This window comes from Gorilla gorilla, chromosome 11 (genome assembly GCF_029281585.2).
Source record: "Gorilla gorilla gorilla isolate KB3781 chromosome 11, NHGRI_mGorGor1-v2.1_pri, whole genome shotgun sequence".
NCBI lineage: Eukaryota > Metazoa > Chordata > Mammalia > Primates > Hominidae > Gorilla > Gorilla gorilla.
In genome coordinates this window covers 71,612,489-71,856,281 of record NC_073235.2, presented here as the reverse complement: position 1 = coordinate 71,856,281, position 243,793 = coordinate 71,612,489, and the positions used below count along the sequence as shown (strand labels likewise).

Genomic DNA, 243,793 nt, shown 5'->3' with positions numbered 1-243,793 from the left:
TTTTCTTTCTCTTCTCTATTCTTGATTTTCCTCCTCGTCCATTCCTTTCCATTGCTCATTTAGTAAAACTGCGTCCGTGCAGATTTCCCCGTGAGCCGCCTCGCCGGCTTCTGTGCGGGGCAAACCCTGCGGAGAGGCGAGGGCAGCGCGTGTGCACGTGTGAGTGTGCCTGTGAGAGTGTGCGCACAGGAGTGTGCTCTTGTATGCACGCGTAAAGGGGACTGTGTATGTCGGCGTTGAAGTGTGACTGTGGAATGTGCGCGCGTGTGTGACTGGCGTGTATGAGTGAATCTGTGTCAGTTGGTGTGACACGTAGGAGTGCATGCTTCTGTATGAGTGCGTGTGTGAGTGTGCACACGCCTGTGTGAGTGTCCCTGTGTGAGCACGCGTGTGTTCGAGTGCCCACTCCTCCCCGCGCTGCAAAGTGCAGGGGGCGGGCCGGGCGGCAGGGGGCCTGCCCGCTGGATTCCCGCATGCTTGTTCCGGGGCGGTCGGGTCTAAAGGGCTTTATGCACTGTCTGGAGGGTGGGGACTGGCGCGGGTAGAAAACGGGATGCCTCGGGCGTGGGGGCAGGCTTTTGGCTACTAGGAGCTGGCGGAGGTGCAGACCTAAAGGAGCGTTCGCTAGCAGAGGCGCTGCCGGTGCGGTGTGCTACGCGCGCCCACCTCCCGGGGAAGGAACGGCGAGGCCGGGGACCGTCGCGGGGATGGATCGCGGGCCGGCAGCAGTGGCGTGCACGCTGCTCCTGGCTCTCGTCGTCTGCCTAGCGCCGGCCAGTGGCCAAGGTAAGTGCCCAGCCGGAGCCTCTCGTGGAGCGCCCACTTCCCCGGCTGTGGCAGGGTCGGGTCCGCGGGAGGCCGGAGGGGAGAGCGGCCGGGCAGGGGCTAGGGCCGGGCGGCGGCGCGGGAGCTGCTCCCGGTGGGGCGCTCAGGTTGCTTCGCGAACCCGGAGCGGGAGCGCCCCTCTTCGCTCGCCAGGAACTGAGCGGCAGCAAACTTGAGAAAGCAGCCCCGCCAGTTTCGGTGACAGCGCACCCCACGGAGACCCTGTCTTTGTTCCCACGGGCGTTGGTCCGATGCTCCTGGAAAGCAGTTTGCGGGAGAACGAGGTTCTCCGCCGTTTGCAGCCTGCCCTCCCGAGCGGAGTTCTCTGCTGGGCGGCGCGGTCCCGGGCTCTGTTCCGAGCGCAGCTTTCCACCTGCAGCGCCCCTCCTGGGATCCCTTCGCGCGCCCAGGGCCGCGGGCCAGAGCACTCCTCCCACCACCGGCGAAACTTGGTCCCGCGGTGACCCCCAGAGACCGCTCTCACCATACAGATCATTTACGAGCCAAGATAAGGCCGGGAGGTGGGATTGGCCGAGAGAGTGGCTGAGGGACTGGAGTCTTTTCTTGAAGTTTTCCTTTCCAGCTGGGAGCTGGGGGCTTTTGTGTTAATGAATGGGGCCCGTCTGCATGGCCAGAGTTTTGGGGATCGAATGCAGAAAGTTTCTAGTATGAAGTGCTTTAAACTTCTCTCAAGTTGTCCGGTAGTTTATGTTTTAACAGAAACAGAGAAGAGGGAAAGAGAGGGAGAAAGAAGCGGAGAGAATAAAAATAGTAAGAAGGGAAGAGGAGAGAGCGTAAGAGAAGCAAATAGGAATAAGGAAAGAAGGAGGGAAGAGAGAACGACTGGGGCGGGAGAAGAGAGAGAGAGAGGACAGAGAGGAGAGAGACAGAGAGAGAGAGAGAGAGAGAGAGAGAGAGAGAGAGAGAGAGAGAGAGAGAGAGAGAGAGACCGAGACCCGGCCGAGGATGAATGGGAAGGGCGAGGAGGAGGCTGGAACCGGCGAGCTCTCCCCCTGGCTTTGCGTTGCTAGGTAGCGGCCGGGAGCTGCGTGTGACCGACCACCAGACAGACAGAGGGGACGCTGCTGCCACCGCAGGGACTAATCTGTCTGTGGGGTTGGGATAGTCCCCCCTTTCCCCTCCTGCTCCTTCCCTCCCGTCGGACAACTTAATTGCCCCACAATGAAAATGAAACCCCTATTGTTGTAGGATTAGCCAAAGCAATAAATTGATTTTCCTGGATCACATATTGGGGTTGATGGGCGGGGAATGTGGAAGCCCCCATTTACGGAGGAGTGAGGGGAGGGCTTGTGGATGGGCCGTGGCATGTATTCAAATGGTTAATCTGCTTTCTTTCCTCAATTCTTAGCGTAAGCTCCTTAGAGGGAATCAAGTAAGTAATTATACAGCAACTCCTAGCAGCACCCATTTCAGACTTCCTGGGAAGAAGTTTGGAAATCCTAACAAACCCCACAGGTCTTGCAAAAGTCTTCAGAAAGGCAGGAGAGACAGGGAGAGATCATTAATAATCTTCCTTTGAACACCCTTTCTCAGTGTTGGTAACGCAGAAAGAGGGTTTATTATAATTGTGCAGAGTTTGCACAATGCTTAGGGTTATATCTCATGTCCTAAATATAGCTATAGGATTTACTATATGTTCCTGTCAGTGCCTGGCAAAAGGAAATCTTACCTTGATTCATCTATGTCCTTGTACAACCAAAACAGATCTTCTTTTTCCTGGGTTGATGGTTTAGTCACTAAATAACCAATACCTACTCTTCTTGACAGTTTTTTGCACCCACCCATCTTCCATTCTATGATAATAATATATAATAATAATGTGTATAGTAATAGTAACCCAGCATACACATATACGTGGCAGGCTTTGTTCTAAGCACTTTATACTTATTGACTCAATTAATCTTCATAATATCCCTTGGAAGTAAGTACTCTTATTATCACTGTTTTACAGATGAGAAAGTGGAGACACAGAACAATTCAGTAATTTGTCTCAGTTCATACTGCTAGAAAATGGCAAACTCAAGGGATTCTGAATTCAGAGTCTATAACTGCTACAGTATACAGTATCTGGTTTTCTCTCTCTCTCTCTCTCTCTTTTTTTTGAGAGAGACAGAATCTCTCTCTGTCACCCAGGCTGGAGTGCAGTGGTGCAATCTCGGCTCACTGCAACCTCTGCCTCCCAGTTTCAAGCGATCCTCACACCTCAGCCTCCCAAGTAGCTGGGACTACAAGCCCGGGGCACCATGCCCAGCTAATATTTGATATTTTTAGTAGAGACAGGGTTTTGCTATGTTGGCTAGGCCGGTCTTGAACTCCTGACCTCAAGTGATCTGCCCGCCTAGGCCTCCCAAAGTGCTAGGATTACAGGAGTGAGCCACTGCACCTGGCCCAATTTCTTTTTTTTCTTTTGTACAAAAAATGTCATGCTCCCTAACTTACTGTCCATGTGTGAGGTTCCTAAAGAAGCTGAGGGGCAATATGCAACTCCTTACCACCTGCTGCTTCATAACTGTGGATCTTTTTCCAGAATCTCTCCTCAGGTTTCTAAGACCAGAACCCAAGTCTCCCCATTCCCAGTCTTCCTACTTGATCATTTGAAGATGCATTTCCTCTGAATGTCCTCTGCCTGATACGTTGAGATTTCTAGAATCCTGTTGTAACGATCCTGACTTAATATATGAAGTAAAATCCAATGAGATTGTAAGAGCCCTTATTTAAGCACTACCTTTTAGGTAGGCTACCACTGCAAACTTCACATCACTAAAAATTGGAGGGGGGGAAAAAAAGAGCTCTGAGTATTCTATGTTTAGTCTTTGAAAAAAATTATACCACATCTGTTGTTAAAAATTATTTGCATTTTCCTTATCTTTCGTGTAATGCTTTCCAAGAAAAAACATTTTGCAGAGCCTGAACTCGAGTCAAGCTGTTGGGTTCCAACATTGGCTTTACCACTTTCTAGCTGTGTGACCTTGGGAAAGTCAACCAACTTTGCATAGCTCAGATGGCTTATCTGCAAAATTGACGAGATAAGAGAATTTACCCAATGACATCTTGTGAGCATGAAGAGATAAAATATGCAAAGTGCTTAGCATGGTGTAAAGCATATAGACAGTGAAAATAAACTAGAAAATAATCTAAAAATATAATATTTTTATTATATTTATCAACCCTTAAAGTAACATATTGTTTTGCTTCCTATTCATATTTCCAATTTTCATATATACAAAGGAAAGTCTTCTTTAAGCATTTTTCACTAACAGTTCTCTGAAGACTTCTCAGACCCTAGCATGTGATTGGAAGATTTTTTCTTTTTTTTTTTTTTTGAGAAAATAGTATTGGCCTTAAACAAAGTTGTATTCTGTTTACTAATTAAAAAAACTTATTTTTCAAAAATAGAAATGGGGTCTCACTGTGTTGCCCAGGTTGGTCTTGAACTCTTGGCCTCAAATGATCCTCCTACCTCTGCTTCCCAAAATGCTGACATTATAGGCAGGAGCCACCTTACCTGGTCCAACATTATATTCTTTAATCCAATAAAAATGTGGTAATGTTTTTAAGAGTTAGTATCAGCTTTTATGACAATTACATCTTCACATGAAGTTTATATGTTTAAAAGGATTGTGGGGGCAATAGCAAACTTGTATCGTTTTGATTCCATCACAACTCTGGAACCTCACTGCTGCTTTAATTTCACAGTTGTTGGCTTCTCTTTCTCTACTTGAAAAAGTTTCTCTTTACCAGTCTTCATAAGACTTCTGCCTGAACTCCCTTCAGTCATGCACCTGTCTCATTTTAATAGAAACTCAGACTTTTTACAGCTAGAGGGAACCTTAGATATCAACTGGTCTGCTTGCATTTTTTTTTTCTTACAGATAAGCAATTAGCCCAGGAGGGAGAAGAAAGGGGCTGAGAGGATGAAAGGGAAGGCGGTTAATAGGTTTCTTGCCTAAGGACATCTAGCCTGTGATAGAGCTAAGATATAAATTTGCAGCGGACCATTTTTTAGATTCATGCCTTCTGAATGTCCCCAGCCTGTTTGGTTGGTTGAGATTGCTAGATTCCTTTTGGAATCCTGACTTGCCAGATAAGGCACAGTCTGATAAGCAGATGAATCTTAAAAACAATTGGGTGGGTTACCTGTCCCTGGCCAAAGAGGAATCCTGTGATAGGTTATTACAACCATGTACCATGCGCTTTCAGCCTGGTCCAGAACTGATGCCATGTCAGTGCCCCTACTCCCGAAGACCATACCTCCAGATCCATTTTTCAAATTCTTGAGCCATCAAAGCGCATTCCTGAAGATCTTTGGGTTTTGTAGTGCAGGCTGCTGTAAGACTAGGTTTTCAGTCTTACTAAAGGTAATTATTAGGTCATAATCATTGTTCATGTTCTCTAGTCAGGCACTGTAAGAACACTGACAGGTTTTTAAAATATTTAAATTAAAATTTTAAATTATCATTTAAAAATAATGATATCAGGAACCTAGATGTATTTCCTGTGTAATCAGAAGCAAGTGCATTGTCATATTGGCTTCGGAGTTTCTGTTAAGTCCTAGTAGCTAGAACAAAGTAAGTAGAAAGTAGAAGGTGCTGAGCTGGGTGTGGGGGGCTCATGCCTGTAATCCCAGCACTTTGGGATGCTGAGGCAGGAGGATCATGAGGTCAGGAGATCGAGACCAGCCTGGCCAACATGGTGAAACCCTGTTTCTATTTAAAACACAAAAATTAGCTGGGTGTGGTGACGCACGCCTGTAATCCCAGCTACTCGGGAGGCTGAGGCAGGAGAACTGCTTGAACACAGGAGGCAGGGATTGCAGTGAGCTGAGATTGTGCCACTGCACTCCAGCCTGGGTGACAGAGCAAGAATCCATCTCAAAAAAAAAAAAAAAAAAAATAAAATAAAAATAAATAAAAAAGAAAAAAAAGAAAAGAAAGTAGAAGGTGCTTATGAAAGAGTGTTGAATGGATAGGAAAGGGGTTCTCAAGGTTGACTGCACGAATCTAGAGCAACTAAAAAAAATACTAATTGTGAAGCCCTATTCTAGCATGGAAAAAATAAGCTCGATGGAACCTTTGGTATAAATCAAATGGTTCTTTTGTATCCTATTAACTTTATAGCCTTGAGTAATTAAAAAAATTTTACCACTATTGTGTATTCTGTGAATGTTTATTTTATTTTTTCCATGAATATTTATTAAATATCAACAGTGTGCTGATGAGTCAATAATATCAATACTACAGAAAGATTAAGGAAGATGAGAACTGAAAAGAGGTGTCTACATATCTCACAATTAAAATGGACTGCAGTTTTGCATTTAAGATTCTGAAATAGTCATTGACTCATTCCTAATAACCCTGCCCAGGATCTCACCAGCATTAGAAAGATTGGAGATGTTTCAGCATCAGAGTTCTGGGATGCTTCTTGATAATGATCAGATAGTAGTTGTTTTGAAATGTCAAGAGCATTTCTGTGGTTCTTCACATGTTCCTAATGCAAATGTTTCCGAAGTAATTTCTTGACAGTTACAGTGTTTTGAGATGAAGTGGGAAGGGCTTGTGATTTTGAAGTTGGAGGATCTTAGTTTGATTCCTACCTCTGCCATTTATTATCTGGGAAATCCAGTACCACACATGCTGGGTGCTCTGGGGCAGTTTTCTTATCTGTAAAATGGGCATATATCTACCTCACGGGGTGGTTATGCAAAGGCAATGAATGTGAAATGTTTAATAAACTGTGAAGTCTCATATAGATTTCCATTCATCATTGTTACCCTCTATGAGAATTTTACTTTTTCCAAACTTGAGAGGAGGAAGATATTGCAGTATTTTGGTATCTTCTTTACTGTGGGTCTGTGAATGATGCACCTGTGCATGTTGTTACATCCTTACAATGGCTACCACAGCTTCACATGTTATTCAGTACTGTTATGTTGGTGAATGTCACAAAACTAAGTTAAACTGCCTGAGGCAAAAAAGGAAGGTTATTGAAATACATAGTTGAGGCTGGGTGTGGTGGCTCATGCCTATAAATCTCAGCACTTTGGGAGTCTGAGGTGAGCGGATTGCTTGAGCCTAGGAGTTTGAGACCAGCCTGGGCAACATAGTGAGACTCCATCTCTACAAAAAATACAAAAAATTAGCCAGGAATGGTGGTGTGCCCTTGTGGTCCCAGCTACTTGGGAGGCTGAGGTGAGATGATCGCTTGAGCCCAGGAGGTCGAGGCTGCAGTGAGCTGTGATCGCGCCACCGCACTCCAGCCTCAGCGATAGAGCGAGACCCTGTCTCAAAGAAAATAAATGCATAGTTGAAAAGATACAGATAATTAGGTTGATCTATTTGAGATTGATTTTTTTCCTATGCAGAAATAGTCAAATATTGGCAATTTCATTTGGTTCAACCTAATATAAAATGGAGGCTCAAACTATGTCAGGCCAATCTTGTCTTTTTTCCATCTCCTGGCTCTGAGATGACTCCATTCTTAAACATGTTCTCCTTTGATGTAAAGCGGCTGTCAGTGGCTCTGGAGCCACCTCCTATCAGATCACGTCCACTGGGAAAGAAAAAGAGTTTTTATCTTAACTATTCCCAGCAAAAGTTTCAGTTGCATCTCAGGGGCTCTACTTAGGTCATAAACTCATTGGAGAACCAACCACTGAATCCCGGGTCATGATGTGTTCCCATGGCTTAGGCTTGGGCTGTATACTTAGTCTTTGAGATCATGTATGAAGGGGTGGAGTCCAGAGAGAAACGGGGGTAATTATTGAGAGAATGGTGAACAGATGCTGGGATGCAAAAATAACAGGTGTTCAGTATACCTTATCAGATAAAATTGACTGATGATGTTATTTTCATTTTATATGTGAAGACGCACTTGAAAAAGCTACAGAAGTTTCTCAAGAGCCGGCAGCCCTGGGGTAACTTACAGAATTGAAAGGAAAAAAAGTATTGGAAACATTAAGAAAAAAGATATGGTGATCTGTGCCCATGTGACCATGTTGCAACTTTAAGTTTAGAAGGAGAACAGGAGAAAGAAGGACTTTTAGAAGGTTTATCTGGATCCTAAAGTTTTCTTATTTGGAGCAGAGCTTTGTGATAGACAGGAAAGTTCTGGAAAATGAGCTGAGCGATCAGACTACAGGATCCCTTGAGTCCAGTGCAGTATTTCATTTTTCTGTGAATCTTAGGCTCCTACTCCTTTTCCAATTTACTTCACTCCAATGTTTATGTTCCTAAGAGTTTGTCTGTTTTCCAAGCACTAGTCCTTTGCTATAAGGATGGGGTAGAGAGAAAGAAGCTTAAAGAGTTTGCAGACAGGTTAAGATGCTTCTGTGGAGACAGAACACATCTTGGTGCACATCTGAGTGTCCTTAGCACTTCATCTATGGACTTCTTTCATAAATGGTAGAACACGTATCCATCACACCTTATTGGATTAATTCAGAAATGCCAGATATATGTACTCTTTGCTGATGGTTACTTTGTTGATCTCTAATTTAAGTCTTATCTCTAATCACATTAGCTGAGAAAATGGAGACATTATCATTCTAAAAGTAAGATGGTTAACTTTTATATTAGGGCACTTCTGATTTAGGATAGCACTGAAATTCAGTGCAAAGAAATGTAAGTCTTTCCTAGATAATGACAGATTAGACAATTTGAAGTTTCACTTTTGGTCATTAGCCCTCAGGTCATGCCTGACCTCAAGGTTACTGGAAACGGTGAGAAATGAATGAAAGGAGGAAATGTAATTACCATTCTGTGCATTGAATAGTTGAGCCACTGTTACCATGGATACAATGGCGCGTTTATTGTCCAGATCTTGAGATCCAAGTTTGTAAGCAATATCCAAGGTCTCCTTTAAATTTATGTACTATCAGCGAATAACACATGAAGATTCCTAGTAACTTTGAAAATAAGTCTTTCCTCACTGATCTACTGATTCACATTAAGTAAGAGCATATGTACTTTTGAAGGTGTTGAGGAAACCTGAAAAAGACGAAAAGGAAAGTAGCTACACTTCTGTTATGCTGGACATTCTTGGATTCCTCTATAAAAATATTCTGTCTTATACTGTCAGTGATTTGCTTGTCACTTTGGGCCCAGTTCTTTGGTTTTTAAGTCATTAACAAGGAGAAAATTTCCTGAGTAAAGGTTGAAAAAATCAAAATCGTTTATTTTTATTTTTTGAGACAAGGTCTTTATCACCCAGGCCAGAGAGGGTCTCACTTTATCACTCAGGCTGGAGTGCATGGCTCCCTGCAGCCTCAACTTCCCAGGCTGAAGAGATCCTCTCCGCTTAACCCCCCAAGAAGCTGGGACTACAGACACATACCACCACTCACAGTTAATTTTCATATTTTTTGTAGAGATGAGGTTTCTCCATGTTGTTCAGGCTGGCCTCAAACCCCTGAGCTCAAGTGATCCTCCCGCCTCAGCTTCCCAAAGTGCTGGGATTATAGGCGCTAGCCACCATGCCCGGCTGAAATCATTTATTTTGTCAGGAAATTCTTAAAGTTGAATTTAAGAATGAAAGTATTTTATCAGAAATATGGCAATCCTACCCACATTTTAATCTCACTAGAAGGGGGGTGATACATGCTAGCATGTACTTCCACACTGGTTTAATTTTGATGTGGGGAAGGGTGTGGAGGATACTTTTTGTTGCAAGAAACAGAAAACCCAACTCAAAATGGCCTACACAATAAAGGGTATTTCTCGGCTTATGTGAGTAAAAAATACAGAGGCAGAGTGGGGTTCAGGCGAGGTGCAGTCAGGGCTCCAGTTCTCTTTCTTTGTGTTTTCCTTGACCCTACTCCCCTCTAAGTTTCACCTTTGTGTGCGGTCTGGCTTCCCATATGATTCTGATATGGCTGCCAGGGCAAATGGGGCTACGTGTTTCCTTGATCCTATCTAGGGGGAATCCAACTTTGAGAAGGTTTTAGTTATGTTCTCAAAAGTATTATTTCATCACAATAACTTACAGATTGTTAGAATTTCTAAGGACCCTAGATAAAGTCAGCTAGCTCCCCAAACTTGGCATATCATCAAAATCACCTGAGGAACTTAAAAAAGTATAGAGATTCTTAAATCAAAACTCACCCTTACTAAAGCAGGGGTATGAAAATCGGTGTTTTTTTAAAATTTTATTTTATTTTACTTTCAGTTCTGGGATACATATGCAGAATGTGCAGGTTTGTTACATAGGTATACATGTGCCATGGTGGTTTGCTGTACCTATCAACCTTTCATCTAGGTTTTAAGGCTCACATGCATTAGGTATTTGTCCTAATGCTCTCCCTTCCCTTGGCCCCCACCCCCTGACAGGCCCCGGTGTGTGATGTTCCCCTCTCTGTGTGTGATGTTCCCCTCCCTGTGACCATGTGTTCTCATTGTTCATCTCCCACTTATGAGGGAGAACATGCGGTGTTTGGTTTTCTGTTCCTATGTTAGTTTGCTGAGAACGATGGCTTCCAGCGTCATTCATGTCCCTGCAAATGACATGAACACATTCCTTTTTATGGCTGCATATTATTCCATGGTGTATATGTGCCACAACCAACCCAAATGCCCATCAATGATAGACTAGATAAAGAAAATGTGGAAAATCTGTATTTTTAAAAGTTTCCAGGTGATTCTGAGGGCTGGACCAATTTTGGGAACGTCTGATCTAGGTACCCTCTCATTTTTCAGTTTTGTAAACAGACTTAGAGATGAACTGACTTGCCACTGCAAATTTCTTCAGTGGCAGTTAAATATACTCTGTTAAATCTCTTTCTTTTGGATGGGAATGTTACACGCTAGCTACAACAAGAATGACAGGACTCTTTTAAGTCTGAGGGTGACATGAAATACCACCCTCATTCCTGGCCACCTCCTTTTTTGGCCAGCGTGGCAGGTCCTGAACATCTCCCTAAATATGCCACTGTTTGTGTCTTAATTGTATGTTTTGCTCTTACCTTGGTCACCTTTGAAGTTCCCCCCAGACCCTCCTAAGAACGTTGGATTCATTGAGGTAAATAACTGTTGCAGGTCTTCTAATCTTTTCTCACCTATGTCAGGAATTCATCTCAGAACACCCCTGACACAGCCCACTGGCTTCTAGAGAAGCTGTCTGTTCCATGCTTGGAATGGGAGTATTGAAAAACTTCATAGCTCATTTCATTTGTATCCCAGCCTCAACTCTTTGTTGACCTCATTGGGACTTACAGTTTGTTGATCCTACCGCCTCTTCACCGTCCCTCAAATCCCTCACCTATTTACTTCCTCAGCTTATATTTTATGGCCGTCATTAATTTCACTTCCCTGCATACATACGCGCTCAGCAGCTTGGCCCCTTTATCTGGCTCTGTTGTGCTTGGCAAGGCCCTGATCCTGGTTAAATCCAGTTCTCCACATCTGCAACTCTGTAGCTAAACATGGCAGGAGAAAAACACAACTATACTGACTAGCCTCGCTTGAGGTTTCTACATTCATGAAGCCAATCTCAAGCTTAGGACTTGCTTCCTAGCCTGTCTATTGCCTCTCTTGCTTCCTTATATCTTCTCCTCTTTCCTCAAACCTCTGACATCACCTTCTCACATGTAGAGTGAGCTTTTTAAAACTGTGAAAATGGAAGCAACCAGAAGAGAATTCCATAAACTTCTATAACTCAACCATCATCATTTGAACTTCGGCTTATACCTTCTGTCTTTCCTCCTATTACTCTGGAAGAATTTTCCAAGCTCTTAAGTCCAACCATTTCATTCATGTTCTAGATCTCATTCCCTCTCACCTCTCTGCAATTGTCCCCTCTTTCTTTTATGAAATCCTCTGTTCCACATTACCTTCTAACTATCACTCTATTTTTTCGATTCCACTTTACAGTAAAATTCTTGTACAGATGTGCCTATATCCACTGTAATTACCTTTCAATTTTTCCTCAAATCCATGCCATTTTGCTTTAGCCCTCATCCTTGATAGATTTTTTTTGGTCAAAATCACTCATGACTTCCATGTTGTTAAATCCAGTGATCTATTTTCAGCTCTGGTCCTTATTTAACTGGTTAGCAGCATCACACACAGTGTATCCTGACTTCCTCCTTGAAACACTTAGTTAGATTTTCAACAAACTGCATTCTCCTGGTTTCTTTTCTTCCTTGCTGGCCTTCCCTTGGTATCTCATGCTTGTTCCTGTCTATATCCCTGACCTGTTTTCATCTCTAGCTACACTGCCTCCTTGGTGGCCTCATCCTGTCTCATGGCCCTCTTTGAAGCAGGGAGTGGTTTCCCAATTCAGGGAGGCGGCATGGACTGTGGTGGAAAGAACATCACATGTCAAGTCAGGACATTCATGGATCTTGTTCCTGAAGAAAGAAGGAAAAATAGGCACAACCAAAGAGGGCCCCAGGCTGCTGAAAAGGACCCAGGGCCACTTGTCCTCTGGGGATAGTCTCTGTCATCTCAGTCCCCATTTTTTTTTTTTTTTGTAATGGAGTCTTGCTCTGTCACCCAGGCTGGAGTGCAGAGGCATGATCTTGGCTCACTGCAACCTCTGCCTCCCAGGTTCAAGTGATTCTCCTGCCTCAGCCTCCCAAGTAAGCTGGGATTACAGGCGCACACCATCATGCCTGGCTAATTTTTGTATTTTTGTAGAGATGGGGTTTTGCCATGCTGGTCAGGCTGGTCTCAAACTCCTGACCTCAAGTCATCCTCCTCCCTCGGCTTCTCAAATTACAGGCATGAACCACTGTGCCTGGCCTCAGTCCCCATACTTTTGAGGACTCCATATATACTTCTTTACCATGTACATGCTGACAACTTTCAAATTTATGAATCTAATCCAGACCACTATCCTATAGTCTAGACCCACATATCCAACTGCTCATTTGACATGTCCACCTGGATGGCCAATAGTCATCTCAGACTTCACATGTCTAAAATTGAACTCCTGATCTCCACTAATGTCCAAACTTGCTTTCCATGTGGAATTTCTCATCTCAGCAAATGGCTTCCTCATCCTTGCTCAGGCCTCAAACTGTATCCTACTTTGACTTTTCTTTTGCTTCTCTACCCCATATAGAATTCCTTAGAAAATCCCGTTGTTTTGATCTTCAAAATACGTCTAGAATCCAACTACTTTTCACCATCTTCACTTCTGCCACCCTGATTCAACCGACTGCCCTCTCTTGCCTCGACGATTGCAATAGCTTCCAGACTGATTTCCTTGCTGTAGCAACTTTTTAGAATATCAGTCAGATCACAGCACCCCTCTGCTCAGAACTCCCATGGTTTCTGTCATACTCAAGTTGGGTTGCCCAAAAACAGACACTGAGATGGAGCTTGGAGTATATAATATTTATTAAGATCAATGCCTGTGAAGGGAAAGGGAGGAAGCAGGATGGGCAGAAGAAGAAGTTGAACTCTGGCAGCCGTTGGTCAACCCAGAGGAAGCTCTGGAGCAAGAGTTGCCTGTTAGAGTGTCCTATGTCAGGCTGAAATGGCCTTGCTTAATCACTGGATGTGGCCTGTCCTGGAAGGACACGACCTTGGGCAGGTGGCTTTCTATAGCTGAGGCAGACCCCAAAGGAGCTGATTGCAGGAAGAAAGTCCTTCCTCGTAGCTGGTCCTTCCTATAAGGGGAAGCTGCATGGCACATCTCTGGGTGTACCACTGCTTCCCATCTCATGAAGAATCAAAGTCCAAGTCCTTACTATGATCTACAAGACCCTAACCATTTGGCCTTCACATCACCTCCCTGACCTCATTTCCTTCTCCTCTCCCCATGCACAGTGCACCAGGCACAGTGATATCCTTGTTTTCCCTGACATGGTGAGCACTTTTGGGCCTTTGCACTTGCTCCCCTTTTTCCTGAATGCTCTTGCCTCAGATGGTGCATGACTTACTTCGTTTCCTCCTACAGGTCTTTGCTCATAGGTCACCTTCTCAGTGTGGCCTTCTCTGATTCTTTCCCGATCTCTTCTTTCCTGATTTACTTTCTCCATTGCACTTACCACCATCTGACATAAGGTATGTAACTTAGTTAGTTGTTTGTTTATTTCCTTACTTATTATCTTCCCTTCTCTAAGATGTAAATGGCACAAGGGCAGGGATTTTCATCTCTTTTATCCATTGCTTTCCCTAGTGTCCAGAAAAGGGCTAAATAAATGAATATACATTGAATAAATGAATGGACAGATGCCACCATGGGTGCTAAGAAGGGGCATCCTCAGCTCATCACCATTCCCTGGTACTACCAGCCCTTAATTCCTTGAGGCCCCTGGAGGCCCAGTCAGGGTCCTGATGGAGAAAAAGGAAAATTGCCGTCTCTATCAAAGCAAGTGGCTTAGCAACGCTGTTTCTCTCGATCTGACTCCCCCCTTTTCTCCACCCCAGTGCCTCCCACTCCCGCCCTGCTGGTGATTCCCAATGCATTTGAGTAGTTGAATCTGCATCCTTCTTTTTAACTTCCATCCCAGATACTTGGTTACCCTGTGAGAATTCCCCTGTACATACAGAATGGGTCATTCTGCTATTTTTAGGACAGATTTGATACAGTAGCTTTTACAAAAAGATAAGCCAAAGTTTTTAGACTTCATGTTAGTGGACTGTCATTCTGTATTTAAACAGAACACAAAAGAAAGCTGTCTGAGACCATGACACAGTGAAAACAGCCTTGATCAAACAAAAGGCCCTCTTTGAAGAGGGGAGTGGTTTCTCCACTCAGGGAGGCAGCATGGATTGTGGTGGAAAGAACATCACATGTCAAGTCAGGACATTCATGGGTCTTGTTCCTGATGAAAGAAGGAAAAATGGGCACAGACGAAGAGGGCCCCCGACTGCTGAAAAGGACCCATGGCCACTTGTCTCCTGGGCATAGTCTCCCTCATCTCAGTCCCCATTCTTTTGAGGACTCCATACGTAACAAATAGGTTGGAGGCAGGAGAATGATGGAGTTCCACACAAAGATGAGTAGAGAAGTTGGGAAATAAGCTACAATAAAAGTGACTAAATTATTTGAGTGCTTTCTATACCAGACATTGGCCTAAGTGTTTTGTAGGTATTAGTTTACCTACTTATGTAGTAACAGTAAAAATTTTATGGATAAAGGACCAAGACAATGACAGGTGAGGTAATTTGCCCAAAGCAATTCAGTTACTAAGTGGCAGAACCAACATTTGAACCCAGAACCCTTATTTGTATATGTTGTCACCATGGATAATTTGGAGCAAGTGGAAGATAGTCCTCTGTACGTAATCAAATGAAGCCTCATTTAATTTCTCATATTATGATCAGATGACCTCATTTCAGAGGCTGGTACCATTGCGACCCAACTTTTGGACATTTTTTTGCTACTCTTGGCAGTTCATTCATTCATTCATTCAATATATGTTGCAGCCTTATCATGCGCTCTAGGCATGATGTAACTAGGTACTGCAGAGTATAGACAGAGACCCTCGACATAGGCCACATCCAAAACAACTTACTATTGAACAGAGTATATTTCCACTTCCTTCTAGAAGACTAGAAGACTGTACTTTTTAGGTACAGATTGATTTCTCTCTGCTGGGTTTCTCCTATATTACTATTTCATTATCTGGGAAGACCTTTTTTTTTTTTTTCCTCTATAATTATGTGTCTTTTAATTCAAAGGACCCTTACCTAATCAGAGAGTTCAATTTTAACCTTCCGTTAGGGACAGCAGTAATCTATAAATTTTCAGAGGTTGTTGTTGTTTACTATTAATGAAAAAATTATTAAGTTCTCTTACTTAAAGTCACTGAAGAAAAAAATGAACAACCAAGTGAGAGCTGAGTTTCTTTACTTCCCGGAGAACACTGCTGTTGTAGAGATGGAGAAGACATTTCCTATGTGCTGGATGTGCTTAAAGGTCTCTTGGTCCCAAAGTATCTCTCACTACGGCCAAAGATCTCTGCTCTGTCATTACTAAAGTCAGTTCTTCAGAGTAAGACATTCTTTCCTCCTGAAACTCCTATTACAATGTGGAAATGTTCACTCCTGTAGGGTAAAGTAGTTAGTTGAGAAAGTAATGCACAGTAAATGTTTGTCAGAGCAAGGTTCAGAGAGAAGGAGACACAAAGCTGGTATGTTTTAATGGGGATGAAAGAGGGAAAGAAGGTACTAGAGGTGTGATATAGTCTTGAAAATAAGCCAACTTCCTTTTCTGGGGAATAAAGGGTTATTATGCTTGTGCTTTTTCTTAGAATGGCTTTATGGGGAATTTCAGCTGTGATCTATTAGGAAGGCCTCAAAGATAGAACTTAAAAGCTTCTAGTATGGCTGTCCTTACTCTAGTTAGCAATTGAAACTGAGTTGTTACAACAAAAGGAAAAGTTGTCCTTAAAAGCAACACAGTTGCAAGACTCCATCAACCATTCCTTGGGGATTCATCAGTGCCTGGTAAGTTTGAGAAGAGACCCTTGGATTTTAATGTACATGGCAGTTATAATTTGTCTAGACCATAATGATTACTATTAATAGGGAATCCTGTTTTTCTATTTTTAAAAAAATTTAGAGATGGGGGTCTCACTATGTTGCCCAGGCTGGATACAAACTCCTAGGCTCAAGTAACCCTCCTGCCTCAGCCTCCTGAGTAGCTGGGACTAAGGTGTGTGCCACTGTGCCTAGCTCTGTTTTTCTTTAAAGTTACTGTGTAGTAAAAAAAGAATTTGCAAATGCACAAAATTGAATATACTCATGTCCCAAGTCAATTGTCAAATGATTGGTTTTTATGTACCAAAATTCTGCATTTTTTTTTCAAGGTCACTTCTGATATAAGAATTCACTTCTTCCCTAATATTTGGTTCAGTGAAGTGTTGAAAGAATTTGCTAAGTAATCATTGAAAGCTAAGATTCTAGTGAAAAACAAAATGCGTGGTTTAAAAATTGAACGTACTAACTGAAAGACAGTGGAAGTTAGACGCTTCTTGCTGTAAATAATTAAACCCAACAGTGCAGATGAGAGAACATGGCACCAAGAGGGACTTGGGCTAAGAAGGATCATATTGTATTGAACACTTTCGTTTCCTTGTAAGGGAAATCAAAAGGGTCTTTAATAGTTGTTGCTGATTGTGAATATGTGCAACAAAATCCCACTGTAATCCAGATTTATTTTTCAAGCATTTTGCTGTGATTGAAGGAAGGAGAAAGGGATAGGAAGAGGATGGAGTTTTATTAAAGCTGTAGTTACTTCTTCCCTTTAGGAGGTCTAAGTGTGACTTGTCACAGTGACCTGGGACTTTGATTCCCTCCAGGGCCTTCCTGTTCTATGGGCACATTGGTGGATCAAAGACAATTGACTTTTGTTTTGTTTTGTTTTGTTTTGTTTTTGGAGAGAAGCAGTGGTTCTGCTAACTCAGAACAAGAACGACAAGAGTCATGTAGGATGTTTTTCTGAGTTTCTCTAACAGTGCTCGTTTTTTTTTTTTTTTGATCGCCCCCTCTTTTCCTTTTGAGGTGTGACCAAGTGGTCAAAACTCCATTTTTCTATCTGTAAAAAAGAGAATCGGCCTTTATGAAGTGCTTTAATTTTAAAAATTAACATAGGCTAAAATTGCTGTGTGTGTGTACAGTTCTGTAAATTTTAGTGTATGTATATATTTGTGTAGCCACAACCTCATTCAGGATTAGAACAGTTCAATCACCCCCACTAATTCCCTTGTGCTACTCCTTTGTAGTCACACCCTCCCAATAAAGTGTGTTTTAAGTTCCTTTTTTGGAAACTGACTTTCCCAGATGAATGTCTCTGTTGCCTTTTATTTGTTCATTTTTATTTACGCAGTGTTCCTTGCTCATTTTTGAAGTAATTCAAAATGACACACATGGTAAGGTTGCAAGACTGCCTTTCCTTTATTATAACGGAGAAAAAACTCTGGAAAGATGGCAGCTCTTTCAGTATAGTCATATAAGAACAAAATTTCCCCAGACTTGGCTTGTGGCTAGATTGGAATCCGTAAAGAAAACACACTCAAGAAATCTCTCTTGAAGAGGAGGACAGAGGTTTATTTTTTATTTAACAATTTACCCCTTGACACCTGGGAAATGATTAGTTGATGTTTTCAAAGAAGATTAAGTCAGTGTGGTTAATTAACTGTGGTAATCAGGTGACTTAAATCAATTAACTCCTTGTTAACAATTTCCATCAATTTTGTAAATAAATGACTAAATCAGTAAATTGTACTCTTAAGATTAAAGGCTATTTTCTGATTTATTTTTTTGATGACAAATTAGAGTGTTTCCCTCTCATCTCATTCACTCCCTGCCACTCTTGCTCTTAATCATAAGCCAGTTTTAGTTTGAGAGGAGCACACCAGGGAAACTTTTAATATATGGTTTTAAGGAAAAGTCAGGCTTAAGGACACCTTTGCTCCTTCATCTCAGCACATTTGGAAAGAATGATTTAGTGAGAGCAGTGGTTGGGGGTGGGTGTAGAAAGTAATCCTGAAACACACTCTAGGATAAGCTTTTGTTATTAAGTCACTTAATGTCTTGTTTTATTTATTTTTTCTAAGTTAAAACTCGATGAGGGATATAATAAAATGAAACAGGGTTTGGCTCTTAGCTAAAAATAAACTTTAATGGATATCTTACATGCTCTATTTAGAGGGAATTTCACAAAATATTGGGATATATTGATTGCATTCATTTGTAAAGCTTGATTGCGTTAAAAATGCCATACAAATATACAACTAAAATGTTGTTACTTTTTAGAATCTTTATAATAGAAAATTCTCTTCCCTGCTTACATAACTTTATTATGTCTTTGTCTCCAATGAAATATGAGCTGGACAAACTAACACAAGAACAGAAAAGCAAACATCACAGGTTCTCACTCATAAGTGGGAGTTGAACAATGAGAACACATGGGCACAGGGAGGGGAACATCACACACTGGGGCCTGTTGGGGGTGGGGGGCTAGGGGAGGGATAGCATTAGGAGAAATACCTAGTGTAGATGACAGGTTGATGGGTGCAGCAAACCACCATAGCATGTGCATGCTTATGTAACAAACCTGCACGTTCTGCACATGTACCCCAGAACTTAAAGTATAATAATAATAAAAAAAGAAAGAAATATGAGCTGGAAAATTATAAAACCATATTCTATGCCCCTGAATATGCCATTGCATTCTCTGAGGATTTTCATTGTAGGACAGATGATATAGGTTTATTTATGGTTTCTTCAAGAAGGGATATTTGGCATCTTGAATAACTTTTGAGGAGTTAGTAAACATTTATGTATTTGCAAAAATTCTATGCTATGCTCACATTTTATAAAGAGAAAATTTCTATGGCTTCCTTTAAAGTATTAAGGTTAGATTAAATTGTGAAACTGAGCTGAAGCCACTGTTGTAAATTTAAATCACTGGCTGCCAAGCAAAATCCTGGGCTCTTCCTATTATTATAGAAGCTTTCTTGCCATACCCCAACTACCCCTTCCCAACTTCCCTGGACATAGTTAACCTGTGGCCAAACCCTTTCTGGTACTGGGACATGGTCTGGAATCACAGCTCAGAGATTTAGCTCGACTGCTTTCCAGATGTGTACCTCTGAAGCTCTCTGAGCTTCAGTTTCCTGGACTATACAATGGGTGTTAGTAATTTCTACCTTACAGGTACCTGGGAATATTTAAAGGATATTGCGAACATGCAAGGTCCTGGCACTTGGTGAGCATTCAGTAAACATTTGGCCCCACAGGGAACCTGATATTAAATCATTCATGGTTGACCAGCTCTTGGTTAGGTCATGCAGCAAAGCAGCCATCATGCTGTGGTTTTTTCAAATAAAGAAACCACTTGTCAAATTCTCTATCCATAGAAATTGCTGGGGAAAAATACAGCTTTTTAAAGCAGATGAAACTACTAGACAAAAAAATGTTAGAAGACAGGCCTTGTCACCTGCCTTTCTTCCCCCAAGAATGTTTGGTTCTTCACCTCCCAGGTCTTGAAGGCACAGATCCAAATGTAAAGTTGCCAAGAAGTTCAAACGTTGGTGGACCTGGTGTTTCCATTTTAGGTGTCCCGTGCATGCTTTCTGTAACTTGGTTTCATGCAGAACTTGCTGATGATGTCTCTGTAACTCTGAGAACAGGAATGATGGAAGCAGGGGTCTGAGTGGAGGTCAGATGTGTCCTCTGGGCAAGGAGAAGGATTTGCCCAGAGACTACACTTGAAGAGGAGCACTTGATTTTGTGAGAGGTTTTAGGCAGAGCATGTAAGAATCACAGTCAATGAAGAGTTTTCTCTCTTGCAAAAGTTCCTTATTATTTCATGAAACTACAGAAAGGCCAGTGAGATGTTCAATAGGTGAGAAAGCTGTCAAGCTAGACTTGGTTAATAATTACAGTTAAAATAATCACTGATGTATTTCTTTCACACACGTTTATTGTAAGCATATTTTATCAGGAACTGACATGCATAGATGAATAAGACATGCAAATAAACAATTGTGCTACAGGGTGAGAGGTCTATAATAGAAGTTTGGGAGCACAGAAAAGGCAGTGATGTAGTCAACTAGACCTGAGAGGACCAAGGGCCAAGGAAGACCGCACAGATTGCCATTTGAACTGAGTCTTGAAGGAGTTGGGAGAGTGGACTATGGAGGATTTTGTATGTCAATCTAAGAAGTTCGGTGCCTTTGAAGAAATGTAAGCTGGGAAGTACAATGCTCAGATTTTCATTTTGTAAAAAGAATACTTGCTGCAATGAGAGAAAGCAGATGAACTAGTTAAGTTAGAGGATTACTGGGATTATCTGGGTGACAGATGATTAGGGCAGAACTAGACTTGTGCACTTGGAAGTGATGAGAAAAGGAAAGAGTCGCCATGGAACAAAGAGAAAGCATTTATTTGTTGCCGTTTTTGATAATTCTTGTTATTTGTTTTATAAGTTGGTATGTTTTATTTATGGGAATATTAGACATGTCTTTTCAATGTATGTGTATGTTAATTACATTCATAAATATTCAACGGTTTTTTTTTTTTTAATTTTCCTGCCTGAAAAATTTCCAGCTTGCTGTCTGTCTGGGCATAATGTGTGACATTTTCTTTGTTTTAGTTCATTGATTCCTAGTTGGTTCATCTCCCTCAGGGAACGTTTGGAAACATATAGTAGCATTTTTTGATTGTCACAATGCCTGAGTATCCCTGCCAGCATTTAGAGGGCAGAGGACAGGAATGCTAAACCGTTGCAATACACAGGATAGTTCCATACTACAAAGAATTGTCTGGGCTTAAATTGCCAATAGTGCCTCTGTTGAGGGCCCATCTTGGTTGATAGGAAGTGAATAGAGAGGCAGGAAGGGATGCTATTGGTAGTAAGAGTGGTCATACACTGAAACTTATTATATGCCTGATATATAGTCACCATAGCTATAGCATTTTGTTCTTGTGACACTCCAGGGAGGTAGATACCATTACTATTCCCTTTTTACTAATGAGTGAACTGAGGCAGAGTAGGACATTTGGCTCTGGGCCTCACATACTTAACTCTAATACTCTGTTTTTCCACATGCTTTACTTTCTTGTAACTTTAAATTAATAATAAGAGGAAAAGGAGAACCACATTTGCTTTGTGCTTTACAGTTTGTTAAATATCAGAATATACCTCCTGGAAACATTTCTGCCAGTTTAGCAGAATATTGACAAGTTATCACCTCCAAGCATTTTTTAAAATACGGAAAATATTTGATGAAATTTTTTTAAAATTAGGATGCCTTTGTAGATTGGAAGAAACTCTTATTTGATGGAAAAACTGTTGGTGCTCCGTAAATGCCTGGGGAATTGAATTGACTCTGGAGGCACTTAGTGTCTTTAGAGGGTGTCAAAGATCTTGCAAATTTGTTTTAATTTTAATTTTTATTTTTTTACTTCACATAAAAGAGAATCTGCCTCACGTACGATCTTTGTAATTTGAAGACGTGCCAGTGACATTGATGAAGAATGTGACTTTTTCTTGGACATGCCTTGCACTTCCCTGTTTCTGTGCCAGTTCTAGTTTGTTTCCTCTGTGAGGCATCCCCTCCCCTCAGATCCATCTATCTGTAGCTTAAATGCACCTTTCTCTACAGGATCTTTCTTGATATCCACTGAATGTTATCTGAACCTCTCTTATAGCATGTCTCCTCATGCCATGAGATACAATCATTTGTGTATGTATTTTATCTCTTCCTCTAGAAGAGTACCACATTTTGGGAGAGGCATAGAACAGGACCACTGATGCTAAGAGTATGCCTAGCTCCTCTGGTCTCTTGTGTCTGGCACAGTACCAGGCATAAGCATGCACTCAAGAAATTTTTGTTTAATAGAAAGTCAAAAGAACAGCATGTGTTATAGTAAAGCAACTCCATCATGTTGGGGAGGTAATAGGCATGCTCTACTCTGGGCTCCTGTCGCAGAGAGGATTTTGTTTGGCTTGAACAAGACAAACATTTAATTCTCTCTTACATAACCAGCAGTAGAAGGCTGGTCTGGTGGTTCCATGATACCATTAGAGACACAGGCTCCACAGTCCTCTGCTGGTGACTCCCATTCCTGAAGTCACCTCGTTGTCCAAAATGGCTGCTGTAGCCATAGCCATCCTTTCTCTATGCCAGGTAGTGGGATTGCAGAAGGAGAAAGAAGGACATGCCTTCTCTGTCTAAATGAGACTTTCCAGAAGTCCCACACAACACTACTGCTTGCATTTGATCTCATCGATTAAGACTTAGTCCTATGATCACATTTGGCTGAAGTTTGGAAAAAGTAGCTTTTTAGCTCAGCACATAGTTCACCTGAGTAACACTGGGTTCTATTACTGAGGAGAAAGAGGCAAATGAATGTTAAAGTATGCCATGACTGCTCCTGGCCAAAGCTGGTCAGGTGACACTGCACATCTTCTCTTCAGCTTTGAATACCACATTTTGGGAGAGGCATAGAAAATTTGAACCTTATTTGAAAGAGAGAAACAAGAATGATGAGAAAACTGGAAATAATATTATGGGGGAATGATGGAAAAACTGGAAATGTTTCTTTTGGACAAGAGAATAGGGGAACAATGGTTATCTCTCCAAATATTTGAGGAACTATTATATGAAGAAGGATAAAACTTATTCTAAATGACTCTAAGAGATGGGAAAGAAATTGTAGATATATCGTATGCACCAAAAGAATGCTGGAATTTGACTTTAGGGTCACTTTTAACCTTTGACCTTATATAGTACAGATGCATACCATATAGATGTATCCATAAGTTTGTGCTTTTGAGGTTAAAATATTGCTTATTCTCTGGTTACTTCATATTGGAATTCTCTTTACTGAGGGTTGCTATGGTGACAACACCCTTAGCAGTCTGCATTTTGAAAAGCTTTGGACTTTTCCTTTTGTGAGATGTGGTCTCTATGTTTCCCCCATGCTTGGCGTTTTTCAAAATGTCATCAAGTCAGAAACAATTTCCAAATTTATCAGAGTGAAGTGAGGAGAATTTTAAAATTGTAGATACTAATAACAAGGGTTAGTAATTCTATATTGTACAACTCAGTGATTCAATAAATATTGTCACTATCAACTTCTTTGGATTAAGAATAGCTATGTTTAGGCAACTGGTTAGTGTTATTTAGTTAAGCATGTATTTTTTAATTATTACTAAATTTCTTAAACACCCTTGAAATATAATGGTTGAAAATGTCTTAAAAACACAGCTAGTATCAACCAGAGAAATAATTTAGCAAAGAGTTAATTTATTTCACTAAGTAGTGATATATTTTTGAAAGCATGTGGAATAGATGTGTGCCTATAAACTTGACTTTGTGAATTAAGTTTTATTTTTCTAGTTCAGTTTTACCTTGAATATGGATATGTTGTTGTTTTGTGAATCTTAGACATCAGAAAGATTTAGTTGGGAAGAGAAGTAATAATGTAAAATAAAAGTAATAATAAAATACTCAAATTTCTGTATTAAATTAGCTTTTGGGGGAATTAGCTACATAATTAGGTTATTTTAATAGATTTTCAAACTGGGTTGCAGATGATGAATATAGAAGAGCTGTATGTATACATAAACTCTCATATAAGCAAATATATATGAAGCAAAAAAAAAACCCTGTAGAATTGAGAGGGAGACAATATTTGGAGTTGAAAGGATCAGAAAACACTGGCCTAAAAATAGTATCAGTAATCAATTTTTATTAAACACTTACTGATATGCCAGACCCATAATCCTCACTCTACCCTCATATTAATGTTATGAGTAAGAGCTCTTATTATCTCCGTTTTTAGATGAGGAAACTGAGGCACAGAAATTAAAATGGCTGTCAGATAGTTAGTAAGAGGTGGAGCAGTGGTTTGAATCCCTAGCATATGACTAGAAGGACTTCACCCTGGACAGTTACTTGGCTTCTAAGCAGTCTTCGCGTGCTCTTCCCCTTCCTTGCCCTTCTGTAATATTATAGTAGTTTCCCAGTATTATGCAGCATCTGGCTATTCAGACTTTGTCTCTTAACCTTCTGTGGAAAAGCTGTTGACTTTTAGACATGCTGGGCAGAATGGAAGAAGGAAAATACAGACTGTTATACTTGGAGAAATAATGATTTCATATGTAACAGTAGTTGAATCAATAGGTGGACAAATTTATTGAAACTTCTTGAGTTAATCCAGTGATGGTAAACAAACACATGGCCAAATGAGCACTCTATAAAGCATGCCTTCTGGAATGCATATTGTCTTGTCTTGTCTTTTTCCTTCCTTCCTTCCTTCATTCCTTCCTTCCTTCCTTCCCTCCCTCCCTCTTCCTCCCTTTTTCTTTTCTTCTTTCTTTCTTTCATTCCTTCTTTCTTTCCTTCTTTCTTTGTCTCTCTCTCTTCCCTTCTTTCTTTCTTCCTTCCTCCCTTCCTTCCTTTTCTTTCTTTCTTTCTTTCTTTCTTTCTTTCTTTCTTTCTTTCTTTCTTTCTTTCTTTCTTTCTTTCTTTTTCTTTCTCCCTTCCCTTCCCTTCCCTCCTTCCTTCCTTCGTTCTTTCTTTTCTTTCTCTCTTTCTTTCTTTCCTCTCCTCCCCTACTCCCTCTCTTCCTGCTTCCCTACTTCCCCCCCATTTCTTTTTCTCTTTCTTTTGCTCTGGGTTTGCTCTGTCAGTCAGGCTGGAGTGCAGTGCAGTGGCATGATCATAGCTCACTGCAGCTTCAAACTCCTGGGCGCAAGCGATCCTCCCACCTCAGCCTCCTGAATAGCTAGGACTACAGGTGTGCACCATCATCACACCTGGTTAATTTGTTTTGTTTTTGTAGATACTGGCTCTCACTATGTTGCCCAGGGTGGTCTCAAACTCCTGGGCTCAAGCGATCCTCCTGCCTCAGCCTCCCAAAGTGTTGGGATTATAGGCGTGAGCCACCATACCTGGCCTCAAGTCTGTTTCTTGATCAGTAAGCCTGGTAATATTGGGCTGTCTTGTGTGCATATATGTAGATGTACCTGCATACATACACATATATTCCACTTTGGGTGGAATGGATGGATCTTTTGTTTCCAGTGGAAGGAGTTCTTTGAGTTACAAATAGTAGAATAAGGGCTTTCAGTTTAAACAGAACCCACATGAGTGTTTCATTAATCATGTTCACGTGTTAATGGATTCTCTTGAGGCCTTTGGAGTCATTGCTTTTGCAATATTTCCTTAGGGCCTTTTTCTTCAGTCCAGATTAATCTAAAATACATTGCACTGACCCAGAGATGTCACCAAATTCTCCTGAAAAGCCCTTTGACTGTATTTGGGCTGGCCTGTGCTTTTATGGAAAAATGCTATCTCACTGCTGATGAGGTTTCTGGCATTAGCAAAGATGGCCTTATACATGGTACCACAACCTATGTGGTACGATGTTAGGAGCCCTGATAAGATACTCTGTTCCCCTACAATCTGCTCCATCAAGCCGGTGAGGAAGGTATGTAGGCATTAGGAATGCCTAAAATGCCACAATTAGAAAATTCATTCCTTGGAGGGCTTCTGTTTTCTGCTGAAAGTGCAAACACCCGTAGAAGGCTTTAAGAATCTCTCAAACCTTCCCGTGAATAAGTTCACCTGGGAGCAGATTTTTGGGGTCAGGGTCATGAGCCATGAAAACTCTGGCCATGTCATGGGGATCTGAGGGAGAGAGAAGGAGAGGATTTTTAGACAGCGGTGGGGGAAGTCAGGCGGAGGTGGGACCATTTAACTAGATAAGGCTCTAATCGTCTCATTCCTGGACTATCAGAACAGCCTTTTAAGTTTAAGTTGCTTTTCCCTCTTTGTAACCTTACCCACCAAACTTTGTGAAGTGTTGAGTGCTTATAGTAAACAGAGTGAACATAACTCTTCCCAGGAAAGAACTGGCTGACTTTAGTTTCTTGGTTTCTGGAAGGAGATGGGATAGTTGTATTGGCTTGCTTGAGGATAGCCAAATGGTTGTGGACAAGAGGGCTTGTTTCCTGACAAGTGTTATTCTGCCTTAAGAATACAAAGATAAATGGTCTACCAGAGCTTCAGTACCTGTTTATTGCGTTGCATTTAGTTTGGAGTGTTTGCTCTAGCAGTGGAGAATACTTTGGAGGGTGGTAAGGTCTCTCTGTTTCATTACTGGAAAAGAATAGGAGTGGGGTCATGGTAATGGGGTATTTCATTCCTCTATGCGTGTGTGTGTGTGTGATGGAGTCTTGCTCTGTCACCCAGGCTGGAGTGTAGTAGCCCAATCTCAGCTCACTGCAGCCTCTGCCTCCTGGTTTCAAGTGATTCTCCTGCCTCAGCCTCCTGAGTAGCTGGGATTACAGGTGCATGCCACCACGCCTGGCTAATTTTTTTGTATTTTCAGTACAGATGGGGTTTCACCATGTTGCCCAGGCTGGTGTTGAACTCCTGACCTCCAGTGATCCAACTGCCTCAGCCTCCCAAAGTGCTGGGATTACAGGCATGAGCCACTGCGCCTGGCCTCATTCCTTCGTTTGCAGGGGCTGGATGTCTAGGTTTATGGAAATCTATTCTCATTCAAACAGAAATAAGGTAACAACTTAAGATAATAAAGTTTTTCTTTGAATGAATTAGAAAGGCATTATTGTATGTTATTTTAGTCAAAGAATATTTTTGCATTTATTGCATTCTTCTGTTATATAAGAGAAAGTTTAGAGAATTAGGATAGTGAATATTTTTAATGCTTTTTTTTTTTTTTTTTTTTTTTTGAGATGAAGTCTCACTTAGTCACCCAGGCTGGAGTGCGATGGCACTATCTTGGCTCACTGCAACTTCTGCCTCCTGGGTTCAGGAGATTCTCCCAGCTCAGCCTCCCAAGTAGCTGCGACTACAGGTGCATGCCACCATGCCTAGCTAATTTTTTGTATTTTTAGTAGGGATGGGGTTTTGCCATGCTGGCCAGGCTGGTCTTGAACTCCTGACCTCAAGTGATCCACCCACCTTGGCCTCCCAAAGTGCTGGGATTATAGGAGTAATCCACCACACCTGGCCTTTAATGCTTTTAGGAAAAATTTGAAATTCTTTTAAACGTGGGACCTGGAGAATCGCTGAACTTCCTTTTTTTTTCTTCTATTGAGACAGGATTTCTCTCTGCTGTCTATTCTGATTATGGACTCCTGAGCTTAAGAGATCCTCCTGCTATGGCCTCCCAAAGTGCTGGGGTTACAGGCATGAGCTACTGTGCTGGCCAAACTTTTTGAATGGAAAACTTTTTAGCTTGGTTTCAGTTGATTAATCCTCAATTTCTTTATGTCCTTAATTCTATGGCTTATGCCAAGGCATGAGTTGAGGTCAACAGAAATCCTTTTATGATGATAGAAAGATAACGATGTCCAAGTTTAATGTACAGTATAATGACTTAAGGTCAATTCTGGGAAAGCCTGTATATTTATCATCAATTTCTTTTTGGTGATGGAATTATACACCTACAGTATTTCATGTAAAACTCCAGAGGATCACCTGAAATATGAATGATTTACAATAGACAAAATAATAAAAATGCTCATTGTAGGAAAATAGAAAAATATATAAACAAGAAAATAAACATAAAAATGCATAAACAAGAAAATAGCAAGTTGGGAGCAAGCTTGCTTTTGACTCTAGTTTGACCTGTGTTTCTCAGAATAAATCTTGATTTTCACTCTTGCCCTTGACCGAAGACTGGGCCAGTGGAGGCAACCACCACCATCTGTGCTTTCAGTGTTGAGCATCCTACCAAGCAAGGTGGCTTAGATTTTGAAAGTTTTCTCTCAGTCAGATAGTAGGGGAACAACTCTTAGAATGTTAGAATTAGATGAGTAGTGGGAATGCCCTGGAAGGAACCACCCTTCATGGAGGTACAGCTGTGCTTCAGGCATTGTGCCAGAGGTTTACAGGGACCTCTTTAATCCTCGCCGTAACCTGATTTTGCAGGTCAGAAATTTTGTACGTAAGAAAACTGCATACTGTATCAGTTTAAATTCAAGTTCATCAAGCTAAACCAGTTTGGTAACAAATATTTATTGAGTGAAGGTTAGTGGTAAATGAGACACAAACAGTTCCTGCCCTCATGGAACTTAGAGTTTGGAATGACATAGGGACAGTCAGTGCTTTGCCAGAGTTGAAAGCCATGCGTCTCTTGGCTTTCTGGCGATTGCTTTTTCCATTGGTATTCTTATTTTAGCCATTCTTACTGAATTTAATTTAAATTTTACTTAATTATTATAATGCCTATGGATCCATGTTCTGCATATTAGCTCACTCATACTCATCCAAGACTGTAACTATAGGTACCCAACACCCAGAATTGAGATGGCCACTGAAAACTCTATTCTTGACCAACACTCTCTAATATCATTTTATTTTCTTTAATTGCCTTTGTAAAAAGTATAATACAAACAAAACTCCAGTAAGCAAATGGCTTTAATTATTTGTGTGTCAGTTAGTAGAGATTTTATTGTATATATTTTCTGGTATAGTTTATTGCTGAAGCCATACTTCTTTTTAGCATTAACATTCTAAAATTTTATATTTATAATAGTGACAAAGGTTTTTACTGTAATTACTAATGATATTTAAAACACAGATTAGGCAAAATCTTAGGAAATATACCCTGCTTTTTTTCCTTCCATTTCTGGCAATCATTGCAGTTAAACTTGTAATTTTATTCATGTTGCTATTAATATGGGGACATTATAAATTCATCATGTCTGTGCAGAAACCTGAACACCACTTTATCACACGTGGGTATCAGTTGGTGACAATGTAATATTGTTGATTCTGTGTCAACAAGCTATTGAATTGTTTCAAGTCATCACAATCACATTATAATGTGAAGTGATAACATTGACAGAGCCTGAAAGTGGTTTGGAGACCTCCTCATGCTATTTGAGCCCAGGCATAACAAACCAGGGCCAAAGGACTCCTGGTGCAAAGATAACCTGCTGGTGAGGCATGTTCTGAAGTTCTTTTTGCTCCATCTGTTAAAAGCAATGCAGTAGGGGAGACACAGGAAGTTTAATGTCATTCTACCATGAGAGTATTTGCAAATATAATAGGTCCTTCTTTATAGATTTACAAGGCAATGATTTGGCATTACATTTGTTTCTGTATAGGGAAATTAAAATCATGATTATGCTATATTAGCAAATTGCTTATAAAACAAATTACAATTTTTGATTGTAGGATAAGATGTACTGTTGTAGTCCCCTCCCTCCCTCCCTCCCTTCCTTCCTTCGTTCCTTCTTTCCTTCCTTCCTTCCTTTTCTTCCTTCCCTCCTTCCTTCCTTGTAGATCTCTTTGTCATCTTTTGGACATCATCTTAGTTTCACACATATATTCTAACACATCATATATAGTTCATTTATTGAGGGTAGGCTGGGTACTAGGAGGTCCTGTAACAGGCCCTGGGAATACAGAGGTCGCTTAGTCTCATCTGTTCTGTTCCTTATATTTCATATATCCAGGTCGTGGCAGGAGAATTTTGAACTTTCTGCTTATAAAATCCTTTCCAAGGCATAACTTGTCACTAAAGGGGAAAAATGCAAAAATATTGTGTAAAACATCAGCAAAACCAGTTTTTAAAGAAGAGAATGACATATTACATTTTTATTAAAAATGTTGACTTCAGTTTACTAGATGATTAATTATCAGTACTTACTGCCCAAGAAAAGGCTTTTAAACTTATTGTTGGAAATCTTTTGGCACTCTTGCTGCACAATATTTCTTAATAGTTTAAGAAAATTCTTACTCTGTTGGCAGAAGCCATACATGCCCATCACTAAATGGTCAAGGTTGAGGCATGCCTGTGTGTGCAACTCAGCTATTCATCTAACGAATGATCTGTGGATAAAGTTTAGTGTTTGTGTGAATAACAATGCAATGAGCCTCACCATCACCAAGCATAAACATTTCTGATAAGAGTTGTCATCAGAGTTGCTTATTGATGTTGAAGCATTGGTTTCGTTAGAGTAAACTATGTATATATATGTGTATGTGCATGTACGTATGTGTGTGTGTATATATATATGTATATACCTGATCTCTACTTTCTGAAAATTTACACATTTAGAATGGGAGGTTATTTAGTTTCTAGCATGTAACTTGTGACTTATAAACCCACTTAGCAATTACATACTGCTTCAATCTGAATTTGGGCCATAGCTAAATAAGGGTGAGTTGCCATTTTGTACCAAACTGAGGTTAAGGTGCAAGATGCCAGGTGTCATTTAAACCAAGGTTAGGATGCAAGATGCTAGGTCTCATGAAATTTAGTGTCTGGACACTGATTGCTAACCTTGACATCTCTCCTTTCTGCCGTCTTTTTCTCTGTCTCCCTTTTTCTTTTTCTCCCTATTTTTGCCTCTTCTCTCTCTTCTCGTTTCTTTAGAGCTTGTTGTTACTATTGCAATAGTCAAGAACTAAATAACATGGAGTTAGGGAGAAGGAATACAGCAAGGTGTTTATAAGATTCAGTCAAGAAGGTCCATTTAGTAGTTATAAATAATTTAGCCTATGACTATGGGGAATTACCAAATCTACCAAATGAGAGTCAATTTCTTCTCTTCTTGTTGCTATTGTCATAATTTGCAGTATCAAACTATTGTTCACTTGATAACCTGGTGATCTAATCTGATTATTAAGATGACCAAAATGAAAGTGATGCTTATAGCTTTCACATATCCATGTCAGTTTGATTATGGTTCAACACTTGGACCTAATTAATCAGGAAAACCCTAATTTGATGCTGTCTATCAATGCTAGTCTGAAACACCATTCAAAAGCCTTAAGCAAGAAAGCTGCCTTTCTAAAGTCTCTCTTGTCATTTATTTCTCATGAATGTCCATTTTCTTTTTTAGTGTTTGATTCCACTCAACCATTTTCCAGTAATTTATATTGCTAATCAAAAAGCCGTATAGGAATTCTCTGGGTGACTGGGACTGGAAATGTGCTCTGAAATGGGAATGATTTGTAGTTTTTGCACAGGGTGTGTTAAATCATGAGGTGCTGAAGGGCATGTTATTCTTGTAAGTAGTTTGATTCATTGGGTCCTTATTTACCTGGGCAGGCAGGCCATCTTAAATTTTCTTCTGTTTGGATAGTGTTCTTTTTAACATCCTGTAAGTGTAGCTCTTTTACCATGAAAGATGTAAATAACCAGTTAGTCTCTAGTGGGGATTGGGGGCAGAGGAGAAGAAAGTCTTGGGCTTAGTTTCCTTCCATGTGTAGGGAAGGTTCCTCTCCAGGAACCTCAGTGACTTAGCTGATAAAGGAGGCACTGCATGAGCTATTCAGGGGGAGCACAGAAAAGACTGGTACAAATACACTTTCAGTGCTTTGATGCTGGCTAACAGGAAGTTTTCATTGCTCAGCGTTCTTGGTAAAAACTTGGACATTGTTTTGAATGTTTGAGCGCTTAACTGATTGTCAATTTATATTTTTAATGTTTTGTGAGTGTATGCAGTTGGGATGGGGAGAGGACATTTGGAGAAATTATTTTTTTGCTCTGATAATGAATACGGACAGGAAAAGTTTGCACCATAACGCAGAGGTGCTTATGACTGTTTTTCATAGCCACAATCCTTTACATTAATGATGAACTACTTGAGGATTTCAGATGCTTGTGTTTTTCTAGTGTGGTCCCCTCCCCTTGAAGGGGTAGACCTGTGGACGTGTGATGGAATGGAGCATTCCAGGGTGAAACAGGCCTTCCTGGAAATTAGATTCTTTATCACACTCCCAGGGGAGTTCATTTCAAGTTGCTGGTACTAGCAGCTGCAGCGTGAGATTGCCCAATCCTAGGTGCTCTTATTGATGGGTGGGAAGGAGTGGGATTGCTGTTTAAGAAATTTTATTATCTTTAGAAGGGAAGAATGTATTATTTTTTTTTTTAGATGATCTCTTTCATGTGGGCTAAGATAATTTTGAGCTCTGACTGTCCAAGCTGCTTAGAGGTTCTGAGTTGCTCTCCACTGGGGGTGGTACTGCCACTCTCAAGCGGCATAGATGTGCCTGGGAGTGTTTTTGTCACCGTGATGTGGGGGAGCACTACTGGTGTTCCACAGGTGGGGGCCAGGGATGATGTACACACTGCTTTGACCAGGACAGTTCTGCAAGATGAGTAATTGTCCCACCCCAAATGGCGATAGCGTCCTCTGAAGAACCTCTGAGAAGTGTGGCTTTGCTTATAATGTTCTGTAGTGCTGATGGACTGCCTGATGTAGAGGTGAGAGGTGCATAATGAAAAAACAAGTGGGATGTAAGAGCCTCGGGGGAGAAAGACAGGTGACTAGTGTTTAAATGGAAATGGAGAAGGGTAGCTCAGTTATAAATGGCTCAGTTTAAATCTCTCATTGCTCAGAATTGAGAGGCTGCTCAAGTAGTACATCTCATTCTGCTGCCATTTGGTTATTGGAAAGGCACTTTATTTTAATTACTAAGCAAATATTTAAGTAATCTTTGAGATCAACTATCTTGAGAGCTGACTGGATTCTGTGGCCTGGATACTCAGACACGTCCAGCTTGGAGAGGATGGTGGGGGCTGGTCACTAGGATGTTGTTGGCAATGCCCTAAGGCAGTGGTCCCCAAGCTTTTTGGCACCAGGGACTGGTTTCATGGAAGACAATTTTTCCATGGACAGCAGGGTGGTGGTGGGGGAGGGATGGTTTCGGGATGACACTGTTTCACCTCAGATCATCAGGCATTAGATTCTCATAAGGAATGCACAACCTAGATCCCTCTCATGTGCAGTTCACAACAGGGTTTGTGCTCCTATGGGAATCTAATGCAGCCACTCATCTGACAGGAGGCGGAGCTCAGGCAATAATGCTCACTCACCCGCCTCTCACCTGCTGCTGTGTAGCCTGGTTCCTAGCAGGCCATGGACCAGTACCAGTTTGTAGCCCAGGGACTGGGGACCCCTCCCTCATGGAAACTGTTCGTAGTTTGCCATGCAAGCGGACCTGCTTTGGATGCTTCTGGGGCAGCTGGAGGGGCTGCAAGGTGAGACCCTTCTCTGCTAGCAGCCTCTTGCCTGCACCTACCAGCCTGCTCACTGGGCTCAGGGTTGGGGTGAGGTTCTGGGGATTGAAGTGGAGCTCCAAGCTCTTTTCATGGTCAAAGTCTGTATGCTAGTTCAGGCTTTACCTACTCAGAGTGATCTTCACTTTTAATGCAGTTATTGTCTGAGTAATCACCCTCATACTCATTTGATAGGCACTCTTTGGCTTGGCACTCAAAGCTCTTTTCTCCCCATCTTCTCAGCCTTGTTTCCTACCACTCTCCAAGAGGTCACCACTGCTTGGGTCATACTTATTAGACCCTCACCCATGCTAAGCTTCTGTCAAGTTTTTGTTCTTTTTTTTTCTTAGAGACAGGTTTCACCATGTTGGCCAGGCTGGTCTTGAACTCCTGGCCTCAAGTGATCTGCCTGGCATGGCCTCCCAAACTGCTGGGATTACAGGCGTGAGTGATCATGCCTGGCCTGTCAAGTTGTTTTGACCCTACACACAAAGCCTGGTCTTCCTCTTCACCTTCCCAAATCCTGCTCATTCATAAAGACCCAGTGTAGTCTTATAATTCTTTGTGAAGACTTCTCTGATGACACCGGCCTGCAGTGTTATTTTTTTTCGCCAAAGCCAGTTAGTTTTTATTCTCTCCATTGCTTATTTGGAACCAAATTGTCTGTTGTCAGAGGCATAGCTTTGGAATCAGACTGCCTCAGTGTAATTCTGTGCTCCACTACCTACTAGCTGTGAGATTTGTTCAAGCCTTGTTGTCCTCATCTATGAAATGGGGCCATTGATACCATCTCACAAAGCTGTTGTGAGGATAAGTAAGGTAATGCATGGGAAGCACTTAAAATATTGCTGGCAAGTTCTGGGTGAACAAATGCTGTCATTTGCTTTGCAGGACATGAAATGATGAAATAAGTACAGGCTCTGGAGTCACACAGGTCCTGGGGCTAAATCAGACTTTGACATTTTCTACCTTTGTGGCCCTCGGGGGAGTTGGTTAATGTCACTGAAGCTCAGGTTCCCCTTCTATTAAATAAGTATAAATCTCACATCATATAGTTCTGAGAGGATCCAGTGAATATGTATAAAGCTTTATATATTGTATAACACATAGTAGGTACTCAGTAAACAATATCAGCTGTTGTTATTGCATGGATATTTAATTTATAACATATAAATCACTTTTGCCCCCAATAAACTTATAGGCTCTGTCAAAAAAGGACCATATCTTATTTTTCTTTTTTCTTCCACTGATCCTAGGACAATTGCATATAGTAGTTATGAATTATTTGTGGCTTTAGTGAATCTGGCATCATATTCTTTTGGTCCTTATTTATTTATTCATTTATTTTTGCACTTAAATGATGTGTCTACATGATAATGCATCAACTTGCATTGTGGGTTTTGTCCCCAAATCTTTGACTTCTTGAAATGTCCTTATAGTATTGTTTTGCTCTAAGAAAACATCAGGGCTCTGAATCAATAATTGGGACAAAGCAGTCTATTCAGTGGTTTGTAAACTGGATTAAAAAAAAAACCAAAAGAATTCCTGCCACCTATTTGGTGATCTGTAAGGAAAACCAGACAGTTAAAATGTTGCACAGAAAGAGACTAGCAGGTTGGTTTGCTGTTCCTGTCTTGTTTCAGTTTCATTAACTGAATCCTTGACTATTCTATCAATTTGACACTAGATAAGGTAGGGTGCTCCATACAATTTGTTACCCTTGGCTATCATCACTATAGTGTAAAGTTTTGGAAATAAGCAGGTGACCCTAAATCTTCAAAAGGGGACTGGCCTTGTTTATGTGGGCAAGGTATGGGAATTGTAGTAAACTGTCAGCCAACTTATGAATATCAGAAGTATGTCTATCCATACCAAAGGAATCAAAATTAAGTACAGAAAAAGTGAAGCAAAAATTATGGATCAGTTAAGGAATTGCCTCTTAAATTTGTTTGTTTCTTTGAGTTCAGTGAAGGTGGAACTATTAAAATGTGATTTACTCATACACATTTTTAAAAAGAGGACTGTACCTCCTCAGGTAGACCAAGTGTTTGGAAGGACCAGCATGTGTTAAGAGGATCTAGCGGGGAAATAGGATTTGCCATAGAAATTACCTTACTCTGTTAACTTTGGACAATGTTCCATTGACTACCACTTGTCTTCGTCTTATAAGAATAGAATTTATGGAAGGAGAAAGAAACTTACAAGGAACGGGTAAAAGAATGAAACTGCTATTAATATGACTCAATGTTTTTTTCTGTCTTTTTTTTTAAAAAAAAAAACTTCTAGATATTCCCCTTTTTTCAGATTATTCCAGATTCCATTTTTCTTTCTATGGATTTAAGATGGTAAATTTCTATTTAAAGTCTCATTGTTTGCTCTGATAGCTTTCTATATCTCTGATATATAATGGTCTCAGCAGGCTGAGTTTTACAAAGAGAATTCTACACTTCCTGACGAACATGCATTAGCTATTCCATAAGCACCCGGTGCTGTGCCAGAGGCTGTAAATGACACAGAGGAATGTTCTCAATCCAGCGTTGTTCCTTGCTGTGGAAAACAAACAGGCAAATGACTTCTCTTCTCTGGGCGCTATCTGTTACTCTAATATCTTATCTTAACACATTCTTAGTCCAACACTTACCCAGGAAGCTTGGGATATGGCTACTTATGAAGAAAGGATTACTCTTTTTTTTTTTTCCCCCTAGCTTTGGGATCTTTATGAGGTTGGAAAACAAGTTTATTCCTATGTCTAATAAAATTTTACTACCGATTTCAAAACGCTTAAATTTTTTTTTGCATTGCTTTCAATTGCTGCAATTTTTCCTAAGCCCAATAATTTTTTAATGCTATGTTAGTCACCAAGTAAACTACTCTTTTTCTCCAACTGAAGTATATGAGCACTATGGATTCTATGCCAGCCCAATAATGAACTCAATTAATGTTAATTGAGAGCAGCTTTGGGGGAAAAATATCAGATTTTTACATTCATTCTTGAGTTTAGTGAAATAAACTTTTTTTTTTGGTGAAAGGGAACATAGAGTAGTGGTCAAGTGGCACGAATGCTGGAATCAGAGCTGTCAGATTCAAATCCTTGCTTTGCACATATTTGCTGTTGGATCTTGGGCAAGTTCCGAATTGCTCTGTGCTTCAATTTATTTATTTGAAAAATATTCATAATAACAGCATCTATTTCATAGGGTTATTATGAGGATTAAATGAGCTAATGTTGGCAGAGCACTTAGAATGGTGCATGCCATTTAAGTGCTATATGAGTACTTCTTTTCATCTTTGCACCATCTATTCTGATTCATGGGACAGACAGGGGTTAGTGCTGGAGAGATAGGGTGTTCATTTGGTTCTGATGGTTCCTTTGTGATGATTGCCTGGTTCTTAACAAAAGGTTTTTATTTCAATGTGGATTGTATTTTCCTCCTTTCCTCCTTGGTTTTTACTAGAGGGATTTTTTTTTTTTTTTTTAAATCAGGCAGCCCCCAAACCAGAGAGGCTCCTGGAGAATGTTTTAAAGTTACATAAATGATTGTTTGCAAGATTACTTCTTGGCTAAAACTGGATTGGTTGAATGTGGCAGTTTCGAGACTATTTTCTGAACAAAGTTTTAAAGCTGGCTCTATGTAGATTTTTTTTTTCTCCCTGTGGGTGGCTCCAGTGTATGAAATCATCCCCTTAGCTTTTTTTTTTTAAATCTTCAAATAAATAACAAAATGTAGATAATATCTAGATAAAACTTTTGGAGGGCTTGTGAGTAAAGGCTACTTATTTAAAACAAAACACTCAAAATAAATTGCATATAGACTAATTGAAGTAAGGGGCACCTGCAATTCTTATTAGACCTAATCTAGACCTTTTCACTAGTGGTTTATTTTTGGTTTATTTTTAAACAACACATATTCCCTTTATGAGAGAATGAGCTTCTGAGGCCAGTGAAGCATTTTGGCTGATTGCTGAGAGGTCACCCAGCAATGATAAAGTATTAGTTTGTTTTTTCTGGAGAGATATTTCCAAACAATAGTCGTTTGGGAGTTATAAACAGGCATCGAAGTTACTACTGAAAAGGTGAATTTGACAAATGAATTATAGATCTGTTGATAAATTGAGTAAATTGGATTTGATATGTTAGATAATGGAGTGAGGAGATCAAGTGTGAAAATCACTACCTATAAAAATTACTTAATTGCAACATTTCCCCATCAGTTTCATTTTTTATATGTGTGATTTTAAATAATTGACTTTGAAGTGTTTTATAAAATGACTTCTGGGTCTCTATTTTGTGTTCTTTTCATGATGTGTTTAACTTGGTATTTTAGTTTGGCAAAAACAAACAAATCCCCCCACCCCACTCCTCAAAAATGGGACTTGTAATAAAAGTTGCTTAAGAAATAGCATTAATTATATATATTTTCAAAACAGGCAATATATATTGTTCTGATAATTTCCTCCTAAATACTCAGTCTCTAAATTTATACTTTTCTTTTCTCCATAGCAATATGAAACTGTCTGTAAGAGGACTGTTCTTTATGATTGTTATAATTTTTCAACCAGAAGATACTACCTTTACAACCTCAGATACTAAGGGAGACAAATGTACTGAACTTACAAATGTATTATGTTGGATTACTAACAATAGACCTAATTGATAAAAGTGATTTAATATATGTTGTGTTAATAGCTAAACCTCCAAAGCCCCTAATCTCCCATGGAAATATTGCTTTGTAGAACAAAATCCAATGAGAAGTTCTGGGATTCCAGAGTGAATTTGTACATTCCTTAGGGGCATTTTTGCAAGGGAGGTTGTTGTGTTTTAAAGGTAGTTGATAAGAGACCTGCACCACCAACCCCAGACCTGCACCACCAACCACCATCATGCATTAGTCTATAGAAGGTATTTGGGTGTACATACTCCTGTACCACTCGGTACCACCATTTAGCCAAGCGAAGTTTCTGACCATTTGCAGCATACATTATAAATCAGGATGTCACTACCAGACAATCAGATTTGAACATTCCATGAACAAAGTAGCCTATATACCCTAGAAATAGATCACTTAACTATGTTTATGTCATGCTGTTGATATGCCTGCATTTACACAAATCAGGATAGCACATTGCTTATTTAGTTTAGGAGTAGGTAATTGATCTGTATATTTACCTAATTTTGGTTAATTAGCCAAAAATTGAAATGGGTAATTTAGCATGATTGCTTAAATACATGGGGAAGATATAATTATTCTTCCAACTGCAAAAATTTCTCCTTTATCCCTTGGGTTTGTGAAAGAATAAAATAATTTTGAGTCTTCTCTAAGTGGGGCTGGTAGTGGCTGCTTTCTTTGAAAAATTTTTCTATGTGGCACATAATGCTTGGGAAGGTCACTGGCCAGGTATTTGGGGAACTTTGTCCCTTGGGGAGACCTAGGAAAATCACAGGATATATTAGTTCAGTGAAGTGAGCTTGTTTAAGTTATATTGTCCTTCCAGTATCACTAGGGACTATCACTGCCACTTGGGGTGTCAACTTTTGGTGTCAAGTTTGTATACTCTTGTTGGCTGCAGAGATTTTGTTTTGTTTTGTTTTTGGCTCTTTGGTTTAAAAAAATTGTTTGCAGAGATGAGCTTATAGATCTGGCAAGTTATAAGTTAATTTTTAAAAATTAAGACAAAATATTAGTCTGAATCTAAGAATGAAAGGCCATAACTTGCTATATATGATTTAGTAATAAAAAATCACTTAAAAAATAAGGTGAGGAACTCAAAAAAGTATAGTCAAGCAAATGAAAAGTTACTCACGATGTTATCAATCAGAGATAACCACTGTTAACATTCTGGTCTTTTTTACGCTTTTTTTTTTTTTTTGCATATGTAACTCTGTTTTCAGTAAAAATTTACGTCCTTGTGTTTGTTACATTAAATTATAAGTATTTCTCTAAGTACTTAGAATTTCTCCATAACCATTTTTTAAGTTACTAATATGTCAATATAAAGATGTAAAAAAATTTAATCCTTTTATTGTTGGACATTTAGGAGGTTTGCAACTTCCTTTGTTATAAATAATGTTGTGATGAAAATCTTTATACATAAATCTTTGTCTGCTTCTTTGATTAGTTCCTTAGGAAAAAAATCCTTGAAGTAAAAGTACTAAATTAAAGATCAAGTATTTTTAAAAAGCAAGATCCGTGTTGTCAAACTGCTTTCCCAATGAGTTCCATCAAGGTACACACTGATCAACTGTGTATGAAAATCACTTTCTTCCCACGGATGTTCAAATAAATATTTTTATATTATCATTGGGAGAATGTTCATCTAATTTTCTAATTTGCATTTCTTTGATCTAATTAGTTGAATAATTTTTCATTTTATCAAAAATTTATATTTCTTCGGTTAAATATCTGCATGGCATAAGTTTTTAAAATTTCGGTCTATTATTGCAGAATGTGACAGTGCGCATTTTCGCTGTGGAAGTGGGCATTGCATCCCTGCAGACTGGAGGTGTGATGGGACCAAAGACTGTTCAGATGACGCGGATGAAATTGGCTGCGGTAAGTGAGGAGGGGCCAGGCTAAGTTCTATTTTGAGTAACATAAGTGCTTCGTGGTGATTTCAGCTGTAACAAAGAGAAGAGCTATGCCTTTTAGCGACAGAGCCAGGGCTGGGCCCAAGTCTTTTGAGATCTGTGTGGTTGAATAGAGAACTGATGGCATTAACAATATTTTCACTCCCTTCTGAGGTAGGGGTTCAATTCACATTGATGATAGAACATCAGTTTCTTTCTCACCCTTATCCCTTGACCACAGCTTTGATATGGAAACATATCTGGGTGCAGTTTTTTGGAGTCTGTAAGTGATTATTTCTAATATTCACTCTGTGAATTTTGTGTACCCACAAGAACAAACAAAAAATAATGTTATCTGAACTACTGTGATTTGTAAGTCAAAGAGGAGTCCATTTTTATGTAAAGGATGTAGAATAACTTGTGTGAATTACCGTACAGAAATCACAGAATTGGTTAGTGCGATTTATGTTTTTAAGAAATTCTAGTTTTAAAAAATTTAAAAAATACGATAATGTAGTAAACTTCAAATCTAATTAATTATAAAATGACTTTCACATTCATTTTGTCATTTAGTTTTCTCACTAATCTTCTGAGGTCAGTTTCAGATTAGTAAATTGAGACTTGGAGAAGTTAAGTCATTTATTAAAGTTCTTACAGTTGGTAAGTCTATGCACAGATCCCATTGCTCTTCCCAACTTCCCATAGGTGATCAATCATACATCTGCAATTTCCTTCATCCCAGCAGGTGAACTAATGAGGGTTATCTTTCAAAAATCAGGAAAGCAGGTGAAAAATTTTTGTTTTGAATTGTTGGCCATCTTATGGCATACCATAGCAGTCAAACTTTGGTGTGTCATTTAGATGACAACGCATTTGAAAATGGGAGGAAGGGTAAGGATGGGGTTCTGTACAGTGCTCCTCAAATGCTCATGCACAAATGGATCACCCAGGAGCTCATTAAAGTGCAAATTTAGATTCCATATTTTGAGGTGGGACCTGAGCTTCTGCGTTTCTATAAACTTCCTGATGATGTTGATGCTGCTAGTTTGTGGACTGCACTTTGAACAAGCGACTAAACTATATTTGTAGAGACACAATCATGTGCTAACTATTTGCCTCCTCTGGGCTTACTGAGTTCATTTTGATTAAACAATAAAAGCAAAAAGGCAAGGGAAGTGTATCTGGGGTAAAGGAATAAGTGAACAGCTATGCCAACAACTCTTCAGAGATTGTTACCTGTATTATATTTCATTGACCTGTAAAAATAATAACAATAACAACAATATCAATGACGATAGTGATAGCAAGTAACATTACATGGCGCTTTCACATACATTATTTAACTTATTTTTCACAACAAACAGTGAGATGAGTATAGTCCCCATTTTATGATGCATACATTGAGGTTCAGAGAACCTGCCAAAGATCTTAAAGGAAGTAAATCATGGAAATAATAATTATTTGATTCTGGGTTTTCTTTCCCAAATCTCATGAATTTTCCAGTTCATCATGATACTTTACTATTAGTTATTATGAAACAAATAGTTTAACAGTAACTCACAGTTAATGTTTACTTGAATGAAGCTTTTAATCTAACACCTTTACCATAATTTGTGTGTATGTGTGCTGTTTGTTTTATTCTCTGTGTTTTTAAGTTGCTTTGGTTCATGAGTTTGTTGTGATGCTGTTGCTGAGCTTATTTGACAGTGAACTCTGACTGGCATCCACAGACTCTAGTATAAGGGTTGTTTACTATTTGCCTTCAAATAAATTGAGCAGGAGTTGACATGATACACTCTTCTGGAACAAGCATTGCTTGCTAGTATAATGGGGAGGATGATTGCCATAATGAGTCCTCTTTTGGTTTGTTTTAGCTGTTGTGACCTGCCAGCAGGGCTATTTCAAGTGCCAGAGTGAGGGACAATGCATTCCCAACTCCTGGGTGTGTGACCAAGATCAAGACTGTGATGATGGCTCAGATGAACGTCAAGATTGCTGTAAGTGTTTGGAGAGGAATCTTGCTTTGGCTTTGTGGACGCCTAAAACCCAACCTGTCGCAAAGAAGTTACACACAATGGGATGATTCTTTATAAATGTGGAGCAGGGCCTTAAATCATAAGGGAACCTATGCCAGCAATCTCATTCAGGGGTTGGATGATATTGAAAGTACGGATGTACTGAAGAATTATGAATATACCCCAGCAATTCGGAAGTGAGATAGGTTCCCAATCTTTAATTTTGATTATGTTATGCTCAAGAAAGGAACCAAATATTTATTGGAGTGTATAGCTGGGTGTCTTCATGTGTGTGGTTGACAGCTGAATGAGTCCTTTGGCTCTGTGGCATACTTTGTATTCAAACCTTCCACTCCTTCTTCCCCAATATTAAATTCTCTTCTTTTTGACTGAGTGGAAGTAGGTAGGTTTGTTGGAGGGCTTCTTGGTGGTTACTTCAGTGACTGCTGCCACAGCCACCATAGGGAGAGCTTGAACAAGAAAGAAAATAGTAGCGATGAAGCGGATCTTGGCAACTGCGGCATCCCTGGACATTGAGGGGGTTTGGTTCAGTAACCTGGAAAAAACCTTTAAATTCTAATTTCTTTGGAATCAAACTGGAAAAGACTGTTTTAATAGGTCTAACTATAATTTTATTTTATTTATTTTTATTTTATTATTATTTTTAGAGTCAGGATCTCACTCTCTCACCCAGGCTGAAGTGCAGTGGTGCGATCACAGCTCCCTGCAGCCTCAAACACCTGGGCTCAGGTAATCCTCCTGCTTAAGCCTCCTGAGTAGCTGGGACTATAGGTGTGCACCACCATGCCCAGCTAATTTTTAAATTTTTTGTAGAGACACGATCTTGTTACGTTGCCCAGGCTTGTCTGGAATCCTGGGCTAAAGTGATCCTCCTGCCTTGGCCTCCCAAAATGTTGGGATTATAGGCATGACCCCCCCATGACTGGCCTGAAAATAATTTTAGATGAGAGTAATGTTGGGTAAATATAAGACGGCGACCTATGAGCAATTTGTCTATCACATGTATCATTCCATTCCTTTCTCTATTAAGGATATTTGTATAATTTAAAATCATTCTTGTATCATTGTGGATGTTTTTGGCTGCAAGGAAAGAAAACACAACTCAAAAAAGTTAAACAAAAAGGGGATTTATTATCTCACATAATAAGAAGCCTAACTATAGGATTGTTCCAGGGTTGATTAATTCCCAGCTCAGAAATATTATCCAGTTTTTTCTCACTTTTTTGCTCTGCCATATTTATCCTATTGGCCTTTCTTGATTGCATAAAAGCTACTCAGGTCTCAAAATTTGCATCCTGAAGGCCTGACATTCTCTCAGGCAGAGAGGAGGTTCTTAATAGGTAGATACTAAATGCATAAATGATGGGTTGTTCATCTTTAGGCTATATAGTTTTGAGTCTATTTTCTCTTACTCCTCTCACAGAGTGGGAAGAAAGCTGAGCTTTATTTTGCGATTCAATGTGTGGTGGATGACCCTTTGCTAATAATAATACTTTACAGAGGGGATTGGAACTACTAAGGGCAACTGCTTGGGAAAAGAGACTGGAGATAAGTTTATAGCAGTCATTTAAAAACAATATTGCATATAATTTTAAATGACTATAGATTTCACGAGGCAATTCTCCCATTTTTAATGATATAAAAATTCTCCATTAGATATCTTTTAACCACAAACAAAATATGCCACCTCTGTATTCACTAAAGTTACCAGATAACTCCTGATTGCCAATGGGCACTTTTCCTTCCTTCTCACACTGGATGGGCGTTCAGATTGCACTTGACTCTGGAGATCATTCCTCCTTCTTGACACCACTCCCTTGGCTGCCATGACTCCCAGCAGTCCTGGCTCTCTTTTGAGCTGCTTTGGTCATTCCATTTTATTTTCCTCTTCTACTCAGCCCTTGAGTATTGGTGTTGCTCAGAGCCCTGCCCTGAGCAGCTTTTCTTATTCTGGACACTCTCAGGATAGTCTCACCATTCTCATGACTTTAGTGACCCTCTGTGGCCTGATGAGACTTAAATCTGTGTTTACAACCCAGATTTTTGCCCACACTTGAGTCTTGTATACTCAACTACCTTTGGACCTCTGCAAGTTGCCTTGAACTCAAGGTGTCCCAACTGAAAATAATCATCTTCCCTCCTGAACTGGATTTTCGTTCTATATTTGCTAGTCTACATATTTTATCTTTATTAATAGAAATATCATTTAACCCACTATGAGGCACTGGCAGAAAATACAAAATCAGTCTTAAACTATTGGAAATAGGCAGATGGAGGCTCTCTTACTTGTTGAATTTGTGAAACATATTTCATAATGAAAGTATTTTATTAGATGAAGAAGAAAGATTGCTGTAAGTGACAGGAAAGATATAATCAATGAATATGAAAAGGCTATCACAATCCCCTAGGCACCCACGCTAGAAGCTTGGAGGTTATTCTTGATTCCTTCCTCTTTTTCACTGCCCACATTGAATCACCAACTCCTGCCTAATTTGCCTCATAAATATTTCTAAAGTTAATCTCTTCATTTCTCTCTCTTTTATTTTTATTTTTTGGCAAGGACAGATTTTTTTTTTTTTTTGAGACAGGGTCTTGCTCTGTTGCCCAGGCGGGAATGCAGTGGTGCAATCATGGCTCACTGTAGCCTTGACCTCCTGGGCTCAAATGGTCCTCCCACCTCTCAGCCTCCTGAGTAGCTGGGACTACGGGTGCATGGCACCATACCTGGCTAATTTTGTATTTTTTTTTTTTTGTAGAGATGGGGTTTTCCCATGTTGCCCAGGCTGGTCTCCAACTCCTGGCCTGAAGTGATCCACCCACCTTGGCCTCCCAAGTGCTGGGATGATAGGTGTGAGCCACCATGTCTGACCCATCTCTTTATTTCTGCTCCCACTGCCAACATCTCTCATTTGGGTGTTGGCAGTAGTCTCTGGGTTGGCCTCCCTGCCTCCAGTTCTGTGGATCCTTAGATTCTCTCTGACACTGATGCTGATCTAACTAAGATTCTTTGGTAGCTCTCCATTAATTCCAGGAGAAAGTTCCAATTCCCTAACACGGTTTACAGTGGCTTCCAAGATGTGACTAGTGCTTATTTTCCTATGTCTATCATTTGCTATTCTTGCCTTGAAGTGGCCACTTGGGCACAGCAGTGCTTTTAGTTCCTGTGGGTGTGCCATGCTGTGTCCTAGCCTTTTGTCTCCGTGCAAGCTGCCTGAATGCTGAATGCTTGGTTCTAGACAGTCCTTCTTTGCTTTTGGCCTACCTGACTGCTGCTTCTTTAAGACCCAGGGAGGTGCCACTTTTTCAAGGAAACTGTCCCCATCCATGCTCCCATCCCAGAGTGAATTAAGTTCCTGGATTGATGGTTCTATCATTCCTGTGTGCCTATAATCCACTTTCATAATTGTTTTCTAATTACTCCTTAGTGTCCCCTAGAAGACTATGAGCTTCTTGAGGGTAGGGATTGTGCTTTATTCATTTGCAGATTCCCATATTGCTATACTGTGTGGTACATTATAGGCCCTCAACAGATGTTTGTGTAATTAATGAATAGATGAATCTCAGCATTAGATTGGTTGATGGAATTATATAATTTTAATTTGTTTTCTCTCTACATTTGAATGAGCTTTTAATTGCTTCTTCATAAGCCCTTTGAAAACCTAAGCACAAAATTTAGAATTATTTGGGCTTGATGTAAAGAAGAAAGCCAAGGTAATTGAAATAGTACTGATACCTGACCTAGGTTCTTTTCATATTTTGTTTGAGACAACTCATGACTTGCCTTCTTGGGAATAAAAGAAAGTTCTTTAATTTTATGTGAAAATTGGCAATATATACTTAAATAAATCATTTGGAAATTTAATGAGGAAGTATTAATCTCTTTAACCTTTTTCAGATAAAATTGTGTCTCTGCCATGGGCAGAATTCAGACACTTAAGTGCCTTCTGGAAAAATCTATCTATTCTGCCTTTATTAATAGAAGTAAAATTGGACCCACAGGTATAAGGTACTTAGAGAAAATATGAAATTATTTAGTGTTAGAAGTAGGCTGACTTGAAAAATTTTGTTTGCTGTTCCAGAATTATAAGACACCATTTTACTAATTAAACAGAAAGAAGGAACAAAATGACAAGGAAGATATAATCAATTAAGCATGGAGAAGGGTGTTAATTATGGTTTTATAATTATTATATCTTATCACATGATAATTTCTATATGTTTGAATTTTCAAGTACCGCCTTGAAAACTGTCACTGTCTACTTATCTTTTACATATTTTTTTTTTTTTTAGAGACAGGGATCTTCCTTTGCTGCCCAGGCTGGAGTGCAGTGGCATGATTATAGCTCACTCTAACTACATAAAAAGAGAAGTTTTTTTTTGGCTCAAGTGATCCTCCTACCTCAGCCTTCCAAATAGCTAGGACTACAGCTACTTGGAAGTGAGCCACTGTGCCCAGCTAAATTTAATTTTTTTTTTTAAAGATATAAGGATCTCACTGTGTTGCCCAGGCTAGTCTTGAATTCTTGGCCTCAAGTGATCTTCTTGCCTCAATCTCCCATAGCTGGGATTAAAGGCACGAGCCACTGTGCCAGGTTTACTTGTCGTTCGAAAAGGTTTTTCATGTTAAGTTTTGGTGGTACATTCCTTAACAGATCTAATTTTATCAGAAAACCAAGTTTTGCTGAACCTAAATATCTATACTACATATAAGTAAAAGAAGCTCTGTAGGCTGGGAGCCTCGGATCCCTGACAGTTTTGCAGAACGCTGATATCTATGGACTCTAAAATAGACTTCATTTATAGATACCCACGGACCACTAATGGACAAAAACATGAATCAATATGTATTGCGGCATTCAAATCCTAGCGCTTTGGGAGAGGAGGGAGGTTCCAAGATGGCCGAATAGGAACAGCTCCAGTCTACAGCTCCCAGCGTGAGCAACATAGAAGACGGGTGATTTCTGCATTTCCAACTGAGCTTTGAAGAGAGTAGTGGATCTCCCAGCACAGAGTTTGAGATCTGAGAATGGACAGACTACCTCAAGTGGGTCCCTGACCCCCGAGTAGCCTAACTGGGAGACACCTCCCAGTAGGGGCCGACTGACACCGGATACGGCCAGGTGCCCCTCTGAGACGAAGCTTCCAGAGGAACGATCAGGCAGTAACATTTGCTGTTCTGCAATATTTGCAGTTCTGCAGACTCCACTGATGATACCCAGGCAAACAGGGTCTGGAGTGGACCTCCAGCAAACTCCAACAGACCTGCAGCTGAGGGTCCTGATGGTTAGAAGGAAAACTAACAAACAGAAAGGGCATCTACACCAAAACCCCATCTGTACATCACCATCATCAAAGACCAAAGGTAGATAAAATCACAAAGATGGGGAGAAACCAGAGCAGAAAAGCTGAAAATTCTAAAAATCAGAGCACCTCTTCTCCTCCAAAGGAATGCAGCTCCTCACCAGCAACAGAACAAAGCTGGATGGAGAGTGACTTTGAGAGTTGAGAGAAGAAGGCTTCAGACGATCGGTAATAACAAACTTCCCCAAGCTAAAGGAGGATGTTCAAACCCATCGCAAAGAAGCTAAAAATCTTGAAAAAAGATTAGATGAATGGCTAACTAGAATAACCAGCATAGAGAAGACCTTAAATGACCTGATGGAGCTGAAAACCATGGCACGAGAACTACGTGACGCATGCACAAGCATCAATAGCCGATTCGATCAACTGGAAAAAAGGGTATCAGTGATTGCTGATCAAATGAATGAAATGAAGTGAGAAGAGCAGTTTAGAGAAAAAAGAGTAAAAAGAAATGAACAAAGCTTCCAAGAAATATGGGACTATGTGAAAAGACCAAATCTACGTCTGATTGTTGTACCTGAAAGTGACGGGGAGAATGCAACCAAGTTGGAAAACACTCTGCAGGGTATTATCCGGGAGAACTTCCCCAACCTAGCAAGGCAGGCCAACACTCAAATTCAGGAAATACAGAGAATGCCACAAAGATACTCCTCGAGAAGAGCAACTCCAAGACACATAATTGTCAGATACAACAAAGTTGAAATGAAGGAAAAAATGTTAACGGCAGCCAGAGAGAAAGGTCGGGTTACCCACAAACGGAAGCCCATCAGACTAACAGCTGATCTCTCGGCAGAAACTCTACAAGCCAGAAGAGAGTGGGGGCCAATATTCAACATTCTTAAAGAAAGGAATTTTCAACCCAGAATTTCATATCCAGCCAAACTAAGCTTCATAAGTGAAGGACAAATAAAATCCTTTACAGACAAGCAAATGCTGAGAGAGTTTGTCACCACCAGGCCTGCCCTAAAAGACCTCCTGAAGGAAGCACTAAACATGGAAAGGAACAACCAGTACCAGCCACTGCAAAAACATGCCAAATTGTAAAGACCAGCGAGGCTAGGAAGAAACTGCATCAACTAACAAGCAAAATAACCAGCTAACATCATAATGACAGGATCAAATTCACACATAACAATATTAACCTTAAATGTAAATGGGCTAAATGCTCCAATTAAAAGACACAGACTGGCAAATTGGATAAAGAGTCAAGACCCATCAGTGTGCTGTATTCAGGAAACCCATCTCGCGTGCAGAGACACACATAGGCTCAAAATAAAGGGATGGAGGAAGATCTACCAAGCAAATGGAAAACACAAAAAAAGGCAGGGATTGCAATCCTAGTCTCTGATAAAACAGACTTTAAACCAACAAAGATCAGAAGAGACAAAGAAGGCCATTACGTAATGGTAAAGGGATCAATTCAACAAGAAGAGCTAACTATCCAAATATATATGCACCCAATACAGGAGCACCAAGATTCATAAAGCAAGTCCTTAGAGACCTACAAAGACACTTAGACTCCCACACAATAATAATGGGAGACTTTAACACCCCACTGTCAACATTAGACAGATCCACGAGACAGAAAGTTAACAAAGATATCCAGGAATTGAACTGAGCTCTGCACCACGCAGACCTAATAGACATCTACAGAACTCTCCACCCCAAATCAACAGAATATACATTCCTCTCAGCACCACATTGCACTTATTTCAATATTGACCACATGGTTGGAAGTAAAGCACTCCCCATCAAATGTAAAAGGACAGAAATTATAACAAACTGTCTCTTAGCCCACAGTGCAATCAAACTAAAACTCAGGATTAAGAAACTCACTCAAAACCGCTCAACTACATGGAAACTGAACAACCTGCTCCTGAATGACTACTGGGTACATAAAGAAATGAAGGCAGAAATAAAGATGTTCTTTGAAACCAATGAGAACAAAGACACAACATACCAGAATCTCTGGGACACACTTAAAGCGTGTGTAGAGGGAAATTTATAGCACTAAATGCCCACAAGAGAAAGCAGGAAAGATCTAAAATTGACACCCTAACATCACAATTAAAAGAACTAGAGAAGCCAGAGCAAACACATTCAAAAGCTAGCAGAAGGCAAGAAATAACTAAGATCAGAGCAGAACTGAAGGAGATGGAGACACAAAAAACCCTTCAAAAAATCAATGAATCCAGGAGCTGGTTTTTTGAAAAGATCAACAAAATTGATAGACCACTAGGAAGACTAATAAAGAAAAAAGAGAGAAGAATCAAATAGACACAATAAAAAATGATAAAGAGGATATCACCACCAATCCCTCAGAAATACAAACTACCATCAGAGAATACTGTAAAAACCTCTATGCAAATCAACTAGAAAATCTAGGAGAAATGGATAAATTCCTGGACACATACGCCCTCCCAAGACTAAACCAGGAAGAAGTTGAATCCCTGAATAGTCCAATAACAGGCTCTGAAATTGAGGCAATAATTAAGAGGCTACCAACCAAAAGAAGTCCAGGACCAGACGGATTCACAGCCGAATTCTACCAGAGGTACAAGGAGGAGCTGGTACCATTCCTTCTGAAACTATTCCAATCAAAAGAAAAAGAGAGAATCCTCCCTAATTCATTTTATGAGGCCAGCACCATCCTGATACCAAAGCCTGGCAGAGACACAACAAAAAAAGAGAATTTTAGACCAATATCCTTGATGAACATCGATGCAAAAATCTTCAGTGAAATACTGGCAAACCGAATCCAGCAGCACATCAAAAAGTTTATCCACCATGATCAAGTTGGTTTCATCCCTGGGATGCAAGGCTGGTTCAACATACACAAATCAATAAGCGTAATCCATCATATAAACAGAACCAAAGACAAAAACCACATGATTATCTCAATAGACGCAGAAAAGGCCTTTGACAAAATTCAACAGCCCTTCATGCTAAAAACTCTCAATAAATTAGGTATTGATGGGACGTATCTCAAAATAATAAGAGCTATTTATGACAAACCCACAGCCAATATCATCCTGAATGGGCAAAAACTGGAAGCATTCCCTTTGAAAACTGTCACCACTCTTATTCAACATAGTGTTGGAAGTTCTGGCCAGGGCAATCAGGCAGGAGAAAGAAATAAAGGAGGGTATCCAATTAGGAAAAGAGGAAGTCAAATTGTCCCCGTTTGCAGATGACTTGATTGTATATTTAGAAAACCCCATTGTCTCAGCCCAAAATCTCCTTAAGCTGATAAGCAACTTCAGCAAAGTCTCAGGATACAAAATCAATGTGCAAAAATCACGAGCATTCCTATACACCAATAACAGACAAATAGAGAGCCAAATCATGAGTGAACTCCCATTCACAATTGCTTCAAAGAGAATAAAATACCTAGGAATCCAACTTACAAGGGATGTGAAGGACCTCTTCAAGGAGAACTACAAACCATTCTCAATGAAATAAAAGAGGACACAAACAAATGAAGGAACATTCTATGCTTATGGATAGGAAGAATCAATATCGTGGAAATGGCCATACTGCCCAAGGTAATTTATAGATTCAATGCCATCCCCATCAAGCTACCAATGACTTTCTTCACAGAATTGGAAAAAACTACTTTAAAGCTCATATGGAACCAAAAAAGAGCCCGCATTGCCAAGACAATCCTAAGCCAAAAGAACAAAGCTGGAGGCATCATGCTACCTGACTTCAAACTATACTACAAGGTTACAGTAACCAAAACAGCATGGTACTGGTACCAAAACAGAGATATAGACCAATGGAACAGAATAGAGCCCTTAGAAATAATACCACACATCTACAACCATCTGATCTTTGACAAACCTGACAAAAACAAGAAATGGGAAAAGGATTCCCTATTTAATAAATGGTGTTGGGAAAACTGGCTAGCCATATGTAGAAAGCTGAAACTGGATCCCTTCCTTACACCTTATACAAAAATTAATTCAAGATGGATTAAAGACTTACACGTCAGACCTAAAACCATAAAAACCCTAGAAGAAAACCTAGGCAATACCATTCAGGACATAGGCATGGGCAAGGACTTCATGTCTAAAACACCAAAAGCAATGGCAACAAAAGCCAAAATTGACAAATGGGATCTAATTAAACTAAAGAGTTTCTGCACAGCAAAAGAAACTACCATCAGAGTGAACAGGCAACCTATAGAATGGGAGAAAATTTTTGCAATCTACCCATCTGACAAAGGGCTGGTATCCAGAATCTACAAAGAACTTAAACAAATGTACAAGAAAAAAACAACCCCATCAAAAAGTGGGTGAAGAATATGAACAGACACTTCTCAAAAGAAGACATTTATGCAGCCAACAGACACATGAAAAAATGCTGATCATCACTGGCCATCGGAGAAATGCAAATCAAAACCACAATGAGATATCATCTCACACCAGTTAGAATGGTGATCATTAAAAAGTCAAGAAACAACAGGTGCTGGAGAGGATGTGGAGAAATAGGAACACTTTTACACTGTTGGTGGGACTGTAAACTAGTTCAACCATTGTGGAAGATGGTGTGGCGATTCCTCAAGGATCTAGAACTAGAAATACCATTTGACCCAGCCATCCCATTACTGAGTATATACCCAAAGGATTATAAATCATGCTGCTATAAAGACACATGCACACATATGTTTTTTTGTGGCACTATTCACAATAGCAAAGACTTGGGACCAACCCAAAAGTCCATCAGTGATACACTGGATTAAGAAAATGTGGCACATATACACCATGGAATACTATGCAGCCATAAAGAAGGATGAGTTCCTGTCCTTTTTAGGGACATGCATGAAGCTGGAAACGATCATTCTGAGCAAACTATCACAAGGACAGAAAACCAAACACCGCATGTTCTCACTTATAGGTGGGAATTGAACAATGAGAACACATGGACACAGGATGGGGAACATCACAAACTGGGTCCTGTCGTGGGGTGGGGGGAGGGGGGAAGGATAACATTAGGAGATACACCTAATGTAAATGACTAGTTAATGGGGGCAGCACACCAACATGGCAGATGTATACATATGTAACAAACCTGCACGCTGTGCACATGTACCCCAGAACTTAAAGTAAAATAATAATAATAAAAAAGGAATTATAAAAAAAAGAAGCTTTTTAAAAATTGAGAGCAAACCTTTTTTCTTCCATTAGGTGATTATATTATATTTTTTAGATGATCGTGTTTTCCCCCAAAGCTCTTTGTATGTAGACAATTTAAAATCCCAGGATAAGATAATGTTACCATGTTATGGTAATTCCTGCCTCAGATTTACAGGATAGCTTTCACGTCATGCTTGCGGGCATCAGTTCACTGGATTTTATCTGTTTTATCCGGAGGCAAATTTCATGAACTGCTGATGCCCTGCTTTCACCTATACTAATCAACATGGGATGAAATCAAGCTAGCTTAAATTTTTTTCTCTTTATAAAATTGATACATGGTCAATGTAGACAGTTTATAGAATAGAGGAAACTATATAGAAAAAAATAAAATCACTCATATTCATATTCACACCACTCTGGAATAACTGCTATTAAAGCTTTGGTATATTTCCTTCTTGTTTATACAAGGATTTCAATGGGTGGGTTGGGGGTCCTTGGTTAATACCTATACTTGCAAAATTTTTATTTCATTAAACTTTTTACCATATAGTTTTAAAATCTATATTGTATTCTTTACACATGTTGATAACGTAATTGTGTACATAGCATGCTTGAGGGTGGACACTATTCTCTGGGCATTTTGATAATATTATACTTCTGTTTTTGCATTGTAAGCTCAGCTTGGTGGTAGCCGGGTACTTTACCTTGTGTCCCTATGAACTTTATGCTTTCCAATATCCTTGTTAATGTCAATAGATTAGTCTGTGTCTAGCAATAATTATAAATTAAGTAATAATTTTTTCTCTTCGCAGCACAAAGTACATGCTCAAGTCATCAGATAACATGCTCCAATGGTCAGTGTATCCCAAGTGAATACAGGTGCGACCACGTCAGAGACTGCCCAGATGGAGCTGACGAGAATGACTGCCGTGAGTCTGTTTTAGTCCTTGCACTGTATTTGGTTTCACCCTTGTCCCTTTGGCATTTTAATCAATTTGTTAGATTTGTTGATGGACATGAATGCCTACAATACGCCTCTTGTTATTGCAATCTCTTGGCAGATTCTTTTGTGGATTAGGGGTGATGTTCTGATAAGAGTCTATTTTTAACAAGACATTCTAAGAGTGTCCTGCCTTAGTGCATCAAGTTTCTGTATTTTTTATAGTAAGAAACTTTTAACATGAACATAGATTCTGAAAGGAAGGATAATTAAATACATTGAGTACAGAATCAAGTTTGGTAAATTTTAACTGTTATTACACAGCTATAGTAAGTTTCTAGGTCAAATTTCTCACTAGTTTTCCTGCTTTTATGAGCTCAACATTTTTCAGATTACCTTTGGAAAAGTGTTACATTTTGAAAATGTCTTTTCCTATAACAGCAGCATACTATATCTCTTTGTAACTGATCACCACAAAATAAGACATATAAATCATAGTATTCTACGTATAATGTATAAATATTACCACACCAAAATAAGAAAGTGCAATCATGGTTCATTATGTAGTAACAGGTAAGTAAAGAACAATCTTCCTCTTTCGAGGCTTATATAGAAGTGTTAGGATATGAGAAGATAGGCATTAGTCTGCTGTGTCAGTCCTATAGTCCATATAATTGTCTTTAATCTCAGGCATACCACAGTTTCTCTCTTTTTCTGTTTTTTATTTTTCATTTTTGAGAAGGAGTTTCACTCTTGTTGCCCAGGCTGAGTGTGATGGCATGCTCTCGGCTCACCGCAACCTCCACCTCCCAGGTTCAAGCGATTCTCCTGCCTCAGCCTCCCGAGTAGCTGGGATTACAGGCATGTGCCACCACGCCCGGCTAATTTTTGTATTTTTAGTAGAGACGGCATTTCACCATGTTGGTCAGGCTGGTGTTGAACTTCTGACCTCAGGTGATCCACCCGCCTCGGCCTCCCAAAGTGCTGGGATTACAGGCATGAGCCACTGTGTCTGGCCCCTAGTTTCTCTGAAAAGTTCTTACAAGTCTATCGTTTATGAATTTTTCCAGAAGTTCCTCGAGTTTTTAATATATATATATTTTAATATATACATATAATATATATTTCTGACAGGCCTTTTCATACACTCCTGCATTTCATAAATTTACTATGTGCTGTATAAAGATATAGTCATGTGTCATTTAATGAGGGGGACACATTCTGAGAAATGTGTTTTTAGGCAATTTTGTTGTTGTGTGAACGTGATAGAGTGTTGTTAAACAAACCTGGATGGTATAGCCTACTGCACACCTAGGGTAAACAGTATACACCCTAGGCATATACTCTTGCTCCTAGGCTACAAACCTGAACACCATGTTACCGTGCTAAATACTACAGGCAACTGGAACACAATATTAAGTATTTATGTATCTAAACATATGTAAACATAGAAAAGGTACAGCAAAAATATGGTATTATAATCTTAGGGGACCATTGTAGTACATGTAGTCCATGCAGTCTGTCGTTGACCGAAAGAGCCATATGCGGTTCCTGACTGTACTTCCTTTTGTTTGCTCTTAAATTTGTATTTCAAACTTCAAGAAATTATCCCAGTATTCCGTTAATTGGTGAGCAGATTTTTGTGTACCTTAGAAATCTTGATCATAAACTTTTCAGTTATTATGTCTCCAACTGAAGATTCAAGTTTTAGCCTATTCTCACGGGATATCTCCTCTATTGTTTTATAATTTTGATTTAATTTTAGTTCTCTGGATTGTCTCTAAATTCCTTCCTTTGATACAAATGGTTTATTTTATGCTTTCTGATAAAAGAACTATCTTGTGTAAATTTTGCTAAACTTCCCAATATGGTGCCGTGACTAGGGTAGGAGCTAACATACATTGATTATGGCAAGCAAATTGTTTCTAGTCACTGTACATTTCAAACTATACTGTTCATGGAAGAAATACTTGTATATGTGCAAAAGCAAGACCTATGCTTCCATCCATACCATGACCACATGGTGCATTTTTAACAACGACCCTTCTCCAGTGCTTTCTCCCTTGCATGTTATTTTTCTTTGAGAGAAGGGTCTGTGCTATTTGTCATTGTCTCTCCATTTCCTAGCAGAGTTCCTAGTACAGTTCTGTTCTAATTTTCATCTGAAATATTCTTATCTATTTATTTTTAATTTTACTTTAAGTTCTGGGATACATGTGTGACGTTCCCCTCTCTGTATCCATGTGTTCTCATCGTTCAACTCCCACTTATGAGTGTGAACATGTGGCGTTTGGTTTTCTATTCCTGTGTTAGTTTGCTGAGAATGATGGCTTCCAGCTTCATCCATGTCCTTGTAAAAGACATGAACTTGTTCCTTTTTAGGGCTGCGTATTATTCCTTGGTGTATATATGCTACATTTTCTTTATCCAGTCTATCATTGATGGGCATTTGGGTTGGTTCCAAGTCTTTGCTATTATAAATAGTGCTACAATAAACATACATGTGCATATGTCTTTATTTTTTGAAAGACATTACAGTGTTTCCACTTTGGATTTACCTTCACTCTGGAAATTATGCAAAGAATTTAGACTAAACTCTGGCAAGTTTAGAGATGGTAGCGTGTGTCTGGATGCCACAGAATAGCAAGTTCAGGGGTCAAAGATTCTCCTTTCAGTGCTTTGTAAAGCACACAGTAGGTTCTTCATTGAGGCAAATGAAGAAGATATTTTTGATTAATAATAATGATAAACCATATATTATATTTTGTAGCATTTTATAAATTTCAGAGCATTATATAAATTCTAGTTGTTACTATTAGGTTCCTTTATGAGGACAATAGGGCAGGCACTATTATAATCTCTTATGAATAAACAAAAACTTCAAAGCGAAGAGTGACTTGTTTGAGGTTGTATAGTAGAGATAGGGCTTAATTTGTCTTCTAGTTCCAAGTCTGGTGATTGCTCTTCATGGAGGGCTTTATTTACAGAAGGAGAAAGTCCTATCTTGTACAAGTTAAGAGACCACCAGAGGCCTGTGCCACCAGCCAAAAGTCTGTGTCTTTATCCCTTATTTACAAGTAGATGAAAATGAGTGCTTTATTGAAATGCAGTGGGACTAAAGGAACTGCTACTTTGGGGAAAATAAAAGTCAGCTGAAACAGAATGTTTGCAGCCAAGACTAAAGTCACTAATGCAACCGGCTCACAACTTTGCCAATGAACCTTCTGGCAAAAACCTGGCAGGATACGAATATGTAAGTAGCTGCTGTAAAAGGGAACGAAGCAGAGGAAATGAGCTTTGTAAGTTATTATATCTGGGCAGGAATTTTTAATCAAGTTTTTTTTATTTAAAAAAATTTAAGTACAAATAGTTGGTGAAATAATGATTCACTAAGGAAAGAAAACCATATTTGGCTTACTGTTTCTGGAATCATACAAGTCATGAACCCTTCAGGGCACATTGTGACCTAAAATGAATCACATGCATGTAAGGGATTTTGCAATGAGGCATTCTTTCCTATTTCCCTCTACCTTGTTTATTTATTGCTAAGTTTCATTTATGGAGGAGTGTAAAAAAAAAAACCTCAGAAATCAGAGGAAATGTAGAAAAGAATCTTCTTATTCTTTTGTTAGTGCTTTGATCTGGTCACAGTCAGATATATACAAGAAGGAAATGAATGGCCTCGATCAAAGTCCTTAGAAAATGCTAGTATAGGGGATGGGTTGCAGGAGTGATCCCATTTTGTTTTCCTTCTTTGTTTAAAGCTCTTGTGGAAAGTGGGAAAGGGAACTGCCAGTCACCGAGCACCAGCCACCACCTTACCCACTTTTCACGTCAATGCTGCAAGGTGGGTATGAGGACCAGCTCTGTTTTACAGAGATTGTAAAGATGATCAAGATGTAAGAGTAGGGGAGCCAGGATTTTAACCTAGGTCTAAACCATATGCCTGTGCTCTTAAAAGATTTTGCTTTAGGAATAGAAATGTATAACTTATTTTTGTTTAAAGGTTACTTAGCTATTTTATTATTTTTACATATTATTGTCTAAACCTTTTTTAGTATGGAAGGTTTTTTTTAAACATATACAAAAGAAGCATGAATTGTATAGTGAACCCCTTTGTATGCATCACTCAATTACATCAATGATGAACTCATAACTAATATTGTTTTATTTGTTCTCTTTATTCTCCCCATTATTTTGAAGTATTTCTTAGACATTGTATAATTCCACCTGTAAATATTTCAGTATTTATCTCTAAAATATAAGGACTAAAACATAATCATAATATCATTATCACACCTAAAAATTAAACAACTCTTCTTTAAAATAATCAGATATTGAGTCAGTTTTTAAAATTCCCCAATTATCTTGTTATTTTTTATAGTTTGATTATTTAAATCAAAGTCCAAATAAAATCTTTATGTTCAAGTTAGTTGATATGTCTCATAAGCCTTTCAATTTGTAGGGTTTCCTTCTATTTCTGTTCTTTACCCCTTGCAATTTACTTGTTAAAAAAAAAAACCCAGGTCACTTGTCCTGGAGTTTCCCACAGTCTGAGTTCATTGTGTCCCCTGATGTCCTTTAACACATTCTCTGTCCTCTGTATTTCCTGGCAATTAGTAGCTAGACCTGGAGCAGGGTTTCTCGACCTTCACACTAATGACATTTGGGACCGGACAGTTCTTTCTTGTGCATTGTAGAATGTCTAACAGTGTCCCTGGCCTCTGTCCACTAGATGTCTGTAGCATTGCCCAGTCGTGACAATCCAAAATGTCTCTGGACATTGTCAAATGTCCTCCAGGAGCAAAATCATCCAGTTGAGAACTACTGATTTAGGGACTGAACAGGTGCAAGGATTTTCTTGGTGGGGAAACAAGGGAAGGCAAGAGTACTTTTTATGTAAATCTGTGTATTTTCATTAGGAGACACAGGATAGCTAGCTGTCTGTGATGTGAGTAGCCATTAATGATCATTGCTGAAATCCATTTAGTCATAGCAGTACTTAGTTATTTTAAATGTTGCATTAGATATACAACAGCTGTTATTAGTTGCTTTAAATTAGAATGTTTTCATGTGATCAAAGATTAAATGAGGCTTAGCCAGAAATCATCTTCATGAGACATGACACTTTATTATTTCTGCAGTGACGATGCATGGAAATCATTACTTGTGGACAAACTTAGAATTAGCCTGTGCATGGGGCTTTTGTTTTTCTATTTCTCAGAAATAGAATGGCCTATAGGAATGAATATATTAGGTACCTGGAAACCACCTAAAAATAGTAATGGATGTTGGAAAAGCTCCAAAGAAGGACTCAATTCTTCCCTCTAATATTCAAAAGGATTAGGGAGCTTGATGTTGTAGTTTGTAGCCCTGCCTGTCATTCCAGACCCCTAGGTTGTAGTTCATACCCTTTCAAGCTTCTAAAATCAAGACACTGAGCTCCAAGACAGAGTACCTTGTGTCCATTCCAGGCATTCCTTTACAGAACAAAGAGTGGTGTGTAAGAGTCCTCTCAGGGAGGCAGGCAGGGAGAGAGGAGGTGAGAGAATGGTCGAGATGGTGAGGAAGGGGAGGATATTAGGGTCTCAACAAAAAGATTACTTTTGAGATAAATGTGGTATAGTATGAGAGATTCTTATTGCGTTTGGTCTTTTTATCTGCTTCGTCTTTATATGCATAAGGTATTGGTGGTTATTTTACCCTTTCAGAAAAATTTCTGAATATATATATATTAAAAGCTGTGAAACAGGTAAAAGCTCATTTTCCCCCTTAGTTCTTTTATTATTCAATCTGGTCATCTGTAAAATGGCATCTCATATTAAACAGCTTGTCAATTAACTTTTTTTTTTTTTTTAAGGAGCAGAGAGATTCAAAACTGCGGTCCATTTTACTTCTAATGGGATTAGCATCAAGGAAAAACCACTCATGCAGGGTCTAAGATAAACATCAGAACAATGCAGCAATTATAGGTCATTCAATTAATACATTGATGTGACTTTCAGTTGCTCAAAAATAGTACAGTTTTTTTCTGTTAAGTGAAAAGATTATTTTGCTTTTTCAAGCACCATATTAGAATGATTTTGGTGTGAATAAAACTATTGCTAATTATCGTTGGTTTGCAGCACTTCTCTTTTGTTACTTAGGAATGCCAAAGAAAGGGTAAAATCCCTGTTACAATGAAGGCTTTCTTGCTGGTAATCAGCAGTATTTGGTCTGCCTGCAACTGGGGCTGCTTTGTCCCAGAAGTTTTATTTCTATTGACTTTCTGCTCTTTAGAATTTAAACATTTTTCTTTGTATCTTTAACTGCTGAAACTCCAGCTGAGGGAACAGTGGGAGGGGAATAAAGAAGATGGTGAAAGTCATTTTGTGGACTGTGAGGGTGCATGAAGAACACGTTCTTCAAACTCAGTTCCACATTTAAGCTGCCCAGCGAGCCTTGCCCTTGCTATTCTCTCTCTCCCTGAAGCCAGAAAGAAGAAGCAGGCGACTCTCCAAAAGACCCCATCTTACCTGTCACATCACAGATGTACCTTTTTAGCATTCTCACAATTGAGATAGGATTCAGAGCCCTGAAACCTGGAGGAAGGAAAGAAAACTCTCTTTTATTTAGTTTCCATCATACAAGGATGTTATAAATATCCCCCATCTTTAAAAAGATCCTAAGATCCCTCTTAGCTGTTGCCAATTACTCTGCTCCCTTTTACAACAGAGTTTCCTAGCATTAACGTTAATGGCTGTTTCCATTTACCCTCGTCCTGTTTCTTTCTTTAAAAATTTTTTTTTACATATGTAATATATCCAACTGATTGTCCTTTTTTTAGAACCCACTGAAAATAGTCCTTCATCTTCACCAATCTCCTGAAAATATTCTTTCAATGCTACCAATGACTGCCATTATGCTAAGCCTAATTGTTCTTGTTCAAATATCACTTTTCAGAGAGCTACTCCCCACAGTTACTCTTTACCTTTTACCCAGCTCTATTTTTGCAACTTTTTTTTCCCATTGTGACATTTACTTTAATAGCTGTAATTTCACTCTCCCAAACAGAATGTCTGTTCCATGAGAAATGGGATTTTATTTCATTCTTTAGTACCTTGCACACTATAGGTGTGCAATAATTATTTTTGTATGCATTGATTAATAAAATGCTGTGGGAATTGCTACTTCACTTGTAATTTTGTTTACCTTTTAATTTAATTCTTAGCACAGTATCTATGAAGTCAGATTTCAATAAATACATGTTGAGCACAAGAGAATTCTAATTAAGAAGAAGGCAGCACTCTGTAGAATAACTGGTTTCTAGGATATTGACATTCATCCAGCAATGATTTGCTGATGAGTATTCAAATTATTTGGGGCTACGTTTCCAGCAGGGAGGCTGAGCCACACCATTTCTAGTGATTGGAAAGTGGCTACTCTTATAATACTGGGGTGCAGCTAGTTTTCCTGTCTCTTTGATTAGATTTTGTCTTTTGTTCTGCCCAGGTGGGTCCCTGGGAATAACTACTAAAGTATGAAACCATGGTGTTGTCTGGCTTTCAATGAAAACATGTAGCCCCGTGCCACTAAACATGATGTACATTATAAACATTTGTTTACCCCTTAGAAGGCATCTTACTTCTTTGTACTATTCCTTGGAGCGTTTGATGCACATTTTTCCATCTTGTTGCTCGGTCACTTTTGTAATAGAGCTTGTGTGAGTTTTCTTTTTTTTTAAAGGAATTTAGAACTATGTCAGTTTTTATCTGCTTTGCAGTTTTTGGTGATAGCTCTGTTATGGGAAGAAGGCCGTGCTGTGGATCTGGAATCCTTGGAGCAACCCTCTCAGGCACATTTCTAGTTGAGGTCTAAGATTAGGTCACTGTGGATAGAGACCAGCAAGGAATTTCAGGCTTAAGACCCAGCTAGTACAAAGGGAGTGAGCTAAGGAAAACTAGATAACTGAGTTTGTTTCTCTTTTTGCTTTGGCTTCCTGAAAGCCACCCAGACTAAACTTGATGTTAGTTCAATTCTACAAGTCCTCGGGATGACCATATTTTCTTTCTCTTTCCAAGGTGCTGAATTTCTTTCTTTCTTTCTTTCTTTCTTTCTTTCTTTCTTTCTTTCTTTCTTTCTGTTTCTTTCTTTCTTTCTTTCTTCTTTCTGAATTTCTTTTTTAATAAATCTGGTTTTATATAACTTTTTATTGAAAGCTTCTTCAAATTACTTTTGGACTGGGGAAGGAAGTACTTCTCTGTTTTTTTCCTTGTATATTACTGCATTCCCTAGGAGCTAGTCCATGATGGCAGTCACTTTAGGGACTTGAAATTCACCAGGAATGGGGGTTTGGGGAGTCGTGGTGGTACCTTCATGAGACTTTAACTTTGTGGCCTGTTTTTTGGTATTGACTCTCCTGTTTTTCCTGGTACTCCTTCTGGAAAGTTATTTTTCCTGTGTAGGTTTCCTAGAATTCCTAGATTATATCATATTGAAGTACTTTGTTAACTATGCCATAAGTTGTGGGAAACTAGAGTTGGCCTCACTTCTCCTTTCTTCCTAATGTGGATGGAAAACTGACTGGCAGAAAGAAAATCTTCCCCCTTTCCTCTTGGGTTTCTTCTTTTTCTTTTCATAATCTCTTTTAAGAATTTTCTATTACCATTTCATTCAATTTCTTTCTTCTTTAATTTTTCGCTTCTTCCTGTTACTTACTCTGCAGCCTATGAGTGGTAGATGTATCTGTGGTAGTGGTTAGTAACCTGGGTTATGGAGCCAGGTTGATTGGATTTGAATTCTGGCTCTCCAACTTTACCAGTTATGTGACCTTTTTCAAATTCCTTAACCTCTTAATGCTCAGGTTCTTACTCTATAAAATGGGAGTCATCATAGTATTTGCTTCATGAGGTTGTTATGAAGATGAAATGAGTTTATACATATTGAGTCCTTTGACACATGTCTGGCACATAGTTTTTAATACATGTTATTGATGATGATGATGATGATTGCTTGTTTAACTTTGTGGGTAGCACTTGCAAGTAAGTGCTGGTGGCCAAACTGGTAGATTCTTTCTGGCAAATCATTACATTGACTGGATTAATCTGTCTTGGAGCCAGAGTAAATAACATAAAGTAACTTATAAAGGATGACTCTAGGACCTTGAAAAGTCCCAGGTGTCTGGGCTGGACTTGTATCGGTAATTTCTTGTGTGTGTGTGTGTGTTTCCCAATCTTGGCTTAAGTTTCCTAACCCACTTTTAAGATCCCTTCTTCATAATAATGGTTTTTTCTATGTTCTTCTCAGCCATGTTGTCAAATTGTGAGAATAAAACGTGTCTACAGTCTTCCTGTCAAGATAATAATGAGCAGTGCCTTATATTTGTATCTTATTCTGCTTAAAATGATTTCCATTCTAAGAGGTCTACAAGGTCTTCCAACTACATTTCTACACCCTCCTCCCTGATTATGTAAACAGAACTATAGCATGGAAATTTCTTGCTTCAAACCAAATCATTAACAGTGAAAAAATATAAAAACTCTTGTCTGCATAATTTTGGGGCAGCTCCCAATTCTGGGGGAACAAATCTGAACATGTGTCATTTGGGATTGGGAGAAAGTAAAGAAAGGGGAAGCAAGGAGCGGTACGAGGAAGGATATTCTCACCTTTTTGTGTTAGAAAAAACCTTAAAGGTCTGAGGCTTCATTTATAGCTACTTGTTGATCTTTCCATTAAAACCAAATTCAGAAGGAAGAGTTTCCTTGGTGTTCTTATATATGGTCTCCTCTCATATTGCACTTTACCCTATACTTAAATTCTTGCAGGACGTTATAGCCACATGATGGATTTGCTCTGTGGGAAGAAGGTTAGACTTAGGCTTGCCAAGCAAATGAACCAAAAAATAAGATTTTAGATATCTCCCAGTTGGAAGCTCAAAGGATTGTGGCTTATTGTTTTCTGGAGTAGATTGAAACTCATTAACATCTTTAGCAATGGTAGTAGAATCCGTTCATTTCTTTCTTTGCTCAATGTTAACAGTTTGGACCTGTTGTCTCTGTGTGGGTCTCCAAAGAGGGAAAACCATTCAGAAACAGATTTTCAGGTATTTTCAGTATTTAGTGGAGTTAGGGAGCTCTGTGCAATCTTTCCTATGAGTATACATCCCAGGTTAACTATGCACCGAAGAGATCAAGGTGTGCAGGGGTTGAGAGGGGTCCTCTGCTGATTGAGAGTGATTCTTTATCAGTGTGGATGGAGACAAGAAAGCTGTGTGTTCCTCATTCCAAAAGTCAAACTGCTGACCTCTGGCTATCACAATACCCTCCCTGATGATATCAAGCTGGGCTTCTTGTTTGTTGGATGGGGAATGGGCCTTGTCAGTAAACTTGTAGTCATGTCAGTGGTTACTGTTTTAATCTTTCCCCTTTCAATTTTCTGGCACTGGCTCTCAAAAAGCAGGATGAGGAAAATGAGAGATCCATCCAGCACACTTATTCCAGATTCTTTATATTTATAATTATCACCTTAAATGAAGTAGCCACCGTTCAAGCCCAGATTAATTTTCCTCCAGCCAGATAGCTTATCTATTGCAAAGAGCTGGGTTTTCTATGAGTTTTTCTCCTGCTTGCTGCTGCTCTTAAAAGGCTAGATAACACATTGACTCTAGGAGCTATCTGGCTCACAGGGGCAAAGGAATTGCTTGCTGACCTCACCTGGTCTTTTGCATCTCTTGAAGGGAGAATTAATAAACATCACTTGAAGGCAGAGTTGTGTGACTCATTCGAAGGCACATTTGTAAGGCATATCATCTCAGCGAGGAAAGACGCAATAACTCTAGGCACTGGCTCACTTTTGGACTATTAAAAAACAAAATAAAATTCAGAAAAAATTTTAAATTTTAACCAGCTATTTAAAAATGCCTTCCATTTCAACATATGATTGACTATATGTAACTCTGGCAATTGAGATATTTAAGGACACTTAATAAACTAGCTTTGAACCTCTGGAGATGAGAAGAGTTAGGCTTATTCCTTTACTATACCAGAAAAAAGATCATTGGAGAGTCCATTTTTTAAAAAAGTGCAAGTTGTTAACATGGCACAAGTTTAGTACAGTTTCAGCACAGAATTTTGTGCATGGCTTCTGCTTGAAAAGACTTGGGACTATACAAAGAATTATCTTCAATATATTTATATCTCTATAAAATCTCAAATTGGGTTCTTAAGTGCAAAATTGAGACTCAAAGTCAACTAAGACGTACCTTTTCCTTGGTTAAAAAGAAATCAGAAGATGACCTGATAATCACTACAAAAATAATCTTTCATGAGGAAGATGGTCAGACCAAGGAAGATACCACATTTGTGAAAAGGAGGGTATTCAAAGACCATAAAAGGCAGAATTTCAAAATATTTTAAAAAGCCGAATGAACTAAAATGTTCACCTGTGATAAATAATAGCAACATTGAACATTTCTCGAGCACAGAGAGTAATGTCCCACCCCTGTACTAAGTGTGCACAGTGAGTAATGTCCCACCCCTGTACTAATTGTTGGGGATTCTAAAATGAGTAAGACAGGATCCTTGATCTCAGGGAGTTTCATTATGTCATTGGCGGAAAGAGATCAACAATCCACAGAATAAAGCCTCCAGTAAGAAATCATGAGAGACAGGTGGTCCAAGTCTGGCAAGTAGAGAGGAGGGACAGATAGCACGTTATTCCTGTAAGGGACTTCCTGATTTTCAACTGTGACCTAGAAAACCAGGTCCAGTGAGTAGCAGTGAGGTGGTCATATGTACATAACGTGGCAACAACAATTTGTGCTTTGAAAGCACATTATGCTTTTCAACATGCTTTACCAGACATGGTCTTTTCAGGCCCCTCTACCCTGTGCGGTAGCTTATCCAAATGTGCAGATAGGGAAGTAGCAACATAGAGAGGACATGAAGCTTGAGTCACAGTAAATAGCTGCTTAGTGGTACCTCTGGGCCGCCAGAGCTCCTGAACTCTAGGCCTGCTTTCTTTCTCCAACCCGCCAGTGGAAGAAATGGCCTTTCTTTTTTCCAAGCTTGTGCAGTGGTACTTTAGTTTCCTGGGATGTTATCTGTATTATGTAAAAGAATGTTTGATTTTGAACTAAAGTTAAATTCTTTCTCATTCTTCATCTTTTGGCTCAAAAATCACTTCTTTAGGGGATACTTTTCTGGGCCCCCAAATCTCTCTGCTATGCAGTCTCACAGTCCTCTGTACTTTCCACATTAGCACTTATCCCAGTTTGTAATTTGCCATTTGTGTCTTATTTGATTAATGTCTGTCTCCCCTGTCCAGCCTTACTCTCCATGAAGCCAGGGAGCATATTTCTTTTGTGTATCAATATATGCATTTAGTGACTTGCATGTAGTAATCACTCAATAAATGTTTGCTGAAGGAAATTTAAGGTTTGTTTACTGTTTCCTTTTTTTTTTTTTTTTTTACAATAGAGTACCCAAGATGTGAGCAGCTTACTTGTGACAATGGGGCCTGCTATAACACCAGTCAGAAGTGTGATTGGAAAGTTGATTGCAGGGACTCCTCAGATGAAATCAACTGCAGTAAGTATTGTGCACAAGATGTGCAGTCGTGTGCTGAAGCTGGTTTATACTGGTTTGAGAGAGCCAATATGTACATCTCTTCCCAAGTTCAGGTTCAGTGAATTCATGTTGGTAGTTTGAAGTCAGCCGTTGGTAGGAGTATTTACACACTGGAAATCGGCAAACACTACAAACCAGGGCCTTTTTGTTCCTGGATAACTGGTTCTTAAACATTTACCAGCACACCACTGCTTAATAAGAATCCCTTTTTAAACTGGAGATGCTCTTCCTTTGAGATTAAATGGCTACAATGGAGTTAACTTCTCTCTTTTCTTTCCCTTCTTAACTTTCTGTTGCAGCTGAGATATGCTTGCACAATGAGTTTTCATGTGGCAGTGGAGAGTGTATCCCTCGTGCTTATGTCTGTGACCATGACAATGATTGCCAAGACGGCAGTGATGAACATGCTTGCAGTACGGTGATTTCTTTATGCTGGGTCATGTTGGGAGTGTTTTGTTTTGTTTTGTTTTGTTTTGTTTTGTTTTATCCCCCCACTCCCCCCACCAATGTACCTCTTTTTTCAAGGAGAAGAGTCACTACGTTTGATGCAGATGGAATCAGACGGTCACTAGGGGTCTTGGCACAAGCCTTTGTGGTGTTGCTCGACCTGGGCTCCTTTATTTTCCAAGGATCTGTGTAGATGTAAAGGGCTGGTGATGGACAGTTTGCCTTCTTTCCTTAGGCTCCAGGGGTACAGGATATATTGTATCACTGGATTCTCAAATGACCCATACCTCTGACAACCTTGATAGTAGAATGAGAGAAGTGTTTTTAAGGGAAAGGAAGTTCCTAGGAGTGGCTCTAACTCTCCTCTTTACTTTGAAATTTCTGCTGCATTAAACTTGGAGGGTCAGGAAAGTTTCTTTTTCTTCTTTTTCTTTTTTTGGAGATGGAGTTTTCCTTTGTTGCCCAGGCTGGAGTGCAGTGGCGCGATCTCAGCTTACTGCAACTTCCGCCTCCTGGGTTCAAGCAGTTCTCCTGCTTCAGCCTCCCGAATAGCTGGGATCACAGGCATGCGCCACCATGTCTGGCTAATTTTGTGTTTTTAGTAGAGATGGGGTTTCACCGTGTTGGCCAGGCTGGTCTCGAACTCCTGATCTCAAGTGATCCGCCCGCCTCGGCCTCCCAAAGTGCTGGTATTATGGGTATGAGCCACCACGCCCAGCCTGAAAGTTTCAGTGTGGTATAGGTGGCTTTCTTGCCTCCACTTCTTCACTCTGACCTTGCTTTTATGTCCGTGCTGTTGCCTGCAATGCAAATGACCTCTCTTATTGTTGCCACCTCTCCACTTATGTTTTTTGGAAAGAGTAAAGTTAGAAGACTCTGTGAAAGAGTTTTACTATGTTCAGTAAGTTGGCAGCTTTGAGTGGTGATTTATTTACTAGAATGTATGATTTCCCTCCACACCTCTTTTGATTGGTTGGTACGCATGCCTTAGGGTGTTGTTAAATATTTTCGATTTCACCCTAATTTTCAATGAGCCATGCCTGACTTCCTTTCTGGAACCCGGGCTTATTTCAGTGACAGAGAATTAAAGAGAATGTGACATCATGGAATGGTTGACTCAGAATCATTTGGTCATAGATTAGCAATTACGGAGCTTGTAGTAAAGTATGAGAACGTTGGATGTTGTCACGTCTGCAGCATCTTTGTCTGCATTTTCTGTTGTGTGCCAACGCATTGCAAACCATCTTGTTTTTAAATTTTTTTTTTTTTTTTTGAGACAGGGTCTCACGCTGTCACCCAGGCTGGAGTGCAGTGGTGCGATCTTGGCTCACTGCAACTCCACACACCCCCACCAGGCTCATGCCATCCTCCCACCTCAGCCTCCCAAGTAGCTGGGACTACAGACATGTACCACCATGCTTGGCTATTTGTTTTTATTTTTTGTATTTTTGGTAGAGATGAGATCTCACCATGTTGCCCAGGCTGATCTAATTTTTAATCTTGAAAAACAGAAACAAACCGGCACCTGAGTTCATTTCCTGGACCCAAAGCTGCTGTTATCTTCTTCTTTCTCTCTCTTTTTTTCCTGCTTTTTAAAAATTTTTGTCAAGATATTTAAGGGATTAAATTGATATAGAAATTTCAATTTCTAGGAGTTCTGCTTAGGCAGTGAGGTGAGAGCACTTTCAGTTTTTCCCGGTGATTTGTGTCTTTGGAGTGCAGCTGTTGCTTTATTCCAGACTATCCAACCTGCGGTGGTTACCAGTTCACTTGCCCCAGTGGCCGATGCATTTATCAAAACTGGGTTTGTGATGGAGAAGATGACTGTAAAGATAATGGAGATGAAGATGGATGTGGTAAGGAGGGGAAGAGATTCCTACTGAAAAGCATTTTCTTCAAGTGTTTTCCAGCGCTTGTTTTTTCTCCTTTCCTTTTTAGAAATTTTGTGTGACAAGCAAGCCTCAGGACTGGCTGGAGTTGAAGGGGTTGTTTAGGAACTTAGTGGGTGGGGAAGAAGGAGGTGACTGCGCTAACTTTTCCTAAGAAGATTCAGAGCTCAAATACAGATTAAATTATAATCCTTTCCTTTCTATCTTTAAGGCAAAATAGGTAGGACAGTCTCTGCCTCTTCTATACCCCAGTCTGACTTTCTCCCTGTAAGACTGCCTGTTTTAAATAGATGTACCTATATAAAACTAATAGGCTGGGGAAGGAAAGAAAATAGGGAAAATGTCATTTGTCTTAGACCTTACAATCTTTAAAAATGACTTTGAACCTTGGTAACAGTTCAGCTTATTTTTTTGTTTTGGTTTTGTAAATTCTGATTCCCAAATGAGTCACTGACACTCAGTGGTGAAAGAGGGGCCACCTTGGGAACACGTGGGTTGGAGCTGGGGATTGGTAAGTGTAGGAGAAGCTACTATACAGGGAAGTGCTTAAAGATTCTGTGAGAAGGAAATTGCCAGTGATATTCACCCTTTTATGTTGCTGATATCATCAGCAGTACCTCCAACAATTTAGCAGTTACTAATACCCATACCCTACAGCAAGTTACCTGCACCATTCCAATCCCAGGTATGATAAGGGAAATGTTTGTTAAAACTATGTTTTATGTTTTTATGTTCCAGAAAGTGGTTTTCCTACATTTGGGTTATGGTTTTTCTTATACTGTTGACATTTCACTAAATAAACGAAGCAAATCAAAAAGCCCAACCACAAATTCAAGTAATTCTGGACCTAACTTGATGGCCCTAATTCTATAATTCATGATTTAAATAACTACATCTTTTCTTAGGGGATCATGAATTTAGTTTCTTGATAATTGAGGCCCGTATCTGCTTCTTCCTCTTATAACCCGACTGGGGGCTGCCTCTTCCAGGAAAGGTGGAGTAATTCCATTATGCCTCTCCTTAGAATCTCAGTAAAAGACTAGTGGTAGAATTAGAAATCACTAACTTATTGTAAAATGTAGATCATTTATAGATTTCTCTTTTTCAACTTGCTCTACATCCTTTTTAAATCACTGATTAACAAAGAGCTGGCTGTACCTCCCCTATGGCCTGTAACTCTCTCTTTTTCCCCCCACAGAAAGCAGTCCTCATGATGTTCATAAATGTTCCCCAAGAGAATGGTCTTGCCCAGAGTCGGGACGATGCATCTCCATTTATAAAGTTTGTGATGGGATTTTAGATTGCCCAGGAAGAGAAGATGAAAACAATACTAGTACCGGAAAATACTGTAGTGAGTATAGACATTTACCTGGGTAGCTTTCAGATAAAGATATTTCTGTTTTCTAGAACAGACGTTCAAATACAGTGTATCTGTTGGCGTTTGCATAACAAAGCGCCCCAAGACTTAGTGGCGTAAACTGAGAAACGTGTCTTATTTCTCACAGTTCTGTGGGTTGGCTAGGTAGTTCCTCTGGCTTGTATCAGCTCACTCACACGTCAGGATGTTGTAGTAAAAGCTTGGGCTAGCCTAGCCTTGTTGACCCAGAGGCTGAAAGAGCAAACCCTAGGGCTCAAGTACTTTCAAGGTTCTACTTATGCCAAGTTTGCTCAAGTCTTATTGTCCAAAGCAAGACACTTGGCCAAACCCAGAGTGGATGGAAGAAATAGACTCCATCTATTGATGGGAGGAGCCTATTGATGGGAGTTTTAGCAACTCCCCGTTCCTAATCCCTAACACACACACAGGGAGGATTGTTTCAATGGCAATTTTGATGACCTTAAAGATGTTCTGGAGATTTTATTACCTGGCTTATACTTATGGAAAAAGTCTGGCTTTTCCAGACTTTTTTTGTCTGGCTGTACTAAAAAAAAAAAAAAAAAAAAAAAAAAAGCTTCTGGTTCCTGGGTTATGTACCTTGAGTTACTCTCCAATGGCAAAACTGAGTTGGCCATGCAGTGTTTTTCGATTATGTCTTGTGTGACCACGCTCATTTATGAGGAAACTGACTGGAACTAGGGATTTTTTTTTCTCCTTTTTTGGGACTGTAGAATATTCACCCCACCAACAACCCATCAACTCTGTGGACAGCTGATGGTCCTGTAAGGAAATGCCATTTAAAACCTTGATTTCATCAATAATATACTCTAACTAAATTTGTGATTGCCTAGAAGTGCCCATGTAACTGCAACCCCAAGGTTATTTTTTGTTTCCTGACAAAAATTGTACATAATATTTAAACAGGCAGATACCTCTATGGCATTTTTTTTCTCTATTTCATTTGGGAGCCCATTTAAAAAAGCTTAAAAATTAATAAGAGATATGTAGTCACAGTATGAAAGTTGGAAAATAAAAATTAACCAAAAGAAAAAAATATAATCACCTGAAATCCCATCTCTTGAAGCCAGCCACAGTTAATATTTTTAGGGCTTATTCTTGCTCCAGTCACTTGGGAGTTCTTAGCCCTTTTTACTATGTAGACAGAAAGATAGACCCATGCGTGACCTGATTTCTTTTTCATAAATAAGACTTTTAATGACTTATACTTGCACATAGTTATAACTTTAAAAAGGAGCTTTGTTTTTCTTTTGTTTCCACTCGAGACAGCCTCTTGTTCTGTCACCCAGGCTAGAGTGCAGTGGTGCAGTCATAGCTCACTGCAGCCTCCATCTTCTGGGCTCAAGTGATCCTCCTGCCTTGGCCTCCCAGAGTGCTGAGATTACAGTTGTGAGCCACTGTGCCTGGTTAATGTTTTTATTTTTAATTTTTTGTGAATATGAGATGTAGCTACATTACCCAGCCTGGTCTTGATCTCCTGGCTTCAAGCAATCTTCCTGTCTCAGTTGAACTTTTATTGCAAAGTTTTGCAGTAAGCTTTGAAGGGTGACAGATTTTTCTGTACATCTACTTCATGCTTACTTAGCTGCTACTCATGGAAAAAGAAGCTATTAGATTAATCAGTCTTGTCCAGGGGTCACGATTCATTTAACAAAGTTCTTTTCTTCGTTCAGGTACGACTCTGTGCTCTGCCTTGAACTGCCAGTACCAGTGCCATGAGACGCCGTATGGAGGAGCGTGTTTTTGTCCCTCAGGTTATATCATCAACCACAATGACAGCCGTACCTGTGTTGGTAAGTGATGGGGGGCGGGGGCTACTTGTCTTTCATTACAGTACACTGATGGGTCCCCTGATCTCTGACATCAAGGAGGTTGCACTTGTGGAGAGTCGTCATGGTCTGTCATAACAAAGAGCAACCCAGACCTCACAAAAAACCTGGCAAATAGGGAATTTTAACTCTGAGAAGGTTTGGTGTGGTGTACAAGGCAAAAGAATGGTTCTGTCATGAGCGAGTTGACTAGCTACCTGGAACCTATCCATTACTTGATGAGGGCGGTAGTCCTTTTCTGTTTTCTTTTCAAGTATTTGGCATCAGGATTGGTGCAGCCATACTGGTTATTGAATACTGAACTACTTCCATGAGGTTGGTAGATAGCTGCTGCTTGAGCCCAGCAAGCACCCCTACCTTGCTCCCCTGGCCTCTTCTCCAGGATGCACAAGCATCCCCAGGATCCCACAACTATAGAGTTGTTACCTGACACAGCAGAGGATCACCAGGTCATTGCTCAGGTGACTACACTGGTGGGCCAGTGCCTTTGCTGGGCTGGCTACTCATTCCACTGATTGTGACATCCACTTGGAACTATCATTCAAGATGAGCAGATTCTTTATCATGGTGCTTCCAGATGGTGACTGGCATTAAACTAGACAACAGTACACCAACTGTTTCCTCATATCTCTCCTCTCTGACTTCAGAAATGATTTCTCCCAATGAGATTTTTGATTTTGATGCCAGCTTTATATCTCACTGTGATTAGGACGGGGCCTTATGATGGGAGAATTAGACATGACCAACTATCATCAGTTTTTGTTTTCTCAGTGAGTTTTTGGTGCTCTGATCTTTTTTCCTTCTATCTGATTTTTGATACATGAACAACAAACATACTAGCAGGAAGTGATCACAGAGGGAGTTTAAAGAAAACTATTTTTACTGCTGTTGGGAAAAGGCATCTGGGAGGCAATTGAAACTATTCATTAAAATTTGGTAGTCATCTATGGGTCTCCAAAATGATTCAGAATTTTCCCAGGATATTTATATTCTTTTGATATTCCTTAGAAATGTGAGGTATTCTTTAGGGCTTTTGGGATAGCAACAAACATGAAATGTCTAAGAAATGCTTCTAGAAAAGTATTTCTTCTGAAATTATTATTTTAATATTATTAAAATATTAAAATTTTAATATTTTAGAACTATTTGGTAAAATTTGGTAAAAATTATTGAATATAGATAAACCTAATGCAGTTATTCAATCTTTAGTCTCAGCTCATTGCTTCCAACATAATTATACTTTGTCAAATACAGCCAATCTTAACAACTACTCATAGCCAGAAAAGCCTTTCTTTTTTTCTTTATTATTATTATTATTCTTCTTCAGCGGAAGTGCTAGCAAACAGAAAAATGTATTGATACCAGAAATAAACTCTGGTTTGCAAATTAAACTTGAAATTCTTGAGAAAGTCTGCTCCTCAGCGTTACTGAAAACTATAATCGTTGGGCTCACTTACCTATCATATGCTAAAAAAAAATTGGATTTTTATATCCAGTAAAGCAATCCATTTGAGCTTTTCCTTGTGTTCATAGTGGGTAACTGTAGGTTCTTAATATCAGGACCACGTCCCAAAGTTGCCCATCTAATTGCTCCTCTTAAGTAACTATATTCAACAAGGTACTTTAAGATCAAGTGACTTAAGTGAATTCTGGAATAATTTAAGAAGGCCCCCAAATTTCTAATCATTTTCAAACATTTTATAAATAAAAGTTATGGTCTGCAACTGGACTTAAATAAGATTGCAGGACACATTTTGTGTTTTATTGTTATCATTACCATTATATTGGGAATGCATTCAAGTAATTTACAGATACTTTTCACACGAATGCCCTTATTGGTTAGGTGGTGACCTGACTCTGGGAGCCCTGCCTGGATTTCAGGCAGCCCTGCGCGAAGGGGCAGCCTCACTTCTGCTCAGTGTGGGGCTCGTCTGTGGGTGTGAGGCCACTCCTGTGTCTTTAGCAAATGTCAGGCTCCTTTGCCCCCCTCACTGCTACCCAGCTGCCAATCCCATTCCCAGCCTTTTAGTTCTTTAGGCATTTTCCTTTTCTCTTAGTAGAAAAGAAGTTCCAATAGAAATACCAGAAGCCACATTCTCAGTATTACATCAGCTTTTCTCTCTTTTTCCTTTATCAACTCCCAAAGAGGAGTTGGGGCTGAGCTGTCTTACAGTTGAAACTTGATAGGCCATGAAGTCCTTTCAGGAAAAGTGATTTGTTCTTTCAGAATCCCTAATTCAGTCTTGTGATGCCCCACAAGCTGTTCTCAGTTTTTTGTTCCACCCTAGAGCCCAGATAACACATTTTCCATATTTTCCAACATATAAGTCTGTGGTGAGCCTTGGGTTGTATTTCCAAATGTCTAGGGTTTTCTAAATGTCAGAGATTCAGGCCACTTCAATTTTCAATAGCCTCTCACAAAGCGAAAGGCTGTCATAGCAATGTTCTTGTTTTATAAAATTTTGCATTTAACCTACTAGTGAAAGTAAGGCAGAATATTGCAGTATTATGTGTGCACAGGATAATTTCAGGATTAGAGAAGATACCACAATTAATAACACATTGGAAGTAGTGTGTTCTAATACTGGGGCACTAATATTAGGTTCCACAACAGACATCTTCTTTCATTCCCGCCAGCGCGTTTCTGGGACTTTAGTAGAGACAACCTCATTTGGAGATAATCTCAAAAGTCTACATTTGAGGGCCTTTGTGAATATGAGGCCTCCTGCCACCTGCAGAGACCTTTTCTGTGACCTTTGCTGTCCTTCAAGAATGTGTCATTTGCCTCTGAGTTTTGAGGCTGGGTTAACATTTATTTCACATTTGTTTCAAAGAAGACTGTATTTTTCTCTCTTTATAGAGAACTCTTTAAATACGTGATGTTAGGAAACCAGTTACACTTGTTTCAGCTGAGCTGAATTTTTAGGGGAATTGTTGCTTTGGTTTGCTCTCTCAAGCATTTCATTTCAACAAATACTCTCTGTATGGCTATAACCCTCTGCATGGCTGACGCATTACACAGGCTTCAGGTGTTGGAAACCTATGCAACATTTATTATCTTAGACATGGCTCCCCAGTGAATACCTCGGTGGTAATCAAGAATAACATTGAATAATCCTGACACGAAATCTTGTGTCTTTCTACCATTCATCTGCCTCTGGTAGTCTTGACCTGGCAGTGGAAGCTCTGAGGCATGCTGAAGCAGTTTACTGGGCTCATTGTTTCTGATTGACAGGACATGCTGTTTGTTGACAGAATGACATCGTGGTGCAGAGTGAGGGCAGGGAGGTCATTCAGCATGGTGGGGTTTCACACAGCCAGATGGATCAGAGGGTGGCCAAGGGGGTCTCAGTTAAAAAGGGGTTTTTGAATTATTTTCACAGCAGTATTTGTTGGTGGGAGGAGACAAAGAATAAAAAGGAAAGAAAAATAGATAAAGGTATTGGAGTGAGGGGGGATTGTAAAGTAGTGTTTTAGTGTTTTGTGTGGTTTCCACTATCTTTTCTGCTCTCACGAAAACCCTCAATTCTACTTTTATTTTTCTTGTCTTCACTCTGGCTGCTGATGGATGTTAATTAACCTTCATATTTCTCTATAGTGATCCAAGGATACAATCTTATTGTCACAAAAGTGACAGCATTCAAATCCTGTTTTTTGTGATAGAGTCTCACTGTCGCCCAGGCTGGAGTGCAGTGGCATTATCACGCTCACTGCAGCCTCCCACTTCAGCCTCCCGAATAGCTGGGACAACAGGCACGTGCCTCCATGCCTGGCTAATTTTTTTTTTAATTCTTAGTACACATAAACTCTTGCCATATTGCCCAGGCTAGTCTCAAACCCTTGGACTCAAGCAATCCTCCCACCTTACCCTCCCAAAGTGCTGGGATTATAGGCGTGAGCCACTGTGCCTGGCCCACTCATTCAAATCTTTAAACCACTTGTAGTGCAGGTGATAGGAAGGGCATTTGTGCTAGAGAATTCCTAGTTATGACTTCCCCAGCTTTGGTTTCCTTCTGTTTGACATCAGAACTTCTGCTTAGAGTGACTCCAGATCCTTAGACGTAGTCTCATGGATCTTGCATTCAAAATGAAGTTATGACATTCTGGGGGTTTGAGGGAGAATGTCCTGCACTTTTTTTCCTGCTGAGGCAAAGCCTTAGGTGGAGCTTTCTCGGGGCTGAGTTAAGGGGACAGAAGGGACTCATCAGTGAGGGCATTTCACACCATCATGTGGCATTTCACTTGGTAGTGTCCAGATCGGATTGGGTTTTTTTTCCTCTGGTTAGTCACGGTCCTTGGAAAGAAAGATATGCTGGCTCATGTTGTTATGTTTAATCTGCAGGGAAAATGGGATCATTAGAAGAACCTTCTTGGGGCTGGATGCGGTGGCTTACGCCTTCAGTCCCATCACTTTGGGAGGCCAAGGCAAGCTGCTTACTTGAGATCAGGAGTTTGAGACCAGCCTAGCCAACATGGGGAAATGCCGTCTCTACTAAAAGTACAAAAATATTAGCCAGGTGTGGTGGTGCACACCTGTAGTTCCAGCTACTCGGTAGGCTGAGGTGGAAGGATCGCTTGAACCCGGGAGGCGGAGGTTGCAGTGAGCCGAGACTGTGCCACTGCACTCCAGCCTGGGCAACAGACTGTGACTCCATCTCAAAAAAAAAAAAAAAAGAAAAAAAGAAAAAAAAAGAAAAAGAAAAGAAAAGAGAAGAAACTTGGCCTTTTGGTGGGTTATGGAATGGTGGGCCACCCAGCAGGAATGGTTGAACCCAATTCACAACTCTGACAGTTGCTGCAAATGTAATCAGATCATAGAAATCTGGAGAATTCTAGACTTGGGAGTGCGGTGGTTTCAGAAATTATAATCTACTTGAGAACTTCCTGAAACCAGAGGGTGTGGGAACTCTATTGTTATAGTTTGTATAGGTCATCCTCCCAGGGAAGCGAGGAGGTTGAAGGATGGTGGAGAGTGGACGTGGACTTGGAAAGTCAGATGTACCAATTTCTGCACCCCTGAAGCCTTATAGTCTTTAAGAAAGACTCTTCTAATATTTTGTTGTGTTCTCCCCTCCATATTCTATTGTTTATGTCAATTATATTGGAACTATTTTTACACAGTAGAACTGGGACTTCTCTGGTAATGAACAGAGCTCTGTCATGTAAGGGACTTCAATGAACACTCACTAAATGAGTGAATAATAAGTTAACCAATAAGTAGAGGAGAAGAAATTTTTGATGTCTTGAAAATAAGTTCAATTTAATTTTGGTTATAATTTTTTGACATCAGAGGAAAGACAGCTGGGTAAATAGACCTTTCCAAGTACTTTATTGCAGTCATAGATTTGTTTCTTCCTGAGGGGCTGTCTATAGGCAGGTCTTACTTTATTCAGAAATAGTGCTGTCCAATAGAACTTTCTGCAGTGATGTAAATGTGTATCTTCACTCTCTCATATTGTAACCACTAGTCATATGTGGCTATTGAGCACTTGAAATGTGGCAAGTGACTAGGAAAGCAAATTATTAATTTTATTTTTTTTAATTAATCTAAAGATACATTTAGATAGCCACAGGGGGTTAGTGGCTACCATGTTGGAAAGCATAGTATTAAAGGGAAACATTTACACCAAAATTTATATATTTGTAGACTAACATTAATAAACGAAATGCAGTACCATAGGGCTATGAATTCAGGAAGTGTTGTGCATTTTCTGTAAAGTTGTCCTTCATGTAGGTTTAAAAAATGATGTAAATGTTCTTTTTCCTTACATGAAGATGGTTGTTATAAATTCTTAGAACCTGTGCCTAACTCCAGAGGGTGTTTATTTAGACATGGGCAACACCACATTCTTGGCCATCTTATCTAGGATTTTTGTCAGAGAGTGCTTAATAAATGCCGATAACCTTGACTACAAATGTGTATTTTCCATATGGCAGAGTTTGATGATTGCCAGATATGGGGAATTTGTGACCAGAAGTGTGAAAGCCGACCTGGCCGTCACCTGTGCCACTGTGAAGAAGGGTATATCTTGGAGCGTGGACAGTATTGCAAAGCTAATGATTCCTGTGAGTAAATTATGGACACCTGTGTCTCTGAACAGTAAACAGATTCTAATAGCTTGTTTCCTTCCTTCTGATGACAACAGAATTATCAGCATTTTTGCTGTTGGCAGGGCTTTATCATTACAAATCAGGGATGGCTCCTACTGCCTAGAAAAATTGGTCAACATTAATTTCATACTTTGATTATTAAGGACCAATTTGTCGATTAATGGTGACCATTATTAATATTTTTTAATTGGTTGCTTGTTTACTTTGCCTAGGCTGTCATGTCACCCACCTTTAACTGTGGAATAAATGCTATGCCTACATTTGATTGGCTTGGACATTTAACTTTTAATTAATTACCTACCACAAAAGTAGGTGACAACTATCTACAGAAATAATTTTCACAGTGTTCTTGCAAAATTTAGGGGTATTTCCAAATGGACATGCTAAATTTGGATTAAAAATCTTTTGAATGCCCTAACTCTGGGTAATTTGTTGGAATCAATGTAAGAGTATGAATAGTAGAGAGTAGTACAGAGTAGTAGAGAAAAGTCATGGAGAAAATCTGCAAAAAATAGATGAGGGCTCCAAAGCATTTTGTCGCTGTTGATTTCTCCGGACGAAGGTCTCAATATAAACTCCTATTTTCCAATAGTTATTTCACACTTGATTTTGAAGTGTCTTTGGTGTCTTCTGAAACTTAACTGCTCCCATGACTGAAGAATGGCCCATTTTCTACTTGTTTTTGTGTAGAAATACCTGATTTGCTGTGTAGTAACTTTTAGGTTCAGCGGATTTTTAACAATTCAATGTGTTTATTTTTGCATAGGTAACATATTTATATGTTCACAAATTTTAAATTATAAGAAGATATGTAGTGAAATGCCTTCCTCCATAACTATTCCCCTCTGCATGGTTTTCACCTCCTCTTTCCTATGAGTAATTGCCGTTTCTTTATTTTAGTTCTAGAGATTTTTTAATGAATAAACAAGAACATACAAATATAGATATTTAACTGTATTTACATATCTATATATGGTAGTAAACAATATGCGCAGTTCTGCATCTTGTGAATGTACTGAAGATATTTTCCAGAGCTTTCCATATCAGCACATGAAGTTATTTCTTAATTATTTTATTTATTTATTTATTTTTATTTATTTATTTTTGAGAATGAGTCTTGCTCTGTTGCCCAGGCTGGAGTGCAGTGGCGCCATCTTGGCTCACTGCAACCTCCGCCTCCCGGGTTCAGGCAATTCTCTGCCTCAGCCTCCTGAGTAGCTGGGACTACAGGCTTCTGCCACCACACCCAGCTAATTTTTGTATTTTTAGTAGACGACGGGGTTTCATCATGTTAGCCAGGATGGTCTTGATCTCCTGACCTCATAATTTACCCGCCTTGGCCTCCCAAAGTGCTGGGATTACAGGCATGAACCACCGCATCCGGCCTTATTTATTTATTTTTGAGATGGAGTCTTGCTCTTGTTGCCCAGGCTGGAGTGCAATGGCAAGATGTTGCCTCACTGCAATCTCCGCCTCTCGGGTTCAAGCGATTCTCCTGCCTCAGCCTCCTGAGTAGCTGAGATTACAGGCCCCCGCCACCATGCCCAGCTAATTTTTGTATTTTTGGTAGAAACGGGGTTTCCCCATGTTGGCCAGGCTGATCTCGAACTCCTGACTTCAGGTGATCCACCTACCTCAGTCCCTCAAAGTGCTGGGATTACAGGTGTGAGCCACTGCGCCCGGCCTTAATTATTTTTTTATAATGGCATAATATTCCTTTTTTTAGTTCATAATTTGTTTAACTAGTCCTCTACTGATCAATTTTTATATCATTCCTTATCTTTTGCTATTGCCAATAAGACTGCAATTAATACCTTGTTCATATATCATTTTGCATACCTGCGAGTAAACAGACAGAACAGATTTGGAACCACCATTACCATCTTTTTCAGAGTGATTTCCTTGTAATCTTTAAAATGTCTTCTGTGTTTAACAAAATCTAAAGTTGCACATGGGGCTGAGGTGCCCATATCATCAAGGAGTCTCGAAAATATCTGAGAAATACTCTCCTCAGTGTCATTGAAAGTGCATTGGACTAGCATCCAGAATGCTTGAATTCTTACCAAATTCTTCCTAACTTACTGAGATTTTGGACACTTCATTAAGCCTTTTTGTGCCTCAATTTGCCCTTCTGTAAAATGGATAGAATGATAGCTATCTGTCTGTCTCAGAGGTTTATGTTAAAATCAGGTAAGACAACCTAGAAGATAGCATTTGAAAAAGCAGAAAGCATATCATTTGTAAGCTACTTCACCATCCTTGCTCATCTGAAGGAGTGGTGATGCCTTCCTTCTTCGCATTTAGTTGGCGAGGCCTCCATTATCTTCTCCAATGGTCGGGATTTGTTAATTGGTGATATTCATGGAAGGAGCTTCCGGATCCTAGTGGAGTCTCAGAATCGTGGAGTGGCCGTGGGTGTGGCTTTCCACTATCACCTGCAAAGAGTTTTTTGGACAGACACCGTGCAAAATAAGGTAAACAGAAATTTCAGTAGCTGAATGGAACCCTGAGCACAAAGTGTTGATAGCTTTTCACTTTTAGAGGGAGTAGAGGGGAAAGTTCCTTTGTTTTCTAACAAAAAAGGCCCTTGAGATATTTTATGTTAATCAGCACCTTTTCCATGCTATACTATTACATGTGACCTATTAAACAAAGCAGTCTATTATATGGATTAGCCTTGAGCAACTTTTAATTTTATTCGAAGTGGAGTCCAGGAGCCTAATTAAAAGAAATAGTAGACATTCTTTCAAAACTGGATAGATATTTGGTAGTAATTTTTGAAATTTGATCATTTAAAATGTAAAAAGCACACTGCTTTTCTGGATGATAAAAATCAGATTTTTACCTGCATCTTCTAAATGGAACTGTAATTCGGGATCGAGTAACAAATATTGACGGTATTTTGTTTAATGGCCAAAATTTTGTTCCACTGTCTTATTTGGAAAGTGTGATGGGTTTAATTTCATCTTGGAGTAATGCAATGGAGATTTTTGAAACATAAATTTCAGAAACTCTTAAAGAGTTATGGAATTTTATTTATTTCTTCTTACATTTTATTATACCATTAATACAATTCTCATTTATTTAAATGATAACTTGCATGAAATTTCTGAAAATTGAGAATTTAGATTTTTAGCACTTCTGATTTGATTATAGCTAAAAAAAATCAAAACAAACTACGTAGTTAGTGATGCTGAAGAAATATAATAACTTTGGTTTTTCTTTCAGGTTTTTTCAGTTGACATTAATGGTTTAAATATCCAAGAGGTTCTCAATGTTTCTGTTGAAACCCCAGAGAACCTGGCTGTGGACTGGGTTAATAATAAAATCTATCTGGTGGAAACCAAGGTCAACCGCATAGATATGGTAAATTTGGATGGAAGCTACCGGGTTACCCTTATAACTGAAAACCTGGGGCATCCTAGAGGAATTGCCGTGGACCCAACTGTTGGGTAAGTGATGTGAAAACATATTGATTCCTGTATTTTTAGAATTTTCTCTCTCCCTGTATACACTGAACATCCACTGGATTAATCAAAGGCTCATTCTGATTTCTTTTAGGCTGTATACTCTAGAACCCATGTCTATTTTGTGCCCTTATTTACAGAAGCTTTAAGAGAGTTTATTAAATATAATCCTATTTGAGGACATGTCACCCAAACACACCTAGTGGTGTACTAAAAATACTTGTTGTTTTGGGGCTATGAATTTTATTCTTAGTGTTTGCCACGTTTTCCTAGCTAAGAGATTGGATTCTGTGTTCTAACTCAATCTAATAATATTATTACAACTAGACATTACTTATGCTTCATTATTATTAAGATGATTACTCTAACATGAATTAGCTGTAAAGATTTTTAAAGATGGAGGTTGGAACTATTCCTTTCAGAACTTTCTTGATACAGGCTGGGATTGAGATATCAATGCTAATATCTCATTACAAGTTGTTCAGTCTGAATCAATCCAGCAACACCGATAATGCTTTTCTTCAGGTTTAAATTTAAATTTCCCAATCTTCACATTTGAGAAGTGTTATAGGAGACTTAGCTTTCTCCTAGAATTTCACAATTGGGTCTTAGGACCCTTGGATAAGCTTTAGGCTATTTTAGTCTTTGTGAATGATGATTATTCAGTTCTACTTCATTATATCAGCTATCCTTCCTTGAAAATGATGGAAATGTTCTCTGTGCCTCAGAATGGAAAACTGAGGAGTAAAATGGCTTGATAGCTTCTTTTAAAAGGTATTTGTAAGTTTTCCTGGGAGTAAAAAAGAGAAGCAAAGGACAAATAAAGGAAACAGAGGAGAAAGTTCAGAAGGTGAATACGAATTTTTTTTTTTTTTTTGAGACAGGTTCTTGCTCTGTTGCCCAGGCTGGAGTGCAGCTGCACAATCACGGCATGCTGCAGACTTGAACTTCTGGGCTCAAGCAATCCTCCCACCTCAGCTTCCTGAGTAGCTGAGACTATGCGCAAGTGCCATCATGCCCAGCTAATCTTTTAATTTTTGTAGAGATGGGGTCTTGCCATGTTGTCCAGGCTGGTCTTGAAACATGGGCCTCAAACAATCCTTCTATGTTGGCCTCCCAAAGTGCTAGGACCACAGGCATGAACCACTGTGCCTGGCTGGCTGAATATGAACTTTTAGACTGCCATATTAGTGCATCATAATAGTTGCTATTTGGAACTGTTGACGCTCCTGATTGACCCCCACAGTCTCTTTAAAAAAAAATACTTAATTTCCCTGTTGTTTTATACTGTGGTTCTCTAATCAGCTGGATAAAATTTCCATTGATCCAAACACACTATTAAAAAAAAATTCCCAGGTTAACTTGTAAAATACCAGATTCTTTCATCTTCTGTTTTTCTTTTGTAGTTATTTATTTTTCTCAGATTGGGAGAGCCTTTCTGGGGAACCTAAGCTGGAAAGGGCATTCATGGATGGCAGCAACCGTAAAGACTTGGTGAAAACAAAGCTGGGATGGCCTGCTGGGGTAACTCTGGATATGATATCGAAGCGTGTTTACTGGGTTGACTCTCGGTTTGATTACATTGAAACTGTAACTTATGATGGAATTCAAAGGTAAGAAGTATTTTTTATGGCTTATGGCTTTATAAGTTGCAGGGAAAGTGCATAAAATGGCTGGAGAGAAGTATCAAAGGACCAGAATTAAAATATTGCTTTGTTGGTGGACATGATAGCTTTAATGACCTTTGTACTGACATTTGCATGAAGTGACCTGCTCTGTTTTGTTAACTTTTCTTGTGTCCCATAACACAAGAGGTAAACGCTCATTAAATATAACCTCCAGCATTTGTTCTTTGATTTCTCCTCTCCAACTCCTCCCCTAGTCCCACATGATGCACATTATTTTCATTCACTCCTGAGTTCATTTGTGCTTTGTTTCTCAAGATCACTTTCCCTTTTAATTTTCTAACCTTCCCCCAATAAATACATGTTTTATTAGGTACTTGATGTTGCCTACTGGGAATTAATTGGATTTTACTCTGCTCTTATATATTTCAAATTTCAAGGAGAAATTCTTTGTATTGTATTTTTACCTGGTATACAAAGATACTTAAACGGCAATATTTGAATGTAGAATATGGCTTTCTTTTTCTTCTTTTTTTTTTTTGAGATGGAGTCTCACTCTGTCACCCAGGCTGAAGTGCAGTGATGCGATCTCACTTCACTGCAACCTCCACCTCCCAAGTTCAAGTGATTCTCCTGCTTCAGCCTCCCCAGTAGCTAGGATTACAAGCATACACCACCATGCCTGGCAATTTTTGTATTTTTAGTAGAGGTAAAATTTCACCATGTTTCCCAGGCTGGTCCCAAACTCCTAACCTCAAGTGATTCGCCTGCCTCGGCCTCCCAAAGTGTTGGGATTACAGATGTGAGCCACTATACCTGGCCGAATATGGCACATTTTTTTTCATCTTTTACTCTGATTAGAGCTAACTATAACTTAATGTAAAAAAAATTATTTTAGATCCTCTCCTTTTGGTATTTTCAAAAATTGGGTAAAACATGTTCTTCAGATTTTGACCCAAAATATTATTCTTTGTGGATTCAGCAAATAGGCTGGTTAACTTAATTTTTCCCAATGATTTGATTTTATTGTTTTCTCAATGAAAGCAATATTATAGTTTTGTTTCCTCTTGTATTTCCATTTTGTAAGGATAATATCACAGTTTGCCATTGGATTATATATCCTTGGAACAATCTCTGCTTGGTTAAATGAAGTATTGGGTATTAATATGGTGACTTCCTATCACTGAAACTGGCTTCCATAAGGAGAATATGAATAAATTTTATGAAAAAATTAGCTAACCCAATAAGTCACATAAAATAATTGTGAAATTGCTTAAATTTTTTCTCTTTGGGATGTTTTAGCATTATATTATATAGTCTAACTTTTGCTGAAGTAAAAAAAAGTAAAGCATAAAAGATAAAAATCAATGGAATTTCGAAAAGATTTGAGTGGTTTGCTGGCTGTGAAGAAACATCAAAGAAACATTAAAGCTCACAAGTACAGCTGAAATCATAAAGTCATTGCCTCTCGCTTTGCCAGCAGGTGGCATTCAGGGTTTTGGAATTTGCTAACTGAAAAAGAAACTATTCTCTAATCTTAATGTACCATGTCATTATAGAATGTTTCAAAGTGTGCACTAACCTGCCACCTTAGGTTTCTTTGTTTACTCCCCTTTAGTGTGTTTCCCAGCTTTAATATCTTCAAGTCTTTTCTTAGAGCTCTATTGTCCTTTTTCGTTTTCAGGGGATGCTAAGATTTTTCTTTGAGGTCTTTGTATTACGCCAAAATAAAGAAAATAAGAGTTTTCCCGTATCAACCGTCCTCTGCCTCACTCTGTTCATGAGTCTAACTGAATCATTGTTTATGGAGACATAGTCATGGGGGGCGTTGTTGATTTCCTCTCTTTGCTTAGTGCCTAATTTTACTTCTGTTTTCTTCCCAGTTAAGTGGCTTTGGGCCTCCATTACAAGTATGATCAGTTGATAGTTCCATCAAGCAGATGCATAAGAGTGGTAGTGGCATTGCTTCTTGCTTTCCTTACAGTGATATCAGGAAGAGATGTGGGCATTTACTGGGGCTTGAACCCTACCACTCACTGTCCTGCTCCCTAATTGCTAGGAAATGGTCAATGGTGCAGTGGAAAATAGTTGGCAAAGGCATCTTTTCCCAGACTTCCAAAGTCTTGGTATACTCTTTCACCTATGGTATTCAAAATGCTATTTCACATCTTAGCCTTTTAGATGTGGGGCAACCTAAAAGGAATGAAGAACAAAAGGGAAAACAGTAAATTCCAAAAAAGTCTAGGACAAGCTAAAGGATTGACTGGGACTGGAATGTAAGTCTCAAGGGTCTTTTCCAAGAGACAACATGAAAATCCTTCTATCATATGTAGATGGAAATATGTATACATCTAAAATGTATCTTTTCTATCTATTCCATATTTGTGACAAGAAATTATTTAGCTTTTCAGGCATTTAATTGAACTAACTACAGCTTTAATTATAATAAAGCAAAACTAACAAATTGTATGATATGTATGTGTCTTTTATAACAGGAAGACTGTAGTTCATGGAGGCTCCCTCATTCCTCATCCCTTTGGAATAAGCTTATTTGAAGGTCAGGTGTTCTTTACTGATTGGACAAAGATGGCCGTGCTGAAGGCAAACAAGTTCACAGAGACCAACCCACAAGTGTACTACCAGGCTTCCCTGAGGCCCTATGGAGTGACTGTTTACCATTCCCTCAGACAGCCCTATGGTAAGCCTCAGAACAGTGGTAACCATGCTTGGTACCGGACTTGGTGGAAAGGTTTTCTCAAAGCTTTGAAAGTTAATAATGAGGGGTCTTACGTGATTTGGGTGGCATTCTCAAGTATATGAAGGGTTACCCAGAGTGTTAAACTCTCTGAAACTGGTTCTGCAGGTTAGGAGCATTCTGAAGAAACTGATGTATTTCACAGTTAAATGCCAAATCTAGAGGGAATTTAGAGATTTATTTAACAGATGTTTATTAGCACCTGCAAAGATGCTTGGGGGTATAGCAGCTCACAAACCAAACCAAAATACCTATCCTCATTCTGCTGGGAAAGACATCTATTTCAAACTTCTAATATTACAGTTAAGGAAACAGGTCCCATAGAAGAAAATGACATGTCTAAGTGTCCATTTTCGGTAGCGTCAGAGCCATTTTTTTCTTCTTCTCTGTTGCATATGTATGGCACCTGTTCTTTGGTTCTGATTAATCTGTCATAGGCCAACTGGGTTTGGTGTCTCTCTGGCTGGTCACTTATTTTAAAAAAAGAAATATTTTGATTCAGACACTGCTTAGTCTTCTCCTGTTATTTTACCACGTGATTTTTTCTTTTTATTTTTTCTGAGATGGGATTTCCACTATGTTGGCCAGACTTTTCTGGAACTCCGGGCTTCAAGCGATCCTCCTGCCTCGGCTTCCCAAAGTGTTGGGATTACAGGTGTAAGCCACTGCACCTGGCCTATCATAAGCTTTGTTTATGTTTCCAGGTCATAGCTTGAGCTTTGCTACATCTATCAGGACTGTATATAGCTCTTTTCTGTATTTGCTTGTGGATCAAAGAAAAAGAAACATAAACTGCACTACATTGGTAGAAAGCTTAATATTGGTGAGCAATAATTTAGAGGAAAACAGATTTGCTCTAAAACTCATGTTAAGTGATGGATCTATTTAGGATGAAGAAAGACTACAAAGTAATGCGGTTAACTTAACAAAAGCCCAAGCACTAGAACTGACACATTCAGATGAATCTCCTTCAATGTCATCATCCTGGGAAAGTATAAACTTGTCTAAAAATAGATATTTTATCTGAAAACATTTTTGGAAATATCTATTTTGAATAGTTTTTACACTCAATTCACAACTAAACTCACACCTGCCCTCACATTAGATCCATTAGATCAATGATCACTGTGATCACTCAAATTACTATTTTCATTATTTGGCTCAGAATGACATCTGCCTATTGTTTCCCCAAATCAATCCACCTGAGAAGATAAAGAGAATATTTTAAAGGATAAGTCAAAGGCTAAGAAGACAATTTTAAAAGCAGATACAAAATTTCTAGCTGTGGCAGTGCTCTTCCTAAGGTCACTACTTTGAGAGTGGCTTTTCTGGTTTGTGTTGCAGACATTTAAGGTTTTGGAATGAGATCTGGCTTTGAATCCTAGTCAAGCTGTTTAGCTGCTGAATAATGTTGGGCAAGTTATTTAACTGTTTAGATTCTTGGTTTCTCCTCTGTAAAATTGGAGGACTAATACTTACCTCTTAGAGCTATTGGTTAAGTTGGTTTACTTACAAAGTAAGCATCCAGTGAGTAATATTTATTATATCCTACAAATGGCAAAAAAGCAGTGAAGTGTGGGTTTTCTTTTGACAATTATTTCTAATCATGGAGGATAGCGGACATACTCTGACATAATTATTGGGGAGGAAGTTGTAGGAGTCCTTTCTTTTTTTTGCCACCGTCTGTTGGAGAGTGGATGGGAGAGCAGCAGTGAAATTGGGAGGGTTAGTGTAGCCAGATGTGGATGTATCCAGTAGTAACCAGTAGTAATGTTTTCAACACGTTGCTAATCCATTACTCTATTTCACCTATAGGTGAAGAGGGCTAGAAGTGGCTTCGTGTCTTGGAAAATTACACATTTCTAATTGCAGTTTAACCCTGTGCATTTTTCCTTCCAGCGACCAATCCGTGTAAAGATAACAATGGGGGCTGTGAGCAGGTCTGTGTCCTCAGCCACAGAACAGATAATGATGGTTTGGGTTTCCGTTGCAAGTGCACATTCGGCTTCCAACTGGATACGGATGAGCGCCACTGCATTGGTAAGAAGTCTGTTTTGGACGTTGTTGGCAGGTGACACAGGTGTATGTGTGTCCAAACCTCTAACTAGACTAACTGCTACTCTTGAACTGGACCAGCTAGCTCCCTGTCTAACTTCATGACTGCAAATAAGCTTTCTGTAGCCCACAGGGCATCTTCCTTGGTAGGCACCACTTCTACTATACACAGAACTATGTTTGAAAATGTAAATTTCTGTCTTTTGGGATTTTGCTTTAATCCCACATCTAAGGTTTTCTTGGGTTCCCTTCCCCCTTTGTTTCCGGAAGCCTTTTTCTCCTATTAACTATGATCTTGAAATTCCATATGGTTGAACTTTGAGCTCTTTTCTATGCTATGTATACCTTTTCCACTTTAGATGTTAGCCTTAACTTTGATGGGAAGTACTGTACTTCTCCCCACTTTGACTTCTCCTGGACCACCGCGTATGCCCCTTTCAACCAGGTAATCACATCTGAATCTTATCTGGCTTTTTTTTTTCTCTCTGTATTCCAAAGTAAACTCCTGAGCATTGGGGTGGCTCAGTTCCTCACACAGTTTTTCACCTTTCAGTTCAAACTTTCTTGTATCTGCCTCCATATTCCTGATTTCATTCTTACCTTGAAGGTTTCCTTTCTTCCTCTTTGGTTTCCTACACATCTATTCACACTTAAGCCATTGCCTGGGCCCCAGCTAATGATGAAATGCACTCCTACAATATTTGTTTTTCTTATTTTCACTTCTACAATTCTCCTTTCTATGCCTGTGACAAATTCTTGTTCTCCAGATGTTGCGGTTTCTAGCGTAGTATATAAATTATCTTATTCTAATCCAGACAAATTTGTTAACTTCTTAGGTAGTTTTAGATTCAGAAAAATCACCCTCATTAAAAACAACATGTATTTCTAACTATTATATAAATAGTGCGTTGTCTAATAATTTTGCTTTTAAATTCCGTTACTGCGATTTTTATCTTTGTCTTGGGCATACCTCCTTCATCTTCTTGATTCCCTGGCATCCTGTCACAATCTCCTCTTTGCTTTTAAACATCACTTCTTCTTACCTATTTCCTTTATCCCTCCCCTTCCTTCCCTGCTTTCACTCCTTTATATCTTTATATTTCTGATTGCTGTTAATTATCTTGGTATCTACTGTAAGGTTCTTGGTGTAGATCTCTATGCAGAAGTTAAACCAACTTGAGGATTGTTACGGAATTACTATAGAGTTCAGCTCTGTATGATTTTTAAACAAAAGATTGATGGCACAGGTGAGAAAGGTTTCTGTGTGTGTGTGTGTGTGTGTGTGTGTGCGTGTGTGCATGTTTTGCTTGTTTATTGTAATGATACTTATAACTTGATAATTAAAACTCAGTATCTAATTTTTAAGCAGTCCTTTTTGTTTTATTTATTTATACTATTTTACTTTAAGTTCTAGGGTACATGTGCACAATGTGCAGGTTTGTTACATATGTATACATGTGCCATGTTGGTGTGCTGCACCCGTTAACTCGTCATTACATTAGATATATCTCCTATTTTATAAATTAAGCATATGGATATCATTTTTCATATAAATAAATTTTAAGGATACATTTCTTAGCAAGAAGGAAGATTCTAATACTTGTATCTCCCTCATAGTTGCTTATCTTTTATTCTTCCCTGTATTATTCCTAACTATGCTTTCCAAAAATTTATTTTTACATTTATTTCGGAATTATATTTTACAATTTAAAGTTTGCTCTGTGGATGCATTTATCTGGAATTTGGGAGGAGAGAAAAGAACCATGCTGTGACTGACTGTGCTGTGTTCTTCTTCCAACAGCTGTTCAGAATTTCCTCATTTTTTCATCCCAAGTTGCTATTCGGGGGATCCCGTTCACCTTGTCTACCCAGGAAGATGTCATGGTTCCAGTTTCGGGGAATCCTTCTTTCTTTGTCGGGATTGATTTTGACGCCCAGGACAGCACTATCTTTTTTTCAGATATGTCAAAACACATGATTTTTAAGCAAAAGATTGATGGCACAGGTGAGAAAGGTTTCTGTGTGTGTGTGTACGCGTGTTTTGCCTGTTTATTGTAATGATACTTATAACTTGATAATTAAAACTCAGTATCTAATTTTTAAGCAGAGTCTTTTTTATTTATTTATTTATTTATACTATTTTACTTTAAGTTCTAGGGTACATGTGCACAACGTGCAGGTTTGTTACATATGTATACATGTGCCATGTTGGTGTGCTGCACCCGTTAACTCGTCATTTATGTTAGGTATATCTCCTAATGCTATCCCTCCCGCCTCCCCCCACCCCACGACAGGCCCTGGTGTGTGATGTTCCCCATCCTGTGTCCATGTGTGCTTATTGTTCAATTCCCACCAGTGAGTGAGAACATGCGGTGTTTGGTTTTCTGTCCTTGCAATAGTTTGCTGAGAATGTTGGTTTCCAGCTTCATTCATGTCCCTGTAAAGAACATGAACTCATCCTTTTTTATGGCTGCATAGTATTCCATGGTGCATATGTAACACATTTTCTTAATCCAGTCTATCATTGATGGACATTTGGGTTGGTTCCAAGTCTTTGCTATTGTGAATAGTGCTGCAATAAACATACGTGAGCACGTGTCTTTATAGCAGCATGATTTATAATCCTTTGGGTATATGCCCAGTAATGGGATGACTGGGTCAAATGTTATTTCTAGTTCTAGATCCTTCAGGAATCTTCACACTGTCTTCCACAATTGTTGAACTAGTTTACAGTCCCACCAACAGTGTAAAAGTGTTCCTATATCTCCACCTCCTCTCCAGCACCTGTTGTTTCCTGACTTTTTAATGATCACCATTCTAACTGGTGTGAGATGATATCTCATTGTGGTTTTGATTTGCATTTCTCTGATGGCTAGCGATGATGAGCATTTTTTCATGTGTCTGTTGCCTCCATAAATGTCTTCTTTTGAGAAGTGTCTGTTCATATCCTTCACCCATTTTTGATGGGGTTGTTTGATTTTTTCTTGTAAATTTGTTTAAGTTCTTTGTAGATTCTGGATATTAGCCCTTTGTCAGATGGGTAGATTGTAAAAATTTTCCCCCGTTCTGTAGGTTGCCTGTTCACTCTGATGGTAGTTTCTTTTGCTGTGCAGAAGCTCTTTAGTTTAATTAGATCCCATTTGTCAATTTTGGTTTTTGTTGCCATTGCTTTTGGTGTTGTAGTCATGAAGTCCTTGCCCACACCTATGGCCTGAATGGTATTGTCTAGGTTTTCTTCTAGGGTTCTTATGGCTTTAGGTCTAACATTTAAGTCTTTAATCCATCTTGAATTGATTTTTGTATAAGGTGTAAGGAAGGGATCCAGTTTCAGCTTTCTACATATGGCTAGCCAGTTTTCCCAGTACCATTTATTAAATAGGGAATCCTTTCCCCATTTCTTGTTTTTCTCAGATTTGTCAAAGATCAGATGGTTGTAGATGTGTGATATCATTTCTGAGGGCTCTATTCTGTTCCATTGATCTATATCTCTGTTTTGGTACCAGTACCATGCTGTTTTGGTTACTGTAGCCTTGTAGTATAGTTTGAAGTCAGGTAGCATGATGCCTCCAGCTTTGTTCTTTTGGCTTAGGATTGTCTTGGCAATGCGGGCTCTTTTTTGGTTCCATATCAACTTTAAAGTAGTTTTTTCCAATTCTGTGAAGAAAGTCATTGGTAGCTTGATGGGGATGGCATTGAATCTATAAATCACCTTGGGCAGTATGGCCATTTTCACAATATTGATTCTTCCTATCCATGAGCATGGATTGTTCTTCCATTTGTTTGTGTCCTCTTTTATTTTGCTGAGCAGTGGTTTGTAGTTCTCCTTGAAGAGGTCCTTCACATCCCTTGTAAGTTGGATTCCTGGGTATTTTATTCTCTTTGAAGCAATTGTGAATGGGAGTTCACTCATGATTTGGCTCTCTGTTTGTCTGTTATTGGTGTATAGGAATGCTTGTGATTTTTGCACATTGATTTTGTATCCTGAGACTTTGCTGAAGTTGCTTATCAGCTTAAGGAGATTTTGGGCTGAGACGATGGGGTTTTCTAAATATACAATCATGTCATCTGCAAACAGGGATACTTTGACTTTCTCTTTTCCTAATTAAATACCCTTTATTTCTTTCTCTTGCCTGATTGCTCTGGCCAGAACTTCCAACACTATGCTGAATAGGAGTGGTGAGAGAGAGCATCCCTGTCTTGTGCCAGTTTTCAAAGGGAATGCTTCCAGTTTTTGCCCATTCAGTATGATATTGGCTGTGGGTTTGTCATAAATAGCTGTTATTATTTTGAGATACATCCCATCAATACCTAGTTTATTGATTTAGCATGAAGGGCTGTTGAATTTTGCCAAAGGCCTTTTCTGCATCTATTGAGATAATCATATGGTTTTTGTCTTTGGTTCTGCTTATATGCTGGATTACGTTTATTGATTTGTGTATGTTGAACCAGCCTTGCATCCCAGGGATGAAGCCCACTTGATCATGGTGGATAAGCTTTTTGATGTGATCCTGGATTCGGTTTGCCAGTATTTTATTGAGGATTTTTGCATCAATGTTCATCAGGGATATTGGTCTAAAATTCTCTTTTTTTGTTGTGTCTCTGCCAGGCTTTGGTATCAGAATGATGTTGGCCTCACAAAATGAATTAGGGATGACTCCCTCTTTTTGCTTTGATTAGAATAGTTTCAGAAGGAATGGAACCAGCTCCTCTTTGTACCTCTGGTAGAATTTGGCTGTGAATCCGTCTGGTCCTGGACTTTTTTTGGGTTGGTAGGCTATTAATTATTGCCTCAATTTCAGAACCTGTTATTGAACTATTCAGGGATTCAGCTTCTTCCTGGTTTAGTCTTGGGAGGGTGTATGTGTCCAGGAATTTATCTATTTCTTCTAGATTTTCTAGTTTATTTGCATAGAGTTATTTACAGTATTCTCTGATGGTAGTTTGTATTTCTGTGGGATGGGTGGTGATATCCCCTTTATCATTTTTTATTGTGTCTATTTGATTCTTCTCTCTTTTTTTCTTTATTAGTCTTGCTAGCAGTCGATCAATTTTGTTGATCTTTTCAAAAAACCAGCTCCTGGATTCATTGATTTTTTGAAGGGTTTTTTGTGTCTCTATCTCCTTCAGTTCTGCTATGATCTCAGTTATTTCTTGCCTTCTGTTAGCTTTTGAATGTGTTTGCTCTTGCTTCTCTAGTTCTTTTAATTGTGATGTTAGGGTGTCAATTTTAGATCTCTCCTGCTTTCTCTTGTGGGCATTTAGTGCTATAAATTTCCTTCTACACACTACTTCAAATGTGTGCCAGAGATTCTGGTGTGTTGTGTCTTTGCTCTCATTGGTTTCACAGAACGTCTTTATTTCTGCCTTCATTTCATTGTTTACCCGGTAGTCATTCAGGAGCACGTTGTTCAGTTTCCACGTAGTTGAGTGGTTTTGAGTGAGTTTCTTGATCCTGAGTTCTAGTTTGATTGCCTTGTGGTCTGAGAGACAGTTTGTTATAATTTTTGTTCTTTTACATTTGCTGAGGAGTGCTTTACTTCCAACTATGTTGTCAATTTTGGAATAAGTGCGATGTGGTGCTGAGAGGAATGTATATTCTGTTGATTTGGGGTGGAGAGTTATGTAAGCAGAGATTTTGCTAAGCTTCCTAAATAGTTTTAGATTGAGAAAATAAATCTATCACTTTTTTATGGATTAAGGTAAAACAAACACCTTTCCTTTATTTTAGAAACAAGTTATTTTTGGGAACCGAGATGGGAGGATTGCTTGAGGCCGGGAGCAACATAGTGAGATTCCACTTGTACCAAAAAAAGAAAAAAATTAGCCAGATGTGGTGGCATGTACCTGTAGTCCCCACTACTTGGGAGGCTACAATGGAAGGATTGTTTGAGCCCAGGAGATCCAGGTTGCAGTGAGCTATGACCATACCACTGCACTCCAGCTTGGGCAACAGAGTGCAACCCTATCTCGGAAAAAAAAAAAAAAAAAAAGGTTACAAACGTGTGTGTATTTTAACAATGACCAATATTAACATAAAAGAAATGTCACGTGTATGAGAGAGCCATTAACAGATTAATTGACTAAAGGCTGTTTTTTATACTCAAGCAGCCAGATTGATTAAAGGGGAAGACATCTCTTCAGGAATGCTGGACTATGTAAATGCCAAGGGTTTGGTTTGTAATAGTAATAAAATTTGTAAGCAATATAACATACCAACTAAGAGAGCCAGCTTAGGAGCTACACTGCCTGGTTCCGAATTCCAGCTTCCCACATTTCCTAGCTTTGTAACTTTGGGGAAGTTACTCAATTTCCTTTTGCCTCAATTTTCTAGTCTGAAAAATATGCGGTTCATATATTGCTCATAAGGTTGTTGAGAGAATTTTTGGCTAATGCATGTAAACACCTAGAGTAATGGCTAGAAAATAGTAAATATTCAGTAAATGTTGGATATCATTATATCTGTTATCAATATAAAACCATATTGCCCACCCTCCCTTGCCCCTAATCCAGACCTGCTCTGGGGAGGGAACTTTTGACTGTTTCTTCTTTGTTTGTCTCCATGTTTCTAAATGCTTTGTTTATACTTCTATTTCTTGATTTATCATTTTTGATATTCACTTCCTTGTTCTAGGTGAGCATTTTGCTTTCTTACATCATTCTTCTCTCCCAGCTTCTGACTTCCGTCCCCCTGTTCTCCTTAAAAAGTTAGATTATAATTTTTGGTTAAATTAATCATATGTGTTTATATTATTAACATAATATAAATATAAATATTGTTCACTGCTCAGCCAATTAGTATTCTAGGATGACATTTCTTGACAATTTTTGACAATTGCCCCATCTTCATTTGCTTAGTTTTTTAATATAACAATCATGTCTTTTCCCCAAATGCTCTAATAGCTCTATCAAATGCCTGTACAAAGACAGAAAACAATCTATAATTTTTTTTTTCTTTCTGGAGACCCCTATCCTGTGTTCCAGTTGGGACTTGTTTTTCTCTGGCCTGGTGCACAGACTTCTCTTTGCCACTCCCCTGTGCTGGAACTTTTGTTTGTGGCAGGCCATTTATTTCTTTTTCTAGATTTATTTCCTCATTTTGCTGAAACACGTTACATGATAGCTTCCTGAGAAACATAAGTAGGTGGCATATATTTTGAGTCTTTGAATGTCTGTGAGTGTTTTATTTTGCTCTCCATCTTGACTGTTTGGCTGGGTACAGGTTGCAAGTTAATTTAAACCTGGAATTTGAAGACATTGCTCTAGTGACCTCTAATATCTAGTGCTGAGTCCAGTGCCATTCTGAGTACCATTTCTATAGATATGACCTTGATATGGATATGGATATGACATTAAAAATTAATCTTCCTCTGTTTCCATTTTCTCTGGATTCCTTTTCCTTTTGATTTCTTTTCAACTTTCTTCTTTTTGATGGAAGATTTTTCCAAGTGTCTGAGTTGCTAGTTTGGTATTAAGGGTGAGGTTATAAAACCTGACCCGAAAGTCTATACATGTGGATAGGCCTTGTCAGCTGGTGAGCTTCAGGCAGGAAGGTGGCTTGGTTGCCAGATTGCTCCCCAAGGCAACATTAGTGAGTCTTTTCTGGAGATGATCAATTTCTCCTTCATAGATGCCTCCATTTTCCTTCGTGAGGTAAGGGGAAGATGTGGGGAGATGGTGGTCTGTTCTGGGGGTGATTAATTTCTCCTTCATAGATGCCTTCATTCTCCTTCTTGGGGTAAGGGGAAGATGTGGGGAGATGGTGGTCTGTTCTGGGAGTGGGCGGAGGAAAGGGAGCTGAGGGCGCCCTTTCAGTATTCCTATAATCCTCCCGTACTCAGTTCCACATCCATCTCAGTTCTCTGTTGAGGACTGTGCCTTGAACCCATAGCCCTTCTGCTTCAGCTCCTCCAGAGAAAATCTGTGGTCCCTTAGAGGAGATAGAGGAGTGGCGTGACACTCAGGATCTGGGAGGGACCTAGGCATTGGATTGCTCCTTTTCTTGCTTTATCTGAGCCCCTTAGTTCCTCGCCCCTACCTTTGTTAGGACCTGGTGCCTCTGAGTGTGAGTGCACTGAGGCTTCTGCATATGTGGGTGTGTGTCTCTCTTCTGTTGACACTTATTTTGTAGCATTTTCCCCTTCTTGACTGAGTTATCACTCCTCCAATACCTTACTTTTCAAACATTTGTTGGAATTACTCATCTGCTGTTATTTTACTGTCTTTTAAGTAGAATTTGGGAGGAAGAGGAGATAAACATGCTTGGTTTGTCAATCTGCTATTTTGAATGAGAAGTTATCTTTTTTGAGGACTTAGAATCAGGCCCACTGAGCTTGGAGAACTGCAGTCGAGCTTAGTTCTCAGCAAAAGGTAGTATTGGGTTTATAGCTGCATGCAGGCCAAGTCTCCCACAGGCACCTCCACAGGTCAGCTTCCTTCTGTTTTGTTGATCTGGAATTCTCATAGTATTTTTGGTAAACTTCAAGTTCGTATGCTGAGCAACATACCTTTATTTTTTATTTTTTATTTTTATTTATTTATTTATTATTATACTTTAAGTTTTAGGGTACATGTGCACAACGTGCAGGTTAGTTACATATGTATACATGTGCCATGCTGGTGTGCTGCACCCACTAACTCATCATCTAGCATTAGGTATATCTCCCAATGCTATCCCTCCTCCACCGCCACCCCACAACAGTCCCCAGAGTGTGATGTTCCCCTTCCTGTGTCCATGTGTTCTCATTGTTCAATTCCCACCTATGAGTGAGAATATGCGGTGTTTGGTTTTTTGTTCTTGTGATAGTTTACTGAGAATGATGATTTCCAATTTCATCCATGTCCCTACAAAGGACATGAACTCATCATTTTTTATGGCTGCATAGTATTCCACGGTGTATATGTGCCACATTTTCTTAATCCAGTCTATCATTTTTGGACATTTGGGTTGGTTCCAAGTCTTTGCTATTGTGAATAGTGCCGCAATAAACATACGTGTGCATGTGTCTTTATAGCAGCATGACTTATAGTCCTTTGGGTATATACCCAGTAATGGGATGGCTGGGTCAAATGGTATGTCTAGTTCTAGATCCCTGAGGAATCGACACACAGACTTCCACAATGGTTGAACTAGTTTACAGTCCCACCAACAGTGTAAAAGTGTTCTTATTTCTCCACATCCTCTCCAGCACCTGTTGTTTCCTGACTTTTTAATGATCGCCATTCTAACTGGTGTAAGATGGTATCTCATTGTGGTTTTGATTTGCATTTCTCTGATGGCCAGTGATGGTGAGCATTTTTTCATGTGTTTTTTGGCTGCATAAATGTCTTCTTTTGAGAAGTGTCTGTTCATATCCTTTGCCCACTTTTTGATGGGGTTGTTTGTTTTTTTCTTGTAAATTTGTTTGAGTTCATTGTAGATTCTGGATATTAGCCCTTTGTCAGATGAGTAGGTTGCGAATATTTTCTCCCATTTTGTGGGTTGCCTGTTCACTCTGATGGTAGTTTCTTTTGCTGTGCAGAAGCTCTTTAGTTTAATTAGATCCCATTTGTCAATTTTGGCTTTTGTTGCCATTGCTTTTGGTGTTTTAGACATGAAGTCCTTGCCCATGCCTATGTCCTGAATGGTAATGCCTAGGTTTTCTTCTAGGGTTTTTATGGTTTTAGGTCTAACATTTAAGTCTTTAATCCATCTTGAATTGATTTTTGTATAAGGTGTAAGGAAGGGATCCAGTTTCAGCTTTCTACATATGGCTAGCCAGTTTTCCCAGCACCATTTATTAAATAGGGAATCCTTTCCCCATTGCTTGTTTTTCTCAGGTTTGTCAAAGATCAGATAGTTGTAGATATACGGCGTTATTTCTGAGGGCTCTGTTCTGTTCCATTGATCTATATCTCTGTTTTGGTACCAGTACCATGCTGTTTTGGTTACTGTAGCCTTGTAGGATAGTTTGAAGTCAGGTAGTGTGATGCCTCCAGCTTTGTTCTTTTGGCTTAGGATTGACTTGGCGATGCAGGCTCTTTTTTGGTTCCATATCAACTTTAAAGTAGTTTTTTCCAATTCTGTGAAGAAAGTCATTGGTAGCTTGATGGGGATGGCATTGAATCTATAAATCACCTTGGGCAGTATGGCCATTTTCACGATATTGATTCTTCCTGCCCATGAGCATGGAATGTTCTTCCATTTGTTTGTATCCTCTTTTATTTCATTGAGCAGTGGTTTGTAGTTCTCCTTGAAGAGGTCCTTCACATCCCTTGTAAGTTGGATTCCTGGGTATTTTATTCTCTTTGAAGCAATTGTGAATGGGAGTTCATTCATGATTTGGCTCTCTGTTTGTCTGTTATCGGTGTATAGGAATGCTTATGATTTTTGTACATTGATTTTGTATCCTGAGACTTTGCTGAAGTTGCTTATCAGCTTAAGGAGATTTTGGGCTGAGACAATGGGGTTTTCTAGATATACAATCATGTCATCAGCATACAGGGACAATTTGACTTCCTCTTTTCCTAATTGAATACCCTTTATTTCCTTCTCCTGCCTAATTGCCCTGGCCAGAACTTCCAACACTATGTTGAATAGGAGTGGTGAGAGAGAGCATCCCTGTCTTGTGCCAGTTTTCAAAGGGAATGCTTCCAGTTTTTGCCCATTCAGTATGATATTGGCTGTGGGTTTGTCATAGATAGCTCTTATTATTTTGAGATATGTCCCATCGATACCGAATTTATTGAGAATTTTTAGCATGAAGGGTTGTTGAATTTTGTCAAAGGCCTTTTCTGCATCTATTGAGATAATCATGTGGTTTTTGTCTTTGGTTCTGTTTATATGCTGGATTACATTTATTGATTTGCATATATTGAACCAGCCTTGCATCCCAGGGATGAAGCCCACTTGATCATGGTGGATAAGCTTTTTGATGTGCTGCTGGATTCAGTTTGCCAGTATTTTATTGAGGATCTTTGCATCCGTGTTCATCAAGGATATTGGTCTAAAATTCTCTTTTTTGGTTGTGTCTCTGCCCGGCTTTGGTATCAAGATGATGCTGGCCTCATAAAATGAGTTAGGGAGGATTCCCTCTTTTTCTATTGATTGGAAAAATTTCAGAAGGAATGGTACCAGTTCCTCCTTGTACCTCTGGTAGAATTCGGCTGTGAATCCATCTGGTCCTGGACTCTTTTTGGCAACCTACCTTTTAAAATATTCTTCATAGTCAGTGGTTAAACTCTGTATGCTTTGGTGAGGGAGGCATTACATTGTTCTTTTTTTTTTTTTTGAATGAGTACACAGTATATGCAGGAAATGAGTTGTCAGAAATCAAATTAGCTAATGTGGTGGTGTGGTGTAGTGCCAGATACTTGGGAGGATCACTTGAGGTCAGGTGTTTGAGGCTGCAGTGAGCTATGATTGTGCCACTGCACTCCAGCCTAGGTAAGACCTGTCTCTAAAGAAAAAGAAAAAGAAATCATATTAAAAGTCAGGATTAGCTGAATGAAGCCCTCAGGAGAACTCCCTCCATCAATGATACCTTCTCTTTTCCAAATTCCCTTTTTCTACTGACTTTTCCCTATCATCAGATATGCTCAAGTTTCTCCCATCCTAAAAAATATGCAACTTACCCTTCACTCCATGTTCCTCTTTAATGATAACCCCTTCTCTGCATTTCATGGTCAAGTTTCTTGAAAGATTGATTTGCACTTTCCTATCCCTTCTTCCACATTTCTCACTGATTACTCACCTCTTGCAATCTGCCCACCAGGTGGCTGACACCCCTCTCATCCTGGTCACCTCTAATCTCTTTCTTGCTAAATTAAATAATGCCTATCAGTCCTGTATTTGGTACTTCAGCCATCCTCTCTCAAATATTCTTTCTTCCATGACAGCATACCCCTGGATTTCCTTCTATTTCTTGATCTTTTTTTTTCTAGTGTACCCTGGAGATCTTTTCTTTTTTGCCTGTTCTATAAAAAACTGTAAATCTGTTGTTCGACATTGGTCCTCCTCTCTCTGAATAATTTCACACCTTTCCTGCCTTTGATTACTATCTATGTAGCAACTATAAATAATTATGGGGAGACTTTTATAATAGTGCATTTACTGAGTGTTTTTCCTCCTAACCTAGGGAATGAGGGAAAGACCAAGCAAGCCTTTCTGTAGGTCATGATAAAAATCTCTATGCAAGTTCTCTCTCTGAGGTTCAGACCCATAGTGCCAGCTGCCTTTTGGATACGTCACCTGGATATCCTACAATCACCTCTAAACCAACATGTCTAAGTGGATGCTTCATCCAACTTCTCACAGGCCTTAGAGGAAGGGCATGACCACTCACCCCTTCCTTGGTGCCCCATCCCCACCTGGTGGTCATCATGAACATCTCCCTCTCTTTTAGCCTCTATCATTAACTCATTAACCTCCAGCCACACTCCTAGAACATGTGGAGTTTTCAGTCTCTGTGTCTGTCAACCACCCCAGACCTCCGCTTTGCCATGTGGTCCATTAGGAATCTGTGCTCTCAGACCATCCTATGCATCTCTCCATCTCAGCACTCATTACTCTTTTATTTTTGTCTCTTGGCCTAGTTGCCTCCTCCTCTTTCACCACCTCACTATGAATTACCTTGAGGGTGGTGTCCACACTTCTTTCCAGATGCTTAACTTCTCTTTGACTTGGTCCCTCATCTGTAGAATAGGAACGATACTAATGCCTACTTGATTGAGTGGCTGTGAGGATGGATGAATCCATGTAGAATACTTGGTCCAGTTTCTGCCACCTAGTAAGTGCTCATTTAATCCAAGCTGTAATTATTAACACTATTAGCAATATTGTGTTTTCTAAATATATAGTTGGCTTTCTGTCACATAGAGAACTTTCTTTTCACAATTTGCTGAATAAATGAAGAGAAAAAGTAATAGGATTTTTTTCTTCCTACTGCAAAAGAAAGAGGTATGGCTGTTTATTCTGATTCAGATTTTCTTTAGTGAAAAAAAGAAAAAAGAGGGTAAAAGAAGTCATAACAACTCCATAAAGAGGAAAGCGTTTTTTTTTTGTTTTGTTTTTTTTAATCAGTTCTGATTTCCTTTCTGGTATCTCTGCTGGTCTTTTCAAAACCTGGCAACTTTGTGGCTGTGGAAGACTGTTGATGAGAGGGTTGGGCGATGATACCTCAGGGTTACCCTCAGGTCGTACCTGGTGGTGTCAGCTTATCAGAGCCGTCTCCGGGTGGTAGTAGGTGAACTCAGGTATCTCTTCTTCAGATATTCTACAGTGAGAAATTTTTTTCTGGAAGGTTGGACATGGGAGTAAATCCAGGCCATACCATTCCTGGTTCTGTTTGTCAGTATCATATCTACTCTTTGAGATCCAAAGTTTGAGGAATGGATAGATTCTAGGTTTATCTCATGTTATTGCTCAGCAGCTTACAGAGTTTTTTTTTTTTAAAAAGAATTCCACATGTGTTCCTGAATTATGCTCTAACTCTGACACAAAATTTCAGTATGCATTAGTAGGAAAATTGATGCCTTACAAAATATACTTAGTTTAAAATATGCCCATATTTTAACTTATAGGAAGAGAAATTCTCGCAGCTAACAGGGTGGAAAATGTTGAAAGTTTGGCTTTTGATTGGATTTCAAAGAATCTGTATTGGACAGACTCTCATTACAAGAGTATCAGTGTCATGAGGCTAGCTGATAAAACGAGACGCACAGTAGTTCAGTATTTAAATAACCCACGATCGGTGGTAGTTCATCCTTTTGCCGGGTAAGTGTGTTCATGTTTTCCTAAGAGCTTGAAACCGTATGTCTTTTACAGTCATTGAAAAGTGATGCCCTAGGGATTTAGGTAAGTTCAGCAAAGATAAGATTGAACTGTATAAGTTGAAATCACCTTAAATTTTATTTTTTTCCTTCAAAAAACTTTATTCTGGGGGAGTAAAAAAATTGTTTTTAAACCCAAAACATTTCTTCTAACTTTTGGCTTTCTCAGTCTTCATTGAAGAGTAGTTTTTGCACAGTTGCAGAGGACCAAACAATGTGATATAGATTCAGTAGAAAAGGAGTGAATAGGCAACAGAATTAACAGGAAAGACCCAAATTCTTTCCCTGCTTTAATATGTTTATATAAAGCTTAGCAAAACTTGCTTAATCATTCAGTAGTTTTCAGAATAAAAAGTTTTTCAGACCACAAAGTTTCATGTTTTACCATTCTATAATTGGTGGTGCCAGACAAGGAAAGACAGAAGAGTTCACAGTATTCCTTTTTGGTTCCTACTTTTCTTATTTAAATATGTTTAACAGCTACTGTGTTTATTTAGAACAAATCTGAGCTATGTGTTGTATATGAGTGGAATGATAAAAAAGATGGCTGCTAACTCACCAATGCCTGATTACCCAGGGAACATCCATCCCTGTGCTTCCGTTAGATATATAATCTCATCAGCTTCCAAAGCTAGTTTGTGAAGGAGGTATGTGTAAATACCCATTTTAGAGAGAATGAATCTAAGGCGCAGTGAGATAAAGTGACTTGTGAAAGGGCCCGCAGCTATTAGGCAACAGTCAGTATTCAAATTCCAGACCTGTCTGACTGGAATGCCTGTGTGTCTAAAAAAGTCTGTTTGCTGCGTCTAGAGTGTCTGCTTTAATTTCCTCTCTGTAAGATAATAAAAGAAACACATTGTAAAACTGATGTTATTATTGATAAGAAATTTCATTGCCCTATAGAGAGTTAAATAGTTTATTTTTTAAATGAATTTGTCTTAACTCAAACTTTTGGCCTTTGGTTTTGAAAAACTGTTGAATTCCTTTCCTGATGACTCTTTTGTTTAAAATGATATGAAGTAGTTACATTTCAGAAAGTTACATTTTGGAAAAGAATAATTTTGATTCCTGTGGATCCCATAAAAGAGAAAAAGGTGTTTTTTTATTTTCTTTTGTTTTTTGTTTTTTGTTTTTTTGCCTCTAGACTTATCTTTTTCCCACTCTTTAGAATATTAAAAAAATGCCTTGGGTCAGATACTGTTTGCATTGCATTGATTTGGATGCTTTCTTCATCTGAGATGAATGGTTTCCTGCAAATTTATCAATTCCTTATGGAAGAATGACTAGAGGATCCTGAATGTTTAATCTAGAGAGAAAGAGATTGAAATGTTTTCTTGCTCTGCTCGTTGTTTATTATTTTATTTTAATAACGTGGAATATTTAATAGGTAACCTGAATTGTGTCTTGTTAGAGAATATGTTGGGCGACAATAGTTTTAGTTCCTAAACTCTGAGACAGTGGTTCTCTTCTCTCAATGCCCATTTAAATGCCATTTGTATTTGTGACTTTGGTTACATGTTAACTAAATTTTAACTGAGAATTACGTGAGTTATACACCAAGTATGTTAAGTTCAATAGCATATAAAGAAAACAAAATTAATTGCAGTATCTGGAGAATCTCTGTTTGTTCTAAATCTCTGGAAGTCATGTAGTTTGTCCCAGTGTTAACAGCCTTGATTTACTACTGCTTTTTCTAGGTATCTATTCTTCACTGATTGGTTCCGTCCTGCTAAAATTATGAGAGCATGGAGTGACGGATCTCACCTCTTGCCTATAATAAACACTACTCTTGGATGGCCCAATGGCTTGGCCATCGATTGGGCGTAAGTAGGAATCATCATCCCCGATACTTAGTTCCCTTTTACTGCAGAACACATAATGAGGCAGGTTGGGTGATATGATGGAGTAAGGAAACTGGTACTGCTTGCCCTCGCGGAATTTTAAATAATTAATTGGTGATGGGAGAAGGATATTGAACAAGAACACAAAGAACATAAACATAGTTGGCCAGCTACTGCTGGGGTGAAAACTAATAAATTCATGAGTATTCTGAGAAAATTACTAGAGAAAGCTGAATGACAAGATTTAGTGGAAACTCAAGATGGGGGAGGTGGGTCCCAAGCAACGTTTAAAGTAGGGTACAGATTTGTTGAACTGTAGGCAGTGTGTAATTTCTTACAGGGAGCATCTTGAGTTTAGGAAATCTTTGGAGTCAATTAATCAACAAATGCACATTTGCTTACATGCACTTTGGGAGAACTTTAAAAGTATAAGCTATGGTTCTCAAGAAATTGATGATCTATCTAGGAATATAGGAAAAGGAATAGAGTAAATAAGCTTATAAAGATGAAATGCCAAAGTAACTTATGGGAGAAAAAAAGGGAAGAAATATATTTAACCTTTTAAACATAGATTACTACCAATGTTTTTCTTAACTTGTTGATTTCACAAGGAGAAAATAAAATTTCTGGCTCAAAGATAGCAACATTTTAAGTTTTCTAAGACAATTGATTGAAAGCCACTTCATGAAAAGTAGCCGTCTCTTTCTGGGGGACATAAAACTGTTAAATTTTTAATGAATATAATTTAAATTTTAAAAACTTGTTTAATAAATGTGTCAACTGACCCTACTGTTTTTGGATGCCCTTTGTGTAAAGGGTGCTCTGATAGTTTTTGGATAAGAGATAACTAAATATTTTATTATTTTAGTGCTTCACGATTGTACTGGGTAGATGCCTATTTTGATAAAATTGAGCACAGCACCTTTGATGGTTTAGACAGAAGAAGACTGGGCCATATAGAGCAGATGACACATCCGTTTGGACTTGCCATCTTTGGAGGTAGGTTTTAAAGCAATAAAAGTATGTATTGTTTTTATACATTGCAAGTTACAATAGTAAACTCATCCTCATGTGGCATTTTCACAATCCCAGAAAAGCTGGCCACTTTAAAATGAAAAAATTTAAAATGGTGCTATTATATATAGACAGAACATTTGGTTTGTTGATGGTGTATTTCATTTTTAGAGTGTGATTTTTGTTTTGTATATATTCGTATAATGTTGACAGTGTATATGGGTACAGCACTTTGTAGATTACATGTATTATACAATTCAACATCCCAAGTACTTAGTTATACAAGTATCACGTGAGGAAACAGTAAATTACTGCCTTCATTTTCAAGAATAAAACAGCAAGAGCTGTTTATAGTAATCATTGTAGCATTTCATTATTCTCCAGTGTTTGTAAGAATCTCATTAGAAATCCTTGTGGGAAAAACGATTACACATATTCATCAACTATATGCTGACTGAATGACTTTTGAAACTTTTTTATTCAAAATGTTGGAGAACTGACATCATCTTTGTTTTATGGAAGTGTTAGGTTATGCTTTATGAAGAACAGCAAGACATAATTTTTTTTTCGTCAACCTTTCCAAATAATTTCATGCTACTAGTGAAGATTGCTGAGAAGCATGAATTCTGGGGAACTACAGTCACAATGAGCACAGCCAATGCTTGCCTGTCTTCTCAGCTCCCCATTTGAGTGCAGGCATGCTGTTGTGAGTTGAGTTGCCGGGAATAAGAATGTAGCCTGGTACCATGAAACAGGTGGTTTGCTTAGTCTTGAAAACAGGAGCTCTGTGAATGGTTGTATAGCTTGTGCACTGCATAAAAATGCCAGGCCAAGAGGGTGAGGAGAGACTGAAATCTATCCTGGGTCTGTCTGACAAACCATGATTACTCCAGTTAGAGGGGTCATGTTTTGTTTAAGTCTACCAAAAGCCCTGTGTATATGCAAGTTGTGTCCCTGGTTGAAACCTCCTACTTTGAATAATTAACACAGTGCTTGAAAAGACTAGACACTCACTATAAATCAAAGACTTTCTCACATGCATAGAATGTATGTGTGGAATGAATAGTTAGTAAGTATATTGCATATCTTGTCCTGCTGTCTGTTTATCTGTGGAGGAGTGTGTGGTATTTAAAAAATGCTCATGAGATTTTTGATGAGTTAATTACAAATACTCCTCCCGTCCCCCTCCCGCCGCCGCCATCCATTTACTCCCTTTTCACTAATGATCTCAGACACATGCTATTTGCTGTCACATAGAAACATTATAAAAAGTTGAATTTTCTCTGCTCTGGGCTGGGATGTTTTGGGATTCAAGAAAATGTAGTTTTAGTATCTTTTGGTTTCATCAGTATGAAAAAAATTTGAATGCATACCCATGAGGACAACACAACATTCCCAAAATAGCAATAATTATTTATTTCTTTCAACATTGCTGTTTATTGTGAATTTCTTTTGGAAAGTTCTTTTGTTGTGCAACACCATAGAAACTGTGTACCTTTTTACTAAAGGGCTAGATCTTCCTGATTGTGCACCACACAGAACTAAAAGATTTATTGAACTCCTTACTTATTTAAGTATATGAGGATGCCTTTGTTAGTAGTGGGACTGGGATTGCCAGTCTCTAGAAAGATTTAGGGAGTCCAATGACTGATTGGTCATTGATTAGACCACAGATAAGGAAATTGGTCAAATAAAATTTATGACATCTTAAACATTTTCTGATTAATTAGGGTTTTCTAGTTAAACTATCATTAAAGAGAAAATCCACATTGATGCAATTCTTTCTTTTAAAAATATATGTTTATTTTCCTCCTGCAATAGTTAGTGTAAAGTGAACATGATTAAATTTTTGTTGTTTAGAATCTTATGTCGCCTCTCTCTTACCATTCTGAGCATCATGGAACATTAGTAGTGTGGTTGTAGATGAATCCACACTTGTGTTGAGGTTTTTATTGATCCCCAAACATACACTGAAAGTTCCTTTTTTGGGCTAGACCTGTACTTTTCCTTCTCAACAGCTTCTTATTTAAGTCAAGGGAAAAAATTACAATTTAAGTGCTGTCATTAAAACATAGAATATGAACTGTTTGACCTGGGAAGGATCTCAGGAATGATTCAGACTGTCTCCCTCACACAGCGTAGTATTTGCCTAAGAGCACTCAGCAGGTGAGTGCTTTAGCGGGCGCAGACCTATGAGGCCTCATTTAATGCTCTGTAGAAGAATTCCCCAATTCTTATTTTCACTATTACCTATGCAGAACTAAATCCAATTGCTACTAAATGCCATCATAAAACTCCATATGTGCTTGCCTGAACCAGAACCCTGTTATTATTAACATACAGACTTCCACAGAGCATTACTAGGGAGTAACAAGTCATGGAAAATGGTTAGAGAAACATATTACAGATATTTATGGGGGAGATGATCGTACTTGCAAGAAGCATTTCAAGCCTATTGCATTTTCTCAAGTGATTTATTTATAAGTTAGCTGTGACTGAAAATACTAATCTACCCATGTTTCTTTTCAGAGCATTTATTTTTTACTGACTGGAGACTGGGTGCCATTATTCGAGTCAGGAAAGCAGATGGCGGAGAAATGACAGTTATCCGAAGTGGCATTGCTTACATACTGCATTTGAAATCGTATGATGTCAACATCCAGGCTGGTGAGTGAGATTGTCCAGTTTTTTAAAATTTTTTGTATGGGTTTATTTATTTGTTACAGTGGCTCCTGTTCTCTTTAAGTACTTATTACTTAAAGGTCTAGCTCCTGGTAGTTTTATATTCTTGTCGTTCACATAATCTAAAGACTTGAAATCTCTGTTCAATGCTGCTAGCCTTAAACATGTTGTCAGGAAAAACACATTTTGGGACTTTTCCATACCTAAATGGAGTGTTGTATTTGGTGGGTTGATTTCCAAGAGGAAGCTACTTTTTAGTATTGGGTCTGAAAAATGTTTTGTCCCGTTTGTTTTCCTGCACAAATCAAACCCGTGACCCACCTAGTGAAAATGTACATGTCTGACTCCCTCGGGGCTTTGCTTTTGCAGGTTCTAACGCCTGTAATCAACCCACGCATCCTAACGGTGACTGCAGCCACTTCTGCTTCCCGGTGCCAAATTTCCAGCGAGTGTGTGGGTGCCCTTATGGAATGAGGCTGGCTTCCAATCACTTGACATGCGAGGGGGACCCAACCAATGAACCACCCACGGAGCAGTGTGGCTTATTTTCCTTCCCCTGTAAAAATGGCAGATGTGTGCCCAATTACTATCGCTGTGATGGAGTCGATGATTGTCATGATAACAGTGATGAGCAACTATGTGGCACACTTAGTAAGTAGCTATGCACTGGCGATATTTCCTGGGATGAATAGAGGTGGGCTTTAAAGAAAATAAATAAAAGCTTGGGCTATTTATATGGGAAAAATATCTTTTAGAATTTCAGATTCTTGACATGCACTTTGAAGGCTTTTAGGAAGCTAAGCAAGAAATTTCATTCATAATGTTATGGATGGTTTCTGGCCTTGATTTAGACTATCTTCAACAATTTTTTTCTTTGACATTGGCTGTTTGGACCAATGCAGTCATTATGTCTTGGCAAACCCCTCAAAAAGTCAAATAGAAATAAACTAGATCTGACCAGGCAAGGTGGCTCATGCCTGTAATCGGAGGCCGAGACAGGAGGATTGCTTAAGTCCAGAAGTTTGAGACCAGCCTGGGAAACATGACGAAATCCGGTCTCTACAAAAAATATAAAATGGCACATGTATACATATGTAACTAACCTGCACATTGTGCACATGTACCCTAAAACTTAAAGTATAATAATAATACATAAAAAAAGAAATAGATGAGCTCAGAAAAAAATATATATATAAAATTACAAATAGCTGGGACTATTACAAAATACAAAATTACAAAATACAAAAAACCAAAATTACAAGTAGCTAGGACTACAGGCACATGCCACCACACCCAGCTAATTTGTATTTTGTATTTTCACAAAATTTGTAAAATACAAAAATTTGTACTTGGGAGGCTGAGGTGGGAGAGTTGTTTGAGCTGGGGAGGTTGAGGCTGCAGTTAGCCAAGACTGTGCCATGTACTTCAGCCTGTGCAACAGAGTGTAGCCCTGCCTCAAAAAAATAAGCAAACAAACAAACAACAACAACAACAAAAACCAAAAATAAAGTAGACCTAACCTTTAGCAACCGAGAGAATAGTATCACAGAATAACTACTTGCAATCATAGCCTTTGAAAAATCTCATGTGTTATATTCCTTTTCTCCCATGTTAGAGTAAAATAAATTAACAATGAAATGGTGGTCTTAACCTTTATATTCTTCTTTTGACGGTAATCTAGTCTATATAGTTTGGGGCCTAATAAACACTATTGCAGAAGGCAAAGGTATTACGTTCAAATTAAAAAAAAGATAGAGGACAGTTGAAATCTTAGAAATCTCTATCAAGGTGAAGTTAATACTAATAATAACCTTTCTTTTGGAGAGAAAGAGGAGTGACAGATTTGCAAGAGTAAAGTGCTCACTTGTACATTTTTCTGAAATTTCTTAAATTTTCATCTTTTTGTGTATTATCTTCTTGTTTCTAAGAGCACAACATTTTACCTTAATATTTTATCTATTTGCACTTTTCATATGACATATTTTCAAGCTTTCTATAGTCTGAATTTGAAATTGTGGTTGGAGGAAGTAACAGCTTGAAAGTTAAGGATGAGCTTTAGAGTGAATCCAACCAGAGCGTGAATCATAGGCAGGTTCCTAAATCTCTCAAAGCCTCAATTTCCTTATCTGTAAAATGCAGACAATTATATGTACTTTATAGTATTCTTGTGAGGATTTAAAGAGAACTTATATGATGTGTGTGGGTGCATAACTTAGAAAAATGCCTTTTCTATGATAAATACCAAATAAATGCCAGCCAATAATGATGTTAGTGATGATGACATCACTTGATGAACATTTCTCCTTATTATATACAATGCTTCCATTAAAAAAGGTGAACTGAGCCTTTATAAGGCAAGAACTCATTTAAAAGGCTGTAAAAACAAATGTCTTCATGACCAGTTTGTTACTATTGTAGATAATACCTGTTCATCTTCGGCGTTCACCTGTGGCCATGGGGAATGCATTCCTGCACACTGGCGCTGTGACAAACGCAACGACTGTGTGGATGGCAGTGATGAGCACAACTGCCCCACCCACGCACCTGCTTCCTGCCTTGACACCCAATACACCTGTGATAATCACCAGTGTATCTCAAAGAACTGGGTCTGTGACACAGACAATGATTGTGGGGATGGATCTGATGAAAAGAACTGCAGTAAGTTTTGAGCTGGTTTCCCTTGGTTGGTCAGCCTGGTAAATAGACTTCAACAACCAAACGGCCTTGCATTCTTTCCTCTAAGGCTCATGCAATTTTCATTGTCTCTTTAGTACTTCTATTCCACTTGTCAATCTCTGTATCAATAGGTTACAAGAACAAAGGCATGTGCCGGCACATGGGATTCTTAGAGTCCACCTACAAATATTGAGTTCTATGGAAGCAAAGCAAGGACTGCCTCTGATGCCAAACATTTCAATTCAGATAGGAATTGAAAAAGTGAAAATCCCTCAGCTATCTATTTATATATTTAAAACAATATTAAAAGTCATATAGATATATCCAGACCTTTGGCTATTGATGTTTCTTTTTCATTTGGTACAAGCAAAGAGACATCAAAATAAAGAGGCACAGAAAATTTAAATTTCCTTTGATCTTATCCACCTGTTTTCCATCTTGCCAGTTCTGCTTTCCTTTAGCTTGTTGTTTTATTTCATGTCTTCAATAATAGTTTAAGATGGAGCAAAGTTCCCTGGGCTAAGTTCTAGTCCTGGTTGCCTGACTAGGCAAGTCACTATCATTTGGAATAGATGAGCTTTAAGATCCCTTCTAGCTTTCATACCCTATAAGTGTGTATTTAATATAATTTCATGTTGTGGGAGGGGCCAGCCACTGCATCCGACTCCAAGGCTATGGTCTTAACAGCAAGGTAGGACCCTGGTTTTTAGAATTGTTCTGTTCAGACTTTTAAATCCAGTTTTGGGGGTCTGTCTACACACTGTTGCTACTAGGCATGTGGGTCATGCTGGTTTTGTTGCCTAATTGGGCTCCATTGCTTGGCTTTGGTCTAGAGTCACGGACTTCATAGTATTCATGAAATGTAGTCCAAGTCCAAGCACATGATGCTCACTTTCTAAATGTGGTCTATTTTCCAAGGTGTAATCACAGTTTCTGACTCTGCCCTGTAATGCTTTTATTCTCAATTCTAAAACCTATCCTAGTTTTGAGTTCTTTTGCTTAGCTGACTTTGATAGTGTGGCTGATTCGAAAGAATTTTGAACCCATGTACAATTGAGATAACTTCTGTAGCTATTTAGCCATTTTTAGTTTGGCTCTGGTACTTGTTGCACAGGAAATAAACTTGTTGGTTTTGTTTTCGGATGACATTAGATTCGACAGAGACATGCCAACCTAGTCAGTTTAATTGCCCCAATCATCGATGTATTGACCTATCGTTTGTCTGTGATGGGGACAAGGATTGTGTTGATGGATCTGATGAGGTTGGTTGTGGTAAGTGCATTGCTTTTGTTTTTGTTCACAATGTTTATTTAGAAAAATCTCAGTGTTAACACATGGACACAGGGAGGGGAACATCACACACCAGGGCCTATTGGGGGGTGGGGAGCTAGAGAAGGGATGGCATTAGGAGAAATACCTAATGTAGATGATGGGTTGATGGGTGCAGCAAACCACCATGGCACGTGTATACCTATGTAACAAACCTGCACGTTCTGCATACGCACTCCAGAACTTAAAGTATAACAACAAAAAAGAAAAATCTCAGTGTTTAGTCATTTTAGCCTTGAGCTAATTTCTAATGCTTTTCTCTTTCATTCTTAGTATTAAACTGTACTGCTTCTCAATTCAAGTGTGCCAGTGGGGATAAATGTATTGGCGTCACAAATCGTTGTGATGGTGTTTTTGATTGCAGTGACAACTCGGATGAAGCGGGCTGTCGTAAGTAACACATACCCAGCATGTTTCAGACAAAGGGGTCATTTCATTTTTGCCAGTATTGATATTGATATTGCCACACATTTTCCCTAACTCAGACAAACTGGGGGAAAGTATCCTCAAAGGAATGCGGTATTGAACATACAGTAAAATTGAGTAGACATTGCCATATAATGTGTAATTAACAAATCAAGCGGTTGTATAAATGGACACTTCAAATAGTCTCTTAGATGGGCTAAATATTTCTTAGATATTTTTGTTTCCACTTTTAGTTTTTCTTAGGACTTCCCACTTTAGTAGGTTTAAACTTTTGAGGCTCTACTCCATATAAAGATATTTTACTGGTTTCTTTTAAGTTTCAGTAGAGAGGTCATATCATGGTGTAGAAATGGTATGGAGCTGTGTTTAGTATTGACTCTGATGAATTCATTCTTTGTGCTATTATGTGTTGAATATCTGCTAAGATGTTATCTGTGGAGATTATAGAAGGCAAGAGACAAGCAAGATAGACAGTTACAAGGGTCTTAGAAATGGCACAGATAAAATTCTATGGAGGTTCAGAGAAAAGAAATTTCTTCTAGTTGGAGGATTCAAGTAGGACTTCATACAGTATAATTCTGATGGATCTATAATCTTCACAGACTGGAAACCTATACTCACATGATTTGTTATTTGCCCACTTTTTGTTTTAAATGGATTTTAGACTTGCAAAAACTCATCAGTGAGTTGATCATTTGTTTGAACAATGGTGTTTTAGACCAAAAAAAGTAAGTTTTCATGAATTCTCCTCCTGCGTCAGAAAGGTAGTGTGTAAAGCCATGGATTAAAAAGAAAAGTTAAATAAAATGCTTATATACTTTATAGTTTGCACAACATCTAGAAATTCCTAATCACTAATTTTCCTGTTTCACATTAAAAACATAAAATTCTGTGATGAGCTGAGGTTAAACTGTCAATTGCCGCTGGCTTGCTGTTGCCTTGTGAGATCCCTGGTAGAGAGTTTTGGTTTACCCTTGTCAAATAGGGAAGCAGTTCTTACATATCTCTCCAGGATTGCTCGATGAATAGTGGAAAGTTTGCAAAGAACTGAGTATTTACCATCATCTTTAGTTAGTGTGTGATGGTTTCATTAGGTATAGTTCATCTGAGGGAAAATAATAACACCCAAACATGATATGAAACACATGAAGTTCAAAGTAATCATAGCTATTTAAGCTCTATTGTAATGTTCTGGTGATTCTTTCATAGAAAGATAGATAAACTTTATTATTGAATCTGCAATTGGAAGAACATTAAAAACACAGGAAAAGGAAACAGGATGTTCTTTTGACACAGGTACTCATCCGCTAGTCAGCAGTTGTGTGTTCTGTACTTCGTTTGTTGTCAGAGCCACTAGTTGCCACACAGAAATATTTCTATGTACTAGAGTGTGGGAGAAGACTCTATATCATTTAGCCTTATATATTAATTTGGTCATAGTTGTTACTATAAACCTACTATTGGATCCAAAATCATTTCCTCTGAGTCTAGACTATAAAACGGATCACAAATTACATTCACAAGCCGATTTACCCCACGTTTTCCTTCTAGCAACCAGGCCTCCTGGTATGTGCCACTCAGATGAATTTCAGTGCCAAGAAGATGGTATCTGCATCCCGAACTTCTGGGAATGTGATGGGCATCCAGACTGCCTCTATGGATCTGATGAGCACAATGCCTGTGTCCCCAAGACTTGCCCTTCATCATATTTCCACTGTGACAACGGAAACTGCATCCACAGGGCATGGCTCTGTGATCGGGACAATGACTGCGGAGATATGAGTGATGAGAAGGACTGCCCTACTCAGCCCTTTCGCTGTCCTAGTTGGCAATGGCAGTGTCTTGGCCATAACATCTGTGTGAATCTGAGTGTAGTGTGTGATGGCATCTTTGACTGCCCCAATGGGACAGATGAGTCCCCACTTTGCAGTAAGTTTCCTGACCACAGTTTACTGGCCATAAACTCATTCTGAACAGTAGCCTGCTGTGCATCACCATTGTCACAGTCACTGTGTAGCTTTGTAGGAAGGATTTCAGTTCCTCTATGAGTTCATATCTGTGTAGGGGGTAACCATAACTGAATTCAAATACATCACCGTTGGATAATTTTCTGATTAAATCCTTTGTACTTGGTTATGTGTTTTTACTTCTTTTTATGTCTTTGTTTCAAAAAATGAGACTAAATTGAGGCCATTAGATTGTCAAATTAAATTTGGTTCTGTTGGTAATGTGCTCATTAATTTTTCTAACTTTAATATTTTCTAATTTCAATCAGAACTTGTCACAAAAAAATGAAGTCCAGGGATTTGTGTTGCTGTGATTAAAGTGCTGTGATTGGCATGTAATCCTAATTACTGTCATTTCTTTCTTTCCTCTTTAATCAATGCTCACTCTCAGATGAACCCCAGCCAGGTATGATTGTGAAGTATTTCAGATTCTTATGATTTCATATGTGTTGTGTTTGTTCTGAAAATGTCCTGATTATATTAACTTACTTCCCTTTCTAATGCATGTTCTGTGTTATGACTCTTACAAATATGTTAGAGTACACATGGAAATAGAAGGCATTTGCATCCCCAGGCATGTGAACTGTCTTAGGGTGGCTTTAGGCATTTTCATTTTGGCCCTGAAAGTAAGGCATGATGATATGTTACCAGATCTGTGTACTCTAATGTTTCAATGACCTTTCCCCTTTGATTTGTTCACTTCATAGATTTTCTGGTCTTTTGTCTTAAATGTTTGTCTATCTTCCATTTCTGTATAGATAGTAGAATTTCAGAGGAAGAAAACAAGAAACAATTTTAAGTGTCTTTGCATGCTCTATCAATGACACTTTTCTTCCTTGATGTCAACAATATTTTCCCAAGGGTTCTCATTGCATTAAATGGAGTTATACTATTGGGTTGTAGTGAAGAAGGTGATCGTACTCCAATGGATATGAAGGATGGTAAATCCTCAGGCAAATTAGAGCAAACCCTGAACAGCCTGTGGAACTCACCCAAGTGCATGCTGCACTTAGCTCTTGTCTGGGCATCATATTGAAGGTGGCATGAGACTGCATAATAAATATTGCATAAGAGTGAATCAAAGAAGCAAAGATTCTTGATTTTCTTTTTTCATTATTCTCTTTCTTTTTTCTAGATGGGAACAGCTGCTCAGATTTCAATGGTGGTTGTACTCACGAGTGTGTTCAAGAGCCCTTTGGGGCTAAATGCCTATGTCCATTGGGATTCTTACTTGCCAATGATTCTAAGACCTGTGAAGACATAGATGAATGTGATATTCTAGGCTCTTGTAGCCAGCACTGTTACAATATGAGAGGTTCTTTCCGGTGCTCATGTGATACAGGCTACATGTTAGAAAGTGATGGGAGGACATGCAAAGTTACAGGTAATTGCTGAACTAACCCTAGCCAGTTTATCAGCACATCCCAGAGCTTAAAATCAAAAGGCACATGTAGGCATTTGACAATTTTGATTAGGAGTTAGATCGACTTGAATCCTGGAAAGATTATGCAATCTCTTTAAACCTCAATTTTTTGTGAGGATTAAATGGGGTAATACACATTAAAATCCTGGTGTATTTTGGAAAATAGAAGTTAAAACATATACAAGTCAATGATTTTTAAAGTATTTAAAATAATACCAAATGGCTTTTATATAATTTAAAATGACTTCTATACTATATTTAAGCATCTTTATATAATGCTTAATTGAATTCAACCAGTATTAATTCAATTTCTGCTATAAGAAAGTGATTTTTACTATGTATTAGGATATTGATTTGACCACTTTCAAAGTGACCAAATAGAGGAAGCTAAAACAAAAGCAGAAAGTTTCTTTCTTTTACATGTAGTAGGAGTCTGGATGTCGGAGAGGCCAGGGCATGGGGTCTGCTCTGTTATCCTCATCATGTGGCTTACATCAAGGGTTCCAATGCTCCAGGTTTTAGCTTCTCTTAGAAAGTAGGAAGGGGAAAGAGAAAGTGGAAGGCAAGCAGCTTCCTTTTTAGAATGTGACCTGAAATTTGATTCGTAATTTCTACTCACAGCCTATTGGTCAGAACTTAGTCATGTGGTCACTCCAAACTTCAGTGGAGGGAGAGAAATGTCTCTGGCTGGAGAGTCTGTGCCAAGCTAAAACTTGGCATGCTTTATTACTAAAAAGAAAAAGAAGAGAGGGGGTGTTGGGAGAATTAGAACTCTCTACCATAGCTGAGGGCCTCAGAAAACAGGAATATTTAAGACATGATTCCTGCTGTCCAGAAGCCTACAATCTATTAAATAGTAAGGAAGATAACCAAAGTACAAAAATAAATACGGTAAAAGGAAGAATGTAAGCATAGTTTACTCTAGACTAGTATTTAGAAACACAGTTAAATATAACCCAAGAAAGAGTCTATTTTAAGTACTCATGAAAACCAGCTAACTATTAAGGTTAAGAATGAAGTGATTAAAATCATTCTTATGGGGCTTCCTCCCCTCCCCACCAACTTACTATAGTTTGGAATTACACCTTCTTTCTGTTACCAAAAGTATTGAATCAAAAGTTTTAAAGAGTTGTTTTGTGTTTTCTCCCAGCATCATTGACATTTTTGCATTTTTTTTCTTGAACAGCATCTGAGAGTCTGCTGTTACTTGTGGCAAGTCAGAACAAAATTATTGCCGACAGTGTCACCTCCCAGGTCCACAATATCTATTCATTGGTCGAGAATGGTTCTTACATTGTAGCTGTTGATTTTGATTCAATTAGTGGTCGCATCTTTTGGTCTGATGCAACTCAGGGTAAAACCTGGAGTGCGTTTCAAAATGGAACAGACAGAAGAGTGGTAAGTACATTTCTGTTGACCTTTGGCCTGGCTAGTTCCTCTGTCGTGGGTCTGTTTGCTGTTATTCACCAGTGAGAGAAGGCCCTACCTCATCTGGGTAGCTCTCATGGTACCTTCTGGGCCACATCACACCCAAGAGACTTGCGTGTTCATAACTACGAATTTATGGCTGTTTTAGATAGGAGGGTGGCCTCTGAATGCAGATGTATGATTCTGAATTCCAGGTCAGGTGATGCAGAGACCTCACAATGTCTTTACGGTTCCTTTTGCAGTCTTTTCTTGTGGATGAGAGCAGAGGAAAGTGCAGGAAAGTTAAGGGGTTGCTTTTCTTAGCTTTAATTTAGTGATATTTCTCAATCCATCTCCCAGAATTTCAGTTTCTTGGCTCCTCATAGTTACATTTCCTCTGCCACTTACGACTTTATTTTGTAATTCTTGGTGCTTAATTAATAGAGATATTATTCGTTGCATGCAAACACTATAACGTTTTGTAACGTTGCCAACTAAGCAAATGGATAGAGCTTTTTCTTAATTGCAAAAACTTTTGAAACCAAAACGAAACTATGCGCTAACCGAACAATGAGGTTATCTTAGAATGTTCAGTGTGACAAAATCTTGTATACTTTTCTCAGAAAACCCTACTGTTGATTTGGTGGTTAGCTACATGAGGAGACAAAATTTTCTAATCCCCACAAGTAATTATAGGACAAGTTAGGTGGTTTAATCTAGATTTTTATATAATATCCATGTTTGCATTCATTTATTTGCTCTAGAATTCACTCTTCATTCACTTTTGTCTTTAGGTATTTGACAGTAGCATCATCTTGACTGAAACTATTGCAATAGACTGGGTAGGTCGTAATCTTTACTGGACAGACTATGCTCTGGAAACAATTGAAGTCTCCAAAATTGATGGGAGCCACAGGACTGTGCTGATTAGTAAAAACCTAACAAATCCAAGAGGACTAGCATTAGATCCCAGAATGAAGTAAGACTTTTTTTTTAAATTATGTTGCCTTGACATGGTTATGATGAGGGAAAAACAACAGTAACATGATGTAGCTGATATGCATGTTGCTGATATGCAAAATTTAAAATGATCCCTTGTTTAAACGTGGTAGGTGTCCAACCGGGTGTTGCTATCTCTCCTTCATCTGAATCATCCTCTTCATAAACTACATAAGAGCAATTGATTGTTTACTTTAAGAGCACATTGATTTATTAGCTTGGCAATACAATTTTTGAAATGTCATATAATTAAAAATTAAGTTTCTAATTACTGCATGCAGTAATAGTCCATAGAGGGGCCAGTTTGATGTAACTTTGATAACTCATGATTGTACAACAAAAAAGCTGGATTTTTCTGCTTCAGTTTTATGTTGTTTGTTAGAGCTCCCTTTTAAGTCATATAAGGAAGGCAGTTTTTGCCTGCTGATCCTGAAGGGAAGATAGAGAAATTCTCCCATGTGTTTGGAAATCTTTGAGGATTTCTTTCCCTGAATTTACTTATATTTTATAACTTAGATTCTTTTCTGCAGGATGGTAAATTAGGCAAGTTATGTTCAATGTGATGTTGAATTCCTAGATATTGTAAAGTATTACACACCACTGAAATTTATGATGAATCCCTGATGAAGAATAAATAGATTTCCTTATCTAAAAACATGACAGGGTAGACAAACAAGGACAGATGGATTTTTCTAGATCAACTATTTGTGGATTATAAACAAACATGAATTGGCATTGAGACATTTCAATGTCATAATGTACTACATTATGACATTATGTATTACATGTTTTATGAACATTATAAAAATACCCAGATGGGTTGTGATTGTGTTATGACAGTTTTACTTTGTGACACTTAGAGGAAACAATAAACTCTGTGAATATATTCTGAACCAGAGATGATTTATTTTAAGCAGGGCATAAACAGGATGTTGTATTATTTAAAATGACAGTTATTTTTAATTTTTAAATACGTCCCCTCCAATTGGTAACTCATTTCCTTTCCCAGTGAGCATCTACTGTTCTGGTCTGACTGGGGCCACCACCCTCGCATCGAGCGAGCCAGCATGGACGGCAGCATGCGCACTGTCATTGTCCAGGACAAGATCTTCTGGCCCTGCGGCTTAACTATTGACTACCCCAACAGACTGCTCTACTTCATGGACTCCTATCTTGATTACATGGACTTTTGTGATTATAATGGACACCATCGGAGACAGGTGATAGCCAGTGATTTGGTAAGTTGGTGGTGAGGAAAACCAAATTAAAACTACAGTCGTGGATAGGTAGAAATCAGACGAGTATCAGAAAAGCTAAGAAATTAATTTTTGTGTCATAGACATTGTCAGATCAATCCAGGAAATACCAGCAACAGTGAGAGGCAGTCTATCCCATACGACTAACTGGAAAATGAATATTTTCATTCCAGTTCATGGTCAGCTTGTGCCATATCCAGGAAGGATTTTTATAGCTCGTGTGATTTAGTTGAGCTGCAGATGTGAATCTGTTGCTTCTATACCTTTAAAAATTGTGTCAAGTGGCCAGGTGTGGTGGCTCACGCCTGTAATCCCAGCACTTTGGGAGGCCGAGGTGGGTGGATCATCTGAGGTCAGGAGTTTGAGACCAGCTTGGCCAACATGGTGAAACCTCATCTCTACTAAAAATACAAAAATTAGCCAGTGTGGTAGCGCACACCTATAGTCTCAGCTATTCAGGAAGCTGAGACAGGAAAATTGCTTGAACCCGGGAAGCAGAGGTTGCAGTGAGCTGAGATTGCATCACTGCACTCCAGCCTAGGTGACAGAGCGAGACTCCATCTCAAAAAAAAAAATTTTTTTTCAAGCAAAAATTTATAACTTAACTTGGCCAGGCACATTGTCTCACATCTGTAATTCTAGCACTTTGGGAGGCTGAGGTTGGTGGATCGCTTGAGCCCAGGAGTTCAAGACCAGCCTGGGTAACATGGCAAAACCCCATTTCTACAAAAAAAATACAAAAATTAGCTGGGCATGGTGGTGTGTGCCTATAGTCCCAACTACTTGGGAGGCTGAGGTGGGAGGATTGCCTGAACCCGGGGAGGTCAAGGCTGTAGTGAGCTGTGATTGTGCCACTGCACTCCAGCCTGGGTGACAAAGTGAGACCCTGTTTTCAAAAAAAAAAAAAACAAAAATTAGCTAGATTTATATTTCTCAGTCCTGTTCTTCACGTAACATTTTTTATTCCATAAATTCTGTTGAATTTATTTTCACAAGTTAAATGGGAAAATAAAGAAAATAGATATTTTATCAAAGAGCTGTTATTGACCCCCATTAAAAATAGGAATGCTTTGACACTGTTGGTGGGAGTGTAAATTAGTTCAACCATTGTGGAAGATAGTGTGGCAATTCCTCAGGGATCTAGAACAAGAAATACCATTTGACCCAGCAATCCCATTACTGGGTATATACCCAAAGGAATATAAATCATTCTACTATAAAGACACATGCACACATATGTTATTGCAGCACTATTTACAATAGCAAAGACTTGGAACTAACACAAATGCCCATTAATGATAGACATATACATCATGGAATACTATGCAGCCATAAAAAAGAATGAGTTCACGTCCTTTGCAGGGATATGGATGAAGCTGGAAACCATCATTTTCAGCAAACTAACACAAGAACAGAAAACCAAACACAGCATGTTCTCACTCATAAGTGAGAGTTGAACAATGAGAACACATGGACACAGGGAGGGGAACATCACACACCGGGGCCTGTCAGTGGGTGGGGGCAAGGGGAGGGAGAGCATTAGGACAAATACCTAATGCATGTGAGGGTTAAAACCTAGATGATGGGTTGATGGGTGCAGCAAACCACCATGGCACATGTATACCTATGTAACAAACCTGCACGTTCTGCACATGTATCCCAGAACTTAAAGTAAAATAAAAAATAAAAAATAAAAAACAATTTAAAAAAGAGAAAAAATTGCCATTGTATAGTTGCTGTGACTTGAAGGAAAGATGCATCTAAACTATAACAGATTGATGTGAATCAGTGAGTGGCAGCACAAGACCGTGGAAATAGCAGGCACAAGGGTGCTGATGATGGAGTGAAGGCTGGGGCGTGGGAGTGGGAGATGAGGAGTCTCTAAGCTCTCTAGTTCCATCTAACTTTTAACTAGTAGGTGATCCTGATACGTCACCTTGCTTTTTGTGCTTCAGTTTTGTTTTCATTTGTAAAATAGATGCCCAGTGTAATTACCAAGACAAACATAAAGAGTAAATGACACGTGTATGTGAAAGGCTCTTGAATGGTTTAGTGGGATATAGGACGAATTGTGTATTTTTTGCCGCTCTTTTGCACAATGACTTCCTTGTGTTTTTATTAAATAATGACGTGTTAAAGGAAACCCTCTTCTTGAGCAGATATCCTCTTTGACTCAGTGCACCTTGGCTTTGATTTTTGGATGAGGTCTCACTGTTCTCTTCTGCCTCACAGATTATACGGCACCCCTATGCCCTAACTCTCTTTGAAGACTCTGTGTACTGGACTGACCGTGCTACTCGTCGGGTTATGCGAGCCAACAAGTGGCATGGAGGGAACCAGTCAGTTGTAATGTACAATATTCAATGGCCCCTTGGGATCGTTGCGGTTCATCCTTCGAAACAACCAAATTGTGAGTGATACAGAGAAACATCCTGCCTGGGAGTAGCTTGAAAAACACTGACCCTGGGAATGCTAAATGCACACTGTTACAGATCCATTTGTTTGGGCAATACATTTTCCTTTTCTCTTTACAAACCACCCCACTATATACTCTCCCTAGTCCTGACATTGCCATTACTTTTATTTACCATGGAAATTTCACACCTAGGATATAATAACAGCATGTCTGAATTATATCATTTCAGCATTTGGCTGCTACCTCTGTGACCCTCACATGAGTCTCCGTTTCCTCAGCTGACAAATGGAGTACAGACCAGATAGTGCCTTCGATCCTCTTACCGCTACCACTCTGATTGAAAGCAGCTTACTTATAGGACTAGTTTATTATGGCACCACTGCCTTCTAGGTGCTCTGCTGTAGCCAGCACAAGTTGTCCTAAAGTGCACGGTGTGGGTGTCCAGGTGAAAGACTTGGCGTCTGTACTGTTCTTTCTGGTGGGAGAGGGAGATAAGTCACTTAATCTTCACTTAATCCTCTCTCCTCAAAACTCTCCAGTTGTTTCTCACACCCTTCAGCATGTGGCCGCTGCTATTTCCCTGCTCTCTTCTCCCACTCGCTGTTGCCACATTGGATTTCATTATGGTCCAAAAGCACAGCAGGTGACTCCCGCCTCTCAGCTTCTGCACTAGCTCTTCCCTCTGCCTGGAACATCTCTCTTCCAGATCTCTGCATGAGTTGCTTCGCGTGCCATTTAGGATTCTACCCAAATGTCACTTCCTCAGAGAGGCCCTCATTGACCGCTCTACCTAAAATAGCCACCCCCTCATAATTCTTTTGCTCTTTACCCTCATGTTCTGAAATCTCTCTCTCTCTCTCTCTCTGAGTTTAGTTGTTTCTTTTTGCTTGAATATATACTCCACTTTTATAGCGTCCCCAGTGCTTAGAATGGTGTTTGGTTTACAGTGAATACCTACCATTTTTCTGGTGAATGAATGGATTAATAATCTATTAATAACATGGTATGTGTAATAAAAATGTATAGGATCTAGGAAACATCCTGTGTGTGGGGACCACACAGAATCCTGATTTTCAAGGTGCAGAGACACACAGAGATATCATCAGTAGAAAAATAAAAGATTATTATCTAACCAAAATCTGGAAAACTCTAGGTAAACTACAAGGTCACACATCAAACACACAACTTTTTTTTTTAATGCAAAAAGATCTCTTTTAGGTCAGGTAAGGAGACAGATTATTTGGCATCATATTTCTATTACAAGTTCCAGATTACTCAGTGGCTGTTTGTTCATAATCCAGTTATAGACTGGATTGATCTGTAACCTTGAGTCATTCTCCTCTCTCGTGTCTCTTATGAATTCTAAGTTGAAAGCCTGATGCTAGGGAAGTTGAAAGTGTGAGTAGTTCAGTGAAAACAAAACAAAAGAAAACAACAGGGGTAACAACGTACTTAAGCCCCCCTGTACTGGGGCCTCTGGAAGGACACTAAGAGCATGACTCTGTTTTGATTTTAATGTGGAGGTTTTCCACTTACTGGTGCTTTCTTCTCTTTCTCATGCAGCCGTGAATCCATGTGCCTTTTCCCGCTGCAGCCATCTCTGCCTGCTTTCCTCACAGGGGCCTCATTTTTACTCCTGTGTTTGTCCTTCAGGATGGAGTCTGTCTCCTGATCTCCTGAATTGCTTGAGAGGTATAGTATGCTCCTTATGTGAGCTCTGAAGATGGAGCTGGTCATAGTTTGTGCCAAGCAGTGGAAACTCTAAACCCAATTGCGAATGAACACGTGCTGTGTCCTTTGATTCCTCAGGTGTCTGCAGAATGATGTGTTTTGTATGGGGTGATGTCACTGTGTGCCTTGGTTGTAATATAGTTTCTGTATATGGAACTAATGTTATCTGTGCATGTAATTGAACAATCTGTAACCTCATATTTTCTCTCACCTGGGTACAGTTAGACTTTTCTGACAAGCCATGATAATGGGAAGTTCCAAATTCTTCACCTAAGAAGTAAACATTCTCAACGTTTGTGTACAGCTTCATTTTTTATGTCCATTGTCTCTTTCTCCCTCTTTTTTTTTCTTTTTTTTTCTGAGACAGGGTCTTGCTCTGATGCCCAGACTATAGTGCAATGGCATAATCATAGCTCACTGTAGCCTCCACTTTCCGGGCCCCTGTGATTCTCCCACCTCAGCCTCCTGAGTAGATGAGACTATAGGTGCATGCCACCACACCTGGCTAATTTTTGTATTTTTTGTAGAGACCGGGTTTTGCCATGTTGCCCAGGCTGGTCTCCAAGTTCTGCCCTCAGGCCATCCACTTGCCTTAGCCTCCCAAAGTGCTGGGATTACAGACGTGAACCACTGCACCTGGCTCCATTGTCTCATTTTTAGTCTTATAACCAATAGTTAATGAATGTTCTAGCCTGGGTCTTCTGACTCCAATTTCAGTACTGTTACTATTACCATCTGATACTTTAAGAAGGAGAATTGTGTCAGTATGAGATATTACAAGTGACTATTTGAGCAATTTAATATTTATCTCATCCTAGAGATATTTTATTGGGTCGATTGAAGAGTGTGTGGAGTATTATACCAAGTACTTAAGGGAGTAAGAAAAGAAGGAAAAGTTGCATCCAGTTCACAAAAGAGATTTCTTCTGGAGTGTGTACTTGTATATAATACACTTAAAAATATAATTCCTTATTGCTTAAAAATCTAAGAAGTTACTCTAAACCCAAGTTCCCTTTCATTTCTCAGTGAAGAGAACTGAATGAATATATTTTGATACTGATGAAAATTGCTGTAGACAAGTTCAACTTAAATGTTTAATGATCACATATTCCTAAATTAAGAGATAATAGAGTCCTAATCTAGAAGGAAATTTAGTCCTAATCTAGAATGGAAAATATATACTGAATTCAGGAAACTTTTAATGTTTAGATATTATGCAGATGTAGGCTTACTGAAAATCAAATTCCATCAGCATGTAATATTGTGCAATGATACTTTCATGATGAAAGATTTTAATTATTGGTAATTCCCACAGAGGGACTGGCACTTGCCATTTTTCCTCAGAGACTTATTATGTACCTAATCCTCATTGACATTGTTTAATTTAGTGTGTCCCTAGAGTCTTTCAGGAGAAGATTAAACTGGGCTGTAGACATTTCGGATACAAAGCATTCTTTCAGCACACAAAGATTGTTGAATTGCACATTGGGGGTTGGTGTAATCAATATTACTCTCTGATGATGATTGATAAGTGTTAATTTTAAATAGTGCCTTTTGTTGTTTCACAAATAATTCCACTAGTGGTTTTCTCATGGGTTGACTTTACTGAAGTGGAACTTTTTAGGTATTTCCCAGTAGGTTTCAGAGCACCAGCTGAGTAACTGATTGCCAATATATGTTAAATGAAAAAAGGTTTCCACATTTTTTTTTTCCCAACAAGAAGTTTAGAAAACTTGTTAACATTTATAGGTGGAAACATTTTACTTGATTTGATTGTTGAATAGCTTTTAAACTAGTGTTTACTAAGAGGCTGGAATATATGTAGAAGTGCTTCTGTGATGCTGTTAAGTAAAAGAAGCAGATATTGCACAATACTGGCCTTGTAAAAACATGCATTAAAAAACACACAAGTTTCTGGAAGCAAAAACACACAAGTGCCAATAGTGGTTACAGTTGGATAGGGGAATTATGAGATGGTTCTACTTATTTCTAATTTTATGTTATAATGAGTGCTTTCTCTGTATGAGACTTTTTAAATTCTTTAGAAAATATATTCCCCACAATGCCAAAACCAAATAAACAAACAAAATTCAAGCCAAACATCACCTCAGCACCCCTAAAATTACTCCAAATACAAATAGACTTCTGACTCGGTCTCAGGGGCACAAGGCACTTGCTTCAGTGATTTTGTGCAAGATAAGAGAACACTCCTTGTCCTTGCTCCAGGGAAGGCTGCAGTGCTGATCAGCTTGTGCAGGGTATGACTTAAGGAGAACCTAGGTTTGGGGGTCATGTATATTGTCGTTCAGTTACAACATTGAGTTCTCATTCCTGACTATAGTGTCTTCATGACTCTGCTGACACTAACATTAATGGGATTATGACATGGAAAATAGAAATGAAGAGATGATCTTTAACTTCAAAAGACAGAGACACACTGACCTACTTAACCATCACCGCCTCCTGAACTCCTTTCCATCCAACCCTAGATGATTCTGTGCCTACCCCTTCATGCCATTTTCATAATTAATTGTAAGGGCTCATATACTTGGTCTTGCCCTCTAGATGCTACGTTCCTTGAGGATAAAGCCTCTACCTGGTCTGTAGATGTATGCTTATTGCCTGTGGCACTTCGTGGTACATGGTGACACTCAGTAAATGTTGAGTGAATGACAAGCTCTCCAATATCCATTTTTGTTACTTCCCCAGTCCTCTGATTTTTACCCGTTTGCTCCGTAGAAATGTGTGCAGTGTTGTGAAGTCACTTCTTTTTGCTTTCCCATGTAGCACTTTTCAGGCATCTCCCTGCGCCACCTGTTGTCTTACTGGCCACTTCCTTTCTATTACTCCCCTGGCATCATCCCCCACCATGACGCTCACAGTTTCAGCCAGCGCAGCATTACAAGAGATCCTGTTCTCTGGTCCATTGCCTGCAAATGTTCGTTGGTGGTAAACGTTCTCAGTACATCAGCAGTTATCAGATACAGGGCTTAAGACATGATCCCCAGGAAGCAGTAGAAGCAGGTGGTGCTTAAGGGAAGAGCACCATGAAAGAGTCAAGAAGGCCCATGCATAATGGATGAGATATGCAAAGTTTTTAGGCCCTAAACAATGCTTTGGTTGAGAATTATTGCAATTAAGCAAAGGGAGATGACCCATTCAAAAGGGCAGGATCAGTTCTTAAGTGAGTGAGTAAAAATTTAAAGTCCCCCATAAAACTGGGACAGAGATAGTTTCTACTGAGGCAGTGAACATTAATAACAGATAATCAATAAATAATTAAATATCATCTCAATATAATTTCTTGGTACAGCTGAAACTCATAATCTAGCATTTTTTTTAAACTATTTCAGTTAAACCAAATGAAATGAGTGGTAATTTGATACTCAAGAAATAGTACCTGGCCTGCGGTATTTGCAGTGTAGTGATGAAAAACGTAGATTTTGGAGTCCAGGAGTCCTGGTTGTGTGACCTTGTTTAAATTGCCTGATTTCTTTGTGTCTTATTTGCAGATTGAGGGAGGACCTATCTAACAAACAAGATTAGGAAACTTGAGGGAGATAAATTAATGGAAATACTTACCTGATGCATGCAGTATGGCACATATTTTCAATCAATGAGAGGCGATTTTTATTGCAATTGCAGTTGTTCAGAAGAGAGGCAATGTGGAGCAGCTGAGAGAAGAAGGGCCTGGAAGTGAATGAGCCAGGGTCCATCTCCTATTACTGTTTCCTGTAGAAGTCACAGAGCTCCTGCAAATCTCATTTGCTCCAGCTGAAAACAACTTTGCAGGCTTGTTGTCGAAGACTCTACATTGTAGTACTTGAAAAATGTAAAGCATTAATAGTCGCGAAATTTACATTAGACTAAATTTAAATTTGTCCCAGGTTAATAAAGACTGGGTTATTTCTCAGTAATAGAAATGATAGGAACAAGAAAAAGCCAATGAGATGTGAAAATAAGTAAAGAAAAAATGACCAAGTCATCCTGCTGAAGATGGAAAGCTTCCTGGATTATAAAAATAATGAAAACATCATTTTTAGCTTATGAAAGTTGTGTAATGATTAATCATTTCATACTTTGTCTTAATATGTGATATATCTTATACATATATCTTAACCCAAACTTAGATTCAAAAGTTTTCCTTTTCTCAGAGAGGAATTTTAAAACCCCACTCTTGATGGGGATCAGGATAAAGATTAAATTATTTTTGAAAAAGGAACTTTTATTATCTATTAAGGAGATAAGTGAACTGATAGTTTAAGATATTATGGGAATGTTTAAATTACAATGTGTAGACAGTTTTGAGAACTTTGGAAGATACTGTTTACTTATTCACTTATACATTCATCCATTAATGCAGTCATGTGGTCATCCATTTAGTTAGCAAACATTTATTGGGCAACTATTTTATGCCAGGCTCTGAGTACCAGGCCCTGGAACACAATAATGAGCAAATCAGACACAGTCATTGACCTTTGGGAGTTAAAATCTTATAGGGAAGAGAGACACTTGTCAAGTAACAACTCATAGGATTATACATTGGATTTATTTGTTAAAGTCTCAATAAATACTAGGCAACACTTTGTAGTGTTGTTTTATTTTTGGAACATTCTTAAAACTAGTAAGCTGCCTTTCACAAGAATAGTCTAAATGATTTTTTCACTTTTTTTTTTCAAAACTCAACTTTCCTTTCCCTGAGATCGGTGTGAGTGAGGTTTGTCTGTGTGTAGAAGTGGAAGAACTTCCTGTCTGTGAGGTTTAGCAAACATGGGTGGTTTATTAGTGTAAGTAAGGACTTAATGAAGAGTAAGATAAATACCAACCTGCCTTGAAAAAGTCCAGACAGCGTTGTATGTGGGGTTGGAGGTCTTGTGGTCCAGCAGCCCACTGAAACCCTGGGAAAGGCCCATGCTTGTCTGATGAAGTACATTATATTTATTGCTGCAATGCTGCAATGTCATTTTAGCCCATATGATGGTAACAGGCTATTGCCTTCCATTACTCTAAATATCTGGGAATAGTGGGGTATGATTTTGACTGATATTCTTCTATTTTCACAGATGATCAACCTTTCTTAATAACTGTAAGGCAACATATAATTTTTGGAATCTCCCTTAATCCTGAGGTGAAGAGCAATGATGCTATGGTCCCCATAGCAGGGATACAGAATGGTTTAGATGTTGAATTTGATGATGCTGAGCAATACATCTATTGGGTTGAAAATCCAGTAAGTTTTGAATAACATTCAAGGTATATAATTTATTCTTGAAGAGCCTGCCTGCACTGATGTTTTCTTATAAGCAAACTTTTGTCATGTGAGTAAAAGGGAAACAATGTGGAAATAAATTTATCCCTAAGTTTTTTGATTCAATGAGGGGTATGAATGTGAGCTTGGCCTGGAGCAAGAATCATAACACTCTTTAGCTTTAGAATAAGAAACAAATTTAAGCTATTGTGTATTATTTACTCATTCAGCAAGTATTTTCCAGAAGTGCCTATGATTTGCCCTGCACTGAATTACCTGCTTCTAACCACAGAATACATGCCAAGAAGCAGCAGTCACAATGCTTGCCCCTTAGAGGAGTCTTAAGCTAGTAGAAAATATTCGACGAATATTAAAATGATCAAAACTCAAGACAAAAGTAGTAGTTCCCTAAGGGAATTTAGTGAAAGCATTTGATGTGGTGCTGGGGCCTTCCTTTAGAATCCTTTAGAATCTTTGCCTCTAGGGTAAGAATGAACACTTCTCCAGTTCTCTTCCTCAGAGGTCATTTTCTTCAGCCTTCAGGGAAAAAACCTGTAAGAATAGGGAAAGGGCAAGAAGACTATAAAGGAGGAAGAGAAGAAAAATCTTTGTGTTTCATGTTTGTCACCTATATACAAAATATACTCCTGGCCTTCTGATCCACATCTGTGACTTGGGTTTTTCTCATGACTCGTATGCTTGTGGTAGTTAAGAACTATCTCTGTAGCCAGTACTGGAGATAGCCTGAATGGTAAGCCTTGTGTATTCCTGTGACACACTGAAAAATCGTTTGAAGCCTACCCAGTGATGCTGAACCTTTGTTTGCCTTTCCTCTGAGTGTAAGGAGTGTTCAAGAAATACAGCAGCTGGCAGTAGCCACAGTGAAGAAAGGGTTCTTTTGCAGGAGCCATGGCCTTGGAACCGCTCACCTCCCCTTGTCTTTCTTTCCAGGGTGAAATTCACAGAGTGAAGACAGATGGCACCAACAGGACAGTATTTGCTTCTATATCTATGGTGGGGCCTTCTATGAACCTGGCCTTAGATTGGATTTCAAGAAACCTTTATTCTACCAATCCTAGAACTCAGTCAATCGAGGTAATGATTCCATAATACTACTTACACAAACATTGGATTTAGATTGATGTAAACTCTAGTCTCAGGAATAGATCTCATGTGGATTTTGGAATCATTTTTAAGCAAAAAGAAAAAGGGAAAAGATATTAGTGTTAACTATCAAAGTCTCTGAAGTGAAAGAGGAAAACCACCTTAAAATTTTTTTTTATTTATTTTTATTTTTTATTTATTTATTTTTTTAGACAAAGTCTCACTCTGTCGCCCAGGCTGGAGTGCAGTGGCAAGACCTTGGCTCACTGCAACCTCTGGCTCCTGGGTTCAAGCAATTCTCCTGTCTCAGCCACCCGAGTAGCTGGGATTACAGGCGTGCACCACCAAGCCTAGTTAATTTTTTGTATTTTTAGTAGAGATGGGGTTTCACCATGTTGGCGGCTGGTCTTGAACACCTGACCTCAAGTGATCCACCCGCCTTGACCTCCCAAAGTGTTGGGATTATAGGCATAAGCCACCACGCCTGGCTGGCAAAAATAAATTATTTGAGCTTTCTATTGCTCTATTTTGTTTCCTCCTAATTATCAATACTACCTTGTTGCTATAAAAGTATTTTAGGTAATTTACAAAATAATATATAAGAAGATAAATAAAAGTTGCATAAGGAATTCAACATAAAGGGAAGATTATGGTAAGCAGGGAATTTTACTATGTTTCCTCATCTAATCTTCAATGCTATTTCAGTTCTCAACCAAATTTATAGTTTGCCTCTGTTCTTAGATGGAAATCTTTCTATGGCTCCAGTACAGTTTTTCTAACAGCAAAACAGAAAGTAGAAACTTGATTCTAATTCCTTTGATACTCTCTTCTTCAAGATAAGTGTTCTTTTTACTCTAATTCCCAGAAGAAATTCTAGATGAGGCACAGGTATGAAATCACATGAAGTAAGTCAGAGGTAACTTGACTAGTGTTGGTTTGCTCCACTCTGAGAGAAGGGTAAAACATGGAAGGGATTATTAATTCACGATAATTTTGAAAGTGAAACTTCCCAAAGCAAGGAGAAGTTTTTGGAGGGGGATAGTTAGCAGAGCCCTGACAATCCACTGCTTTAGGTGGGCACCAGCTGGCAAGACAGTTTTTCTCTGGAGCATTCAGAAAGATACTGAAGATGAGCAAGGCGCACAGCAGCCTGCTGGCTAATTTAGAGCACCTATCTGTACTAAAAAGCACTCTCTGTAGAGTAAGAACACAGCCTATGTAGAGTTTGGTACTATCTGAGGTTTCATGCATCCATTGGTGATCTTGGAATGTATCCCCCATGGATGAGTGCAGACGACTGTTTTTATTTCTGCCAAATGAAGAAATAGGGAAAAGGTGTCCCAGGCAGAGAAAAGAGCTCTCACTGGAACAGCGCTTGAGTTTACAAAGATCTTTCACTAGCATCTAATTTAATCCTCGCAACATTCCTGAAGGCAGGCAGGTCTGGTAGCCATTTGTGATGAAAGGGAAATTTGCAGTGTGCACAAGTATCTCAAGCCAGGTAGAATCATCAGGTATTAACATGAAGGGCCCCTTGGAGGCTCCTCTGGTTCAAGCTCTTTTTTTAATTTTTTTTTTTTACATCAGAAACCAAGGTCCACAGAAGCTAAGAAGTTGTCTTAAATGGTCAGCTTCGCTGCTCTAATTCCTGAGCAGTATTCTCTCTTTGCACTTTTATAAACTACAACTCCGGCAATCCAGACTGGTTTAACCCTCTTTGACAGTGGCAGAAAATACTTTTCATGATTTCAACTAAGACTATCATCCTCCCATTAAACATAGGCAACATCTACTGCCTAAGACCCTTACTACCAAACTCACATCTCTCTAGAGTCCACCCAGTGCAAAGCTGTCTTAATACCAAATGGCAATTAATATGCTCTTATTTTATCTCTTGGTCTCTTGATTAGTAAATGGGGTTCTTTTCTTTTAAACTGATAGTTTTCCAAAAGCAGGGAACATGTCTTTCCCGTTAGTGTTAGGTACAATGCAGTAGCGGCCAGTTGGAGAATAACTGAGCATGCATGTGTGTATGGATTGGTAAGGCCACTTTAACCACATGAACCAAAAGTTTCTAATTATGCCCTGATGCAGTGTGGTACAGAGGAAAGATATTTTGATTTGGAGTCCAAAGACCTGGCTTTGAGTCTGGGTTGCTTGCTCATTTTATTCATTCGTTTAATGAGCACTAGGAAATGCTTTCTATGGATCAGTTGATCCTGGATATCCTAAGATGAATAAACATTTTTTTTCTGTCTTTAAGTAGCTCACATATCTGTGAGATAGATACATAAACAAATACCTGTGCTCCAGTGTCGTAAGTGTGATAAGGCCAGTGAATATAAAGTGCTAGTGATTGGAGGCAGAGGTATAAGTGAGGGGAGAGAGCATGCAGACTTCCCATTCATGGTTACTTGTGAGCTGAGTCTTGAAAGATGACTAATACATCCTTCCTTATCCGAGGGTTTCACTTTCTGAGGTTTCAGTTACCTGCAGTGGCCTGAGAATATGTGAGTACAACGCAATAAGATATTTAAAAGGGAGGAGAGAGAGAGAGACCACATTCACATAATTGTTATTACAGTATATTTTTATAATTGTTCTATTTTCAGATTATGGTTAATCTCTTACCATGTCTAATTTATAAATTAAACTTTATCATAGGTGTGTATGTGTGGGAAAAAATATAGTATATATAGCGTTCAGTACTATCTGAGGTTTCAGGCATCCATTGATGATCTTGGAATTCGTCCCCCATGGATGAGGGGGATGACTGTTTTTATTTCTGCCAAATGAAGACGTAGGGAAAAGGTGTCCCAGGAGAGAAAAACAGTTGAATAAAGACCCTGAAACATGGAAATGCATTTTATGACTGGGGACAACACTGCATTTTCTCCACTCATGAGCTATTCGACCTTGGACAAATTACTTAACTTCTCTGAGCCTGTTTTCTCATCTGTACAGTGGAGTTTATGGCTGAGGAAGTAAAAGTACTTCATAACACTGAGGTATCCTGTAAATACAGAGCGCTGTTTCCCTCAAATGATCAATATTTTTAGAAGATCCATGAAAGACCTGTGAGAATAATGATCCAAGGGCAAACTGCCCTTTTAATGGTTTTACTGGTGTTTCCCCTTAGGTCATTTAAATTGTAAGTAAGTCTTCCAGGTGATTGTTGGATTAATTAAGAAAATAGGAATCGTATTCACTTTCTGTTTACCTGTATAATATTCCTTCCTGCCTAAGAGTAGTTCGTGTTTAACTCCAACTTGAAAATAAGAGAAACATTGAAGAAACTGTTATCCACTAGGGGTAGCTGTGTTCGCATCCACTAAAAGAAATTTTAGCTGAATTGTGAAGCCTACAGAATGGCCGTGTGAGAGAGAGCTCTATATATTCCAGAAAACAAGAAAAGGAACTTTGAACCAAAGAGATCCTTAGTCTTAGGAAAAGGAGAGAGATTGTAGCAGAAAGAGGCAAACTGAGAAAACAAAAGTTACCTTAGTCCAAGCAAGAGTGAAAGATACCAGACAATAGGCAGAGAAAAAAATTTAGAGAAAAGAATGAGGGAAAGAAGAAGGATATGTGTGTGTGTGTGTGTGTGTATGTGTGCATGTGAATGCGTGCGCACACGTGCACACGCATGTATGAGAGACAGAGAAACACAAATAATCTATTTGTATTGAAAAGCAATTTTATAGAAAAACCTTAATGCAAAAATCAACAGACATTTTCTAATTTCTTACTAATTGTCTGTTAGACTGTCTTAGGTACGTATTAAAATAGCTTCATTGCTGTAAGAAACTTCTTTCTAGTCCAATAAACTATATTTCTATGTGCTGTATCAGGGCCCTGTTAACACTGTGATTATAACAGTAATAATCACAGACAGCCTTGGGAAAGCCACTAAACCTCTCTAGTCCTCTTTTTCTCCATCTGTATTGAGAAAAATAATGGGATCTACCTCACAGAATTGTTTGTGAGGATCGAATACAATAATGCTTGCTCTGATACCTCATACATAGTAAGTGACCAACAGATGGACCAATTCAACAATAGAAGTTTATTGAACACAGTTGTGCTGGGTGGTGTGGTAAGTGCTTTACCCGTATTATCTCTTAGTCCCGTAAGGTCTACGCAGACCTTCCATATTTGACTGATAAAGTTCAAAGAGGTGAATTTATTTGCCTCAGGTTGTACAGTCAGGACCTGGCAGGGCAGAGATTTCAGCTCATGTGTTTCAGTTTAGGTTGTTGACTTGGAACAGAATTCACTGTACCTCTGAGTAAATTTGGACTATTTTGATCAACTGTGTTGGCAGTAACTGGCCACCGAGTGCCTTGGTGGGGTGCAGGAAAGCTGTGGGCTTCTCATTTGTCTTCCAGAGATTTCTCTTAGCTCTCCTGAAGGATTTTTGCAGTTTCTTTAGGCAGTGGCTCTGTATGTTTTCCCAACTGAATCTTCCTTTTATCCATAAAAATGTTCCCTCCTGAAATTTTAGGTGAGTTGGAAGTAGGAACTTGGAAGGTGATTTTGCTGCTCTTACTCTCATTTTCTATTGAGCTAATTTCCTCATTTCCCTGAAGTGCAATGTAGATTATCTGAATCTCATGCAAACCCTCTCTCATCCATCCCTAATCGTGCTTTGGAATTTGTTTTGTATATAAGTTCTCCTTCATCTCAGTTTCCTTTGGTTCCCCTTACGAAACTCAGTTCTAATAAGTGATTTTATGCTATAGGTTTTGACACTCCACGGAGATATCAGATACAGAAAAACATTGATCGCCAATGATGGGACAGCTCTTGGAGTTGGCTTTCCAATTGGCATAACTGTTGATCCTGCTCGTGGGTGAGTATTCATAAATGGCACATGTCTTCCATGCAGCATCATTCTTGTTAATGTCAGGGTCTGACAAAATGGAAGATTTCAAATTTAGGACATCTTCTGATTTCATATGTCAACATTTGAAAAATAATAGATCTCAGTGAGAAAGAGAAATAGCTCTGACCTATATTTAATGTGCAGGATATTGTTTGTATTTTGTTCTATGGTCTTCAAATGAACAATACTGGATTTAAAATTAATTCCAAACAAGCAAGAATTTTAGGAATTTTAAAATAGCATTATAAGAATTGACAATATATTCTGACTTTGAAAGGACACGGAAAGCTCTAAGGGGTTATGTAACATTTGCAATAGAGCTTGCAGGATGAGAAGCCTTCTAGTAGGTGGAGAATGGGTTGCAACCAGGCAGTGACTCTTGAGGCCAAGGGAGCCATGAAGGCACAGAAGTATGGTGGCACTTGGCAGCATTGTGGGGAGAGCCGGAACCAGAGGCTTAGAGTAGGGAGCTGTTGACCACATGGGAGATACAACAGATAAGGTCATTTGGGGACAAATCAAGGAGGGCCTTTAATATCATGCTAAGAAGTTGAACTTTATTCTTTTGAGTAATAAGGAGCAAGTAGGGATTTTTTTTTTTTAATTTCAACTTTTATTTTAGATATAGGGGGCACATGTGCAGGTTTGTTACATGGGTATATTGTACCCAGATAGTGAGCATAGTACCCAATAGTTAGTTTTTCAACCCATGCCCTCCTCCCTTCCTCCCCTCTCTAGTAGTCCACAGTGTCTGTTGTTCCCATGTGTATGTCCATGTGTGCTCGATGTTTAGCTCCCACTTATAAGTCAGAACATGTGGTATTTGGTTTTCTCTTCCCAGCAAGGAATTCTGAGGAAGGGAGTGATAGAACCAAATTTGTGTTTTAGAAAAATTGGTCAGGATTGATGTGGAGAGAGGCCAGGGCCAGGGAGACCAGTTAGGAGAAAATGGTCTTAATGGATGTAGGCTGGAGTCCTCCGGTCTGTTTGATTGGCTATTTCATTCTGTTGATCTACTATACCATATTATAAACCAGAATAACAAATTGTAAAATATGAACACTGATTTTTTTTTAAAGAGATTGTCGCATCATTCCAAGTGGATTTTGGCTTAATGTTTGAAAGTTATCAGATTCTTAGGCCTAGAAGGGCACTGAAGAAGTAATTTGTATTAGCGCTGTGTTTCAAATAAGTATGACATGGAAACCAAATCCACTTCTTAAAGGGCACAAGAAGCAAACATTCTATTCTGTGCCTGCTGGCTTGTACTAGTTTTCAGTTATTCTTTCTAGAAGAAGGACTGTCTTAGGTTCGAAATTCTACTTTTGAAACTCAGGCTCACTCATTATTTATTTTTCATTTATCAGACATTTCTGAATTGTGTACCTTTGTTGGGTGGTGTGTTAGTTAAGATATCTAACTGTTGAAGCAAATAAACTCCTAAATATGTAATGGCTCAAAGAAAATAGAAATTTTTTTGTCTTTTATATGGGTAGTGGGGTTTGGGCAGAAGATGGGAGGAAGCTCTACTCTACATAGTCATTCGGGACCCAGGCTGATGGATGCTCTGCCATCTTCAGTAGGAGGCTTCCTAGGTCATTCTGAGTATCAAGATCTTTCGAGCAGTAAAGGAAAGAACATTCAGAAATTTGCTGGGAGGTTTTTATGAGCCAGACCTACAAGTAGTGCACACCACTTCTGCTCACACTCCTTAAGGTAGAATTGGGTCACGTGGCCACAGCTAACTGCATGGAAGGACATGCAGTCCACCTATTTACCCAGAGAGAAGAGGAAGACATTAATTTTGGCAAGTGGAGGAAGTCTCTTTCATGGGGCCATGGTGGGGAGTTCAGAGGGCGGATACAAAGATTAAAGACCTAATTTGCAACCTTAAGGATTTATGGCTTAGTAAGGAGGATAAGGCCTATGTATAAATAACAATAACCCAGGTTCACATAAGATTAAGAGCCACAAGAGAGGCTAAAAAAATTGGGATGATAGTGCTATAAAGAGGTGACATTTCAGCTTGGTGGAAGAGATGTCATTTGGACTGGATCTTAAAGCATACCTAGAATTTCACTGGGCAGAGCTAGCTTTTAAGATATATCAGGCGATATGAAGGATGGAAGGTCAAGAGCAGAGGGACAGAAAATTGAGGGTTTGTTCAAGTGACTAAGAGCAACCTAGTTGGGTTGGGAGACAATTAGAAGAGCTTAGAATTTTGTCAGAGGACATAGGAGGAGAAACAAGACAGAGACTTGAGGATCTAACGTCTTGGATTCTCAGTGAAGAGAAAGTCTTGATAAAGTTGTGATAAATGTTATTGAACCAGTTGTTGCAGAAAAATATCTTTGTGGATGATCACTAATAAAGAGCTAAGGCAATTACAGGGTCTCTGATGATATTCAAGAGAGGATGTTGAATAGAGATAGCAGAAGTTAAAAGAATGGAAGGAGGATGAGGAAATGTGAATACCCTTTTAAGAATTTTGTATTGGAAAGTTAGAGAAAGATAAACTTGTAGGTCAAAATGTAACAGGAAAATGTCTTTCAGAATAGAGAAACCTGAGTGTATTCTTTAGCAGCAGGTGAAAGATCAAGGATGAAGAAATAATTGATTGAGAGTGAAAGTTATGGGGAAGGAATTAGAAATTTATGAAGAACAGGAATGACTTGAAATAGTTAATATGCGGAACATGATATAAAGTCTGCTAGGGATGAGAATCCTCAGCTTAGATTAGGGAACTTAGATTTTTAGTGAATTCAGAATTCACGAAAGTTTTGTGCTATGTCCAGGAAACTCTTGGTACCCTGAAATGGGAGAGGAGAAAGAAAAAAAAGGGCAGAAACCCAGGGTTGGAGATTAGCTTAGACACAATGGGAACCCAAAAGAATAAATAAGGATATTGTTGAAATGGTTACATACGATGTCCAGGTGTAGAAGGACTGGAGGGTTGGGAGCTCAGGCAGGGCTTAAGGGCAAAGAACACGTTTAATAGGAAAAGTTAAAGCAAGGAAGAAATGAGAGTTTTTGGTCGAAGCAGAGCATTTCAGAGTTTGAGAACTTAGAGGCGGAGAAGTTTAGAGTTGAAGATGAAATTCAAAGGACGGGTATATTGATTTGGTGGTGGAAGAGGTAGGTGAATAAAGACTATTTAAATGAAGGGGTTTGACGACTTTTCAGAAAAGAATGTAGGAGAATTGTCTGTTGAAGATATAGAAGGAGGTGCAATCAAAAGGAATTAAAAGTTGGGTTCAAGTCTAGAACTTACGTCTTCAGTGGAAATGGAAAACAGCCCTTAATATATTTTAATACATTTTTGTATATCATGGATTTGGCAATGCTGTGTGGTGATTATGGTTCATGCGTACCTGATCGCTGTGAAATAGAAAGAAAAAAGAAGTCTTCCTTACCCCATAACAGCATGATAATGAGATTCCACTCTCACAGAAAAGTGTTACTCATTATTTCTCCTATTTTCTGTGTCAGTTTTCAAAACTCTTTGCATTTTTCATCACAGAAATCAGGTTATGTAATTAAGTAGCCGGCCTTGTGGTAGATGGTGATTTGGAGAATAATTGAATGAGGCCTGGTATGTGATCAGGGAGTGTACTTGGCAGCTTTTTATATTAGCTTTGGCCTTCACTATGTACTGAAGATGGAGGGATTATTGATGTAGGTTTCTTCCTTGTCATAAGCTTCCCACACACCTGACCATGCTAAAAGTTCAGCTGCCAGTGGGAAACCCTAGCTTCTTATTCCAGACACCATTTTAAATGGCCTCTACTCCAATTATAGCTAGGAAATATACCGACATTGGTAGAACACTGGTGAAATACCCCTCCACATTATATGCAACGAGATGTTGATTTTCAGCCTTTGCCCATTGTATTGTGAGCATCTTGAGGACAAGTAATACACATTGTCATTTATGTCATTGACTCAAATCCACCTTCTGTTTTGTTACATGCTGGTGTTTTTCATGTTTGTAGGAAGCTGTACTGGTCAGACCAAGGAACTGACAGTGGGGTTCCTGCCAAGATCGCCAGTGCTAACATGGATGGCACATCTGTGAAAACTCTCTTTACTGGGAACCTCGAACACCTGGAGTGTGTCACTCTTGACATCGAAGAGCAGAAACTCTACTGGGCAGTCACTGGAAGAGGAGTGGTATGAGCACCGTTTCAGTCTTTTGGTCTTTGTGCTGAGCTGGTGTCGCTGATGCTGAGTGTTCTGAGCTGTCAGGCAGTGGTTCTTGAACAATCTTACTTGGTAACTTGTACCAGTGTTTCATTGCCCCTTCTCCCAATAACTTCTCTCCCTTGCACATACCTCGCCCCTAGCTGAAGTCCAGTTCTTTATAGTATGTGCATAGTTCCCTATACGGTAATGTTTATTAATTTTCCTACCAACGTTTGTTTTTCTTCAGGATAAATTAATTCCATTTGTCATTTCTTACTTGTCATTTCAGAGCCATTTCTTTCATGGTTTAGTGATTTCAGTGTTTTTCTTTGAAAGTACTCTGGGTTCTCCAATTATAGAGAATATACATATACCTATATATATGGAGAGAATATATATATAAAAAATATAGAGTATGTATCTATACTATATGGTATATAGAATCTATATGGTATATAGAATCTATATATGAATCATATATAGAATCTATATATGAATCATATATAGAATCTATATATGAATCATATATAGAATCTATATATGATCTATGTAGATATAGAATATATATCTATTATAGAATCTAGAATATATATTTATAGAATACAGAATATATATCTATTATATATAGAATATAGAATTTATATATCTGTATAGGATATAGGTATATTCTATGTATCTACCTATGTTTGTGTGTATGTATGTATGTATCTATTTATTTATGTAGTAAGGTTCTGAACTCAGCATCCCCTCATAGCTACACATTCTTTCTAATATTTTAACATGATTAATGCACATGTGAAACTTTCTTTAGTGGTGATTTTCAACTCCAAGGTTGGGTTCATTATATTCTACAATAAGAAGCAGAAACTATAAAGTCTCGTTCACTCATTGAAATAGGATTTGACCTTCACTGAGCTGGGGCTAAGCACATAGACAATGCTCAATAATAATTATTGATGAAGCATTGCTTTGGGTGCTGAACTGAATATATGCTAGTCCCTTCCTTGCTATTTAACAGTAGTTACTTCAGATCCTTGATATTGATGCTTTTCATAATATCGTGCAGTAGGTTTGGCTTTCAGTTCATTGTTTGTTCAACAAGTACTAACTTCACTCCGAATATGGACCTATGATGGTGGTAAGCTTTGGAGATTAAAAAGAAGTGATGATGTGTGTGAAAACACTTTGCAGAGTTGGGTGCATGTGTGCAATGACGAGGAAGCTCTTGTTACATGGTATGGTTTCTGTACACACATCTGACAGGGCACAGCTTCTAAATCTGCATGCTTGTTAGTGGTGTGACTCTCCAGCCTTTCTCCTAGTGTAGTTCCCTTATTTCTTCCTTCACTCTCCTGGTTTAATCATCACCAAATGCTGCAATCCATCCTCAGCCTATCACTCCTGCCCAGATCTTTTCTGCCACCTCCACAATTCTGAGCAACCTCTCTCTGGCCTTGACTAGGCATGGCCTTCAGTGGTGAAGGCTGCTTTCATGTTGGAGACATGTTTTCTTCATAAAGCCACAGTCAGCAAGTTGGATCACGGCTCAGCTTGGAGCCTTGCCCTGAGGAGTAGCTCCCAACACTTCTGTGAGGTTGCTCAGCTAATCTGGTCCTGGCCTCCACTCTCTCCACTCTCTCCTCCAAGCTCATGTTTCTTATGTTCTAAATTCTAGAACTTTGATCAGTTTCATCGGCATAACCACTCTTGTAACTGCTGGGCTCCCTTTTCAGCCATGGCAGTAAAGCCACACTGTGTCTCTCGCCAATACCCAGCCCAGATCCTGGCACAGAGCAGGCACTTGAGGCAGGTTTTTGGAGTGAAATTAAACCAGCTACATCTACATTTCATTTTTCTTCCAGAAGAAGCTGACTACTTGTCATTTTCCCTTAGGGACTTTATTCTTGTGGTTCTTTTCCAGTGTACCAAAGCTATTTTGATTAAAGCTTGTTATCTGTTCAAATTTAATGGCACCATTTTTGGCCCTGTCCTGTCTTGCTGTCCTCTGTGGTTGTTTGGGGGCATATTTCCAATCTCCATTACAGAAATTGTCAGTGAAGGTGTTAAACTCAGGGTGAGTCAGCTCCTGTGCAATGGCCCACACTTAGATGTTTGAGTATATCCTTGACCAGAATATCACATGCAGGGACTAGTGGTTTCGCTCCCTTTTCTTCACTGTGCCACCTGAAAAGGTTGACTGACTCATGTGAGCTCTGTCTTCATTATCAATGAAAGGGGCACAGTGACATTTTCCTGACCTGCTGCTTGGTGTGGTTGTGATGATCAAATCAGAAAATAGATGTAAAAAATCTCTGTAAGGGATAGAGGGCTGTATAAATGTGAGACATTATAAATAGGAGAATATTAGTGTTTAAATGTTCAAAATTTTCACTATGAATCCGTGAAACTAATGAAAATTCCAATCCTTTAGATTGAAAGAGGAAACGTGGATGGAACAGATCGAATGATCCTGGTACACCAGCTTTCCCACCCCTGGGGAATTGCAGTCCATGATTCTTTCCTTTATTATACTGATGAACAGTATGAGGTCATTGAAAGAGTTGACAAGGCCACTGGGGCCAACAAAATAGTCTTGAGAGATAATGTTCCAAATCTGAGGGGTCTTCAAGTTTATCACAGACGCAGTAAGTATTTGTCACTGAAATACATTCGTGGGTGTATAATGCATATTCACACATAACTCACTTTCGTAAGCACACACCCACACACAGTTTCACGTACATACACGTGCATACAAATTGAAATTACCTGAAATATTTAAAAAATGATAATGAAGTCTTAAACATGGTTAAGTGCCAAGGGCTAATTTTGCATCTGAAAGGCCAGATTGACTTCAGAGTAAGTTTATTCCCTTTCTCTTCCCATTATTTTCAATTCCATACTTTGCTTTTGCTTCTATGTGCTTGGCACATAGAAGGTGCTCAGGGCATATGAATTGGATGCCTGCTGGGAAAGTGCTAATGGGATGGAATTTTTAGTCTTAAAAGGAATGCTTTTGGATGTTGCCTAATTCAACCTTTTTTTCAAAGATAATCTAATTTCTGATTTACCCCTTTAAATTAGTGGTATGATACAGGTATTATTTTTTGATGTATTTTATAGCTTTCGTCTTCAGCCAAAGATGATCAAACAATTTGTTTCCTGTCCTATAACCTAAGTTTGTCACTAGGTATTTTTTTTTAACTGCATGTGAAAGAAACACATGCAATAGAAATTAATTTTTTATTACTATAAAGAATATTCTTTTTTTTTTATTTTTCCATAGGTTTTTGGGGTACAGGTGGTGTTTGGTTACATGAGTAAGTTCTTTAGTGGTGATTTGTGAGATTTTGGTGCACCCATCACCTGAGCAGTATACACTGCACCCTATTTGTAGTCTTTTATCCCTCGCCCCCCTCCCACCCTTCCCCCAAGTCCCCAAAGTCCGTTGTATCATTCTTAGGCCTTTGTGTCCTCATAGCTTAGCTCCCACATACCAGTGAGAACATGCGATGTTTGGTTTTCCATTCCTGAGTTACTTCACTTTGAATAATAGTCTCCAGTTTCTTCCAAGTCACTGGGAATGCCATTAATTCCAGGATTATTCCTTAAATCTTATTTCATATATTTAAAAAAATCACATTATTGATCATGTAACTGAATATATTATTTTAAGTTCCAGTTCATAGGCAAATTATGAGCAGATTTATATACTGACCTCCCTAATCCTCACATGATTTGTAGAAGAAAACAATTGAAGCCCCATTCTCTAACTATTATACAATAGTTGGGTTACTGGTTTCCTACCTTTAGGTGTTATTGTATAAGCTCTAGTCTCTCCAATGTTGTTTTTAGATTGCTAACTCAGCTACTATATGTTGGTTATTAATTTTTAGAATAAATTATTTGGTGACCCAATTAAAGAAATTTGAGATGGGGTGGCGAGTAGCTAGGATCAAAAGTTACAAATGGATTTTGTTTTCATTTAGATGCCGCCGAATCCTCAAATGGCTGTAGCAACAACATGAATGCCTGTCAGCAGATTTGCCTGCCTGTACCAGGAGGATTGTTTTCCTGCGCCTGTGCTACTGGATTTAAACTCAATCCTGATAATCGGTCCTGCTCTCCATATAACTCTTTCATTGTTGTTTCAATGCTGTCTGCAATCAGAGGCTTTAGCTTGGAATTGTCAGATCATTCAGAAACCATGGTGCCGGTGGCAGGCCAAGGTATGCCAACTCCAATATAAGTAAGATTTGACTTCATCTGGCACCAGGTTGAAATCCCTGGTGCCATGAAAACATTTCTTCATGTGTGGATTCAGTGCATAATGAAGCTTTCCTTTCCCTTTAAATCAACTGGCACAGCCTAAAGTGTTTTTCAAACTTTAGTGTGTCTCAGAATCACCTGGAGGGCTCACGCCAACACAACTCCAGACCTCGTCCCCAGATTTTTCTGATTTTGTAGTCTAGGGTAGGGCCAGAGAATCTGCACTCCTAATAAGCTCCCAGGGCATGCTGATGGTGCTGACCCATGGATCACGCTAAGAACCACAGGCCCAGAGCAATATAGAATGTAGGATTGGTTTGCAAGAAGTACTACAGAGTTGGTGTTCCGAAGAACTGTGCCCTATTTCTGATTATTAATGGAGATTTACGGTAGAAGGTATACTACTATTTAATATGGTAATGAAATAGTCCACAAATATGATTTATTAATATATATTTGGTGAATTGAAGCAAAAGAGTTCACAGTGTTAGTCCCTCTTTAGTAATCATATTTTTGCAGCACTTTGTGCTTACATACTGTGAATGTATAAAATGATCACTTGCTTCCTAGATGAACCAAGGTTTTTAGGTATACCTTAGCACAAGAGGAACTAAGAGTTTTCTAACATCGCTAGGAGAATGTCACAGGCTAAAGAGAGAAATAGAGGGTAGAAAGGAAGGAAAAAAGGATGAAGTGAATGAAGGGGTTGTAGAGATGTCAGAAAATACAGAAATGACCTGGAGAAGGGAATCAGAGAGCTTCCAGTCCCACACGTCCTCCTGCCTGATGGTCATGTTCACGTGGACTCATGACTCCTCTTTGTTTTTCCATATCTGAAAAGTTATGGATCTAAGTTATCATCTTGTACAGATATGACAAATTCAATAGTTTTTTTCTCCCAGCTTTTCATTAAAAAAATGTTCAAACACAGAAACGTTGAAGGATTTAGGAAATATCCTTATACCCTTTACCAAGATTTAACAGTTGTTAACATTTCATCACATTTGAGCTCTCAATTTGTATGTGTGTGTGTGTGTGTGTGTGTGTGTACATGCATATGCATTCACATTCATTTTTTATGAACCTTTTAAAAATAAATCTTAATACCATGCCACTTTACCCCTACATATGTTAGCATACAGTTTCAAAGGGCATTATTAAATATTCATAATCATATTTCTCCAGTTGGCCTCACAATATTTTATATATAGCTGTTTTGTTCCATCCAAGATCTAATTAAGATTCATGCATTGCACTGGGAATATCTCATTAGTTTCTCCCAATTTGGAGTAGTTGCCTCTAGCTTTTTGCTATGACATTGATGTTTTAAAGAGGGAGACCTGTTGTCTTTGAGAATCCCACACTGAGGATTTTTCTGAATATTTAGTCTGTCTTTCATTTTTTACCCTGCAGTTCTCATGAAATGGAAGTTAGGTCTAATTGCTTGATTAGATCAAGGTTAAATACATTTAGCAATAATACTTTATAGGTTATGGTGTGTTAGTTGTTACAGAATCTTATTAGGAAGAACATAATGTCAGCTTGTCCTGCTCTTAGTGGCATTTGAGTTTGATCACTTGGTTAAGGTGGTCACTGCTACACTGCTGCTTTTTAAAGCTGTATTTTTTTCCTTCTTAATTTTGGTGAAATCTATGCAATCACACTTAGGCCCTGTGAATGTCTTGGCTCCCAAGCACCTTTTACCCATTGGTTTTGGCAGCCATTGATGATCCTTGTTTGAAATGATTATTTAATCGAGGATTGCAAAATGGTGATTTTCTTATTCTAGCATTCCCTTTACATTTGTTAGATAATATTCTTCTATAAAGGAAAGCTCTTCGTGTCTCCCCGGTTTACTTTTTAAATAATTTATTATTATTATGGGGTCAAATTTTTATTTTTTTAAATTCAGTGTGTTACAGTCAATTACTGTAATCCTTCTTTTGATGTTCTAGTGGATCCATTTTGGCCAGGGAGAACCTCTTCAAGTGACGACCTGTATATTTCTGTGTACGCCTTGTTTCTTGGTACAATAAGATGTTTCACGCTCACTTCGTACCTTCCCTGCCTAAACCTATAATCAACATTTCTCCCGGGAGCCAGAGCTCCTTATTGTGGGAAAGAGTAGAAACCAAGATGTGGGTCTGCTCACTGCAACTGGGAAAAAAGGGTTTCATTTTGTAATGGGGAGATGCTCAGAGCAGGGGGTTGGGAATGAGGGTTTGAGAGGAAGGGCAGACATTTAAAAGTTCTAATTTCAGTGACAGCATTGTTTAATGATCTTTTCTTAACTTCCAGGACGAAATGCACTGCATGTGGATGTGGATGTGTCCTCTGGCTTTATTTATTGGTGTGATTTTAGCAGCTCAGTGGCATCTGATAATGCGATCCGTAGAATTAAACCAGATGGATCTTCTTTGATGAACATTGTGACACATGGAATAGGAGAAAATGGAGTCCGGGGTATTGCAGTGGATTGGGTAGCAGGTATGTAAGCTATATGGTGATTTTAATATGTTTGCATCTCTGTCATCTTATTTTATGCTAGAAAGTTTAGCCTAACTCCATGTGCTACAGGTTTGTTTTTCTAGACAATTATTAAGGCCATTTAAGATACATTGAATCTAGATTAAGCTATGTCTATTTGATAAATGATATGGTGTTTCAGTTTACAGATTTATAATAAATTAATCCTTATCATTTTCTTCTGTTATTAACATAATCTGGAGACAAAAGTGGCTAAAATATTAAATTATGTGGATTTGGTTTTTTTACACTTAGATTTGCACCTGATTTCTGCATTAGAAATTTTCTAAATTTTCAAGAGAAAGGGATATAAAAATATAAACTATGGAACAGCATTCATTTGCTTTGAAGCTGAGCAATTTTAGTTGCCAAATTCTTAATTGCTTCCTTTTATTCATATATAAAAATCCCTTAGATCATGAGATATTTTACTAGTAATTTTTTTAAATGCCTGGTCCAGTATTACATTAACTTAGTTGTATTTATTCATGCACATGAGCTTGAATAACCCCTCATTTTTATCACTCATCTGAGTAAAAATACCACTCATAATTAGTAGTATTATATGTTTTGGAATATAATCCAATTCTACATAAAATCAGTATCATCATTGAATCAAGCTTGGTGAGTAGGCATCACTTAGAAATATTAGCATGTAGGCAGGGCGCGGTGGCTCATGCCTGTAATCCCAGCACTTTAGGAGGCTGAGGCAGGCGGATCACCTGAGGTCAAGAGTTCGAGACCAGCCTGACCAACATGGTGAAACCCCATCTCTACTAAAAACACAAAAATTAACCAGGCATGGTGGCGCACGCCTGTAATCCCAGCTACTCAGGAGGCTGAGGCAGGAGAATCGCTTGAACCCGGGAGGTGGAGGTTGCAGTGGGCTGAGATTATGCCACTGCCATCAAGCCTGGGTGACAGAGTGAGACTCTGTCTCAAATAAAAAAAAAAATTAAAAAAAGGAAATATTAGCATGTATTATGAAAATCTAAGTACTATAATAAGAGTTTATTGCAAAAAGTAAATATGGAAGTATGGTTAAATAAAGCTTTAATTGGGTTCGTAACTCCCGTTCCTGAATAGAAATTACTATTTCTGAGGGTATAGATAAAGCAGTAGTCAGCAAACTATGGCCCATGAGTCAAATGCAGCCTGTTGCCTGTTTTTGTAAATAAAGTTTTATTGTAACACAGCTATGCCCATTTATTTGTGTATTTTCTATGGCTGCTTTCATGTTACAGTGGCAGTGTTGAGTACTTGTGAAACCATATACTCTGCAAAGCCTAAAATATTTATTATCTGGCCCTTTACAGAAAAAGTTTGCCAACCCTGGATTAAAGGATTGGAAATGAGCAAATACATACATAGCAAGTAGAGTTAGGTAATGAAAAAATGTATCAGTAACATATTTCACATTGACCTGATTTCTCTAGAGGTGGTTTGAATCAGATATAGGAACAAAATATGTGTGTCTTGGTAGTAGCATTGATAGTTCAACAACAGACTTTCAACTACATGAAATCAATAATTTGTAGTCATTCTCTACTTATTATACTATCTTCATAAAGTTATCTTTTTATTCTAGCATGTACATAAGGCCCAAAAGGAAATGGACTTTTGTTTTGGTCACTTTTAGAAGGTCCATGGGATGAAAACACCTACATTAGTTAGAAAGACTAAGGAAAAACTTCATGTTAACCTTAAGCACAAAGACCATTTGATAACATCAATAACAACCTGAGATGCTGCTGGTGCTCCCTCTTTGCTACTTTTATCACATTGGGATGGAAGTTGTGCTATGAAAAATGTATATTTAGAGTGTTTCAAGTAGGTATTAAGCATTTAGAGCTTCAGATAGAAAAGGAGGGACATTCTGGAAAATATACCTTTCAGTAGAAAGTGGGTTATGACGTTCCTATGAATTCTAATCTACTTTAGAAGCTGAAGATAGGCACTTTCTCTCTAAATTTGAAGACACAATCTCTATAATTCCTAGGAGTAAGAATTTATTTTTCTAAGCCTAGACTGGGACATTTATCATCTTGGAAAAGACAACATATAGTGACCCAAACTTCAACCTTATATATTTTGTTCTGAATTTGTAAAGTTCTCCCTTTTTTTCTTCTTGGTTCTCCGTTGATCAGCATGCACTTTCATTTTTCCCATAGGAAATCTTTATTTCACCAATGCCTTTGTTTCTGAAACACTGATAGAAGTTCTGCGGATCAATACTACTTACCGCCGTGTTCTTCTTAAAGTCACAGTGGACATGCCTAGGCATATTGTTGTAGATCCCAAGAACAGATACCTCTTCTGGGCTGACTATGGGCAGAGACCAAAGATTGAGCGTTCTTTCCTTGACTGTACCAATCGAACAGTGCTTGTGTCAGAGGGCATTGTCACACCACGGGGCTTGGCAGTAGACCGAAGTGATAGCTACGTTTATTGGGTTGATGATTCTTTAGATATAATTGCAAGGATTCGTATCAATGGAGAGAACTCTGAAGTGATTCGTTATGGCAGTCGTTACCCAACTCCTTATGGCATCACTGTTTTTGAAAATTCTATCATATGGGTAGATAGGAATTTGAAAAAGATCTTCCAAGCCAGCAAGGAACCAGAGAACACAGAGCCACCCACAGTGATAAGAGACAATATCAACTGGTTAAGAGATGTGACCATCTTTGACAAGCAAGTCCAGCCCCGGTCACCAGCAGAGGTCAACAACAACCCTTGCTTGGAAAACAATGGTGGGTGCTCTCATCTCTGCTTTGCTCTGCCTGGATTGTACACCCCAAAATGTGACTGTGCCTTTGGGACCCTGCAAAGTGATGGCAAGAATTGTGCCATTTCAACAGAAAATTTCCTCATCTTTGCCTTGTCTAATTCCTTGAGAAGCTTACACTTGGACCCTGAAAACCATAGCCCACCTTTCCAAACAATAAATGTGGAAAGAACTGTCATGTCTCTAGACTATGACAGTGTAAGTGATAGAATCTACTTCACACAAAATTTAGCCTCTGGAGTTGGACAGATTTCCTATGCCACCCTGTCTTCAGGGATCCATACTCCAACTGTCATTGCTTCAGGTAAGTGCACTCCAGGTGCTGCTTGTCCTGCAAGTAGACACAATGGGGTCAACACACATGGATGACTGAGTGTTTCTAATGCATATGAGACTCTAATGTCTTTGTGTGTGCTTGTGTGTGTGTCTGCCTGTATGTGTCCAGGTATAGGGACTGCTGATGGCATTGCCTTTGACTGGATTACTAGAAGAATTTATTACAGTGACTACCTCAACCAGACGATTAATTCCATGGCTGAAGATGGGTCTAATCGCACTGTGATAGCCCGCGTTCCAAAACCAAGAGCAATTGTGTTAGATCCCTGCCAAGGGTATGCCATCATCTTCCTTGTTATATTTCTGTCTGCTTATTTCTGGAAAAAATGGGGCCTGAAATTATGTTCATAGATAGCCAATATGTTATGGGCTTATAACACTATGGCTACAGATTCAAAAGTGAAAGCATATTGAGTGATTTTACCTGGGAAGGAGGATGCAGTGCATCGCTCCCTTTGATGGCAGAAAGGTTGGCAACATACTAGGAAGTCAACACCCTGACTTACTAGATCCCTTTTGGACAAGTTGTGTAAGTAGAAATGGAGTTTCTTTTGCCATGTTACTGGCAATTTGCAATTAAAGAATATTGTCCTTTTTTTTTTTTTAAAAGGACTATGAGGTTCCCTGTGAATTAATTATTGACTCCTTTTGTATGACTAGGTACCTGTACTGGGCTGACTGGGATACACATGCCAAAATCGAGAGAGCCACATTGGGAGGAAACTTCCGGGTACCCATTGTGAACAGCAGTCTGGTCATGCCCAGTGGGCTGACTCTGGACTATGAGGAGGACCTTCTCTACTGGGTGGATGCTAGTCTGTAGGTGTCTCTGGTTACTCATGTGGGTGTTAAGAAGAGGTTTTCCTTCCATTTCCAAAGAAGAGGGATTTGCATCATGTGATAAAAATATAGCATGCCAGATAGACATTGCCAGAATATAGAATCACAGTTTTAGGAACTATGTTTATATTGGAACTTGGTGAACATACTGTGAAAATTTATCTATATCATGCATTGAATAATTATGAACTAAAAGACATCTAAAGATGCATTGCTAAATATATCTATAATTTCAGCTATAATTATAAATGTATTTTCTCAGTTTAGAATTACAAATGAAATTACTCAACTTACATTCTGCATGCCCTAGGTAACTGCTATAAAATCTGAATGACTTTTAAATGCCAATTGATATTATGTTTTTTTCTGGGCTTTAGCATTCAATGTCTTTTAGAAAATTCTTTTCTTAAAAAAAAAAAAGAAAATTCTTTTCTTCAGTCTTTGACTTTTTGTCATCTTTTCAAATAGACCCTTTCTTCTCTGGCAAGTTTCTCCTCAGCACATTTCTTAATATTTTCCTTTTGTCAACTCTAATTTTGTATGTAACTTCTCCAAGTACCCCCCATATGTCTCACATTCCAGTCATCCTAATGGAATAGTTGAAGGGATGAAATGATTTTGTTTATTATGGCTGGTGTCTACATATCGGGAATCTTAATTTTTCTTGCATATTTCTTTGGAATTTTAGTCTTGTGATGCCAAGACCTAACCTCCTGATCTTTTCTTTATTCTCCTATTTGAAACAAAGCAGTGATGCTTTGAGTCTAAGCTTGGATTATTCTAGGTAAACACCTCAAATTACTCAATAAACATCAAATTGAAAAAGTCACTAAGGAAGTGGGATGGAAAAGTTATTGTTTTATTGAGAGTCTGCTATGTGCTCAACACTGAGTTCCATGCATTACATGGATTATTTCACGTTTTCCTGTTTCTAATATCAACCTGGTTCCTTTTGTAGGATTACTATTCATATTTGGAAGTCAATGATTTTATATAGGCTATTGTTTGATAAGCAAACAAGACCTCCCATCACCAGAAGAAACATTTCCAGCTGCCATATGCCCCATTTGAAAAGAAAGTTTGCAGCTTGTGTAAACAATGATGAGGCGCATGCATTGGGTTGCCAGTTGAAAACTTAACTCACTTGAGATTTCAACTTCTAAATTTTTTTTTGCTTCATTTTAGGCAGAGGATTGAACGCAGCACTCTGACGGGCATGGATCGTGAAGTCATTGTCAATGCAGCAGTTCATGCTTTTGGCTTGACTCTCTATGGCCAGTATATTTACTGGACTGACTTGTACACACAAAGAATTTACCGAGCTAACAAATATGACGGGTCAGGTCAGATTGCAATGACCACAAATTTGCTCTCCCAGCCCAGGGGAATCAACACTGTTGTGAAGAACCAGAAACAACAGTGTAACAATCCTTGTGAACAGTTTAATGGGGGCTGCAGCCATATCTGTGCACCAGGTAAGGCACTGACCATGAAAATTAGAACATGGAGAATAATGATCACAATACCAATTGGTAAGGAAAGCTGAAGTTCTCACAGGAGAAAAAATTCAAATTCTCCTTGATGTCAGGGTAATTTATAAAACAGACCTGGGGCTATATTTTGAGAGGAAGACTTGGCAGGCTTCTTTTCTAATCTATATGGAGCCCTTTTATGAAAGCATTTTCTTTTATTTTATTTTTGAGACGGAGTCTCACTCTGTCGCCCAGGCTGGAGTGCAGTGGCGGGATCTCAGCTCACTGCAACCTCCATCTCCTGGGTTCATGCCATTCTCCTGCTTCAGCCTCCCTAGTATCTGGGACTACAGGCACACGCCATGTCCAGCTAATTTTTGTATTTTTAGTAGAGATGGGGCTTCACCATGTTGGCCAGGCTAGTTTCAAACTCTTGGCCTCAAGAGATTGCCCACCTCGGCCTCCCAAAGTGCTGGTATTACAGGCGTGAGCCGCAGCACTCAGCCTATGAAGGCATTTTAAATACAAGCTTGATGGAGTTAGAAAGAAAGATGAAGGCCTTGGCTGCCCTACTTCATGTCTTGACTAGGAATTCTGTCAATGAGCTGGCCTTCCTTATAAAAGGATTTACATTTTCTGCTTAAGAGCTATTATCTATAGTTTGAAATATTTCTGGTGATATTTGCGGGTGGGATCATATGTGCTTCATTGTGCATTTTATAAAGAACAACAAATTCACGGGAAGATGTGCCTTTTGATGTTGTTGCTTTGCAAATTTTGCTGAGAAGAGTCGTTGATATTTCCTGTTGTTTAGAAGGAATCGGCACATTTATTAGAAATTGGTGATTGCTCTTCTTGATGGAAAAGTGACTCAGAATATAGTTAAAAGGTTAATGGGCAGAATTTCCATGGCTTGTCTTAGGGAGCATTTAATGTAGAAGCTGTTGCAAGTGCTATTGTGGAGGGGTCAATGTGAACAGTGGCTACATCCATCTTTTGCTTCTTCTGGGATTATCTTTCTTCAGGTCCAAATGGTGCAGAGTGCCAGTGTCCACATGAGGGCAACTGGTATTTGGCCAACAATAGGAAGCACTGCATTGTGGACAATGGTGAACGATGTGGTGCATCTTCCTTCACCTGCTCCAATGGGCGCTGCATCTCGGAAGAGTGGAAGTGTGATAATGACAACGACTGTGGGGATGGCAGTGATGAGATGGAAAGTGTCTGTGGTGAGTTGGACTCTTGGCGCTTTTGGTAGGAGCTAATGGCATCTTGATGTCAAGTGTTTGATATGGAATCCTGCTGTGTGTGAATGTGTTTGAAATGTGTACCTAGGCATCCTGGTAGAGCTGAAAAATGTTTCCTCTGATAATCCAGACTGTTTCTGTTAAATCACGTCTGTAGTGGTTAAGAGCACAAGCACAATCATCATCCTGGTGATCGCATTTGTAATCTGTATAGACCTGGGAAAGTTACTTAACATCTCAAGCCTCAGACATCTCATCTGTAAAATGGAGCTACTACTAGGGTTCTTGCGAGGAGTAAGAGAAACAATATGTAAAAATCCCTTAGCATGAGGCATGGTGCATGCTAAGTCTAGCTTAGCTTGGGACTAAGGAAACGTATCATTTTACTAATTTTCATAGCACAAAGGTCATTATTTCAAAAATTTTATGAAAATAACTTCCAATCCTCAGCTTCCATCTGAATAGAGTGAATAAAACACAGTGGACTTTCTCAGGGAGTTCTGAGGTTGGTTACCTTTTCCTAGCAGACTGTGATAGGGGCTAGGAGTTTTTATTTTCCTGAAATAAACTATAATTGCATGCTTTTTTGTGATTGAGATAAATGGAGATTATAGAGAAACAGAATGACTTTGATTTGTGCTTAAATTACTTGATTTGTGCCTAAAACAATTTAAAAAATGTATACAACATATTTTGCTTAATCTAACTAATTAAAAGTGTTATCTCACTTTGCATGCAGTCCATTTTGCAGCGTTTTTTGCCTTGGAAGGTAAATTCAAAGTGTCTCTTTTATTTAATTGTATCTTTTTAAAAATTAGGATAATGTTTTAATCAAGAGGGTTTGTTCTCATGTTTTTCCTGTTCTTAGCACTTCACACCTGCTCACCGACAGCCTTCACCTGTGCCAATGGGCGATGTGTCCAATACTCTTACCGCTGTGATTACTACAATGACTGTGGTGATGGCAGTGATGAGGCAGGGTGCCTGTTCAGGGACTGCAATGCCACCACGGAGTTTATGTGCAATAACAGAAGGTGCATACCTCGTGAGTTTATCTGCAATGGTGTAGACAACTGCCATGATAATAACACTTCAGATGAGAAAAATTGCCGTAAGTTTATCTTAAGTGCTTATTGTGATTTTGGGTCTGAGGTCTTGGATCACAGGAGATGAAATTATTATATAAAAACAAAGGCTTTTCAAAAAAAACCCTAAGTATTTATCTAAAACGTAAATTTTTGGCTAGGCGCGGTAGCATGTATCAACAAATACCAGTCTTGTTTCATTTTTCTCTCCTTTTTTCTAGTATTTTAAAGTGACTCCTAGACATGCACTTCACTGATAACATTTTGGAAAATAACTACCATGCCATTATAATGCCTGGCAAAATCAAAAGTGCTTACTAAATATCCCTGAGTACCTAGTCCATGTTCAAATTTTGTCACTTATCCCCAAAATGTATTTTTACTGTTCTCTGTTCAAGTTAGGGTTCAGATGAGATCTACAACTGATTTTGATCGTTATAATTCTTCAATCTCTTTTATGCCACAACACTTCCCACTTTTTAATGTCATTGATTCATTAGAAAGATTAGGTGATTTGTCCTGTAGAATATCTCACATTCTGGACTTGACTAATTGCATAATTGATCCATTTAATTTATCTTATCCCTCTTATTTCCTATGAACTGGTATTTAGACCTAGAGTTTTGATCATAACAGGTGCAATTCTTTGGGTAAGAGTATTTCAGAGGTGGAGCTGTGCGTTTCCTGTTGCATCACCTTATGAGGCACATGATGTTTTGTTGCCCCACTTTAAGTGGATTCTGTTGTCAGCCTGAATCATCTCTTATGAAGCTCCCATCATCCTTTCACCCAATGGTTTTAGCATCCATCGGTGGTTGTTCTGTAAACCCATTATTTCTTTAAGAGTTATGAATGGGCTCTTTAGAATTCTAGTGTTCCTGCTGCATTTATTAGCTGAAGTTTGATAAAGAAGACATTTCCCTTACCAGCTTTTGTTGGTAATTAGAATCTACAGGATAAATACCTTTTGTTTGTCAATTTTCAGAGTAATGAGTTGGTGACAAAGGAGAATTAACTTTTTGTTTAGTTTAGTTTAGTATTATATTGAACTCTTTGATCTTCATGTATTTGATGAGTTTTAATACAGTGCTGTCAACTGTTTTTTTTGGTGCCCAGTTGTCCAAAGTTAGGCCAATGGGAGTCCTTAACTTGGATTTTCTGTTCTTTGACATGACCCCAATCCATCTTCTTATAGCTCAAGCTTGTCTTATATTTCCTGTCCCAGTCCTGGAATTAGCCACTTATCCAAGGAGACCTCATTCCCTCTGTGGTACTTAGAAATTATCACAGGGTTGAGGTGCTCATTCCTACTTAGCTTTCATTGCTTCTAGTCCTTTTCAATGGTCAGAGCTAGGAAATACAGTTTTTAAGGAAAAAAAATTTTTTTTTTTTTTGAGATGGAGTCTTGCTCTATTGCCCAGGCTGGAGTGCAGTGACATGATCTCAGCTCACTGCAAGCTCTGCCTCCCGGGTTCACGCCATTCTCCTGCCTCAGCCTCCCGAGTAGCTGGGACTACAGTCACCTGCCACCATGCCTGGCTAATTTTTTGTATTTTTTGGTAAAGACGAGGTTTCACCATGTTAGCCAGGTCGATCTCCTGACCTCATGATCCGCCCACCTTGGCCTCCCAAAGTGCTGGGATTACAGGCGTGAGCCACTGCGCCCGGCCAGAAAAAGTTTTTATTGATATTTCCCATTTAAATTTAAGATTACAGGTTGTTTACATTTTAGATTTTATAATTACATCTCTTCTTATGCTTAAAATCATAGTTTCTCTTGACATTTAGTTATTTGTTTTATTATATAGTAATTTCAAAATGCCTATAATAATTTCAACATTATTAAAACCACTCAAATAATACTATTAACAATAAGTCTACTAAGTGCGAGATTCTTCTTGCTTTTTAGATTATGTCCCACTAGAGATATGCAGTCAAAATACTGATTTTAAAGATATTTGGAATTTTTTTTTTCTGCAGGGTTATGCTATCAACCTGATATATAGTTAGCTTTATCTATTGCTGTTTCCAAATTTTATTTTATTTTATTGATCTTATTTGTACAAAATACCTTACGTAGTTCCAAAGTTAAAACTACATGACGAGGTGCATTTATAGAAGTCCTTCATTTCTTCCTCTCCTTTCTGCTTCCTCTGTGCTCTTCTCAGTCTATCCAGAGAGATGACAATTTTTGTTAGTTTATCTTTTCTTTGTTGTTATTGTTTTTAATATAAGCATCTCTCTCTTGCTACACACACACACATACACTTATATCGTCCTTTTTCTTACACAAAAGTTAGCCTACTGTTTTGAATCTTGCTTTCTTACTATTAACAATATATCCTGAAGATTATACTGTCATTACTTATCAGTATATAGAAATCTTCTTTATTCCTTTAATAGCTACATATTACTCCATTGTGTGGAAATGCCATAGTTTATTTTACCAAGAGTTGGAACTCTTGTTGATACTATTAATTAATGAAAACCGATGATTTAAGTTACAAACCAGTGTCTCCTCTCCCTTCTCCCGAGTATCAGCTGGAAATATGTCTTTTTACTACAGAATCTATAGGTAACATAAGTATCATGGATCCTGCCTTTCTGATGGCTTTGAAAATGCCGCCCTTCCAGTGGTTTGAGTTCCACAATAGATGTGTTAGCACGGATACTGTTCATAATACATATTTGGTGGATGTATTCCTAATATTTATCTGGTTGTCTTTTTCAAGCTGATCGCACTTGCCAGTCTGGATACACAAAATGTCATAATTCAAATATTTGTATTCCTCGCGTTTATTTGTGTGACGGAGACAATGACTGTGGAGATAACAGTGATGAAAACCCTACTTATTGCAGTGAGTAAGATAAAACTGCTTTCTTTCTATCGTTCCAGAGATGCATGTTGTGAGCTAATACAAAGATATGAAGCGTGGGTATTCGGGCTGATTTCAATTGTCATTTCACATTGACCTTCTAAGTAGAGGTGGTAGGCAGTTGCTTTCATATGTGATTGCAGGGGTATGAGAAACTCTTTCTCTCTGTTCCCTGGCTAGAATTCCCAGACCCCGAATATTTCTTCCAGAGATCTGCTACTATTGGAGAGCCATTTCTCCCAGTGTTGAAAGCCTTTTGCCTTCATGTACTTAGGCAGAATTTGCCCGTTAAGCCCTTATAATTTACTCTTAATATTATTATAGTGGCCATTAGTAACTGAAAATTTTTTTTTTTTCAGACAGTCTCACTCTGTCACCTGGGCTGTAGTGTAGTGGCGTGATCACAGCTCACCGCAGCCTCTGCCTCCTGTGCTCAAGCCATCCTCCCATCTCAGCCTCCTCAGTAGCTGGGATTACGTGCATGTGACACCACGCCCAGCTAATTTTTGTATTTTTTGTAGATATGGGGTTTCTCTGTGTTACCCAGCCTGGTCTGGAACTCTTGGGCTCAAGCGATCCACCCATCTCAGCCTCCCAAAGTGCTGGGATTACAAGTATGAGCCACCGTGCCTGACCAGTAACTGAAAGTATCTTTATATCCCCTAGATACATTTGAATTTCAGAAATCTCTATTTCATATTTAGCAATTTGGTTCATTCAAACAATTTCCTGTATTTATAGCTCAAATTAAAAGGCCTTTCTTAAGTTTGATAACTTTGAGACTATTAGTGTAAATAGATACATAATTTAAGGATTTAGTGATTGGACTTCCCTGTTCTGTGTATTTGTAGTTAAACTCTTGTCACTGGCCCCTCCCAAGGAAATCAAAGGGCATCATAATTATTTGTCACCAAATTAGGGTACAGCACAGGAAGAGGAATCTGTTGTAATAACAGCAGCACAAGGAAGAAGAATTCAGGTTGCAGCCACCAGATAGGGCTAGACAGTTAGGAGTTATTGCTGACTTTTCAGGGACCTCTGCTTCCATGTCAGTTCTCCCCTGGCAAATCATCAGATATCAGGGGCCAAAGCAAGACGGCCTTATAGACCAGAAGAATTACAAGACTTGAATTAGATGTGCACCCACATAACAATTTGGAAAATGCATATAACCAGAGCTACCTAAAGTTACTCGAGAAAAGAGTCAATGTTCAAACATAGGCAGAGTTTCCCACTTACTCAACTAAAAGTCTGGTATTCCAAGGATGAATACGAAGATAACTTTGCCAACTTTCTAGAGTTATTATCTAACATAGCTAAAAGGTTGTGTGTGGAGCGAGCTTAGATATGATCACATTATTGTTTTGCTTTTAATTATCATTGCAATGGAATTTATTTAATTTTACATTATAGTAGAAAAAATAAAACCAAGACTTATAATTTGTGATTTCACTTATCACAAAGATAGTTCTTTGGTATTTCTAACAAATACAATTTTTTTTTTTGATTTCTGGAATCTAGAAAAACAAATTGGGGAATTGGGGCAGGATTGACTTCCTTCTGTCTCCCATACTTCTTCCTCCCCACAGAAAGCTTACACAAGCATCCATTTTCCAGGCTCAGTCTTCCTTTTTTGGTAACTATTATCTAGCTCAGAGATAGAGGCAGATTGTTAAGACTGATGGGAACATGCTTGTGTTTTGCTCATGGGTTTTATCTTCTTTCCCTCCTGCAGCCACTCACACGTGCAGCAGCAGTGAGTTCCAATGCACATCTGGGCGCTGTATTCCTCAACATTGGTATTGTGATCAAGAAACAGATTGTTTTGATGCCTCTGATGAACCTGCCTCTTGTGGTAAGAGAGTAAGCAAGCATGAAAAACATCACGATGCAGCTAGACAACTTCAGTCTCTTCCAACCGCTTCAAATACAGACCAGGGTCATGGCTGCTGAATGCTTGGACTTCCTGTCCCAGCTTTCATCTGGAATGCTGACACCGCTCAGCGGATATTCATTAAGACCTGTTAGTGGAGAGCACTGTGTGGGGAGCTGATCAGGATACGCAAGCTGCTGATTGATGCTGATAAAATGAAATTATATTGGTGATGCACCTAATACAGTGCTTAGCTGGTAGGACTTAATTTTAGTTGGCTCTCAATTGAAGTTTCTGAATTTGGTTGAGTGCTGGCCCAGAAAGCTGTCAGAGGACCCAAAAGTGATTGGAGTCATATACATGGGGAAGGAGTATATTAGGAGCATGCATCCTCTTCCTGTTCTCTCTCTGTGCCAGTTTATGAGCACAAGAGGCCCAAGAAGTTGCAGGGGCCTTTGGTTGTATTCCTGGGGACAGTTATGCCCTGTTTACATTTGGAGGCTGCTATTTGCCTTCACAAATTCTAATCTATATCCCTGCACATTTTTTACATAATTGTAAAAGTATAAAAATACAATCTTCTACATTGCTTTAAAAAACCTGTCAATAAATCATATAGGAGTTAGAAATATATATATATAATAATATATAGGAGTCAGAAAACTATGGCTGTGGCCAGTTGCTTGTCTTTATAGATAGCATTTTACTCAAATGCAGCCATATATGGCTGCTGTCCCTCTACTATGGCCACGTCCTGTAGGTGCAACAGAGACCATAGGGCCTGTAAGCCTAAAATATTTACTATCTAGTTAAAAAGTTTGCTCATCCTTGTCTTCATACTGCCTTTTAATGACTATAATATTCCATTGAGTGGTTATAGTATCATCAAATTAACTGCCTCTATTATTAAGCATTAGGTTGCTTTTATTTTATTCCTCTATAGTATATATCATTGCAGTAAATATTAACATCGTATTTAAAACATTTTATTTTCAGGATGTTTTCTTAGGATCATTAGTATAGTTTTATAGCTGAAGTCAAACTATTTTCAATTCCAATTTTCTCTCAGGTTTAAATTCTGTGTTGGAGAGTGGTATTTGGAGTGCTTCACTAAGTTCTTTTTCCCCAACACTGAAAGTTTTATAGAAAGCAAAGGGCACATAGAGTTTTGAGGACCTGTAAAGGAAATAACTAATAACTACTGGATGAGTAGAATAGTCTTAGAGATTGGTTCAAATGTATGAATTATTGGTTCAAATATATGAATAATTAATATGAGTTTTTAAACTTCTCTATGGTAACAAAAGCCATAGTAATAGCAGTGAGTACCAATGACCTGATATATTTAAATAAAAATAAACACATAAGCTATATATGAATATATCCTCATTGTAGTAAAGTAATAATATTCAGAAATATATTTTAAAGAAATAATACGATGTACAAAAAAGTAAAATTTACATTTTTTTATCCTTCTCCAATCCCCTCACTCCTCAAAGGTAATCACTATTAAAAGGTTGAGTGTGAATTTGCCTTACTTTTATCTTTTATATATCTTACTTTACTTTTATATATCTTGATATATAGATTTTAAAAAAACAGATGGAGTCTTACTATACATATTTTCTGCAATTAGCTTTTATTTTTTAAGCTTAACATCATGTCAGCAAATACAGACCAGCCTCATTCCTGTACACTGCCAAAGAATACTTTAAAATACGAATGGTCCGTGTATTTTTATCCTTTTCCTAGTAGTTGGACATTTAGGTTGTTTCCATTTTTTCACTATGAAAAACAGTGTCAGGATGAACATCCTTTGTGCACATGTGGAAAGATCCTTATGGTCTAGATGTCCAGAAATGGTGCTGCTGTATCAGAGGAGATATGTCTCTTCAAAAAATCTGGATCAGGCCAGGCGCAGTGGCTCATGCCTGTAATCCTAGCGCTTTGGGAGGCCAAGGCAGGCGGATCACAAGGTGAAGAGATCGAGACCATCCTGGCCAACATGGTGAAACCTGTCTCTGCTAAAAACACAAGAATTAGCCGGGCGCGGTGGCACACGCCTGTAATCCCAGCTACTCAGGCAGGAGAATCACTTGAACCCGGGAGGCGGAGGTTGCAGTGAGCCGAGATCGCACCACTGCACTCCAGCCTGGCCACAGAGGGAGACTCCGTCTCAAAAAAAAAAAAAAAAAAAAAAAGTCTGGATCAATGTACACACTTTTCATAGCAGCTTCTGAAAGAGCCTGTTTCTTGTTACTGTTCTGATATAGGCTGTGTCTTTATCAGTTGCAATTATACTTTCTCTTGCCTTAGGCTAATTCCAGGGTCCCCTGGGTTTGGGAGCCTATGACACCTTCATTAGTTAAATAGGAACATGTGGGGTTAAGGTTAGAGCATCTGAATCAGTGATGGCTAATTTGAAGTAGAAGAGTGACTTATTTTAATTCAGTATTTATTGAACAGTGGTGTTCTAGGAACTTTTGGGATGTGTCAGTGAATAAGACAACAATCCCTACCCACATGGAGCTAATATTCTAAAGAGGGGAGACAGGCAACCAATCAGTAAATTGTCTAGTATGTTGAAAGGTGGTGGTAAGTGTTGTGGAAAGAAGGAAATGGAGGAAGGAAGCGGGGATGGGGAGTGCAGGCCGAGGAGAGTTTGCACAAAACAAAATGGTTTTGGATGAAAAGTAGATTTTAAAATAGAAACATGTGAAATAGTAGGTAATTCATATCTTTCCTGGGAAAAGAAGTGTTCTTTCTCTACCATACACATAAGGGAATATTGTATCTCATTTTAGTCACCAAAGATAATTAGGGCTTTGCACTGTCAGTTGACTACTTTTACCTCAAACTGTTGGTCGCTGGTACTAGTCTTGTTGGAGGACTACCCTAGATGTATATAATTCAGGTTTTCTAGACAACCCGTGCTACAGCCAGCTTGTCTCCAGATTCCTGGACTGTAAACCACTTTTTTTCACTGAGAATGCTATTGATCTTTTCAGGTCACTCTGAGCGAACATGCTTAGCTGATGAGTTCAAGTGCGATGGTGGGAGGTGCATCCCAAGCGAATGGATCTGTGACGGTGATAATGACTGTGGGGATATGAGTGACGAGGATGAAAGGCACCAGTGTCGTAAGTGAAGCCGATTAATTGCTCTGCAGAGTCACATTCCAGGGAAACACAGTAGAGTTGTTTTTCTGTGTTTGGAGAGTGTGATTGCAGATTTCTCTGTAATTGAATGGACACTGATAGAATGTTACCTTTGTTTCTCCATGCTGGGAGTGTTTGATATCATCCACTTAAATGCTTCAGAGTGATGAAAAATGACTTTATGTTTACTTTCTTTCTCTTACATTTGGCTAATGGACATAATGTCCTACATTTCTAGGGGAAAAAAAACCCCACAAATACTTGGTTGTCTCCTTTTCTTTTTTCTTTTCTTTTCTTTTTTTTTTTTTTTTTGACAAGGTCTTACTCTGTTGCCCAGGCTGGAGTGCAGTGGCAGGATCATGGCTCAGTGCAGCCTCCACCTTCCAGGCTCAAGCGATCCTCCCACTTCAGCCTCCCAAGTAGTTGGGACCATACGCCCACCACCATGCCTGGCTGATTTTTTATACTTTTTTTTGTAGAGACGAAGTCTCACTATATTGCCTAGGCTAGTCTCAAACTACTGGGGTCAAGCAGTCCTCTTGCCTTGGCCTCCCAAAGTGCTGGGATTACAAGCATGAGCCACTGCACCCAGTGGTTGGCCGCTCTTAATAGCAACCTTCACAGTATAACAATGAACTGTCTCTAGTTTCCTTTGTCACCTTAAAGCGGCATGGAGGGAGGGGTGTTATGCCTCTTGAGTAGATAATGGAACATCATTTTCATTACCAACAGGGTATGGAAATCTTAGCTAGTTCAAGAATTAATCTAATCGGTGTTAGAATAATGTCTTTCTATGGTAGGGCAAAAGACTCAATGGCTCCCTGCTGCTTGCATCTGATGGCACCCTCCTGTGTTGTGACTTTGGTGGTGGGTCACAACTCCACATTTACCCTATCCACCCTATCCACTGACATGGGTGGTTTTCAGCTACACATACATGGATTGTGGTGTATGCATTTCTCTCACCTGTCTTTACCAACATCTTCTTCTTTCTTTTGTTTTCTATTCACCTGCAATGAGACTGGATAAAACACCTGTTCTTTTATTTTGTGGACACTAATGATTTGATGTCAGCATCTCACCTCTTTCCTCATAGCATCATGGTTTCTGACAACTCTGTTAGCATATGCCTTTCATCTCCACCCCAATATTGCTTGGGGTGGTAGCTATAATGTAGTTGGAAAAGCACTAAATTTGGAGGAGAAAGACCTGGGTTTGAAGCCCCAGCTCTTCACCTAGTTCTATGACTTTGAGACATCCAGTTAACCATCTTGAGCTTCAGTTTTCTCATCTATACAAATGGTGTAAAAATACCTATCTCACATTGTGCTTGTGTGATTATACTTTGTGAACTAAAAAAAGTTACCAAAATATAAGGCATTCGGTATCCAATTAACAAAATGGTAGTGGTTTTCTGAAGCCCTAAGGGAAAAAGTATGACCATTCTAATGTATTTTATGGAAAAATAAATGAGGCATTTTATTGTATTGATTTCTTTGAAAAAGCCAGGGTCCAAAGCAATTAAAATGGAATCTTTGGAGGTATTTTTATTATGATCTATTATTATAATAGCAATGTAATTTGTCTACGTGTTTTCCTTCCATTTCCTTTCATACTTAGAATGGTAAGTAACATTAAAGCAAAGAGAATTAACTGCTGCACTGAGCTCTCATGCTTTCTGATTCTTGCGTGCTTTGGTTTCAGAGAATCAAAACTGCTCGGATTCCGAGTTTCTCTGTGTAAATGACAGACCTCCGGACAGGAGGTGCATTCCCCAGTCTTGGGTCTGTGATGGCGATGTGGATTGTACTGATGGCTACGATGAGAATCAGAATTGCACCAGGAGAACTTGCTCTGAAAATGAATTCACCTGTGGTTACGGACTGTGTATCCCAAAGATATTCAGGTGAAATGAGCATTCTAAAGTTACCCAGCACGCCTCAAATGTCCATGGGGGCTGGGCTCACTTACCTATTAGGCACCGAGTGGCCGCAGTGCCCAGGGCCCATGATGCTTTTAGTGGCCTATGAAAATGTTTGGATTCCTTTCAAAATCAAAGGGAAAAAAACTTTTACATCAAAGAAAGTATTTTAATATATAATATTAATATATCTGGCTTTATACCAATATGATTGCATTAAAATGAAAAGAAGTTAGATACTTAAATTATTAATATATAATACCATATTAACAATTTAAAATTAAATATAATTTTTAATATTTTTATGGAGGAAGGAGCCCAAGAAGGCAAAAATGCCTAGGGCCTGTGAAAGACAGAATCTGGCCTTGCACAGAGGGCCAGGGAGATGAATGGAGAGGGCTTGAGATAAGAATTCTTTCTTGAAGCTGGTGACCCGCTTAGTTTTCCACTTGGAGTAGAGGCATTGGTATTACAAGAACTGTTTCACTCTCCTCTCTCTACTATAAGAAAAATAACAGCACAAGCATGATGATAAATAGAGCTTGGCTCTTAGGCTCAGAGTCAAGTAGAGGCAGGTGGAGTGAACTGAGACAATGTCTCCAACTAAGGATGCAGACATTGATCAATATCATGCAGGAGGGCTGGAAGGCCAGACTTTCTGATGCTCTCTTTTTGACAGAAGTTGGAAATCTGGATTTTCATTTGAAATACTCTGATTTTAAATGCTGGAAACAAATTTTAAAATTCTTAAAACACTGTGTGGATCAAACAGATTCGGCTCACAGCCTGCTGGTTTGGGAAACCTCTCCTGCAATGTTCCATTGTTTGACTTCTTACCTCTTTCTCCAAATGGGCCTCTTCAAACAGTTTATATACATTCTTAACATCCCAACTTCTCATCATCCCACTTAACAAATACTTGGATTATGGAAGGAAATGGAGAAGAACAATTTGTAAGTTTCAATCCTGATTGACTAGGAAAATAGTACGAGCATTAGCAAAAGTAGGGGAGTCCAGAAAGGCGCTTGCTCAAGGTGGAAGGTGAGTTTGACATAGTAGGACTTCCTGAGGTGAAAGTATGTCTTAGGTATTTGGGCACAACTGGAGCCATGAAGAGATATTGCTTGTGCCAAGGACTGTTAAGGGACACACAGGCACATTGAGAGCAACAGGAATGGCCAGCTTACAGCATGCGAAGGAAGACAGTGGGAAAGATATACTAAGTAGGCACAAGATCAGAGAAGCAGAGTCACAGGGGCCATTGACTGGAGGGGCAGGCAGCTTATCAACAGGCGCTAATGTACCATTGGAGTCCAGTGTGGTGTACGATTGTGTGTTTATTGTGGTGGTCCTGAGGAAGAAGGAGGAGGTGAAGGAGCAGGGACTCAGCAGTAATTTAAAAAGTAGATAAATGCTATCAGGAAAATACACTCTGTGGGTGATTCATCCTCTGATGAGTGGACATTGCTGAGAGGTGGTAGTTTGTGAACTGAGAATGCAAAGACATTCAAGAGGTGGAGCTGTCTTCTTTTGTAGTGAAGCGGCAGTAGAATATGCTTTGTTTGTATTTAAGTAATATGAATGTAAAGTGTAGATTTTTATTTTTTGCACCTAAAGTGGATAAATCTTTGTCTATATTTTCTCCCTACTGCTCAAGAGTTCTATTGTGTTGCATTTCTATAGTTTTTCTGAATTTGGTAAATAGCTAATAGCATTAGTCTTAGATGTAAATATATTCTGAATACCTAGGCTTAGACTCTAGGCACAAGAACGGTAGCAGGTGTTGATTTTGATCAGACTCCAAGTTACCTCCTTTCTTCCTCCCATTCTGAGCTTTCTGGGTTCTTCCTTTATCATTACTATGATCTCACAGCACAGTAACATTTCCTCTCTCCCTTTCTTTCTTCGTCCATTGTTCCTTCCTTCACTTTCCCTCCCTTTCTCTCTCTCTCTCTTTCTTTTTTTCCTTGAGCTTTCTGAATTTCCGTGAAAAGGGCTATAGTAGAAGAGAAAAAAACATACTGTTTGTTTGAAAACCTAAGCTATCAGCTTCTAAGTAAGTCCAAAATCTGTGTCTGGAAGTAGCCTCTACTAGGTGTGCTGTTAGTGTGCATCTCCTTGCTTGCTTGGCAGAAAGTGTGCTCCCCGTTTGGTACAGTGGGACAGGAGATCATTTTTCCTATTGACCTTTTTTTTTTTCTTGGCTCACTACTGATGCTGCTGAAAAACATGGATGATAAGACTGAGGGGTGACAATTTGGTGATGAGCTGGAATACTGACTTGCAATAGTGTCTGAAAGCTTGGTGATTTGCTTGATGACTTGTTTTTCCTCCTGCGTTGGATCTAAATTAGACAAAGGAAAACATTGGTGTTTTCAAACCATTTGGAAATGAGTTAAATAGCTCCCGGGAGACCAAATGGAGCTGAGCCAGTCTGCCTTGACCACAGCTTTCTTCACAATTACATGCACACATTTTACTGTAAATCATGTTGACAAGGCCCTGGGTTTATGGATGGTGGTGCTGGTTAGCAGGCCTGGTTATAGGTCTGTTGTAAAACTGACCACATTCACCGTTGTTGCCTTCACATCTTGTAATGCTCTATGTGCCACTCCTATGCTTTCTATGATAAATTGTTCAAAACCATTAGCTTTGTTCACTCTTATCAAAGACTCCTTGATGCTTATGTGAGACCCCCTTTAGACATCATAACTTTTATGGGATCTTGGAGTAATATGGAGAAGAAAGGCCAGTTTGGCTCACAGAACTTCAGGAAATTATATTGTTATAATGATGCCTGTGTATGTTAGGTCCCGAGATAGCTTCTAGTACTACAGCATGCCTTCTTCCTTTGCCAGTATGCCATGCTAACCTACTAGCTTGCCTTCATTCACATCACCATGAAGACTCACATCTCATGATAGATGGCAGGAGTGTAATGAAAGATGGAAGGAACAGGACTGACAATGTAAACGTTATTCCAGTAGGAAGATATGTGTTCTTAGAGGACACACCCAATAATCTTATTTATAATATATAGCACTCACCCTATGAGTTTCCATTTGGGTATGGGCACTTTTATCGTGTGATTACCCAGTACATTGCCAGTGCCTACTGGCTATCTCATTATCTGTTGAACATAGATAGTGCCACTGTTCATAAGCTGTCTCATAGATCTGATGTATACCAAAATTACAAAAGTTGTATTTAATTAGTTTATCAACTAAGGAAAAAATGAATGCAATTATTTTTAATAGCTATAGACCTACTAATTGTCTATAGCTATTAAATGGTAGCATTTAGTGGTAGCATTTCTAATGGTAGCAGCCAGCCCTGAGGAAGTTGTGTGGAATGCCAAATATCGGATTCTTCTAGAATTGGCGATTAGTGGGGTAGACGAAGATGTTGGGGAAAAGGGGATCAAGGACACTGGTGATCTTGTCAGAATGGTTGACCTGGCATTTAGGTAGATAAAGAAGGAAGCAAAACCCCAAGTGGGTAATAGTTGAGGTTTATTGCCAACCTCTCTGAAAGTGGTACTGGATCTCATGATACAGGTGTGACCGGCACAATGACTGTGGTGACTATAGCGATGAGAGGGGCTGCTTATACCAGACTTGCCAACAGAATCAGTTTACCTGTCAGAACGGGCGCTGCATTAGTAAAACCTTCGTCTGTGATGAGGATAATGACTGTGGAGATGGATCTGATGAGCTGATGCACCTGTGCCACACCCCAGAACCCACGTGTCCACCTCACGAGTTCAAGTGTGACAGTGGGCGCTGCATCGAGATGATGAAACTCTGCAACCACCTAGATGACTGTTTGGACAACAGTGATGAGAAAGGCTGTGGTGAGTACAACAGAGGATTTGGGAAAAGGAAACAGGGGAGACTGAATATGGATTCTCAACCCTTCACGACTTAGACTTTCCAACCTGTCCTCTAACTACAAAGTTACCATAAAATCACTATTCCTGATATAGCAAAAGGTTACCAAAGTTTCTTGGTATATAAGATGGGGACACACATTTTTTTGGACCAATTCTTTGCTTAGATAGTCATTAGAGAGAACAGAAGATGGGCAAATATTCAGGCCATCATTTAACATTATTGCCAAATAAGGTACTCAAGAATGAAGGGAACCAGGTTGATTCTCTTTGAACTCTTGTAATGACTTTTTGCCTGAAGCATCCCTCTGCTAGAACTCATTGGCCTGTTCTTCATTTTTGTTCTCAGGTAATCGAATGGGAGAGTTTAATATCTCTCTCATCCCAACCACCGCAAGTAAAGCAGTTGAGAATCCACAACATGGGCATTGTTTGCTTAGCACCATCTTGAACTCCATAATATTGGCAGTTCATCCTGTTTGTGGTGTTTAATCCGTGCAACCATTGTTTCATGTATGTTGATATTGTCTCTGTAATAACAATTTAGAGACCATATCGTTTCACTTATTTTGTTTTCTTTATTCCACTGGTTCATTGTCAGTACTCATTGAAAGCATTTGCCTAATTGACCCAGAAGTATGTAATGTAGTTTTTATCCTTATATGAAAGATAAGATTTATATGAAATAACATTAAAATTAAATGCTAGACAGAAACTGCTGTGGAAATGTGGAGAAGAGATTATCTATGCATGCATAATATTAAAAAATCTGTGCAGCAAACCACCATGGCACGTGTTTACCTATTATAACAAACTTGCACATCGCGCACATGTACCCCTGAACTTAAAAGTTGAAGAAAAAAAAAGAAAAAAATTTAAAAATCATCTAAAAACTGGCTTTTGCTCTATTGTAAGAAAAACTTCTATAAATTTCTACCAAAGTTTCAAAAACCATTTAATAAATTAAGAAAAACGTACTATATTATACATTTATACAAAAATCATATGGAACTTTCTTATGTTTACTCCTAATTCATATAGATTCCCATTGCATTTTAATTAATTTTGCCTTACCTCGACTATAAGAATTAAATCCTCAATAGTACATAATTCAAATTAAAATTTTTAGCTTGAAGACGAAGTGATCTCAGTAGGTCTCATCCAAACCTATGAAACATTCACTCTTACAACTGGAAGGAGTACTAGTGATCTTCTGTACCCTGTTCTCTTTGCAGATAATAAGACTGTAGCCCATAGATGGGAAACGAATTGTTTGGGGGTGTACAGTGAACTAGTGGAAGAGCTTGGCCTGATATTTGGATAATGGATTTTGCAATGCATGAAGTTTTAATCTATTGCTCCTTGATGAGTAGAGAACTAATAAGAACTTGCTGTCCTCCCTCTGTAGATCATTTTTGGGTGAGGTTGCCCATGTGTTACAGGACCAGCCAGAGGGACGTGTAGTGTTGTGTTGCACCTAGTGTTGAGCTCATGCCATCTCGTGAGAGGCAAATGTGTGTATTTCTTTGTGGTTCCATGTTCAGTGATGTCACACTGGAAGCTTGAGCTTGACCATGGTGTGAACAGTCACACTGGAACATGCTACAAATCAGAGCATTTAGAAAATTTTTCCTGAGCCCTGTTTGACCAGCACACTGGCCAGGCTCTTTTCTTCTCCTCTTCTTTCTCATTTCTCCTGTATTGGTTGTTGAAACCACTGATGAAGGAGTAAGTTGGTGAGGAAGTTGAAAAATAGTGACTTTTCAATAATCCACAGTCTTTGGAAGTCTTTGTTGTCTGTCTTAGCATGATTCATTAAGAATTGGCACTGTTTAGTAGAAAAGTTGACTTTGAACCATTATAGTGAGTTGGTCGTTGATATTTTAGGATCTCTAAGAACTGCTTTTTACCTACAGGCATTAATGAATGCCATGACCCTTCAATCAGTGGCTGCGATCACAACTGCACAGACACCTTAACCAGTTTCTATTGTTCCTGTCGTCCTGGTTACAAGCTCATGTCTGACAAGCGGACTTGTGTTGATATTGATGAATGCACAGAGATGCCTTTTGTCTGTAGCCAGAAGTGTGAGAATGTAATAGGCTCCTACATCTGTAAGTGTGCCCCAGGCTACCTCCGAGAACCAGATGGAAAGACCTGCCGGCAAAACAGTAACATCGAACCCTATCTCATTTTTAGCAACCGTTACTATTTGAGAAATTTAACTATAGATGGCTATTTTTACTCCCTCATCTTGGAAGGACTGGGCAATGTTGTGGCATTAGATTTTGACCGAGTAGAAAAGAGATTGTATTGGATTGACACACAGAGGCAAGTCGTTGAGAGAATGTTTCTGAATAAGACAAACAAGGAGACAATCATAAACCACAGACTACCAGCTGCAGAAAGTCTGGCTGTAGACTGGGTTTCCAGGTAAGAAAACACTGATGAGCTTTTTAAAAGTTAAAAATTAAAAAATTCTAACCATGTTTTCATCTTGATAGGAAATTAATTTTTCAACTTGGGTTAATATGCAGATACATTTAATGTTTCTGTAGGTTTATTTTCTGCTTTGTATCTGATATTCAAATGATAGATACAGAACAGAATATCTAATTATTTTAAAAATTTATAGTATCATTTTTATGGAAAGTGGAATTGCAAGGGAAGAGAGTTCACTGTTGCTGGCCATTCACTTAACTGGAGATGATATGAAGGGACGATTCATGCATTCATTGGTGCATTCAGTCATTACTTCCTGAGTCCCTCCTACATGCCCAGCATGATGACAAGCAGCAGGGGTTTGAGGGGAACAAGGCAGACATGGCCCTTGCTCTCCTGAAGTACATAGGCTTGCTTACAATACTTGTCATTGGCCGGAGGCAGTGGCTCACGCCTGTAATCTCAGAACTTTGGGAGGCTGAGGTGAGAGGATCGCTTGAGCCCAGAAGTTCAAGACCAGCCTGGGCAACATGGCGAAATCTGTCTCTATGAAAAATGAAAAAATTAGCCAGGAAAGGTGGTGTACGTCTGTAGTCCCAGCTACTCATGAGGCTGAGGTAGGAGGATCCCTTAAGCCCAGGAGATGGAGGTTGCAGGGACCGAGAACATGCATGGCACTCCAGCCTGAGTAACAGAGTGAGACCCTTTCTCAAAAAAAACAAAACAAACAAAACAAAAAAAACAACCAATACTAGTCATTCCCAGCATGGGCTGGGCATGAAAACTGGAGAATGGCTAACATGAGACTCTTGTTTTGAGATTGCCCTTATGGAAACTGACAGTCTTTAAGGCAGGCCAGTGATATTTTAACTAAACTACCAGATCAAACACACTTCTTAACATCTCTATTGAATATCAAATCTATCAGATTCTTGGCAGCATAAACTAATTGGCTTTGTGGTCAATAGACATCAATCTGCAGGCACTGTAAAGATGTATGCTGTAAAGATTCTTGTTGCAGTCAGCCCAGACCTCCAGAGGGCTCTTCCCCACATCCTCATATTTGACTCCCTTAAGGGTAAAGATCCTAAAATGGGTGGGGACAGTTGGCTTCCCAGTTCTCCCTGACCAGTAGCTGGCCTGACATAGGTGCTGAGTGCTTGCTGAATAATGAATGAAACATTGACTAAGCATTCCTATTGTATGTATCAGTTCCTGTTTTACGTATCCTACATGTCAAAAAATATAGTGATTAATGATTTCCAGGAACAGAACTGAGCATGGTACTGTTCTTGTCACCATCCTTTGTTCCACTGCAGAAAAAATAATATTTGAACTGTAAGACATTGTCATTCAGCCCTCTCTCTCAGAAACTGCTAGAATGACATTTCTCTTGGATTTCAGCTATTTCGTCTCTATCTAGGTGTGTTCTTTATCAGAAGAGAATTAAATACATGTGAGGAAGATGGGCAAGAAAGTCTGGGTGAGGGTAGGGTAAACTTTTCTTGAAAGTCCAGGAGGGTGCACAACCAGGCTCAGTGTTCCTGAAAACACAAAGGCAGAATGGAGCCCAGTTACATTTACATTGGTAGGGGGCAGTCCTAAGATACTAGCTACACTGAAATTAGAAACAATTTTTTTCTCCAATATTAATAAATATTTCTGCTGTCAGCACTAGGGTGTTTGGTTTCCAAAGCCCTTGCATTTGACATAACTTTTTAAACCACCATTATGCACATTGGAAGATACTGTTGGCTCTCAGTTATCTTAATTTTTCCAGTAGTGGAGATGGAATATCTTCTCCATGTTTTCTTGAGAAGAATCTGTTCACAGGATGTCTTTTGACTGTGGAATAAAGAGAAATTAATGGGAAAGCAGTAAGCTCAACAGAGTAGAGTGCCCTATGGGGTAGCCAGTCTGCCAGGACTTGAATGGTAACAGCAACAGGAATAATAATACGAAAAGAATAATAATAGCAACTCCTTCTAAGCCTGTTGTGATCTGAAATAATATAATGTTTTAAAAAGTCCCTGGTCTAAGGCCTGGCATTTAACAAGTGTTCAATAATTAGCTACTATTATTCTCACTGTTCTTAGTGTCTACAATGATGGAATCCAAGATTGTAGCCATCTCATTCATCAGGATTTACTCATTTACCCAAGTGAATTAACTGGCAAGGCTTGTACATATATGGATACTCATTCCTTCTTGCTGAAGCCTGAAGCGATGCTGCTATCCTAACTATTCAGATATCCAGCACGAATGGTTAAGGGCGTACTTATTGCAAAGAGGCATTCAGGTCTTTTGAAAGGGAAATCATTCTCCTGCATTCTCCTTCCGGTTGGAATTGATTATCAAATCCTAAATGACCTTCTCATTATAGGTGCATTTAACCCTTTGGAAGGTTATGGATACTATAAGACTCTGGTGAAAGCCCTGGGCCCCTTTAGAAAGTACACAGATCACCAAAGCTGGCTTCCCTGATTCTGGGTAAAGACCTTGGGTTAAGAACACTTACCTTATAAGAAAAATACATTTTATTGGATAAAAATACATTTATAACAGAAATGTCCTTGAGGTAGCAGTTTCTAACAGATCCTAATATGTTTCTAAAGCTTCTTAGGTTTGATTAAGTGAAACGTGTCTCAGGTTAAGAAACTCATTTTGACAGCCTGTCTGACAGAGGCAGGGATGTCTCTTTATCCTAAGGATGTCATAATCTTTATCTTAAGAATGTCATAATTCAGAGTTTCTCTGTGCATTTTCAGTGACACACTTAGACAAGTGTGTTTCCTTGACTCCACCATTTAAACTGTAATTCATGATACTCACCTCTGCTTCCCTGTTCTGCTAAGCCTTTGCACTGCCTGGAGAGGGTGCCTTATGCTGCATGAGGAAAGTAAAACCAGACCCGTCGAATGAAGTGTGTCCCCAGTATTTTCTACATGACACCACCTTAAAGTGGGAATTATTGCGCACAGCCTTGCACCCTCTGTTGCCTCACTGCAGGAAGACAAACTTCCTGTTTTCCCCTGCCCTCATTTGCCTGAAGAAAGGTGACTTCTAACAACTGTCTGTGATTCTCAAGTAGCTTGGATAGGAAACTGGGTGGCTAAATATGTACCATTTCACAAAGTGACTGTATTGGTTAACTCCTGGCTCTCCATTTTAGAAAGCTCTACTGGTTGGATGCCCGCCTGGATGGCCTCTTTGTCTCTGACCTCAATGGTGGACACCGCCGCATGCTGGCCCAGCACTGTGTGGATGCCAACAACACCTTCTGCTTTGATAATCCCAGAGGACTTGCCCTTCACCCTCAATATGGGTATTGTCTCCCTGCAATCCTGGGCTTTTCTTTCACCTCCTTCTTCCGCCTCTGTTACCAAAAAGGCTGTTCATGTAACTATCTCAAGGCCAATGTCTTGCTGGGGTTTGTCTTCTGCTTTTCCTACTTGGTAAATTGTTTAGTGTAATGAGTAGAAGCATGGCTTCTTCAAATCATCATCATCAGCTGTTCTGTTTTCTTTGCCCTGACACACTTTTGCACTTTTCAAGTCCTGTATTTTGGCTGCATGCAAAGAAAACTGTGGTTTCAGAAAACCGATTTCTTTACTGGACTCTCGAAGTCAAAGCCACTGAAATCCAGTTAATTATGTTTATTTGTGAGCATTTTCTGTACATTGTCCCCTTCCTTTTTCTTTTTTAGATTATCTGCTGTTAGCTCTCTTTCTTTTCTGAGGGGCTCTACAGAATGCAGACTCCATTTCTCTAAATGGAGAAAAGGTGTGTATTTTGGCTACTGACCTCTTTTGGCATCAGGGACTGACCCTTTGTGTTTGCCCTGACAGGTACCTCTACTGGGCAGACTGGGGTCACCGCGCATACATTGGGAGAGTAGGCATGGATGGAACCAACAAGTCTGTGATTATCTCCACCAAGTTAGAGTGGCCTAATGGCATCACCATTGATTACACCAATGATCTACTCTACTGGGCAGATGCCCACCTGGGTTACATAGAGTATGTACATAGAAAAGCATAAAACAATTGTGTAACTGTTTATTTCAAACATCACAGCTTGTGATTCCAGTCTATTAGTCCCCTCTATTGTCTAACTGGCCTGTCTGTTGGAAGTCATTCGGAGGAAGTCACACTTCTAACTAAAACTGCTGAGCTCTATGGTATGGTGCAGTAGAAAGAGGGTGAACTTTTAAATCATATGGATCAGGGTTTATGACCTGGTGTTTTCACTTCTTATTGTTTTTTTCATCTAGAAAATGGGGCTAATAATCTCTCCCCATGGTAGTCAGCTCAGTGTGCAACTCATCTTAATTTTTTTTATCTCTTTAATTTGCTCTCCCCTATGAAATATATGATTAATAAATTTTGGTATTTGAGAAAAGGAAAAGAATAAAAGGATCTGGAAAACTTTCCCTAAAATACTTTGGCACATTTATGGTTAAGTGCAGTGCAGTGTTTTAGGTGGCAGTAGAGTCTGTTAACATTAATCCAATATGATAAGGCATTTACATCTTTCTGGTAATAGGATAATTTTTTAAGTGTGTTAAATATACTGTTTAATAAAAAATACTCATTGTAAAAAGATGATACACATTATTAATCAAAAATTAATCAACAATACCCATATTGAATTTTGCTAGTTATGGCCTAGGTGGACCATAGTAATGTCTTCTGCATAAGCATTTATGGATAACGATCCAGGAACAGCCTGTTGCACTCAAAAGCATGGAAATGCCATTCATTCAGTAGAACTATTTCAAATTTTTAATTTTATTTTTAGAAATTCCTTTCTTCTGTTATATTTATTTTGCTGCCAAAGTCAGTGTAGTAAAGTTTGAAGTTCTCTAACACCATACTCTCTGGGGACATGCCACTGAAAAAGAAGGAATACCTGGCATACCCGCTAGTGCTCTTTCTTCCTGTGCTCATGGCAGGCATAATTAATCAATCCAAGTACTTTCTCTTGTTGAACTGGTTCATTTGCTACACTAAGGTAGCCTTTAGCATTCTCATTGCAGAATTTACCGTAGCAGATACTAACTCACTCTTAGGGTAGAGACTAACTTTAATTAGAAGCAGTACAATATTATTTCTAGTTTACTTATACCATTTTGATGTGATATGCTGATGGTAATACCCTTAGCCCTTCCCACAGTGTGTGTATCCTCTCTTAAAAGGCACATCAAAGAGCTGAATTAGCTTTCCATACAATCCTATATTGAATTAGTAGAAGCATAAAGATGTTCAAAGAAGCTTCAACAACTTTCTAACTGACATTTGTTGTTCTTTGGGTCCTATAGATTATTCTTGGTCTTGAAAGCTTAGTAGGTGTCACTCAGCATACATTTAGACAGTGTTTCCAGGAGCATTACAGATGAAAAAAGGAATTTTCTAGTTACACAATATTCTGTTCACTTTTTGATAAAGTCTAATATAGATTATTTACGTAGATGGATTATAAAATTTAGGCAGTAGATTTTAGTCTAAAAGTCAAATCATAATATGAGGCACTGTGATCTGGGAATAAAGGAAACTTTAATATTCATGAGCCATGTTAAATTGGTTACCTCTTGGAGAGGTAGCAATGCCTGTGTTCAGAAATATATTTCATAGACGCATAAAGCAATAGATTTTTATAGAGCATCCAACTGCTTCCTTGTACATCTTGGGATGCACCAACACATCACTGGAGCTGTGCCTGTAGTTCTACTCTTACTTTTTTTTTTTGAGATGGAGATTCGCTCTTGTTGCCCAGGCTGAAGTGCAATGGCGTGATCTCGGCTCACCGCAACCTCTGCCTCCTGGGTTCAAGCAATTCTCCTGCCTCAGTCTCCTGAGGAGCTGGTATTACAGGCGTGCACCACCACGCCTGGCTAATTTTGTATTTTTAGTAGAGACAGGGTTTCTCCATGTTGGTCAGCTGGTCTCGAACTCCCGACCTCAGGTGATCTGCCTGCCTCTGCCTCCCTAAGTGCTGGGATTACAGGCATGAGCCACTGCGCCCAGCTGTGTAGTTCTACTCTTGATAAAAAGTACTCATAGAGACATCTGAGATCTCTCTACAGAGATTACAGATGAACTGGAAGGGAAGGTCTCAGGACTACTTTCTGGTCTATGATGTTTTAGAAAAACAGATGGTGGCTAGGTGCAGTGGCTCACACTTATAGTCCCAGCTCTTTGGGAGGCTGAGCAGGGCAGATTGCATGAACTCAGGAGTTCAAGACTAGCTTGGGCAACATGATGAAACCCTGTCTGTACAAAAATTACAAAAATTAGCGGGATGTGGCGGCACCTGCCTGTCCCAGCTACTCAGGAGACTGAGGTGGGAGGATCACTTGAACCCAGGAGGAGGAGGTTGCAGTGAGCCAACACTGCACAACTGTACTCCAGCTTGGGCAACAGAGTCAGACTATCTCTAGATAAATAAAAGATAAATAAATCAGATGGTGACTAATTTCTGGTCATTTACCTGCATCCTTATCAACAAAGGCCAAGCACATCTTCAAGTTTTCCTATGACTTTTATAAGTTACGATAAATTATATTTTGGGAAATATTTTTAACATTGCATGGCTAACATTATCAGGTTTTTTACTTGCTAGCTTGTTCTATCTCCTGTTTGAGTTTTAGGATCTGTTCCAAATTTTTAAAATATTAAATTTTCACTATTTTAGAAATGATTTCTGATATAGACCCACAGTAATGAAAGCCCTTGGAACTGAGAGGACTTGGAAATTTGGCTGTGGATCCTTTGTAACATCTTGAAATCGGAGAACCTTCTCTGGAGGTTTATTCATCTGTAAAAGTATTCGCTAATGGTGCCATGGCACGATTAATAATAAATGTCCTGCTGGTGTTTGCAAAGTTAACCCTGCAGGCCTGTTCCCCTCAGGTTATACTGAGAACGCAACTATCTCCTAGAATAGCGTCCCCTCCGGAATGTTAATGAGAAGGTAGAATTCCAGTATAATATTGCTATCTTCTGATTTCTTCCAATGGTGTTGGAAGAAACAAGAATGGTGTTCACCCCAGGATATCAAAAGGGTGCTTAATGAGGAACATCACTATGAGAGGCCATAAACCTACAACAGCTATAACAGCTTCATCCGCAGGAAAGCAGCTGAGGTTAGGAATTAGTGATTATTTAAACTCCTGACACTATTCCTAGTCTGTTAAGTATTGCTTTTTCACTTCTACATCTTTTGTTCAATTCGAATTCATCCTTTAAGTTTAGTTTTTGTTTTAATTAAAGACTAGGAGTTTTGAGGATCTGAACTTATATTATCTCTAGGAGGTAGAATTTTATTGGTTTGTGAATTCTTTTATCCTGCAAGACATTAGAGGAGAGGAATTACCTTCATCACGTAACTGTTTCTGCTTACTGCTGCAGGTACTCTGATTTGGAGGGCCACCATCGACACACGGTGTATGATGGGGCACTGCCTCACCCTTTCGCTATTACCATTTTTGAAGACACTATTTATTGGACAGATTGGAATACAAGGACAGTGGAAAAGGGAAACAAATATGACGGATCAAATAGACAGACACTGGTGAACACAACGCACAGACCATTTGACATCCATGTGTACCATCCATATAGGCAGCCCATTGGTGAGTAGGTGATTGAGGGGTTTGGCAAGGTTGCCTTGGGTTATGTGCATGTCATGATTGTCTTTAAGCATGAACTTCGTGATTTACAAAGAGTTTGTTGTACTTGTTAGTGTTTTCTTCAAAGCATATGCTGAAAGTTGACAGTAGGCAAATATCTTTGGAGTTTATCCCCCTTCCCCTGGGAAAGACTACCTAGAACTCTTCTTTTTCTTAAAACTCTCTCAATTCTTCAAGATCATCTTTTTTTTTCCTTTGTTTTTGATAAGATTTAACAGTTATCATGTTGCCATATTTATTTCATCTATTTCTATGGGAGGACTGAAGTATTTTAAAGGAATTAAAAATATAGCATTTCAGCCCTAAATACTAAATACTAAATAAATGCATATGATATTGTATTGTGTATAAATTAGATATTATTCTTATCTTCTGGAAGATAATGTCAAGAGCAGTGCGTTTTAGTGTTTTTTAAGTAAGAGAACTTGTTTTTATTTGATTGTGAACTTATATTCCTTTTATGCAATTAAAGCAACTTTATGATTTAGAGTCTGAAATAAAGATAAAGGTCTGAAATATATTTGGGGATAGACTGGTTTTTGTGGGTCTGCTTTGTTGTGATGTCTTGCTAAAACATATGATAAACTTGGAATTAACGAAAAATGAGAATTAGCAAAATAAAGAAATTTAGTATTTCTTTCTGGAAGTTAATATTCTTCATATCATTTTTATTAGAAGTTCAAGTAAATATTCACCTCAAAGTGGTGACCAGGAAAATTAGTAAAGATGCTGCTCAGTTTATTCATCCACATTATTTTTGGCCAAACTTGTTACCTGTATACTTAGAATGAGGGAATGAATATAGCATCTGTTGGAAATTAAAACTTTAACCTACGTCTAGGCAAATGAACATAAGCTAAGTTTACTGCCTGCTTTCCCAGGACTTGGAGAAACACATCTTTTCTAGTCAGAAACACCAGTGGGTATAGCTCACTTCTGGTAGCATATAAATGAGCTTTCTTAAAGCACAGGGTTGTTGCTTGTATAACTCTATCATCTGTTTTATTTAGGAACTTTTGGGAAAATCATAAATCTAGGATAGTTTTTTTTTACTCTCTAAGAGGTGATGAGTTTAATGTCAAGATGTGTAATCAGCTAATCTGTGCTTGATACTCTCTTTAAGCAAATGAACATGTATTTTCTTCCTTTTCCACTAGTGAGCAATCCCTGTGGTACCAACAATGGTGGCTGTTCTCATCTCTGCCTCATCAAGCCAGGAGGAAAAGGGTTCACTTGCGAGTGTCCAGATGACTTCCGCACCCTTCAGCTGAGTGGCAGCACCTACTGCATGCCCATGTGCTCCAGCACCCAGTTCCTGTGCGCTAACAATGAAAAGTAAGGCTCTCTTTCCCCTCTCCTCAGTGCCTCTCTAGCCCGTGGACAGACATTGACCTTCAAAGCTCCAAGGGATGGGAGTTTTCTAATGAGACAAGATTTTGGTTAATTAACTTGGTTCATGTGGAACACAGCAAGACTCTCAGCCTCCAACTTCAGATACTATTTTCCATGAATAGAAGGAGCTTGCTAACCAAACTGTTATGCCTATATATGCAAACTTTCATAGAAAGGAAGCAAACCATATATTTCTCATTTCTAATTGTCCTAAGTATTGGAGCCAGAGTGTATATAAGTACATACTGAAAAATTGTCCCTAGAAGTAATAGAATTTCACTGTCTTTTCCATGTCTATGCCGGCCTAGCTCCTTAGCTGCCTATGCTAGGGGATCCAGGGTTACACATTCAAATCCATTTTTGATCATTCGTGTTTGCTATGAAACATGGCCACAGATTATTTTCTTAACAATGTCCACAGGCCCATTGATAACTAGGGGACCTGAGTTAGAGAGTGGCATGGAGAGAGGCATTAATGCAGATCATAGCATCTAAGATGCAGAGGTAGATGATTGTAGTGATTAAATAAGATATCTGAGATTAAGAATCTAGCATACATTTATCGTGAGGAAGACCCTCAACAGTTTTTATTGCCCTCCAACTTCCCAAACAATACTTTTATATCACCCTGGCAGACAATCTCAACCAATCACTGCTCCTAGAACACAGCTCAAAACACCCACTCTTTATTTATTTATTGTTTTTTTTTTTGTGGAAGAAATTTATTCATCATATTAAGAGCACATTTTCAGTTTGTATTTGGATCTTAAGAAACCTGTTCTATCTTGCCAAGTTATGTTTTCTCTGAAAATGCACCATTGTAACTGAGATTTAATTGATCCTCTTCTAGGGCCACGAGAGAGCTCATGCATGTCATTTCTTGGAATTCAGTGTTGACTCCTTCTCTCCAGATAACTGTTGCCCCTGGTGCTTTGCTAAAGAAGTGCTGTATGTTCTCTGTGCAGGTGCATTCCTATCTGGTGGAAATGTGATGGACAGAAAGACTGCTCAGATGGCTCTGATGAACTGGCGCTTTGCCCGCAGCGCTTCTGCCGACTGGGACAGTTCCAGTGCAATGACGGCAACTGCACCAGCCCACAGACTTTATGCAATGCTCACCAAAATTGCCCTGATGGGTCTGATGAAGACCGTCTTCTTTGTGGTGTGTTGAATTGCTTTATGCCTCTTTTTCCAACTTCTATGTTGATTGTACACGATCATGATTCTGTGGGTATTTCCTGAATATCATGAACTAAAAACCAGTTCAAAGTCCTAGAAGGAAACTCAGACTCCACCCTTTTTCTATTTTTATGAAGTTTTTTTTTTTTTTAGAAATCTTAAGGTTTTTACAAGGCAAATGGTTGAAGTAGACAATCAGTTGTCTCTACTGGTGGCTCTTCACCATGTGCTGGGCATTGAATGCCCTTTGAGAGCTAACGTTGAGGAGGAAATGAGAGGTTTCCACCCCCATTTTTAACAGGGACTCTCAGTTGTCATATTTATTTATGTTTCCATTTAAAAGGCAAAAAAAAAAAAAAAAAAAAAAGGAGACTGAGCACGGTGGCTCATGCCTGTAATCCCAACACTTTGGGAGGCTGAGGCAGGTCGATCGCTTGAGCCCAGGAGTCCAACACCAGCCTAGGCAACATGGCAAAAGCCTGTCTCTACAAAAAATACAAAAAATTAGCCTGGCATGGTGGCATGTGCCTGTAATCCCAGCTACTTGGGAGGCTGCAGTAGAAGAATAGCTTGATCCTGGGAGGTTGAGGCTGCAGTGAGCCGAGATCGTGTCACTGCACTCACTTGGTCTCAAGAAAATAAATAAATAATCAAATAGGCACAAAATAAAATTCCCCCAAACTAAAAACAACACATCAATAACAGTAACAAACACAAAGTTTGAAGACTATTTTCCAGTAGGAGAATAGGGACAGAGGAAGGTATGCTTAACAGGTCAGGGTGTTCAGTTCTTATCTCTTAAGTCTGTATGCAATAAAGAGATATTTAAGAATTTGGGAGACAGTAACAGTCAAAAGAAGAAGTGCTCCATGTAGTAGTACTGATTGATAAGTACATTAGGAAATAAGTCCTCTAAAAAGAAATCATGATCCTGCTATCCAGGATTCACTGATGTCAATTAGGAGCTTTCATTCTTGATGCCTTCCAAGCTGATAACCAAATGTCCCTGCTCTCAGAGAATCACCACTGTGACTCCAATGAATGGCAGTGCGCCAACAAACGTTGCATCCCAGAATCCTGGCAGTGTGACACATTTAACGACTGTGAGGATAACTCAGATGAAGACAGTTCCCACTGTGCCAGCAGGACCTGCCGGCCGGGCCAGTTTCGGTGTGCTAATGGCCGCTGCATCCCGCAGGCCTGGAAGTGTGATGTGGATAATGATTGTGGAGACCACTCGGATGAGCCCATTGAAGAATGCAGTAAGTTCCTATGGGAGGACCAAGGCATGACCAGAGCAGGGAGACACGAGGAAACTTCCATGGGGACTGAGAGAGGACATGGAGCTTTATTTTTCAGCTGATGGGATGCTCCCCCTTGGCACTCCCTGCAAACTCTGGCACTGCAAGTCAGAGTATAGCTCTGTGGCTTGCAGGTGGAACCAGACTCTGTTTCTGAAGTGGCTAATACCTCCTTTTGATACATAGAATGTCTAACCAACCAGAATATGATACCAAGAACTTACATTTTATATATCTACTGCTTTCTCACTTGAGCCACAGAGAAATGTTATGAGGTAGGGAAGGTGGGTGTGAACCAATTCCATTCTACAGATGAGGAAACTGAGGTTCACATTAAGTGGATGGTTACATTACTGTTTAATGTCAGACCTAATACTTCAACCCAGGTTTTTTACTTCAAACCCTGTCCTTCCCCAACCCCACCCACAAAATTGTACTGTAAAACAAATGAGTGGTGCTGAGATATTGAGAAAACTTAGGACTATTTTTCTGCTCATGGTAAACAGATCACATCTAAAACAGACACATATTGCCAGAGGTGATTTGCTTGGTAAGATGGTCATTGTTATTCCTCAGTACCACAACCTCAATGTGACAATGGAAAGGTGCTTTCTTGTACCTTCAGTTCTGACTTTGATGCCTCCTCCCTTTTCAGTGAGCTCTGCCCATCTCTGTGACAACTTCACAGAATTCAGCTGCAAAACAAATTACCGCTGCATCCCAAAGTGGGCCGTGTGCAATGGTGTAGACGACTGCAGGGACAACAGTGATGAGCAAGGCTGTGGTAGGAGGGGCCACAGGGGAGTGGAGGGAGGGATAAGAAAGTGCACATGTCAAGCGCCATTTATTAGATGAGAGATGAGAGTGTATTTCCCATGTCATCTTTTCTTTGTTTACCTCTGTAAAAAAATGGTTGATTCTTCTAATAACATGTTACATTTTTGTAGCATTTTGCAGGGTTACCAGGGGTATTTAATTTGTAGCATTTTAAGTCATGCTGTCATTGAGGAAGACGTTATTAAGATGTTAGAAACTTGTGTAATTTCTTCCAAATGTAGAATCCTTATTCATACTTGACAAGTTTAAATTGTTTCTCTAATTTTATAAATTGGTTGAAATTGGTGGAAAGGGGTTAGAGAAAAGACTTGGTATCTATCTCTAAAAAGGATATTTCCAAATTAGGATATTTCTTATTTGGGGATTTTCATATTCTGAATGTCTCTCTGATTTTCCCTGTTATCTATTGGACATCTGTAGTCTCTCTGGTAACATGGGAAAGCCAGATAAATTAATGGAATTTGTGAAGATTAGTCATAGTCTAACTTGAAACCAAAGCATCTGGAGTATGTGTGTTGGGTTTAGTTGGAAGAGAAGTAAGGAAGATACTAAATTCTTTTAAGAACACTGAGTCCAATTGACTGAAGATAATATGATCAAAATATTTATTTATTATGGCATCATTTTAGCCTCCCATACCAGGCCTTTGTTGCAAATTACAAACCAGATACCATTTCATTCTTTGCACGGTTTCTACCAACGGGAATGGATCGAGTTTCAAGTGGTAGGATAGGCTCAGGGTAGCTAAAAGAGGGAATGTTGACCATGAATGTTGCTGGCATTCCTCTCTTTGGGAGCTTCAAGAGTGTGCTAATACAATTCTCAGACTGTCTCACAAGGAAGCCAATACTACTTTGTGCATTTCTCTGCCAATGGTTTATGAAGTCTTTGCAATGACTGCTTTGCAGAGGAGAGGACATGCCATCCTGTGGGGGATTTCCGCTGTAAAAATCACCACTGCATCCCTCTTCGTTGGCAGTGTGACGGGCAAAATGACTGTGGAGATAACTCAGATGAGGAAAACTGTGGTGAGTGTTCACAGTCCTATGGTCCTTATGTACCACCAGAGCTGTGATGTTTGCTTTTTGTCCATAATTCAACTGTCTATGTCATTGATCCTCAATGGGTAGGATGATATCAAGCTGTCTGATCTCTTTCTTTCCGCTGGTCAGTACATTTCTACTTTCTCTTCCACTAAAGACATAAGCATCTCCTTCTGAGATGTTTCAAATCAAGCTTTTGGAGGAAGGTATTTACTGAAGAATATCTTTTGTGTGTTGAATTTATTTACATCCAACTTTTTCTTCTAAAAGAAGTTGAGGTGACTTATGATAAAGGAAAAATGTAATAAGATAAATAGAATAGAAATAGAAAACCAGGACCAGAGAAGTAGAGGGAGGAAGGGTGCTAACCCAGAGACACTGCTTCTTAAGCTCTTTCCCCAAAATGGCCTTCATAGGAGAGGAGAGAGAACTTGTGTTTGCATTATTACCCTTCCTAGAATAGTTGACTATTTTAGGAGGGCTAATAGTTAATTAACAGGACAGGTTTTAGTTTCTCTCTCCCAGTTGAAAATATTGACTACAAGGCATTGGATAGGGAGGTTGAGGAAAGGAAGCCAAGAGGCTGAGATCATATCAAATTAGATGGTCAGAACACACTCAATGTGTGTTCTGAAAACAAGCTTAATGAAGCCCTGCCCAGAGTGTATATCACTGACCCATGATATGCGTCAATTTCTAATTGACTAATGAAACACATTCTAACTTTGTTTACCTTTTGGAAGAAAGAAGTGATCACCACTTGCGATAGGCAATGAGAGACTTAGGAAGCTGACTACACCTGCAAATATCAGTTAGCTAAAAACTTATACAAAAGGGTAGTCCAATTAGCATTTTGTCTTTTATTAATAAAAGTCAATGTTGAATCCTATAAGAGGTTATCTAGAGTTTCACGAAATAGAAAAAATTAAGATAAAATCAAGCTGGGCATGGTGGAACACACCTGCAGTCCCAGCTACGCAGGAGCCTGAGCAGGGAGGATTACTTTAGACCAGGAGTTCAAAGTCAGCCTGGGCAATGTTGAAAGATCCTGTTAAAAAAAAAAAAAAAAAAAACAGGAGAGAGAGAGCAAGACAGAAAGAGAGATCAGATCACCTTTGGACAAACTTCTTAATAAAGGCCATTCTTTACAGACTCAAAATTAAGGTGAAAGGTCTAGTTTTGGAGGGTGAATGATTTGCCCAAGCACACCTCTGGGGCTTGGGACACAGGAGGGTGCTGGGCACCCAGGGCACTATGGTCAGCTCACAAGATGTCTCCTGTATGTGATTCCTGGTGCACACTCATGGCCAGGTGCCTTTCCTTTCCAGCTCCCCGGGAGTGCACAGAGAGCGAGTTTCGATGTGTCAATCAGCAGTGCATTCCCTCGCGATGGATCTGTGACCATTACAACGACTGTGGGGACAACTCAGATGAACGGGACTGCGGTAACTGTCATATGAGAAGCTTACCATAGAATTTTGTACTGTGACAGTGTAGGGGCTTCAAATTAGTATTTATAAGGCTTTTAGAGGAAAATTATTTTTGTATATGTGTAATATGTAAACCTTAGCATAACACAGTATCTTCTGCTCTGTATTTTCTATGCATTATTCTTAACTCATAGCAGTCTAGATTAGTCATAATTGAGGAAAATAGCAAGGAATTTTAAACATTTAATTTTAATATCAACACTTCTTAGGAGCAGATTTTAATCTGCGTTAGCCTTGTAAACAAAGACATTGATCTTGCTACTATTCCACGGAAAGTCACCCTAAGGGATATACATGTGCTACTATGACTCTCTTGTGTAGAGATCAGATCATTGACAGAGTAATCCTAAACCCAAAGTAATTTTTATAGCTCTTTACTGATTTGGTGTTGGGTCTTAGGAAAATTAGAAAACATTGAAAATTGGGGAATTCCGATTTCTGAGGAAAAGCTTAAGAGCTGGAGATTATTTAATATTAGGGAGCTAGGTACTTCCATCTCTGTATGTTGAGTGGGGAAAGTGTGAGTTTTGAGAATGTATTAATTTGCTAACCACAAGTTGTGGGTTTGCTGTGAGCCAGTCACAGGGTGTAGATAGGAATGTGATGGAGTAACCACTATACGCCAGGTACCTAATATCTGTCTGAAAATGACAAGGCCTTCTCAGAATGACAATCTTTTCTCTTCAGAGATGAGGACCTGCCATCCTGAATATTTTCAGTGTACAAGTGGACATTGTGTACACAGTGAACTGAAATGTGATGGATCCGCTGACTGTTTGGATGCGTCTGATGAAGCTGATTGTCGTAAGTCCCTAGACACATATGTAGTACTGCTTACCTGAGAGCATGGATATGATAGTTTAGACATCAGTCCACTGCCACTTCTTAGATTAAAAGGCCATAAGTATTGTCTGTTCAGCATGCACTGATAATGATCAGTTCACCTGAGTTCTAAGTCATCATAATCATACATTTCACAATGGCCGTTCAAGTGTACTTCCTTGCTATTTTAAATGGAGAATATATTAAGTAATCTGTGCTAACAAAGTATTTATATATTATCAGCTACTATACAAATCATTAATTAGATAAAAAACATTTCAGGTAAAAAAATATTCAAGCAACGAATACATTAGTATAAAGAACCTGGGTTGGGTATTCGAACATATTGAATTTATAGCATTAAAATTTTTCTCAGTCACATGATGGGGTATAAAAATGATTAAAACTTGAAGGGGGCCAGCCCCTCCACACCTGTAGGTATTTCTCCTCAGGTGGGATGAGAGACTGAGAAGACTGAGAGAGATCAAAATGGAGTTTCTTATGTCTTCCTTTTCTACATAGACACAGTAACTGTCTGATCTTTCTTTTCCCTACAAAAACTGGAAAGCCAACATGATTACTCAGATTTGAGTCTTTATGGATCACTTGAATAAATGCAAACTGTTTATACATCATTATTGCTGATCCATCAACAATAACCATCATCCATGATAACCATCCATGATGGTTATCGTTGATGATGTGGTTGCCAAAGAGACTTTATAAATGTATGTGGGTAAAACCAGTCTTGACATTTGCCTGTAGAGATTAAGTCCAGTGCTGTCCATGCCATGGATGATTCATGCCATTGGAAACTGGGCTCTGACAACTGCCCTTAAGACATAGTCCATTCAACTTTCAGACAGGTCAAGGCCACTATACATCTTGATGAATAAAGAAGAGCAGGCTATAATGGCAAGAGCCAAAGGAGAAATAGCAGGAAGCTTCCCCAAAGTAGTCAATTTGTATAATAATTTGAATATGTTTTTTCCCCCATGGCAGCCACACGCTTTCCTGATGGTGCATACTGCCAGGCTACTACGTTCGAATGCAAAAACCATGTTTGTATCCCGCCATATTGGAAATGTGATGGCGATGATGACTGTGGCGATGGTTCAGATGAAGAACTTCACCTGTGCTGTAAGAGGGAGAGAAACGGAGTGAATGGGAGTGGTGTTGTCTGTCAAATCTCAATGTTTCTTACGTGTAGCATGTGAGCCTGGAGAGCAGTTGTACAATTGTTTAGGAATGGACACAGGATCAGCGTTGGTGTTATTTCACTGGGTCTTCCAGCTTCAGTTCTCTCTGTAACCTGAGAAAGTTGGGAAAACCTCCATGTTTTTAAACGTATTATGGCCTTAGAAAACAATGTCTTTAAGGGAAATGTTGCTTGAAAACCTAGTATGCCTAAATAAAGGCAGGTCTGTTGTGGTTGAAGTCTGAGGAAGGGTAGGGAGGAGGCTGTACCTCTCCTGCTGTATCCTACTTTGGGTGCCCCTGGAAGTACCCTCTCCAAACCCCTAGAGCTTCCTGGAGCACCTTTAGAAAATGCTAAGACTTTCTTAATCTTTACAGTCACTTCCTTTTAACATGGTAATTCAAGGCCATCTAATTCCCTCTTGCTGAATGATGCATATATATATATATATATATTTTAAACCCTGCTTGTTTGTGAGTCTCAATTCACGTACATGTCAGTAGCAGAGGAGGAGGGGTATTTCAAAATCACATGCCCTGGCCTCACCCTAGGCTTAGACCTGATGGAGCAGAATCTCCAAGAATGAAGCCTGCACATACGTATTTTTAAAAAGCTTCTTAGCCTTTTAGTTTAGTCCTCTGGTTGAGAACTACTGATTTTAATGAAGTGAACGTAAATAGAGTTTGTTGCAGTCATTTTGCTACATGCTTTGAGTCATTGGAGAAACTCTAGGGTAATAGTTCTCAAAAGTGTCTTCCCTGGACTAGGAATGTCAGTGCCACTTGGGAATATGTTAGAAATGCAAATTCATGGGATGCACCCTATCCAAATAGAAATTAAAAATCAAGACCAAAAGAAGTAGAGGAAGGAAAGGCATTAACTCAAAGACCCTGCTTTTTGAGCTCTTTCCCCAAAGTGGCCTTAATTTTGTGGGAAAATTAAGGGCCCAGCAATCTATACATTAACAGGCCCCTCAAATGATTCTGATGCAAACTAAAGTGTCAGGATTTTGTGTAAGTAAAAGCCCTTAACCTAGGAGACAAGACCTGGAGAAGCACTCCTGTTGGAAGTTCACGTTGCATCTTCCATCCCCTTTCCCAGCTTCATCACTACTCATTTTTAGCCCAGAGATTTGACTTGTGAAGATGATATATCTTAGTATTTTGTTTCTCCTCAGAAAACTTTAATTAGTGTTCATTATATTTCACAATTGCATCCCAACATTTTTCTTTACTTGTTAGGAACTAGCCTTGTTTTGCTTTGAACTTCATGAATCTTGAGACCTATCTTAGACATGTTTAACTTTCAAAGAAGTCCTTAGGAAATCTCTTCTCTCCATAAGGTAAAATGCCCATAGCTAGTAAAAATAAACTTTGGAGAGTCAGAGACACAGCTACATTAAAAGGTTTCCAACACTGTTTTATAATATTGAACTTGCCTTTCACGGCAAATAATTATTGCAATAGCTCTATTAACAATACTTCCAAGAATCAGCCCTTAGATCTGACCCTTTCCCCTCAACCAATCTTATTATAAGTCTCTCCTCTTGATCCCTGTGTGTGATACCAAGGCGGAAGGAAAATCAGACAGCCCAAATCCTCCATGTGAAAGACAGACCACATGTGAAGACCACATGTATGATGAGTTCACTGAATTTGTGGTACATGCATAGTGAACCATGTTCCCTGTACCAAACAAGTAGGGGACCTGGGGACTACCCTTGAGTTCCTCACATCTGTACAGGCAGCAGCTAGAGGTCTCACTCTGGACAGCAAGTGTGTCAGGGTTTGATTGTGAGATATCGATTTTAAATGTAAGAGGTGAGGGAATTCAGGAAGGAAAATCCAACACAATTTAAAGCTTCAATAAAAGACTCATGCGCTAGAGACTCTATGACAACTGCCATCAGGAGGATCAAACAAATGGCTTCCTGGCTGTTAGGATAAGAGCCCATGTACTGCCAGTCTGTCCAGCCTCACAGCCACCATTGTGCTCCACACTCCATGCTCCAGCCACCGAGGCCTTTATTCAGGTCCAGAGACCTGCCATCCTCCTCCCTGACTCGGAATCTATAGGAAGTTTCTTCCAAGCCTTCCTCTCCCTAACTTATGTCAGATCATCCCAGTAGATGTTTCATAGTTGTAATTGAATGGTTAATTTCAAAAGTCTGTTTCTCTACTAGAATGAAAGTTCCATGAGGACAAGGACTGTGTCTTTCTTGTTTCCCATCATATCTACTGCCTAGCACAGTGCCTTGGTGTGTACTATACATGTAAGGTGTATCTGCTGATCGATTAATCAAATGAGTAAATGAGTGCGTGAATGAAGCAAGCCTGGTGCTGACACTGGAGTATTTTAGATATTGACACTTAGATTCTACTGTTAACTTGTAATTTCATTTTTCCATCTTTCCTTTCAGTGGATGTTCCCTGTAATTCACCAAACCGTTTCCGGTGTGACAACAATCGCTGCATTTATAGTCATGAGGTGTGCAATGGTGTGGATGACTGTGGAGATGGAACTGATGAGACAGAGGAGCACTGTAAGCAAAAGTCAAAAGGGAGAAGGAAAAAGGAAAGACCCCAAGTGGTCTGCAGTTTGGAAAATGTGCCTCCGGGATTTCAGTTTGTTCTATAGAGTTGTGCCCATGACTGCAGATCTCTGCTGACATAATTGTTTACAAGACCATGCAAACACATGCATTGCTTGCATGTAACCCTGCCTGTTTCTTCCTGTCTCATTTGAGCATGATGCTGGCAAATCCATTAATTTTTCAATCTTTGTTTAAACATTTAATAAGCCTTCCCCTCCTCTTTTCTCATAAGAAACTGAGAACAAACACTAAATACTGATTGAGCCACACCTCGCAAATTAATAGTTTATTTTTTCAAATATGAGATTTGATCATCCTTCAGCCTTCAGGAGTTGCTAATTGCTAATCTAGGCAGGTGCCCAGCTGCAGACATCATGTGAAGCAAGGCAGCACTGGTGTTAACAGAGCTTATCTAATATCCTTGTTGAAAATGAAAGTTCATTTCCCAGAAGAGAAAAGTGATAGATTAGTTTAAGATAGAAGTTCCAAAGTGGCTGCATTTAACAATTGAGGCATTGAAATATCTGTACTTTTTCTGCACTTTCAAAATGTTTTAAAGTCTATCCATTGAAGGGGAAAGTTGACCAATTTTCTGGGCAATTTAATTTGCCTAGAAAAAAGTCAGTGAGGAAAATCATTTCCCCGACTCCAATTATTTTTTTCCCCAAAAAGACATTATCTGGGAAAATTAAGATAAATGCCTGATTTTTCCAATTTCTATTTCTTGTATTGATGTGGTCTTAGAATGCTTTGCCACAGAATGCTTACTTCCAGCCCCCATCCCAGAGTATTGATGTCGTCTTAGAATGCTTTGCCACAGAATGCTTACTTCCAGCCCCCATCCCAGAGGAGACTGTCTGTCAGGGAGGACTTTGACACTACCACAACCTTCAAGTTCGTATTCTTGTTATTATTATTACTGGCAGAGATAGCATTAATACATTATAGCATTAATATGTTTATTTGAGGCATAGCACAAAAGCATGAAAGCCCAGAAATAAAATATTTTTAAAAAATTTGAGCAGATTTCCCCCTTCCCCAAAATCTCTTTCCATTTCCCCTACTAAAAATGCCATTTTTTAAAAAACGGAGCAAGACATTTGTAGCACACGGTCAAATCCCAGAGTGGAAAAAAGAATCCATAAACTTCTATTCTTTGCAAGGAACAGGGTTTTAGTCTGGGAAACCACTACCAGTCACCACAGGAAGCAACCTGCAACATTTCAATGGCTTAAAATGGCAAAGCTTCATTTCTTGCTCACGTAAAGTTTAATGACAGTCAAGCAACCCTCCTCCATCCCATAATTATGCCATCAGGGACACATTCAAGGTTGCCAAGGCAGGAGAAGATCAACATGGTGGAGGCACACAGCTTCTTAACTTCCTGAGCCTGGAAATGACAGATATCCTCTTGCTCATAGTCCATTGGTCAGAACCAGTCACATGGCCCTGCTCTAACCGTAAGGGAGACTGGAAAATGCAAGAATATGCATTCTCATACAATTTACCCTTGTGTCACTAAATACTCCTTTATGATTTTCTTCTCACACACAGAACACCCTTAACCCCTTCCCAAGGGACATAGCTCATAGTCCATTCAGAAACTGAAATCCAGGACCTCTGGGTAATGGGCAGTAGCCACTCAATCAGTTCCAGATGTGGTTCCTCTTGGTTGGGAGACCCATAAACTAATAAACAATCGGTGCCATCTGTGCCTGATAGGTAGTGGCGGAACAGGGGCAACACAATAGAAATAAACACTCCCATTGGAAAGAAAGAATTAGAGACTCATGGCCATCACCAATGTATAGCAATTCTGAAGTCCCACTGGGCCGCGATGACACATGTTGGCACAGGACAGTCCTGATTCATGTCTGCTGCCCCAGTGGAATTATGAATAGCACCAACTTCACTTTCAAAAGTACACTGGCTTGGAAAGGAGAGTAAATTACATAGCCACTCTGGGCAGACATTGTAAAGGTCCCTTCTTTGGGGAGTGGAGGGTATTTATTGATTAGCTCATGCCTCTGCTCTGGGAGGAGCTCCTGTGTTAAAATGTCTCTCATTGTTTCTGACTCTACCCTTTGAGAGTTTTTTCTTGTCTATTTTCCTCTTCAAATGAAGAGGGAAAGGGAAATATGCTACCATTAGGGCCAGCACGGCAGCTTTCTCACCCCACTTCTTGCTTATAGAAAGTCGGGAGCCCAGGAGTTGTTTTTTTTTTTTTTTCCAAGTCTCAAACAGTCATAGTATTTTGGTTTATTTGGTTATATCTTTCTCTCAGAAACATACCAGGCATTTGATCTGTTTGCTTCTAGCCTGTTCTAAAAGTTAGTAACCTGACCTAGTGCTCTTTTTGAGACATAGTTCTCAAATCTGCTTTTTTCTTTGCTTTCTTTCCTTCATAGAGTTCTGTCTGAACTTATTGTCGCTTACATCCAATCCATGTAGAAAAATAGATGGCAGTCATTTTATCCAATGAGGAGGTTTTATTGGGCCTTTGTGTCTCAAAGCCTTTTAAACTTCAGACTTTTACTGTTTGGGATGTAGATACAGGTGGCTTTTCTCACACAGCAAATTTCTGGGCTTTATTTTATTTCTGCTTGTAAGGTAACCAGTTCTTCCCTTAGGTTCTCTCTTTCTTATACCATCTTGCCAAACTCAGGAATGGCAATCAATGCACATTACTAACATTCTATCTTCTAACCTCGCTCTATGATTGACAGGTTCAGTAAGCATGTGATCTGCCTTCCAGTTTTCCCGAGGTGATAGCTTTATCAAATGCTTTGACTTTGCATAACATGATCTCCACCTTTCCTGCCTCCACTATCAGTGTCCTTGTTGCTTGCCTCCTGACTGTTAATCCAATGCCAAATATTTTATGTTTTTGTTATGGCAGTACTCTACTTCCCTCATCACTCTATGTTATTTGGAGTAATTAATACTAGCTGTTGCAACCAGCAAATCCTGAAGTCTCAGGGGTGTAACATAATGAAGCCTTATTGAGCACTCATATAAAGGCCAACGCTGGTTTCACAGCCCTCCTGCATCTTGCAGCTGTGCTGCCTGGAACACATGGCTTCCAAGGTTGCTGCAGCAGCACGGTAGACACGGAGGAGGCACGTGTGCTTTTCATTGCTTCAGCCCAGTAGTGACACATGGCACCTCCAACTGACAGTACGTTGGCTAGAACTGGTCACATGGTCCTAACCCAGCTGCAAGGGAGACTGGGAAATGTAGGGAAGCACTTGTTTATTTGGTAAGCACAAACTGTCTCTGTCATAGAAGGAAGTATCTTGCTTCATAAAATAAGAAGTTTTGATTTTAACTTGTTCTTACATTACAGGTAGAAAACCAACCCCTAAACCTTGTACAGAATATGAATATAAGTGTGGCAATGGGCATTGCATTCCACATGATAATGTGTGTGATGATGCCGATGACTGTGGTGACTGGTCCGATGAACTGGGTTGCAGTAAGTAAACACTTGTTTTTATAGTTCATTGTAGTAACTCATGTTTACCTAATTAAAACATGCAATAACATAATGTAGACACTGACCACATTTTCTCTTTAATGTACTTTTTGCTTGAATTCCAGTCAAGCCCATAGCTAGCTGTGACTCAGTGCTTATCCTAGACCAGACATTGTGTCAAACATTCTACGTGCCTGGTAGCAATCTTATGAGTTAGGTGTTATTATCTCTTTCTTATGTACAAATGAGCAACGAACTTAGAGGTTAAACGAATTGGCCAGGTCTTACTGTCATTAAGAGGTTGACTCAGGATTTGAACTCTGGTCTGTTTCACTGCAGAGCACGTCCTCTTCCCAGTCCACTGGGTGCCTCTTAGCACTTTAAGGCTACATATTTTGTTTATTAGTCTGCACATTATGGTGGGAGGATGGGGGAGGGATAGCATTAGGAGAAATACCTAATGTAAATGACAAGTTAATGGGTGCAGCAAGCCAACATGGCACATGTATACATATGTAACAAACCTGCACATTGTGCACATGTACCCTAGAACTTAAAGTATATACATAAAAAAAATCTCATGCCAAATGCAGTATCCTTGGTACTTGAAAATCCTTCTGAGGGTGTTTGATCAAGAAGGGAATGCCACAGGGGACCTGGGAAGGGACATTGATTTTTATTTTTAAAGTTGAGGGAGTGGCTGGATGCAGTGGCTCATGCCTGTAATCCCAACACTTCGGGAGGCCGAGGCAAACAAATCACTTGAGCCCAGGAGTTCAGGAACAGCCTGGGCAGCATGGCGAAACTCCGTCTTAACAAAATACACAAAAATTTGCTGGGTGTAGTGGTGTGCACCTCTAGTCCCAGATACTGGAGAGGATGAGGTGGAAAGATGGCTTGAGTGCAGGTAGGGGCTGCAGTGAGCTGTGATTGTGCCACTGTACTCCAGCCTGGGCAATAAAGCAAGACCTTGTCTCAAAACAAACAAACAAACAAACAAACAAACAAACAAACAATCAAACAAAAAAGAAAGTAGAGGGAGCACTTTGTGTAGGAAAAGGATGATGAACATAACCAAGGAACAATTCTAGCTCAATATTTTGATGGAAATGTTAAAATGACATGTTACTAAGTCACACCTTTGTAGTCCATTTATGACTCATAAAGTGCTTTCACATACATTATTTAATGTGTTACTCAAGTTAGCCCCGTTGAGTTGCTTTTATTGTCTATGTAATAAAGCTCAGAGAGCTTAAGTAACTTCCTCGTGGTCACACAGAATGTCAGAGGCAGAATTGGAGCAGTTATGTAAGTCCAGGTTAGGAGGGCTGGCCTCTGGATCCCTGCCACTAGCTGTGCCACTTTGGGCACATACTGACCTCTCCAGTCTTTGGTTTCCTCACAGGAAAAAGGAGGCCCTTCTCCAAACTCTAGGAGCCTGTGACTTAGTCATCCTAGTGAGCTCCATGTGCTTTCAACTTCTTGGGCTCTAATTGATTTTTTTCTGAGGCATCCAAAGGATTTTCTATCAATTTTTCTCCTGCGTGAGTTACAGAGGTGTGAATAACCAGCCATATTGAGTTGGCTTGTCATTTATTTCACATATGTTTTCTGTGGGACTTGGAGTTATTGACAGAATAAAGTGACTTGATAAAATATTTTAAAAGCCTGAACATGATAGAATTTGCAAAACTGAATGGGAGGTTTGGGTTCTGACTCCCAGAGACTGACAGGTGGCTTAAAATAGACTACAGTACTTTCTTTTCAAACGACATTTAATTAGTAGCAGGTTTTGTTTTTTTTTTTTTAAGGAAATAAGTAGCACAAACAATTCAGGTATGGAAGCAGCTTCTCTTTTCAGATTTTAAGTGAATATGTGATATGGAATTCAGTCTTATTTCTCTGGGCTAATAATTTGAGGCATAGAATTCTTTTTTAATATACTAGTTCTTGGGTGCTGTTAATTTATTTACCTTTGTCTTTTTTCTCCTTCCTCCTCTTCTCCTTCTTCTTCTTCCTCCTCCTCCTCCTTCGTCTTCTTCTTCTCCAAAAGCATCACTGAAGTGTTTGAGACACATTGTTCGATTTTTTTAAACTGAAGGTGTACAACATGATGTTTTGATATACTTATATATAGTGATGTGTTATAATCAAGCAAATTAACATATCCATTATCTCACATAGTTATCTTTAAAAAAATTATTTTTGTGGTAAGAGCACCTGAAGTCTACTATCTTGGCAAATTTTCGGGAATGAAAATACATTAGCATTTTTTCTAGCAACATTCAGGTATAAAGGAAAGAAATTAACCTCAGGTTGCAAATGTTGTTTATGTGATCATAAAGATAGATTGACTTGCTGTTTCTCTGGTAGTTCTTATTCCTTCTTCATAAAATGGAAAGTAGGGTATTTCTTTTATAAATAGAGTGCCATATGTTTGGGTTTGGGGAAATCAGTTATATGGGTTAAAATGGTGATCATTTTCAAATGAAAACAATGATAAGAAAGCCCTCACATTTTAGGAAGAATCCTACAGTGTTGTGTGGTTTCTGCTCTTGTTAAGGACTCTTGCTTCACAAAAGCGTGACTCATTTAGTGGATCACTTGGTCCAGAAATTCTTGACTCCTGGGACCCCTAATCCCTTTATAGATTTCAGAGCTGGGAGGAAATTACAAAGTCTAGTGATGCATGTGAGACCCATGGAGGTTATGTGACTGGCTCAATGATACCCAAGTTAATAAACATAGGTCAGATTCATTTAGCAATGTAGAGGGGATATCACTGCTAATCTCACAGAAATTCAAAGGACAGTAAGGAAATACTATGACAAATTTTATGGCAATAAATCAAACAACTTACGTGAAGTGAACAAATTCTTAGAAAGACACAAAACTCTGAAAATGGCTCATGAAAAAAATAGAAAATCTAAATAGATGTTTTAACAATGTACAGTTGTTAAGAGCTCCTATAATAAAGGCTAGGATCTTTATTATAAGACTTTCATGCATACAGCTTTGAAGTCTGCACTCCAAGGGCAGCATCCCATTGAATTTCATTGTACTTTATTTTGGTTATTTTTCTTTTTGAAACCCAGTGTTTTTAATGTACTCAGACCACATATACTGATATGATCATTTACCCTAAAGGACTCTGAAAGTGATTAAGTTCACCTCATTGCATACTATGGAAAACAGATAGATATAAATCTATTTTGATTTGAAAGAATTAAACCAGGAGATACCACAGTCTCTTTGGCTAAAATACTCAGAAGCCTATGACCAGGAGACTTTTTATTTGAGAGGTAGATGAAGCTTAAATCCTTAATGGAGATAACCACTGCCTCTCTTTCCCCTATTATCACCCACTATCTATGTTCATCTTTGCCAGTTTTTCTGTAAGACCTAGGTTTGGGGATAGATGGAGGATAAAAGAAGCAAACTGATAAGAATGACAAGGATGAAAGCCAGATGGCTTGGATAGATATGGGTAGAGACAAGATCTTGGGGCAATGATGAACAATGAAGTGTTAGGGTAAAGTGTGAGCTGTTAAAAGTCTGTCTTGGAACATCAGGATCAGAATAACAGGGATCATTTATATGGGCTCTACAAAATAAACTGTTGAGTTCTTTTTTTTTTTTTTTACTGTGAAAGTTCAATAACAATCAAAAGTAAAAATCATTTGAATCCCATCACTAAAAGAGAACTAACCTTTAAAGTTTGGTATACTTTTGCTATCTTTTTTTTTTTTTTGCATATGTATATGTAAGAAATATTTCTTAGTATTTTGAAAAATTAAGAAATATTCTATACTAAATGGAGTCTTTCAGTCTTTTTTCAATTTATTTTAGGTATTTCCCATGTCAAAGTATCATTTGAAACTATAAATTTTGATAATCACATAGCAATTCATCATGTAGATAATCATAACTTATTGCATCTAAGATGTATTTTTTTATATTTTAACATCTTTGAAACCAAGATATATATCTTACAATTAATAACATGTCAGTGTAAGTTCCAGACATATTCAATTTTAGTGCTACATAAAGTAATGGTGCATCAGTAATGTCTTAGTTTTTTTATACTATAACATAATTTATTCCCTATCACTGAACATACATTCAAGTTGTTTACAAATGTTCTCATTATAAATATTTTATAATCCTTAAATGTAAATTATACTGCATATTCCTTCTCAAGGGAAAATACATTAACATGGAATAACTGGGTAAAAGAGTATGAATATTTTTAAAGTCCTTGGTGCATACATACATAGTACAAAATTTATTTCCTTGTGTACTAATTTATGGCTCTAAGAACAGTTGTATGATTTAGAACTCTATGTATTTTACTGCACCCTGGTCAACACTTGATATACATATATATATTTGTGTGTGCGTGTGTGTGTGTGTGTGTGTGTGTATAATCAATTGGTCAATGTTAGGGAAATTATAGTCTTCTTAAAATTTTATAATTTCCTCCTATTTGTAACTTTGTTCTAACCTATCTGTATCCATGTCTTTTATTTATTTATTTATTTATTTATTTATTTATTTATTTATTTATATCTATCTGTTATCTATCGATCTATCATCTATCTCTCTATCTATCTATTGATCTATCTATTTGCAATAGGATTAAAGATAGTAGAGCAGGTGGTAATAGCTGTAGAGTGTCAGGCTTCATAGTTGTGCAGTCCAGAATTGGATGCTCTGAGGATAAGCCTAGGAGTGCTGCATATAATGTGAAAATTTCCTCAGAGTTTTAGCATTATATGCATTTATCTAAATGGTATTCAGACCACGATCAGAAATAGGAATCCTGACTCCCCCATTGCCCTCTGTCCTCTCAAAGGCTTATGGAAAGGGATCATCTCAAGATGTCCTATAGTTGGTTACGAGTAGGTGCTCCTTTTGATACACCACTTGACTGTTATTTGTGGCTGATCTGGTTTGTAATGCTGGGATTTTGTTTTTCAGATAAAGGAAAAGAAAGAACATGTGCTGAAAATATATGTGAGCAAAATTGTACCCAATTAAATGAAGGAGGATTTATCTGCTCCTGTACAGCTGGGTTCGAAACCAATGTTTTTGACAGAACCTCCTGTCTAGGTAGAGTATATTTTTTCCAATTCCTGTTTAGGTGAACTTTACATCTAAGGTTCTCCACCCACTCCCCTTTATTAAATAAATCACTATTTAATTCCCTTAATGGTACCATACTCATGGTTGCATGGTTCTAGGTCATTAAACTACTCAAGAATTGCTTTCCCCCGCCTGCATGCATGCTATCTGACCGGTGCCTACCTAAGTGCTTGTCAGATAGTGTGTGCTCAGTAGAGTCTGTGGAATTGATATGAATGATGAAGGCCTTGGTGATGATGGCTGCTTATTGCACCAGTGTGTGAAGTCAAAGTTAATTTAAAAAACAAACTAGGCTTACTTTCTTCATTGTAAGTCAAACAACCAACACGTATTTATTATACACCTACTTACGCCAGACATAGATGAGTTGTAAGGTATGGAGTCAGAAGGTAGCTTATCAAGATGGTGAGTGATGAGCATGATTTTAGGTGCCTTTTAGTATTTGAATTTACTGTTTCTAATTCATGATAGGTCATAGTCAGAAGATTGTAAGAGTTCCTTTTGGACTTGAAGCTTAAGAACTCAATTGAAAAACTAAATCAATGACTCCTGTTCCTGAAGCTGGTTAGCAGAAGTGAAGAGACACCGAACAATACAACACAACATATGCCTTCTGAAAGGGAAAATGTGCTCTGCTATTGCAGAGTCATAGAGTTTAAATCCTGTCTCCATTGCTTATCAGCTTTGGGACTGTGGGCTTAATCGCCCATACCTCTTAAAGTCTTTTGGCAAGATTAAACGAGGAAAATATTTGAAAAGCATGTGAAACAGTATCTGAAACTTAGTATTTCACAAATGTTTGTATCATTGCTTATTTTCATCTGTACCCTTCTCGGTCCTCATTGCTGGTGAATATGGATTTAAACAGAAGCAAGATCTCTAAGGAATGGATGGGAACAGATGTTGCGTATTTGGTTTTATTTTGCCTACAGATATCAATGAATGTGAACAATTTGGGACTTGTCCCCAGCACTGCAGAAATACCAAAGGAAGTTATGAGTGTGTCTGTGCTGATGGCTTCACGTCTATGAGTGACCGCCCTGGAAAACGATGTGCAGCTGAGGGTATGATGGGTTCATGTTGGGATTAATTGACTTTTGGGGAAATAAATACTGCTAAGTACTCTATACGAGGAAAGAAACTTCAGCTTCTCATAGTTTTTCTTTTCTTTCTTTTTTTTAAACTCGCCAGCTGCTTCTCTTCCAACACCTCTTTAGTCGCTCCTTCTCTCTCCTCCCCTGCCAGCTTAAAACAATAGCTACATCCCCCAACAAATATGTAGCAATTAAAACAAGAGCCAGGTGTTACTTATTATAATGGATTTAGCCTCTTGTCTACCTTGATAAAAACTTCAAAAAGTGGACAAGATGTCATCTTTCTTAAGGCTCAAACAACAACAAAACTTGCCTATGGGATGGTCATCAATAAAAGGAAGGTAACAAGGCCCTCTAGCTCCCACTCCACTGAGAATAAGATTTGAGGCCCAGTAGTCCAAGAGGGCTCATGAATTGGGGCAAATCAAGGACATATCCCTTTTGTATTGTTCATGGACTACTGATCACAGGCAGAAAGGAGTCTGGCACAGTCATAACTTCAATCATGAGTTTTACGTTTTAGGTTGATGCCAGTGTCTGACAATCGGGCCTGATAAAAACAGAGAAAGAATGTAAGTCAGATGTATTATACTCCAAATTCCAGAGGCCTGATCTAAATCATCATATCCTAGTTAAGAGGCATGGGTCTTTATTTTGAATTTGAAGTTTGTACTAGAGTTTAAGGAACTTGATAAGAAAATAGCACTTTATTTTGTAAATTAAGAGTAAATGGCCAAAGTGGCTGTTCAATTTCTTCATACAAATTGAGCTTTTAAAGCATACATTTGACTAGCATACTTACATATTTTACCCTCAAAACACTGTTGACAGTGAATGAAAACTAGAGTGAAAGCATTTGAACAGTTGGTCTGGTAATTAAGCAGCAATTTTTTAAATGTTTAAATCCTTTAACTAAGGACATGACTGAAACAAATTGGAATATTCATATAAAACATAATGTCAAGATAGAGGAAATATATAAAGTGAACTTTTAAAAGTTACTTAAATTGGATTCAGTTGACATCATGCAAGTAAATTAAACTTAACAAATTCTAGACAGTGCATCTTGGGATGAGTCACCATTAAGTAGCTGCTTTAGGTTAAAAAAATTAAATCAAAGACAAGCTAGGTTTATTTTGTCATTAGCTAGGAGCTAAATTGGGTCATAGAGCTGATTACCTGCTAAAAAGAATCATAAAATCTGTCAGGAAACAGTAAGGAATGAGACCTTTCTGGTAAACTTTTAGTAAGACTATAAAAGTATTTCTTCTGTGAGATAGAATGTCTGCAGTCTTGTCTGTTTTGATGTCAGTAAATAAAAACAATTCAGTGAAAATGAGGACTCTATGTAGGGTTCTCAGTCTAGCTTTGTTCCAAACTACCACTGAGTACAAAGAATAAAGAACTGATAATGTCCCTAAGAGACATATTAGCTTTCCACTTGAAGTGGAGAATGTCAAGTCACGGATTTTGTAACCCAGTTGGATAGTCAGCTTTATTGATTAACAGAGATAGTCAGATTCCTATAAAAACTCATGTTCTCTAAAAAGGGGACAGGTACATACTGTGCATTTTATATCCTACTTTATATAGGAAAGTATAATTCAAACAGATAAAGTAGCCCTTTGTTTGTTTACAGGTAGCTCTCCTTTGTTGCTACTGCCTGACAATGTCCGAATTCGAAAATATAATCTCTCATCTGAGAGGTTCTCAGAGTATCTTCAAGATGAGGAATATATCCAAGCTGTTGATTATGATTGGGATCCCGAGGACATAGGCCTCAGTGAGTATAAACTTTGGCATCTTTCATTGATATTAAGTGACTTTACAGAATTTTAAGGTGTTGACTTTTAAAGAATGTATTGTTTAATGAGTGAATTTTGTTGCATTAGTGGAGGAGGAAACTCTTCCAATCCAGCATGCTCCTGATGCCTTAGTGTGGCCTTGAATCCCAGCCAAGCTTTCCTGATTTCTTTCTAAAACTCCTCCCATCACTGGGGTTTATCCTTTCTGGACCATCTCACATCTTCTTGTATTTTGAAATTTCCTTGTCCTTGATACTGCAGATCTTGTTCCTTCCTACCACTGTACACCTTGAAAATTTCTACTCAGACCTCAAAGACCAAGTTTAATGTCACCACCTCTGTGACAACTATCACTCCTTCTGGCAGAGTTCTATGATTGCTCACCATGAATCTATGTCGTTTTATGGCACATGTTACTCTAAGTTATATAGCTAGTTGACCACATAATATCTTTCTATCCTCTAGACATCTGCTTTTTGGGGACAAAGACTGAATCTAATTTATCTCTAAATGCCTAGCAGCTGACCCAACATCTAGTACACTCTATGTGGTAGGTGATCAAAAAATTTAGTTGAATGAAGGAAAAAGATGAATAATGCTTATTGTTGAATCTCTCATGGCTCTATCTGGTGTTGGGGGAGATGACAGTAGGGTAGGAGTCAGAAAACTTGTCTTCTGTGCCTGTAAACTTATCTTTTATGCCAGTCTCCCTTATCTACTAGCTTTGTGATCCTAAATAATTGTAATGATTCTCTGAATCTCAATTTTTTTTCTACAAAATCAAAGTAGTAATCTTGTTCTGTCTGCTTACCTCTGAGAGTTGTTTTGAAGATTGAATGAGATAGTAGATATGAAAGGCTTTGAAAACTATCAATAACTATGCCAATGTAGGATTTATTATTGGTGTATTTTCACACATATTCATGCAATACAATACACTTTTCAAGAATGGTGCATACCTAGGAAAGCAGCAGGTGTCCAGTGCATCCCTCTACAGTCACAGTCTTCCTATGCTTTTAACATGCCTGCTGTCCACCATCCTTCTGTCTGTACATAAAATAGGACTTCTCGTTGACTTGGCTTCTTTATTGCCTCTGATCTTGAGTACGCTTTCAAATTCTCAACAGCCTGCCCTGGTTTATCTCTATACATTCTGTTTTGGAAACTAGAACTTGATCCTAATAAGAGTAAATAAGCACTTTGTTGAAATACGTTTAAATGAATCACTTTTAAATAGAGATGACTAAATCTTACTAAGTTCTCAGTTGAAGCATTTGTAGCTCATAGCTCAAGTTTGATAGGTTTTAAAGTTTGATTATTCTGATGTCATTGAATTATTCATATTATAACAACAGTGAGGAGGGAGGTAGAGATGTCAATAAATGAACAGTACTTCACCTGATTAGACCCCTGTTCTTCCTTTACTTGATGCTCTTGACATGAAACTGACCTGTGTGTCTTCCTCTGTAGGTGTTGTGTATTACACTGTGCGAGGGGAGGGCTCTAGGTTTGGTGCTATCAAACGTGCCTACATCCCCAACTTTGAATCCGGCCGCAATAATCTTGTGCAGGAAGTTGACCTGAAACTGAAATACATAATGCAGCCAGATGGAATAGCAGTGGACTGGGTTGGAAGGTAAATTTGCCATACATTCCCACCTTACCTGTTCTGTTTTCCTGGTTAGAGTTCTCTACTGCACTCCATGGGCCATGAGTGAGTCTGGGCCTGGATATGAGTACACTCAGCCATGGGTGCAGCTGGGCAGTGGTTGGGCTTGCTGAAGCCCCAGCAACTACCTCCACTTACCCCAGCATGTCATGGAGACATTATCATATCCTGTATTCTTTGTGGGCCATGAAAAAAATTGGGAAAGCACCCAGGTCAATATCTGGATATAGATATTATATCTAGGATATAATAGTGAATATTGTATTTACTATAAGTGAATAGCATTCTTGCCAACAGAGTTCTGGATTCCAAAATTAACTTTCAGTATGGCAGCACTGCTCATTTTGTGAAGAAATGGGACAGCCTCACAATTCTCCCAGCAAAGCAGTTGAGATGAAACTTTTTTTTCTATGGTAGTTATCTTGGGGACGAACAATCCACATCTTGTGTTTTTAGCAGGCTTCTAGTTAAAACAGATTGGAAATTTGACTAAAGAAGTCTTTGGAATTGAGTTAATAGAGGTGTCAGTCTCTTCTGTTCTTCTAGACCTTCTAGTGGCCCAGGGACCAGAGCCACACATTTTGGATGGTTTTTAAGTAGAACTTAAGTAGGGTTATCATCAGGTAGGTGTGTGAGGTACACATGGATGTGGAGAAGTTAGTAAGCTCATTCTTCAAGGAAGAGGTTTGCACTGACTTACATTGGTGGGAAAATGATTCCTTGAAAATGAGCTAATAATGCAAACATGTTTGAGGGGGAAGGTTCAGGAGTCACTACTCTCCTGGAGAATGGATAGTTACTTTCAGTGTAAATTCTTTTTCACCTTTTAAAAAATGTGGCTGGTGTTCCTGGAAGAGCATCTTTGAAGAAGCTAATTGGGTCCCGCTGTGCCTGCAGGCTAACAGGAGACTCATTTTAGCATTTTCAGTCAAGAAACAGGGCCTTAGAGTACTGTTGCTAGCGTCAGGAACTCAAAACTCCAGACATTAACACTCTCTTCTGAAAACCAACCAGGGAATGGCAGATCTGTCTTCTTGTGTGAAGTTTTACCTCTTTCTCAGCCTTAATGAATAAGAGAATTAAGAAAGTGGTGGAACTTTTTCTGCTTGTAAGAGACTGAGACCTGCAGCCTCAGAAGTGGAAATAAGGCAGGACAGTCTTGCCAAGTTTGTTATTTTAAAAGGCTGTTTCCACTCATCTTTGAGCTGACACCAGGTTCCTATTGATTCTAACGGGGCTCTTTCCTGAGGAGGAAACAGACTTATGGGCAGTCAGAGTTAAGGCACCAGCCCCACCGTGCCTTATGACTTCTACCTAGAAGCCCATGTCTCATAATAATGCCAGTCAGAGGCCAGTCTGACTGCTGTGTCTATGGTAGTTATCTTGGGGACGAGCAATCCACATCTTGTGTATTTAGCAGGCTTGTAGTTAAAACAGATTGGAAATTTGACTTTCCTGTTTAGTCTTTGGAATTGAGTTAATTCCATTGTGGATCCTGCGTGATTCAGGTGCTTTGGCTGTTGGGCAGGAGTCCCCTCAATTCCTTACTCTTCCAAGTGTAACCTGCCAAACATGTCCCCTTGGCTGTAGTTCCCCCAAGAGAGGGGGACTATGGTCTGATGATAGGTATCTGAGCAGCTCTCTCACCAGCCAAACGAAATGCTCTCATCTTCAAACCTCTTACCCAGTAATGATTACTCTAGGCTTTGCAGTTGTTTAACTTTGTCCCTCTGAATTCAGGCATATTTACTGGTCAGATGTCAAGAATAAACGCATTGAGGTGGCTAAACTTGATGGAAGGTACAGAAAGTGGCTGATTTCCACTGACCTGGACCAACCAGCTGCCATTGCTGTGAATCCCAAACTAGGGTAAGTACTTGGAGAAGTCTTCAACATCTAGATATTTCTCCCTGGATTCTCATCAAATTCCATGTTTCTTATAATTTTTTTTTCCTAGTTTAACTGAAATTGTCCTTCAGGTTTTTGGGAGTAGCGTCTATGACTGTTTCAAGAATTATAACATGCCCTTGAGATCATATAGAACCAACCATTTCTGATGGGGAAATTCCTTTAGAACACATCTGATAATCTTTCTAGTTACATGGATTCCTTGCCAAATCAGAGCTCTGAACTCTAAAGTTCTTTGTGGATATAACTGTTTTAAGTGAAGGTTTCAACAGAATTGTTTTTCCTTTCATTTGGATGTTTTAAAGTAACTCATTCATTGAAATCCAGCTAGGGATTTGGTCATATTTCATTTAAAAATTAAACATTTATATCCAAAATATATAAATATTTAAAATGACACATGTATAAATATATATTATCCATTTGTAGAAATATTCCAATTTGCAGTTTATCTATAAATCATCTCAGTGTAAATGAGAACAAGTTTTGTTATTTTTCTCTACATTTCAAGACATTTATTTGAATAATCACTAAGCTGAAATGACTTGGTATTTACATATTAGCTTAGCTTCAGAATAGTGACACTTTAAAAAAGTTTTTTGAATGACCCCAAATAATTTTCCTACTTGGGCAGGATCAGTCTAGCCCTCTGTAGATATGCCAGTATTTGTAGGTAGAACCCTATGAGCTGTTATTACTTTAATTCTGTTATATTTCGTATGTTAAATCATACCCTCAGAAACTCAGCAATGAAATAGGAAAATACTTGACTGATGAGATTAACCTGTAATGAGGACTTGTCCTCAGCATTAGTCGTTGCTGCTTATATCTTATTTACACAATATATTAGGAGCAAAGAGATGCAGTGTGTTCTATGGTGTGAATGATGTGACTGTTTCCAGTGTGCCGTTTAATTTTTTCCTCTGTAACTAATGTTTAAATTCATCTGATATTATGATCATACTCTGATATCCCTCCACTGTTTTTTTCATAGAAATTCTTTTTTTTATTATTTTTTTGGAGATGGAGTGTTGCTCTGTTGCCCAGGCTGGAGTGCAGTGGCATGATCTCGGCTCACTGCAACCTCTGTCTCCCAGATTCAAGTGATTCTCCTGCCTCAGCCTCCTGGCAGCTGGGATTATAGGCACCCACCATCACACTGGGCTAATTTTTGTATTTTCAGTAGAGACAGGGTTTCACCATGTTGGGCAGCCTGGTCTTGAACTCCTGACCTCAGGTGATCCATCTGCCTCGCCCTCCCAGTGTGCTGGGATTACAGGTGTGAGCCACCACACCCAGCCAGAAATTCTTATTTTAGTCTTTGTAATTCCTTTCTCTCTGGAATGGCTCAGTGTAGTCCTGTGAGGGATAGGAAGTAAGAAAGGAATGAGAAAGGGTTTCACTGCCTAAGGCCTGCAGACCCGACCTACAACCTCCTCATTTCATGATCCATTTGAAAGGCTCATCATCCATAAGTTTTATAGGCATAAGCATATATGATGTGTTGAACCTTCTTACAGCTTCTGTGGTATAAGATCTACCAGTGGGTCCAAAGGATGATGAAGATGATAACTACTGATAATACCAGCAACAGCAATGAGAAGTGCCAACATTTATTATATTCTTGCTGTGTGCCAGCTACTCTGCTAAGTGTCCTACATATATAAACTCATTTGAATTGTACAAAGGACCTATAAATTAGTCATAGGTTTCTATCCCTTATTTACATAGATGGGTAAAATAACACCATGCTCCTTCAGACAGCAACTGTTGACTATAATATAAGATAGAAAGGGAGAATTGTCGTGAGGACACTGCTGAAAAACACTGTGATAGTTCTCCTACCTTACAAGGGTTCAGGGAAGCTCTACGGAGACAGTAGCACTGAACTGAATGTTGAAGGTTGGGATCCACTGGTAGTATAACCAGTGATAAAGTATGTGACATGTGAGGTCAGTGTGGGTGAGAGTGAGAAGGGCCACTTCCCAGAGAAAGTGGGACTGACATAGAACCTAGATGGATGTCTTGGGTACTGATAGGCAAAGGAGCCAGGCCGGCTGTTCAGAAGCTCAGGGAATAGCATAAACAAAGTCATGGAGGAAATAAAAATCATTCTGTGTACCTTTTGTGTGTTTTTTCCATTCCATTCCCTTTTGTTTTTTTTAGTTTTGAGTATTTAATACTTTTTAATTTAAATTAAATTGAATTAATTAATTTACTTATATAGACAGGGTCTTGCTCTGTCACCCAGACTGGAGTGCAGTGGCATGATCATAGCTCACTGCAGCCTTGAACTCCTGGGCTCAAGCAGTCCCCTGCCTCAGCCTTCTACTTGCACACCACCATGCCTGGCTTATTATCTTTAAGAAAACAGCTTATATAATTCACATATGGTATGTATGGTATGATACAACTTACCCATTTAAAGTGTACAATTCACTGGCTTTTGGTATATGCAGAGTTGTGTATCCATCATCATGATCAGTTTTAAAGCATTTTCATCACCCTACAAAGAAACCCTGTTCCTCTGAGCCACCATTTTCCTGCCCTCAGTACCTGCTAATCTGCTCTCTGTCTCTATAGATTTGCCTATTCTGGACATTTCCTACAAATGGAATCCTACAGTATGTGGTTCTTTGTGACTAGCTTCTTCCACATGTGTGTCCTTTTTAATGAAAACCAAACAAGGTGGTATTCACCAGTTGTTGAGACTTTAAAGGCCCCTGGCTGCATTTTTTCCAGAGCCCAGTTTGTCTAAAATCCACACATTCGTCAGTAGAATTTAAAACTTGGCCTATGCCTGATGACTGGTTTAGACTACAGGCTGCAAAGCAGCGGCTGGTGGGCCAAATATGGCCCATAGGACATATTTGGCTGGGACAACACAGAGCTTTAAGATTTTTTTTTTAACATAGTGCTGACATTTAAAATTTAAGAAAAGAAAGAAAACCTGTATTTCTTGCTTTGGAAATCAGAGGAACGGATTACACTGGGTAGGTCTGCCTTCCTGGGCACTGACAGGAGCTCTTACACAGGGTCTTGCTCTCCCCATCACTTGATATTTACAACCGGGATCTCTCGTTATTCATCTTACATACCTGTTCCTCTCCAGTTATTTGAAATCATGCAATCCCTGGTCTAGGTAATTCAATGTCAGATCATCTTTACTTACATAGACCCTTGCTCTACAATTAATTATTAATTGGATGCAAAAGACATATTTAAAAAGAGTTGCTGGGTGTGGTGGCTCACTCCTGTGATCCCAACACTTTGGGAGGCTGAAGTGGGGGGATTGCTTGAGTCCAGGAGTTCAAGACCAGCCTGGGCAGCACTGGTCAAACCACGTCTCTACTAAAAACACAAAAAACTAGCCAGGCATGGTGGCACATGCCTGTAGTCCTAGCTACTCAGGAGGCTGAGATGAGAGGATCGCTTGAGCCCAGGAGTGTAGTGAGCTATGATTATGTCGCTGCATTCCAGCCTGGGCAACAGAGTAGCTCCATGAAGACAGAAATCTTTGTATGTTTTGTTCTCTGATAGATCCCAAACACAGAACAGTGCCTCTTACACAGTAGGCCTTCAATAATATTTCTTGAAGAGTGAACAGCTTTCATAATGCATTTTAAAGGGTCTGAATATCCATCCTTCGGCCAATTTCTATTAAGGAGGTGCAGTTTTCAAGAAGGATAAATCATACGTGCTCTTGTGCCCCTATTTTTGCTCCCCATCTTCTGTAAAATATAAAACTGGTGTCACTGAGCACCCAGGTCCCTGAGATAAACAGTTGGTTTCCCTGTAGGTAATGCCCTGTGCTCTGCTGTAGTGGAGAAGTCCTACCAGGTGAGATGCTACAGTGAAGAAATCTTCTGTTATAGGCTTATGTTCTGGACTGACTGGGGAAAGGAACCTAAAATCGAGTCTGCCTGGATGAATGGAGAGGACCGCAACATCCTGGTTTTCGAGGACCTTGGTTGGCCAACTGGCCTTTCTATCGATTATTTGAACAATGACCGAATCTACTGGAGTGACTTCAAGGAGGACGTTATTGAAACCATAAAATATGATGGGACTGATAGGAGAGTCATTGCAAAGGAAGGTTAGAAATTAGTTAGAAAGTAATATATTAAATTAATAATTAACATATTTCTAATGTCTTTGCCTGTTTTCTCAAGAAGGAGCCCTGCTCTTAGGAAATGGCTTATACAGTTTTTTAGATACCACCCCTCCACCCCCACCAACTCCCACCTGCTGAATTAAATGCAGATGAGTTATTAGCAATAATTAAATCCTTTTTGTCCTGTTTACACAACTTTAAAAAAAATGCTTCTCAGCAGAAGATATTGAAATAACTGAGTTTCCTGTTAGGTTGCCCCAGTAGAGGTGGTTTCATGTGTACCAATGTTAATTCATGTCTAACCGCTTCTGGACACATTCATTTTCACTTTACTAGATTGCCCAGTATGCACAACTGTAAATATCTAGAAGGAGATGAACATTTTTTGTTGTTGTTGTTCAGACTCTGCAGAATTGCAATGACCCAGCACATATCACATTTTTCCTATGTGGTCAGATAGATGTCTTATGTTCTAAAGAAAACATAAAATCTTGCCATTTAAATTGTTTTCCAAAAATGCAGTAAAATCAGTAACTTGAAAGTGAGCTAGGGCCCTGTGATTGGTGTCGGGTGGTATACATCAACGTGGTTTAATTTCTAGCTTCTTGACCTCCTAATGCAGCACACTTTCACAGTCCCAGGTATCTAAAGTCAGCCTGAATATTCCCAGAGCTTCAAGGCATTGTATGAGGGAATAATTCAAGCAGAACGACATCAGATCTAGAAGTGGCGGTAGGGTGTAGTGGGTATTTTCTTTTCAATAACCTTCTGTTTTGTTTTTCCCCTGTGGGTAAGCAGCAATGAACCCTTACAGCCTGGACATCTTTGAAGACCAGTTATACTGGATATCTAAGGAAAAGGGAGAAGTGTGGAAACAAAATAAATTTGGGCAAGGAAATAAAGAGAAAACGCTGGTAGTGAACCCTTGGCTCACTCAAGTTCGAATCTTTCATCAACTCAGATACAATAAGTCAGGTAATCACCAACTTTGGTATAAGATGCTCCTCATTACTTGGAAATCTTATTTCAAAATAATGGCTATATTGCTGGAAGATGGCAGTAGATAACAACAAGCTAATCTCTTGGTGCATGAAAGGGGTATGTGTGTATGTACGTGTGCTGGGGGAGAGGAACGTTTTAACCATTTTAACCAAAGAAAGATAAAATTGGAGGTCAATTATGCAAACCATCAGCAGGTAAGTAAAAATATATTAGCCCTCATCGTTGTTTGGAGTGATGGATATGTACTTCTAGGCCACAGAATCCAGCAGACATCAGTCCCCTGCTAAGTGTGAGTTGGGTTAACAAGTCACAAAATGGGTTTCATAGGCATCAGAAATCTTATCCTTCCCATTGCAAGGCTAGGCTAGTCAGGTCAACCTGAGATATGTAGGTCTTAGTTTAAAATGGCCAGTCATGTGCATTCCTACCCGCTCCCCTCTGTCTCACTTTCCTACTTCTGGGCCCTGCTTCCTCAGGTTACCTGTGCGCTAATTCATCCTTCAGCAGTGCGTGGAGCAAGATGAAAGGCAAAGGGAAGTGAGGAAAGGAAATAGCCTTTTACTAAGTTCTTATGTCAAATTCTCTCTTCAGTGTTAATTCAGCCATCTATTACTTCAATTACCTTATAAAGACCTCCCAAACCTTATAAGGACATTTTATTCTCATCTCAAATAAAGAAACTGAGGCCGAGACAGATTTAGTAACTTGTGTGCCTAAGTCACATAACAAATGGGTGAGTTTTAATCTCAGAAATGAAATAATTTTTAGGTTCAATTCTATCCAACCCAAAACTCAGCATCTTGCTGTATTGGCCCAGTGTTCAGTATGCCAAAGTCCCAGGTTGAATGCTATGGATATGTGGCCTTTGACAAGTTACTCCCTTCCTGTCCCCATATGTGAGTCATGGGTGGAGTCTGGGGTTGTCTTGAGTCTGCTGCTATTTTGAGACCTTGATCAGCCTTGAAAAATTGCAACTCAAAGCTGAGACTCCCACGAGATGACAGGGGTGGCAAATGCCTTTTCTAGGGCATGGCTTCCTTGTTTTGGAAGCAGTATCACCAAAACACTCCAGAATACTCCAGACCCTACCAATAGAATAGCTTTTGTGTCCTAAGTGCCCTTGCGGCTCTCACACTTGGCAATTTTAAAGGTAGGAGAGGAAGGCACAGTACACCTGGAAAGGCCATCTCCCCTCCCTACCACCTCTGGACCCTGAGGAGAAGGCAGAGGAAAGTCTGGAGGCTGCCCCTGAAGGAAAAGCATCTCAGGCAGCTGATGCTCAGGGAAGGCGGCTCCTTTGGAAAGTGCTGGTGGAGTGGGGGTGGGGGTGGGGATGGGGAGTACAGCCCCAGCCCAGCCTGTTTGAACCAAGAGTTCTGAAATTTGAGCATGCCTCAGAATTATCTGGAGAGCTTGTTAAATATAGATTCGTGGGCCCCATCTGTTGCACTTCTGATGCAATATGCCTGAGGTGGCCTAAGAATTTGCATTTCTAGTTCTCCTGTGACGTTGATGCTGCTGGTTCAGTGACCACATTTTGAGAACCGCTGCTCCAGTCCCTTGCTACTCAGAGTGTGGGCCATGGGCCAGGAGTCTTGGGATCCTATGGGAGCTGGCTGGAAATGTAGTCTCTCAGGCCCACCCCAGACCTTCTGAATCAGAATCTGCATTTTAGCAAGATTCCCCAGGTGATTGGTAGCACATTCAAGTTTGAAAAGCTCCACTCTGGAGGGCCGACGAAATGGTAATGAGACAGATATTGATGGAGGCTTTTGGAAGATGTGTTACTAATTTATAGATGTGCTTTGTCTGTGGTTACATCTTGAATAACGGACAATCAGGATCACAGAATGTTAGTCTGAGAAGGAATGTAAAGATTATCCACTCCAGTACAACCCTTGGATAAATCATAATATATGCTAAGGTAGAATTAATAAGATTCTAGACTTACCTAGGGAGCTTTTAATGGTAATACTTGAACTCTACCCCAGACCAATTCAAATCTGAATCTCTGTGAATGGGCATCAATAGGTTTTTTTGTTTGTTTGTTTTTTGTTTTTGAGACGGAATCTTGCTCTGTCGCCCTGGCTGGAGTGCAGTGGTGCAATCTTGGCTCACTGCAAGCTCCGCCTCCCGGGTTCACACCATTCTCCTGCCTCAGCCTCCCGAGTACCTGGGACTGCAGGTGCCCACCACCACGCCCAGCTAATTTTTTTTTGTATTTTTAGTAGAGACGAGGTTTCACTGTGTTAGCCAGGATGGTCTCAATCTCCTGACCTCGTGATCTGCCCAAAGCGGCCTCCCAAAGTGCTGGGATTACAGGTGTGAGCCACCGTGCCTGGCCTGGCATCAATAGTTTTGAATAGCTCCCAGGTGATTATGAGGAATCATTGCTCTAAATTCCCTTTTCTTGCAATTAAGGTATCTGAAACCCAGAAGAAATGTCTCCTTGGAGGGTTGGGGTGGAAATCACATCCAGTATACTTTGGATAGACCATACGTTATGATCTGTCCAGTTTTGGGTAGTGACAAATCTTGGTATAATATGTGGATCTCACTGGTCTTTTGAACCATCTCAAGTTGTTTAGCACTGAGTAGATTTTGAGGTTAGGCAGTGAACCAGATACCCACCTTCCAAACCTCTCAGGGCAGCAGAGAAGATAAGTGATGCCAATAGAAAATGTGAGTGGTACAGAAATTGGCCGGAGGGCCCAGAGAGGGACTATCCCACTGGAGTGTGGTGGCAGAGATGATAGTGTAAATGAGGGTGAGTGGCCAGCTGACACGTGGACTAGAGGTATTGAGAGGATGCCTAGGCTCTGCTGTCACCTGGCAGAGCCACTTCCAGTTGCTGGGTATTCAGGTTATTCATTCTGTCAGCACCTAACTGCTGTTCTCACCCGCTTTCCAGTGCCCAACCTTTGCAAACAGATCTGCAGCCACCTCTGCCTTCTGAGACCTGGAGGATACAGCTGTGCCTGTCCCCAAGGCTCCAGCTTTATAGAGGGGAGCACCACTGAGTGTGATGCAGGTAGGAGCACTGCCCAAGCAGCTATGGGGGCCTGGGAGCACTCCTCTGCTGCCTTCAGGAGTCAGAAGAATCCCTGTATGCTGGGTCCTTTGCAGCAGAGTGGGGATGGCTGGAAGGAGGGTTAAGGGATGTGGGAGGTATGAACAGAGTTGAGTGGGACTTAGGGGGCAAACAGAACTGTGTTCCAGTGACTGCTGAGAATTATTTGCTAAGATCTGCAGAAATATAGATCCAGTGTCCCTAAATCTATTGCTGTGTTGTTTTGTAAAGACATTTTGAAGAGTGAGTTTTTATAAGACCTCTACCTCAAGCTGGATTCCCATTGCCCCAGAATCCACTCAACCTTAACTGTAGCTCCTCAGGGTAGAGAACCATGTTGAGTTTTGACAACTGAAAAAGGGCTACCTTTTGAAAAGTGCTTTATATTATCAGGAGATGAAGACCAGCATGAGGAAGCTGTGGTTTAATTCTAGTCCCAAACGCTGTGGGTGATCTATTCTTGGCAAGACTTTTTTTCAATGACTCTTTTAAGGAGTTAATAAGCCGGATGGGGGCGAATAACTAGTGTCCCTAACTAGCATCCGGTGCTGGAAAAGCCTGTGAAAAAGTCGTCCTGCAATTCACTAGCGGCCCATTTTATGGCTCACATCCTTGGGGCCTTCCCCCAGTTTTAGCTGATGGGGAAAGGAAAACGCTTAACCACCTTCTACCACCAGGGGGAGCAGGCAGTTAGACCAGGAACCAACCTTTGACTCATTCCAAACAGGCTGAGGAGTTGGCAGGTTTAGGGAATGAATCCAGGGAGAAAAAACTGCTTCTTGTCACCCCTCTTCCCCTACTCTTGCACTCATCCCAACGCTACTGGGGAAATATTGGTAGGAATCCAATATTTCGAGCCATATTTGGAACAAAATGACAATTTCAGGCTTTGAGATTTGTTCCATGCTGTGGATAGATTGTTTTGCCACTTACTGCAATTTCACATCGTGGGAGCAGTGTGGTCCTGGTTGTCACCTCATCTACTACTTTTCTCATTTAAACTTTTTGCCAAGTGGATTTTATTAAGATTCTTGTTTTAAAGAACTTTAACCGAAGTAAGCACACGAATGATGGCAGTCATTCCATATAGGGCCTTGGTTTGGTATAATAATTAAGCAATTAGTCCAGTGAGATTTCTTGAGTGCCAGCTATGTGCCAGGCACTGTTCTAAGTGCTGGAGGTAACAGAGGTGAACAAAACAGACAAAACCCCCTGTGTATATTGAGGACAATAAATAGAGAAGTCAATAAATACATAGTAGTTCAGGTGGTACTATGGAGAAAATGAAGGCAGAGGAAGAGGGATGAGGATGGGGTGGGTGGGGATTGTCCTTTAGATAGTGTTCAGGGAAGACCTGTCTGATACAGTGAACATTGAGTGGAGACTCAGATTGAAGGACTGAGCCAGGAGGGTATCTAGACTCTTTAAATAATATACACATGTAACCTATACTTATTAAGCATCTTCAACATAAAAGACACTGAAGCACTAATTCCCCATCAGGCACATCCTGGGAGCATGTACAGGCCTAGCTGGGAGCAGGGACTTGGAGTAAGGGCAGTTTGGGAGGACTTGAAAACTCAGGAGCTCTCTAGCTAACTGCCTATCAAATATATCTGTAGCTATGTGACTGCCTGTGGACTGATCAATTACTGATGCTTTGGTGTCTTTAGTTGAAGTTTCAAGGTGGGCCTACATTAAACTCTTGATTTTAACTGGGTTCATGGAGGAGAATTCTGAAAACTTCAAATGAGAATGTGAACATTTTAAGAGATTATCTTACCACTAGGTTCTTGTAACTATTAATATATGTGCTCCAGAGTCTAGTACCTCTCCATTGTTTTTTGGGAAAAATTCTATAAACTGCCCCCTTTCTTTCCACTAAATGTATGTTACTCTCCAAGACCTTAAGGAAACTCACTGGACTTAGGGGGAAGGTAAGCTTTGACAGGGAGACTAATTGGCTGGCCTGCCCCTCCTCCCACCCCTAACCCGGGCCGGTCTGCATGGTGTGGGCACTCTGCTGAGTACAGCTGACTAACACCTGCATGGCTTTCCCTTCCTGCAGCCATCGAACTGCCTATCAACCTGCCCCCCCCATGCAGGTGCATGCACGGAGGAAATTGCTATTTTGATGAGACTGACTTCCCCAAATGCAAGTAAGTCTGAATGTTGAGGTCCCAGCTATAGGCCTTGCCTCTTCTGGGGAAATTTGAGACCTTAAAGTAGCCAGGAAAACAAATACAGGAACCTCACCAGTTCACTAATTCTTACATTTTAACCAGCTTGCCTTCCCTTGAGGGAGTCTACAGAGAACTGAGGCAGTGCTTCTTTAACTAGAATGTGCATAAGAATCCCGTGGAGATCTGGTTCAAGTGCCCATTCTCACGCACAGAGATTCTGCATTTCTAACAAGCTCTAGGTGAGGCCACAGGGTCTTGGGCCACACTTTGGGGAGCAAGGAGTTAGAGAATTGGCAGCAGCATTTTCCTACTCACCTGGTATTGTTGATTACAGCAGGGCTGTGGGAGAAGAGCTGTCTGCAGGGCTGCTTTAGTACAAGGCACTCGTGATGAGCAGAAAGACTGGGATGGATTCGGAAAGAAGAAGACTGTGTTGAGAAAACTCTAACATGGAGCAAGATAAATAGATGTCTTTAAAAAGCATTTAATGAAAGCATATAAAAGAAAGAAACATAACCATGGTTTCCATTTGTACTCTCTAAGGAAGCATTGCATAGATTAGACACCAACAGGTTTTCGTGGCCAGACTCACCCCATCAGTGCCACAGCTACTCCATTAAAAGTGCATTTCTAAAATCAGAGCACTGTTCTTTCTGCTTGTCTTCTCTTGGCAGAATAAACAAAAGTCATGCAGGATACACTCTGTTCAACATGTAATTTATGCAATCAAAGCTCTCTCTACTTCAGGATGTGCTCAGAAAAATGCAGTAGAAGCCTAAGAACATAACAGCTAGTGAATGATTTGCTTTTTCCTTTCAGGTGTCCTAGCGGCTACACCGGAAAATATTGTGAAATGGCATTTTCAAAAGGCATCTCTCCAGGAACAAGTAAGTTTTAAGAATGTGAGCAACTTGGAAATTACTCATGGCCCCTACATTGAATGCTGTCACAGCTTTTCTACTTAACCCAGTCTTTGAAGGAGTGGTTCTAGCCCCCAGTTTCTGCCAGGATTGCGGGCTCCCGTGTGTTGATGTGCTCTCTGCTGTCTTCTTCTATAGCTGCAGTAGCTGTGCTGTTGACAATCCTCTTGATCGTCATAATTGGAGCTCTGGCAATTGCAGGATTCTTCCACTATAGAAGAACCGGCTCCCTTTTGCCTGCTCTGCCCAAGCTGCCAAGGTCAGTTTCATTATGGGGAACGTTGATGTTTGAAGCCTAAGAAATTCGTATGAAGCCATGTGAAGGACTTAGTTTTCTTTCTAAGTTAAAAAAGCACAATACGCAGTTCACCTATTCCACAGAAACAAAAAGTAGTGAGGATGTAAAGCAGTCACTTCAAATCCCAACTTCTTAGTCAAGTGCTTCTCTAAAGCCTGAGTGACAAGCTGTGTTTTGTAGTCCAAATGGTTGTGCCTACTGGTAGGTGTTCAGGTCAGAGAGGAGTGAAAAGGCAGCTGTGTGATGGCCCAGGCTTTATCCTTCTATGTGCTGGACTCTTTTTCTTTTAGATCTCATGGTTCAGGAATGTGCGTTAACGTTTCCAGGTAGCTAAGGGAACTTACTACCATATTTGACAGTGTAAATTTAGAGTGGGAATTGAGCATTACATTTGAGGAAGATTTGGCAATGTGGAGGAGAGGGCACTATTGTGAAAGGTTGTATTTGTTGTTTTTGTTGTTGTTGTTTTAAATAACGACACTGTTTTGGTTACTTCTTTCCAGCTTAAGCAGTCTTGTCAAGCCCTCTGAAAATGGGAATGGGGTGACCTTCAGATCAGGGGCAGATCTTAACATGGATATTGGAGTGTCTGGTTTTGGACCTGAGACTGCTATTGACAGGTCAATGGCAATGGTGAGTATGGTTTCAAAATGATTATTTGAAGGTTGTCATTTATAGAATAAATACTTTTTATAAAGAACAAAATTCACCTAGAGAAGACTGAAATTCAGTATTAGGCCTCTCAGAATAAAGTCTGCACTACACAAGTTAGGAAACATTAGGTTTGTTGCTGAAAGGTGTCTAAAAACATTGGTAATAAAATTGGAATTTACCCCTGCTCTAAGCCACGCTGTTGAATTGCAATCATGAACAGTTTGAAGTTTAACTTGAATATTGAAGAGCTTTCTGGTTTTTTTGAGGGTGGTGTGTGGGGAGGACATGATATTTTGTTTTTATTTGATGACTTTTATATGTATAAAAGGAGTAGGGAACTATATTTTTCCTAGTGTCATATATTTTTCTGCCAATGTATAGTGATGAAATAAACAGGGATTTTAGAGTTGGCGTTGGTCCAGACCACGGCTCTGCCACCTACTAAGTATGTGACAATAGACATGGAGCTTGATATCTCTGACCCTCATTGTCCCTATTTGTAAAATAGGTACAATAATACCTCCTGGGAGGACCAAATGAAGTACTTTATGAGGGGGCTGCCACAGTCTTGGCACTGAGGGGGCTTTCTGTAATCAGTATTGGGAAACCACTTTCAGAATTTTGTCTCTCCCTCAAATCTTTCATTGTTTTCCTTCCCTGAGAATATTATATTATCCATTCTTTTTCCTTCCCCTCTCTCCTTATTCTTCTTTTCTTCTTCCACCATTATCCTTTTCTCTGTTGCCCAGACCCAATTCCCAAGTGAGTTATTTAAGAGAATTTGGATATAAGAAGAATGTTACCATTTCCTTGAGTTGGTAAATTAGTGCATGTTATGTTACTTTGCATAATAATTTGCCATATGGAGGTCTTGTGTTTTGCTGCCTTTTTTTTTTTTTTTGTAAGTTCTCTTTTGGGTAACTTTTGACATAGCACCTAGCGTACCTCCAGGTGTGAGGAAGGCACCTTTCTTTGTGTGTGAACCAGATTAGTATGGCATAATCTCTCTCTCTGTTTCTGTCTCTCTCTCTCTCTCTGTTTCTGTCTCTCTCTCTCTCTCTTTCTGTCTCTGCCATCAGAGTGAAGACTTTGTCATGGAAATGGGGAAGCAGCCCATAATATTTGAAAACCCAATGTACTCAGCCAGAGACAGTGCTGTCAAAGTGGTTCAGCCAATCCAGGTGAGAAACCATGCAGTCTTTTCTTTCAGTTACTGCTGTCGCTGGATCTTAATCAATTGAGTCATGTCTTAGGATTTTCCTAACCTTCCCTCCAAAGGGAAGGAAGCATAGTGAGTGGTCCATGCTGCAGCTGCCCTATCTGCAGGAACAGGACCAACCCAAGGACATAAGACCTGAAAACAATCAGAATCCTGTTCTGTTGCACAGTGGTGGAGGTTTGGCAGCCATGCCGGGGCTGCTGACCAAGAACCTTTCATTTTGAGTGGTGTCAGAGCAAGAGAGGTCTGAGTCCCTTCAGGGGCCTGGGAAACACAGTGCCTGAAGCACCACAGCTTCTCTACAAATACTTGTGAAATGAATGAGTGGAGAATTGTCAGGTCATTATACAGGAATTTGGGGACTGGGCCCACTCTCTGGTTCTTGCTGCTATCCCAAGCATGTGGTTTGAGGTGGATTAAAGGGAGAGGGACCTCTTATGCTTGCTGTTGCCATACTTTTCTGAAAAGTACAAAGGTCTCTAGAGTTGATGGGCAGATATCTAAATTTCCTTGTTGCAGCCTTGTTGCTCGGTCATCTTTTTGTGTGTGTGTGAGCAACAAGGCTATTTATTTCACCTGGGTGCAGGCGGGCTGAGTCCGAAAAGAGAGTCAGCGAAGGGAGATAGGGGTGGGGCCGTTTTATAAGATTTGGGTAGGTAAAGGAAAATTACAATCAAAGGGGGGTTGTTCTCTGGTGGGCAAGAGTGGGGGTCACAAGGTGCTCAGTGGGGGGGAGTTTTTGAGCCAGATGAGCCAGGAAAAGGAATTTCACAAGGTAATGTCATCAGTTAAGGCAAGGACCGGCCATTTTCACTTCTTTTGTGGTGGAATGTCATCAGTTAAGGCAGGAACAGGCTATTTTCACTTCTTTTGTGATTCTTCAGTTACTTCAGGCCATCTGGGTGTATACATGCAGGTCACAGGGGATGCGATGGCTTGGCTTGGGCTCAGAGGCCTGACATTCCTGCCTTCTTATATTAATAAGAAAAATAACATAAAATAGTATTGAAGTGTTGGGGCAAAGAAAAAAATTTTGGTGGGGGGTGGCATGGAGAGATAATGCGCAATGTTTCTCAGGGCTGCTCAAGCAGGATTAGGGGCGGCGTGGGAACCTAGAGTGGGAGAGATTAAGCTGAAGGAAGATTTTGTGGTAAGGGGTGATATTGTGGGGTTGTTAGAAGAAACATTTGTCGTGTGGAATTATTGGTGATGGCCTGGATATGGTTTTGTATGAATTGAAAAACTAAATGGAATAAGAGAAGGAGAAAAACAGGTATTAAAGGACTAAGAATTGGGAGGACCCAGGACATCTAATTAGAGAGTGCCCAAGGAGATTCAGCATAGCCCTGCCAGCAAAGATTATTTATTTACTTTAAGAGGGAGTTAAGAGTGGCGGTTTGGGGATAGCACCAGGAGATATCAGCTGTGATGGCTTGGAGAAACAGTGTAAACTGGTGGTGTAAACAAGAGCAGGGCATGTATGAGTAGTTGAGAACGGTGAATAGGAGTATGACTGGACAGAAGATAGTAGGGATGACAAGTTTTTTGAGGTGCAGTCCAAGTTGGTCTGGTGTCTGGAATGAGACTGGGGCTTAATAAAAAGGAGCGTCTATACAGGAGCTTAAATGAGCTGTACCCTGTAGCATTCTGAGGACAGGCCTGAATTCTGAGAAGGGCAAGTGGTAAAAGTACTGTCCAGTCCTTTTTAAGTTGGTGGCTGAGCTTGGTGAGGTGTGTTTTTAAAAGACCATTAGTCCATTCTACCTTTCTTGAAGATTGAGGACTGTAAGGGGTATGAAGGTTCTCCACTGAATACCAACAGCCTGAGAAACTGCTTGGGTGATTTGACAAGTAAAGGCCTGTCCACTGTCGGACTGTATAGAGGTGGGAAGGCCAAACCGAGGAATTATGTCTGACAGAAGGGAAGAAATGACCGCAGTGGACTTCTCAGACCCTGTGGGAAAGGCCTCTTCCTATCCTGTGAAAGTGTCTACCCAGACCAAGAGGTATTTTAGTTTCCTGACTTGAGGCATGTGAGTAAAGTCAATTTGCCAGTCCTGGGAGGGGGAAAAACCCCGAGCTTGAGGTGTAGGGAAGGGAGGGGGCCTGAGAAATTCCTGAGGAGTAGTAGAATAGCAGATGGAACACTGAGAAGTGATTTCCTTGAGGATAGATTTCCACAATGGAAAGGAAATGAGAGGTTCTAAGAGACGGGCTAGCGGCTTGTAACCTACATGGAAGAAGTTATGAAATGATGACAGAATAGAATGGGCCTGTGAGGCTGGAAGGAGATATTTTCCTTGGTCTAAGAACCATTTGCCTTGTGTGGGAAGAGATTGATAGGTGAAAGTTTCAGCGGGGGACTAGGTGGGAGTGACTAATGTGAAGGAGAAAAACTGACTGTGAGGGACAGAAGTTGGAACGCTAGCTGCTTTTTTAGCTAATTTATCAGCATAAGCACTGTCCTGAGCGATGGGATCTGATGCCTTTTTGATGGCCCTTGCAGTGAATGACTCCAGCTTCCTCTGGAAGTAAAGCAGCTTTGAGAAGCGTTTTTATTAAAGACGCATTAATGATAGAGGACCCTTGTGTAGTGAGGAAACCTCTTGCATGGTGGTGCAGGATATGGAAGGCATATATAGAGTCAGTATAAATACTGACGTGTAGTCCCTTTGCAAGAGTGAGGGTTTGACTTAAGGCAATAAGTTCGGCTTGCTGAGAGGTAGTGGAGTGGGGCAGAGCGGTAGCCTCAATGATAGATGTGGAAGATACTATAGCATAGCCTGCCTTTGCTGGTGAGTGGTGATTAGGCCTGGTGGAACTGCTATCAGTAAACCAAGTGTGTTCAGGGTGAGGAACAGGAAAAAAGGAAATATGGGGAAATGGGGTGAATGTCAGGTGGATCAGAGAGATACAGTCATGGGGGTCAGGTGTGGTATCCGGAATAATGTGGGAGGCCGGATTGAAGTCTGGGCCAGAAACAATGGTAATTGTGGGAGACTCAACAAAGAGTGAGTACAGCTGAAGCAGCTGGGGAACAGAAAGTATATGCGTCAGGTGGGAGAAAGAAAATAGATTTTGGAAGTTATGAGAACTGTAGAGAGTGAGTTGAGCATAGTTTGTGATTTTGAGGGCCTCTAAAAGTATTAAAGCAGTGGCAGCGCTGCATGCAGACATGAGGGCTAGGCTAAAACAGTAAGGTCAAGTTGTTTGGACAGAAAGGCTACAGGGCACGGTCCCGGCTCTTGTGTAAGAATTCTGACTGCACTAACCATGCCTAGGAAGGAAAGGAGTTGTTGTTTTGTAGAAGGGATTGAGGTTTGGGAGATTAGTCAGACGTGATCAGCAGGGAGAGCACGTGTGTTTTTATGAGAATTATGCCAAAATAGGTAACAGATGAGGATGAATTTTGGGCTTGACTGAAGTAATCGGGGCTGTCTGTGAAGCTTTGCAGCAGTACAGCCCAGGTAATTTGCTGAGCCTGATGGGTGTCAGGTTCAGTCTAAGTGAAAGTGAAGAGAGGCTGGGATAAAGGGTGCAAAGGGATAGTAAAGAAAGCATGTTTGAGATTCAGTCAGTCATCTTTAAGAAGAGCTGGGAGATGAAATAGGAATATAGGTGAAGGGAATAACTTTACATAAGGTCTGCATCAATAGCCCCAGCACCACTTTTACTGCCTGTCAACTGCGAACATGTATCTCCTTTGTCACAACAACTATGGCCTTAGTGACAATGAATAACTGTCATTGTTAACACCTATGCTCCTTTTGAACTCGAGATATGGCACATTTTAATACAGAAACTAGAAATGTTTATTTTACAAATATTTTGTGATTTTAAGATCGGAAATGTTTAAATCTTGAAAGCATTTTCCCTGATCCTCTGATAAACAGATATGAAAACTTTAATCACATGATAAAAGAGATACGACATTTCATTTGACATCTTCACTTAAAATAAAATGAGGCCATGTATACAAATGCATATCCAAGTTTCAGAATAAACAAGTAATGAATGTGAAAATATAGGAAAAGGAGTGAATTGTCTACCTTGTAGTTTATTATGTATTCATGGTAATTTGGTTTTAAAAGGGAACCTTGGAATTGTATGAATGTTATAGAAAAATGCGTAGAAGATTATTAATTCTATCATTCTCATCTTTTCAAAAATTCAACCTCTTTTTAGTAGTACTGTGACATCTTAATTTCCGAAGATAGGATTTATTAATATTCAAAGAAATTATTAAGATCCAAAGATAGGATTCTCAGTTCATCAGTGAGGTTGGGAAATTATTCTTGCTGTTCTTCTAGGATTTGGCTTCCAGTATATAACTAGAGTATGATTATGCAAAAATTTGGTCAACAGTGGGGATAAGAAGGTATAGAGAATACAGTAGAAATTGCTAGTAATCAGTGAGAGTGTGACCAGTGAGGGATGTATTTGCCTCCCAGGATTAAGGTATGAGGTGACTTAGTGGTTGCTGCTCTTGATTTTGGGGCGGTGGGAGTGATGTTTAGTCCTGGCCTACTGGGTCATGCAATACAAATGGTGCCTGATGATGTCTGTGGGAGAACAAGATGGCAAAAACAGCCAGAGTTGGTACAAACTTTACAGCAAATTTATTTACTACTAAATTCTTTCAAAATTGGGTAAAAGCCTTTAACATGTCCACAGGTGACTGTATCTGAAAATGTGGATAATAAGAATTATGGAAGTCCCATAAACCCTTCTGAGATAGTTCCAGAGACAAACCCAACTTCACCAGCTGCTGATGGAACTCAGGTAACAGTTGCTGACTCCTGAAATAATGTGGGATTTGGAAAAACTTTGGGATGACTGGGTTGTTATTAACCTTAAGCAAACAAGGGAGGTTCTGGAAGGCTCAAAGATCTCAAGATGTGTTGACAGTTAATAAATATAATTTTTTAAAAAGTCATAGATTGAAAAACTTTCCACCAAATAAAGCTACATTCTAACATTGAGTTGGGAATAATGTTCCTTGTAACATGGGAGGACATGTCACAAAGATGAACAAATAGACTTCTGGATCCAGTATCTTCAGACCAGGGACATTTAAGTTGAGAAATTGACTCAGTATGAATAAAGATTTCACGGTGTCAAAGATACAGATGAAAGATCCTTCTCTGTGTGCCGTGATTTCTCTACAGCATGCATCTTTATTCTTTCAAGCTCTTCTTCGCTCTCCTGCTATTACAGATCTTTACCACTAGATGGCACTAATTTACATATTCTTCTTCCATTCATCATCCATCTTTTCATTATTGGCCAACCAATCATCTAACTAACGTTATTCCCCTCGATGTGTCAGGCATGGTGTTTAATACTGGAGATTGAAAGAAAAAAAATGCCACTAGATGGAGCTTCTTAAACATGCCTGCAGGTCCTTTGCAATTGGTACCCTATTTGGTCTGCAGGAAGAAATTCAATAAATATATTGAACCTGTAACCTCTGACGTGCATGTCTTTTATCAGAAACAAAATGTAACTGACAGGCTCTTTCAAAGGAGAGCAGATCTTCACCAATTGTAGTCCTTTCTTTCTCTTCCCCTTTGTAATACCTTGGTTCCTCCTCTTACTTTTTTACATTAGTGAGGCTGAGACCCTCTAAAATGTGTCTTCCATATTATGTCCAGGGATCTCACTGTATTTCTTCCCTCCTGGGCAATGACTTAACAGCCAGCATGCTTTAAAAGCAGTAGAGGCACTTGGGTGAGATCACCTAGGTTGATTTGAATATGCCAGAGTCTCACAAATGTATCTCTCATCCATAAATATGTTGAAAGACTAACAATTAAAAACATGGACTGGGCACGGTGGCTCACACTTGTAATCCCAGCTCTTTGGGAGGCCGAGGTGGGTGGATCATGATGTCAGGAGTTCAAGACCAGCCTGGCCAACATAGTGAAACCCCATCTCTACTAAAAATAAAAAAATTAGCACATGGTGGCACATGCCTGTAGTCCCAGCTACTCGGGAGGCTGAGGCAGGAGAATCGCTTGAACCCGGGAGACAGAGGTTGTAGTGGGCCAAGACTGTGCCACTGCACTCCAGCCTAGGCGACAGAGTGAAACTTCATCTCAAAAAAAAAAAAAAAAAAGATTCAGTTCTATCATTTTCCAAAAGTTACATTGATATGCATAGGACTCCCCAAGGAGACAAAAATGAAAGTCACCATCCCTTTCTTCTTGTTAGTAATTGCTTAACTCCAAGTTAGCTGTTTCATTTTGAAGCAATGACATCTAAGAGACTTTGGCCTGCCCCACTTAACTGTAAGCGCCCAGAGGCAGGGCTCTGACCTGAATGTCTTCATGTTCCCCTTGGGGGCACTATGTACAAAGGAGGTTCTCACTTGAATGTGGGTTAAAGTGAAGACCTCTTCTACTTCTGTAGCCCTGTGTTCCCCACTCCTCCACAGGCTGGTCCCCTGCTTTCACAGAGTAAGGGACACCCCATAAAACCTGTGGGCTCCCTCAGCTCCTGTTGAGAGTAGGCTGTCTGTTCCCTTGTCTCCCACCAGGTTTTTATCTGGCAGTCAGCACGACAGGCAACTTTTCAGTAAGGCGTGGGCCACGCACCATGGTCCAGGGTGATTCTCTTTGGGTTCTCCAGTTTATGGGCCTCTGGGTCCCCTGAGTAATCATTACCTGCCCTTCTACCTGCAATTTAGTTGTATAATCTTGCTGTGACTCAGCAAGTATAGGATAAGTGTACCTACCTCTGGGGTTTGTTAAAAAAAATCAGAAACTTGTAAAACTCTTAGAATAGTTCCTGACACATAGTAAGCACTCAATAAATGTTAGATGTTTTTGTTATTATTATTATGATACAGGAGGGAATGATGAAGGGAGAAGGGATACTCTTGAGTTGACCAAAGAATGTTACTTTAGGGAATAAGAGTTACAGTTTGGCTTCACCATCTCCACCCAATTTTCAGGCAGCCCCAGAAATCTCTTTTTCTCCAGATGCATCTTGTGCATGTCTGTTTTATGTGTTCTCTCTGTACTGAGGTAACCAGGTGATTTGCTTGTAGATACTATGGCACAAATTCTATAATATATAAATTTGAAATCAAAGAAGTGTTTAAAACCATTCGATGAAAAGAGCCCAGAGTTTCAGTTACTGTTCAGGGACTATAGGAAGAACTGAACAATTTACCATATGTGCTGAATCACATGGTCCCAGGTCCCAAATTGCTTTACCCTTCAGTAAGAAGAAATTTTAAAATTGAGACAGGAGGAAAAGAAACCCACAAAATAATTCCATTACTGATAGGTTTTTGTTTTCCCGTTTTCGTTTAGGTGACAAAATGGAATCTCTTCAAACGAAAAGCTAAACAAACTACCAACTTTGAAAATCCAATCTATGCACAGGTAATTTTTAACAATTTTTCTTAACACAGACATTTTTTCTTAGAAATTATTTGCTTGGTTAAATTGGACACACACTTGGATTATTCTGAGCAGAGTGGCCACAAATAGTCTTCTTTATGAAAAACCGTGTATGGTGACCTTGGGGGAATAAATGGCTGATTCCTGTTACGTTGTGTTCTTAGATGGAGAACGAGCAAAAGGAAAGTGTTGCTGCGACCCCACCTCCATCACCTTCGCTCCCTGCTAAGCCTAAGCCTCCTTCGAGAAGAGACCCAACTCCAACCTATTCTGCAACAGAAGACACTTTTAAAGACACCGCAAATCTTGTTAAAGAAGACTCTGAAGTATAGCTATACCAGCTATTTAGGGAATGATTAGAAACACACTTTTGCACATATATTTTTTACAAACAGATGAAAAAAGTTAACATTCAGTACTTTATGAAAAAATATATTTTTCCCTGTTTGCCTATAGTTGGAAGTATCCTGTGTGTCTTTTTTTACTTATGCCGTCTCATATTTTTACAAATAATTATCACAATGTACTATATGTATATCTTTGCACTGAAGTTGTCTGAAGGTAATACTATAAATATATTGTATATTTGTAAATTTTGGAAAGATTATCCTGTTACTGAATTTGCTAATAAAGATGTCTGCTGATTTGGTTGGTGATCATTATAGTAAATGATCCAACGAGAAAAGGAATTGACTGGGGACCTTTAGCCATGTCTAAAGAAGAGGCACCACTCATATTTCCTATAAAATTATCTAGGAAAGGAATCCAGGCCCCGCTCTTGGGTCCATTTTTACACATTAGCACTTAATTAATGTTCAATATTACATGTCAATTTGATTAATGGCTATGTTGATAGGGGCCACTATGTGTTGTATAGACATCTGGACTTGACTGTAGACTCCTCAGATAATACAGAAGGTAGAAAAAGCAATTCAGTTTGGCCCTTCTGTGTGTTGGCATTGTCTAACCAGAACTCTCTGTTTCATGTGTGTTCTCTCACTAGCTGCCAAGGCAACATTTTTATTTGTGATGTCTATGAGGAAATCCCATATCATTAAGTGCCAGTGTCCTGCATTGAGTTTGTGGTTAATTAAATGAGCTCTTCTGCTTGATGGACCCTGGAGCAATTTCTCCCCTCACCTGACATTCAAGGTGGTCACCTGCCCTAGTAGTTGGAGCTCAGTAGCTGAATTTCTGAAACCAAATCTGTGTCTTCATAAAATAAGGTGCAAAAAAAAAAAAAAAAAAACCAGTTAAGCAAAGCCTCAACTGGGTTTTTGTTTCTATGAAAATATCATTATAATCACTATTTATTTCCTAAGTTGAACCTGAATAGAAAGGGAAACCATTCTTATTAGGCTTTTTATTAGGCCCTGTGGCTAAATGTGTACATTTATATTAGAATGTACTGTACAGTCCAGATCTTCTCTTTAATTCTTATTGGTTTTTTTTTTTTTTTTTTTTTTTTAGAGATGGAGTCTTGCTATATTTCCCAGGCTGATCTTGAAGTCCTGGGCTCAAGTGATCCTCCCACCTCAGCCTCCTGAGTGGTTGGGATTATGGGCGTGAGCCACTGTGCCTGGCTTCCAGCTCTTCTCTTAAATAGTGGGTATAGTCTGCACAACAGGAACCATGGCAGGAATATACACTTTCCCATAGCAAATAGCATACCTGACTCTCTGTGCTAATATTGCACATTTGTTAAACAATGAATGAATGGATGGATGGATGGATGGATGGATGAATGAATGAAACATATACTACTGATTATTTTATTCCAGAGTTCTCAAAATATTTGTTGCTATTTTGAGTGCTGACTGTAATTACTTTGATTAGATAAACAACTGGAAATAATGCTGCTGAAAAATTTCTAATAAATGTGTATTTTATCAGATGTTTTCTGTGTGCTTCATAAGCCCCAGTCATGAATCAGTTGTATTTTGCTGTGTAAAAAGCTTGAGGCTTTGAGTGCTCTTAGTCACACCAGTTCTGTACCACTCCTTCTTGGAATTGAATCCAGAGCAATTTGATTGAAAATCAAGCCTCTGCATTCATTTTTTTGTGTGTCCATGGTATTCTGGGATAAGTTATAGGAAACAAATAACTCTCCAGAAATGAGAAGTTATCAGAGTCGCAGGTAACCACCAGTATAGCCAGTCCTTGAATGCTGTCCATAGCTAAGGCAGAGCAGGGAGGAAGGGTGCATATTCCTGTTTCTCTAATAACTAGTGTTCCCCTAACAGTCATTTGTCAAGAGGACAATTTCCCAGCCAGCTCCTTTAAGCATAGGGTGTGGGCCATCTTCCCACTATTAATCTCTCTGAGCCTCAGCTGCTGCCTCTGTAAAATAGGGGGCTCGGTTGTGAGACCCCAGTGTGGGAGTGTAACCCAACACCCAGCATAAAATATACCTTCAATCAATGGAAGCCATGACTATTATCATTTATGAAGTAAAGGGAAAATGGAACAGCCATTTGTGTGTTTTAAAAAGTTCCTTGGGTGATTTAGCGAAGAGCCTTGGTTGAAAATGACGATTCTAAATAGAAATGGCTGCTCTTTCTTTTTTAGTGGAGGAGGTTACAGAGGTGAACAAGATTGTGTCTGGGCCTTTGAAAGGATTAACACGTATCTTGTCTATAATGAGGCTGAAGAGCAGATGATAAAAAGTTTGGTCTTGCTTTACTGTCATTTGAAGGTGATAGGAAGGGCAGTAGACACTCCTATACATAGAAATGGGAAAAGGTTGAGAAGACGGAAGTGCATATTCACATCACAGCACAGGGAACTGAGGCACCGCTGAAATAAATATACCTTTCCCGGATTCTTCCAAGGATCCTGAGGAGTTGTTTGAGTTTGTTGTATATATTCTGGATATGAGTCCCCTGTCAAGTGAATAGTTTGCAAAAATTTTCTTCCATTTAACAGGTGGTCTCTTCATTTTGTTGATTGTTTCCTTTGCTGTGCAGAAGCTTTTTAGTTTATCATAATCCCATTCGTCTATTTTTGGTTCTGTTTCTTGTGCTTTTGAGGTCTTAGTCATAAATTATTTGCCTATAAGAAAGTCCAGGAGAGTTTTCCCTAGGTTTTTTTCTAGCATTTTTATAATTTTGGGTCTTACTTTTAAGTGTTTAATCCATTTTCAGTTAATTGTTGTAGATGGTGAAAAGGGTCCAGGTTTTTTCTTCTGCATGCAGCTACCGATTTTCCCCGCACCGTTTATTGAAGAGGATGTCCTTTCCCCCGTGTAGGTTCTTATTAGCTTTGTCAGAGATCAATTGGCTCTTAAATATGTGGCTTTATTTCTGGGTTCTCTATTCCATTCTGTTGGTCTAGGTGTCTATTTTTATACTAATATCATGCCATTTTGGTTACTATAGCCTTGTAGTCAGGTAGTGTAATGCCTCCAACTTTGTTCTTTTTGCTCAGGATTGTCTTGGCTATTCGAGCTCTTTTTTTTGGTTCCATTTTTAATTTTTTTTTCTAACTCTATGAAGAATGGTGTTGGTATTTTGATGGGGATTGTGTTGATTCTGTAGATTGCTTTGGACAATATAGTCATTTTAACAATATTAATTCTTCCAATCCATAAGCATGGAGTATTTCGCCATTTGTTTGTGTCCTCTTCAATTTATTTCATCAGTGTTTTGTAGTTTTTCTTGTAGAGATTTGTCACCTCCTTAAATTTATTCCTAGGTATTTTTTTTGTAGCTATTGCCTTCTTGATTTTTTTTTCCTCACCTAGCTCATTATTGGTATATAGAAATGCTACTGATTTTTGTATGTTAATTTTGTATCCTGCTACTTGACTAAATTCATTTATCAAACCTAGGAGTTTTTTTGGTGGAGTCTTTAGATTATTCTGGATAGAAGATCATATTATCATCAAAGAGGGACAATTTGACTTCCTCTTTTACAATTTGGATGCCTTTTATTTCTTTCTCTTGTCTGATTGCTCTGGCTAAGACTTCCAGTACTATGCTGAATTGGTTAAAAGTGGGCATACTTATCTTGTTCCAGTTCTTAGAGAAAATTCTTTCAACTTTTCTCCATTCAGCACAATGTTATCTGTGGATTTATCATATATGTTTTTTATTATTTTGAGGTATTCCTAGTTTGTTGAGAGTTTTCATTCTGAAGGGATGTTGAATTTTATCCAACTTTTTTTCTGCGTCTATTGAGATGATCATACGGTTTTGTTCTTCATTCTGTTAATGTGATGTATCATGTTTATTGATTTGCATGTGTTGAACCATCTTTGCATCCCTGGTGTAAATCCCACTGGATCTTGGTGTATTATCTTTTTAATGTGCCGTTGGATTCAGTTTGCTAGTATTTTATTGAGGATTTCTGCATCTGTGTTCATCAGGGATATTGGTCTGTGGTTTTCTTTTTTTTGTTGTGTCCTTGTCTGGTTTGGGGATCAGGGTGATGCTGGCCTTATAGAATGAATTAGGGAGAGTTCCCTCTTTTTTGGAATCATTTCAGAGGGATTGGTATTAGTTCTTCTTTGTATGTTGGGTAGAATTCAGCTGTGAATCTATCCAGTCCTGGACTTTTCTTTATTGGGAGACTTTTTATTATGGATTCAATCTTGCTAATTTTTATTGATCTGCTCAGGTTTTCTGTTTCTTCCTGATACAATCTTGGTAGGTAGTGTGTTTCCAGGAATTTATCTATTTCCTAGATTTTCCAGTTTGTCAGCATATAGTTGTTCATAATAGTTTCTGATGATCTTTTGTATTTCTGTGGTATCAGTTGTAATGTCTTCTTTTTCATTTCTGATTTTGTGTATTTGGGTCTTTTCTTGGTTAGTCTTGCCAGTGGTTTATCCATTTTGTTTATATTTTTGAAGAGCAACTTTCATTTTGTTAATGATTTGTATTTTTTTAAGCCTCTATTTCCTTTAGTTCTGTTCTGATCTTTATTATTTCTTTTCTTTTGTTCATTCGGGGTTTGGTTTGTTCTTCCTTTTCTAGTTCCTTCAGGTGCGTTGTTAGGTTGTTAGTTTGTAATTTTTCTACCTTTTTGATGTAGGCATTTAATGCTATAAACTTCTCTTTTAACACTGCTTTTGCTGTGTCCCACAGATTTTGATATGTTGTGTTTCCATTTTCATTTGTTTCAAGAAACGTTTTTATTTCCTTCTTAATTTCTTTATTTACCCAATGGTCACTCTGGAGCATGTTATTTAATTCCCATGTATTTGTATAGTTTCCAAAATTCCTCCTGGTACTGATTTCTAGTTTTACTCCAGTGTACTCTGAGAAGATACTTGATATAATTTTGATTTTTAAGAATTTGTTGATACTTGTTTTGTGGAGTAACATATGGTCTATTCTGAAGAATGTTCCATGTATTGATGAAAAGATTGTATATTCTGTAATTATTGGATAGAATGTTCTGTAAATGTCTGTTAGGTCCATTTGGTCTAAAGTCCAGTTTACATTTAATGCTTCTTTGTTGACTTTCTGTCTAAATGATCTGTTTAATAGAGTGGGGTGTTGAAATCCCCCACTATTATTGTACTGCACTCTATCTCTTTATATCTAGTAGTATTTGCTTCATGAATCTGGCTGCTCCAGTGTTGGATGCATATCTGTTTAGAATTGTTATGCCCTCTTGCTGGACTGATCCCTTTATCAACATATAATGACCTCCTTTGTTTTTTATTTTTGTTTCTGTTTTTTACTGTTCTTGCCTTAAGGTCTATTTTATCTGATATAAGCATAACTACTCCTGCTTGCTTTTGGTTGCCGTTTGCATGGAATATGTCTTTCCATCCCTTTACTTTCAGTCTATATGTGTCTTTACTGGTACAGTGAGTTTCTTATAAGCAACATATAGTTGGATCATGTTTTTAAATCCATTCAGCCATTATATTTTTGGAATTCAATTTGTTTGTGTTCAAAATTATTATTGATATGTGAAGCTCCATTCGTTCCTGTCATATTGTTAGTTGTTTTCTGGTTGTTGTAAATATTCTTTGTTCTTTACTTTTTCTCGTATTGATTGTCATTGTAGTTTGGTGAATTTCTGTAGTGGCACCATTGAGTCCTTTTTCTTCCTCCTTTATGTGATTACTTTACCAGTGAGTTTTATATGTTTGTGTGTTTTCATGATGGTAAATATTGTCTTTTCACCTCCAGGTTTAGAACTCCCTTGAGTATTTCTTATAGGTCCAGTCCAGTCTAGTGGTAAACAAATTCTCTCAGCATTTGCTGTGTGGGAAAGACTTTATTTCTTCTTCATTTATGAAGTGCATTTTTGCTGGAAATTGTATCCTCGGCTGGCAGGGTTTTTTTTTTTCTTTCAGCACTTTGAGTATGCCATCCCATTCTCTTCTGGCCTGTTAGGTTTCTGCTGAGACATCTGCTGTTAGTCTGCTGAGGGTTACTAGATAGATTACTAGATGGTTTTCTCTTGCTGTATTTAGGATTCACGCTTTACCTTTGACTCTAAACAGACTGAGTATAATGTGCCATTGAGAAGACTGTTTTGCCTTGTGTGTTTTTGGGGATTACTGAGTCTGCTGTAACTGAATGACTAAATCTCTTGCTAGACTTGGGAAGTTTTCATCTACTCATTAAATAGGTTTTCTAATCCTTTGTCTCTTTGCCCTTGAGGATACCAATAATGCAAATATTCAATTGCTTTATGTTGCCCCAAATATCACAAAGATTTTGTTTATTCTTTTAAAATTCTTTTTTCTTTATTTTTACGTAACTGGATTATTTCAAAAGGGATTCTGAGATAATGAGATTCTTTCTTCTGCCTGATCTAGTATACTGTTGAAGCTTTCAAATGTATTGCGAGCTTTTGTATTTCCTTCAATGAATTTTTTCCCTTCCAGAATTTCTATTTGGTTATTTTAAAAAATGTATTTTTTTGGTTAAATTTCTCATTCATATCCTGAATTCCTTTCTGATTTTTTTTTGTATTGTTTTTCAGAATTCTCTTGTATCTCACTGAGCTTCTTTAAATCAATGTTTAAAATTCTTCAACTGGAATTTCAAAAATTTCTTTTTGATTAAAATCTATTGCTACAGAATTATTGTGTTCCTCTGGAGGTGTCATATTTTCTTGCTTTTTCATGTTTCCTGGGTCCTTATGTTCCTATCTGATGTAATGGTTGGTGTAACAGTTGTTTCTTCTCATTTTTGAATTTACTTTTGCAGGGGAGGACTTTTTCTGAAGTTGCATCTATGGAGTTGCTTGGGTAGGATACGTTGGCTTTGATTCTGAGTGCATGCAGTAGTGTAGTCTCTGTATGATTTATTTGACTGTAAACAGCATAGTAGTATCTGTGCTTTCCTTAGTGAGTTAGGGTGTGGTTATTAGTGAAGGCTGTGGTGAAGTTGTGTTGGGGACTAGCATGCCGTGTGTGCCAATATTCAGGCCCCAGTGGTGGCAGCGGTGGGCTGAATATACCTATATTTTAGCCCCAAGGTGGTGTACAATGGTGCCTGTGTTCATGGTTACTGGTGGGCCAATTCTTAGGCTTCCAAGTGGCTTGCTTAGATTCCAGTAGTGGCAGCAATGGACCAGGTGAGTGGGTGGGTTCTCAGGCACCTTGGACAGCTGACATGGCATAGGTGATAGCAGTAGCAGAGGTAAGGTGATTCTCTGGGTCACAGGCAGTATGCATTGATGTTGGTGGTGGCTCCAATGGACTGGGCAGGCCAGTCTCCAGGCCTGCATGTGGACTTTGCTGGTTAGCACCAGCTGAGGTGGTAGTGCCAGGAGTTTAGGTCCAACCTCAAATCCCTGGGAGGAGTGTTCAGGTTCTCAAGGTGGTGGATTGGGTTGGGCAATCCCCAGGACCCTGGGCTGTGTGCCGTATCCTGGAGTTGGAGATGGGTAAGCCAGACTGGCTGAGCTTGTGCTCAGGCCTCCCAAAGGTGAGAGCCATGGTGATCCTCAGGTCCTAGGTGGAGTGCTCAGGTGAGGAATGGTAGCATTGATGCTAAGGCCCTGCCACTGAAGAGGGTGTAGTCATCTGCAGTGACTACAGGCTGGGTTGGCAGTGGTGGAACGCACATCCATCTCATGCCCCCGGCCAGGCAGGCTGCCTCTCTCCCTTCTTTTCCCCTGCTTTTGATGTTTCCTGTCATTTCTCTGTTGAATTCTAGCATTCTCTCTGGGATAATGTATTTGAAGTGTGATTATCTATATACTATTTTGGTTCTTCTTTTTTTTTTTTTTTTTTTTTTGAGATGGAGTCTCACTCTGTCACCCAGGCTGGAGTGCAGTGGCGCGATCTCGGCTCGCTGCAAGCTCCGCCTCCTGGGTTCACGCCATTCTCCTGCCTCAGCCTCCCAAGTAGCTGGGACTACAGGCGCCCGCCACCACGCCCGGCTAATTTTTTGTGTTTTTAGTAAAGACGGGGTTTCACCATGTTAGCCAGGATGGTCTCGATCTCCTGACCTCGTGATCCACTCGCCTCGGCCTCCCAAAGTGCTGGGATTACAGGTGTGATCCGCCACTGCGCCCAGCCCTATTTTGGTTCTTCTAAGTGCAGGAGGTGGGTATGAAATGCTTCTAGCCAGCCATCTTGAAGCCCCTCTCAAGGAGTGTTTTTATAAGAATAGCTCCAGTTCTCCCAAGTAATACAAGCTAAGAGGGTTGCATTCAGGTGGCACTGGGTGGGGTGGGTGTTCTGGGTCCTCCTGGCAGTGAGGAGGCTGTGGGCACCCATAGTCCTGGCTCACTACTTGTGGGCTCCTCCCCTTGGGTGAGCAGGTCAGTCCTTGGCTGCTGAATGGTCAGTCTTCTCCCCATCCCCAATACTGACATGTCAAAGTCGCTCCTCTTGGTGAGGTGAGAGAACCCTTCCACCAGCATGATAAATCTTTGACTAGATGACTGAAAGGGGACTTCCCTCTCTGGGTTTAACTAGTGCTACACATCTTTCCTCAGCCTTTTCTGCTGGTTTTGTATCCTTCCTTCCCTGGGACGGTGCCACTGGATTGCTTAAGAGCTTCCTGGGAGAGAATTTGAACAATACTTAGAGGGCTACTCTCAATAGAATGTCTTCAGACAAGCCAGTGCATACACACACACTCTTCAGTAGAGCTTTTCCCCTGCTAGAACACTTTTTGCAGTGTTGTGGAGCTAAAGTATCCTTGGCCTTCCAATCTGTTTAAGAATTTTCTGCACTGGGGCTGTTTGTCTCACAGTCTACCTTGACTCTTCTTTGGGGGTCCTATGAGGTCTTTATTATGCAAACAGAACTCCCTAGTGCCTCTCCCCCACACATACACCAAGACAAACCCTGATTTGTCTGGATTCCAGGACAGGGGACAGGATGGATTTCATTCTGAGACCTGGGCCATTAATCATCTGTTTGGAACTGAGAACGAATTTCTCATAGAAACAATGTGTCAACTTATAGTTCACATCTCTCTCCAGCTAACAAGAGCACATCCAATCCAAAATGTGGCCCAGCTGTAGAATTCATTGCTTGAGACTTGGTTCTGTGGTTTGGCAACAGAAAGTCACACAATGAGGAAGGAAGAGAATACAGAAAAAAGAAAAAGAAAACGTCCTCCTTTCCTGGGTCTTGGGCCAGTCCTGGGAAAGTTCCTGAAACAAACCAAGCATGTTGGATCTTTGGCTTCCTGCCAGCTCCCCAATGGACCCCTTTGCCAGCACCCAGCGGCCTCTCTTCAAACATTCCAGGAACCCTGCTGTGTGAAATTCTTTAGCTTGGCACCCCACCCAGGCTGGGCCCACTCCTCGGCAGGCTCCAAGCACCAACCTTAAGTATCTAGCTGCCACCATGATCCCACAGTTCCCCTGCACAAATCTGCATGAGAGAGCCAAATACAAGGACTGTTGGCGGACGTCAGATTGGGTTAGAAGCAGAGTGCAGTAAGCATCTCTGGCAAAACATCCACTATGTTGTTGTGAGCATGGGTTGTGTTCCAGCCCTACGTTAAGTGGTTTACCTGTATCATTCACTCAACAAATATTTGAGCACCAAGAATACTGGTGTGGGCATCAGGGGTTATAGTGCAAATGAAATAAACGTCCCAAATCTTGTGGGGCTTGCATTTGAATGCATTATTTCCTTTAGTTCTCATACTAAGCTTGAGAGCTAGTACTATCATATCTCCATTTTATTCAGTAAAATAACTTAGGTGCCAAGAGATTAAATAACATACCCCAAGAATATAGCAGGTTAAGTCATGAGACTAGGACTCCACGCCAGGCTCTCTGCAATGTCAGAGACCTTGTCCTTACCGCAAGGCCTGATCACCTGGGAGCCAGAACTCCACAACTCCCAGCCCCCACCACAGATGGGGTCAAAAAGGTGGGCTTGGTGGTCCCAACTTGTTCTTGATTTCCTCAACTTCTTCCCCTTTGTCTTCTTAGTTTATAGGTTCTCAAGAGATCCTAGATATCCCCCAAGCTGAGGGAAGGGTGAAGATGGGCAGGAAGGCTGAGAATCATGGGTTGTGTGTGAATTGGGGGCTTTCTTTACAACCACAGCCTCCATGGATCTAATTAGAGGTTTTCTCATGCCTCCTTGAAAGAGAAAGGGTAACTGTCAAAGGTATGAGTCATTGTGAGGCAGGAGAATTGGGAATTAGGGTAACCAAGGGTTAAGGCAGAAGCAAAAGAACAGCAGGTGCAGCCAGTTCTAGGCAACATTAAGCAGCATACAGCGTACATCCTAGCTCCTGAGATAACAAGACAGAAGTTTCCACTTCAGCCTCTAATTGACCATGAGTCAAGTCTCCACTTCAGCCACTGACTGGTCACAGGCCAATCCTTCATAGGGTGTGACCAACTGGAGGCCTCTAAAGGGCACCTAGGGGCGTTACCAAACTGAATAAAAATTAATAAATATCTTAATAAAAATCTTAATGGGAGGGGAAGCTCTTGAACCACTTGCTGGAGCCCGCTGCTACAAGAGCTCCTACAGGCTCCTACTCTGTGAAAAGTACTTTTGCTTTAATAAATCTGTGCTTTTGTTACTTCGTTATATTGTCGCTTTGTGCATTTTGTTCAGTTCTTTGTTCAAAGTGCTAAGAACCTGGACAACTCACAGTCAAGACCTTCCATCTGGTAACAATTGTATAAATAAGTCGGTCTTGAAATAAAACATTTAGAATAGATTTCTTCAATGGCTATTCCCTGGAATCTGAATAACTGGTATACTTTACACACACACAAAAAGAAAACAAACAAATTCCCCTTTGCATTCCAGCATGAGACATGCAATGCTCACTAGTCAATGAGTTGAAGAAGCAAGTAGAGACCATCTAAAGGGGTGTGGGCAAGGTTCCTATGAGGTCTGAAAAGCCAGCTCATGAAGTCAGGACCAGTACAATTTCAATCACCCCTGACCTTTCTAGCATTGAATGTAAGTTTAATTCTTCAGGTGACTCATTGTTCTGTAGAGACAAATGGAAACAACCCAGGACACATTTCCTGTGCTAATGTTTGATATCAGAGAAATGCCTCTTTCATCTGCCAGATCAGAACGCCTCCCTTTCTGCAATACAGAGCTTTGGGTACCACCTCACTCAGCTTTAAATTCTGTATCCTCAGAAGACTGGGTCATTTCCTTCCACTTAAAACAGCCATCACATGTGTGCTTCTGGTCAGCAAAAGGATTCTGACTCTATTGACTCAAAAAGACGACTTCCCCTCCTTCCCATCCCTCCATCCCTCTAAGTTCCCCCCTTCTTTCCTCACTTATCATCCAAGCCTCATCCCTCCCTGTCCCCTCAGCCTTCTTCTCCAGGGGGCCTGAAGGGACCGACCACACATCCATCAAAGGCTGCCTCTGACAGCTGAGCTCAAGAATAAAACTAACAGAGCAGAGGAAAAGATAAAGAAAGAAGGTAAGTGGTGGGAGGAGAGAGAGAGAGAGACAGAGGAGTGTTAGGAAACCTTCCTCTAGGGCTGCCTTTTGTTTTATTTTGGTACACAGTGAATTTCTTTTATTTTGGTATGCATCCACATTTCAGCATTTAGTGGTCCTGAACAGAAAGTGGAAAAATGCAGCACTTTGCCAGAAGTCAAGCCCACCAATTTCCAGGATCTGCTGTGCACACTGAGTGCTTTCTTAATCTCTGCTGAGGATTTTGAGACGCAGCACCACCAAAACCAAAGGATGCGCTGAATTCAAGGGTCTTTATGTTCCAGCTGCCAGATTCCAAACTAGACCCCAATGGATTGCAAGGATGACCAGATGAGAGCCCTGTTTAAAACTTCTTCAATTTTTAAAAGTTGAAGAAGAAATGAAAGGAAAAGAAAATAATTCAGAGGGATCATGTGTGCTTACAAGTGTCTTCATGAGGTCTTTCTCCAAGTTTAGCCACCAAAGACTCTGAGAGCTGGCAGGTCTGAGTAACCGTGGTTGACTGTTCTTTTCAGCTTATCGAAATCTGAGCCAAAAAAACTCATCAGCTGATGATGATAGCAGATGGTAGCAGGGCTGAGGACCTAATATTTACTTCCCAGGCTGGTGGCAAGTGAATAAATGCAGTTCCAAAACTAAATCTGGGAGGTCAGAGATTTGTTCCAACTTTACCTGGCTTCTGGCCAAAGCAAGGAAATGTCATGGGAAGTATTGGGTGGTGACAGTGCAAAAAGGGACTTGAGGAGGGGGAGGAAAAAACAGCACCCCTCGATAAAGTGGGGGAGAGAAGATATGGGGAAATCCCTGAGTTCTTCACCACAGGCGAACGGAGGGATTACAATCTATGCTCTGGCCAAGGGTGGGAATGGAGGAGTGTGGGGACAAGAGGATGGCTTGGAAGCGGCATCATTTAAGGCTTAAAGAAAAAGACCAGGGATGCAGGCAAAGCTCCTCACATACCCAGCAGTAGTTCCACAGGCTGAAACCCTAAATCATCACGTCTACTCTAACAAGCAGCCCTCAGGCTAGAGGGCTGTTGCAGGGAGGGGAGAGGGAGGGGAAGTGGGAGAAGGCAGAGACCCCAGGCCATGTCATCAGCAGCAAGGTGATTGTGTGATGTGTCTTTTTACAGCTGAGTTAGATGTGTCCCACCAGTTATGACAGGAATCAATTTAAATAGATTTTCTTGATGCCAGAAGCTCAACTACATGGACAGTATTTACACTTGACATGATGATTTGTTATAGCACAACTTATGTGTTTCAAATGGACAAAAAAATTAGTATCATTTACAATATCTTAAGATAAATTTCCTTTGAATGGAAGCTTTCTTTCCAGTACTTTCAGGTCTACAAGATGTACCTAGAAAATTTACTACTGTGGAAAATGAAGACTGCTTCAATTGAATGAGGGAAAAGGTGAAGGCCCTGTTTTACTTTTTGATTAACTGCTATAACAGTGTCCTTCAGGTGGCTGAGGGAGTTCCATATTTTCTCTAGACGTCATTAGGCGCTAAAGCTCTTGCAGAACAACTTTGTATCTCTTATTTTTTAAATTTATTTTGTATCCTTCAGTCAACTCACACCAGCAGAACCACTTTGATGCTCTATGAATTCTGCCATTTTGCTAGCACTGATATGGCTCTTGGTCTACCACTCCATTAGAACTCTTAACTCCATTCATATTAATTTTTGTGAAAAATCTTACAAAGTGGGGTCCTTCTGGGTATTTAGGTCCACATTTTATTTTAAGGCTGTATATTCGGTTTTCATCAGTTGTTCGTGGAGGCCCAATTACCATCTCTGTCCATCTTGTAAGTATCATGTCTTCATTGTCTTCTACACCCCAGCCACCTGTGCCATCACCTACTCCTTTCTGACCTTGTTCCAGTTCTTCCAACAGTTGGAAATTCCGAGGGACTTTTACTCCCAAGCCTGTGGTGGCATCACTCCTCTAGTACTTACTTTTTGGAGTGGTTGCCCTGTTAGAAAACCTGGTTCATGGAGGGCCAGGTCATTTTTATTTGTAGTTTAATTCATCCTTTGCTAAATACAACACAGTCCTGGCTCGGCAAATTGTTCTGTTCAATTCTCACAAATCAAGCATGCTAGAACGTGATAGCAGCATCAGATGAAATTTAGAGACATACCATGATGCTCCTTCTGGATTCCTCACCAGGGCCTGTGTTCCCATCTCCCAGCTGCGGAGAGCTCACAGCTGTGCTCCTCGATGGACTTGCCCTCAGCCAGGATGCTGCCTCACTCTAGGTTACGGGGGCAATCAAGGCCAAGGTCAGGCTGATGTGGTGAGCCAATGGCTTGATCTTCATGTCAGTTTGGGACAACTCGGAAGGATCATTCCCAGCTTCAGAGTGTTCTATGGGATTGATCGAGGCCTCCACGGCAATTGCACCACAATTCAGCCCTTCTTTTTGCCCTATCCTCCCTTCCTCCCATCTTTACAGCTACATGCATAGCTTTCCAGAACATTCGCGAAGTCTTACAAAACTAATGTTTAACTTCATAAAGGGACATATCCAAGCATCTTTCTCTGAATGAGAGGGTGAAAAGAAAGTCACACACTTCTATAATCTGTACACTAACTGAGTAGAAAGGGTGTAGGTTAGCAATGGCACAGGAAGTTGACTTTTTACCAGCAAGGGGAAAAAAGTTTTACTGCCTAGGAGTCTCTGCATTACGAGTGCAGTTAAGCTACCTGGCCTCGAGGATCACCGTGTCTGGAGTCAGATGGCACCTGAGCATCCTCGACTCCCTGTGAACTGCTTCTGCGGGGAAGAACACTGTCTAGTGCCCAGCCTTCACAGAATCTCCCCAGTCAGCTTTGCAGAAGAAACCACTGGATTGTGAAATTTCAGAAACAGATGAGAGCTTAGAGGTCATTCCGTCTCGTCATTTCCAACATGGAGTCTCCAGACTTAAAAAGCAGAATTGAAGTTCTTCAAGTTATTTTCAATACTTTAAAAAGCCAAATTGAAATGATGTGTTTACCATTTAATAGCAGGAGCTAACAGGCTCATCAATACCAGTAAGTCAGTTTAATCTTTAGTTCAACAAATATTAATTAATCACGTACTTGATGCTAGACCCGGAAGATACAGAGATGGATACGCAGATGAATTCCTGGCCCATACAGAAGTTGACTTTCTAGAGGTCCAGATAGACAAAACCAAGTAAACAGGTAGACTTATTTAGAAAGATATGATGGCTAGGATGAAGAAAGAGAAGTAATTAATAATGTGACACAGAAAAACAGAGAGTGGAATCTAGAAAAAGGAGAAAGGACCTTGCTGAAACTGATACCTTTCATTTGTCTTAATTAGTTAAAAATGGAAAACAAATGAAATGATCCATACAACAAACCCCCATGACACAGGTTTACCTATGTAAAACACCTGCACATGTACCCTTGAACTTAAAATGAAAGAAAAAAAAGCCAATTACAAAGCTGCGTGGGTTAATGGCAATGACTTTTGGTTGCATGTGATTCATGAACTTTTGTTAACTTGTGGGAAAATAAGGTCTGGCTCCTGACAAAATAAACTACTTACAATCACATGAAAAAAAGGAAAACAAAGTAATTGTTACTCAATAAATACAATTATTTTGACAGATGATAGTTTTCAATGTGTGGGTACCCTATAGAATTGACAAAAATGGGTCTTCTTATATGAAACAGTTAAAACCACCGATCTAATTCCATCTCTCATTTAAGAAATAGAAAAACAGGCAACTTGGTGAGATCACATCACTGATCTTTGGCCAACTGGGAATAAGACTTAGGTCTCCTACGCCTTACTATGGGGCTCTTCCCATTGTATCATGCCTTGAATCGCAGAGATGGCCTAGAAACTGTGTGGAGCATGTTGCAGAGATGTGACTCTGCATTGAAGCCTCCTTATTCAATCCTCTGCCTCTTATTCACAGTGTGATCTTGGGAAGGCTGTTTTATGCCTCAGTTCCTTCCTCTATAAAATGGGATGCTGATAACACCACTTCCCTGAGGTTGTAGTACCTGTCCAGTGAAGGAGCCGAGGCACCGAGATGACTCAGCTCATCTGCAAGAGCGGGGAGAAAGGACAAAGGCCAAGGGTAGTTAACCCACGGGCGCATCTGCTCAATCAGGAAACAGCCTCAGCCCGTGGGGCTGAAGACCTTGCTGCTCCAATGTTGCTCTGGTATTGTTCCTGGGAAGGTCACCTTTGGTCCCTGGGCCTCCCTTTTCCCTCCTAAAAAATGCGACTCCTACTATCCGTCCCCATCTCAATAAGGAAAGATAAAATCCAAAAAGTGTTAAAAGGTGTTGACCCTTTGGAGAAGGTTTCTGTGTAGAACGCAGGGGGGGGGAAATGTTTTTCTCACCCATCTCTAGGTTCATGACTGAGGGCCCTATAACAAAGGCAGGTTAACAAGAGAGAAAGGCATGTACATTTAATGCAAGTGTTATGTGACATGGGAGCTGTCGGAAATGAAGGCCCAAAGAAACAAGGAAACATGTATTTTTATGGTTAGGTTTGACGGAAAGTGGAGAAGGATTATCCAAGGAGAAGGATAATTGGAGAACAAACAGATAAGATCTAATGGTAATAAACCAGGAAAGCTTAGCAAGGCCTGTTTGTTCAGATTCTTCTTGGCATCTCTGGGTCCTTGGTAACTTTTCTCTGAGTATAGGGAGGGTAACTCTCAAATGAAGGTCTTATGACCTGCTTCAGAGAGAGATCAGGAAATCCGTCCTAGGTTTTATAACAGGTTTCCAGAGAGTGGGGGGCAGGGAGGTGAAAGTGACCTTCTTGCTTCTGTTGTTTTTCAAATGCTAAGATGCCATTTATTTATTTTTAGAGACAATCTCACTCTGCCACCCAGGCTGGAGTGCAGTAGTATGATCATAACTCACTGCAGCCTCATAGTCCTCGGCTCAAGGGATCCTCTTGCCTCAGCCTCCCAAGTAGCTGGGACTATAGGTGCATGCCCTCATTCCTGGCCAATTTTTAAATTTTTTTCTAGAGACGGGGTCTCACTGTGTTGCCGAGGCTAGTCTCAAATTCTGGGGCTCACATGATCCTCCCACCTTGGCCTCCCAAAGTGCTGGGATTATAGGTGTGAACTCCTGTGCTCATAAGATGCCATATGGACATAATGTAGCATGTCCTGAACCCCATCAAGGGGTAGTGTCCACAGAAGCAGCAGGTACACTTTAGTGTCTTATATGAAGGGAAACGCCAGAGGTCAGAGCAGGAGAGTAAAGGGCTGGGGAGATGGAGAGTGCAGGTGAGTGAGTGTGGATTGGGGACATGGAAGTCATTGTTTACCAGCATGCAGAGGTGGAACCTGGGAGGGTTTCTTTTTTATCCATGTTAGTATTGTCATCCCATTCCATTTGATGCAAGGCTACCTCTTCCTGGTTCTGTGCTATGTTCTAAAACATAGTCTCTCCCCTGTTTCCAGCTCTTCATCTCATGGCACTATCCCTACAGCAAAAGCTCGAAGTCCCCTGCTCTCTGATGATACCAAGGCAAAGAAATGCCCATGAACTCTGATTCCTTTTAGAGGGTGCCAGGAATTTTGAAACAGATGTAATTCATCTTCTAAGGACTTCAACAAGCGTTGTTTGTTTCTTCACCGTTCAGCTGTTTGTAGTAGGCTTAGTTTGACAGCTGATTCAGGTTGTATTGGAGATTGTCCCTCTCCCACTGGCAGGGCACTTTGCAGCAGGTTGGCCAGTCAACACCTGCTCTGTGCTTGCCCTTGTTCTCAGAGCGCGAGGCACAGGAGAACCTTACCACTCACGTTCCTGTCTCAGAAAAGCAACGGATAATGATGCAGAATTCATTTTTATAATGATGTATAGCCAGCAAATTCCCCAAACTCGCTGTCACATCTTATTATAGAGACGTGCTTGCCTCTGGGGCGTCTCCTTGCAGGCCCATCTCAGGGGAGCAGGCAAACAAAGGAAGAGGCACGGAAGGCAGAGCGGCAGGAAGGAGGGTAAGGAAACGATGTGCATAATCGCCGCCTGGCAAGCTCACAGCCATCCCCGCAGTAAGCTTCCCCGGGATTTCCTGAATGCCTCGATAGGGGCTTTGTAGCAAACTTTAGCTTTTTATACATCTCGGTTGCAATGAAAATAGAGCAACTGAGGTTGATTGACGGAGCTGAGTGGTGGCCATTATTCATCCCAAAGCTTTTGTTAGAGAGGGGAGGTGAAAATATCCTTAGCCCTAAGCGGTCCCTGCTCCTAGTTGAGACCCCAGCCCTCTCTCTCTCTGATTTGAAAAGTGCTTGGCTCCAGCACAAGGAGGTCGGTGGGAGAAACCAAGCGACGGTCGTACCACTTTTTCTTTCCCCTTTATTCTATGTTAGTCATGGTAAGTGGCTGGATTTTTAAAACGATCCAAAAGCATGAAGTGGGAGCCTGAAGTATTCTTATTTGCATATTAATGCCAAGCCTGTGTTGCCAGCACCCAGTTATTTCAAAGGCTGTTGCCAAGAGCGCAGCTTTGAAAGGCCTCAGCGCAGAGGCGGGCACCTGGGGCCTCTGCCCTAGGCTTCACCAAATGACAGCACACGGCTCCTTCTTTCTGCTGCTCTCTGGGCTTCCTAGGTGCAACAAACAACAGCTTCTCCAAGTGGCCAACTTCACCCATGCCTGTTCCCTCTCCACAAAGGTGAACAAATGCAGTGAACTGAGGCGCGGGAGACGGGCAGCGCTTTGGATATGGGGCTATTTTTCTTGTATACCTTGGAGTATTTTTGATCACTTGGCTTTTTATTACGTTTATCATTGATCGACTGTGTTCTGGTTACTCCGGGTTATCCTAGACGTTAGCAATGGCTGGGCTGCGAGGATGGCGGTTTTCCATCAGACAGTGGAGTGGGGACCTGTCCTTTCATATGTTCAGTATTGTCATAGTACTACTGAACTAAGAGTATGTTGGCTTTAGGTTGTCCAAAACAGCTTGCCTACTAGATAATCCCAGTAATTTAACCAGGTTTCTTTCAAACCATGGTAGATTTTGGTCCATTTAAGTGAAACTTCTTAGAGGACGGACTTGTTCCTTTCCAATATGACCAAACAGGGGCTGCGGGACGCTTACTGGGATCCCAGGTATTTTGTGGGCATAGAGCGCCCTCTAGTGTCCAATTGAGAGCACTGAGCTTGCGTGCTCTAATCCTGGCAAAAAATTGAGCCCAGGTGCGGGAATAAGGAGAGGCATCTCAACTGATTTTCACTCATTCCCTGGGCCAGGGTGTTGCGGGGAGGGGTGGAAGTGGGAAGGGGGAGCCCGCTCAGGAAGCAGCTTGTCCAGTCCCAGACCACAACCACTGGGAGGAAGAGTGATCTGTGTCCAGGACTTCTTTACCCCACCGAGTATTCAGAGGAGACGAAGTTCACGCAGTGGAAAGAGGTTGGATTTGGGAGTTAAAGAGACTAGGGTTCACCTCCTAACTTAGCCATTAACCAGTAGCGTGACCCTGCACTAAGCACCTAACCTTATTGATGGCGATAATTTCAAAATGGTGGCAGGAATAAGTGTCACTTCAGGGTGATGAGGGGAATCCTGTGAGAGTAAAGACAGCATCTGTGAAGTGCCTGCCACTCTCAGCAAATGTTAGACCCCTCTGCCTGTTGGCTGTCTCCCTCTCACCCGAAATCTGAAACTGCTTCCATGGGCTGTGTTCATGAATATGCCATTTCTGTCTATAAAAATATAGTATAGAGAGG

At 39.5% G+C, this 243,793-nt stretch overlaps 1 protein-coding gene and 1 pseudogene across 2 annotated transcripts; one reads left to right on the top strand and one right to left on the bottom strand.

The window, feature by feature from the left end:
• Positions 1-533: 533 nt before the first annotated feature.
• LRP2 (LDL receptor related protein 2) lies at positions 534-226,075 on the top strand. Of its 2 annotated transcripts, XM_055379127.2 has the most exons (80): positions 534-786; positions 39,743-39,850; positions 41,739-41,861; positions 53,215-53,331; positions 65,798-65,908; positions 66,247-66,360; positions 68,134-68,250; positions 69,482-69,634; positions 71,353-71,472; positions 77,446-77,574; positions 79,924-80,093; positions 80,848-81,071; positions 82,493-82,699; positions 85,207-85,409; positions 87,366-87,506; positions 89,323-89,526; positions 101,079-101,271; positions 103,025-103,150; positions 104,037-104,167; positions 106,712-106,849; positions 107,234-107,515; positions 109,283-109,522; positions 110,693-110,812; positions 111,143-111,259; positions 112,847-113,224; positions 113,693-113,707; positions 114,437-114,685; positions 115,911-116,122; positions 116,926-117,110; positions 118,140-118,368; positions 120,619-120,796; positions 122,366-122,494; positions 127,597-127,763; positions 128,733-128,876; positions 133,625-133,734; positions 137,760-137,937; positions 140,381-140,594; positions 141,939-142,178; positions 144,517-144,705; positions 146,916-147,836; positions 147,978-148,143; positions 148,529-148,687; positions 149,894-150,183; positions 151,206-151,409; positions 152,296-152,538; positions 155,245-155,370; positions 157,124-157,243; positions 160,270-160,401; positions 162,124-162,325; positions 165,898-166,193; positions 168,146-168,662; positions 171,844-171,996; positions 172,520-172,690; positions 176,081-176,304; positions 177,519-177,696; positions 178,719-178,915; positions 179,949-180,194; positions 180,889-181,017; positions 181,979-182,098; positions 183,442-183,558; positions 184,291-184,407; positions 185,428-185,565; positions 188,043-188,165; positions 191,563-191,691; positions 196,672-196,803; positions 197,769-197,900; positions 199,570-199,713; positions 201,206-201,371; positions 203,145-203,273; positions 207,188-207,408; positions 208,225-208,401; positions 211,340-211,459; positions 213,567-213,657; positions 214,501-214,568; positions 214,740-214,860; positions 215,403-215,532; positions 216,633-216,734; positions 221,447-221,554; positions 224,092-224,163; positions 224,346-226,075. In XM_055379127.2, the coding sequence occupies exons 1-80, from the start codon at positions 708-710 to the stop codon at positions 224,511-224,513; spliced, it is 13,983 nt and encodes a 4,660-aa protein (XP_055235102.1). In that variant the 5' UTR covers positions 534-707; the 3' UTR covers positions 224,514-226,075. The 2 variants fall into 2 exon arrangements, with proteins under 2 accessions (XP_055235102.1, XP_030864538.2); XM_031008678.3 differs by lacking the exon at positions 113,693-113,707.
• Positions 226,076-237,496: 11,421 nt separating this feature from the next.
• LOC101128900 (ubiquitin-conjugating enzyme E2 variant 1-like) lies at positions 237,497-242,178 on the bottom strand (annotated as a pseudogene).
• Between the last annotated feature and the right edge of the window lie 1,615 nt (positions 242,179-243,793).

What these genes read in the sequence shown, in the direction of transcription:
- LRP2 (XM_055379127.2), top strand. Translation starts at nt 708, where the DNA reads ATGGATCGCGGGCCGGCAGCAGTGGCGTGCACGCTGCTCCTGGCTCTC. An exon ending in CTCAGATGAAATCAACTGCA is followed by an intron (nt 65,909 to 66,246) that starts GTAAGTATTGTG and finishes TTTCTGTTGCAG; the next exon opens with CTGAGATATGCTTGCACAAT. An exon ending in TGTATCCCAAAGATATTCAG is followed by an intron (nt 162,326 to 165,897) that starts GTGAAATGAGCA and finishes CTCATGATACAG; the next exon opens with GTGTGACCGGCACAATGACT.